General features: G+C 41.8%; 3 protein-coding genes, 1 long non-coding RNA gene and 2 pseudogenes across 11 annotated transcripts; 4 read left to right on the top strand and 2 right to left on the bottom strand.

The window, feature by feature from the left end:
* Nucleotides 1-71254: 71254 nt before the first annotated feature.
* LNX2 (ligand of numb-protein X 2) lies at nt 71255-151318 on the bottom strand. Of its 7 annotated transcripts, XM_027589872.2 has the most exons (13): nt 151097-151316; nt 120915-120971; nt 116172-116248; nt 113987-114197; nt 106730-107200; nt 95225-95472; nt 93796-93995; nt 88503-88871; nt 85056-85196; nt 81474-81651; nt 78463-78694; nt 75431-75589; nt 71255-73592 (listed from the first exon to the last, which is right to left on the bottom strand). In XM_027589872.2, exons 5-13 carry the CDS (start codon nt 107134-107136, stop codon nt 73457-73459), a joined length of 2070 nt encoding a protein of 689 aa, XP_027445673.1. In that variant the 5' UTR covers nt 107137-107200; nt 113987-114197; nt 116172-116248; nt 120915-120971; nt 151097-151316; the 3' UTR covers nt 71255-73456. The 7 variants fall into 7 exon arrangements, with proteins under 7 accessions (XP_027445673.1, XP_027445669.1, XP_027445674.1 ...); XM_027589868.2 differs by lacking the exon at nt 113987-114197 and having other exon boundaries at nt 106730-107243; XM_027589873.2 differs by lacking the exons at nt 113987-114197; nt 116172-116248; nt 120915-120971 and having other exon boundaries at nt 71255-72877; nt 73442-73592; nt 106730-107243; nt 151097-151317.
* Nucleotides 98176-99291, top strand: LOC113919913 (annotated as a pseudogene).
* Nucleotides 139122-139734, top strand: LOC113920426 (annotated as a pseudogene).
* A 1278-nt stretch (nt 151319-152596) lies between the features above and the next one.
* LOC113920614 (DNA-directed RNA polymerases I and III subunit RPAC2) lies at nt 152597-154306 on the top strand. The gene is made up of 2 exons (XM_027590867.1): nt 152597-152782; nt 153733-154306. Exons 1-2 carry the CDS (start codon nt 152757-152759, stop codon nt 154106-154108), a joined length of 402 nt encoding a protein of 133 aa, XP_027446668.1. The 5' UTR covers nt 152597-152756; the 3' UTR covers nt 154109-154306.
* Nucleotides 152656-195695, top strand: LOC113920616 (protein POLR1D-like). Of its 2 annotated transcripts, none has more exons than XM_027590868.1 (3): nt 152656-152782; nt 180112-180186; nt 193929-195695. In XM_027590868.1, the coding sequence occupies exons 1-3, from the start codon at nt 152757-152759 to the stop codon at nt 194191-194193; spliced, it is 366 nt and encodes a 121-aa protein (XP_027446669.1). In that variant the 5' UTR covers nt 152656-152756; the 3' UTR covers nt 194194-195695. The 2 variants fall into 2 exon arrangements, with proteins under 2 accessions (XP_027446669.1, XP_035582775.1); XM_035726882.1 differs by lacking the exon at nt 152656-152782 and adding an exon at nt 176183-176257.
* A 33425-nt stretch (nt 195696-229120) lies between these two features.
* Nucleotides 229121-232000, bottom strand: LOC113920788. Its single transcript, XR_003519369.1, has 3 exons — nt 231711-232000; nt 230556-230650; nt 229121-229414 (listed from the first exon to the last, which is right to left on the bottom strand). It is a non-coding gene; the product is annotated as an uncharacterized LOC113920788 (long non-coding RNA).
* Nucleotides 232001-242555: the final 10555 nt, after the last annotated feature.

The raw sequence follows: 242555 nt of genomic DNA, 5'->3' as shown, positions 1-242555 counted from the left end.
ATGTAAGCCTCCACACACTTTAAAAAGAAGAAAAGAAAACTCGAGGCAGGGAGATTTAGCCTTCCCTAAGAAGCCTATTTCAATGTTTTGAAAGATTGAGGGACTCTCTTCCTTTGACCTAAATCCATCATGTGGCTGCTTGTGCTGATTCCCCAGAAGAGCTGGAGGACATCTGGTGACCACATCTGTGTTAAAACCCTTAATGTCCTCTCAAACTATTATTAGATTCAGGATACATTTGCCATGTGCAAAATTTCCCATAACATTAGACTCCAGACTAATCATTCCTCTTGGCAAAAAAATGATGGCACCAATTATTAAAACGTGATGGTGGTTGTGAATGAGCAAATAAATTCATCCAAAATGAATGGCATATTGTAATACATTTTTTTTTGAAAAGCTTTCTTGTCTGCTAAATAAAAGAGTAGTTGTATATGCAAGTTCCATTTATCTTCTGTGAAAAGTCTTGTGCAACTGAATGAAGCAGAAAATAGGTCCAAAAGTCTCCATTGGAAAAACAACAGAGCCATGTGTTTCCATTTCAAAGGTACTACATTTGGGGGGTGATTCAGTTAACTTTGGTCATTTTGAAACGCTTAAAATAATTTCCATCACCGTTGCAGAGCATCCTGCAGAAATCTAAAGAGCTAGTATAGGAAACCTTAAAGCATGTACTACTGTGTAAATCAGAGCGAAACAGAACCAAGTTATTAGCATTTCACATTTTAAGTAAAACCCAATAATGTTTTTAAACACATGCGATCTGCTAGTTACAAGGCTCTTCATGGAAGGCAGGACTGACCGCCAATATAAGGTTCACGATAAAACAAATTTGTACTCTGACTGTTGAGAAGCTCCTCCAGTGCGGAGTTCGCATAAATCTTTCGCCTCTTACATATTTACTGTACTGGGAAGACTTCCCACTGTACGGCTCAGTCATTGTTTCGCTGCTTCCGGCCCCCTCCCTGAAAGTTGCTTGGTTCTGCGGCCAAGATTTTCAAGGCTGTTTTGTTGGCAGCTTAGGATGCATCTGTGACCTTACCAAAGTGGAAGTGAAAGCTCTCAGTTTTTCTTCTTTCTTTCTTTCTTTTTTTTTGCAACAGTAAATCTATTAATTTTACAGTCAGTTGAACAGCAATAGATTAATTTGTGTAAAGTCTGTGTTCGCAAAGAAAACCTGAACTGCAGTGGCTTCAATGCTTGACACTGCAGCGTGGTGGCTGAAGGGTAGACACTCTTACAACTTGCTGGGGAAGGTTGCAGGCAGTCCACTGTCACCTGCCTCTCTGCACAGGTGCTGACCCCTCGGTCGATCGGGGGCCTCCTGGCGGGGTAGCAGGAAGGCTGGGCCTTTTGTGTCCTACAGAGAACGCTTTTCCAAGGGCTGGGCCTGTTTTCTCCAGCAGCCACAGGAAGCAGAAGAAAGAAGAGGTTAAGGGCCACCACGAGGGTCAGAATGGGTTAAATTTAGTTAACATCAGAGGTTATAGCTTTTAACAAGAGCTTCGAGAAAACTTATTCGAAGATGCAATTTGTTTCTTCTTTGTCAACTGTGTTTTTTTTTTTTCCCCTATTGATAGTGACAGCTTAACAAAGTTTTTATATGCTGGAGGTTTTCATCCTTTAGAGAATAAAGGATTGTGTCCCCCAAAAGAGATGCAGGTGGAGTACTTTATAAAGCTTCCATGATTTTCAAATTGGGAGTTTTAAAATAGGCTCCCTGCTTGGCTAAGTCAAAAATAATCTGTGAGGGATGTGGAAAAAAAAAAATCTCCATTAGAAATGGAGGAATGCTTCAGCAGTCAGATGCAGGGGCTCAAATTTCTAGAAGCTTCTTTGTGTGTATTTTACTTTCAACCATCCTAGCATAGTGTTCCCAGTTGTTTTTCAAAATTACCAAAGAGGCCCCCTCTTAAGTTTCCATACATGTGTTTTCTTTAAATTTAGAGCCTAGTACTGGGCATAACTAGTTGTGTATTGTTTCTCTATTCAAGCAAAAAACATGGCTGTAGATTTCTGCATATGTCCTTCACGCTGTGATCATTCTAGTATCCATATTTCCTGTTTAAGGACCCAACTCTTGGTCTTTGGAAAGAGAGTCATGTCAACTCTAGCCTTTCAATTGGAAACACACCTCTCAATAGGTATGATTTACCCAGAACTGATGCTGAGTGTCTTGCTGATCATATGAAGGCCTCAGCTGCATTTCTATGATAAATAAGTGGCTTGACTTTTTTTGAATGAGTCTTATACATTCACGTGGTTGAGGTTTTAGAATGCTGAACTTGGGTTTCCAGAGCCATGGTTTCTATCTGACGTCAGAAGTGTGAGTGTAATCTACACATCTAAGTGCTATACGATAATATGCATTTGACAACATGTTTACTTCAGGTACAGTGAGGACTCATTTAATTATTATTTGGGAAATAAGATGTTTTGTCTAAGAGAATCTTCCAGATGCCTATACATACCTCTCAAATGAACACAGAAGGTCTTACCATTTTGGATAAAAGTATTTATATAATGTATTACAAAGTATTGCATTCTGAAACATGGCATAATGAATTTTTTTTTAAGAACAAGGGCATCATTATGACTATAGGTTATTATACGGTGCTATGTAATATAGTCATACTTGTATCAAATGCCACTGTACTACAATGTACCAAAATGCATTGGTTTTTGAATCTGTAATTTCTACTTGTCATAGGTTTTCTTACTCTTCTCTTACCATAATACTGCCAACTTCCCCTTCTTGTTGCTATAATTGCTTACCTAGCTTTATAGTTCTCCCCACTTTCTAACGTTCTGCTCAAAGTCAAGTTCAGTCTCGCCTGGCCTAATGCAGGGGTTGCTTAGGGGACTTCTACTCTCCATCTGTCCTTATTCCTGATCAGCCCTCACACGGCAGCCAGGGTAACCTTGTTTTAGTAGAGCTCCACCCGCACCACTTCTTGTGACGATTTTCCTCATCCCACCTGCTGAATTGGATTGTGAGATTCCGCTCGAGCATTTACCGCCCTCTACAGTGCATCTATAACCGACTGGGGTTGACAAGTTAGTCAGTTTACTTGCTCTGCCCAGGCTCCTTCCTCAGCCCCTGAACAGGGAGCCTTACAGAATGAAAGTCCTGTCCTCATTTCTTCTTCTTGTTCACAGCTAGTTGGACCAGAGGAGAAGCCTGCCCTACAGAAATCCAGTCCACAAACTGTGACAACTTGCCCATTCTGACTGGGACATTTGCTGGATGTTAAATGTGTCGAGATACTAACTGGGTATTCATCCTGCTCTTTCCCGGTTTTAGCTGGGCACATGGTTGCACAGAGTAAGGACGGTATGTGCAGCCTCCCCAGCAGACAGGTGTGGCCAGTGGAATATAGGTATACCTACTCCTATGTGACTTATCCCCTGTAGGTCCTGGGGAGTCCTCATTTATACCTATTATCCCAGTATAATTATTAATAAATAGCATCCTCTTTCACTCTTACATGGCATATCACATGGCCACACTAAATAAGCAGCTGTGATATGTGCAACTTCCAGAAAGTTCTCTTAGAAGGAGTGTTTGCTCTTCTCCCCTTCTTGCCTTCTGCTGGCTGAAAGGTGGATGTAATGGCTGGAGCTCTGATGGCATCCTGGAGCATGAGGGGCTCATGGAATGGAAACGGTGCATGGCAGAGCAATGAGATAGAAGGAACCTGGGCCCTTACACACCAGCACATGGTGCTTCTGGATTTACTGACTGTGTGAGAGAAACAAGCTTTTATATTGCAGCTGAACCTACTCCTGCAACACGTCACTCAGACAAAAAGTCTTATAAAGTTGTTTATTTCACAAGTCAGGCAAATGCCACATGCATGCTGGAGTTCTTCATGCAGCCAAGTTTGTCTGCAGAGAGAGGCAGGAGAATAAAACAGACCTGCGGGAAGAACCATACAGAAAAATAGGAGATCGTGGGGTTCCGTGAAAAATGGGGTAGAAGCTTTCCTGTCTAGCTTTCTAATTCCAGTCTCCATGGAGTCCACTGGTCTGCATTTCCTACCTGTAGCTACCTCTTAGGTGGATTTTCTCTCAGTGACTTTCTATTCAGTGCAATCAGACATCATTATAGCTTTAACTCTCTCTTCACCCACCACTACCGAGCAGCTAAATGACTACTTGCTGTTCCCTAACCATATTTTGTGCATTCTGCCTCTGTGCCTGTTTGTGCCCTGCCTTCTGCCTGGAACAGAGCCATCTTTCCACCCCTAGCCCAAATGCCCCCTCTTCCATGAAGCCTTCCCTTACTCAGCCCAACTGGGTGAATTTCTCCCTTCTTCGGGACCCTGTCATTTTTCGTATGCTTATTCTGTGGCATTTCTTTTCCTCTGCCTCACAATATAGTGGCTTGAATACTTGGCATTTCCCGCCCTCTACATTGCCAGCTCCTTAGGGGCAGGGACTGCACCCTTGCCAAGCTGGTTCTAGCGCCAGCCTAAGGCCTGCATACCTTTAGTGTACATTAAATATTTGCTGAACAGTTGTGGGCTGTAAAATGTACAACTAAGCCTTTTCTAATGGTCTCTGAAATAAGAGAAAGCGGACTCTCTTGGATAAAATGTATGAGCTTTGGTGCAAGACTTTGTGTCTGTAGAGGCTTCTCTTCCCTTTTTTCTGGCTTTGAGTTGAGAGCATTTAATAAGAGACCACTAGGTATTTTATTATGATTTTAGGAGGAATCTTTCTCAATCACTTTGGGAAGCTCTGCTGAGGTAGGCATCTTTTGTTGAAGCAAACTTTTGTGCTAAGTAGTATGCTTACTACTATCGTGATTTACAATTACTGAATTAGACTCACAGAGAGTCTAGAAGATTTATGAAAAATATCACAGAGAAAGTCTGTCTCATAAAGGAGTAACAACGAGGTCTTTGATTTCCTTGTATTAATTATTACATTATGGACTCTATAATTGCAACCTACATCCCATATAACCATCATCATCATTTTCAAAAAGACGATCAAATGATCATGCATGTGTAACATTGGGTTGACCTTGCTACCTTTAAGGCAGAAAGGTCACAGCACAGTAGAAAATCCAGTCTAACCATTTCTTTAATGTTCTGTACATAATTGATGGATGTTATGACTGACTTGGTCAAAGGTTTTGGTATTAATGCCCACAGTAAAAAAACCTGACACCATAAAATGGATCCATGTGTAATTATAACTGCAATTTTATTATAGTCTAGAAGGAGGCATCATAAATGTGAGGCATGCAACAGAATAATGTGGGATAATGAAGAAAAAGGTTTGTGTGCCTCACATTTATGATACATCACTTATAGTGTATAATTGATAGCCTTTGATGTTCATAATACCCCTTTCACACTCAACCCTCATGTCATGACACATTGGTATACGTACGTTTATATTAATAATAGCATAAGTCGCAGAAGTTTGCACTGATTTCAATCATTTACTATTTTTTTTTACCAATTAGAATGGATTTGAAATTATTCTTTTTATAATTGGCCTCTAGCTCACCTGCTTTCGTGAATGGGGGAGAGAGCGCCTGAGTTAGAGTTGGGATAATGGCACCTTCATCTCAGCCAAAGTCTGGGTAGGCCAGGCCCTCCTCACTTCCTTGACACCCAGTATGGCCAAGGGGCTGACACACGAGCTTCTCGTGTTCCCAAGTGCAAAACTGATGGCAAGGATGAAAGGATAAACCCCACTGAGAAACATATTCACGCTGTTAATGCAACAAAGCCAGAGAAGGAAACACAAGGCAACAAAGAATTAATTCTACATGTGTAAGGACATCTGGAGAGCCAATTCTACATGTGTAAGGACACCTGGAGAGCCACGTGGCCAAGTGCTGGTTGCCCATAAGGCTCAGTAGCAGGAGCACAAACCAGGAGCCAGTGAGTTAGACCCTGCTAGTTTAGCCACTGTGTGCCTTCTACTCAACTTAACCTGTAGAGCTGTTTCATCATCTGTCATGTGGGGATAGAAAAAGTATTTTCCACGTGGACTTGTTAACATTTAAAAAATACACACGCAAGCACACTCAGTTCCTGGCACTTAGGAGTGCTTGATGAATGTTAGCTATTAAAGTAATACACAGAAAACAGACTTATGAAAAGTAGCGTGTCATTCCCAGAAAAGACACGGACAAGCCTTCTGGGAACAGCAGTAGATTAGATTGTATTGGCTGAATTTTAATGATCCCAAACCGATCTTTTTCTATCACCTTTTTGTTTTTTTATTCATAATGTGATTTAAAACTGGGTTATAAAATAATCTTCCTCATTATCTTTCATTTGAATTCATTTTTCCTAATACCTTGAGCATGCTGTAGCATGGCTTCATTGTCCTAGGCTTCTCTGATTGAGTGAATCTTGATGACAAGTAGCTTATGGCTTTTTATACATTTTTTAATTGCCACCATTTCAAGGCAACAGAGTCATTGACTTCAAAGCCTTTGACTTTTTTTTATCACAAAAAAGCATAAAAAATTTTCAATGTTGACAATGGATGAATACAAAGATTTTTAAAATCGAAGGAGAAATACAAATCAAAACCACAATGAGATCCCACCTCTCATCCACTGCTATGGCTAGAATTAAAAAGAAAACAATACCAAGTGTTGACAAGGATATGGAGAAAATGGTACCCTTTATAAATTGCTGGTGGTGTGACTATTGTGGAACACAGTTTAGGAGTTTCTTTAAAGTTAAACATAGACTTACCATATGACCCCAAAATTCCATTGGTTAGGTACTAACCAAGAGAAATTAAAACATGTCCACACAAAGACTTGTATGTGAATGTTCATAGCAGCATTATTCACAATAGCCCAAATGTGGAAATAACCCAAATACCCATCAACTAAAGCATGGTACTGATCCATGCTACAACATGGATGAACTCAGAAACATTCCGGTTGGTGCAAGAAGCCAGACACAAAAGAACGCTTACCAGTTTTCCATTTATATGAATTATCTTCAAAGAGCAAATATATAGAAACCAAAAGTCAATTAATGGTTGCTTGGGGCAGGGGGCGAGAATGGGGAATAATTATCAAAGGAAAAAGGTTTTTTTTTTTTTTTTTTTAGGGTGATGTAAACGGTACAAAATTAGATTGTGGTGATGGTTGCACAACTCTGTCCTTTGAATAAAACTCATTGAATTATACATTTAAAATAGAGTGATTTTATGGTATGTAAGTATTATGGTATGTATCAATACTATATATCAATAAAGTTATTTTTAAAAAACCAAAGAGGTGTGGCTGGGAGTTTCAGTTGGTTAAACATCTGACTCTTAACATCAGCTCAGGTCTTGATCTTAGGGCCAGGAGTTCAAGCCCTGCATTGGGTTCCACACAGGTCATGGAGCCTACTGAAATAAAGGAAGAAAGAAAGAGAAAAAGAAAGAAAGAAAAAGAAGAAAGAAAGAAAGAAAGAAAGAAAGAAAGAAAGAAAGAAAGAAAGAAAGAAAGAAAGGAAGGAAGGAAGGAAGGAAGGAAGGAAGGAAGGAAGGAAGGAAGGAAGGGAAAGAAAGAAAGAAAGAGAAACTGTTTTAATAATAAAGTAATTAAAACACTTTTAGGAAAATCTGATATAATAAGATGGTCATCTTACCAAAGTTCTATTCTCAGTATTGCATTAATTTTGTCTCAGTGAATGCTTATTGGGATTTTAAATATGAACAACATTTCTATTTTCTAAAATTATTACTGTGCAAAAATGCAGTTTGTGTTTATTTCAATTTATGTGGTAATGGGTAGAAATGTATTTTCCCCAGTGTGTCAGCATCTCAAGGGATTGAGGGTGTTCAGATTTTATACTTTGCCTTAGTAATTAAAAAATAAATTATAGCAGAATTTTTATGAAGCTTATGTGTAAAAGCTGTCATAACTTTAAAGTATCATTTTGGTTACCGCTGATGGAATATTATGTAAAAGGAAAACCGAAACACAGCTACATTTCGCATTAGATTGTATATGAATCACACTTTCAGTGACAAGTATGTTGTAAATTCAGGCCGTGCGCAAATGGGACTTTCTTTTATAAATTAACCTGTATGAGCAGCAAAGCTTATTAGTCCATTATTCCAGACAGTAAAGTTTATGATTCCATTATCCCAAAAAGAATAGAGATTTCTTATTTTTACCGATTGTCTAAAACATTCTCATGAGAGGAGGCCAGATTAGAGCTGACCCTTCATATTCAAAGTAACCGAGTGTCTAAGGTGTTCCGAAGAAAGAAGCTGGATCTGGAACATAGTCCTATAGATTCCAGAATTTCCATTCTGTCCCTAGACGCCTTCCGCGAAAGTCTTGCCTCGCTGGCTTAAGGGTTTCTGTCACAAAATAATGTTACTTATTGGATCATTTTCATGCCCTGAAGATACTGTACTGAACAGGAGTCGGGCTCCTGAGGAAAGGACCCCAGTGGGGTGGTGAATTCTGTCCTTAATTCCGTCACAGCTGACCCCTGGGTTTCCTGAGGGGGGCAGCACACACAACCTCTAGGAAAGCAGCGAATGAGAAATCCGTGCAGCAGCCCAGGTGACAAGGGGAAGGATGTGCTTGGGGAGCACTAATGGCGAGAAAAAGTCCCCAGGGCTAAGTGAGTACCCGGGGAGGGGGCTGAATCAACCCTGGGGAAGTACCTTCCCAGAGCCGGGTACCTGCGGTTCGTGCCACACCTGGCTGGGACCACGGGCATGCCCTTGGCGGCAGCACAGGACACTCCGGCTTGCTTTCCCCGGCTGCCTGATTTTCAGCCTCGGTGCCTTGGAAATGACACTGTAACAGCCACAGACCCGAATGACCCAGCCGAGGGCACCTGTCGAGGTGGAGGGGGAGGGGGTGAAGGGATGGGCTCCTCAGCCCGCAGGGCTGCCCCGCCTTTCCGATCCTGCTCCTCTGGTTGGCCCACACCGCTTCCCCCCGGGGGGACCTTTGAGCTCTTCCTGCCTCCAACACAAGGGCTGGGTCTGAGATGCTCTGCAAATTCTTCCTTAATATTCCTTCTCAAGAATGCCTCCTCTCTGGTCTTGGGGATGGAGGGATTCTACCTTGTTTTGGAGAAAGAGAATTCTGGGTCAGAAAACTGAGCCTCAACACCCAGGAGTCCTAGCCTGAGTTACGGCTTCCCACAGCGAGCACTTGGCCCCAGCCTAAAGGCTAAATGCCTTCAGCGCATGTGTCAGTGATCATGATATAATATGTAATAGCATGCACACACGTACACGTATATATAGCTTACCGTGTGTGTCAAGCACTCGACACATATCAGCTCATTTAGTTCTCATAAAAAAATCCCAAGATTAAGTACTGCTATTCTTCTAATATACCTTTCATAGATAAGGAAACTGAGGTAAGAGAGGTCAAGTAACTTGTTCAAGGTCACACAGCAATGGATGGTAGAGCTGGGATTAGAATGTAGGAGGTCTGTCTCCAGAGTTCATACTCCTAGCTACTATACCAGAAGTGATAGCTAAAATAATATTGCAGTATGTTATTCATGTAATAATAATTTAATACTAATTTATTATTGCCATTAAACTGAATACGTGATTAGGTCTGGCTTAAAGTGATTTATAATCCCAGAACTTCCTTTTCTTCTCAAAAACACTGCTAGGAGGGCCATACTGAAAATCGTGAAGTAATCTTTACATTACTATTTACTTTATGCTAAAAATGTTCGGTGGGGAGGACAGAGACTCAGGGGACCTGGAGCAATTAATTTTGGTTCTCTGGACCCCAGCTTCTTCCCCCGGGAAGTGGGATAACGGTGTCGCAGACTTGCAGGGATCAAATAAGACATATTAAAATATTTTTGACACTATCAAGCAATATACAAATGTCAGGTATTGTTCATCTCCTGATCCAGGTTCCCTTGAAATACTTCTCTCTGAGTATGTTCTGATTTCTGGGCATAAACTCAAGAGGAGATACTATGCAAACCAGTGCTACTCAGAGTAGGGTCTGTGGACCAGCAGCAGCATCCGGAAGCTTGTGAGAAATGGGATTTCAGGGGCCCCTTCAAAGATCTACTGGTTCAGGAACCGTGGGCCTGGGGACCAACAATCTCGTTTTGACGAAACAAGTTCTCCACGTGATTTTGGTGTGTACTAAAGTGTGAGAAGCACCAATGCAGAGAGTTTTTCATTCATTCGTTCATTCGCTCATTTGCTTATTTGCTCTTTTTAATTCATTCAGTGCTTCTGGAATATCTCTAGAAAGCGCTAGTCCCTATGTTGGGAGGATAAGTAAGACACAATTACTATCCTTGAAGAGAGAATGTTTTTCTTAATGAACGCCTTCTCGTTCTTCAAGATTCTGTTCAGTGCCCCCTCAAGGGCCCAGCAGCGGCCCCAAATAGGGCCTGTTTCCTCTAAACCCTTCTGGGAAAAGAAACACAAGAGAAGGGCGAGGCGCTCATCTCCAGAGTTCACGGTATACACTTATAGTTGAGCAGACCACACAGTGATGGGTAGAACGCCTCAGTCCAGAGCGCAAGCTCGATCACGCTCACCAGTCCTTCGTTATCCTATAAAGGGCGAGGGCTAGGGACCCCTGCTGAGGACTGGCAAGAGTCCATACCTAAAACTGATGGCCGGACTTTGGTGACTGCTGCCAGAATCTAGGGCACAGAGTCAGGAAAACGAGGTAAACAACATTCTTTCTAGACTACTGCTTCAAGAGAGCTCAGTTTTGACAGTGGGCTCTGTGCTACACCTACCTTGCTGCTGTCCCCCCCGGGAACACGGACAAGCTCAAAAGATAGGGGAGGAGCACGCTTTCTTAGGGCAACCCTGAGCGATTCTCATGGATGGGCATGTTTCCCGAACAGAGGCCACCCGGCAAAGTGAAAAAAGAGCCTAGGTTTTGCTGGCAGGTGAAACTGGGCTTAAACCCCGGCCTCGCCATTTGTCCGCTGTTACGGTGGGTGCAGAGTTGTACTCCTCTGCCAAATGGGGATAAAGAATTTTGATACGTAGCTGGAACGCCGCATGTGTATTAGGTACAGCCACTTTATTGCGGTTGTGGTTTTATGATAAAATGCTACACAAAGTGCTGGAGGATGGGCAGGTTCGGGGTTTCCCCAAGCCAGTGATGTTGAACCATTGGGACAGATCCATCCACACTGGGTCCGCCCAAGAAGAAAGCCTTCAGCAGGACGGCAGCCCACGTGGCCGTGGCTGGGGCTGGCAGGGGGTGCAGCCACGTGTGGTGGTCCCTGGCGTGGCCTCGCCACAAGGGCCACGGATCCTCTCCCCCATCTTCCCGCTGTCTTCCCACCCGTAACCGGTTTCCACCTTCTCTCTACGCTTCTACACCCAGGGAGAACTTCAGGTCAGCATGGGGGGGAAGACGATTTTTTGATGGGTTGGTCGTGGAAACTCTTCCCATGGCATTCTTAAGCCACTGCTGACTTCCTAAATGTAGGGTGGATGCCAGAGCCCCCTGCGGAGTCCCACATTCCTTCCAGAAGTTGCCGTCTGAGAGCCATCCGTGGCGTGCTACTGGAAACCTTCTGCAATTATATTGGAGCTTCTCCCAGTCCTGCTCTTTTGTTCGGAGGTGGGACGTGGGAGGGCGCTGGGGAAGGGGAGGGGTGGAATGTGGGGGGAGCAGTGCAGCGGAGGATGGGGATGGGGCCTGGCTGAGAAGACAGAATTATGTTTCCAGAAGCACCGAGGCTCATTTGAAATATTGATTCCTCCCTGGAGGTCACAGCCCAGCCTTTGTTGTGCTTTCAGAGGGGCTATTTATACATTTTGGTCTCCGTGTCAACGTTTGCCTCCCATATTGGTGACACTCCAGCTTTGCCAAAGTGGTGTTTAAAAAAGAAAGTAGTAATTATTAAGGGCACACCCTAGTGTGGGGATCAGAATGAATTCAGAACAAAAGCTTTCACATAAGCTTTCTACTCCCCCTGCTTCGGGGGGGAAGCTGGAATCCTCATTTCTAGCTAAAGCAAGGTTCTTCGCATAAATTAAATAAGGACTTCAGTGCCCTTGAAATCCACCCACGTCTTGGGGTTTGGGCCCATGCTCTGACTTGCGCTGTGATGCTTTATCCCTCATCCCTCATGCACAACTGGGGCAGGGGGTGAGGGAGAAGGTGTAGATTGAAATGTCTGATCTTAAAAGCAATCTTTCCTTCTCACACTTTTGAATTCTCGGCCTTCTGAGAACCCATGCCTAGCTCAGCAGTTTATTTGCCAGAAGCCTGGAGATTTCACACCAAATTCTCTGGACATGCTCAGGTGCTCACTGACTAGGTGGCTGAAGGAAAGACCCCAAAGGAGACTAACAGAAGAACCGTTCAACTGAGCCCTGGTCAACCGTCAGAATCACAGGAAATAATGAAATGCTGGTCATTTTAAGCCCCTAAGTTATGGGGGTTAGAGTTATATTAAGGAAGTAGAAATAATTACCCTTTTGGAAAGCAGAAAGTTAATCCTTAACCAATAAGCAAAAACCCATATGCCTAAAAAGTGTTTATTGTTGCATGATTAAAAATATTTACAAATGATATAATGGAGCATTAGTGATGGCAAAACCCAATGATGTACTAAATTATGATACATGGGAATATTAACTTGCTTTTTGAAGTGATACAAGGGAATCCTTCTGTGCAGTTCAATTGGAACCAGTGATTTAAAAAAAGTACATATTTCAAAGACAGGATATATTTTTACTTCAAAAATACACAGTTACCTTTCTTTTCCAGCCTTTTTATGTGGAGTCTAAAGGTTTCTGAGCGTGAGTCTGCTGCCTCAAATGCCATGTAGTCTTCTTGTGCAAGTCACACCCACTCCACACTGTGCTGTCGGGAATTAGACAACTGAGGAGCAATAGGAAGGCAGAATCATCTAGATCCCCCCCCACCTTGGTTTTTATAGTTACCCCCCGGACATTGATTTCAACAGTCTTTATTTTTAGTGACTCACTCTTACTGTGATTTGCAATTTGGTTTTTATTGCCTTTCTGCAGTCCTATTTCAATGGTTTCTGTCACCTTTAATTTGATACTGTGATTGTATGATTGTAACATCAGCAAGGACAGGAATAGGGCCAAACCAGCTGCCTCTCGTCATGGTCTCTGCAAGATGGTGGAGGTAACTCTGGGGTCCTCTGCTCTGTCTGGATTGCCCAGACTCATCCGGGATTCTCAAGGAAGAACTGGTCCCCCGGGGGAGGGCTCCGGGTCCAGCGGCATTGGCACACCCCTCAGGCTCTCCCCCAGATCAGCAGAATCAGAATCTGCATTGGAGTGTAAGAAAGTCTGCTGAGGACTCATCTGGGAAGAGGGGCCATGTGCGCCCCCCTGATCTCCTGGGGAGCAAAGCACAGCCCTCTGAGCTTGGGCTGCAGCAACATCCTTCCACAGTGGTCACCTGACCTTCCAGAATTGGCTGTCTCTGTGGGGCTGATGACCAGATAGGTGTCTCTCTAGGAACCCCAGCCCCTGGGGGATGGCCACACCACGGGTTGGGGAGGCCCGAGGGGTGAACCCTACCTTGTTTATTGGAAACAATCCACTCCTTCTGAAGTGGCTGCTCTTGGGCTTACCCTTGAGCCTGGCTTTGTGGGCATAGAACCCAGAAGCTGAAACAATCTTTTCACAAGAGAAGACACTAAGATTACCAGGTGGAAGGAGCTTTCAATCTACAGATTATCTACGTAAAATCACTATTACTGGCGATTTCTGCTCCTTTAGATTAAGTTTCCTGTGCCCTATTTTTGCAACTCTGAGCTCTGTAGTGCATTGATTTATGACTATAGTCCTCAAAACCCACTTGAAAACAAGAAGCCCCTCTTAACCTCTACGTATTGCTAAAACCCCTCCCCCAACAATCGCCAATAACGAATATGATTCTTATTTAGTGCTTGCCCATGATCTCCAGCCAGAAGTGATGGAAATGGGTTTAAATCCAAGTCTGTTTGACCCCATAGGCTGAGCTTTTAGCCATTACGTTCTAAGGCTGCTGTGTGTGGGTGTCAGCACTGTGTTGGGTGCTCATGTTATTTCTCATCCGTACGATGGCCTGAGACATAGTCTTTTGTCTCCATTTTCCAGGTGAGGGACTGGGGCTCAGATGACACAAAGCTAAAAGCGATTGGCTCAGAATTCTGAACCCACCTCTGTCCAATTCCCCGGCCAGGTCTTTCCTACTATCCCACACCCTCTCCTGGCAAAGTCGGCATCCATGTAGAGACACAAATTGGCCTGGCACATGGAGGAAGTGAAGTCCTTTTGGAGACAGACTTAAGATGTCACAGCTGGGAGAAATGATTCAGTTGAGGGTTTTCCAATGTCAGAGTCTATGGATGACCCTGACATCAGAGTGGCTCGGGGTGGGTGGTGCAGGAGCCCTGGACACAGATGAGAAACTGAGGCCCCCAATGACTTGACCTACCTGTGGTCCTAGAACCAGCTGGTGAGGGACTCAAGCCCTCAGACTCCTCTGTCTCCTCAGCCAAATCAATTATTAGCCCCCCACCAGAGCCCGGGAAACTGCTTCTGTTGCTCACTTTTCAGCTAAATCTGGTGATTAAGGCCTGCGTTCTTCATTGGCCCTTGATATACAAATGCTTTGGTTTCTGAAATGGAAAGGCAGGCAAAGACTCCTTAAGTCTGTGCTTTTCTGCTGGTTCATCCATTCCTGAAACAAAGAGAGCCTTGTGGTTTTGTTTGAATGGGGAGGGGCGCAGTTCAGAAAGGAATTAGCAAGACCTAGGAGCATGCTTGTTTGTGAGTCAGAACGTTATTCTTCTATAAGAACAGGCCTCATAGATGTATTTACCCCTGTTACATAACTTCCTCACTGCCAGGAGGCCAGCCTCGGATGCTCCTCAGTGAAAACGTCTGGGGAGAGGATGAGCATCGGCACACACCCCATAACTTGATCGGCTAAAGTAAGGGGGGGCGGGAAGAGATGTTGCCCTGAGGGCATCTTCCTCCTGAGACCCAGGAAGGCCTGGTGAAGTTTGGGGAGCCAAATCTCCCCCACGCCCACCATGTGCTGGGTCCTGCCCACAACTAGCCTCATTTGTCATGTTTACATATACATAGCCAAAGCTTCAAAACCATAGAAAGGACTTGCCCCAAGTGCCCCACTGGAGATGGGAGCCACAGTCCTGCTTTCATCCTCAAAGGTCTATGACGCGAAGTTCACGTGTCTGGGGGCCTCACGCCACAGGCAGCCCCCTGGTGGATCTGCACAGGAACCCACCACCATCCTCACCAAGACAAACACCAGCCAGACATTCTGGAGAGCTAAGACTATTCCCCTGGTGAGTTTTAGGTGGAAATGTTTCCACGTAGAGGGATTAATGAGGTGACAACTGGCATGGTCTTGTGTGTGTGTGTGTGTGTGTGTGTGTGCGTGTGCGTGTGTGTGTGTGTGTGTGAAAGAGAGAGAGAGAGAAAATATACATAACCTAAAACTTACCATTTTCACCACGTTAAGTGCATAGACACATTCACACAGTCGTGTGACCATGACCACCATCCACCTCCGGAGCTTTTTCATCTTCCCACATTGAAACTCTGTCCCCAGTAAACACCGACTCCCCATCCCCTTTCCTCCCCAGCCCAGCAACCCCCATTCTCCTTTCTGTCTCTATGAATTTACCTCATATGAGGGTTTGTCCATTTGTAAGGGGCTTATTTCACTTAGCATCGTCCTCAAGGTTCCCCCACATAGCACGTGGCAGATTTGCCTTCCTTGGTAAAGCTGAAAAAAAGTTCCCTGGTATGGATGGATGTACCATATTTTGTTTATCCATTTATCCATCAGTGGACATTTGGGTTGTGTCAGAATATTTTTTTAATGCTAATCTGATTATATTCCCGCAGGTGAGATAAGCCCCCAAACCTTTAACGAGCTGGCAATGCTGTGCAACCTTTCCAGAATTGTCTCACCAGCCTGCGTCCCTGAGACGTCACCGCTGGGGCCCGCCACTGAGCTCACATTCCTCCGGGTGCTGGCTGGGTCTCAGCTGGGGGGCTGTTCCCACCCTCATCCCCTGGGTCATTCACCCCGCAGTGTCTGCCTCCTTGCTGCCTCCAGGGTGCCTTCCAAATCAGGAGGGCAGCTGTCCTCTCTCCGGGCACCTTCAGGTTTTGTCCTGGCGCCGTGCACAGCTGTCGCCATACATCTGGCTCTGGGCGTGAGACTGGTTTCCGCGGCTAGACTACCTCTGTATTCCTAGCGCTTCGGGGAAAGCCTGACAGGCAGTAGGTGCTCGACAGATGTGAACATCACAAAAGAATGACTGTGGGAAGGTGCGCTGAAGGAAGTGGGATGATGCAGACCTGAACCGCAGCTTGGATGACCTTGAGCTTTCCCCAGTTTTAGCTTCCATACCTGCAGCAGGCTCCTGCACCAAGGTGGCAGGTGTTTGGGGAGAATCAAGGGAACCATGCACCAGCAACCTGCCCAGCACACAGCAGGCACTCGGCAGTGGCACTGCCCATCTTTTCTCTTACCACAAATCCAGTCCGAGGGTCAGGACACGTTCGCTTCTATAAGCATCCCAAATTATCATGGCTCCCATGAAAGGTGGTGTTTCCCGCAAAGAGAGGGTGGTGGGAAGGTTTCGAGGCTCCGGGCAACTTGTGAGGTCCAGAGAACCTCTTTGCGAGTCCTGAACCCCCTGCCTGGTCTCCATCGGCAATTCCATGGCCGGACACTATTCTTAGCCCTAGAGGCTGATGTCAGCAGGGATGGGAGTAGGGAAGTAGAGGATGGGAGGGAGGCTGAAAATCCTCCCTGGAGGTTGGTAACTTGCCATTGAACTACTCTCACCACGAGGAAGGCTCCACGTGACCGTGAAATAACCAGCCGTTGGCGACACCATTCTCTGTCCTTGGTAGGCTGTGCCAGAGCTCAGGGCTTCCCCGGGCTCCACAGGGAGCAGTGCCCTAGAGGGGTCGCCAGGCATTACCAGAGCAAACATTAGTACAAACACACAGACAACCGCAGCATGACTGCTCTGATTGCAAACGCTGGTCTGGAGACTTGCAAGCATTGGCTGGAGGGGACAGGCTGTGAAGTTGTTTTTCTAGATTCAGACACTTCTCCCCCATTCAAGGCTGACAAAGGAAGGCCCATTATGTGGGGCATCTCCGCTGGGACTTCCTCTTCAAATATCAGCTGGGTCAGGTTCCTTCTATGCAAATCATTTTGAGCATTTATCCTGCTTTTCATTAACATAATATCTCCTGGGTCATCACCCTGGCCTCTCTCTGAAACATTTCCCAGGCAAGAAAAGCTCCCAACGGGGGAGGGGAATCCCTGCATCTTTGTGAAGGAGGTAGGATTTTTATTCATGTCTCCTCTGTATGTTACTGTATACAATATCCACATGTAAGAGGCTTTATTTTTTCAATAAACAAACAAACAAAATAAAGCTGAGATTAACTATTCCGGGATTAAGAAGCCAGGCAATCCCAAGGGAGTTCTGAATTCTATCTGTAGCTTACTCTACACAATGCTGTGCTCACTGTGCAGGAGATGGGCCGGACACCAGGTAGAACCCAAAGCTAAATTGTGCAGACGATGCGCTTATTGCAAAAGACACTTATTACTGAGGACACGTCTCCTCCAGATGGAGGATTTATTCTGTGCAGGGGAGGCTGGAGGCACGTTTTCCACCCCTACTTCTTCTTCTCGGAGAGCATGGTTTATTTCTCTGCCAGCTAAGAAAGAGGCAGATGGGGGGGGCACCCCAGAGCCCTATTCGGCAGCTGCCCACTTCCCCCAAATGCCGTGGTTTCAGTTTGTCACTTGATTTGCATGCACACACGGACCATTCTTTTGGATTCAGTATGTGGCTCCTGTCAGCCTGTCTCCAAGCCCCTTCTTTGGTTGTACCAGCACAATCCCAGCACTTAGTAGGGAGATGTGGGCAAGCATTCAATCAGTGTTTGTTATATTGAGTGAATTTCACGTGTTGGGGTGGGAGGGAGGGATTCTCTGGCTTTGAACAGCCTTTGTTTCTGAAGTGGTAAAAGCAAGGGTACAGAACCATATACAAGCTATATATAATCTCAGCTATGAATATGCACGCACGCTTGTGCACACGTGCAGTTGAAGAAAAAAGACCGCACATTGTCACCATAGTATTAAAAGAAGTTAGCTCTGAAGAGTCAGAATTATAATTGGTTTTTAGTTTCCTTTTTTACATTCTTTCAAAAGGTCTATAGGAGACTCTATTACTAATCAGGGGGAAAAACATTTTATTTCCTCTATAAAAGTACCCTGGAAACTGGTTAATGCTTAATTCATTATCAGGCAACATTTTCAGAAGAATCAATGAACAGGCAGCTCAGAGCAAGGCCTCGGAGAAATAGGATGGGACACCAGTATCTGAGGGTAGGGGGATGCGGTGGTGACAGGGAAGAAATGCCACAGCTTTCTGATTATTTTCTGAGTCTCTCACCCACATGCCACATCCTGGGTCTGACTGAGAACTCTGGGACCGTGGAATGCCTCCACTCTTGGGCTTTAAGGTGACCATTTATTATCAGGCAAGGTCCAACTAGGACAATGGAAACATCTCCTACTATTGCAAACAGAGGGAAATAAATATACGAGACTGGTCTCCCTGCTGAGGAGCCAACAGGGCACTCTGATTAGCACTAGCAGGAAGTCACCATCACCTCTAGGTTGCAGGGACAAAGGGGTGACTCTGCAGGAGCTCCTTTCTGGTGGGGACCCAGGGCTCTAGAGGAGCATGGAGGGCGGGGGAGGAGAGTCCTGGCTTCTCCCTTTCTTTCTCTAGTCTCCTACCAGTACCTCCTGAGCCACCGCCCTGCCGGAAGCAGCTGACCCTGATGCTGGTTGGGTTTCAGCCCCAGCGACACTGAGAGCAGTCTGCTCCCCTCAGTGTCTCTGGGGCTGAAACCACCCTCACTTCCCCACCTATTAGCAGGATGTACGGGAGTCATGCCAGGTAAATATTTCTTAGTCTACCTACCAAACTGCAAAGATGGAAACACTGAGTTAGTTTAAAAGGACCTCCTACATGTTTTATAAATGACGGCACCGTGGTTGCAGGATTCCTGTCACTCCTGGCCCTGGCTTCTAAGTTCCACCCAGCTGAGATTGGCTACGGGGCCAGAGCGTCAGAAGATGAGCTGTAGAACAACAAAGCTGGCTTGCAATCTTGTCCTGGACAAAATGTGGGCTTTTCTCTCCCTGTCCCAAAGTCCCAAACTGCCCGTCCCTGCTTAGCAGCAGCTGCAGAAGCTGGGAGAGCAGGCCCCTGCTCAGGAGGGTGTGGGGGGTGCAGGAAACCAAGACAGAAAGAACACTTCCCTGAGGGCAAACAGATCCAAGGGACAAGAGAGAAGCCTGGGGCCTGGTCTTGCTTTGGAGCAACAGTGACCTTACCCTTACTATTGACAATCAGATTATTGCTTCTCCCTTAGGAGGGGGTGAGAAGGGGGTGAAGCATCCCTTTGTAATACCTCTCTGAGTGGTAAAAATGTAGACAGAAGATCCTATCTTGACTGCCAAGGTGGGAAGTAAAGGAAAGAAGGAGGAAGGAGGCCTCCTCCCACCACTACTGCAAACTGTGCAGATAACGGGGTCATTGGGGTGCTTTGGCCCTGAAGTCTTGGATGAAAAGGAGGCCAGTGTCACGAGCGGCAGTATCTTGAGTATGAGAACATAAAACCAGCCATATTGCTACAACTGAGACATAATCTCTAATTAACTCCTTGTTTACATTTACTTTCAGTTCTTCCTATGATCCTAGTTTTGATAGATAAATGTAATAAAAGTGATCATACATATGTACAGTTTTATATTCTGCTTTTTAAAATTAACACATCATAAATATTTTTAATCTTTAAGTATTTTAAAACATCATATTAATAGGTTTATAGCAGTCCATCTAATCCTTGCTCAGAAATACAGGTATAGATTATAAGACCTATTCTACACAGAATAAAAATATGGTAATGGCTCTTCTATATTCCTTTTTAAATTAATTTCTGGAGAACCATAGGTCCTTTAAGCAGAAAGTCTGTTGCATCCCTCTCAATATTCACTGCCTATCCACCTCCCACCCATGTTCTTCAAGAACACTTGATCCTTCCTCACTCCAAGAAAAGGAAGGACTCCAGAGGCCCAGCGAACAAAACTGGGGACCCAACTCGCCCGCACTGCAGTTCCCAGAGGCTGCCACAAGGTGTCACTGTTGGAGGGTAGTCCCGTGCACACCTGCTGTCCGTAAGCATCCCCACCTAGGACATCCTGGTCCAGTCCCTTGTAGTTTACATTCCCACTCTCAGCCATTGTTCTCTGAGACACAGGCACTGGGAAAGACTTGTGGGTCTTGAGGCACTTCCAAGATCAGCCACCTACTGTTCTGAAACCAGTTCCTCTACCAGTGCCTAAGCTCCTGCTGTGCACTTGGAACATGAGCCATGACTCTCTTCCCTCCGGATAATTTTATATCAGGGTTTTGTTCATTTCCCTGCCACTAGATTTGAGCCCTCCCTTTTGTACCTTACAGATCTTGCTATTTCCACATTCTGGGGAGCAGCCATTGAATTGTTGACTCAACCAGAGAACCCTGGGCTTCTTAGGCAAACCGATTGGCTTCCTCCCCAACAAAGAGCTCTGCAGATCAAGGAATGTGTCAGCTTTTACTAACCGTTTGGAAAAACCAAATGTTTTGTGTCTTCCTTGCTTTGGGAAAATGGGTGCCTCCTTGCCCTATGTTTATAGGAGACCATGGCATTGACAAGGTTTTGCAGCTGAAGATCTGCTTCAGGGTGATTTTCTATATAAGATCTTTCTACATTAAAATCTCATCCTCCAAGCACCCCATGACCTAACTCTTGCCCTACTGCTGGATGTTAGGTTGTTGCCACGTTTAAAAAACTATAAAAAATAATGTTGACTTGAGGTTTAAAGATGGAAAATTGTCATGTGTTTATCTCTCTCAAGACCCTCACTCTCAAGACCCTATCGAAATACATAACAACACAAAAACACTAAACAATAGGGGGAAAATGTACCGCACAGGTAGATATTAGGAAAACATAAGATAGAAATGTTGAGAAATTCTGCTGTGATAATAAAGATGGTAAGAGCTCTGTGGATTTACCACGTACCCAGCACTGTGCAACGCGTGTCCATGCAGTGCATTTGATACGCATAGCAAGACTGTGAGACGGGCAGGCAGAACCATAAACTAGAGGGAACTGGAGCAATGCGAAGGTCAAGCCACACTCAGCCTTACGGTTCCCACAGGGAAAGAAAAGCAGAGCTCTCCCAAGAAACCACTGGACCATTTCCCCAACCAGGCCAAGCTTAGGCGGGTCATGGGCCAGTGGTGAGGTGGGAAGAGGACCTGAAGAGCAAAGGTGTCAGGCTGCTTCCAGGCTCCCCTCCCCCACACCACCAGGTGAGGCAGCCTTCTGATGAGGGTGGTGCACTTGGAGGCAGGGCCAGGAAGCCTTGGCTGCCCCACAAAGACAGAGCTCAGCTCAGAACACCTGCAAGGACTTAGCTTCCCTGAATCTCCTTCCTGGGGAACCATTCAGGAAAGGGGATACAGAACCCTCCCCATCCAGGCCAGACTTCAGCAGGACAGGGGCTGGACTCATGAGCTGGTTGGGAAGAACCTGGCTGTGTGTCTTCCGCCTGGCCTTCTCTCCAGCAGGGGCCTGGGTCCTCTGCCACACTGTCTTACTTCCCAAATCAGGTGGAACTCCTTTTCCTGGCCTACACCTTTTTTCTTTCTTTTTTTTTTTTAAATTTTAAGAAGATTTTATTTATTTGAGAGAGAGAGAACAAGCGGTGGGAAGGGGCAGAGGGAGAGAGAGAAAGAAGCAGGCTCCCCGCTGAGCAGGGAGCCCGATGCAGGACTCGATCCCAGGACCCTGGGATCATGACCTGAGCCGAAGGCAGATGCTTAACCAACTGAGCCACCCAGGCGCCCCAAAGGCCTTTTTCTGTATTCCCAGTGAGCCACGGGGTGAAAATTTCAGGACTCCATAGACCAGTGAGAGGCTCTTCATGGTTTTGTTTTTACCGCCTCTTTATTTTCCATCCAGAGAGTACTAAACAACAGTCCACCATTACCCGCACTGGCCCAGCTGTCTGCTGGGGAGAGCTTGTACGATCCGCAGATACTGATCACCCGCCTTTCAGCCTCTCAGCGGTGGACCAAAGTGTTTGCTCGCAACCAAATGATTGCCTCAAAGTGGGAGAGGCGTTTTTATAAGCTGTGGCAGGGTAAATGATCGTGAGTGATGAGGTCCAGCCGTGACCAGTGGGCAGTCAGGGCAGTCGTAATGGCCATGGCCCTCCTGCTCTTCATAGCAGCATTATGCAGCCGACTGATGACACTTTTGAGAAGGAACTTTACCGTGATCACATGTCCAATCTGTCTGTTTGGAAAAGGCACCCATAAACCTCAGTATAACACCTGTTAGTTCGTTTTTGTTAGTTTCCTCTTCACTGCAAAATAGAGAGAAAATGAATATTTTGAAGATGAGTGGAGGGATTTCAGGCTTGCAGATAGGGACTCTCTAAGCATATTAAGAAGAAAAACCAGCTGCTCTCTGCCTCCTGCAGCTGACATGCTATGAGTTGTTGGGGAGCGGGGTCCCGGTGGGGAAATCAGACACAGTTGCTGAGGGAGCTACTGATACTTGCTAATCATGGTATGTGATCTATGGAAACTGACAAAAACAACAAAAGATCATCGGTTATTTGTGGAGAATCAGCACCCTGAAGGAAAGAAAGCATTCCAAGCGATCAAAATGAATGCCTGCCCCCGTATTTAACAGAGTTAATTCAGGAAGCAAGGGGTAAAATTTTTTTAACTATAATTATATTCTCTGAATATTCAAGTAGACGTTCCTTTGATGAAGGAAGAGCAGACATTTTGAAAAAGAGCACTTAGATAATAAGACAGAAACCTATTTTGGAAATTAAAAAACCGAAATGGAAACAATGTGTGGTAGATTCACCCAGTGGAATACTACTGAGCAATAAAAAGGAAAAAAACTATTGTGAGACTACAGCCTGAATGAATCTCAAAAGCATTATGCTGAGCCAAAGGAGCCAGACCCAAAAAGTATACACAGTATGGTTTCATGTACACAGAAATTTAAAAAAGGATGTGAAAACCAACATGAATGGATGCCGTCTCAAAAAGAAAAAAAAAAATCTACCAAATGGGTACAATGACTTGTAATTCACTTGAAAATTGAACCAGTGAATTAGAGGAAAAGTGATAGAAATCATAAGGAGGGATTAAAAAAAAATGAATCCAGAGTAACTGGATGAGTGAGTAACTGGATGAAAAAAATGAATTCCTGACTAATAGGAATTCCAAGAGGAGAGAATAGAATGAATAGGAGAAAAAGAATCAGTGACAATATATAATACGTTTTTTTTTCCGAGTGGAGAGAAAGGGTCATCAAGTGCCAAGTAGGAAACAAACAAACAAACCCCACTTAGACATGTTCTGATGACACCTCAATTCCAAGGTCAAAGAGAAAAATTATTAGCTTCAAGACAGAAAAACAAAACAAAGCAAAAAAACCCAGAAAAATTAATAAGAGAACCAAATAAAAGAGAACAGACATCTTGCCTATGGCACCAAATGCTGGAAGATAGTGGAACAATATTCCCGGGGCCCCTGAGAAGAAAGAACTGTGAGCTGGAGTTTCACTTCCGTCTGTGGTGTGGTCCCAAGGCCACCATCTCTCCTCTGTTGAAACAAAACACAGCAACTACAGAGCCTCCAGGCCGTAAGTGAAAATGCACCAAAATAGATACTTCAGAAAAGATGAAGAGAAGAAACAGTGATACACAACGGAAGCTATACTCTAGGGGCGCTGGGTGGTGCAGTCGGTTACGGGTCTGACTCTTGATTTCAGCTCAGGTCGTGATCTCGGGTGGTGAGATCGAGCCCCACGTGGAGCCTCCCTCCAGCTCCGCAGGCTCCCCACTCAGCGGGATTCAGCTCAAGATTCTCTCTCCTCTCTCTCCCTCCGCCCCTCTCCCCACCAGCTCCCCTGCACGTGCTCTCTCTCTTTAAACAACAAGAATAAAAGCTGTAGTTGAGTCTGAATCATTACTGGTAACAAGCTTAAGTTCCATAGATTTGTAAAAGTATTCTTAAAATACAAGAGACATAGCATAAAAGTTAATATTAGCAGAAACTCCAACATTTAGATGATTTCGACCACAGCGGAAATGCCAGGGAAGGGAGGTAGAAAATTAAGAGTATGCTAAATATTGCATCCTTTTTGAAATTGGGGGACCTACACATATTTTCAAATTCTTGACATTGATGAAAATACATATTCATATATGTTTGTTAGACTAGAAATATGATGCAAAAAAAAGAAAAAAAAAAAAACAAAACCTTCCAACAACCAGGGAAGGGAGGGAAGGCGACATTACACACTTTCTTAGATTTAAATAATTATTTACAATGAGCCTGCATTATTTCTGCAAAAATAGTTTTGCCTTCTTCTCTTAAGATTCTTTTAAAGACTTCCAATAGATTGTTAATTGTAAAAGTAACACATGCCCACCAGAAAGGTATGCATTCCTTTTGTCTCAGTGAAGAACTACAAAGGTATTTTCATTTAAAAAATTGTGGAAAACATTTTTTTTAGGCATATGCATCAATTTTTGAATGCACCTCTGATTGTTTCATCAGGAGAAATTTCTTGAAGTGTTATCAATAAGGTCAAAAGGTCAAAAAGCAGTTTTAAGGCTCTTGGAAAATATTGCCAAAGTGTCTTTCAGAGAGGTTGTGGCGATGTATGTTTTCATTGGCAGGTGTATAACAACCATTTGATTGTATCTTCACCAGTACTGTGTATTTTAATTTAAACAACATAGCCAACTTACAGAAAAGTATTTGAGGGCAGCATTTCATTAATGATGAAGTCAAACATTTTTCCTTTGTGCTTATTTTTGGCTATGGATTCCCTTTATTTAAAACAACAAAACGGGCGCCTGGGTGGCCCAGTCGGTTAAGCGTCTGCCTTCGGCTCCGGTCATGGTCCCAGGGTCCTGGGATCGAGCCCCGCATCGGGCGCCCTGCTCGGTGGGAAGCCTGCTGCTCCCTCTCCCACTCCCCCTGCTTGTGTTCCCTCTCTTGCTGTCAAATAAATAAATCTTAAAAAAAAATATCTTACAAGGCGCCGGGGTGGCTCAGTCGGTTAAGCGTCTGCCTTCGGCTCAGGTCATGATCCCCGGGTCCTGGGATCAAGTCCCGCGTTGGGCTTCCTGCTCTGCGGGGAGCCTGCTTCTCCCTCTCCCTCTGCCACTCCCCCTGCTTGTGCTCTCTCTCTCTCTCTCTCAAATTAATAAATAAAATCTTTATAAAAAATAGAGCGTGGGGATTTTTTGGCTATTTACTCACTTTTCTAATGAAGACTTAGTATTTTTCTTATTGATTTTTATGAACTCCTAATATGTTAAAGATAGTAATTCCTTACCCTACTTCAAGTATTTCCCCAGTTTTCAAATTTGCTTTTCACCCGTGCTTTTTGGCATGCCTTCAAAATCATTTTTTAAAATATCTTACTTTATGCGGAAATAAGTTTTTTCCCCAGCTTTAGTGATATACTATTGACATAAAACATATGCAAGGTTAAGGTGTGTACAACGTGATGGTTTGATACAAACGTATATTGTGAAATGATAATCACGATACGGTTAGTTAACGCCTCCATCCCCTCACATAATTACCATTTTAAATTTTATGTGGTGATAACATTTAAGATCTACTCTCTTAACTTTCAAGTATATAATACCATATTGTTAGTTACAGTCACCATTAAATAAATTCTTATCCATTTAGAGATCAGGTATGTATGTTTGTATTTTACTGTGGGTTCCATGTGGAATTTTAGTCTACCTCGTGAGGTAAGAATTTAACTTTACTTGAACTAACAAGTAATAACTTGCAAAACACTGAAACAGAGTCCTCAGCTGAAATCCTGGCGCAGGCATAAATTCCCACGTGACCTTGAACAAGTTACTTAATCTCTCCAAACATTGGTTTTATCACCTGTAAAATGGAGATAATAGCACCCATTTAGCTGGATTATAATGATTAAATGATATAATACATGCAAAATTCCCTACAAGCAGCCTCTTGTCAAGAACTGTGAAGAGTCTGAGATTTTACCCTGCTTTCCAACTAGCAAGTTAGCCGCCACACTTCCAAGGATGCTGATATAAGACACGAGACTCCTGTATCAGAGACAAAGGACTTTGTTACTCAAGGCACGGCGGCAGCAGGAGCATCACATATTTGCCTCAGTACCTGGCCACAAGGACCCTGGCAGTGAATGGGTAGGCACAGAGGGTGCATTCCAGAAAAGGAACCCTGAGCTTAGGGAATCCAAAGCTTCCATAATGCTCAGGGAGCATGCCTGCTCTTTGCTCTAAGGGACTTCCTCTGTACCCTGAGGCTCTTTGCTATATGACCATCCTTAAAACGATGGTTTGGAACAAAGAACAGTTAGCGTCTCTCCTGCAAGACATGCAGAAAAGTGAGAGACCCGTGGAAAATTGTCTCCCAGCACCTGTGTATAGAAAATGTTCAATAAAGAGAATCAGGTTGTTATCACCTATTAATAGATAGTGTATTTATTGTATATACTTGGGTCTGTCTCTGGGCTCTTCATTCTCTTCGACTCTTTTACCAGTACCACTTTGATGTAGTTAATCTTATATTTAATCTTATATTCTATGAGAAAAATCAATGTCAATTTGAAAAATTACTTTGATATGAATGCTGAACAAAGGACTAACTTAAATAAAGTTGTCCATTGCATAACTGTTTTAGTATCTGTCAAGGAGGAAAAATTAGTTCACATGGAAGCCACCCCCTACTTCTTTCTGTGCTCCAAACACATACCAATGATAGACAAAAACAATCTTTCAAAACATTTTGAAACATCTTTAAAAAGTTTTTGAATAACCATCTCAGAAATAAGATGAACACATCTTTGAATCAGAACCAGGATAGAAAGAGGGAAAACCACAGGTGTACTTGGCTCAAGGTCCAGAAACAGGACTGCCCTGTGACAGCACTAGGGGGCAGCATTCGCGCTGGTGTCTTTGTAAATGGCTTCCTATGGCGTACAGCTCCCTGGGCCAGGGGGCCGAAAGGGCTCCAGAAGAGGCAGGATCTGGAGGCAGGTTTGTTAGTAAAACAACCTATAAAACAGTGTGAAGAGGTTTAGAACACTGCTTAGGATGGGGGCCGGTACTGAGCTGCATGTCTGCTGGAGTAAACACTTGTCATTTGGGGCTGCTTACTACTTTGACCACCTCTCCACATTGTGATAATTCTCTATATGGGGTCTTGCCTTTCTGAAGTGGAAGCCAGAAAATCTCCATTCCAGGAATTCCCCGAAACCAGGCTCCAGGTGTATGGCCTGGTCTCCGCCAATCAGGTGAGTCCCCATGAGGCCGGACCCCGTAGTGAGCAAGGTGCTGTGGACTGACTTGTGTGCCTCCAAAATTCATAAGTTGAAGCCCTAACCCCCAATATGACTTGTTTGGAGATAGGGCCTTTAGGGAGATAATTAAGGTTGAAATAAAGTCATAAGGATGGGACCCTAATCCAATAGGCCTGGTGTCCTTACCAGGAGGGGAAGGGACACCAGGGACTGGTGACTGGATAAGAAGCCACGTGAGGACACAGTGAGCAGGTGGTCACCTGCCATCCAAGGGGAGACACCTCAAGAGGAACCAATGTTGACCACATCCGGCCCCCGGAACTGTGAGCAATACATTTCTGTTGTTGAAGCCTCCCCATCTGGGGTGGTATTTTGTTTGGCCACCTGAGTTGACTAAGAGGCGAGATGAGGCAGCATCCTGCATGCTGGCAGAGGCATCTGTTTCTTTTGGAGGTGGCCGGGCTGAAGGTTCTGGAACCTAGCCCTGAAGTCCATCAGGGAACAAGCGGCAGAAGTGTTGTTGCCAAAAGAACAGCTGCGATGTCGCTGGGCTTTGTTCCTAGTTGTGTGGCTCCGAGCTTGGAGTTCCAGCCCTGCCAGAGACCCTGGAGCTTTCATCTTATTTTTGAGATGGTTATTCAAAAACTTTTTAAAGATGTTTCAAACATCCTTTAACAAGTCTGTTTTCTCTTTCAACACCACTTTGATTTGCATCTTTGAACCCCAGCCAATGTAGTGATTTTCTGGAGAAGCCAGTATCAGAGAAGACCTGACTATAGTGACTTAACCATGAAAAGTTTGTGTCACGCACCAGGTAGACTTGAGGTGGGGAGTCCCCAGTGGGCCCGGTGGCTTTATGAAGGACTCCCCCTGCTCTGTCGTCCTTAGTGTGTGGCCCTGATCCTCATAGCCGTCAAGGGGCCCTCTGCATCGAGGGTCAGCACACTTCTCTTGAAGGGCCAGAGAGAGGCAAGCGGGCCATGCCTTCTGTCACAGCTGATGACCCACTCGTCACACAGAAGGAGCCGCAGACATGCAAACCAAAGAGCCTAGCTGTGTTCCAGTGAAACTCCATTTACAAAAACAGGTGCCGGGTGGAATTTGGCTGTCAGGCCGCAGTTTACCTATCCCCCGTCCTACAGCTGCGCTCCAGAAGGAAGGAGGAAGAGCAAGGGTCAGCACTGGTGATGTCCTCTAGGGCTCATCAGCCAGAGCTGTGTCATGGGACCACCTCTAGCCGAAAAGGCAGTTGAAAGACTGAGCATTTGTTAACACGTGCGGCCTTCAGAGCCGAGCTTCCCAAATGTCTCATGCCATGTGATGCATAGAAAGTAACATTTGTGTAGTGTACTTGGTCAAAGCTACTCATGGCCAGAGCACACAGACCAGGGGCCAGAGCTGTCCCAGGTCCTGTCCGCCCCCCCCCCCCCCCGGCCACCTCCAGGGCTGGCGGGATCCATTTTTTGGCACGCGTGTAGCTCATTTGCAGATACTGGTTGGAAGGCTCTGCTCGGGAGTTATCCAGGCAAGCAGGAAGATTGCAAGACTGAGCAGCTTCCCCGATGTGTGCACAGGCTCAGGGGCTGTATCTTTAAGAACTTTGCAAAATGGAAACCCTCAGCCACCGTGGGAAAACTGGTTTTAACCAAATACCTATTTTAATTTTGATCATAAATATCTTCATAAGTAGAACCATCTTAAAATGCAGCCACCGTGGGAAAACTGGTTTTAATCAAATACCTATTTTAATTTTGATCATAAATATCTTCATAAGTAGAACCATCTTAAAATGTTTTGTGCTATGGCGTGACGCTCTCCCTGTGGTGCTCACCAGGAGGTGGGAGGTGACACTTCAAGCTGTTTCTTCACCAGAAACAAGGACTTCTTTGTGCACTCGGTGAGTGACAGACACCCCAGGACTGGTCCCAAACCACAAAGCTCCATATTTTTCGATCAGCGTGGATATTTTAAAAATAATTCCAAACCTTAAAAGTCTTCCCTCTGCCCAGGTCTACCTCCTGGTAGGTCCTCTTTGCTGTTTGGTACTCAAGTCCCTTGCTCTATTTCCACTTTGGGCTTCCTCCTTGTACTGGCCCAGTGGGAGCAGGTGCTCCTGTACCATAGCTGGAGGCCTGTTTCCTGACACACCTGTGAGGCATTCTGTGTGCCTCACCTGTGTTTGCATTTGGCTGCGAATAGTAGAAGTCTTTGTTCAGTGGTACTTAAGCCAGAAGGATTTGTATTGTTTATTTAACAGGAAGTCAGGAGGTGAGCAGCATAAGGATTGGTTTGACAACTCAACAATATCATCAAAGACCAGACTCTTTGCTGTCACCCTTAGTAGGTCAGGTGTGCTTTTTCTTTGTGGACACAGCATCGACTTCGCATGGCAATGTCCAAAGCATGAAGGAAGACGATGGGGTTCACGGGTTTTCTCTCCCTCTCCTCTTTTTTAGAGAAGCCCGCACTGTATTTCTCCGTGTGTCTCATTGGCCACATGGCCAACCTTAGAGAACACGGTGGCAAAGAGAAGACGCGACTGGGAAGAGACCAATCACAAGTCAACCCCATGACTGAGCAGACCCCACTGGCCAGACAAATTGGAGTTCTGTGGGCAAGAAATAGGAGGAAAGGCTCCTGGGTAGGTAACCAGCAGCACCCGTCATTGTCCCTTCAGCGCTGACTTGTTCCTTACAGGTGGACCAAGCTTCCTGAGCTCAGCAGAGGTCCTGTCTTCTGTGTCTTTGTTGTCCTCTCTTGCAGTCCTCTAGAGCGGTCTATCCAAAGGGAGACCAAATAGATGTTTTTTAAACATACGTATGTGTTCTTGTGGAATACTACTCAGTCATAAAAGAGACAAATTCCTGATCTACAGAACAACGTGGGTGAATGTCAGATGCTGTTGAGTGAAAAAAGCCAGACACAAAGACTCCCACTGCATGATTCCATTTATATGAAGATCTAGGACAAGCAAAAACATTTTAAGGTGAAAAAAATCAGATCAATGGTTACCTCTGAGGATGTGGGGATTACCCGCAAAGGGATAGGAGGAAGCTTTCTGCAAGAAGGGAGATGGTCTATTTTGTGATAAGGTGTGGGTTCCAAGGTGCATCATTGGTCAAAATTGTCCTTCCGAGCTGTGTGCAGTCCAATGTGTACGTTCTGCAGTGAGTAGGGAAGAGAGGGTGGGCATACAGAGGTGAAACAGCAGAAAGTTCCTCATTGTCAGAGCTGGTTGATGGGAACATGAGGTTCATTGTCTTCTTTGTTCTGTTTATTTTATATTTTGAGTTTTTCAAAATTAGAAAAAAAGCATTTTCTCCTATCTCCTTCATTCCAGTTGGGTCTTTAGATTGCTTCTGCTCACTCTGAGGCTTCTCTCCAGAAAAGGACCCGGTCAGCTGCCCTTTGCTGCATTCTGGCACAAAGGGTGGGAGCCTGGTGGTCTCACTGGAGGCACCTGGGTCGCTGGGCAGAGGTCCAGGAGCAGACTGCCCCCACCACTCCATGAACTCTGTGGCGTGCACGTGAGGCCTGCAGATGGTTCTAGATTTCCAGAAGAACATCACCAACCTCTGCTGGCTGTGGCTGGGCCAGACCTCGAGCAGGAGACGATGGAGGCCTCTCCCTCAGGATACTGAAGCAGAGCTCTCTAGGAGATGGTAGGACCCATTCCCTACTGAATGCCTACCAGGTGCTGTGCACTTGAGGTTTGATGTAAAAACGATCTTGTATTACTCTCATGAATTGCATAAATATCCCCACTTTACAGATGGGGAGACAGAGGCTTGGAGCAGATTCTGCATGGAGATAATAAAGTGCACAAACTCGCTCAAGATACCCAGTACCCAGTGTCTCAGGGTCAAAGCCCTCAGCGCTGTCCAGGTGACTGACTCACTCCGGCCCTCCAGCTCAGGGACTAATACACTGCAGCTACAGCTGTGGAGGCCACAAACCCCATCCGGTGGCAGCCAGCCTGTGTGAGGCGAGAAAGTCTGAGCCCGTTATCGGGTCAAGGTGCGGCTCCCGAGCCATCCCCCCGAGGAGACACTTGTATCCGTTTCCTGTGGCTGTTGTAACACATCAACACAAACCAAGTGACTTATCACCACAAAAATGTACTCAGTTACAATTCTAGAGGCCAGAATTTGGAAATCAGTCTCCCCGAGGTGTTGGCAGGGCTGGTTCCTTCTGGAAGCTCCAGAGGAGAATCCGCTTCCGTGCCTTTTCTGGCTCCTGCAGGCTCCTGGCGTGTCTTGGCTCTGTCTGCTCATCACTCCAGTCTCTGCTTCTGTCCTATAGCATATTCCCACCCCCACCCCTCCACGACTTTGACCTTCTTCCCTCCCTCTTCCAGGGTCCTTGTTTGTGATTATATTTCAAATAAACCAGAACAAGCTCCCCATCTCCAGATCTCCAAGTTAGTCACATCTGCAAAGTCCCCTTTGCCATGTAGGGTGACATTTGCATGTTCCTGGTTTCAGGCCATGAACATCTTGGGGGACCATTACTCAGCTGACCCCACCCAACGTCGCCACCAGGACCCGGTGCGAGAGGGCTTAATGGGCAGGGCCAATATGGCAAGCAAACGATTCACTCGAAAATGTAAACTTCAAAATATTATTTGTAAAAGTATAGAAGAGGAAAAACCATCCCACTACTTACCCCTTGAACAAATCGGCAACTCTTCTTTTTCCTGTTCTCCCTCTTGTCCTTGGCTAAACGCAGACATACCATCCTGTAATTGCTGTCATAAGCTTAATATGATTTCTGTTCTGCCTTTTTCACTTAATATGTATTTTAAAGTTCTCTGTAACCGAGAACTTATTTTAGCTTATTCTTCCGTGCCAAAGAGGGTGTGGTAACAGACTTCTATAAAATACCAGGGGACTACTGAGGTTAACAGGTGTTCCTAGGTGATTGGGATTGCTTCTTTCTCCCAAAGTCAACATCAGGGCCCCGGTCCCTGGTCCCCTGATGCCTCACCTCCAGGACAGCTTAAGATGTTTTCAATTGACCTCGGAAATATATCTGTCCCCTCCCCCCCTTTTTTTGTCATCTGCAACCCCCTTGCTTTCCGCTGGATGGGAAGGACCCGTGGGAGCCACAAGGATGGTGGGGAAGACGAAAAGAGAAAATGAATGTCTGAGAGGACCCATTGGACAGACACTTACTTGTGTATCACTCCAAATTTATTCCCTCACTCACCCCCACCCAGCAGCTGGGCTCTTAGAAGACAGTGCTGGCTAGACATTCAGGCCTCTCTTACTCTAGAAGGATTTCTTGCTGAAATAGCAGCTGCGGATGCCTCCCACAGAGAAGGGAAAGGCAGCCAGCATGAAAGTTTTTATTCAATTCCCGGGTCCAAAGGTTATTCTGATTCTGCCATCTTTTCTTTTTAAATCCTATAAAGGTAAGGCAGGAGCAAATTTTACTGTAATAGAAAAAAAAAAAAAAAAAAACTACCCTTGGGCCTGTGGTTTCAGTAATTAGCTCAATGTGCTAATGAGAGTCTTCAGGGAGAACAGCATTAATTAATGGGTGAATTTCACTTTAATAAATGTATAGGCAATTTTCTAAATGCAGATGGCAGAGTGCGCGCTGATGGCTCTACCTGGAGCCACTCAATATGGTAAGTGTCTGAGGAAAGTGGTTAATTTGTAAAATGCTTCATGATCCTGATTAGAAGAGAAATAATGCTTATGTTTGCTTTCCAATGTATTATTCATCTCTCCCAGGCTGAGAACCCATCTTTCTCCCACCTCCATGGTGTCCTTTTAGTTGTTCCTATTGTCCCGAGTGGGAAGACACCTCCCTCCCTCCTGGACGCCCCCCTCCTGAGGGCTTTCTCTCCCAAGACCAGCCCGCCATGTCTTTATCTTCCCTATCTCTGAGTCCCAGAAAGGGCCAGAATGTAGTCCAGGCAAGATCAACATCACTATCTCAGCGAAGGAGTCTTCCGGGAAATGTGACACGCCCAAGTCATCTTTCTTTAAGAATAATTAGCTAGTTAGTAGTTGGTTAATGACATTGGAAACCACCAGCCAGCCCTGACGGGGAGCTAAGAGAAGTGAATTCCTCTCTTCTTGTAATTAATCCTTTGGTTAGGTTCATCCTCCTACTTCATGGTCATGTGAACCTGGGCTCCAATTTAAGAACAGGCTTCCAGGCCTTTGGAACTGGCTTTCTCCTCAGAATTTCCTAGGCACGTTCATGGGCCCTCCTATGGGGAAGTCACAAGCATGATAAAATTCAACTGCTCTGGATCAATAAACTTGAACACTTGTAAGAAGTCAAAATTCATCACAACCATTATCTTGACAGTAAAATCTCAGCTTAACAAATTCTGTATTAGCTAGAATCAAACTAATTGGAAAGTCCAGTTAAATGGAAATGACTTGGCCTGTGATTCCACGTTTTAAGAGTCAAAACAGTAGGGGCGCCTGGGTGGCTCAGGCGGTTGGGTGTCCGACTCTTCGTTTTGGCTCAGGTCATGGTCTCAGGGTCGTGAGACCCATCCCCGAGTCAGTCTCCACACTCAGCAGGGAGTCTGCTTGAAGATGCTCTCCCTCTGCCCCTTCCCCAACTTCCATGTGTGTGTTCTTGCTGTCTCTCTCTCTCTCTCAAATAAATAAATAATTAAAAAAAATAGAATCAAAACAGAAACTGCTCCAGGATCATGCTCACGAAAAAGGGATAAATGACAAGATCACCTGTCTGCACAGGATCAAACTCCTCCCTCACTGGGCATTTCCCACACTCACTGGAGACTGTCACCATCATGGACCCATAAAGCTGTGTTGATATTTTGGAGGTGACTCTGAAGGACAGCACGAGCCTCAAAACAGAGCCCACCCTGCCCACCTTTGGATGGCATCTCCCGAGGGCGAGGTAAACTGCCACATTCCAGGGACACTTATGTTCATGAGGTGGGATTGCCTCCCACTTGACCCATGGTGAGTAGTAAACTAAGTTAATTGGACATTATGTTCTCATAAATAGATTTGGAATCTAGCACAAAAATCCAATACAATCACAGAATCTGTACGGACCCAAAATCACAGGGTTTTTTTTTAGGAACAGAAATGGAATGTGGGATTATTGAGTGTTTGCAGCCCACATGAGAAGGGCGAGTCCTGGAAGGGCAGTGGAGCAGAATGAAGCACAGACCCAGCCTTCAGCCTACAGATGAAGGCACCAGGAGACGCCAGGATCTGCCTGCTTGCTCTTTCCTTGCTAACCCCTCAGTCTGCACACTTTGACCTGGCCAATTAGTACACTGGCATCATCGCTCTAGGCTTGGCTGGATTCTAGTCTTTGGAGTAAATAGGCTGCTAGATTTAGACAAGGGGAGCAGATTTAGCAAAGTCAAGAAACCATCATTGTCACATCAGGATACACAGCAGCCTTACCAGATGCAATTGCTGTATCTGCTAGAGATGCCCTCCTAAGTCATGGACCTTGGAAGTCAGGAAAACAGTCCGCCCGCCTTTTTTTTAGATTTATCTTTTTAGAGGGTGGGGGGCAGAGGGAGAGGGAGAAAGAGTCTCCAGCAGACTCCGTGCTGAGTGTGGAGCCTGACGCAGGGCTCAATCTCACGACCCTGAGATCACGACCTGAGCCGAAATCAAGAGTCAGACACTTAACCAGCTGAGCCCCCCAGGTACCCCCAACAGTGTCATTTTATAAGCAAGCTGAGAAGAGAAATGCAGAAATGCCTGCCTGACTCCCTTCCATGATATCGGTTATGGAGACTTGGACAATTTTTTAGAATGAGCTTAGAAAGTTCTCACTAAGGGTTAGAAGAAAGAGTGTGTGAAGGGCCAGAGACATAACAACCCCTCCTCACTCCAGCTGGACCCCATTCAGAGGCTCCGGCTGACACCAGGCATGTCCCTTCCTCTCTGCTATGAGAAGGCAAGGACCACTAACAGTTGGCTTCTATGGCTGAGGCTGTGTCATTGTTTAATGGTCTATTCTGAAAAACCCACTGGCCCACATGAGCACTGAGAGGGACACTATTTACTGATCCACTCTGAGGCCAGTGTTTGAAAATGCCAGGGGAGTGGTGCCTGGGTGGCTCGGTCTGCTGGGTGTCTTGGTTTTGGCTCTGGTCACGATCTCAGCGTCGTGGGGTAGAGCTTTGTGTTGGGCTCACACTCAGCACAGAGTCTGTTTGGGTTTCTCTCTCTCTCCCTTTCCCTCTACCCCCACCCCACTCACTCTAAATAAATAAATAAATAAATAAATAAATAAATAAATAAATAAAATCTTTTAAAAAGGAAGAGGAGAAGAGAAGGGAAGAGAAGAGGAAAAGAGAAGGAAGAGAAGAGAAGAGAAGAGAAGAGAAGAGAAGAATAAAGACAAGACCAGGGGAATTGCAAAGACCAAGAGACCAAGAATGCAGCCTGAACTGTGAAGCTGGGTTTATTGTCTGCCAGGTAGGGCTACCGTGGGCCTCCAATGGATTGATGCACATACAAGGGCACAGTGCTTGCTTCATGCAAAACGTTCGCTGTGGGCTGGCCAAGAGCTCTTGGCCAGAAATTCAGATTTTTGAGAGCAATTCCGTGTATTTGATTAACAATAACAGCGATATAAGCAGCATAGAGGGCCTGGGAGTCTATCATAGAAATACGGAAGCAGAGTTCAAAAAGTAAGGCTGATCTCAGGCAGAAGGGTCCTGCAGGTCAATGAGCTGCCGCAAATGGGGCTGTGGCGGGCTGTAACCCTAGGGCTAACCCTAAGGCTCCGTCTTACATTTCCTGTGGCAGTGAGATAGAGATTGTGGGAGGATACAGGCTGCGCAGGGGATCCAGGGATAACTTTTAAGAGTTCTGAAGTTGGAAAGTTTTCCTAAATTTTCCATCTCACTCACCTTTATGCAGGGCAAGCTCAATCGAGGTCGCGTTCACTCCTGCTTGTAAGCCCAGCTATTCAGAGGGAGATAGGACCCAGTGTTGTTCTCTGCCTAGATTTTCACTAGAAGCATGAAAAGTGAGGATGCCTGTCCCTGTGCATGTCTGCAGGAGAGTTTAAGTTCATAGTTTAGGTTTTAAAACTGCAATTTGAGCCCATTAGAGAGATTGGGCTGTACTGACATACACGGGAAACAGTGCATTAGCCTATTTCCTTCCTGTAAAGACCTGTAAAAGCCAGCGTGATGTTTGCAGAATGAGGTTGTCGCAGCTAGTAATCGGCTCCGACAGCACCAGGAGCCCTGAAATCAACCAGCCACAGGGTCACAGAGAGCTGGGCTGGCCTGGGGCTGGAGCGAGACTCCGCGCCTGGTCTGGCAGGTGAACCAGCTTATCTTAATACTCACAGAAATCGGATGGGGTCACAATCAGCTCAACTTTATGGACGGGGAAGCTGAGGCTGTTCAAGGTCAAAGGGGAAGGAAGTCCTAGAGCCGGGATGCTGCTAACTCCCATGAGCGGTGGAGGAGCCTCAGAGAGGGAAAGCCTCCCCGGAGAGCACAGAGCCTCTCAAGCAGGACAGATGGACCCTGCTTGCAATCCCACCTCTGCGCCCATTAGCCACACGGTCTTGGGCATGTTTCTTGACTTGTGTGCCCTTGGTTTCCTCATGTAAGTCAACTTCCTTCACAGCGCAGTGGGGACGATTAAAACAGACAATGCACAGTGCGCTTAACCCAGCGCCTGGCTCTGGCCTGTCGAAGGGAAAAAGATCAGGTGTCTCAGAGCCTTCTCCCTGCCACCAATGACCTTGACGAGAAGCTTCAGGCTACCCCAGGACTCTCTGCCACCTGCCTCCAGCAACTCTGCACCACCCCACACACCCTCGCCTCTGCAGGCACACGGCTCAGAAAGCAGCCCCTGGCTTGTTCCCTGGACTTTTTGCCTTTTGGGTCACCCGGCTTCCTCACCTAAAGGTCATGAAGTGGCCCACCCTTTGGGGACACTTTGAGAATAGTTGATATGATGATTGAGAGAGCTCTCAGCTCTTGGAGGTTAAGGTTTATCACTATGATGATCACCACTGGGTTAGTGGAGATACTTACTTCACCTTACATCTTCCCCAAGAACCATGTCTTTGAAAAGCAGTATTTGTAATTTTACAAATAGGATGGCCCCAACCCGCTCAGCAGCCCGCCAGGTAACTTTGGAAGTAAGCCCAGGAGGGTCCTGGCCTGGCGTCTCTAGGCTTCCCCAAGGGCAGAATGGGGACAAGCCACCTCCTTGAGGGTCCTTCGCTCCTGCATCAGCAAATGCCACAGCAACACAGACTCCAGAATCAAAGAGGGATCCCGCAGAAAGTAGCTCTTCCTAAGCTGTCAATGCCCAACAGCAGGACATTCATAGGAAGTCCACTCCCCTCCTCCTCCCGGGTCCATGGCGCGCCTGCATTTCCCTCCAGGTCACCGCAGCCAGAAAACCCACCTCGAGGCTCTTTGCAAGAGCATTTATTTATGGAATGCTGACTCTGTTCTAGGTGCTGTGGAAGATAAGGAAATCAGACATTCTCTCTGCCTCTCATAGGCTGAGGTCACAGAGGGGGAAGAGCAGACCATCTGAGGTGGGAGATGGGGGGCTGGGGGTGGGGAAAGAAGGGAGGGGGTACTGTGATGACTGCAATGTGAATTTGAAGGGGATGCTGAGGGCCATCTTGCCTTTCTTCTAGAGTCTCAGTGGCCCCGTTAGGCAGGAGTCATGCCTTTTCTTAAAGGATTCCCGATTTTGCAGTCCCAATGCTGAATAAGTCTACCGATGACTATGGTCTGCAGTTAGTGAATGTAACGGGCCAAGGGATGCTCACGGGGAGAGGGACCCAGGACCACGTGCACACACACGCACACACACAGTCCCTGCAGATACCTGAGCTGGTGCGGAGGAACGAAGTGGTCCTGTAAGAAGGATATGGGTGAGAGAATCCAGATATCAGGGATGGGCTCTCACCTCTGCTACTTGGTCTCTGCTTCTCAGCTGGCCATTGGAAGCCTTCATGTCTACATTCCCTTCTGGCTGATTCTGTATTTTACCCACCTTGGCAGACGTCATGAAGCTGCTACAAATCGAAGCTCTTGTGTAAAGGGGTTTCTGAGATGCCTCCAGCATTGCTGGGTACACTGCACCTGTTCCCCTTTGGGACCTCTTTTTTGTCGCTTCTTAGCAATTCTATTGTTGCCTGAACTCCTCATGTGCTCCGGGTTCTGTGGAGATCCAGCATATGGGCTTGTGTCTCATACCTACTGAGAGCCTTTGGGTTTCCTGCGGCAGCCCTGAACATCGGCACTCTTGTCGCAGCTGGAAGAGGGGAAGGACAGCTGGGACTGGCCACCAGGCCATTTCTGAGTGGTATCCACAGAACAGTGTGTTCACATTCCCTTAACAGGGGGCAACACAGCCCTGGGAGCGCTGAGCGCTCGCCTGAGAGGGCTCATGAATCCCCCACCTCTTTATTAACTGAGCCTACACAGCTCCAGGCCAGGCTGCCGCCAGATGCAAAGCTTACAACGCAATGAGGAGCTCACGGGAGCAGGATTATGTGACTATTTCTTCTTAATAAATCACTCGCTGCCTTGTCAGGGGCCATGACTTCCCACTGATGTCCGATTGAGGGAACGCAGACCTCCGCTGTGGACAGTCTCTGAGTCATTGGTCCTAAAACATTAACTCGGAGGCAACCAGTTGTACAGCCTTACTGGGGAAATGGGGGCCTTCCATGGTGTGGCTTTGGGGAACGACTCTGAAATCATGGGCCCGAGCACTGGAAGGAGAACACCCAGGGTGAGACCAACAAGGTAGTACTAACACCTCTGCACGGCACTACTCTGGTTGGTCCAAAGACGCAGCCTCAGGAGTCTTGCCCCGCAAGGCACCCCCCCGGGGAGGGACAGGAATGTGCTCCAGCGCTGTCCAGTGGGTGATTGTCCAGCTCGTCCAAGGGTGTTCTCTGCAGAGCTTTTCACCTGTGCGACTTATTATGCTGTTTGGAGCTCCTTTAAATTAAGACAATCCATGTCAGCATGGTCCTGTCATTGTTGCCTTTGGTCTGTTTACTCCCGGCTCTCTTTAGGGAGAAAAAGGCTGGAAACTGCATCCTAATGGCCCAATTAGTCCTAATGCTGCATAGTGTTGACTGTTTAGTTAACACCATATTGTGTACAGAACTAATTGTGGTGAAAGCAAATGAATGGTCAGGAAACAAACAGGCTACTAGAAAATAATTACTTGGAGTGTTTCTCTTTAGTACCTGTGCAGCGGATTTCATTATAGTCAACAGCCTCTAAGCTGCTCGAAATAGTGGTATTTGTCATTTTCATAGAAACTTGATAATGACATTAATTTATCTTAATGGCCCGTTCTATTGTTATAAATAGTAAAATTAGCTTAAATTGTCTTGCTTTTGCTGGTTTTGGATGGCTGCAGAGGGCCCCGAAGCAGCCGACGAGTAGATAATTTGGTGTGCTTGACAGATTTCCAATAATTTGTTATGTGGGGCATGAGTAATGCTAGTACCATTAATGTTCATTTTCCTCTAAATTCATTACTGCCCTTTTCCCTTTTATCTTTTTTAATGTCTGGGCCATTTTTCTATATTTCAAGTGGAGCCACAGAGCCTATTCAGATTCAGCCAGCTATTAACATTCTGCACATAGCGAACATCCTGTAGAAAACAACTCTTTATGAAATGACGAGCCTGGTCGCTATTTATGACAGAAAAACAGACAAAATGGGGGGCTTGCTGGTATCAGGGCCTGGGTATAATTAAGTCAAATGTAATTTTAAAGAAATTTAAATGTTTTCATTTTACGGCAAAGGTAAAACATACTCAAGGGAGACTCGAAGAAGGTGTAAATGCATTAATCACACTCCCACCTCCCGTCCATGTCACTCGTATTTCAACCTCACATGGTATTTTATCAAAGGTTAGCATGCCACATTCCCTATCTATTCGATTCTAATTAATCCCTTAAAAATGTTACAATTAATTTCATCTCTGTGAGTGGATATGTTGCCATACCATCTGGAACCAACATAAAGGCTATTTATCATCAGGAAAACTGCTAGGTTTTAGTTTATTTACTCACAGGTCCCAATCTCTGTCCGTGTTGCCCCAGGGGTTGGGAAAGCCCACAAAGTGAGCTGCTTTGGCCTCTTAGCCTTTTCTAAATACAACTTCCCTTCCATCATGTGATATGAAGGCTACCAAGTAATGGAGAGGCTGATTAGAGCCTTTTATAATTTCAACAATGTACACATTTGGGCTAAAAAACATGAAAAAGTATGCAATGTTTATCCTGGACAAGGGAGAGACCACAGCAACTCAAAGCCGCTTTCTTTTGATAATCTTGGACTGAACCATGGTGAATGCTCAGTGCTTAGAGAATCTCGTTCTTAACCTGAGTGCCACGGCCTGCCCGCCCTACCAGCACCATCACCCCAGGTGAGAATGCGCATGTGGGGTGCAGTGAAAACATAAGCAAGTATGGTGAGAAATAGGCACTTTTGTCAAAGTTGTTATTCAAATTCCACTTAGGTAACCATACGGTATAATATTTGTTTCACACGTACAATATAGTGATTCAACCCTTCCATACAGCACCCGGTGCTCATCATGACAAGTGTGCTCCTGAATCCCCATTACCTACTTCCTCCATCCCCCCCACCTGCCCTCTGGTAACCATCTGTTTGTTCTCTGTAGTTAAAGTCTGTCTCTTGGTTTGCCTCTCTCCCTCTTTCTTTTCCCCTTTGCTTGTTGGTTTTGTTTCTTAAATTCCACATATGAAATGGGCTTTTAGATCAAAAACTGCATCTTTTAAAAAAATGAACTTAACCATAAAGAAAAATTGACTTTGTCATGATGTTTTATTCTCAAGATGAGGGAGGTGCTCCTTTTGGGATTGTGCAAAACTTCTCCCAGTGCTGATGGTCCCACTGGGCTTGCCAAGGAAAGAAGATGCACTGAATTTTTTTAATGACACCCTGAACACTTCTGTCAAACCAAAAGTCCTCAAATGGTGACTTTCACACTGAAATAGCAAATCAATGTTTAAAGAACTTTTCCTATTCACGAGACAAAAGTATTTCTTTTTTTCCACTGATACAAACAGATTTTAAAGGCAGCCTGTTCAATAAAATCACCCAAATGTACTCCTGAGTGTATGCCCAGGCCCTTCAAACCTTGGGGAGGGATGAAGGATAATGTACTAATAATGTGATGTATCAGAGGGGCAATTCATAAAATATTTATCCTAAAGCAGAAAATGTGTCTGTGTGCCTTGTTCATTTATAAAATAATAGTTTAGGGGAATTAGGTACCAGCTAAATCCCTTAGTCAATGTGGTTGGTTTCACCCAGAGTCCATTAGACTAGGTTATGTATCTGCTAAGGAAGACGCAGCCTGTCAGTGGTGCATAATGGATCATGAAAGATAAATGGAATTAGGCAATTGAATAATTAGAGTAGTGCCCACCGGAGAGGCTCTAAGTAAAGGGCTGCAAGGATTTCCATTAGAAACCTCCATTTCAATGGTTAGAAATCCATCTGGGAAAATTTGGCTGGTGCTGCAAGTTAGTGCCTGGTGGGGAACTAAGGGGAAAGAATCTACCCAGGGGGGCATCCTGGTACCCAAAACCTTGTGTTGGGTGATTTAGGGGGGACTTGAGCCCTGCCCCCTCCCCCAACTAAGTAAGTCTCCCAAGCACTAGATTTGATGGAATTGAACATTTCCCTGGACAGGTGGAAGTCTGATCTGCTCCTCCGTCCTCAAGGCTGGAGCACTCAGCAATCCCTTAGGAAAAGGCTGTGCTATGAATGGTGTATCCTCAGATTGTGCAGTATACAGCTTACACAACTGCTAGGGCCACATCTCCAAAACAGCACAGCACCTGGCAATTAGTGGCTGTTTAACAATACCTGATTAATGAACAAACAAATTACTCTGACCTTGACTGAATTGAATGAGAAACGCGAAAAGACAAATTGCAAACAAAGTTGGGCCCCCGGCTTGACAGACAAGGTTAGAAGAATAGGTACCACTTTCTAGAGATGCGTTATGAGAAGAGAACAGTCTCTGCGCCATTGGTAAGAAGGGCAGGATGCATTTCTTCACTCAGCAAGTATTTATTGAGCAGCTACCACGTGCCAGGCTGTGCTGAGTGACAGGAATGCAAGGATGGGACACTGACTCGTGTCTCGAGGAGCTTTATGCGTCCTGTGGGGACATCATACTGGAAGAGAAGATTGTTCCCAGCGTGGGGAGCATGCTGAAGGAGGGCCCAAGGAGTCAAGCACATCTGTATGTACTAAAACCAGCACATTCCAGTGCCTGTTTTAATCCGATAGGATCTAGCTCCATCCTGAACACTATTGCTGGAAGCAAAAAAGGTTTTTGTTAAAGGTGTCACTACGTATAGAGGGAAAAGCAAAGTCACCTGGCCCCAAGCTTGGCGTCTTATTAGCCAGGTAACCTTGGGCAAGACTGAACGTCTGCAAGCCCGTGTTATCAACATTCATGGCGTTAATCATAGCCAACTCCCAGGGCTCTGCGCAGGACGTGAGAGGCGATACGCCGAGTGTACTGTGAATGCGAGTGTTACACAGCTCAGCTGTGGTCATCACCACCCCCCGGAAAGGCAGACAAGTCCTGCAGTTTTCATTCGAGAAACACATATGCATCTTGCCATACACCGCACACATTTGAAGTCGGTCATGTTGGCCCTGTTCTAGAGGGGAGGAGAGCGTGACTTCAGAGGGCTCAGGAATTTGCTCTAATTCAATGGCTGGTGACTAACGACGTGGGCAGGACTCAGACTCAGGTCTGCCTGCCCAGCACACAGGCTTTGCTCAGCCAGGCCCAACAGGAATGTTCTGGCCCCCCTGCATTCAGACAGGATCTCCCGTGCAAATCCCTGCCTTCTTGAGATAATCCGAGGGACAGACGCTCTTGACAGGATGCTGCTGGGACAGGTGTGCGACCAGGCCTGGCTTCAGAGAGCAAGCTCCGCCTGCTGGAAGCTTTCTGGGAGGACCCAACGGCCCCCCTGCTGTCCCAGTATTTGCTTTATGGATACCTTTTGCCCAGAGTCTCCCATGAATGATTCAGTACCTCTTAGGTCCTGTTTGATAGAGACGTCCTCACATTCCAAGTTTCCTCCATCTTCAGTTCTCCTTGTCCCTTCCCCCCTCCTCCGCTGGGCCCTCCCGTCACCACGCATGCTCCTCTGTCCCCCACCCCGACCCTCCGCTTCCCTGCACCATCAACCATTTGTCTCTTCTCCATCTCCCACGGGCTCTTCCCCGGCTCCTGCATGGCAGCTTAAACACAGGCTGTCTACCCAATCCTAAAAATGCATTCCCTGAAGGACAATCATTTCACCCTTCTATTCTGTGGGTCCCTCAGCTACTGCCCTAACTCTTTTATCTCCCAAGACTGTTGCTTTCCCACGAGAATCCGGTATCGTTCTGCTCCCATCGCCCCCCTTTCTGTCCCCTTCAACCCAAAGCATGCCCAGTACTCGGCAGCATCCACTTTTGCTGTGGTCGCTGATGACCTCCTCCTCCGATCCACTGCCTTCCACCCATCTGCAACACAGTGGTCCCCGCCATTGTCCCCTCTCCCCAAAGCTCTCTTCTCCCTCAGCCTCCCCCTGACGCCCCTTGGTTCTCCTCTACATGTCTGTCTACATCTACATCGACTCCTCTTCCTCCTCCTCCAGCCCCTGAAGATGTGGTATCGCCAGGACTTTGTCCTGTGGCCTCAGTGCTGCATGCTGGGCATGGGAACCTTGTCCATGTGCCATGTCTGCTGATGACAGGTCTGTGACCAGTTTCCATTGCCCTCAGTCTCTCCCTTCTCGCACTTTCTGGCCTCCTTCTTTCTTTCCCCTCCCAACATTTATTCAGCACCTGCCATGTGTCTGGTCCTGTGCTTGGCTCTGGGTACCAAGAAGGACCGAAGGAGGGTCCACTCTAGTTCCAGACCTGAGTGTTCCTTCTGGTCCAGGAAACATGGGATCACCCAGACACTGCCTGGACCTGCGGAAGCCTCCCCACTTTCCACCTCTCCCTCACACTCCACATCTAATCCACCACCAAGCGCATTCAACCTTATCTTGGAAGTAATTCCTCCCTCTGTCATTGCCCTCTTGCATTCTTCGCATATTCCCCAAACTTGGACTCCTGCAAAGTCTCCCAACTGGTGTCTCTGCTCCAGCGTCACCCTTCATTCTGTTTTCCCCACTCACCGCCCCCTCCACAAGAAAACTTTCTAAAATGTAAAACGCATGATTTGTTCTTTCAAACCTATGTGTGTGTGCCTGCCACGTGCCAAACATCACTCTGGGGACACAGCAGGTGAGGGGTCTGCCCTCACGGAGCTTACAATCTGCGTGGGAGGACAGACATAGTTAGTGGTGGGGGATTTCACAGGGGGGAAGTGCTTTGGGCCACACTCTTGTCTGGGAGCCCTCTATGGCGCTGACCAGTTCAAACCCAAACTGCTTACGTGACATCCACGCCCTTCACGATCTAGCCCTGCCTACATTAGGCGAGGTCACCTGCTGCCATCGGTCACTTGTGTCCTTTGCACTCACCACACTCAACATGTCACCATTCCCTGAAAGCACCAGCCTCTTCCAAGTTTCTGAACTTAGGTGTGCCCTTTTCTGCCAGGAAATTCTCTAATTTTTTTTTCAGTTGTAGTGAAATACACATAATGTCTAGTTGACCATCTTAAAGACGTTTAAGTGTACAGTTCAAGAGTGTTAAGTACATTTCCGTCATTGTGTAGCCAATCTCCAGAACTCTTCATCCTGTGAACCTAAAACTCTGTGTCTGTTAAACAACACCTCCCACTTTCCCTCTCCCCACAGCCCCGGGCGACCACCATTCCGCCTTCCATCCCTATAAACTTGACTACTCCAGGTACCTCATATCGGCGGAAATCATACCATATTTGTCATTTCACCAAGCGTGATGTCCTCAAAGCTTATTCATGTTGAAGCTTGTGTTGGAATTTCCTTCCTTTTTAAGACTGAATAATATTGCATTGCATGGCTAGACTGCCGTTCATTTGTCCGTTCATCTGTGGACACTTGCGTTGCTTCCGCCTCAGTTATTGTGAATAATGGTGCTATGAATGTGGGTGTACAAATACCTCTTCGAGATCCTGCTTTCAGTACTTTTGGGTATATAGCCAGAAGTAGAATTGCTGGATCGTATTCTATCTCTATTTTTAATTTTTTGAGGAACCTCCCCACTGCTTTCCATAGGGCTGCACCATGTTACATCCCCACCAACAGTGCGCAAGGATTCCCATGTTTTCACATCCTCACCAATACTTGCTATTTTCTGTTTTTTTGATAGTAGCCAACCTAATGGGTATGAGGTTGTATCTCACTGTGGTACTACTCATCTTTTTTTTTTTTTAAAAGATTTTATTTATATATTTGAGAGAGAATGCAGGGCGGGGAAGGGGGAAGAGGGAGAGGAAGAGGGAAAGAATCCCAAGCAGACTGCGCTAAGGGTGGAGCCCTATTCGGGGCTCAATCCCGTGACCCTGAGATCATGAGATGAGCTGAAACCAAGAGCTGAGTGCACAAGGGACTGAGCCACTCCGGCACCCTATGGTTCTATTCATCTTTTAAGACCTAACTGAAACCTCTTCTCTCCTGCCAAAATTCCCCCAGTTTCCCCAGAGTTAGCATCCTGTGCATCCTATGTGCACCATAACAGCTGTTCCCGACTCCATCATGCTTTATGAGGTTCTGTATTTATATGTTTATCTATGTCCCCTGTAGGATTTGAGTTCCTAGGTGGTGTCCTATTCAGTCAGTGAGGTGTCCTCAGCAACCAGTACACAAGAGGTACATTACAAATGTTTGTTGAATGAATAAAAGAAATCTGTCACTCATATTTAGCTTAACATTTTTGTTGGTTTACTGGTTTTACTTTTTATAGAGCTATAAGACTTACATAAATGGCACAGGTCTTAAGTGAAAGGTACATTTCACAGCTCAGTGAAATGTAAGTTTAGACTTGTGTGACCATAATCCAGAGCAAGATAGAACATTTCCAGTACCCTAAAAAGTTCCTTTGGGTGTCTTACCAGTCAAATACCCACTCCCTAAAGGGACTCCTTAGATTTTTTTTTTTTAACCCTCAATTGCTTTGCCTGTTCTTACATGTCATATAAATGCAATCACCAGGTACTTACTTTTCAGAGTTTTACTTCTTTCACTCAACCAGGTATCTGGAGATTCATCTATGTTGCTGCGTATGTCAATGATTCCTTCCTTTCTCTTGCTGAGTAGGATCTCATCGTATGAATATATCATGGTTCATTGAACCATTCCCCTGTTGATGGACATTTGGGTTGTTTCCGGTTTTTGGTTATTGTGATTAAAGCTGTTAAAAATATTCTTGGCCACTGCAAATAAACATGCTGTGTCTTGCACACGTCTTATGAGGGATCTATGCACTCATTTTGTGCTCGGTCATATGCTACATGCATGTGTAGCTTTAGTAGTTTGTAGTTCTCCAAGAAGCTGAGTGGATTTACACTCTCCCTGAACAATGTGTGGGAGTTTCCAGTGATTCCCTATCCTCACCTACACTTGGTATTGTCAGGTCTTCTGATTTCAGCCATTCTGGTGATAGAACACTGCTTTTTCATGATCTTTTTATCGAATTTCAAATTTTCTCTTTGTAGCAAAATTATATTTTTATATTAATATTTAAAAATCCATCTGTCACAGTATTTTTCTTTTTAGTGTCAATTCCTTCTGCATTTGAGATAGATATTTACATATTTGTTAAAGTTTTCTTTTCCTTTTTAAGCAGGACTTTTAAAGCATAACTATTTGAGCAATTAGCTTAAAGCCCTGACTTTGTAATGTGAGAGGAGAAGCAGCAGGGGGTCTGGAGGGCGAACCTGAGACTGGGTGCTTGACCCGGTTCTGCCGGACCTGAGACTGGGTACTTGACCCGGTTCTGCCACTTAAGTTGCTCTGTGGCTTTGGACAAGTTTATACAGGCTCTTGGTAACTCCGTTCTTCATCCATGCAATTGGGATAACAATAGGACATGCCTCGTGAAGTTGTTAAATAAGGTCTTGCACTTAGAATAACCGCTGGCACAGAGCTAATACTCATGTATTAGGTATTATTGTCACTCAGTTTCGTCAATGACATTTACTAAAAGTTACTTCCTTTCCAACTTTTTATTTTTTTAAGATTTTTAAAATTTTTTATGTATTTGAGAGAGAGAGAGGAGAGAGAAGGAGAGAGAGCGTGGGGGGGGGGAGGGGCAGAGGGAGAGGGAGAAGCAGATTCCCCGAAGAGCAGGGAGCCCTATGCGGGGCTTGATCCCAGGACCCTGGGACCATGACCTGAGCTGAAGGCAGACAAGCCACTGAACCACCCAGGCACCCCTTTCCCATTTTTTTCTTATTCCAGGTTAATCCTGGGACTTCATGAAATTTAGGCATATACCTGGAATCTATGCTTTATTTTATTTTATTGGCTATTTTTTCCTGTTCTTAAGCCAATGTCATACAGCCCTATTGATTGTCATTTGATAATATATTTTATAATTATCTGGGAAGTGAGTTCTCCTCAGCTGCTTTATTTTTCTCCCTCAATGCAATACTCTGGCCAATTTATTTGTCCAGGTGGATTTTTAATATAATTGTGAACATTTTATTTCACTTTTGAGCTCTATCTCTAATGAGCTGCAGGAGCTTTTTGATCTTTATCATGGATGTTGGAGCCAATGGGCCATGCTGCAGATACATCTTCTCTCACAACCCGTATGGGACACCTTGGGCAAGCAACCATCTTCCTGGAGCCACAGAGTCTTCGCCGGTGATGACGACATGGGGTAATAATACTAGGGAGGACTTGTGCGGAAGCTCCAGAGCTTCTTTCTTTCTTAAAAATCATATGAGCCGCTGGGTATTTGCTCAAAAGATTGAAAGCAGAGCCACAAAGAGATATTTGTAGACCCACATTCATAGCAGCCTTACTCAGAATAGCCAAGAGGTGAAAGCAACCCGAGTGTCCACAGATGAATGGACGAGCAAAGTGTGGTCTATCCATACAATGGGACATTATTCAGGCTTAAAAAGGAGCAAAGTTCTGACGTGTTCTGTAACATGGATGAACCTTGAGGACATCATGTTAAGTGAAATAAGCCAATCACCCAAAGAGAAGTATTATATGATTCCACTTACATGAGGTACCTACAGGAGTCAGATTCATAGAGACAAAAAGCAGAATGGTGGTGGCCAGGGGCTGGGGGTGGACGGGGGCCCAGGGAGGTATTGTTTAATGGGGACAGAGTTTCAGTTTGGTAAGATGAAAAGTTCTGGATGGTGGTGATGGTTGCCCAACCGCGTGAATGTATTTATTGCTGGTGGAAATGTTGCACTTAAAAATGGCCAAGATGGTAAATTTTGTGTATATTTTTATCACAATTTAAAAAAGAATATTTTAAAAACATACAAGCTGGAGTTGGCATTCTGGAAACACATCCTTAGCAGATGGGAATTTTCAGTGCAAATGAAACATACGCTATGCCCTCAAAATTGTAGTGCTCAAAGTCACTGACAAATGTGGAATTGTGCACATTTTATATCTCCTGATATGCAGTAAAGGGGACCATAATTGCTCCTTTCTTAAGTGAGCAAGTTAAGGGGGAAATCAATCCTTCTACAATCTCCATGGGTGGGGATGGGGGTCACTGTAAGGGGAGGGGTGACAATACCAGGTGAGAGAAAGGAGGACGCCAAGCCGAAAGTGTGGAATAATCTTATTTGTAACATTAGTAATAACAAAATTGACAGTGAGTAGTTAGTCTTTGTGCTAAAACATTTTGTAATTATTATTTTATTTAATATTTGTAGCAACCCATGAGGTAGGAATTATTCCAATTTTCCCAATATGAAAACTGAATTTTCGGGAGGTCAGGGAAGAGAGAAGCAGCAGTGTATTTTGCCGTTCCTGCAAATAGGCTTCTTCACTCTGCAGGGGGAACTGAGGTTGTTATTTCTGGATGAATTTTTTTATTTTTCCAGTCAAAGGGGAGAGAATGGGTTATTCTGTCCCAGGCTCAGTTGGACAGATCCCACTGAAGAACGCTGGTGGACCTGCCTTGGGTCACATGTCCTTTCTTGAAGCGATCACTACGGTCAATGGAGATGGAGCAATATGATTGATTGACTCAGTGAGAGAGGAGGCCCTTAAATCAAAGACACACCCTTGTCTTTTTCCTGATTTTAAGGGAGATGCATCTGGTCTATCACCATTAAAAAGCACAGGTGACAGGGCGCCTGGGTGGCTCAGATGGTTAAGCGTCTGCCTTCGGCTCAGGTCGTGATCCCAGGGTCCTGGGATCGAGTCCCGCATCAGGCTCCCTGCTCCTTGGGAGCCTGCTTCTCCCTCTGCCTCTCTCTCTCTGTCTCTGTCTCTCATGAATAAATAAATAAAATTGAAAAAAAAAAGCACAGGTGACAAAAGAAAAGAAACAGATAAATTGAACTACATCACAGATAAAAAACTGTGCTTCACTATCAAAAAAGTAAAAAAGACAACCCATAGAATAGAGGACAGATATTTGCAAATTGTACATCTGATAAGGGACTTATATCCAGAATATATAAAGAACTCTCACAATTCAACAATAAAAAGACACATAACCCAATTTAAAAATGGGCAAAGGATATGAATACACATTTTTCTGAAAAGGATATACAAATGGCTAATAAACACGTGAAAAGGTGCTCAACATCATTAGTCATTAGGGTAATGTGGATCAAAACTACAATGATAGCACTTCACACCCACTAGAATGGCTCTAATAAAAAAGACAGACAATAACAGATGTTGGCAAGGATGGGAGAAACTGGAACCCTCATATATTGCTTGTGGGAATGCACAATGGTGCCGCTGTTTTGAAAAACAGTTAGATAGTTCCTCTAAAAGTTAAACATGGAGTTACCATATGACCCGACAATTTCATTCCTAAGTATTCATCCAGAAGAATTGAATACACGTGTCCACCCAAAAATCTCTACATGAAGATTCATAGCAGCATTATTCGTAAGAGCCAAAAAGGAAACCATCTACATGCCCATCAGCTGATGAATGGATAAACAAAGTATGGGACAACCATACAATGGAATATTATTCAGCTGTAAAAAGGAATGATATATTAATACATGCTAAATGGAGGTGAATCTTAAAAATATAATGTTAAGTGCAAGGAGCCAGTCATATGAGATTGCATATTGTATGATTCTATTTATACTAAGTGTCCAGGATAGGCAAATCCATAGAGACAAAAAGTAACTTAGTTGTTATCTGGGGAAGGAGAATCAGGAATTGATTGTTAATTGATACAAGGGCTCTTTTTGGGGAGACGAAAATGTTCTGGAATTAGTGGTGATGGTTGCACAACTTTGTGAACACACTAGATTGTACGCTTCAAAAGGAAAACTTCTATGATTTGTGAATTTTCTCAATTTAAAAAATTAAAAAACCAATTGGATTTCCATGCATTAGCAATAAACTTAGAAAATATAATATAAAAGTATATTATTTACAAATATCAGCAAAAGCATCAAATATGTAGGAATAAATCTAACAAAAAATTTTTTCTTTTTAGAGAAAAATTTTAAAGGCATTGAGACATTATTTTATTTATTCATTTTAGCGACTTTTTAAAGATTTATTTATTTTATCTATAAAGAGAGAGTATGTGCAAGCGGGGTGAGGGGCAGACGAAGAGGGAGAGGGAAGCAGACTCCCCTCTGAGCAGGGAGCCGGTCTTGGGGCTCGATCTCATGACCCCACAATCATGACCTGAGCCGAAACCAAGAGTCAGACACTTAACCGACTGAGTCACCCAGGCGCCCCTCATTGTAGCGATTTTTAATGAAAGTTTAGGATTACTTTATTCCTGTATCTTCTCAATTTTTTCTTCCTTATATTTGCTCTTTTCATTTCCTCTTGACAAGATTTGACTTTACGGTCAAAGATCTTTGGGGGGGGGGTTTGTCCAGTTTTGGTCTAGTGTTAACTACCTTGCGAGGATGAATGCCACATGGACAAGTCGTGCCATTAGTCTTCTCCTGCTGCACCTGTTCAGTGTAGATGATGGAGCTCTTATAAACCCGGACTATGTTACCAATTTGCTGACCTTCGTGGTGTCTTGCAAAACCTGAATGTCATCATCCTTTTGGATGGGCACAGACTGAACACTGTACTTCTGTCTACACTCTTCGGGCAGAGGGGAGACTTACTCTTGCTGCAAATGTGGAAATTGGTATTGAAATGACCTTTATGGTTCTTACTCTGGTCAGAAGTCACAAAGGAACTGAATTTCATTTTGGCCACTGGTGCTTTAGCAGTGGTCGCAAAAGGGAAGACTTGAGACGTATTTTAAAAGACCAAAATCAATGTAGAAAACATGAATTTCATGGATAGCAGATATTGACATTGTAAAGGCAATATTGTGAAGATGTCAATTCTCTCTGAATAATCTCAATGCAATTGCAATCCAAACCCCAGCAGGCTTATTCAAGGAATTTAGCAAGCTGAATTTAAAATTTTATGTAAGGGTAAAGAACCAAGAAGAGACAAAGAATTCTTGAAGAAGAAAAAAGCTGAAAGACTTTCATGGTCTCATTATGCAGCTATTATTATAGGTGAAAAAATGAAACTGGATCTCTATCTGACACCATGCACAAAGTTCAGTCCTGATGGAAGAAAGGCTGTAACGTAAAAGGCAAAACCTAAATATAGGAGAGCATCCTCATGACATAGGCAAAAGGAAGAACTTCTTAAACAAGTTCCCCAAGGTACTAATTATAAATGAAAAATGCAACTACATTAAAATTAAGAACTCCATTCACCAAAAGACAACATAAAGGGAATTAAGATAATTTACATGAAACCCATGGTGGTGTCCTGCAGGGATTGGCTCCTGCAACAGCAAAAAGACATTGCTGGAAAAACTGGTGAATCCACAGAAAGTCTAGAGTTTATATTAATAGTAACATATACCAATGTTGGTTTCTTTGTTGTGACAAATGCCCTTGGTAATATAATGTGAGCATTAGGGAAAACCGAGTGAAGAGTAGACGGTAATTCTCTATACTATCTTGGCAACTTTGTAAATCTATATTATTCCAAAATAGAGTTAATTCACGAGTTGAGCACTGGTTTTTAGAATATATGTAATCAATAAAGGAATAATTTTGGAGAACAATAAAAATTCAGTAAGATATAGTCATGCCATCCAACAATAAAATGGGCCAAAGTCACGAACAGCTATCTATCAAAGGAGAAATAAGTGACAAATAAACTTAAGGCAAGATGACAATCCCATCTTAGGAAGCAGGTAACTGTAAATGAGCACCGCAATACCATGCCATCTCCACCAACCCTCAGGGGGACTCTGCTAGGAGGGAAAATAGTACGGCCTCTCAGCAAATAATTTGGAGGGGCAGCAAGTGTTTTCCTAGGTTCAGGCTCTAAAGTCGCTCTTGCTCTCGCACCACGGTGCCAAGGGGCATCTGGAAGAATGTTCACAGCAGCACTGCTTGGAATAGACAAAAACTAGTGGCAACCGAAATGTGTCCATCATCAGGGAATGGATAAGTAAATCATGATGAGATCACCCGATGGAATATTATACCATGGTGAAAATGGATGTCCGTCAGCCACATGCAAAAGTAAGGATGAACCTTAGAAGAAATGCTGAATCAAAAAAAGTCTCAGAAAAGCCAACATACAGTATGATATTTTATGAAGTTCAAATCATTCAAAATTAAACTTGTTATAAAACTGTAAATAAAAAAGCAAGGAGCTGATACAGAGAAAATTTAGGAGACTGGTTACCCCAGGATTAAAGATGAGGCAGGGGGATGGATTCAGGGAGGGACACTCTTGTTCTTGTGACCTTGGTGACATTCCTGCTCTTAGGCCCAGTGGTGGGTTTGTGGTGTTCATTTTATCATTATGCCTCTATCTTATATGTATTATTTTGTATCTGTTAAATGTTACAGAATCTTTACAAATAGAAAGCTAGGTTAAAAAAAAAAACAATCAACGGGCAGAGCAGGCATGTTTCCAAAATTTATGAGAACATTTTTTTTAAACTCTAGTGTTTTTAGAGGAAAATGGAATCCTTTAAGGTTTTCAAGAGACAATAGAAGCATCCACATGTCTTCTCAGCTGGAATTTATGCCAAAAATGGAGCAAAGCCTGCTGATCTTAGTTTGTCTAGAGTCAGTTTGTGGGTGGATCACAGGTGCAATGCTGAGCGGCCCCCCAGCAGACCTCCACCTCCAGTTTGGTGAGCGCTGCCCCGCTGGGGCTCTGGGCCATCCCCACAAAGAGCTTACAGGGAGCAGCAGACCTTGCTGCATGAAGAACATACCGAAGAAAGCCAGAAATGATCTGTTTGGAACACATGCAGATCGTGTCATGCCCTTTGCCTACCTACCTCCGAGGGCTTTCTGTTGGCCCTGGGATAAAGCTCAGCCCAGTTTCGGGCAAGGGCCTCCCTCCTCTGGTCCCAGTCCTCTGCAGCCCCAGAGCGGGGTAGCCACACTCCGTCAGTTCTCCCTGAGACTCTTACTGAAGTCCTTTTGTCCCTGGAACATGCCCAAGCTCTCCCTTCCCTGGGCTTTTCCACACTCTCTCTGCACTGTCTCCTGCCATTTGCTCTACCCTGATGAGTCCTACTGACCTATGCAGTCTCCTCAAAGAAGCATTCTGTGAACACTGGACCCCAGTAACCCGTGGCTGCACGTGTCTGTGGGTGCCCCATACTCCGCTCAGCTCCAGTGTCAGTCTCGTTCACCATGGGGACCCCAGCGGTGCCTGATCAATGTGTGCTGGATTCACTGCATATATCGTAAGCATTCCACCCAGATTACAGAGCCGGAAGTGATCATTGTGTGTAGAGGGCAGAGGTGGAAGGCTTCCAGGAGGAAATGGCGTGGGATGTCGGGACACGTCCATGACTTGTATCAGCTCTCAGTTACCAAGATTTGGCCACACTGCGGGTTGTCCTCCGTGGGTGGGCTGGGTCTCCCTGCAGTGACAGCGGTGCTGGGGAGAAATGAGCTTTCTCTCCAGGCCCAGTTCACTAGCTCCCTCTCTGGGATGCTGGAAGGGGGAGCTCCCATCTGCCCCATGTGCTCCATCCTTTCCTGGTTCTAGCACAAGGTCACCGTATCCCAGGGGGCCTTCCAGTCTGGAAGAAGCTCTGTGTCGATCTGGAAGGACTCTTGGCCACCTTGTGTCCAATGGCTGTGCTCTGTCAAACCCAACCCAGAGCTACAGTTTCCCTTCTCAGCCCGGTCAGGCCTGGCGTGCCCACAATGGCAAATCCCAGGGAGAAAAACCGGTCTGGTGCGGAAATTTGTGCGCTCAGGAAGGAAAGGGGCATATGTGCGTGGGAAGTGCACAAACTCGTGAGCTCTGCATCTGCGAAAACAAAAGAAAGATCTTTTGTGGCGCTGCCTTCAGGTATGGTCTTTGTGAAGGCCAGCATACATTTATGGTCTGGGCATTTTTATTTATCAATGTTATGTTTACATTTTTTAAATGTTAGAAAAAGGTCATGCTCGATTGTCAATCCCCTTTCTAATTTAAAATACATTCAAGAGGTTGGATGGAGGTGGGGATGGTCTGGCTGAAAGTCCTAACTTCATTGACACCGAGGGCTGATGGGCTCCCCTGGTTGAGCCCGCAGGTGGCACCTTCCTTGCTCACTGCCTGAGACCCTGCCTTCGGGGAGGGGCACACTCCCCAGTCAATGGCAAAAGCAAAGAGGCTTGGCATTTTTCTGTCAAACCATGGAGCCAGCCCCGGGCCAAGAAACAAAATATGAACAGGGTCCCAGAAGCCCTACCCTGCATGTCTTCTTCCAGTATCTACTCTTTAAAGTTTTGGAAAACGTCCAAAGTAAGGTGAAAGAGGTAAGGAGGTTCCTGCACACGGACCACCTGTTCCTTCATGCCCCCAGGTACTACCAAGACACACATTGTCTCAGAGCTCCCTCTGGTCCTTGGGACCGTTTTCCTGCACCCCACTTAGCTGAATCACCCATGCTTAAGATGCTATAAAAATCAGAGAATGAGGGAGTGCCAGAGCTGTGTGGTTCCTTGGAGAGCACCTTGCTCAAGAAACCATTCTGGATCTCAATACGAATCTCAAGCAGTGTGGATCTGGGTCCTACTGGCCCCAAACAGCCCACTCTGCATTCAGTGACACCAGGCTGACGGCCTGCAGTTGGCCACAGAGGGCATATTTCCACCAGAGGCATCGGCAGACACTCCCCATCAGGGCTCTCCCTGGCATCCCCTGCCCCCCCGCTGGGGGCATGGTACCAGCACCCCACGGACAAGTCGAGCTCCATGCGTGAGTCAGAAATAAATTACCCTTGGTGGACTACCACTGGGGTGACTCTCAGAACGAGGCTGTGAAGTAACATTTGCTTCTAAACCAAGGTGTGGCTCAGCACTCTTCTGCGCACGGAGGCGTGTTCTCTGGTGTCTGTTTCAGCTAAGTAACAGAAGACATGCTGGTTCAGAAGGAGAGGCTAATTTGCAGGCTGTCCCAAGAGACTCTTTCTTCATGCATGCTGGCACAGGCTGCTGGCTCCCCAGAGCCCCAGGCCAGGGAGGGGGGGGCACTGCGGTGGGGAGACAGCCGGGCAGACTCGCCAGGATGACCTGGCACCCCCAGAGCGCTTGTGGGTTTCACTTGCTGACCTTTGTCAGGAGGCCAAGCAGAGGGCCCTCTGCCAGGAGGAAATCCCATTATGCCTTTGGCCATGGAGCTCTTCACGATCATTGTTTGGCTCATGGGATTCTTACACAGGACCTGTCAAGCAGATGCCCTGACCAGGCAAGGAAACTGAGGCCGAGTGCAGGAAACGGCTGCCACGGGTCACGTCTGGCTCCAGATACCCTTTTTCCAGCTCCACCCCACGTCTGGCCCAGCTGGTGCTCTGTTTCTGTTCCCTCCTGAGCAGCAACAATACTTACACCATGGGTAAGCCCAGTGCAGGGAAAGGACGGTGGGTAACCAGCCCTGCGGGGAGCGGACGGCGATGGGAATGACCAGAGTGGTGGCTAGCCCTCTGACAGCCTAGCAGTGCTCCCAGGCCTGCAGGAGCCAGCATCAGGGCTCCGCGCTGGAGGAGAAGCCTCCCCACTAAGGAGGGATGTGCACTTGGCTTCCTTCCCCTTCTTCTTCTTTTTTTTTAATCATCTTAGTTGGGGTCCCCTTCCCCCTAGGCCTCATCACCCCAGTTTCTTATCTGTCAGCCTGTGTGGCGGGCGCAGTGAGGACGTGGGGACAACATTGAACTTGAGATCGGGAGACAGTATCCTGGTCCTGACTCTGCCCAGCTCTGGGAAGTCACTCACCTCTAAACTGGTGGTTGGTCTTCACCTCCTGCTAGGATGCCTCGGTGATCCACAACTCCCCGCTCCTTCCTATCCTGCCCGCCGTCCCTCACTGGGGAGGAGCACTCCCCACCCAAGGCTCCCTTACTATTAGCCAGGTTCCACTAATAAAGGCAACTCCAGCCCAGAAAGTGCAGAGGGACCCCACTGTAGGGACCATTAGTACAACGAAATTCTCCATAGAATAGAGCTATTCTCTTGTCCCTAAAACAGTCTCCAGTAATAGTGCTTGGAGCTGATGGCCAGGAGGGCCCTACAACAGCTAACTTGGTTCTACACATGCTTTTCTCAGTCAGTGCTTCCCTCCTTCTAGAAAGAACGGGAGGCGGGAGGGGAAGCCTTTACCCTCGTTGATATGACCTCAAGCACCAACGGCGCTCCAACACTCTTTCCTCAAATATCCCCCACCAGAAACCCCTCTGCAAGCCCCAAATGCTACCCAAGGAGCATGGAGGATGAGGCTCGGTCCCCAACAATGCCCCCTCAGTCCCAGTGGCACCAGCCAGAACCTCAGAGTTGGAAGGGTCCTCCGAGGCCACCTCGTCCAGCCTCTCCCCGAGTGGAGGACCCCTCCCCACCTCTACCTGGTCTCCACACGAAACCTTCCAGAGATCAGGCTACATGCTGAAGTGCCTGGCATTGTGAGGAATTCCCTCAGCCTGAGTGAAGATTGGCCTCCCTGTGTTTGCCGATACCAGCACCAGCTCAACCCTCCAGAGAGGGGCAGACTATGTCCTCCCTCTTCCAGATGGCAGCCTTGCAAGTTTATGAAGACAGCAGGTGTGTGCCCTGGGTTATTCCAGGGTAAACATCTATGGTTTCCTCAATCATACCTCAGATGACAAGGCTCTCAGAGCTGCCTTCTGGACACAGTCCAGATCCCACAAGAACTAGACGCCATGTGCCTAGAACAAAGGACCACGGAGGCCACTCCCTCCCTTTCTGTAGACTCTGCTCCAACTGGGCTAATATAGCTGAAAACTGCACAAGCAGCGAATGACACGTTAATTCATATGGGATTTGTGGCTGTCTAGAACTTCCAACTCTACCCCCATCTTCTCTTTACGTGGTTAATTATTTGGACTGAAATGAAGTACTTTACCTTTTAAAAAGCTTATCCTTTCCCTATCAGCTCATCGGGATCTTGTTCCGGTCTTGATACTCGGTCATCTAACCTATGAGCTCCCCCACGTAGCTTTGTGCCATTTGGAGGTAATAAGTCACATGGGGTTACCCCAAAGACAGAGCTCTGACTCGTGACGTTACAGTCTCTTCTCAGTTGACCCTGGAGCATTGAAAAGTAGTTAATGTCACTTTCCAACCACATCTTAATGGCTCTGAGTGTAATAACATTTATTCCACATCTCAGAAATCTTTTGTTTTTTTAAATCACGTTTGCCATGGAGATTGTGCTTGGAGGCCATTTCATCCCCAGTTCAGACAGGTTGGGGACGGGGCAGCTTCTTACCAAAATGTTTGCACCAAACCTAATGCCCACTACGGTCAAGCCTGTGGGATGTCCATAACTGCCTCTCACTAATTTTTCCAGAATCTTCTACTAGGGTTCTAGGTGCAATGTTTCTATGCCACTCACTCTCTTCCTCGTGTTTCACTGGTGAATAAGGAGTGAGTGTGAACAGATGCACATGCAACGTTACAAGGAGACACAATTGTGCCTTCCACAGAGGAATTCCTGAGTGAGGAGAGGCTGAGAAGAGTCTTCTCTTAGGTGTCTTTCTTTCTTTCTTTTTTTTTTTTTTAAGATTTTATTTATTTATTTGACAAAGAGAGCACAAGCAGGGAGCAGGAGCGGGAGAAGCAGGCTCCCTGCTGAGCAGGGAGCCCGATGTGGGACTCGATCCCAGGACCCTGGGATCAAGACCCGAGCTGAAGGCAGTTGCTTAACCAACTGAGCCACCCAGGCTCTTCTTTTACGCATCTTTCTTAACATTACTTAAAGTCTTTTCATCTTTATCTTTCTTGGTTTTCTTTTAACCACCAGTGCCCTGACTAACCTGATTTTGAAATTTCTCCCAATGCCTACACCTTCTAAAGATGAGATCTGTGCCCACTCCTTCCTAATCCCACCCCTCTCAGAAGCAGGCAATTTGAATTTGGTGGGGAAGGAATCAAAATTAAATGTCCTGAGCTGAAGTGTCCCTCAAGTCCCTTCCCAGCTACAGGACCAGGCTCAGGGGTAAGAGCAGGGGTAGGAAGCACCAGCTGATGGGGGGAAGAATGGAGACACTCCAATCCTGAGACTGTATCTCCCTCCAGGTGTCTCCAGCGGGGAGGGGCTGCCTGGCCGGAGGAGGTACACTGGGCAAGTTACTTTACTTAATTCTACATCTATAAAATGGGAATGATAATACTCACGGTGCAGGGTTTGTTTTGCTCTTGGTCAGCAGGCGGGACCCTGCTTTTCTCCCTCTCCCTTCCTAGGTTAGTGTCCGTGGAGGACACGCAATCTGGCTGAGCATGTTGCTTCCTTGTCAAACGAGGAGATCTCTCGCAGTACTCAAGAGCATGTGCTAGATGATTTACCCAAATTCCATTTTCATCAGAGTCACATGCAGACTGAGGTATGGTTAATAATTCGCTAAGTAGTTCAGTGTTTATTTCAGAGAAACACCTCCTGCACAGAGTGTGCATGAGAAAGGTTTGCATTGTATGAATTATTTTCCCATTTGAAACCCAGAATCTCGCTCAAATGGCTTTCCAACCCATATTGTGCTGAAGTATCCTGTTTGTTCCATTAACTATTCACAGAGTCAACTGGGGAACCGTTGTTATTAATTTCAATGGAAAGCTAAAATGCAGTTCATTTTCTATAATTGCAGGCCCGCGGTCTAAAGAGCCAGCAAAAGCTTTTAATCTGAGGCATTTTTAGAGGAGTATGATCAGAATTACATTGAACATCTTTTGAAGGTACATAATTATGAAAACCTCAATAACATTGACATTCAAAGAGCCCTATAGCATAGATGCTAAACTCGCATGCGGTGAATAAGCCAGATTGCCGTCTTAGTTACTCTTCACGGAGAAATGCCCACGGGAAGGTCGACAATGTTTGCACACCTTGCTTTTCTAGTTTATTCAAGCTATGCGAGCTCTTCATACCACACAGGTGGGGATCTGCCCACTCCTTCCACACGTAAGATGTTTGTAGCTTCGGAGAACTTGCACCGGGCAGGGGGCTGCAAACACCAGGGCGCAAGTGAAGGTGAGCACAACCTCCAGCCACCAGAGGGCGTGAGAAGGCGACACAGTGAACCACGGCTCCCCCGTAGCGCATGCAGGATGCCCCGAGCTCCCCCCCCCCCCCCCCCCCCCCGCCCCGGATTCTGATGCTCGGCTGTTCCACTTGGCAGAAAAAACCAACCGGTTCCTCCACTTGTTACCCTCCTCCAGACTACTCAGGAGTCACAAGTGTTCGGTCAGGGCTGTCATCCCACGGGTTGCAATTTCATGAGGATGGAGCCCCACACCTCCTCCTCCTCCCCCGAAAGGAGGACAGTAACAGAGGGAAGGGAAGTGACCCGGAGCAGCCACCATGAGCCACCTCGCCCCCGCAGGCAACTTAAACATCACCAGCACCACGACAGGTGGCCCGGAGCCTGTGGGAGACCAGGTGCAGGAGAGATGTCACTTTCATTCCAAACTGAAGTCCCCTTTACAAACACACCCGCTGCTCGGTAAGGGGAGTGAAGGCAAGAGCGAGGCACATCAGTCCTGTTTCAGGTCCGCACCGACACCTTCCTGGAGTGATGGTTAGCATGCTGGGGAAACAGGGACGAGGGACACGGGCGGCCAGGAAAGGTCGGGGAGGCAGCTTTGGCAGAGAAGACGTCTGGGGTGCAGGGCTTCACAGAACAGCAGGAACAAATGGAAGAATGGGGACAAGTCCCAGGGGGAGCAGGCAGCTGGGGCGAAGCGTCAAAGGCAGGTGGGGGAGTGGGTGGCGGGTCTTATAAGTCGTAAGGCGCACTGAGGAATCTGGGTTCTATTCAGTTGGCCACGAGAAACCGGCGGTGGTTCCAGAGCGTGACATGGTCAGATGTCCGATTTAGGATGTCCACCCTGAGCCTTTGCTGTCACCACAGCTGGCTGGGTGAGAGGGAAGGTTTAACCACTGTGAAGCAAACACACATGCCCCACCGGTGCTCCAGCTGCCCCCACAGTCCCTGGGGGGCCACCCTTGTCAGTCTCTTTGAATGGTGGGGAAAATATTAGAGTTCTAGTCACTTTTTCCTTAAAACTAAAAACCTTAAACTTTAACAAATAGTTAAAAATACCGGCGCTGTCATCCACTCTGCATGTCAAAGTCACATGTCACGTGGTAGATGAGAAAAGCCATTACAAAGAGGTGATCCTCAAAGAAGGGTGTTGGGGGAAACCCTCACATCTCCATTCATTTTCAGTACATTGTGACTTAATGCAGGGTATGTGTGTGTGTCTGGTTAAGGGGACTAAAGATATTATTATTTAATGTTAAGTACACTGAACCTGGAAAAAAGTGATAGGTGGCTTCAAAAAAAATCACTGCAAAGAAACCACAGACGACAATATTAGTACTGAAGACACAAGTAGACACAAAGGGGCCGCCGAGACCTCTGCTTCTCCAGGGAAGAGCCCTCATCAACCACCCGGCAAGGAAAGCAGGGAGGGCCTCAGCCCATCTGGCAGGCTCAGGCCACCAGCGTTTATTTTAAAAAGCCAACAAATCCATCATTTCAAGAAAAAAATGCTTTAGCAGTAAGTGGAAACACAATTCTTTTTTTTAATTTTCCCCCAGAGGAAACGATGCTGTTGGGATAGAGTTTTGAAAGTGAGATGTTTGGAAATGTCTTACTGTCATGGCATTTTTGTTGTTGAAAAGGTTAGATTTGTAGTTGCAACCTATCAAAACACTCCTACGTGCACACTTCAGGTTGAAACAGAGTGACCCTGAGCAGCAATTTCTAATTACATGAAAATCTCCTGTACAATGTTTTGAAACCATTTGTCCAAAATGTAAAATTGCAAGAGCTTCTAATTAGCATGCAAAAATAGACTGACATCAGAGGAGATGGAAATTCCCATAGCTGAATTGAAACAACAAACTGTATAATTGGTGTATGGACGCAGAAGTGAGGATGGGGATAAACCGGTCTCAGAGACGTGTGACAGCCTAGTACCAACACAGACGAAATTCTAGAACCAGTTCTTCTTCTTCCTTTTTTTTTTTTTTAAGATTTTATTTATTTATTTGACAGAGAGACAGCGAGAGAGGGAACACAAACAGGGGGAGTGGGAGAGGGAGAAGCAAGTTTCCCGCGGAGCAGGGAGCCCGATGCAGGGCTTGATCCCAGGACCCTGGGATCATGACCTGACCTGAAGGCAGACGCTTAATGGCTGAGCCACTCAGGTGCCCCTAGAACCAGTTCTTTAGATACTGTATCACCAAATACAAAATTAGGGTTTAAGAAAGAAAGAATGATGTATATCCAATCAGATTGCTTTCACTAAAACTTATTAATAAATACTTTGGCTCAGTCGGCAGAGCATGTGACTCCTGATCTTGGGGTTGTGAGTTCGAGCCCCATGTTGGGCATAGAGATTACTTAAAAAAAATTAAATCAAATCAAAAAATACTTTAGTGAGGGAAAAGATTTTTTACACTTTTAATAAACTAAAACCATTTCACTATTTATCTTTTTCTTCTATTTTCACATTTTGTCTTCTAATGAATCTCTATATTAATCTAGTCATAGATATATAAATAATAGATTAATGTATATGTATTGAGGGGGTGAGTGCTCCTAATTCTTTACTGAGGGGATACACAATCTTAAAAGTCTGAAGAAACCTGCTCTGATGAGCAAGCGTGGTTTGTGTCCCTTCTGATCTCGCCTCTGGGCAGGCCCGCCTGATTCCCCAAGGCCTAGCCCTCCCAGAGAAGGGCTATGCAGCCACTCCTGCGCCCCCCCCCACCCCCCGCTGGCTCTCCTTTGCTCTTTGTGTTCTTGGTGGGAAGAATCTTGGGTGCCCGCCTGGGGTCTGTGAGGAATGCTCTCAGCTGGGGAGGCTCGTGGAAATTTTAGAATGGAGAAGGCTGCCCTGGACACAGAGATGGGCCGGGAACAGGTGTGAAGGCGAGTGGGACGCATGTGGCAAGGAGGGATGAGTCTGTGGTGACCGCCTCTCCGTTCAGCACATCATAGAAAGACAAGGGGGGCCGATGGGAGCAGGTGTGGGAAGGGCAGGGAGTCCGTGGCTGCCAATGGCGACCTGGACCTCCAGCCACCCGCAGCTGGCGCATCTCCTGCAGAGGCTCGGCACTGACCTGTGCCTTCTCTGGGGCAGGCACCTTGGAGCCCTGAGAAACAGCAAAGCCCTGGCGCCAGGCTTCAAATTGCCCAGAGAACTTTCGCCCAGGTGAGAAGGTATAGTACAAGATAAATAAATAAATAAGAGAACATAAAAAGAGAACCAAAGCTCAGGGGGAGCGCTAATGTGGGCTTTCCCTGGGTGGGCGGGGGAGAGGGTTCTGAGGAGCCTGAGAGCTGGGCGGGGGTGCTGGGGGCAATGTAAGAGGCGCACTGGAGGTAAAGTGAGCGGCCCCACGAGGCTGGTGTGGGGGATCAGATATGAAAGAGAAGAGAGAAGGATGGAAATGAAGGAACCAGGGGCTCCCATGTCCCCCAGGGGGAAAGTACACAGTCAGACCTTTGAAATTCAGCCACAGACACCTTGAAAACCCAGCCAAAATGCAACAGAAAAGAGCTGTGGGAAAGAGATCCAAGATACAAAGAAGGTGTGGTTTAAAGCAGTGTCGTTTTCAGGCTGGGGAAGCAAAAAAGAAACAGAGCAAAGAAAGCAAGGACCAAAGTGAAGGAAATGAGGGGTGGACACAAAACAGAGACAGACAGACAGGACGGGGCGGGGGGAGGGGGGGAGGAACGGCAGCAGGCCAGAATCTCTGGCTGAGGATTCTCTCATGATCTTGGGGGTTTGTTTGCCTGTTTGTTTTCTTCTTGGGGTTTTACTAACACTGAGCTGTGTCATTCTTTCCCCCGTCTATCCACAAACCACCCCGGGCAAGGCCTTGACCAAGAAAGGCACTGATGGTGCCCGCATGGAGCCTACACAGACGTGGGCTAAGGAAAGTGTCGGCCGGCTTCTGGCCGAAGAGCCCTGAGACTTGACGGAGAACGCCTTGCTCCTTGCTCCTGCAGGCCCGGCCCCCAGTGTAATCGGACCTGCCGGTCCTACCTTTGGAGAACAGGCATTTTTGTCAACGATACATGATGTTTCTAAGAAGCTCTTTTTCACATTTACTTCTTGACAATCGGAAATCCCATCTCTGAATTTACATGAAAATAATCATGCCTTGAGTATAGTTCTCATCGTGAAGTAGCTGGGACAGATCATACCTTCTTTCCAGCAGAAGGAACCATCCAGGGTCGGGCTGATGCAACTCAGGTCTGGCCCGCTGGGCTGCTGCTGGTTCAGTCTTCCCCCTGCTGCCTGGCCACGTCAGATGTCGGATGGTGACAAGGGAAAGGTGACAAATAGGGAGGCAGATGACAGACAGCAAGACGAAGGCAAAGGCCGGGTCAGAGTGCAGATTTCTGATCCCTGGTCAGGGCTCACACAGAAAGCCCAAGGAGATGAACCCTGGCCTGGTATGGATCCAGCATGGCTATCAGTATGGAGGTCAGTGGGCTCATCAATCCACCAGGGCTCCACCCCAGGAACTCAGCTCCCTGTGCCTCAGCTTTCTCGGCTGTGGAACTGGAATAACTGCAGTATTTACTTTGAAAGCCTGTGAGGAGGGAGCAGATAAATGCATGTGAATAATGCTTGGCATAGAGTCGACTTTCAATAAATGTTAGTTCTTATAATTTCAACTCCACCACAGAAACCAAAGGAATTTTCTTCAGGTGGAGATGCTGTATTGATGGAGTGCTCCAAATCTCTTACTGAATTTCAATGTCAAGTTCTTGAGCTACTGTGTCTGAATCCTGAAGGATACTTGAGAATTTCTGCCAAGATACATAATGTCAGAGCCAGGAGCAGGAATTGAGAGGGCACCTCCAATGAAGTTCCCTGTTCAGAAATTAAAATGGAAATGTGAAAGTACACAGCTAAGATCAAGAGGATGGGCTGAAGTAAGCTGGTTGGGCATTACGAACCAAGAAGGTCCGTCTTTTTCAAAGTCAAGGATAAGAATAAATCAGAATATAGACTAAACACAGTTTGCAACCTTGCAAAGTTCCTACTCAGTAGAACGTTAACTCCTAGTCTCGCCAAAGGTCCCGCAGAGGACAGTGACCTTGTTCCTGAGATGACACTGCAAGCCTCCCAAGGGACAGGGCGGTCCTACTCATTTTCATTGTTTGCTGAATGAATGTTGACTGTGGCACAGCCCTCCTCCTGGGGAGGGCAGATGCAAAAAAGAGGAGGAAAGCAGCTCTCTCCCCTATTTTCAGGACGAGCCTCTGCATCAGGGCACAGACAGAGCGTGCTGGGGTAGAGGCTGGTCCTAGGCAGCTGGGTGTGGGTCGTGGTTTCTGCGGTGTATTTGTCCATTTGCCAATTACATGCAAATAAGTAAGTCCCTTAACCCCCGTTTTCTTCATTTATCAAGTGGATATATCTACACCCAACATCGTAAGGTTATTATGAGAATCAAATGAAAAATTTATGATGAATGCAAAGTGTATGCAAAACGTTGATGTTAGAATGTAGTGAGATAAATGCATGGCGTGGGCATGTTAGTCATTTGTCACTTGCACTCCTTGAAACACGTGTAGAAGATGAGAACCAGCAAACTTGCCTAAGAATTACAACAAAATAGGTAAGCAAAAAGAAGGAAATCACAATCTTGTGTTTTCCCATACAGACTCTTTTTACTGATTTCAAACTACAGAGGTCTGGCTAATGATGGCATTTTTGCTCCCTTCCAAACTTTTTTGTTGCTTTGTTGCTATTGTGTTATTTCTATTATGGAAAATTCAAAGATTCTCTTACTCGCTTTTCTTCTTTTCCTTTACTCCCATTTTTCCTTCTTTGTTTGCTGGAGTGCTTGCAAGCCCATCCCAGACATCATGTCATTTCATCCACAAAGACTCGCACATTCTGCCAAACTTGTTGCGAGAACAGCCCAGAAACTCCTCAGCTGCCCTGCATCTCTCCTTTACCCCTTGGCCTCTGGTCTTCGCAGCCCTACCCCGCTGCGGGATCTATTCTCTTAAAAGTCACCAGTGGTGCAATCCAGAGGTGTTCCTCAATTGCCATTGTCGGCTTCTCTGCAGCCTTTACACTGTTGAGCGTTGCACAACACCACGTGTCATGCGCTGTGAGGCGTGTGGGTGGCTGAATAGCCAGACCGCGAAGGAGCTCGCCGCTGCTGAGGGGCACAGCCTGTGCAGGCTGCAGCGGTGGGGCAGGGGGCAGCAACCAAAAGGCAAGCGTGCGGGAGGGGCCAAGGGGGCACACGGGGCAGACGGGCCGGGAGTGGCAGTGGGGAGGTAAGAACTTGGGCGAGCAGGACTGGGGAGTCTGCAGCAGCTGACATTTGTACTGGGCTGGCAAGGACTAGCAGGGCCCAGTGGGCTGGGATCAGGCATTGCTGGAGGGGTGGAACAGCATGAACAGCATCCTGGCCTTGGGAAAGCTTAGCACCATGTCTGGGGAAAGTGAGTCACTTAGGTGATTAAGGTGCATGACAGAACCTGCTGGTTAGTGTACCATGTTTAGAAAAACACGCACAATACTGAGGGCAGACAGAAGTTTGAGTTCAGAGGAAACTCCCAAAGTAGACAACTCACTTCTAGTGATTCTCGGTGACTCCTAGGGATGCGGAGCCAGTGTCTCTGTGTCTACACGTTAACTATAGCCCATTTTGCACGATGTGTCAACCACATTATACGCGCAGTCTCTCAAACTTCCACCTACCTAGTGAGGTAAGCTCATTCTTCTCATTTGCTAGATGAGAACACTGAAGAGCTGAGATTAAATGAATTGCACCAGGTCTTTCAGGCTGGTAAGTAGCAAGCACAGACCTCGGCCTGGTTGGCTCCATCCACCGGGCCACCCAGGTGGCCTACTCCTAAATTAGTATCACGTGCGCCCCAGCAAACATCAGTGCTCTTGTTGCAGAGTGGCAGGAAAGGAGGAGTGGAGGTCCGGCCAGTGTGCCCAGAGCCCATCACGTGGGCACAGCCGGCCCAGGTGAGTCATCACCACCACGTGATCTGGTGGTCTCTAAACCCACAGGTGCACAATCCAACTGCAGCAGTGAGCCTGCATCCTGCCTGTGATGCTTTCCCTGACCGCCTCTCACACAGCTCCCTCCCCCTGCATGGCCTCCGTCCATCTGGCTTTCGTTCCTTCCTAGCATGTATCACCACCTAAAAGTAAACGATTTCTTCATTTTATTGTTTATGCTTCCCCTCTTTAGAATGTAAGCTAAGAGGTAGCTGGCAACTTTGTCTTGGTAACTGATGGGTTCTGAACCCCTAGCACGGTGCCTGGCATGTAAGCAGATGCTAAATAAATCTTTGTTGAGCAAAAGGAAAAAAAAGTATCAGTATTTTGTGTATTGTGCCTGCAATGAATATTTACATATTCATTTAATATTTAATATGCATTTTTAAAGATAACAAAAGCAGAGCTATCCCCCTCTCCCGAGTGTCTACACTCTAGCTGGGGAGAAAGGCAGGGGCAAACTATTACCGAAAGCTATCATTTACAATTACAAACGGAGTCATGAAGTCCCTGTCATGGAAGCATTCAAACAGGGGCTAAATGACCATACTATAGAAGCGATTCCTGTATCAGAAAAACACGGATAAGGACTTCCTGACTAAGGTTCTGTGATTTGGGGTCAATGGGGGAGAAGACTATCGAGGGTATGGGGACTTGCATGACACAAGGTCATCGCATCCTTTGGAAGGACTTACAGGTGAGAGGAGACGAGAACTCATTTTCCTTACACATTCACTAACTCTTCACAGGGTGAGCTTTGCTGCTGTGAGCACCCACCTCTCTGCGTAGCACTCGCCTTTGTTAGCACAGGCTGTGACCCCAGGAGCAGGAAGATAGCCCACGCTGTCACGAGGGCGGGCAAGACCTGGAGGCTTGCACCACGGAGGAAGGAAAGGGGCACAGAAGGAAGGGGGCAAATCTGCAAAACTGCTCTGGGTTGTCACTTCCCCGGGAGGGCTGGTGGTGAGAGGGTCAGGGTCATGGGTATGTGACTCAACACCTCCCATGACCTTAGACATTCTTGCAGAGTTGTGGGTGAGAGAGAAGACTTCCTAATAAAATCTCAGTAAAGATGTCCTTTATTTTTTTTCCAGCTGCCTCCACCCTCAGGACCTTGACACTGGACAACCGTGGCTTCCCTACATCAGAGTCTGAGCAATAGATGTTTCCAACATGACCTCTTTTCAACTAGCGGTCAGTTTTTGGGCAATTCAAGGAAGGGTTGTTGGTGGATTCACTCTTAAAACTCAAAACTTTTGAGGAACAAAGCAAACGTACTGGTAGGAATTTGCAAAACAGCCCAACTTCAAAGCATGACGTGCAGGTGAGTCATTAGGGTTCAAACGGAAATCTTGGAGCACTCTGCATGCAGTCACCCTTCTGGCTGGAGGCATGCCTTCTGCTGTGTGCGGGGAGGTTGCTACGTCTTCAAGGGCTCGAGTTTACTCCGTGTGTGATTACATTTCAGCACCTCTTACCTTGGGTGATTTACAGCCTGTAGGCCCTGAGCCTACATGTTCAACTTCACTTCTAAAGAGCTTTTGTGTTGCCATAGAAATTAATTGCTAGCATAGTGCAGTGGAGATTTACACTGTAAAATGGCCAAAGCTTTCTAATAAGGACCCTGAGTTGAAACCTTTCCTTCAGCAGGCAGAGAAGAGAGATTTCAGAGAAGGAGCTTGCTTCATGACTTCCTGGCCTGTGACTGGGCAGCAGTTCACCCTGCCATGTAACCTATAAGGTTTTATCACTGGATATGGACAAATGGAAGGTGTGACTTAGGAAAGATGAAATCAGGCGTTACAAAGAGGTGATCTAGAGCCTAAGTGTCACGCACACAGTAGGTGCTAGGTGGACTCTTGTTTAAATGACTACATGGGAGAGAGAACTACCAATCACTGGAACGGGCCTGGGTATTCAAGTGCTTAAGGCAACTTGGAAACTGTATGCTTCAGATGCAGCTTAGAGCTTAGATACCCCACTCTCACTTTTTAAATGTTGATTTAAGATACTCATTCTTTATATAAAGTGCCAAGGTAAATCCAACTCTGTTTAAGCTTTCAAATTCCAAATTAGTTAAGTCTGAATTAATGGGACCTTGATGTATTATCGCATGGGTGCTTTAGGCATGATGTACAGGCTGAAGTACCCTTAGCAGCTGAAATTCAGGTTTGTTAACTTCAAATTTAAACCATCCACTTATCCGACTAAGGCTTCAAACACTTGAGGAATCATAAAGCAACAGCCTGCTTCAATATACAAAAAGAATGGAAACCAAGTTTGGAAGTTACAGCAGTACAATCTGCAGACCACACTGTCTTTTCGTGAGAAAGCGCAGCAGCTAGTTTGGAGTGTGAGGACTCCGCTGTTTGCGAACCTGCTGGCAGGGCACAGTATCCTGAGAGGATACACCCTCTAAGTCCTCCGGGGCCCCTTCTTTCCACCCACGAGGCCTCCCTAAGCAGCACCAGAGACCCTCTCGTTTTGCTGACCAGCTCAAAAAGAAATGACCAGCTCAAAAAGCATATAATCCTCCACACCTATGTGGGCTGTGCACAGTGACTTCTGTCCAAAGACAACAGTGTAGAGGGAAGAGCAGGCAACTTTGCTGTGGAGAAACCCGACACACACTCTCCTTAGGCCAGGTGGACAAGGTCAACGCCAACAGCCACAGGTCATGCTGACGGTAGGCAGCCTTGCTGTACATGAGGGAAGGGCACTTTACCGGCAAAGCCACCACCCCAGTCTAATCATGAGGGGGGAAAAGCAGACATATTCCAATAGAGGGCATCCTACAACATCCATGACCAGTGCTCAACATTGTCAAGGTCCTCCTCAGCAAGGGAAGTCTGAGAAAATGGCCCTGGCATGGGGAGCCCAAGGAGGCATAACTAGATGTAATGTGGCATCCTGGAGGAGATCCTGGGACACAGAAAGGACACCAGGCCTACACTCTCCCTCTCCCTCTAGAATACCTGGGCTCTTCAGAAGATACAGAATCTGACATTTAATGTCCAATTTTAAAAACTGTTAGACACAGTGGTAATCAAGCCCCTACCTGCAAGTTTTTCTTCTTCCTAGTACACATCCATGACCAAAAGTATAGTTTAATAAAACCTTTTAAAAAAGAGACAAAAAAAAGGGCTAGCCCAGGAGGTTTGTGAAGATTTCCCAAAAAGAGGTAATGCCACTTGAGCCAGGTCAGCCCGAGAAGGCACAGGCATGGTGGCAGTTCTTAAATGAGGCAAGGAGTGGGGAGGAGAAGCGAGGGGAGAGATGGGGGCGGGGGCAGATGGTGAGGGGGCTTTTCTGCAGCACCAAGATCCCTAAACAGTGAAATGACCAGAGCAATGACCAGAGTTAGGGTTTGTTTTTTTTTTTAAGATTTTATTTATTTATTTGACACACAGACAGAGAGAGACAGTGAGAGAGGGAACACAAGCAGGGGGAGTGGGAGAGGGTGAAGCAGGCTTCCCACTCAGCAGGGAGCCTGATGCAGGGCTCGATCCCAGGACCCTGGGATCATGACCTGAATTGAAGGCAGACGCTTAAAGGCTGAGCCACCCAGGCGCCCCTAAAGTTAGGGTTTAGAAAGGTTGCCGGTAAGAGTTCAGACTGAGAGAGAGAGAGAGAGAGTGGAGATAGATAAGTGCATGAGAAAACTCAGAGTCAGGGTGCAGAAGTGAGGTTAGGTGCCTTCAGTCTGCAGACTGCGGGAGCTGCAGCACCAGGGCCTGAGCGGCCTTCAGAATTGCAAGGTGGCATCAGACAGGACTTACAACTCTGAGGGTACTTAGGTCAGAGCCATATAAAGGCAGATAGAGGCCTGCGGAGATTCACCCTCACACGGAGGGTAATTCTCTTGAAAGCGGGGAGTACGGGCCGGAGAAAGCTAATGGGCAGCGTTCAAGCTACGCCTCCCATTATGGCGCACCCTGGCCATGCACAGAAGGGCGACTACAGGCGTGTGTGTGGAAGCAGGACTGAGGGTGTGGGCAGCCTGCCGGGCCATGAACCAACATAAAGATCGCATACTGAGTCAATGTCTGCTGCTCAAGAAAAGAGACAATGTCACTAGTATGTAAAGGATGACTTTTATTTCCATCCTAAATGATTATCACACCATTATTTAAACACATTTGAAAAATCCTGAAATAATTTAAACCGAAGGCACAGAATAAATCAAAATATTTGAACTATTTACGCTTAAGATGAGAAAATTCAAATATTTCAACAGTAACAATAAATTATGAACAAGTTTCCATCACCAAATATCATTCTGACCAAAAACTATCATGTTTTGTAATAAAACCAAATTAGCTCAAGCGGAGTCTGAGATTTCCATGATAAAAATAAAGTCGAAAAAAGTGTCTTCTTTCAAAATACTCATTATATCCCCAGGTTCAATGTAAGTATTTTATATATAACAAAGTAGCCATTAGGATATTTGTTGATGGATGGCCACTCCCCAAGGAATGACATATTCTTACAAAATGTTTAAAAAAATAGCAAAGTAGGATATAAAATTTCTATTTGGGGAGCAGGAAAAAAAAAAACTTGTTCCATGTCAATTAGAATATCAAAGCATTTCAATACCAAATTGCTTCAAAAGCCAATCATCACATAACAGTAATATACTGTATGGGGCATTCCACTGTATCTTGGTTATATGTTGACCATACAGTGTAGCTAAGGGGTTGGACAAATCAGTAGCAATTACTATTGCCATTTCTTATTTATTCAAAAGCGATATGTTTAAAAAAAAAATCACTAAAAAACTAACAGGAATAATCAGTGACATGCTACAGACACAATAAGCCCTAGCAATACAATTGCCAGTTTGAAAATAAAGTGGTCATGCTTCATAATATACTGTAGTGTTTTTGAAATACATTCTCTGATAATCAATACCATTTATTACAGAGGGCACTTGTAAAGGAGCTCAGATTCTGAACTAGGTTTCTAAGTGAAACTCTTTTCAAGTATGCGTAATATTAAGAAGGTAAAGAAATTTTGATCTTATTCGCTTCTTTATGCGTTCTTCCAAGGAACAATCAAGTGGAATGAAGGACTAACAAAATGGGCTGGTTGTAGTTTTCAAAAGCATTTAGAAAAATAAGAAATAGCCTCGTGACCAAGAACTGACTGAAAGATATTAACATCTAAAACCTACTATTTTAGATAAAAATCCAGGCCTTTCCAGTCTTTTTCTTGAAATAATTAAGTTCACAAGAAATAATGGGGAAAAAATAAGGATTTCTAGAACACTGAAGGCTCTTCTCGGAATGAAATAAAAAAAAAGTATACCTTCTCCTACACTGAGCTGCGATATAGATCAATGTGTGTGGAATAGCAACACGGTTTTATCTTGTTTAACTACAGAAATCACAAAAAGCATGTACAGCCAAGACTGCTGATAAGTACAATGCAGACTCTAGAAAATGAATTTTAGCAAAATCTGCTTCAAAATTTCCCTGCATAACAAAACATTCCTTTGGAAAGGAATCTTTAATGCTTCTGGACTTCTGCAAGTAAGTGTGGCTTTTACCATCTCCAGCACTAAACTATAGTTACTTCCCAAATGCCTCTGTCAATGGAAAACGTGACCTTTGATTATCTAGTATTCTAATTAATGGTACATTATTCTTTAAAAAGTTCTTTAGTAGTGTGAGACTTCTGTCTTCAGCATCTATGAGTACTAAGAAATTAAAGGAGAAACAAAACAGTCAGAAATATCACTTTATAAACAGTATGAAGTTTTGAAATGTTGGCACTGATGGGGAGAAAACGGGGAAGGGCTTCCGCTAAACTGAAGTACATCTTCATCTGTTCATGGCGCCGGCTGCACCAGGGGCAGCGAATGGCACAGCTGCGGGCTCCATCGGCCCGCGCGCTGGGACGCGAGCTCACTCTGTGATTCGGGCGGGAAAACCAAGGACCAGACCCCCCCCCCCCCCCCGGCCCGTCCTCTAAGCCAGCTGGCTAGATCGCAGCCTGTGCGCACTTCTTTCATTATTTTAGGTCACATTCTGACAATGGAGAGTCTGAATTTTGAAAATACGAGCTTACAAGGGTTAGTGGAAGACCAAGCTAAAAGAAACGTGGCTAACTGGAGGAAAGCCGTTTTACTAATAACAAAAGGACAATCTCAGTGGTTTTGGGCCCTGCAAACACCAGCTGTGTCTGTAGCTCCTAAGCAGAAACACAATCCAACGAAAGGGGTTTCTTTCCAAAGCCTAAAAAAGGAAGATGTTCGACTCACAACTGATTTCAAATCCTACACCAGGCTTCCAGGCCAGCAGGTAACTGTCAGAGTGACTTTGTTCCTCTGCTCCTTCAACATGGGAACTAGTGCGGAGTGGCTCATGCCCACCGTTGACAGGCCATTGACGGCTACGATCATATCTCCACATCTGGCCAAAGACAAACAGAAACGGGCTGTTAACTATCTTCACGCAATTAGAAAACATTATCCTAATGGAGATTTGTTTAGCACGAAATTCACAGCTTCACTTAAGCATCCGCTGTCAATGATGAGGGTATATTTTCTACTTTGCAAGACATCTGGGGCAATTTTTAAGCCTGTATTGGCCTTCCCTTGCCAGTCACGGGGCACCCCTGGGCCCACCCCTCTTCTAACTGCTGGGTGATTTTGAGGGCAAGCAAAATAATTTTCATGTAAGCTTAAGCAAAATGTAATTAGGAGAATAAATGTGCTGGCTCTTTAAGAAATACTAAATAATGCATTCGGAGGGGGTTGCTTATTAGTTTGATGGTTCTTTCCCTGTTCATTCTTAAAACTCATACATTTGAGGGTTCAATTACGTTGAGAATAAGACCCACACCTCCTCTTCTCTCAGCTGCTGCTGCTTGCTGTCCTGACAGGATTATCATAAATGGATGATAAATCTGAAGGCCTTTCTCTCCTTTATGATTTTTGCTCTTTAGTTTGTAATAGCAATATGCTATTTTATTGTTAGCTACTTCAATTTTTTTGGAAGTAGGTGGAATGCAGATTATAAATTAATTAACTGAGACCCAGATTGGTTGAGTAACTCAGCTAAGAGAATGGTTAATTCATTTCCCCCCTACTCTTTCCACCTAAAATACTGATTTTTTTCACCCATCTCTGTCAATGTAGTAAGACTGATCGGGAGCATACTGACCCTGATCAACTTTTCACAAGACTATTCGGATGGCACTTTGTCTTTGTGATCAGTATACACTCTCCATTTGTGTGGCACTCTAATATGTCAAGTTACTTTTTAAGAATTGGCTCTTCCATCAAAAAACCAAGCACTAAGACCTTACACTAATCCATTTCCTCTCTGTTTGTAGAATCTCTTGATCTAACACCTCTTTCTTCTCCCAGTGCCTGAGCTTTGATAAAGGAAAGAGGCTGCATGAGGTTGGCTGAGGACTTCCTGCCCAGAAGAGGGGTAAACAGCCCAGGCTCTGGAGAGAGAGTCCTGGGTGTGAACTGCAGTCAACCATTTCCAGCTATTTGACTGTGGGCAAGTTTCTTTATCTTTCTGAGACTTAGTTATCTCATGTATCAAACAGGAATAGCAATTACAACACTCACCTCCCAGGGCTATTAAGAAGATTCAATAATACAATCCCAAGCATTTAGCACTGTGCCTGGCAGCTCTCACACATTCATTCATCAAATATTTATTGAGACCTTACTATTTACACAAGGCACTGTTACGCTGGCCAGGAATGTAACAATAAATGCAACAAAGCCCCCCACCCCAACATCCCTTCATGGAGCTTGCATAAATATAATGTTAGGTAGACATAAGTGCTGTGGAGAAAAACGAGCAGAGTCATCTAATGACAGGACTAGACCTAAAGGGTGTGTGTGGAATGACTGCTCAGAGCTAGCTGTCGTATCTCAATGTGTTGAATCAGATGACTCAGGTTTGGTCCCTGTTATTAGATTAGCAAAATAGAACTATCAGCTGCAAGATGGTCAAAGTGATGCTTCAGTCGAGATCTGGCTGGCACATTGTTTCTGTAAAGGGCCAGTTAGTAAACAAGTATTTCAGTCTTTGTGAACCACATGGCCTCTGTCACAATGACTCAACACTGCCACTGTGGCTCACAGGCAGCCACGGAGGATGTGTAAGCAGACGAATGCAGCCACGTTCCAGGAAAACTTTATTTACAAGGAAGGACAAAGGCTGGGTCAAGATTGTGTCCATCACAATAAACATAAATCACATTATCTGATTATCACAAGACTCACTTTAATCTTCCATCATAATAAGCAGGAGTCCCCAAGACGATGGTTTTAATGAAGAAAGGCTGATTGGTGTGGTTCTCTTCATATCCACCAACAATACTAAAGCCCCAACTTCCCAAGTAGCTTCTTCGTAAAACTATATCATGGCAGCTATGAAGGGCACTATAACAAACACAAAGATCAAGAAAAAATTAATGGGGAGGCTTTTATACCCTGTTCACCTTTGTTGTAACTCCATACTTACCACTGCTGGGAAACGAAAAAGGGCTACTTTATTTCCTTCTGAACACATTATTCTGACAACCCATTTTCTAGCAGACTCAGTCCTAGGTAGACTGGAATTTCTCCAACATTTTTCGGTCTTCTTTTCCCAAGTGAACACACACACACACACACACACCCCCACACACCCACAGAGCTAAACACGCCTGGTTACAAGTTACACCACAGAAAGTCGTATAAAATGGTTCTGTGCCTACGTTTGCCCTCTGCACTGTCAACAATGTCCTCAATTCGGATATCCATCTGTATCTACAGAGTTTGTATCTACAAAATGGTGGTACAGAAGGGATCCAGTCCTGCTAATCTCAGCACTAAAATGAAAGAAAGGTAGAAAACTTTCTTTTTAATCTATGTGAGGAGTTATTTGTTGTTCTTTCCTCCTTCCCTTAAAATGCACTGTTAAGGGAGACAACTGACAAAATAGAGAACTCAATCTAGACAACACTAATGAAAATCATCTCTTCCTTCCCCCCTCCCCTTTTTTATTTTTAACCAGGGACACTGAGATGCTTCAGTTAAAATGCCACTGTCAGTTGGAAGATGTGACACGTCAGAGTTCGATGAATAAAAACTTAAAAATAAAAACAGAAAAAAACCCCACCTAAATGATATAGAAAAAATCTCTCTTTATATGAAAGAAGTCTCTTTCATTTTTAGAGGAAATTGGATCTAGTCATCTAAGGCAAGGTTTCCTGTTTTTAATCTATTAAAAAGATTTCTTAATTCTGTAAGCGATATACGAAATGCTAGAACTTTTAATCTGGTCCAGTTTCTTAGCTCACCGATAAGAAAGGGCTTTTAAAAAGGCTTCTGGCATAGAGCAGGGTCCCAGGCATTAGCCTGGTATTTTAGAGACGATACAGATTATTTTCATGATTCTGAATCTTCTGCAAAAAACAATCAAAACAACACAACACAAAGCAAGTAACTGTTTTGTCTGGTACACCCCTAGCCAACTGCAGAGGAAGAACCTCCCTTTTCAGAAAGAGCAGAGCTGCTACCCTGTGTGATGTGAAACCTGCTTGAAGGAGGTTTCTGACACGTGGCCCTTCTGACATGTGGTTGTGAATACAGGTCTGCACACAACAGAAGACCCCCCAAGACTCCACAGAATAGTGACCGTTGATTGACAGATACTCTTTCGATACAGGTGGACCCCAAAACAGATTTTACTATCCCGTGTATTTTTCATCTGAAATATTCATTAGTCTTCCTGGTACACCTGAAAATGCTCTGAAGACAAGAGGTAAAGAGCTGACCACAAAGCTAGCCTGGAATACGAGATAACGAGAACCAGATAAGAAGCCCCAGCGCGGCACAGCGCCAGTGTCTGCCTGGCCACCAGCAGCCGTGCGCATGTGCAAGGCCACTGCACAGCAGGGGAGACCACTTCTCACCCACTAGTGTGGGAGGGGGCCTTCCTGACACGCTAGGTTTCAAGTGACAGGTCAATGTATTGGGCTGAGTACTTAACAAGATCAATGAGTTCCCTCTGATGGCTGACATCTCACCATTAGGTAGCATGTCTGCAGTTTCTTAGCAACCGTTTGAATCGATCCCTACAGGTCCCTGAGACATGAATTCTATTACAGTTTTAGGCCTTTTTGGTCTTTTTCAACCAAGAGGACAAGTCAGAAAGTTAGATGATTGACAAATGAATTCCATTCATCCTTGCTTTCTCTGCTACTCTTTATGTGAAAGTACTTTTCTTTAGTAAATCATATAGAACTATACAAATGCTAGTTACTACAAATTACATCCAAATGAAGCTAGATGGCTCAGAAACTGGCATTCCTATTGTATATTTTTATTTTAAAAAATCAGTCATTTTCATACTTGGCTCAGAGTCAAAATGTTTCATCATAGTTCAGTTTTAGGATTCCTCTACACATTAAGAATCTAAAGTGATCTGGAAACAAAGACAGTAATACACATTCTTCCTATCTCAATACCAAATTATACAACCCTAAGGAGGTTGCAAACACTTTCATGACCAGACAATGACCACTTGCAGAATGTATTGGCAGGTGACAGTCCCGAAGCAGTGAACTCTTCACTAAGGTCACGGTGAGGGGCACCTATTCTTGAACACCAATGGTTTGGCTTAAATGTCCAATAAAAACCGAGTTTTACAACCTGCCTTTTTAGGGAGAATTAAAAAGATTAAGAAAGGGGTTTTAGAAAAGCTTCTGGAGTAGGGAAAGGCCACACACTTTGACCTGGTTTTCCTGGTGAAAAGTGCACATGAAGTCTAAGCATGTATCGGAATGCATGGTGGTAAATGACAGCTTTTCTAAAGCAAGAGACTGAACATGGCTGGTCCACTTGAGAACCTTAATAGGAATGGACAGAACAGCTTTATTCATTTTTACAAACAGATATAGTAAGTCTTTTTAGCCTAGTTCTTATTATTAAACTTAACTTACATTTTTTAAGAATGTTTTAATTTTTTAAAAATTAAAAAATAATTTTTTTTTAAAAACTCATGACCCTGAGATCAAGACCTGAGCTGAGATCCTGAGTTGGATGCTTAACTGATTGATTCACCTAGGCACCCCTTAAATTTACCTTTTAAAATATAATATTCTAAGAAAAAAATACCACTTTCTTTTGTAACTTGATATGCCATTGCCACTTTTATCTCTGACTAGGGCCTTCCCCCCGCCCCCCAGATGAGTGAATTTACCATGTTACACACTGAGAAAGGTTGTCACTACGATTATTCCATGAAACCACCAAAACGTTGTCAGTACCTTGGAAGCCCAAGCCACATGACCCATGATGGGGACCAGCTGGCGTCATATTCATTCTCACTGAAGGTGCCGGGCTGCTCTTCAGTGGCCTGGGATGCCTCCTCGACAATCTGGACCTCAAGTGCTTTCAGGACAACAGCAGGGGATGCGGCACTGGCTTTCAGCATAGCAACGGCCTCACTATGACTTAAATTGGTCAAATCAATGCCATTGATATTCAGCAGTATATCACCTGTCCAAATGAACAAACAAGAAAAATGAGATGAGCTACCAAGTCATTATCTTCCCTGTACATCTGTTATTTGTAATTTTTTCACTTCTCTGTCATTGTTACGATACCAAAGGAAAATCCAATTCATGGAAAACATTCCAAAACAACTCAAAACCTTAAGATAATTTCATCATATAGAGGAAAAAGTGTGGCTTGAGGCACTGTGATTCGACAGGAAGTCCAAATCATTAGACCTAATTTTGCTATGTGCAGGACCTGGGCATGTTCATTTCTCTTCTTTGGGCTTCAGTGATTTCTATAGTTCTTCTCTGCTCAAAAATTATTTGATCCTTTGCTCTTAGAAATGAATTTGTAATATATCCTGTCTTATAGTTACACAGTTTTATACATAAAGATAGCCCTACATAGTTTGCTCAGCGCTAACATATCAGAATACTTAAAGAGAAGAGATCCTTGGGCCCACACAAAGAAATGAAACTTGTGATTTGAACATCTTCTCTTGCTTGAGGAAGAAAAAAAAGTGTTTGTTGCCCTGCCAAGTAATATAATAAAAAAAGGGCAACGAGGATTATGTAAAAGGTTAGGAAGGAAAAGTTTAGTTTTGTAGGTACCAAGAAAACCTATGGAAAGTTCTTCTCTCCCAATTCATCACTTATTTTTCAGATTATGAAAACAAAACATTCTCATTGCAGAAAACCTGGAAAACAAAATTACCCTAAATTCCACAATTGGGCAAATAACATTTTTAAAAAAAAAATTGCAGCCTTATGAAGGTATAATTCATATACCACTCATTCCACTCATTTTAAAGTATACAACTTTTGGTTTTTAGTACAAACACATTGTTGTGTAACCGTCACACATCATTTTTAGATCCCTCCCCCCAAGAACCCTGTATTCACTAGCAGTCACTTCCCATCTTGCTGCACACCCCCCGCCCCCAGCCCTGAGCAAACTTGAACTATTCTACTTTATGTCTCTACAGATTTGCCTATTCTGGACATTTCATATCAATGCAACCAAACATGGTCTTTTGTGACTGGCTTCTTTCACTTAGCATAATCTTTTCAAGGTTTATCCATACAGTAGCTTGTGTTAATACTTCATTCCTTTTTTTTTTTTTTTTTTTAAATACTTCACCCCTTTTTACGGCCAAATAACATCCATTGCATGGACATAATACATCATGTTGATCCATCCATCAGGTAGTGGACATATGGATGATTTCTACTTTTTGACTATTATGAAAAATAATGTATAAGTTTTTGGGTGAGATGTACATTTTCATCTCTCTAGGAACAGAATTGCTGGGTCATGTGGTGACCCTGATTTTAACTTTTTGAGGAACCGCTAAACTGTTATCCAAAACAGTTGGACCATTTTATGTTCCCACTGGCAATGTCTGAGAGTTTCAATTTCTCCACATCTTTGCTAATATTACAATATTACTGTCTTTTTTATAATATTCATCCTACTGTGTATGAAGTGGTTTTGACGTGCATTTTCCTAATATCTAATGACACTGAGCATCTTTTCATGTGATTTTTGGCTGTTTGTGTATCTTCTTTGGAGTAATGTCTATTCAGATCCTTTGCTCACTGAAAAACTGGGTTATCGGTCTTTTTTATTACTGAATTGTAAGAATTCTTTATGTACTCTAGATAGGAGTCCTTCATTAGATATAACGATCTGCAACTATACCCTTCCATTCTGTGGGTTATCTTTTCACTTTCACTATCTTTTTGCTTTCTTGGTGGTGTCCTTGGTAGCACAAAAATTTGTGATTTTGATGAAGTCCAGTCTATCTATTTTCTTTACTGTGTTGCATGTGTCTTGATGTCATATCTAAGAAAACCGACTAATCCATTACCTAATCCAAGGTCATGAGGTTTTATGCTTGTGTTTTTTTCTAAAAGTCTTAACTCTTACTTTTTTTTTTTAAGATTTTATTTATTTGAGAGAGAGAGAGAGAATGAGAGATAGCACGAGAGGGAAGAGGGTCAGAGGGAGAAGCAGACTCCCTGCTGAGCAGGGAGCCCAATGCGGGACTCGATCCTGGGACTCCAGGATCATAACCTGAGCCGAAGGCAGTCGTTTAACCAACTGAGCCACCCAGGTGCCCCTTAACTCTTACTTTTAGGTCTTGGATCCACTCTAAGTTAATTTTTATATACTATGGGAGGTAGGGATCCAACTTCATTCTTAGAAAAATAGCTTTTAAGACTCACTTTCCCATATGAACAAACCAAGTGTATGGAGAAAGCTCTTTTCACTACTACCACCCCTACCTCTACAAATTGTACAGTACTGGTGGGGGGTGGGGTGGGGCAGGGAATGTGAAATTATGAGTGAGTTAATCCCTAAAACTGTATCTTTTTATTAAGATTGTCTTCCACTCTACCTCTTCTGTGAGATAAAGTACATAGGTACTTTATCATGTAAGCAACATCTGTTATTTTAGTGAGATAGTCCTTTAGAGTATCCAGTCTGCCAGGATGTGAGAAGTGTTAAATCTTTTAGAGGGTCTTTTCCAACAGAAAATAATCCAATGATCTGAGTAAACATTAGAAAATAATGGAGACATCATCAAACTGCCGCAACTTTCCTTCACATTAGGCGTTTTTCTACCTTACAGAGAGGTTTACACTTATATATGAAGGGACATTTTAAAGGATTGAAAAAAGTCATGTTTTAATAGAAAACTTTCTAGATACTTATTTTTTCAAACATGAGCTGAACGCAGGGAGATGTGGTGAACCTGGTCCCGGCCCTGTCTTACCTCTCCTGACGCGGCCGTCACGTGCAAGGCAGCCATGAGGTGGCACGCTGGTCACAAAGATGGGCAGCTCACCACTCTTACTCCCTCGGCCCCCAGCCACTGTCATTCCCAGGGACTCGTGTGGTTCCTTCTTTACCGTAATGTGTTTTTCTTGGCACGTAACACACTGGCTAAGATCCTAACACATGAGAGGATAATTTATTGGATAATACATAATACATAGCTGAAGTAAAGTAAAGGAAACTGAAGGAAAAAGTACCATGACAATGATGAAGTCATTTTTAAAATCACTTACTATAGAAGTAATACACAGTTCTTCGTGGTACAAACACTACATCAAACACTGGGGATCACAATGTCAAACTTTGGACTGCTGTATTTTCATATGACTATTTATGGAACGGAAAAATCTCAGGACTGCTGACATACGGAAGTCAAGATAAAAGAAGCACACCATTTGTATAACTATCTTGGGCTCCAAGATATGATTCATTCTACCAAAGTAAATAATGAATTTATTCTGAATGCATTCTGATTCTGAAGACAAGCCAATTAATTTTATTTCCATCTCTGTCCTCTGTTCTTTGAAAGAAATGCTGACAGAATAGTACAAAAGTAAAGTGCGGATTTCATTAACTTCCAGAAAAAAGCTACAGATCTCTCTTCTGTTTCTTACTCATGAGGATTATCAGAATGCTCAATCATGAAACAGGTGCAAAGTGATCTTCAAAACCTTCATGGAAAGCTACAAAGATATGAAGTAACTCAATTTTTTAAAAAGTTAATGAAGAGAAAAAATTCCCAACAAACTATGTTCTCAGGAAAAAGCAATTTTTACTGACATTTATTGTTGCTACTTATGGAAACACTCCTAGAAGAAAAGGAGAATTTAAAACATCACCTTTCTTTTTAATTAGAATGCAATAAAAAACAAGGTGTACATATGCAACATCAACATTAAAACAGCAACAGTAACTACCATGTATTGAAGATTTACTATATGTGTAAAGTGAATGGCTTTACATGCATTATTTCGTTTTAATCTTCACAATGGTCCTGAATGTAAATCCTATTGTTGGCCCCATTTTACAGATGAGGGAACAGCCTTAGAAAGATCATGTGATTTGCCCCACATTATACAGCTATATGTGACTACACTCGGATTTGAACTGATTCAAGTTAAAAAAAAAATTACATACACACACATATGTAGTATGTGTATATACATATACATGTATTCATATATGGTTTGTGTATGTTCATATAGCACGATGCACTATGTATATACTGGTTATACGCATCCACACTACAAGGGCACTATCCCATTAAATGGAACAATGGAAGTTAATATCTCAAAAGGTTCCTAACACTTATCAACTGTAAGAGCGTACTGTAGATAATACGATAACTTTAAAATGATTAACAATATCAACAACAGAATTGTAACATTTCCTTTAGTGACACTACTTCAGAGCGGACAGGTACCTATCTGTTAATCAAGCCCTGGAGCTGCAGGAGCATCTGCTCTTCTCTGGTCCTGGAACCCATACTCTTAAAATTTTATTAAGGTAACTACTTATTGTCAACATCCTAGAGTTCCCAGAATTTTGACCTCGTAGAAAACCTGTAAACGGCTAAAGGTGGTATGCTAGCCTTATGACATCTATGTTAGCATCCTGCAAATCTGGCCAAGACCCATGTTATTATGAAGACAATCCAGGTAAACTCAGTGGTGAGTACATTTATTTCAACAGTTTTGGCTGTCAGGTATTTAATCAATTAGAGGCAGTTGTTTTATTCCTCTATTTGGCTGAGAAGTATGCATTTTAGCCAAACTTCACAGATTACACTTGGTACGCTTCACGGAAACTTCTAAGGGCTTAACACCGCATGAATGTTTATCCAAGCAGTTACGCAGAGGCTTACTAGTACACTAATGTGCACTTTAATTTTTAACAATGATTATCCTCTGAACAGATTGTTTTGGTGAATCTGTGTTTGTTTTCCCTAGGAGACCTTTATTTTTCTAAATCAGGACTTGGCATAACAAATGCTGTATGTTAACACTAAATTGTTAAATTAACGCTTAAAAGTACATTTCTTGTGGTTGTTCCAACCAATCAGGTTTGTAGAGTACCTAGAAGAATTCAGCATTGCTATTTAAAACAGTGCCACATAAAATTAAAGAATAAGAATTAGTAAAAAGAAAAATATATGTGCCTAAAACAAATAAAATGACATAAACAGTTCTCTATATGAATGTTGAAATGATTAAGTAGTTTTTAAAATGTCTTAAAATTGTAGTGTCTTCGGACCCCCATATTTCAAATTACTGTAGAATTCACTGATATAAAAGATTCAATGATCAACTTTTGCCTCACATTGTAATTCGTTAGGAATATGTGTATATACGTAACTTGTAAAGCAAGGACCAGCTATGTGAAACAATAACCACTTTTCATAGCCATCATTGTGAAAGCAAAATTAGAGGTTTCCTTCACACATTTCATCTTCTGTTCAAAATTAACAAGTTTGTGGTTATAATTTCTTAGAAGTATTAACTGAACCTAAGATCAGTGACAAGTCTATACTTCAGCTCAGAAAACCAGATAAACCCAATGGGCCAAAAATACTTGTGCCTTTAAGCGATGCATTCTTGGGCACCTGTGACATTCCAGAGGTACTCTTTCAAACTGTACTTACATTAAGAAGCCACTTTAAGCTAAATATGAGCTTCTAAAGTTATTCTCAAGTAAAATTAAATTGCTTTACTAAATAAAAACTTATTTATTGGTCAACTTAAAAACTATAGGAAGTTTCCTATGTGCAATTTTCACACAGTTGGTAAACAGCATTGCTTTAAAATGTCTGGCCTAGTGGAAGTTGAGTTCAAATGAAAGATCAAATGAAGTAAATAATACTGAGAACACAGTAAAGTACCACTGTTTTTGATTTCTACATCTAAAGTGAGACAGCATCAAAATTCTCAGCACAGATAAATGACCTAAGAATATATTATAAAAGTGGTGAAAGAGTAAAGATGCAGAAAACGCTCAACATAAGGGAATTTAAAATGATTTAGGGTAGTATTCCTATAAGCTATAACATAAAGAGAAATGCTTTACATGCTTTGCATGTACCTATCAGAATGTATGATTTATGCTTAATATTCACATAGAGAATTCTGTTGTTGTAGGCAACCTGCCCAACTGCTAAGTATGGACTTTTCGATCATTGTCTTCATTATGCTTTTTCAATCACACAACCAATTGTTACATTTGAATGAGCAAACCAAGATAAATCCCACTTTAAAGAAGGACCAAACAAAGAAGTTTTTCTAGAAGATCAAACACTTCTCATCAATCACCTGGCAGAGGGACCTTCTTACTAAGAAACCACCCCTACTGGCTGAGGAACTGAGACTGTACAGTGACTCTCCAGGTAGCCAAATACACATTTCACATCCCAAACACTTGAGTTCATCTTTTCCAACAGAGTAACAGCCCTCATTTAAATCTTACCAGCTTGTAACAAGGACCCTTGAGGGTAGATGAATGAAAACATGCAAACACAATGCCTCACCTTATGTGAGCTGGGTCTGTTGTTATACAGCGGCTGTGCATGATGCTGGCTGCTACTCTGAGCTCCTGCGTCTCGGACAGGGTTACCAGGCTGGGATTTCCCTGGTCTAGCAATTGTTAAATCCACCCTCTCTCCACTAGCCTAGAGAAAACACACATACATAACCACCAGTCATTAATAATGCTTCTCACTTAGAAGATTATACAGAGTATAATTTTCAGTGCACTTATCATCTCTGTACCAGAGCCTCACCTGAGTGGTGACTGCAGGCACCTGCTGGGTGGGGGCGGGAGGGGGGAGTTCATTTCAGGAGCTAATACTTTAAAACTTCTGCAGTTAAAACACCCAACACAGGCCTCTTGGGTAGGCCTTCCCTAACCCTGGAAATACCAAGGACATAACCAAAGCAAAGCAGTCGAAGGGTAATTGAAGGGTAACTGTCTTTTCGTTCTTCTTTCCCCTGCAAGACTGACCTTAGCACTGAGACAAAGAGAGCAAAGGAAAGAAGATAAAAGGAAGAACTGGTTCAAAACTGGATTAGAATCCTTTGTGACTTCTGAAATAAATTCCAGGGTGGCTACTTTGAGAGTGATAATCAATGAAACTATGTACAGCTTTGTTTCTGCTTGCTACAGGTTTAAATTAAAAATAGGGTATCAGCTTAAACAGTCCTGAAAAGAATGGTAACAACGGTCCTGTAAAACAAGATTAGTATTTATGTACATTGCATACTGTGTGCGTATATATATCACATACGTGCACACACACACAAATGTTATGTTAAATTATTTTGGAGGTTATGACTACCACCTTGAATTTAGAGGTCCATTATCTGTATTTATAGATCTATATTTGAAACACAGATTCACATCTATTGTATTTTTTAAAGCTATTTTATCTTTGCTTTTAATGTACAGGCCTGATCTATTTGATGCTGATTCTTGGTCATGACTACAAGTTCCCAAGTTTACTATTAATTCCTACGGTAAAATCTGACAGCTTGCTTTCAAGAAGCTATTGTGGAAAGTAGAACCCTCCCCCATGATGATAGTCAATAATGTTAAGAAATCACTCCATTTTCAGTTCTCAAGTTGGAAAATGAGTGAAAACCAATTTTTTTTAAAAGATTTTATTTATTTATTTGAGAGAGAGAGAGAGAGAGAGAGAGAGAGCAGGGTGGAGGGGCGGAGGGAGAGGGAGAAGGCAGCTCCCCGCTGAGCAAGGAGCCCAATGTGGGGCTCGATCCCAGGAGTGACCTGAGCCAAAGGCAGCCGCTTAACTGACTGAGCCACCCAGGGGCCCAAGTGATAACCAATCTTAAGGCCCTATTAAAAATCATTTACTTATTCAAGCATTTCATTAAACTAGTTTCAGATAATTCTTCAAAATAACTGAAAGAGTAACACTACACATGCGGCCAGAGTCTGGGGACTTGATCTAACAGGTAAATGCCAAAGTAGAACATTTAGAATCCTGATATTTGAGATCCTGACACTTCCAATTATTAGATCACACAGTGTGAAGCGTGAGGAGCCCCTTTGTGATCTCATTTCAATGTACAGAATTGTTTGCTTTATTGCATAACACTCACCAGCACCAAATACTCTATAATCAGTAATTGAGCTTTATTGGAAGGCCACTGCTTATGCAAACCCATTAACATTAACAAACAAATCCCTGATCTTTCTTGATTTCCTGAAAGACAAAATTCTGGGCGCATGATAGAAGTGGACATATAAGCTTTAAACGATGGTTCTACATTTCGGTTTAGGCTAGTTTTAAATAGCACATCTAACACTTCAGGGTTTCAAATACAACAAAAGAATTCTGTTAAAGTCAAGATTTTTAAAAATGCAGGATGCCTAAATGACAATACCTGTACTTCATAAAAAAGTGGTATGCCCTACTGCTGGGAGTATATATTGTTATGATCTTTCTAGAGGGAAGTTAAGCAAAATGTCTTAAACTTGAAAACAAAACGTTAAAGTCTGTCAACAGGGGAATGATTAAGTAAGCTTTAGTACAACATGCCTCCTACACAGCTCTATCATGATGAGTCTATTTTCAGGGTAAGAAGTCCACAACACTGCTGACATAAAGAAAGGTTGGCAAACTGAGAATCTGCAAGATGAGTGCATGTGTAAGTATCTACGTAAATATGTACCTATTTATTTGCAGTCCTCTACAGAAAAATGTAACGATGTTCTCCAAAATATTAACATCAGTTTCTTATGGAGTTTAGATTGAATGTGATTTTAACTTTCTTCTTTATTTTCTGTATTTTGTCTTCATTAGTCTCCTTTTTAGACATGCAGTACGTGTTACTTTTAGAATCTAAAACAGTTAAGATTTAGTTTTTTTCACAAAGAAACAACTTGAGCAATACATAATATTTGATATTATATATATTATGAGGTATCTGTATCCTCTTTTTTTAAATCTCAAGTCTGTGACATGAGACCAATGCTGAATCTCCCTCCTAATACAATATGGCTACCAGGTGTGTGTGTGCGCGTGTGTGTGTGCGTGCGCATGTGTGTGTATTATGGTTATAATGAACCAAAAATTTGTGAAAAGGAGTAAGTTAAATGGGATTGAGACTTGGGTTTTCTTATACAGTAGCTTAAATCTTCACTGTTATTCAATTCTGTCTACTATACACATTTCTCAGTGACTATCGACCTACTTTAATTCCTGATGCTCGATTATGTTAATGCTTGGTTTCCTTTATGTAAGAGTGTTTTCTTGTGCTTACTTAAAAACACAAAACAAAACAAAAAACCACACACATCTTTGTTTCAACCTTATCTCTGTAGGAGATACCCATCTCGTTAAATGCTGTGTCAGGTTACAGAACTGGAAGATCTGCTCTGGATGATTTTCTACTTTATATTAATGCTCTCATTGAAAAAAATTTTTCTAATAATAACAGTATATATACTGTAAGAACACAAGTTATGATGTGTTTGAAATGCTCTGAAAGCTTTATAAAAAAGGCACTATAGAGATTAAGAGTTATTCTTAATAAAAAATTATCTCCCCCCACTTGTATGAAGCTGAAGCAGAGAGGGAAAATTACGAAAGTAAGGTAAGAACTTTGGAGCCACAGCTCCTTCAAGCTTTGCTTATCTCACCTGTTAAATGTGGACACCCCCGTTTTTATGTCTGGGCCTAGGCGGAGCCCAGGGAGCAAATGAAAAACCCATGTGAAAATGTGGAGCCTTCACTCTATGTAAAGAGCAAGGCTGAACATCCACAGGGATACAGTTTTCCAGAAAGGATTCTACCTGTAATGAAGTTATACTATTGTGCATTTTGAAGGATTTGGGAGCCATGTTTGATTTCCCGATGAAATATCAAATATCCTTGGGATTCTCATGTTATGAAAACAGACATCGATATACAGTAATAAAGGTTGAGCATTTGGAATGAACATCTGGCATGTACCTGAATGATCTGGGCGGCAAGCTCAGGGGTCCCGTGCTTCAGGTCATGTCCATTGATGGCAAGCACTCGGTCATTGCTGCTCAGCCTTCCGTCCTGTGCAGCCAGCCCCCCCTCCAACAGGTCAAGAATAAAAACGCCTGCCTCATCGGTCCTTCGTACGAGTTTAATGCCAAGCTGTTCACCAGAGTCCCGTTTGTGAAGGACCACGTGGAAGACCTCTTCCCGTGGAGAGCTCCCATCGGAGTGGCTGTACGTCCGGTTCCCAAAGCGCCTCTCTCGCAGCACAGTAAGGTGCAGCGTGGTGCAGGGCTGGGAGAGGGCGGCTCTGGCATAGTTGTGAGATACATTGCTGATGTTACAGTTGTTGACCTGGAAGACAAGAATTATGACCAAAGTGTGACGATCTTTTATTTTCTCAACTTGTAGAAATGCTTATACACCATTTCCAAAAGAAACTAACTTTGGAAAATGACATACAGTCATTATTTATAAAGAAAAGCACTCCAAAGATGTTTTAAAATACACAGTTCCTAAGCTTCACTCAAAATGACTAGCGTGAAGTAGAGAATGACAGCATCTCAGGCTTCAGTGATAGTGTTGAATCACAGTCCTTGGTTCTGCCACGTACTAGCGGGACGGATGTCCGAGTGTCTGTCCCCTTGGAGGTGAGATGGGTTTACTCTCCACTTCACGGGACCAGGAGGAGAATGCAGAGACAGCAACAGCATATGGCAAGGGCTAATGAAATACTAGTTCTAGTAGAATAGAAACTGAAGTTCTATTGGATTGAAGTGGCTTTTCCAAATGAAAAACACTTAAGCTGGAAAAAATACACTGAGTTTTATTTTAAGGACATTCCAGGTACACAACCTGATCTCAGATCAGTGATTTTTTACTTCAAAGAAAAGCAGGTAATTACAGTTTCACTCTAAGTGTTCAGCACTCAAGTGTAATATCTAATACAATAAGCGTAACTCAGTACTCACAGAACATTTATTTACTAAACCTTATGGCCCTAAAATGAGTACAGTGACTGACCCTGGACATGTAACATCACTAAGAAAATACACCCAGCTTCCATTATTCACCTAGTCAGAGGAAGGGGTTGGCACAATTCTTAGTATTTATCACAATTAGAATTCCTGTCTTCGTCTGTCTGAAACAACAGTGAGGGTAAAATCAACATTCTCCGAGCATTGGTTATGTGGCAGGCTCTGGGTTAGGTGTTTGTGATCACCCAAATCCTTCAATCTTTTTCACATGAATCTATGTTAAGGAAGGCCTTCCCCCTTCCTATTCATCTAGGGTTGATGGTTTTGAGCACTAGTAACTTGAATTTTGTTGATTTGGGCCTGTTGACATCTTTTAAAATTCAGGCATCAAATATCATAGATATCACACACAGACTTGCTATTCTCCTAAGTTTGCAACATCTGTGCGTTTGGTCGCCATCCAAATCCTTGATTAAAAAGTTGAATAACACAGGGTCAAGAACAGAACTTCAAGACGGATTCTAAAAAACCAGCCTGACGTGGATTTGTTAGTCAAAACTCATCATTTCTGGTTATTCAGCTAAAAAGCCACTTATTTCTAGGTTTTTATTTTTCTATCTTAAATTCTCATCTATCAAATGACTTTACAAACATCTGGCTGGAATCCAGCGATAGCCACGTGCAAGTATGTAGCTTCATATCATCTTTGTGATGTGGGTTGTGGAATACCCTACAATTAGAAGATCTTCCCTTCACAAATGCGTGGTTGCCAGTGAAACTCAGAGAAAGCAGAGACCAAATAAAATACTGTTTCTAGATTTTGTAAAAATAGCACCAACATAGTAAACTCTACCAAATCTTTAGCTAAATATATTTTGTACCAATGCAGTCAAGACATGACTGCAATTCTTTTCCTTCAAAACCAAAAGGGAATAAATCGCTGACAACTCAGATCACACTGACAGTACCTACTTTTTTTTTTAATTATGTTATGTTAATCACCACACATTACATCATCAGTTTTTGATGTAGCGTTCCATGATTCATTGTTTGTGTATAACACCCAGTGCTCCATGCAGAAGGTGCCCTCTTTAATACCCATCACCAGGCTAACCCATCCTCCCATCCCCCTCCCCTCTAGAACCCTCAGTTTGTTTGAAAATATCTACTCTTAATAATGTTCTAAAATTTATATTATTTTTAATAGTGATATTGATGTAATCTCTTACAGTATTTTACTCTTCAAACTGCTCAAAATGCTGCACAGCAAAAGGCCCTGAGGGTATATGGTTCTCCTTTTCAAAGAAGTTATTTAATAGAGTAACGTGTATGCGTGTGTGCGTGCGTGTGTGTGTGTGTGTGTGTGTGTATCAGGCAGAAAAACCAAAGCTACACACTGTTACTACATTTAGTTTGCTAAACTAAAAGCACAGGCTAGCTAGCTCTTTCGTCTGTAAATAAACCATTTTAATGACTCTAAGGTATTTTCAAATTGGCTCACAGCATTATTTATGCAGCTTATACAAAGTGGAAGATAACCAGGTAGTAAAAAAATACCAAGTAGCCTTCTTTCCAAGTGTTTCCTTCTGAATGACCATAAATACTTCATATTTGGACAAGTGGTGTGGCTTTACTTATTGGCTCCAGCATACCAGCCAAAGGCCAATGAGAGAAGTCAGGCCCACAACAGGAGAGACCCTTTGTGAATTCACTAATCAGGTTATGTGCTCATAGTTTTCTTATCAATTTGAAAACATTAAACTGGATTTAAGATTGCCGTTATTAGAGTTATTAATACGTATGCCTCCATAAACAATAATAATGCACTGGAATTTCTACAATGCAGATTTATAGCTTTGAGCTAATTCCCCAAATTACAGCCAATAATTTCAGATAATTAGATTTTTATTTGAGGTATATGGATTCAGTTATGTTATTAAACAATTCTTGTTATTAAACAATTCTCCAGAGCAGACCGGTAAAAAAGCCTACAGACAAAATACATTAGCAAACAAAACCCGAAAACTAACCTCAATTATACTCAAAGAAATGCAAACAAGAACAAAGCATTTATTTTTACCTTTAAAATTCAGAAAAAGAATGAGAAATGTGTAAAAACGTTAATATCTAAAGCTGGCACACTGCTGGTAGCAAAGAACAAAACACAAAAAAACAAACGTATATTCAAATTATATCTAGAAAGGCCAGAAGTGGAGAAAAAAAGAACACTATGTAAGCTGCAGAAAGGGCAATCTGGTTCTTTTGGCCTTGGCCACCAGGGTGTCAAAATACAGGGCAAGGTGTCCAGAGAGCTGTGCCAACCTCACGCAACCAGAGTACCAACATCATAAAATGACAGCAAACACAGTAATGCCGTAAGTAGCTAGCTGTGGCTGGATCAGAAACTGGATTTTATATAAGCTGGATTAGTTATGCTTCCTGTATTCTCCTATTTCCTCTTAGGATTTAGTAAAGAACAAAACACTGGAAGTTCAGTCTGTGTCAGCCAGACTAAGTGCAATGAAGGAGGGGAGTGTTGAAGTGGAAATAATATACTGCAAGAGGCAGAATACAGATGGGAATGCAAAGCCAGGAGCCCCGAAAGGAAAGGTCAATCCTTGCTGCTCTGGGAACTTAGTCTTTTTTCCCCATCTGGACATTTCTTTTGAAGAGCTAAAAATCCTAGAGGTTCTAAGTTTTGTTTTAATGAGGGAGACAGCTATTCCCGATAGGATATTATATCCAAATCCACTCTTTTATTGATTCAGCAAATATTTCCTGGGCACTTACTCCAGGCACAGCACAGTGGGAGGTCTGTACCATAATATGTACCATTAAGGTGGCGGCAATCACCATAGAAAGACAGTGCATTTGAATACTCTGTGATTGATTATGTGTGAAGTGGTGAAGAGAAAAGCAAGGAATGCTGTCGGCACCTAAAGTGAGGAGAGGTCTGAACAGGTGAAAATGGCAGGGCAGGGCTTTCAGGATGAATGTGGCGAAGCTGCAGCACAGTGGGGACAGGCTGGAACGTGGGAATAAGCTGTTTGGAGGGAAGCAAGGAGATTGCTAGGTCTGGTTTCTCTGCTAGATTATAAATTCCATGAGTGCAGGGGCTGCTTTCTGCTCTTAATTATACCCTCAGCTCCGAGCACCATGCCTATGACGTTTCAGCAATACACAAATGGCTATGGCTGAAAGTAAAAGCAAGGGTTAAGGTTGAGGTGACAGACCACAGACGACCCTATTAGATTAATCAGTCTAGACTTGATCCTCTGGTCAAATCTTCCCAAGGAAAGCAGAGTCACAGCTGTATTAATCTGGCAATGGTCGTGCCGGATTTCAGAGCAGAGAGCAGGGAGGCAGGGATGTTGACTCTACTGGGTTAGACGTGAAGCAGTGAGGGCACAGACCAGAGAGGTGGCAGGGAAAACGGAAGGGGTGAATACCAACAGACGGTGAAAGAGGCAAGAGTCCTTGAGCTTGGGTTCCTAGAAGACATCTTTTCTCATTCATGACTATTTCTTCTCTCCTAAATATCCATTTTTTTTTTTTAACTTCAAGTATCACACTTATCTGGGTCGTATATGCAGGCCAATTTTCACATAAACTCTCGTCCTGTATAGTAAAATTCTGGCCATCCCCACCCCCTCAGTGTCAACATGCCCTCTACTATAACAGTATCTTGTCCTAAGCTAGTTCTTTTGTTGGAGTAGCTTTTTCTCCTTAAAGAGAAGAGGGAGAGGGTAGCATCAAGGGTTAGTGCAGAGTCAGGTTGTTTGGGTGGAGGAGAACAAATTTGAGAGCCACAGCCAACAAGAGGTGGCCATGATTTCTAAATTCTATCTTAAGTTCAATGGTATAAGTTTTAAGTAACTTGTGCTGCATGATCTGTCTTTTCTAGATTACAGTAATCAGTGTAGAGAAGGATAAGTTAGACAATGAAGCTAACTGATGGATGGTACACTGGATTAGGGATACAGCCAAGGTGACAAGAGAATTTAGCAGTGAAGGTGGCCCTGAAATAGCCAACCAAGCCAGGAAGAATCCAGCTGGCCCAAAGAGCCAAGCACTGAGTTACACGTGGGATCAAATTTAAGATAGGGAGGAAAAAAATACATTCCATGTGTTTGGGGAAATAGGAGAAATTACAGATAAATTCTGATCTGTTTTGCATATAAAAAACAGTAAAACTTACCTTTATATAATTCAGGTTCTGCAGTACCACAATTTCCTAAGTTTTAAATTTATGAATAAGAGCAAAGAAGATGCAAGTTAACAAAATAATTTAAAATTGATACCTGAAGAATCTGATCTCCAGCAAGGAGTCTTCCGTCTCTGGCGATTACCCCATCCCGATAGACTTCCTGGATAACAATGTTAATCAGTGGCGTTTCATTGCCGCCCACAATGCTAATTCCTAACTGAATATAAGGATTAGACCGGTGAATTTCAATCGTCGTAATTTCGCCTTCTGGTAAACTAACTGGCTGTTGTGTAGCTGCCAAGTTAAAAATGAGAGAGAGAAAAATAGATGGAAAGAACAACATTTTATATTTTGATTATCTTCAGGTAAGTAAGTTATCATCTATCATTAGTGATCACCTTATGTTAATAGATGATTAATAACAAAGCAATACCACTGGATAAGAAAAACAGAATGACAAAAAACATCTATAGGTTAAGATTACCAAAACACTTCCTCTTCTAAAGGTAATCAGTAAATAACCAACAAATAACCACTATGTATCAGATCACTAGGGATGACACAGTGATCTGATAAAGAAAAATACGGACAATGTCATCTTGTCCTAATTGATCAAAGTTTGACCCATGAAACAACTGTAAATAATGCAAGGCAGTACATTAAAAAAAAAAAAAAAGAACTCTGTGGTATACAATCACCACAGTGGTTGACAGAGTAACCAGATTAAGCTCTAAGAAGAGGAGGGTCTTGATCTGAGCATTAGGAGATGGAAAAAGTGTTATAGCCGTGGCCAGGAAAATTTGGATTTGGAGCAAAATTTGGAACGTTCATAAGAGAAAATCATATTTAAAAGTAAGACGTGGGCCAACTATCAAGATATGCCCAAGATCTATGACTAGAGGCTCTCTGCCTATTTCCTGCTGGGTCGTACAGACAGATCAGTGGCTGCTACCAGAGGACAGCATAGTCAGAAGCATGACCTTGGAGTCAGACACGTACGCAGCCATTTCCTGGCTCTCGGACTATGACCAGTTGATTTCTCAAGACTCAGTTTCCTCACCGTTAAAAGAATCCAGTACTGGTACAAGCATTTAATCAGTTAATATATGTCAAGTGCTTGGCACAGTGCCTGACAGAATAAGCACTTAGGCTGAGGTATTACTTTTGTTGTTCTCGATGTTGTGGATTTCTTAGTCAAGAAGCAACAGGCTTCAAAACAAACAAGAAGCAGCCTATTAATGACCAGTGAATTCGTGGACTACAACAGAAGAGGGGCAGGGGGAAGGATAACCAGCCTCAGGGTAAGATTCACCTTCTGTTTCTAAACTGGAAACTGTTAGAGCTGTACACTTAAAGGGTGAGTATGCGGTATGTGAAGCCTAGCTCAATAAAATTATTTTCTGAAGAGGGAAAAAAAAACAAAAAAAACGCATGTCAGGAAAGTAATAGGGAGTAGTGGGAAGAAAGGAAATGTCTGATTTGCAAAGAGGGATGAAAGCCAAAGCAAGGTGAAGAGCACATACTGTCAGTGGCTGCGTTCTCCTCGAAGGCGGGATTGTCCAGGCCAGGCTCCTCAGTCCACGCAGGAAGAGACGCTGACGTCAAATTGCGCTCAGCAGGCACCGTGCCTGTCCCCGAACAGTCTGTTTCAAGTGATAAAGTACCTGGTAGATCTATTACAGGGGTTCCGTTTTCATTCTCAATCTCTGTCTGAGTTTTACCAGTTTTCCTCCTCTCTAGGGCAAGTCTCCGATGAGAAGCTCCAGGACATCTAGAAAGAGACCATCAGGTCGTTCCCAGGTGATTTGAAAGGAAAAACGACTAATAGCTTGTGCTACAACAATAGAATAGCCATGGCTTCGATGCAAAACTCACCAAGAGTGTTGCCTTAGTTAAGTGTCAAGTTTCCCATTTGTAAAATATGTAGTATGTAATCCTGATTTTAACCTCTGCTCAAACTAAGTTCCTACCACACTGCAGAGCAAATTTAAAACAAGGCATAAGGCATGGTGGCTTCGTGCGTATTTCAAAGAATACTTCAATAAAAAACTGTATTCAGATATATACTAGTACTAGAAATATCCCGGTACAGTTGATACTACACTGCAAATATGATTCTGAAATTCTGATTACATAACCCTTTTTTCACAGGTCAAACGGCTTAACCACAGGAGTGGAAACAGCAGACTTCTTCCACAAAGTGCTCTTGCATCCCGACTTGACCCTGAGTGACACTGTGTCTTTCAGCTCTCACAGCCAAGGATATACATTCATTTATTAGTGAGTAGCAATACATTTGAAGCTCTGCCACTTGCAGGAAAGCACAGCAAAGGCCCAAGAGGTTGCATACAGTGGATGGTGGTCTTGCATCTAGGGCTGCAGACTTCATTCAACGACAATATTTTTAAAAATCTAAAATTTCATTAAAAATTAAGTACAGGATTAAATTCAATGAAAACTGAAAGCTATCCCTTAACTGTAAAAGTAATACATTTCCCCTCACAAACTAAGATAAGTTGTGGGTTTCAAGTTCTTGAAAAAGATCATTATGGAATTTCTTTATTCAGCTTTTTCTCATTCCTTGTTTTCTCATCACCTTGTTAAGAAAGGGGACAACTGATGTTTCCTTCTGCATTGTTGTGGAGCACTCCAGGAAATGTTCCTGCAAGGGCCTGATGAGTATCTTGGAAAATTGTATCTCTGAGAAAAATTATTTTTGTCAAGTAAGCAGATTTAATGAGAAATGCATTTTAAAAAATATTTCATTCAATAAAAAAATGGTGACAGAAACTGGATCACAAAAAAATATTTGAGACTAAAAATACAGGTAAAGATTCGATTCCCCAAATGCGTATCACACACTGGTATCCACATGGGAAACAGCTGGTCTTTGATAGGGAAATGGACTAGGAACAGGAAGTGGGGAGGAAACACAAGCAGAATGTACACAGCTGGGAGAGAGCCTAGCTAACATCTTATGCAAGAATAAATTTAAAAAAAAAAAGGGAAACCTGAAGTTGTTGGAGAGAGGTAAAGAAACAGGTGTACTTCCATCCCAATGGGGCAGCAGATGGCTAAGAGGGACTCGATAAAGGTATCGAATTGGTGTCATGTAGAAGTACGGAAGAACGTGCTCGTGCGGCACCCGAGGAAGGTTACAGAGGGCTGCGCACTCGCCTTTGAACGGACGGGCTAGATGCTCAGAGACAGGACAACGAGCCAGGAGGAGACCACGATAGAAAGACTTCAAACTAAACAAGGGAGGCAAGAGTGTCTACAAAGTGTCTACAAAGAAAAAGTGGCCAGCAGTGCAAATGCCACAGAAGAGGCCAACAAGGTAAGGAGCAAAGAGCATTTCTCTGACTTGGCGGTTAAAAGGTCATGGTCACCTTAGAGAGAACACTTTCGGGCATGAGCGCAGAAGCCCAGAACTACAGTACAAGCATGTCTGCTCACGCAGTGCATGCCTTCTCTAAAAACCGCACCCTAAAACTCACTGGGCTTGGAAAACGATGATTGGGATAGACGATTCAAAACCTGGGCATCTAGGGAATGGCTGCTAATGGGTATGGGCTTTCTCTTTGAAAATGTTCTAAACATTCAGTGATGATGGCTGCATGCTTCAGTGAATATACTAAAAGCCACTGACTTGCACATCTTAAAAATAGGTGAATTCTATGATAGGTGACATATACCTCAAAAGAACTACTTTTTAAAAGACTGTTAGGGAATGAGTAAATCAGAGCAGGCTTGGAGCCACAGACAGCTCAAAGCCATTGTTCCTCCAGTCTGTAAACACTTGGAAGTGAAAGAGAAAGGAAGAATCATTTGTTGAGTGTCTACTCTGTGCCAGTCACTGTGGAAAGCCCTCTATCTACCATATTTCATTGAATCCTCACAACCACTCTGTTATCCCTATTTTACAGATGGGAAACTTGACACTTAACTAAGGCAACATCACACAGCTGTTAAGTTGCAGAGTCAAAATCCAAACAAACTCAGATCTGATACCAAAGACATCTGCTCTTTCCACTACATCATGCTAAATTCATTCTTTGTTTTCTTAAAGATATTTACTTGAGAGAGAGAGAGCAGGGGAGGGGCAGAGAGTGGGGGAGAGGCAGAGAGAGAGGGAGAGAGAAACTTTAGCAGACTTCTGTGCTGAGCGTGGAGCCTGATGCGGAGTTTGATCCCAGGACCCTGAGATCATGACCTGAGCCGAAACCAAGAGTTGGAAACTTAATTGACTGAGCCACCCAGGCACCCCTTTGCTAAATTCATTCTTATGGAGTTCTTTTTCTAGGCCAAAGTGAATTTGTTCCACAAAGTGGTGTCCAGAAGCACAACCAGAGAGTATGAGAAAGTCCTGAGTGAAAATTAAAAAGCAAACAAAAATCACAAACAACAAAACGGATGCATCTTTTTAATTGGAGAATTTAGCAAAAACACCACAAACCACAACTGGCATCGGGGTTAACTTGGATTATTCAAGCAGGTAGGTCAATGTAGCAGGAGGCTAGTATAGAAAATATTAACAATGAATAGAACCAGGATGGCTGGTAATCACTGGAGGACTGGTGGCAGGGGGTGCAGAGCTCCGGTGTCTGGTTGTGGGTGGGAACTGAAACCGCACTGCAGCCAACAAGACCTTGAAAGCTGCATGTTTCCAGCCCTGAAGGGGGCCACACTGCGGCCCGCGAGGCATAACAAACCAGTCAATTACTCGTAGTTTGAGGACTCTGACGGCAGTGACGATTTTGTTTCTGCAACTGCACCTTGAAATAAGAAGCCCAGAACAACACCAGAGTTAAGAACTAGAAACACCAAAACCTAAAACTGAAGAGTCTCCAGAAAAAAGACATTCCACTACAAGAGAAAACCCCTAGAAAAGGATGGCTTTGGATGAAAAGCCCTGCCAGAGAGACTTAAGAGTCATACTGGCTCTATCGGTGAAGCAACTCAATAGTCACCGTGGATGTGGAGGAAGCTCAAGATAAAAGCAAAGGAAAATGGGCAACAGTGAACAGAACAATGACTAAGTCTCCCCATATCTCCAACTGCTGTGTAACCAGTGATTATTTAGATCTGGGTGAAATTCCAGAGGAAGGGGATTTTCACCGTGTTCCCGGAAAAGAAAAGCAGCAGTGCATGCCAGGGTATGACCCAGGAAGACCCACAGTGGTGGGGGCAGGGCGAATGACTCTGAACTAGACTCTGCAACTGGTGAAGAGTCTGAGGGTGATTCTGATTTTTGTGAGAGTGAAGACATGATGTAGATGTCCCTATGAGAAAGAGTAAAACCAAAGAAATTAAGAAGTGAAGATAAAATCCCCAGCTGAAGAAAAAAAAGAGAAGAAAGCTAAATCCAAGTATAGTACTTTGAAGGCCTGTAGGAAACCATCACAAATACTCAGTCTGTCAGCAGGAAGCAGAAAACCCAGGCGGGTCCCACGGGTGGTATGTGGAAGTAGCAACAACAGCAGGAGCCCAGGGGCAGGAGTGTCTGCTAAGGCTCCAGATCAGTCCCCGCCTTGGCTTGTCCAGATTAGCAGGAGTTAAACCTCTGCATCCAAATGCAGCCAGGAGCTAGGTGTGGTAGTAAAGAAATGTTTCATTAAGAGAATCAGTTCTACAAGTGTTTATACTTGATGTGTGTTTCTGTTTACGGAAGGTACCTAAAATAAAGGAATCCTTTAACGTCATATAAATGATTTCTGCCCGTTCTGTGATAATGTTCTCTGAAGCTATTCAAGACTTCGATAAGAGATTTGTTTACAAGAATTATACTGTAATATCATTTCCTTCTGAAGAACATATTCTATTTTTCTTATGTATGGTAAGTCATTGTCATTAAGTGGTTGTCAGTTTGACATGGAAGAAATCCACATTACACAATGTTCTTTTCTAGTAACACGAAGTTCCTTTCTAGCCTGGTCGAATTTATGGTACCTTAACTTGAACTGTTTAGAGTTTATCTGGCAAAAGGAAACATTCCCATTTTTTTCCAGGGGACACTTCTGAAATCTTACTTAAGTTACATTGCCAATTTTGTTGCAAAGGTGTTTCATATTTTAGCCATACATTTTTATAGAAAGAATTCAGAATTATTTTACACATTAAAATGGTTGCTATAAATGGCATGTGTCTCCAACTTAGAAGTAGAGGTTTACTGTATAACAAATGGAATGTAATGACATTTTATAAAGCTCTCATTGTCAAAACCTTTAATAAAAGCAAAAAGGTTTTGATACACTCTTTTCCTTGATACCATTGTATCCATGTCTGTTATATGATTAAATGAATGCTTTGGGGGGAAAAAAGGAATAAAAATAGAAAAGAAATGCATGCAACAGCTAATGAGATCAGAGTAGGCATGTGCTGACACAATGCAGCTGGAAGGGGAGCTCTGAGACAGCGGGCTGCCCCTTAAAAGGACACTGTGATGTGCCACAGGCTGAGGGCCACACCGCCCTATGGAGGTATCTCTATATGCTGGTGTGTCTTTTAACTGTCTTAAATAAAACCAAAAGGCTCTTACAGCAAGCAGAGCCAACGTTTCCTTTCCTTTCCTGCTGAAGGTGTTATACCTCTATTCCCACTATTCTGGCTCTCTTTAGGAAGAAAATTACATTGAACTAACTTGATTTAAGATACAGTAGCATCAAATTAAAAGAAAGAAAGAAAAAGATATAGTAGCATCATTTCCTGATATAACAACGATTCTAGGAAACATGCAGTGTAACAGAACACACTGTATAGTTAGGTGGTGTGGGTGGTGGTGGCAGCAGCAGCAGAATTAAAATGAAATGATTTACAGTAAGTACCAGCACAATGCCCAGGTAAGGTACTTAATGAAACTCAAAGAACATGAGCATCTTAAAACCAAGAAAAATGATAAAACTTGTTACGAATTAAAATATTCAAAAATCAGTTCAAGTGCTATCAGTGAAAATGGTAGATTAAGAATGTCTGTGGAGCTAGAGTGTATTATGCTAAGCGAAGTCAGTCAGAGAAAGATAAATACCATATGATTTCACTCATGTGGACTTTAAGAGCAAAACAGATGAGTATAGGGGAAGGGAAAAAAAGTGAAGGAGGCAAACCATAGGAGACTTAACAATAGAGAACAAACTGAGGGTTGATGGAGAGAGGTGAGCAGGGGGGATGGGTTAAATGGGTGATGGGGATTAAGGAAGGCACATGTTGTGTTGAGCACTGGATGTTATATGTAAGTGACTAATCACTAAATTGTACTTCTGAAACCATTATTACACTATAGGTTAATTAACTAGAATTTAAATAAAAAAATAAAAAATAAATAGGTGATGGGTATTAAAGAGGGCACTTGTGATAAGCACAGGGTGCTGTACTGAAGTGCTGAATCACAACATTGTACACCTGAAACTAAAATTACATGGTATGTTAACTAGAATTTAAATAAAAATGCACAAAAAAGAATGTGTGAAAATCCTCTCCTCCATAAAGCAATGAGAATTCTGGCAAAAATCATTGGAACCAACTATTTCTGAGCTCTGGAAATTAGTCAAAGATCTGTAGGAATCTGGAGTGCATTTATTCAAAGAAAATGGTGGAATCTCAGTAGGAACAGTATGTCCAGAGAGTTTATTAAAAATGTCTAGTGTTCAATACAAAATTAAGTACCATGCAAAGAAACAAGGAAGTATGGCCCATATATAGGAAAAAATAGCAGAAACCATCCCTGTGGAAGTCTAGACATTGGCCTTAGCAGACAATGACTTAAATCAGGTATTACAAATATGTTCAAAGAACAGACAAAATCTTTCCTAAAGAAGTAAAGGAAAACCTAAGAATGATGTCTCACCAAATAAAAATGTCAACAAAGAAATAAAAGTTATAGTAAAGAACCAAATAGAAATTCTTGAGTTTAAAAGTATAATAAATAAATGTATTCACAGCAGATTTGAACAGGCAGAAGAATCCATGAATTCAAAGATAGGTCAATTGAGATTATCCAGTCTGAGGAACAGAAAGAAAAACAATGGAAAAAAAAAAAAAAAGGATAGAACCTCAAGGACCTCTGAGATACTATCAAGAGTATTACTAGTAGTATGTAGAATTGGGAGTCCCACAAAAAGTCAGAGAGAAGAGGGCAGAATAATATTTGAAGACATAATGACCAAAATCTTGCTGAATTTGATGAATCTTGAAAGCAGCAACAGAAAAGTACCTCATAACACATACATCTGAGCCTCAATAAGACTGACAACTGATTTCTCTTCAGAAACCATGGATGCCAGGAGGCTATAGATAACACAAAGTGCTAAAACAAACACTGTTCACCAAGAAGCCTATGCCTAGAAAAACCATCCTTCAAAAACAGGAGAAATGAAGACAGTCCCAGATGAAGACTTTGTTGCTATCAGACCTGCCCTACAAAAAAACACGAAAGGAAGTCTTTCAGGCTGCTATGGAAGGAACTTAGTATTTCATACCCACACGAAGAAATGAAGAGCACTGGTAAGGGTAACTACATAAACATAAAAGCATAAAAGTAGTTTTTGGTTCATAACTACTTTTTTGTCCTATCTGATTTAAAAGACAACTGAACAAAGAAATAATTATAATTGTTTTGATGGGCATATAATGCATAAAGATGTAATTTGTATGACAATAACAGCACAAAAAATGGGGAAGGAACAGAGCTATCTATGAGCTGAGTTTTGTACTCTAGTGAAATTAAGTTTGTATTAATCTGAACTAGACTGTTATAAATTGTTAATTATAATCCCCAGGGCAACCACTAAGAAAACAATTAAAATATATATATATCAACAGAAATGACAAAGGAATTAAAAGGGAATACTAGAAAATACACATTAACACAAAAGAAGTAACAGAAAAACAGAGAAACAAACAAAAAAAATGACAGAACAGCAAAATGGCAGACATAAATCCTGCCTGATCAGTAATTACACCAAATACAAATAAATTAAATACTCCAATTTTACAGTGATGAAAGGTTCGATTTATCAAGAAGCTGTTAACAATTATAAACCTAACTAACAACAGACCCTCAAAGTCCATGAAGGAAAAAATGACAGAATTAAAGGAGAAACAGAAAATTCAACAATAGTTTAGGACTTCAATACCACACTTACAATAATGAATTGAACAAACCGACAAGAACAGGAAAAGAGAGACTTTAATAACACTACAAATCAACCAGACCCAATGGACATCTGTAGAATACTCCACCCACCAATAGCAGAAAACACATTCTTCTTCAGGATACATGGAGCATTTTCCAGGGTAGACCATGTGCTAGGTCATAAAAAAAAGCCTCAATTAAATTTAAAGGACTGAATTACACACAGCATGATCTCTAATCACAATTAATTAAAAATGGATCAAAGGCTATAAAAGTCCTAGAAGAAAACAGGTGTAAATCTTTGTGATCTTGGATAGGCAGTGATTTCTTGGCCATGACACCAAAAGCATAAGCAAACAAAGAAAACAGAGAAACTGGACTTCCTAAGATTAAACCCGTCTGTCCTTCAAAGGGCATAGGAAAGTAAAAGGACAATCAAGAGAACAAAAGAAAATATTTGCAAATCATATATTTAATAAGGCTCTAGTATACAGAATATATACAGGATGCTTACAACTTACAAAAAACAAACAACCCATTATAAAAATGGACTACTGAAGGGGCGCCTGGGTGGCTCAGTCGTTAAGCGTCTGCCTTCGTCTCAGGTCATGATCTCAGGGTCCCGGGATCGAGCCCCGCATCGGGCTCCCTGATTGGCGAGAAGCCTGTTTCTCCCTCTCCCACGCTCTCTGCTTGTGTTCCCCCTCTTGCTGTGTCTCTCTCTGTCAAATAAATAAATAAATCTTTAAAAAAAAATGGACTACTGATGCTGAGCATTCATTCGCATGCTTATTGGCCATTTAAATAATCTTCTTTGGAGAAATATCTATTCAAATTCTTTGCCCATTTAAAACTGTGGGTTACTTGCCCTTTTTGTTGGGTTGTAAAAATTCTTTTTATATTCTGAATACTCTCATAAGGTATATGATTTGCAAATATATATCTGCTTTTTACATTATACATAAGAAAAGTATGCTGGTAAGAATGTTCCAAACACAAACCCAAGCCAAAGGCAGATGCTTAACCAACTGAGGCACCCAGGTGCCCCTGAAATTCTATGAATTTTAATGAAACTTATCAATTTCTATCAGATGAGTGAGACTGTGTGCAGAGATGGCACAGTCAGAATAATCATATTCTGTGACTCACGGTACCACTCAGTTGCCTGTGTTGGTTTTAAAACACGGCTGCAAATGTTTGACCTCCTCCCATCACAAAGTGAAGCCCACGCCCCCTCTCCCATTGAATCTGAGTGGACTGCTTCAAACAGAGTGACATAAGGGATGCTATGTGACTTCAAGGCTAGTTCATACAAAGCCATGCAGCTTCTGCCTTATTCACTGGAACACTGAATGCCACGTAAAAACTCTAAAAACCCTGAGACTGCCATGCTGGAAAGGCCGCCTGTAGGCTCTCCTAGCTGAGCCGGTGTCTCTGGTTATCTCCATCAGGGAGCCGGACATGTGAATGAAGAAGCCATCTCAGAAGTAGATTCTGCAGTTCCAAATGTTGTAGTCCCTGGCTTTCAGTTCTTCCCTGCTGTGGCCCAGATAACACATAACAGGGACAAGTCATCCCTGCTGTGCCCTGGCTGAATTCTTGACTCACAGAATCCATGAGCAGAATCAAATGCTTGTTTTATGTCACTATATTTGGGGTGGTTAGTTTCTCAGCAACTGATAACCAGAACGTAGATTAACAATTTAATTGAAGAAATGTTAGCTGAGTGTCGGTTTTGGGCAAAGGGATGAAAAGACTCGTAAAGACAATATACAACCCAGCATTAGATTCTAACTTGCTCTCAGCTTGCGGAGACTACTTAACATCAACATTTTTAACTGAGAAACTAGAGAAAGGTCAGGCTGTTCCACCCATGTCTTTTCCAATGGGATATAAAAATTATACTTTATAATTTCCCTTTTTATTTTTCGTAGTCAATAATCACTCTTAGCTGTTTATATCAAGCAAGTCATTTACCTTTTCAAATCATTCACCTTTTTCAATTGTTCCCTTTTTCTATCATTCACTATACAGGCCTAAGATGGTTTGGAAATGACTGAACGAGTAGCTCAAATATTAACAAGCTTACTTGGAAAATGGAACTTGCAACTGGGCATGACTGCTTAGCCTTTATCAACCTACAAATGAGAGGAGTTTGCTGTCCCAAAGTTTTTATATCATCAACATAAACTGCTTGATCCAAAATACTAATGATACTTCAATTACATATTAAATTCTTGTAGGCATTTTAGTTAAGTGAATGTTCCCAAATATTTGTGCAACATTTATCTCACTGCTCACAAAATAATTGGTAACTGAACCGAGACTTTGTTCAGTTCTTCTGACATCCTATAACTGATGTTCGTAAAAGAGTCACAGAAGAAAACTATCCCCTAAAAAGAAAAGTCCAACTGAGAGAAATAAGGCAAGCCTAAGATATTCCTCAACCTCAGTAAGTAGGCCCCACCCAGAAGACCACATTCACAAGTCCGGCATCGATTTGCACCAGGTCTCTGCTGTCGTGCTCAGATCCTACACCTGCTGGTGACTGAGGACACACGGAAACCTAAGGCCACATGCACTTTCACAAGTCTCTGTACCTACCCTACACGTTTTCTTACCTCTTACTAGACAATACAGCTTAGATTTAAACCTTTTCTATTAATCTTACTGTTTCTGACAATGTAATAACATCTTGTTCTTTCTCATATATCTTAACAATTTCTAATGAGTACCCTCATTTTATAACACTGATATTTAGGAACAGAAGGACCACATATACTCATGTCTATAGGAAACTTACTACCACACAGCAGTAGGGAACACGATTTGTTTGACCTGTGGTCAAGTCAGCGCAGTATATTAGAATGGTAAGTAAGAATATTAGAAGTTTAGGCCTAACTATACCATTAACTAGCTCTAAATCTTTGTGATTCAGTTTCCTGATTTGTAAAGTGAGGGGATAAGATTAGATAATCTCCGTCAATTCTATGATACCCCATATATTGTACTGTGAATTTTTTCACAGCAATCCCAGCTTTCTACTGCACAACTGGCTGAACTCTGAAATCTAGAAATCAACACATTTATTTCTGTCATATTATATGATTCTTCATACATAAAACATGAGATGTATTTTAACCCTTCCTAAGGGTATAAATAATTCTAAAACTCAAGTTTTTCACCAAAGTCAAATTATGAAACTCACTGATCAGCTCAATAAATTACTTGACCTTTTAAAAAGCTTTGTTAGAACAAAAATCTCCATTGAATGCTTTAAGGTTTCTAACCCCTAGTTCTTACTCAGTCTAGTCCTTGAACACAGATTCTTTATAAGATTCTAGTAAATAAAATCAGTACCCTCATTTCCACATGGCAACAAAATTACCATTTGTATTGTCTGCATAATATCCCATGGAGTTGATGTACTACGGTAGGTTTAACCCTTCCCTACTGTTAATTAGATCGACTCTGATTTATTGAACTATGCACAATGCTGCAGTGAACACACCTTTATACATAATTTTTCCTTCTTTTGGATTATTTCCTTAGGATAACAAGCTACATAAAAGGATATTCACATTCACAATTTTTGAAACAAACTCCCAAACTGCCTTGGAAAAAAGTCTATCACTATACCCTGCTGCCCATATGAATGTAACAGCTTCATATTATACCAGCAAAAATATTAATAGGTACTTCTTCACTGAAGTTTTTGTAACTACGTTTTTGAGAAATCATCATGTAAAATACTGTTCCACACAACTTATTGTCTCTCTTGTATTTGATTTGTCCATTTACTTACTGATGCCTTGATACTCTTTATGAAGTTTTTGTCTGACCAACCTTTTTATAAAACCTAGACTTTACTTCTCTTTCCTTCATATTTTTTGCTTACCTGTTTTTAAGATGTGCCTCCAGATCACAGCGTTGCATGACATCTTGGCACACTGAAGAAAATGGACATAACACTAATAATTTGTCCAGAAGCTTATGAACTAGAATACTAGACTTCTTACACAACTTAAAGTGGAGTCTTTTCCGGTCCAATGGACAAAAATCCTTCTCCTGTAAGAAGTTTCTGAGGCACTTGCAGCAGAACGTGTGTCCACAGGGGGTGTCTAGTGGCTGCAACAGAGGCTGAAGGCAAATATGGCAGACCAGGTCGTCATCTACTTCATTCTGGTAATTGTATAAGTGGTTCTCTCTTGTCCAGTGCTGCTGGCCACATTCAAAACACAGAGGATTGAAGGAGGAGGAGGAGGTCTGCTCCACAGACACCATCTCATCACTTGTGGTTCCCATTCTGAATCAACCAAAGCAGTTTCTGTATCTTCATACGTTAGACTTCCACTTCAGGTATGGTTTCCTTTAATGGGCAGTGATGTATTTGACTAGAATCAAGGTTTGTTCTAGATAAACAAAACAAATCAAAAATGTAATTAGTATCAATCAAGGGGGGCTAAAAGTTATCAATATAGTATCACTAGTTAACTTCTTTTTTTAGGTAAAAGGTAAAATAAAATTTAGACCAGGTGATAAATTAGTCATAAAAACCTAACTAATTTGCTAGCTGGCTAAGCTACTTGGCTACATTGTCAAGTTCTTGGTGAAAAAAGAACTTGTGATTAAAAGCAAAAGATGCTGCATATAGTGTGACATAAGAAAGAATCAATCTGTTTTACTGACTGAAATCCTCCAATACTTCACTGCTCAATGGTAGTTTTTAAAGCCAATTAATCTACACAGCATGCTAATAATGCAAATTGAGGTATATTATGCAATACATTTGCATCTGTCATCCCAGTCATGGTTCTTTGCTTCTGATTTTATGGATTTACATTGCTATACCAAAGACTGTGTCTTTGAAATGTTGCCTCAAGGATAATTCAGTGTCTATTTAAAAAATGACCTTTGCCCTGTACTATATTTGGAAAAAATGGATTTCAGAATATGTATGATTTAAATATTCTCTATATAGCACAGATTATAGAAAGATAAACTACACAGCATATACAAATAACATCTGTGCAAGTTCCATAAAGTGCAATACTGTTTTAAGGCATTAAAGGAAAAAGCCCACTGTAACTCAATTAAATCGGTAAGATGTGATATAAATAACAATTCCACCTCATATTATTCCACACTTTGATCTGTTCTTGCTTGCTCAAAACAGCAATTTGTGTGTGCGTGTATGTCTGTCTCCTCTCCAACCCTAAGACTCTCAGAACAGCCTCTCCAGTTTAGTGCAAGGCCAGCTAGGAATGCTTCCCTCCGGTTCCCCAGAAGCACCAGGGGTTAAAAATCAACTGCAGAGGCAGCAGCTGTCTATATCTGCTCTTCTGTAAATATTTATAGTCTCTAGTATGTGCTACACATTGAACCAGGAGACAGGAGAGGTAGGAAAAGGAGAGTTAAGAAAACCCATATTAAAATTCAATGTACTCCGAGAAAGCCACATGCAGGAGACTATTATGTGAATACAGAGAGGGATGAGGAGAACTGGCCTCTAACTCAAGTCTGGCTTTATAGCTGGAAATATTTTCAAAAGGGGAAAAACATGCACTGCTGAGTTGTGATAGGGTGTGTCGGTCAGACGGAAGCAGACAAGGGCCGCTGTGCGGAATTTCAGGGGCTTCAGAGCACCTGGCACACTCAGGGAGTACGCAGCAGGTCAAAATCCCCGAGGCACAATGTGCTCAGGATACCGGAATCATCGAACCTGGGTCTCCCTGCCACAAGAACGGAGAGGGCAGGGTACCATGTCAATGCTCCCAACATCTGTTTCAATGAGAAAATTCTCCTCCCATCACACATACGTATTTATTATTTATTTGGAGTTTTTATTAGAAAAATATTAACATTTTAACAAAGTCAACAAGAAGTGCCATGAATTACGAGCAGGTGGGACAGGATTCAGATGGGATGGCTGACCTTCGATAAACTGTTTTTAAAAACTACTTAATAAAATAACAACAGTAGCAGCCTGTGATCTAAACTCCTATCAGGACCAACATTAAGAGAGCAAATGCTTCTTGTATTTTGTAACTCACGAGGCTTGTTCTTCACCCTCTGGGCATCATAACTTTTCAAACATCAGTGCAAAGTATGAGATTAAGAAGAGAAACGGCATTTATCCCACACAGACAGACTAGGTATTTTAATACAGAATGCCTACAGACTCTTATTCCCCACCCAATTAGCAAGAAAATTCACATATCCTTTGCTCTTCTTTCTTTGTGATAGTGTTTATTCTAATTTTTCTTTTCGTCAAGAAAATATACTGCAATTCTAGCCTCCCACATAATGACTAAGAAAGCATTTCTCTTAAGACTATTATGTTTTAGTTATTTTTTAAATCTCTAAATAACTTTTAGTTCTTTATTTTCATTTTATCACAAAATCTTTTCATGAGGAAAAATAACATGTTCCCATTTAAAACACCAAATAACAACTGCATTATCTTCCATCCCCGAAATACCTCTGTTACCATGAAACAAACATTAAGTGACAAATTATCATGTGTAGATCACTAGCACGTGCACGTAGCATGTAAGTACGATTAAAGAACTGCAAGGCTGTATGGCATAAGTACTTACTTAAGAGCACATACTCTGGGGCGCCTGGGTGGCTCAGTTGGTTAAGCGACTGCCTTCGGCTCAGGTCATGATCCTGGAGTCCCGGGATCGAGTCCCACATCGGACTCCCTGCTCGGCAGGGAGTCTGCTTCTCCCTCTGACCCTCTTCCCTCTCATGCTCTCTATCTCTCATTCTCTCTCTCTCTCAAATAAATAAATAAAATCTTTAAAAAAAAATAAAAATAAAAAAAAAAAGAGCACATACTCTGGAGCCAGTCTGTGAGGGTTCAAGTCTTCGCTCTGTCACTTACTAGCTTGACCTTACTACATGTCTGTTTCCTTCTCATATATAAAATGGAGGTAATCATAGTGCCTATTTCAAAGGTTTGATATAAAGAATAAATGATGTATAAAATAATAAATGGGTGTAAAAAATAGTGCCTGGCACATAAGAGGTGCTATATAAGTATTAGCTATTATTACCATTATTAAAGATAAAGAAACAAAAGTTCAGACAGATGTTACGATTTGTACAAAGCCAAACAACTTATAATTACTTGGTAAGAGATAAGGAAGATAAATCTAGTTCTTTCTTGCTTCAAAATAACTCAATAGTAAATTAAGTAATTATAAGAAAGAGGAGAGGTATTTCATGAAAGCCTTAGTTGTATGAATTTTGTAAGGACCAAAGGCAGCCTGATCCTGTCTTTCTAACCCCTAAACCCATCCCTCTATTCCCAACCCAGGCAGATGATTTCATTCCTTCTTAGTGTGCAAGTCTAATTCAACATCTAATACTACTTCTCATACTAAACTGTGAGCTCCCTAAGAGCTGGACCCTCCCACAGAAGAGCAGCTCAGTAAATGCTGAATGACCACATAGGTGACAATTTACTTGTGCACTCTTACTACATTTAGGCGGCCAGAAGTACATCTATGTTTATAGGAGGATATGCCCAAGTTAATATATAATTTTGATTTCAGATATTCTATGAGCACAATCTGAAATATTAAAATACAAGTTAAATAAGCAAGTCTTAAATATTTTTCATAATATAAAGGTAAAATGTAGTATAATGTGTATCTTTACAAACTACATTGTCTGTATAGATAATATTCCATGAATAGTAGAGATGGAAGTTCTTAAATTGAGAATATTACAACACATCTTATTATTTTTTATTTTTTTAAAGTTTTTATTTATTCACTTGAGAGAGAAAGAGAGAGCAAGCTAGCAAGCAAGCAAGCAAGCAAGCACGCATGCACAATCAGGGGGAGAGGCAGAGGGAGAGGGAGAAGCAGACTCCCCGCTAACAGGGAGCCCACCACAGGGCTGGATCCCAGGACCCAGAGATATTACCTGAACTGAGGGCAGATGCTTAACCATCTGAGCCACCCAGGTGCCCCTTTCAACACGTTTTAAATAATATCTTGAAAAACAGCCAGTACAATGGAAAGAGAGTAAGAAGACATTGTTTTCTACCTAACTCTAGTTACGAATAACAGGCTTGCTCTTCCTGGTTTATGAGATAAGAATACCCTGGTGCATCATAGAGACTCTCAGGAAGAGCTATGGTTTTTCATAGTTAGTTTGCAAATTCCAAAACTATATATTATTCAGATCATTTCTCTTGGGTTTTTTTTTAAGATTTATTTATTTGAGAGAGAGTGCACAAGAGAGAAGGGGGAGAGCGAGAGACAGAATCTTAGAGAGACTCCCTGATGAGTGTGGAGCCCGACTAAGGGCTCAATCTCACCACCGTGAGATCATGACCTGAGCCAAAATCAAGTCGATCGCTTAACCAACTGTGCCACCCAGGTGCCCCTCTTCAGGTTATTTTTAATTCAGACTGAAGGTGTCCTCACGGTCCCTAACCCTGGAGATCCAGCCCAGAAAAAAGGCCATGAGCTAAAGATTCCCACCAAAGTATGGTTAGATGGGAAACCCCTAGGGTTCCTTTGACTCATCAACATCAAGAGTCTCAGGCTACTCTCTCAAGTGTCCTCCTGGCAAATTCCTACTCAAACTCTACTTGCTCTGTAGAATCCATCAGCCTCCCTCCTACTCTTGGGTACATTTCCCTTCCCTTATGCTCTTGCTGCTCTTTACACATGCCTTCATTTCAGCATTTACTACATTTGCCTACTTGCTTATCTGTCTTCTCAGCTCTTTGAAGGTAAAGATAGCATCTTCTTTATCTTTTGTATTCCCCATTCTTGGCACATATTATGCACTAAAAATTTTTTTGTTCTCAGGCTCATACTTGAGCCTGAAATGTTTAAGAGTCCTGAAATGTATAATATCACTATATAAACATATAGGAGAAAACCTTGCAATTTATGGCACTGCAAAGCAGTCGATATATTGGACCTTGCTCTATAACAAAGAACGAGACGTAACTTCCTTTAGTCTTCAAAAGTCTGAGAATTTTAAAGTTATTTTTTTACTTGATATCAATACAAGAAAACTCTTATTGTATATGTTACACATCAGCTTTGATAGTACCTTTGTATAAAGCAATGGATGTCAAACTTTTACACCTAGTGATCCCTTTATCCACTCTGGACAAGTTTGGCAGTTCCTTAAAAAACTAGCATGCAACTACCATACAATTCAGCTACTGCACTCCTGGATATTTATTCCAAAGAAGTGAAAGTCACGCATAAACGTACAGCTTTATTTGCAATGGCCCCAAACTAGAAACAACCCAGATGACCTTCAGTGGGTGAGTGGGTAAACAAATCATGGTACATCTGTACTGCAGAATAGTACTCAGCAATAAAAAAGAATGAATGATTATTGCTACACACAACCTGGATGAATCTCCAGAGAATTATGCTGAGTGAAAAAAGCCAATCCTAAAAGGGTGCATACTACACTATTCCATTTAGAGAACATTCTTGAAATGACAGTGGAATTAATTGTTTAAATATTCATTTGTTAATGAAACAATAAACCCATTACATGCCAGGATTTTTACTAAAAATAACATTTCTTTTTCCAAAATAAAAATACAGTGAGAAGAGAGGCCATTGTTTTACATCTTTGTAAACCTGGAGTCTCAAATCTGTTTGCTTTCAATTTGCTGTGAGATCACATGTATCCTTTGGAAACTCCATTGGGCACTCATGAGAGAATGACAGTGAGAAAGGCAGATAATGTCTTGGCATTAATGGGAAAACAGTTTTGACCTTGTGGACCCAATATAAGAAAATAAGGGACCCTGGGTCACACTTTGAGAACAACTGGTACAGAGCACTAAAGGGTTCTGATACCCTTTTTTCACAAGAAGTACCAGTAATAACTAACACTACTTTTGAAAAAGACAAAAACTGAAAAAGGTAAAATGTTGAGATGAGCCTATACTGGAGAAGTCTGTCTTTCCTGGAATAAAGTTCTTTCCCCTACTGGAAGAAGCACGCCTGGGTATTTAGCTGTATAAAAATACTTAGCATGCTAGATGACAGTCTTAAATAAAGTCTATTCCTTTTTTTTTTTTTTTAAGATTTTATTTATTTAACAGAGAGAGAGAGAGAGAGTGCACAAGCAGGGGAAGCGGGAGAGGGAGAAGCAGGGAGCCCGATGCGGGGCTAGATCCCAGGACCCTGGGATCATGACCTGAGCTGAAGGCAGTCGCTTAACCAACTGAGCCATCTAGGTGCCCCAAATGACTTCTATTCTTAATCAAAACTTATTTCCTATTGCATGTCACTAAGAAAACTACCAAAGAGCAGTTTCCAACAATTCCACATATATAATTCTCTTTTTCTACATAAAACTGTAATTCAGCACACTTAACTATTTGTCTATCCCTTCTTATGGTGTTTGAAAAACCTTTTTAAAATTCTTAAGATGCTACTTGTAGTAACATGTACCCTACTTAATAATCTAGAAAATTAGTAAGCTAAGCAAAAAATGCTAGAAGCTATGAAACTTAGGCTCTAAGCTCTACGCCAGCTGGGTAACTAGGTCACTATGCAATTAACTCTTTCATTCACCAAATGTTTATCCAATGTCTACTATGTGCTAGCATATCATATATATTCTGGTGCCTTGGCTTCCTGTGTATAAACTATCAGCTTTGCCTAAATACTAATTGATCTCTCTCTCTTTCTCTCTCTCTCTCACACACACACACACACACACACACACACACACACACACGGAGTTAAATGTAGTTCTAAAATTCTTACGATTCTGTCTTTTTATATTTAATAAAAGGCTCAGTGATATGTCATATTTACCTGTCAGTCCCAACATTTGTTACTTTTTTTGGTAACTTCAAGATTTAAATATTCTATAAAATGGAGGTTAAATTGTGGTGAGCAGAGAAATAACCAATCTGAAATGTCCTTCTACCTTTAATCTTCTAGTTTTGAACCACTAAGCTATGATGAAAAACTTTTTTAAATGCAAAAGGATAAAGGCCAAAATCAAATTGCATTACCTTCCCATGTCTCAGAGGTTCAGATAGTGATACTAAAGCTGTATTTTTAAAAAATCATACTATATTATGTTACCTTAGAGTAATTTAACAATAGAATTGATATAAAACTATTTCGAAAAAGAAACATACCATATGGAATGCTAAACATGTCTAGACAGCTAAGTATCCAGACAAACCTCTGCCAATAATTAAAGACCTCTGTGGAAAGAACTTTATTCCAGGAAAGACAGGCTCCGGCAGCACGTGGGCTCTTCCCAACAGCACTCCTCACCAGCCAGCTGAGTTGGGGCAATTTCTAATGTCTTAGAGAGTGTCACAAATTCCTAAGTGTTGCATATACCTAAAAGATACAGGGTTGGTGGTGAGACAGAACTACGGTTTTCATTGGTTCGGTTTTATTGCAGAGGTTTACCTGCTGGCTATCATTTAAATGCTTCTATTACATTCAAAGGCGAGGGTTCTCATCTTAATAAATTAAATAATCTGTTTTCTCCTAAAGGATGAAAACTTTAACTTCTTGCATAGTACATATAGAAAACATTTGTTTCCAAGTGATAAGTTCTTAATTTTAAGGTCTTTTAAAAAATCTCTAGTTTCAATGACTGTAGATCACAATTCCTCCACTAACTCTCAATTATCCAAGGGAGTGAAAAGCATCGAAAGAGCCCCTGGAGTTAGTTTGAGGATTTGAGACCTGGGTTCAAAATTTGGCCCTGCCCCTCCCTCCCTCACTAGCAATGTGACATCGTGATGTGCACAGCACTTAAACGTCCATAAATCTCAATTTCCTTATGTGTAAAATAACAACGGTTTCTTGCTTACACACAGGATTAATGTGAAGCTAAAAACGTTACATAGCGGGAAAGAAAAAGAAAGTACAGCAGGGAAGACAGTACTGGGAGAAGGGCAGTTTTTTAAGTGGGGTGATCAGGAAAAAGCTCACTGTCAAGGGACACTTCACTTAAAACCAAAAGGAGTAACTAGAAAGCCACATAGGTACCTGATATAAAAATGTTCGTTCCAGACAAGTGCAATACTAAGTATAAAGGCCCGGAGGAGAGAATGTGCCTGGTGTGTTCACCGAACAGTGAAGTGGCCAGTGTGGAAGAAATGCACAAAGCAGAGGGAAGAAAACAAGTCAGAGCGGTAATGGGGGCTAACTAAATCTTGCAGGGCTTATAGAACTTTGGCTTTTACTCTGATTAAGTACCTTAACAGGATCACTGTGGCTGTTGTGCTGAGAACCAGTGAAGGGGCCAAAGGCAGAAGCAATTAGGAGCCTACTGAAATAGTCCAAGCAAGAGAGAACGGTTGAAAGAACCAGGTGGGCATGGCTGAGATCATGAGAGGAGACTCAATTCTGGATGTATTTTGAAGACAGATCAATATTGATCTGCTGATGAATAAAATGTATGCATGGGCTAATTGTGGGGGGGGGAGTCATAGATGATCCCAAGGTTTTTGGTCTAAACTAGAAAAACAGAATTAACATAACCAAGATGCAAAAGTATATCAGAGAGTAGGTTAAATGGCTCTGCTCAAGTTTGGACATCTTAAGATTGAAATGACTATCAGATCTCCAAGTAGAGACCCTGAGCAGGCAGCTAAATATACAAGCCCAGTTCAAGGGAGAGGACTGAGCTGGTCATATAAATTTAGGAAGCATCAGTGTGTAGAAAGGAAAAGTGTATAGATAGGAAAAGATCACCAAAGGAGAGTGGATGAGTATAAGCAGAAGAGAGGTCAGGGGACTGAGCCTTGAGACAGTCCAACATTATAAAGTCTATGAGATAAGACGGGACCAAGCTGAGGCAGAGTGGACACTGTGGTAGGAAGAAAATTAGGAGAGTACGGTGAGCAGAAACCAAATAAAGTGCTTCAAGGAAGAGAGAAGAACTGACTGTGTTAAATCCTGCAGGCGAGTAAAATAAGATTAAGACTGAGAAATAAGCCTTGGATTTAGCAACATGGAATTCACCAGTGACCTTGATATAGTTTTGGTGGAATGAGAGGAAAAGCTTCCTGGAAAGAGTTCAAGAGAGAACTGGAAGAGAGGAATTTGAGCACAGACAATTCTTTTGAGAAATTATGCCATATGGAAAAGGGGAAAATCTTGAATTCTGGGAGGAATTGAGACTATCAGAGGTCAAAGCAACTCCCCCCCCCCCCCTTTAACAAAACACTTTTCACCTCCACATGTTCAAGATTATTGTATTCACATACATCCTTAATTCCTTTCTTCTTGCAACAGATCTCCCAATTCCCTGTCTGAAGGTGAATTCCCCACCCCCGACCTGGGCTCAGTGTCCCATACCTTTGGCAATCTCTGTCATGTTTCCTGTTTTTCCTCAACCTCTCCTTCCCCTCCACATGAAGTTCATGTCTTGACAGCTTTAAAAATAAAAACAAAAGATTTGTCTACAATTATTACCCTTTCCCCCACCTTCATTTCAATATTTCTGACATGTAAGACCATCAGTGCAGTCTCCAATTCTTTACCCAAACGGTTTCCATCTCCATCAGCCCAAGACTGGTTTTGTTGTGGCCAGAAGGGTCTAACTGCCAAATCTCACGGTCACTTCTCAGTTCCAGCTTCTGCTTTACTTCCAAAATTCTGACTCCTACCAGCAATGTGTAAGCATGCTAACATCTCCCAAACTGTTCTAATCCTGGTTGATTTTATTCTTTTTATTATTTATAAATCTGACCATTGAAAATACCAGTGTAATATCTAATTTTTCCTTCAGTTTGCATCTCTTTGACTCTCACTTTATATGATTATTATACTTATTTCTCTTGTGAGCACCTCTATATCCTTGGCCCATTTTTTTTCTATTGAATTATAGTGTTTTTCTTGACATGAACTTAATATATTGAGGATCAAAGCTCTTTATCGATTATAATTTTTTCCCAGGCATCCTGTGTGCCTGTGTGTCCCGACATAGAAAAGTTGTCCATTTTCATGTAACTGAATACATTCGTTCCTTCAAAAATTCTTCCACTACTCTGTTCTTCCATAAAGATGTGCCTCTATTTTCTTTATTTGTATAGTTTTTAATAAAACGATTATCACACTGTTCTGGTCAGTATATGAGAACAGATCTACCTTTATTTTTCTCCCAATAGGTATTACATAATTGTCCCAGTTCCCATATATCTGACTCACACTTATGTTCAAAAACCATGTCATTATTTCCTTCTAAATAATCCTATTACAGCACTTCCTAATGGCACTTCTAGACTCCCAGCACCCTGTAACTAGAACCAGAGAATCCTGTTTCTTTCTCACTCTCTTCCTCATTTTTCAACACCCAGTCAACAAGTTCCCACCGACTCCCCCTCCAGAACATGTTACTTGTGTGTCCTCTACCCTCCATCCATTCCACTACTACTCCCAAATTAGACTGCATTTATTTGTTGCACCTGTTCTTTTAGCCATCACTCAAAAGGGTTTCCAGGCATGCTCCTCCTGTCTTAGCTACCCCGTACAACACTAGCAACCCCAAAACAGTGATATTATTTTCTTCACATTCTTCTGCAGCCCCCAATTGCTTCTACAAAAGGAAAGCCAAATTCTTCAACCTGGCACTTAAACCTTCCAGATCTGGCTCCTCCAGTTTCATTTCCTGACACAATTCTACACATTCCACCCTTTGGCTATGCTGAACTACTTACAACTTCCTGACCGCAGCATGCTAGTCCCTCTGCTTGGAATGTCATCTCCTACCTTGTTGGTCTGCAGATCCCCTGTCCATTTAATGGCCAGCTCAAGTGAACCCTCTGCTACAAAGCTGTTTCTCATCCAGCCAAACAAAATCACTCATTCTGTCCCGTGAGCCACCATTTTATTATTATTTCATTATGCCCTTCACTGCTGTAGTGTGCAATCACTTGCTTAGATGTGTCTTCCCTACTGGGCATCCCTTAAAAGCCAGGCAGCATGTCTTACATTAGTCATAGGCCCAGCATCTTGTAGCATGCCTGACACAACACGTGGTTAATAACAATCTCAAGAATGAAAGAGAAATTAAACAATTAAGTCCTCCGCTTTCACTTGCCTCACCAAATCTGGATTCTAGCTCTAGAATTTTTATTCCCACTGCCTCTGTTCTAAATCAGGTTCCTGTTACTTCTTGATTACCTCCCATCTCTCGTTTCACCTCCCCATCACAAAAGGTGATCTCATGACAAACAACTATGATTCTATCATTTCCCCCCAGGGGGGGAAATCTGTTAATAGAAGAAAGGCCAAGTATCTTAAAAGATACTCTGACTCTTATTCCCACCTCTAAGGCTCCAAACCCTGTATTCTAGCCAGACGCTGCTTCAAACCACTCCCTCAACACAGACCTCATACCACTCTGTTTCCAGGGACTGCTGGTTTGTCACTCTCCTCTGATATCTTCCTGAGTCTCTCCTTCCTTTTTCTCCCTACACTGTCCCTCTGCACCCCCAACATTATACTCCCATTACTCTTCCCACCAATTTCCTAGGCTTCTTCCCTGTTACATACTTATCTTCTTAAATAGAAAATATTAACCATAAGTTTTTATCTAAAAATTATTATATATATATATATATCCATGGGATTCTTCCACATAAAGCATTACAGTTGAGTCAATTTGTTAGTTTTTCTGTCACCTCCCTTAATGTTTGCCACCTAATGGCACTTCTAGACTCTCAGCACCCTATAACTAGAACCAGAGAATGTTTCTCTCTCTCTCTATCCCTGTCACAGATACAATACACACACACACACACACACACACACACACACACACACACACACACACACACACACACGCACGCGCACTTGTAGTTTGTCGCTGCTAATCTGCTCTAGGCTGGGCATTCACATATCCAAACTTGTTAGGAACCTCGAGTCAGGAGCTGGGCTTGGTGAGGCTTGGGAAAAAAACCACAAGGTGTGTGGCTTCCATGAAGTAAATTGGACACAAATGGTTATGGTGCTCGCCAGTCTTTTTCATGTCTGGTATTTCACTGTTCAAGGTGGCTTCCTTAAAAATGAACTCTAAATGAGAGTACCCGATGGAGCAAAAAGTACTAAGATTGGTCAGGATTCCAGCCGATCTCAAGAGTGACCCAGCACAGCTGAGTTACCAGAGCTGCATTATAGCCTTGCCAACGTAAAAACTCAACTGGATTTGTTTACTCAAGAATGGTTGGTTCTCTCTCTACCCCTCCTGCTCATGCTCTCTCTAATCAATAAATAAAAACTTTAAAGAAAAAAAAGAATTATTTTACTATGAGATTTACCATTTTCAGATACAATATAGGGAGAGGAATTATTGGGAAATGAAAAAAATCAAATCATACTGTAGAATAGGGTTACTTCTGGACCATTTTTTGTCGAGTATCTATTCTTAAATATGGGATGTAGATTCTTGTTCAATTTCTCAAAGACTGACAGTTCTTGAACATGTTCTTAAATTTTGTGATTTTTTTTTTGTCCTGTTGGGGCTTCTAATTTAAGATAAATATTATGAGAAGCTTTTGAAAAGTGGCAATAATTACCATTAGATATTTCAATGGTTTTATCATTAATATTAAGAGACCTTTAGCTAGAGACAATTTAAGAAAGAAGAGATTTCACAATTCTTATTGGTTCCTATATCCTAGTCCTAAGTAACACCTCCACAAAAATCTAATGGTCTTGTTGAAAAAAAACCTTAAAATTTAAAATCATTAATACACACACACACACACACACACACACACATATGCTACTATTTGACATAGTCATTTTCTACTCCAACATCCTGTACTGTTGCTTTTCTCAAATTTATTTATTAAGAGAGTGGACTTAAAGTTTTTTACTTTATTTCCCTCGATGTACTAATACATTCAGAGTTCATCATAACACTTTAGAAATGCTTCTTCACTTTTAAGAATGCCTAAAGTGTTTTGACCAGTAGGAAACCTAGTTTAGGGAATATGAAAAATATCCTTAATTCCCATGTTTTTTTACTTAAATATAGAAATTTAAAAATTATACTTCCCCTTAAATTTAAATGAATTCACATAAACAATTAAGCAATTATAAGTTACCAATTACCTTATATTTACATTTCTTGTTATTAAGTACATCTTAACATATGGTATAAACAGCTCAGCACCATATGCTTATTTAATATTCTGAATGATGACTACGTCCTTCTAGCTATATTTCTGCAGTGGTTGGAGATACACAATAATACACATGAAAAGCGTTGTGTTGCGATGTATGTATGACGTATGTGGGGGAGTGAAATGCACAATATGTAAAATATTATTTCACCATATAACAACTTATAGTCAGGCTTAGTAAAATTACATTAAGTATATGTATACTATTTTTAAAGTAGATGAAATGCTATTAACTACTCAAATGTAAATAGCAAATATTAGCTGTAGTGCACTTAATAATTGAAAAGGGCAGTTAGATGAGTCAGTCTTTATACCATATAATTTACAAATGCCCCAAACTTCTAACACCAAATTTCGAAGTTGAAGGAGGAATGAAAAAGATATTACCGAGTATATTAACTTCTGATAGAAAAGGAGTTAATATAAGTTAATTATTGATTTTAAAAATATTTTCCCTCAAACACTATCATCTTCTAACTATCATCGCCCAGGCAATTGCCTTTATTTTTTTGGCAGGGGCTGGGGATAAGTATGTTTATCATTTAAAAATATTGACTTAAAAATTTTAAAGCCATATATTATTCTAATTTACATCAATGAATTATAAATCATTGGCAAACTGGTCAAATAAAAAAATGGCTATATTAGACTTAATATATTTGTCCTTTAACTTAAAACATAACATACAGAACATTAAAAGCAGTACTAACTGGGATGGGGATCACAGGTGACTATTTTCTTCTTATGTTTACCTAGATTTGCAAAGTTTTCTAAAATGGCCATGTACAACTTGTATAATAAAAATCAAGTTCATCTGTTTACTTAAGAAGCAATACATACTCTCCAAATGAACAGACTAGTGTGTGAAACTGATAAATGAAGAAGGGAAAGGAAGAAAAACAGGACTTACACAGGGACGGGGCACGTGAGGACAGTTCCCCAGCTTCTTAGCAAGTTTGAAGGTTTCCTACAATTCAAAGGTGGAAGCATGACACGGATGGAGTATAAAGATCTTCAGGATCTCTTTGGCGTTATTCTTTCTTTCCATATGCTAAATATAAATGTCTAGATTAAACTTTCTTAAAAATGGAGGATTTCGGTAACATAACCCAAGGAGGTGTTAAAGGGGACTGGTTAGACCAAAGGATTCCAGAGGAAGGGGATCAAATAAAACAGCAACTTCTGTTACAGGAAGCTCCCCATCTCCGTAAATGCACTCACTCAGAGACTACCACCCCAATGAAGCCAGGCATGTGAATCTGAACAGGATCTACCCTTCCATGCCTCCCAGGATAAATAATGTGGAGGCCCAGAATTCGGCCAAACACCTGTGGAAATTAATAAAGGGAAAGTTCACTAAATAGAGTGCAGAGGCTAGAAGTAGGAGCCATACCACTCAACCATCAATTACAGGAAGAACTGTCAATTACAGACTACAACAGAAGAATCCTGAACAGGAAAGACTCAACCAATTACAGGCCCCAACAGGAAAAGATGGACATTGCACCTCCTACAAGGAATCAGCTGCCCCTGGCAACTCAACCAATGAGAAACCATCATCACCCTGAACTCTTGCTTTTCTCCAAGGGACTTTTGTTCAAAACAACCCCTCCCAACTTCCTCCTCCTTCTCCATAAAATGACATTCCTCTCCTTTGTGGGACTTGCCTATTGTTCTGCCAAACCTTGCATGTCCTAAATTAAAATTCTCCACTAGTCCCAAAAAAATTCATTTTTGCTGTTAAAGTAACTTTTATTTATAAGGTTAACACACATAAATAAGAGTACAAAAAGAGTTCATTCAGTTGTATCTAATCTTTTTGCATGAAAAGGGCTTATTAGCCTGTGAAGAAGTCCCAAGGACCAAAGGGTCCTATTTTGACCCTCTCCATCCCAATGAAGAGCTTAATAATCTAACAGTGTTTGATCAACTCAAAACAAGTAAGCCCAGTTATTCTCTGCCCCTATAGTCCTCTATACTCGACCAACTAACTTTTCAGCCTCTTTACATCTCAGGTGTAACTGCAACCCCCTACTATTACTATTCTTGGACCATTCATTTAGTGCCCATCCCAGAGATCCAATGACCCATAATTTGCTCCCTCCCCACAAATCCTCTTCAAATACAGATTTCCCCCACTATCTGAGAGCAGAGCATTCCAATGAAATCTATTGCTAAGTTGAAATGACATAAAGCAAAGAAGCAATCACCATTAATTTATATGGAAAAAATTTTGAGCATTCCCAGACCCCAAAAATAACCTCTCTTAAGCTTTTCTGATACCTTAGGACACATCCTGCCAACAGATGCACAAAATAAACAGAGACAAAGCACAGATGCTCACAGACACAGTTCAAAGCTGTGGCGGCTTGATGGCAAGATGCTGAGTGCAGCTCTCCAGGAAGGGCTGTGGGGCCGCTCTGGCCACTCTGGCCAACCCGGATGTGCGCTGCCTCTGTTCACTGCAAAACAAACACTGAATGCTGTTTTTGCTTTTGGGTTTTTTTGTTTTTTTGTAAAAGCAAAAATCCTCTTTGGATTTCTTTCGATTAGTGAAAACAGATACTACTGTAGATCCTTTGAAAAAGCAAAGTGGCAGAACACAAACTTTTGAAAAGTGGGGATACCTGTTATTTTGCCTGTGTAACTACTCTTAATAATAAAATACACACATAAAATTACTGAGAGCTTCAGTTAAGCATGAGAGCCAGTTTTTCAAACGCAGAGGTGTTAAAATGGTGGCTGCCTATTTTACTGAGTTAAATAATTCCACGAACATACAGAAAACAAGGAAATTTATGGCTTTTGAGAAGTTTATTCAGCTTTTCAAAATATTATCTCAGGATATTGCTTCTGAATGGATTTAGAATTTCACGGCCATAGATATTATACTGTGGCCTTTAATGTAATTTTTAATTACATTAATTACATTCATCTTTAATATATTAAATTGCACCCCATGAATACTTACTGAATGTCCAGTACGTGCTAGGCTGGGAACTAGGCAAATAAAATTAAGTACCTAATACACAATTCTATTAATTGAACACATTTACGTCTCCATTTTCAACCTGTATATTTAACAACAGTTTTTAAGAGAACAAATTTGATCAAAATTGGAAATAATAACAAAAGAAAAATTCATTTTAATTTGTGGCTCTTGGCAGATAAAATGTTTTCAATGTACATTCTCTTCATTTTAATTCATTTCACTGGAATTTGAAAAGCAGATAGAGGCACACGGTAAATGCCCATAAAAGGAAATCCTTTGGCTTAGAGAACAATCTTAAAGCAGGTCAGAAATCCATTACACAAAAATAAATATTTTCAACTAAATATGACTTATATAATTATTGTGAGGGCGACTTTTAATCTACATGAGTACTGAAGTATCCAGTTCACAGAGTTTACAGATTCATTAGTTAGCTAGATGAACTTTACTTCTAAAAACAAATTCTAACAGAAAATATGGTAAAAAGGAAAGGACCTGCTGGAGGGACGTTAAACTTAGAGGTGCAGCCAGTCCTCAGATGAATGCTATGTCATGAATTTATTTTCTTAATCTTTTCTCTCATCCCTGTCCTTCCCTTTCTCTATTTCAATATTATTCTCTACCCTTACCTGCCTTTTCTTTTTTAAACAAAATCTAAGGTAATAAATCTCAATAAACTGGTTTGTATACGATTTATGAAAATTAATATACTACCTTGTTCTAAGGACATTTGTTATATACAGAAGACAAAATGAAATATTAAAGGAACAAATATTTAATTAATTTAAGATACTGCCAAAGAAGGATATCTGAGTGGAGCTGACTTAACAAGGAGATTTTCTCATACTCCCATTATCATAAGACATGGATAGATGCCTCTTTGTAAAGTTTAACCTGCTGGCATGAGAGTGTTGCATTTTCCCCTCAAAAATGATCAGGCTTCCTGTCACCCTTCCTGTTTTTTCCGTTATCAATAGTAAAACTCTCTATCATTAGATAGATTATTGCTGGAGGGAAATGATGTGAATAGGTCCGCATGTTGGGGAGAGGACTATGGCAGCAGATTTGGTACAGGTTAGGAGGTATGGCAATAATGCAAGAAGGCAAAACAGGAAGTTCCTGCAATGGTCAAGATGAATGGTAATGAGAACCTGAACTAATGTAATGAGTAGGAATAATCAAACGAGGGGTGGATTTGAGCAACAGTGTAGGATGTTCAAATAATAAAGAGAGAAACAAGAGGGCAAGGGGTCAGCATATCAAAACCAGCACAGACATATCAAAGAAAAAAGAGCTATAAGTGAACTTTCCTCATATTTCCCACCAAAATACAACTACTTTCCCTATAATTCAAGATTAGTTTCTCAATCATAAATATAAGAATTTCCTGATACTTCCTAAAGCCCAAATTTAATAACCCATTTACTATCATACTGTGATTTATCCTCTGTGGAGAAATAAAATGTCTTGCAAGATTTACAAAAAATGCCCATCGTCTGGAGGAGTTGTAGTCTCAGGCTCTAACCTGCTTTGAAGAACAAAGGCACTGCGCTAGACAATCAGCAAAACTTCTTCCAGCTCAAACATTCCAGCATAGCACTGGGCAGGGAGTAGGGGGAGCTTAGAGGAAGGAAGTCTCGCCACTGTTCAAAAGTAAAACACAGAACAGCTACGGTCAACACCTATGGCCCACCCTGTCTGAAATATCGATGCCCAGTAAGCTAAGGAAAAACATACAGTGTAGCCAGAAAAAAAATTGAGACCCAGGCAACTAAAATGAGAACAAGTGAAAAGAACAAGACCATGGGGAGAGGACAAAATATTAGGATTTTTGTTGTTAGACAAGGGCCATAGGACTGATACCATGAAGAGACAAAGACTGTAAATTAAACAGGGATTAACTCATGAGAGCAATTTTAAAATATAAAAGGAATCACTGAGGAGATAATTATAATAGCTGATATGTACTGAGTGCTCACTCTATGTCAGGCATTAACTGAGATGGGGAATTAAGATTTAATCTTCATGAGTTTGATACATCAGCAGCAGCAGCAACCTCATTTTTCAGATGAGGAAGCTGAAAGAAAGAAATATTAAGTAACTTGCCCATCATGCCAAAGCTAGTAACTGAGTGAACATGATTCAAATCAGGCAGTCTGATTCCAGAGCTATAATTTTGTAAGTACATACACTTACAAAATAAATATGTAGAGGTTGCACAAGCCAAAATATGCCAAACTCATATATGTGCATATAAATAAATGGATGACAGACCCACAGGGAAATTATCTACCCTCTGTTGGTAATTGTAGAGGCTAACTTCCAGAAGAAAATAGATATTGCTATTTGTATAAAAGGGCCAAAATACTAGAGAGACCTCATATTTTTAGTCTCAAGGGAATTTCCAGCAATTTTGCATTTTCATTTTTATTTTTACTGTGATAAAACGGGGCCTTCAAAATCAACATTCCTCTTTAATTCACAAAATCCAAATAACTTTTTGCTTCTGCATTCAATATCAAAATCAATTTGAATGAACATAAAACTGTATAGCATCTCAATTTTTGAGCTGTCCATCAATCTCTAAAAGCTTCTTGGAAAACACTCACTTATATTTGCCATGGGACATAAAGTTTTTACAAAGTTTCTGAATGTAACCTTCATATATAAAAGGGTATATAAAGAAATGTTTTAACCATACTTACAGCTTTCTTCCTGGGCCTTTAAGGTATAAAAGGAAAGTTTATGTTTCTTCATTGCAACAATGCTGTCACCCAAGGCCATCTACTACTACCTCATAAATTAATGTCTCAAGATCTGGAATCCCACCTGTTTTTTCTTGTCAGTGGCTCTGAGTTATAGAAGTAGTTTTGGATATAAATGCCTCTATCTCTACCAGCATCCTCAATGCAACATGAACTTTTTTTTCCCCCAAAGATTTTATTTATTTGAGAGAGACAGAGAGTGAGAGAGCACACACACAAGTGGGCAGAAGGGCAGAGGGAGAGGGAGAAACAGACACCCTGCTGAGCAGGGAGCCAGGCTCAGGTCATGATCCCAGGGTCTTGGGGTCAGGCCCTGAGTCGAAGGCAGACGTTTAACTGACTGAGCCACCCAGGCACCCCAACGATCCTAACTTATGATTCCTAGTAAGAGAGGTTCACTTATATTACAGACAATATAATTATGTTCTAACTATGTAAAGGTTTATTAGTAATACTTATTAACGAAGCATTCATTAGGAAAGAAAATCAGTAAGTGATAGACAGTAGAATGAAAACAAACAACAAAGTTATCTAGCAAAAACAGAACAGCATTCATGCTTACCAACACCTGGAGCTCTGCAGCAAACTATTTTAATGGAAAGGAAGACCTTCAAAAGAATACTGGAAAAAAGTGAATATTGAACAACTCTCCCTCAAATTAAATTTTTATACTTTGGTTCTCAAAACTCAAGAAACCTCTATCCGAAAACTTAAACTTCTGTGTCTTGGTTAACAATGGCAGCAGCAAATATCACCTACAGAGTATTAAGAGTAACCCCAACAATCTTGGTTGCTGTTTCCATGGAAACAGTCCAAATTAAGAAAACCTAACAGTAAAACATAATGTATTAAAAAAACAAAACACTTTGTTTTTCCCTATCAGTTAACTAACATGGCATATAACAGGTACATAAATTAAGCACTAGAAAGTTAGGAATTCACTCAAAAAACATTTGCTAGTTATATGCTATGTGCCAGGCACTGTGCTAGGGGAGAGGGTTACTGTGGAGAAATAGACAGACAGTCCTTGCCCTCACGATCTTAATCTAGTACAAAGGTCTCAATTAGCCAGTGATACAAATATATATAAAACAATAAAAATACATGATATATCTTTAGAAGAGCTTAACAAGGACGTTCAAAGTAAAGCTTCCCTGAGAATGTGACATTTTAGCTGATATTTGAGGAAGGTCAACTGAAAAGTCCTCAGAGAGCATGAGGAAAAGCTGGGAAGACTGCAGGGGTGCGAGTAATTCACAAGACACTAGGGACAATGTTAAGGATTTAGATGTTTATTCTATAAACAAAGAGAAAATATTGAAGGGTTCTAAGGACAATGACGAGATGAGATCTGTAATTTCAAAAACTTATTCCGGATATATTGTGAAACAAGAATTAAGGGGAAGCTTGAAAGAATGGAGGGAGTCCAGTTAAAAAACCATGAGAGTAGTCTGAAAGAAAAAAGAGAACTTGAATTAAGACGCTAGCAGTAGAGAGGGAGAATGATTATCAGGAGGCAGATAAGGACTGAAGAGACTCCCCACATTATATTATACCTACAAGATAAGGAGCCACAAAAGGAAAACTATCTGGGGGAAGGTGGCATCCTTCATAGAATGATAAAACAAAACACATACCTGGTTGTTTCAAAGACACCATAACAGACCCAAAATCAAACCCAAGATCATTTCCACCAAAATTTGGCCCTCCACTGGAGAATGGGCTCATTAGCACTCACCATATAGGCACACAAGCCAGAAACTCAGAAGTAACCTTTGATACTGCCCTCTCCCTTACCTCCCACACCTAACCCTGTATAAAGTCCTACCAATTATACTCTGCATAATTCTGCTCTGACTTCACTCTCCAACTATTACTTCTTCCACAGTCCTCATGCATTTCACTTCTCTATTCCACAGATTCTCTATTTGTTCCTTTACAGTGTCATGCCCCGTTTTGACTCAAGGCCTTTGTAAATGTTCCATCTGCCTGTAATATGTAATACTGTAATACTCCTTCTCACTATCCTCTCCTAGATAACTCCTTGTTTTTTAAAATGTGATGTCTAAAAAAAAAAAAATGTTCCATATGGCACTCAAGACTACGACAGATCCCCTATTACCTGGTCTTAAACACCCTTGTGTTTCCCTCTTAGTACTTATCACAGTAATTATTCATCTGTATGATTATTTAATATGTCTCCCCCACCAGAACGGAAGCTCTGTGAGTGATGGGCTGGTGCTCTGTTCAGCATTACAGCCTTAGCACCAAACACACCACCTAGCACACAGGAGAAGATCAATATTTTTTAAATCTATCATTAATTCAAAATTACTGATAAATTACCCAGGATATATAAAGGAAAGAATTTAGGCTAGGTTTACATATCTATACGAGAATGGAAAGTATTTAACAGGAGTAAGATAGTCTTTTCCCTCAAAGAACTTCCAATCTAACCAGCAGACAACCATTATATAAGCAAAATATACATACATAGAGACATAGAAGCCTAACTGGAGGATCATACACTAAGTAATGAAGCCCCTAAGCAACACTACTTATAGATACAAACTGAATGAGCGTCTCTGTAGGATTCTCCCAGTTGCAAATGATAGAAAATCTGACTGAAACTGGCATAAGTAAAAAAACAAAAACAAACAAAAAAACAAGTCAGGTGACTGGACTTAGGACTCTCTCTCCCTCTCTCTCTCTCTCTCTCTCTCTCTGCTTCCTCTGGACACACAGGCTGTATGAACCTGGAGCTGGGAAACTTTTTACCACTCCTTCCCTCTTCCCCCTCAGTTAAAGAAAAAAACAAAAAGGCATTATATAAACAACATGCAATAAACTCCCAGAGAAACCACACAACTTATAATAATCTATCTAAAGACACTGCCACTCAGCCCCACTTTTTCCTTTTCTTTCTTTTTTCTTTTTGCGAGGTGGGGAGGGGCAAAGCGAGAAGGAGAATCTGGAGGAGGCTCCATGATGCGGATCTCAATCCTACACCCCTGAGATCACCACCAACCCGAAACCAAGAGTTGGAATCTTAACCAACTGAACCACCCAGGTGCCCCCAACTCTTTGTTTAAAAAAAAAGAAGAAAAAAAAGGAAAACTGACAAGCCCAAAGAAAGACAATTGTATTAATGAGCTAGAATTACTTCTCTGTACTCTGACTCCTCAAATAAGGCTATGATTTAGTATAATTAAAAATACAGAATAAATATCACCAAAGCAAAGAGAAATAAAGTTTATATAACAAATCATGCATGAAAAAACAGGCCATAAAAAGTTCTATTATCAATTAATATTTTTCCAACAATTTACTTTGAAAGTTTTCTAAGTTTAACATTTTTTACAGTGAATGCCTGTATCTTGCAAATCTACCATTAACATTTTATACATTTGCTTTATCTCCTAACTACCCATCCTTCCCTCCATCTTAGCTTTAGAGGTACTTCAGAGTATAATACAGAGGTCAGTACACTTCTCTCTAAATATTACAGCATAGATATCATTAACTGAAGTTTTATATTTGTTGATATTTTTCTTTTGAGGTAAAATTAATATTTCTGCATTGTTTAAAGTGTATATTCACTGAGTTTCTGAGAATTGCATACATCTACATAACATAGACCTCTGTTAAGATATGGGACATAATCATCACCCCAGAAAGTTCCTTCATATCCCTTCCCAACCACTGCCCTGATTTTTTTTTACAATAGATTAGTTTTGCTTTTTCTAGAATATCATATACATGGAAACATAGAGTATGTACTCTCTTGTGTAAGACTTCTTTTACTCAGCACCCAAGTTGTGGTATATATTTAGCAGTCTGTTTCTTCTCATCCCTCAGCAGTATCCCACTTTATCATGCTGCTTATTGGTGGACAACTGGGCTGTTTCCAGCTTTTGGTGATTATAAATAAAAGCTTCTATGAATATTCTTGTACAAACCTATGAGCATATGTTTGGGTAAATACCTGAGAGTGGAAGGCTTGGGATTCAAGACAGGTATATGCTTGGTTTTATTTAAACACACAGTGGGGTGCCTGGGTGGCTCAGTTGGTCGAGCGTGCAACTCTTGGTCTTGGCGAAGGGCATGATCTCCTGGTAATGGGATGGACCCCGGTGTCAGGTTCTGTGCTCAGCATGGAGTCTCCTTCAGATTCTCTCTCCTTCTCTCCCACTCACTCTCTCTCTCTCAAATAAATAAAATATTAAGAAAAAAATAAAATAAACACACACACACACACACACACACACACACAAACTGCCAGATCTTTCCCAAAGTGGTCGTACCAGTTTAGGCTCCCACCAAGAATATACGAGTGGTTGCTCCATATCCTTGCCAACATTTGATATTGTCAGCCATTTTATTGTTAGCCATTGTGTTGTATGTGATTAGTTAACACTTTACTTTTGAGTTGCAATGATTTGAGATTATTATAGCACAAGAATAACTGAGAGGTACATAAAATATAGGACAATATTAAGAAAAATTACAATATTATAAATTTTATACAGAACTTTTATATAAACCTTTTTCCACTTTCTAGAAGTCACATGACTGAAAGTATACTTTCTTCTATAAATTTTAATTTTAATGTATTTTTTATTCTAATTCTAGTAGTTAACATACAGAGTTATATTAGCTTTAGGTGTATAATATAATGATTCAACAATTCTATACATTACTCAATGCTCACTGTGATACTGTACTCTTAATTCCCTTCACCTATTTCACCCATTCCTCTACCTTTAGTAACCATGGGTTTGTTCTCTATATTTGAGTTAATTTTTTAGTTTCTTTTTTTCTGTTTTATTTCTTAAATTCCACATGAATGAAATTAAATATTTGTCTTTCTCTGATTGACATATTTCACTTAGCATTATACCCTCTAGATCCATCCATGTTGTTGCAAATTACAAGATTTTGTTCTTTTTCATGGATGAGTAATATTCCATCACACACACACGCACACGCACACACACACACGCACACACAATCTTCTTTATCCATTTATCTATCGATGGACACTTGGGCTGTTTCCATTAATTTGGCCATTGTAAATAATGCTGCAATAAACATGGGGGTCTATATATCGTTTCAAATTAGTGTTTTTTAATTCTTTGGGTAAATACTCACTAGAAAATACACTTCCATTTAGTTGTCTTAGGAAACAATTATGCTGTCATACGTTAGCACTTTTACTTAGGAAACTGGAGTCAAAATACTAACTTTTCTTTCTGTTCATCTCCTACTACTTAATAACTTCCAACAATTCATGGCTCACCTAACAAGCCATAATTCAGGATTAATAATATGAATTGAAACACATTTGTTAAACAGAATATTGCCCAAGTCTCCCTTTAAAACATAACTCGTTTTCTATTACTAAAAGAATGTCTTCACCTTTCCCAACATAATTCCATTTTGGAATTGTAGTTAATATCTTTCAATTAAGTTCTAGGGGGACAAGAATAGCATCTGATGCCAACCCTTTAAAATAAAAACAAATACACACCTTGGTACAATTGCATATTCTGAATTACCTTATAAAAAGCAAGAGCTTTTTATATCCTAGAATATCCTAGAAGCAAGAGCAAATCATTACTTGGATATATTATGACCATTTCCCATAGGATATGCCTATGTAAGTGATGCCATTATAGAACTCAGCATGTGATTATCCCAGTTAGTGAACTGCCATACATCCACCGATGACAAAGAAATACTAACAACACTGGCTTGTGGAATCCACCAGGAATGCTTGAACAGGTGACCAGCTTCAGAAATGGCCAGACCTCTCTTTTTATGCACTTGTTCCTGCACGTATATACCAAGCAGCAGCCAGAGCCTACACAGCTATTTTCTATTTTCCTTCTACACAAATTCCAGCAATGGGGCACAAAGTTATAAGAAATGCTTCCTGACTAGCCTAATGTTACTACACTATACGGTGGTAAATAAGCTTTTGTTCAGTGAAAGAAAATGACAACTCAAATATCCTTCCACCAGAAACTAGACGTCCAATTGCAATTTTAATAAACACATATCTTATTAGTACCACTCTGCAAAGCACAGATTTGTTTCTCTTATGTTTTCTGAAATGTTTTCCTTACTAAAAAACTCCATAATATAAAAAGAAAAACCCCACAGCACAGAGTTAACCACTTTTGGCATGCCATGCTACGGTACAGGCAAGGAGAGCAAGCCCGGCCAGGGGAGCCGTACACGGGGCAAAGTCAACTGCACACACAGTGCAAATGCTCTTCAGCTAATGACTACTCTATAAGGCCACCCAAAACTGAATGTGTTCTGCAAAATGAATTGCTTTCTCAACTTTGGTCTCTCTAGCTGCTCTTTATTTCAACAGTCATCATCCGTATGACTACAAAAGGTATGCATATAATCGTGCTGAAAATGAAGGATAAGTATCTCCCTAACTTTAAATGAAACCTTTACTATATAGGCTGAGGCACTTTCAAGGAAACAGTGGGTAAAGAATAAGAAACAAGTGGGTAAGGAGGAATTAGGGGACATCTTTGGAGACTATGAAAAATTATCATCAATCTCACCCTAAGTCTCACTGCAGATTAGGAAAACTGTCCAACAATTATAAATGGGGACAATAACAAACAGGTATATACCTGGTAGAACGGATTACACATCATATTTTTCTTACTCTTGCTTGTCTGTTTTCCAGATTTTCTATAAGTATCTATTATCTAGTGTTTTTTTTTTTTTTTAAGATTTTATTCATTTATTTGACAGAGACACAGCGAGAGAGGGAACACAAGCAGAGGGAGTGGGTGAGGGAGAAGCAGGCTTCCCGCCGAGCAGGGAGCCCGATGCAGGGCTCGATCCCAGGACCCCGGGATCATGACCTGAACCGAAGGCAGACGCTTAGCGACTGAGACACCCAGGTGCCCCTATTATACAGTGTTCTACCACTTAAGTACTTTAATAATATAAAAGTAAAAAAACTCTATTATTCCACAAATAAAACTTTTTAAAAAAAGAAAGCCTAACACTCCAAGGGTCACTATGAAGAACATTAAGCTAGGAAAATGTTACTCTTTTTTGTAGTAACCTATTTTTTTTTTAAAGATTTTATTTATTTATTTGAGAGAGAGAATAGAGATAGAGAGAGAGCATGAGAGGGGAGAGGGTCAGAGGGAGAAGCAGACTCCCCACTGAGCAGGGAGCCTGATGCGGGACTTGATCCCGGGACTCCAGGATGATGACCTGAGCCAAAGGCAGTCGCTTAACTAACTGAGCCACCCAGGCGCCCTGTAGTAACCTATTTCTTATGCTTGCACCTAAACTGCCATTTTTTAAATCAAATTTTAATGCGGAGGTTGGGGGGGGAATTCCTTGTCCAAAAACACCATACAGAATAAATACACAAATCGTGCAGGTAAACATCTCACTAGGTACCGTTATGAGAAAGATTTGATAAAACAAAATAAAATCAGAGTAAAGCTCATTACAACAGTCAAGGTAAATATACTTTTTAGGTGCCAATCTCTGAAAAGAAGCAATTACTATCTCCCAAAAAAACAAAAGTCCAGGACCAGATGGTATCACTGGTAAATTCTACTGAACATTTGAAGAAAAATTAATACCAGTCTCAACTCTTCCAAAAAACAGAAGAGGATGGAACACTTCCAAATTCATTTTATGAGGCCAGTATTACCCTGATAGCAAAACCAGACAAGGATACCACAAGAAAAGAAAATTAGAGGACAATATCCCCAATAAACATAGATGCAAAAATCCTCAGTAAAACATCAGCAAACCAAATTAAACAACACATTAAAAAAATTATACATCATGTTCAAATGGGATTTATTCCAGGCATGTGAGGATGGCTCAACTCCACAAATCAATCAATGTGATAGATCATTTAAATAAAATGAAGGGTAAAAACCACCTGATCATCTCAACAGATTCAGAAAACACATGTGACAAAATTCAATATCGATTTATGATAAAAACTTTCAACAAACGAATACAGAGAGAATGTACCTCACCATAATAAAGACCATACATGATAAGTCCACAGCTAACATCACACTCAACAATGAAAAGCTGTAAGCTTTTTCCTCTAAGATCAGAAACAAAACAAAGATGCCCATTCTTGCCACTTTTATCCAACATAGCATTGAAGTCCTGGCGAGAGCAGTTAGGCAAGAAAAAAAAAAGGCACCCAAATTGAAGTGAAGAAGTAAAACTGTCACTAAATGCAGATGACATGATATTTTATATATAAAACCTTCAAGACTCTACCAGAAAACTGTTAGAATAAGCAAAATCAGTAAAGTGACAGGATATAAAATCAATTACAAAAACCTGTTTTGTTTCTATATACTAATAATGAACTATCAAGGAGACATTAAGAAAACAATCCCATTTATAATTGTATCAGAAAAAATAAAATACCTAGGAATAAATTCAACTAAGGAAATGAAAGCCCAGATACAACTAAAACTGTAAGAAATTGATGAAACACACAAATGAAAAAATATTCAATGCTTATAGATTAGAAGAATATTGTTAAAATGGCCATACCACCCAAAGTAACATACAGATTCAATGTAATCCCTATTGAAATTCCAATGCCATTTTTTCATAGAAAGAGAACAAACAATCCTAAAATTTGTAACCACAAAAAATCCTGAATAGCCACAGCAATATTAAGGAAGGAAAAAGCTGGAGACATCGCACTTCCTGATTTTAAACTATATTACAAGGCTACAGTAATCAAAACAGTATGGTACTAGCTTAAAAACAGACAGGCAGATGAATGGAACAAAATAGGGGGCCCAGAAATAAACACACACATATACGGCCAATTACTTTACGACAAATGATCCAAGTATATACAACGGGGAAAGGACAGTCTCTTCAATAAGTGCTGTCGGCTAATAAGACAGACAAATACGAAAGAATGCAGATGAACCACTGTCTTACATCATACACAAAAATTAACTCAAAATGAATTAAAGTCTGGAACATAAGATCTGAAATTCTACAACTCTTAGAAGAAAACATAGGTGGTAAGCTCCCTGACATTTGTCTTGGTGATGATTTTTTGGCTCTGACACTAAAAGTAATGGTAACAAAAGCAAAAATAAACAAGTGGGACTATATGAAACTAAAAAGCTTCTGCACAGCAAAGGAAACCACCAACAGAATGAAAACATAACCTATGGAATGGGAGAAAATCTTTGTAAATCGTGTATCTGATAAGCAGTTAATAACTTAAATTACATAAAGAACTCCTAACAACTCAATAGCAAAAAAACCAAACAATCCAATTTAAAAATGGGCAGAAGATCTGAATAGACATTTTTCCAAAGACAACATATAGATGGCCACAGACACATGAAAAGATGCTCAACATCACTAATCATCAGGGAAATGCAAATAAAACACACAATGAGATATTACTTCACACCTGCTGGAATGGCTAGTATCAAAAAGGTAAAAAATAACAAGTATTGGCAAGAATGTGGAGAAAAGGGAACTCTTGTGCACTGCTGGTGGCAATGTAAACTGGTGCAGCCACTGTGGAATATGGAGGTTCCTCAAAAAATTAAAAATAGGAATACCATATGATACAGCAATTCTACCTCTGGGTATTTTTTTTTTTTTTTAGATTTTATTTATTTATTTGACAGAGAGAGACACAGCGAGAGAGGGAACACAAGCAGAGGGAGCGGGAGAGGGAGAAGCAGGCTTCCCGCTGAGCAGGGAGCCCGATGTGGGGCTTGATCCCAGGACTCTGGGATCATGACCTGAGCCGAAGGCAGACGCTTAATGACTGAGCCATCCAGGGGCCCCTGCCTCTGGGTATTTATCTGGAGAAAACAAAAACACTAATTTGAAAATATATATGCACCCCATGTTCACTGCAGTATCATTTATGATAGCCAAGGTATGGAAATAATCTAAGTATCCACTTAAGGATGAAGGGATAAAGAAAATGTGTGGACACGCGCGCGTGCACACGCGCACACGCGCACGCGCACACACACACACACACACACACACACACACACAAAGGAATACTATTCAGCCATAAAAAAGAATGAAATCTTGCCATTTGCAACAACATGGATGGACCCTGAGAGTATTATGCTAAGTGAAATAAATCAAAGACAAATACTGTATGATCTCACTTATAAGTCAGCAATCAACCTTTCTCTTTCAGGTTTCAGAATTAAAACCACAATTTCTGTAAAATCATTCAACTGCATTATAGCAAAACAATCCCACTTAGTTTCTTTTGAAAAATCATCTCATTATGAGTCCTAGAATAGGTCTATGACCTTTTACACTTGAAACCTACCTCTTCTTTGGTCAACTATATGGTTGAAAGAAAAATGATCTATGAAATGCTCTTCACCAAAAAGGAAAAAACAATTAGGGCTCTATCAGAACTTTATCTTTTCAGAGAAACAACTTAGTAAAGAGTAATGGCTTTCAGATCAAGTAAGTATGATTACCAATCATAGGTAACCACTTAACCTTGTCCAAATCGTATATTATCTCTGAAACTTTCTGAACTCCAGTTCCTTCAATGCAAAGTGCAAGTGCTGACCTCATGGGATTACTGTCACAATTAACAGCTGAATGAAAATTTAAAGCTCCTAGCAGAGTGACAGCCAGAGTAGTCACTCAAATGGTAGTTATTATAATGATTAATATTGGCAGTTCTACTATTCTGCCCATTATGTTTCACACCCAAAGGGAAGGCAGTTTAACAATGAAAAAATTAAAGCCTCTAGGGTGATACACTTAAACTACTGAAAATAATTTACTTTTTTGTCCCTCCAGATCAATATCATATTCTAAATGGACTCAAGGAAAAGACCATCTTTCCCCTTCCCCTTCTTAGAATAAAATGGATGCACTCAACACTTCTTAAAATGAAAGTTATCCTAAGAGTGCCCACTACAAACATTAATACAGTAAAGGTACAACCTGCAGAACTGATCAACACTGTAAAATGCACCAAGACATTTATGATTAGCAAGAAGATTTGTTAAACAATTATTAATTCAGCGTAATTTGTACTACAATATTCCCTAATAACCAAACTTTTTAGCAAAATTTAAAATGAACCAAATAGATATTCTTCCATGGTTGTACTGTATTTGCTAGATCAAAGGAACCTAGTAAGAAAGTTATCATCAAGATGACTAAATCTTTATTATGTTTAGCTATCCCTTTAAAAAAGCATAAACAACAGGGTCATGATTTATAGTTTCAAAAAAAGGTCAGATAATCCTTTTTTCTATAATTGTAACCAGATGAGAAAACCCCTGCATGGTAATACGTGTTCTTCAAGAGATAAACACTTTTTTAAGGTAATACAATTCAGGTGAGATCAGCAAACACATAAAAAACTGAATTTCAAAAAGAAGAATAAATTAAAACAAATTTTGAGCTAATTTAAATCAAGATACAGAACAGTATGTATGTATTTATTATTATTTTTAATCCGAGGGGCTTGAACTCAGGACCCTGAGATTGAGACCTGAGCTGAAATTAAGAGTCAGACACTTAACTAAGTCACCCAGGCACCCCCAAAACAGTATGTTTAAAAACATCTGTCCATGATAGATACACACATGAACTTTTATGCACAAAATATGTCTAGAGGGATACACTACTACTAACTACTACTACTAATAGTAGTCCACTCTGAAGGAACTGAGTGGCTGGGACACAGGAGTGGGAGTGAGGCTTCTTTTTCATAAAATATCTATTTGTGCAGATTGACTCTTTTTTTTAAGTTCATTTATTTATTTTTAAGTGATCTTTACACCCAGTGTAGAGCTCAAACTCATGACCCAAGCTCAAGAGTCACATGCTCTTCCAACTGAGCCAGCCAGGTGCCCCTGTGCAGGTTGATTTATATGCGTTATGGAAGTATACCATGACAGGAGCATGTACTAAAGGAAATAAAGTAGAACATAGCCAAGCTTGGCTATGATTATACATGACTAAAATTAAAAAGCAAAGTAAGCCAACAAGACATGGTCATCAAAAATCACAATATTATGGAGCACTAAAATGAAGTGTTGTGCCCAAGTGTTGTGCTTTTTCTTCATCTGTGTCTCATCTCCGTGTTTCACAAATAAGTAAAACACAAGCCTAAATATTAAGTAATATTTATCTGCAAAGTGAGTGCATACCATAAAAATGGGAGAAATGTAGTTACCACGTAACAAAAATACTAAGAATTTTGTTGCAAGACACATACACAGTTTATACCTATTCTATTCAAACTCATTGAGATGTCAGGTGTTGTAACACACTTCCAAGAATCAAGTTAACATACAACTGTAATACCACCCACAAAGATAGGCTCATTTGTGTTTTCTTGTATTCACTTCCACTACTGCTGCTTAAGGGAAATCTGCTGTTGCATTGTTTCTAAAAATGTACCACAACGTCAACTGATGAGTCATGAGTCACACTCCAAATTCTTATGTACCAAAGAAAGCAGGGCACAAAAGTCTTACACATCAATTGTAGAGATGTTTAATCAGCTAAGTTACAAATCAAGAGTTCCTTATGACACAGATCATAGTTTTTTGAAGAAATATGAGAAACTTGACAATAAAACTGCAAATTCCGTAAGGATTGATAAAATCATTTGCCCTTGTTCCCTCCTAATAACTGGAAGGTTTGTTTTTGTTAACTCAGAACATACGAATAGTAAGTACTGCTGAGATACTGACAGGTACAAACTGAACAAACTCTCAGCTTCATGAAAAGACAAATTATCGATGATTTGCCAGATGCCTTGCTTCTCCTCTAAATTCCTTCCAATTTTTGCTGTTTAGCAATTTCACTGAGTAAGAAACCTCCAGGAAAGGATAAGGCAAAGGACAGGAACCAGAGATGCCACTATTTTTCTTTGGCAGTATTAATTAAAAGTTTTCCTGGTGAAGAAGACAAACTAATGGCTGAAAGGAAATGTGAGGACCAGCTGTAGACTTTAGTCACCAGTATAACAGACTATTAATATCTGACCGCATCATCTTATTTTCTTCCTGGCATGTCATTATCCTTTTCATTAATCTGCTTACCTGTTTATTGTTTCTCTCTCCTCCCCACCCCCACAGCATGTAAACTCCTTAAGAGCAGGGATCCCACTTGTCTTGTTCACTGCTATATTGTTGCCATCTAGAACAGCCTGGTACATAACAGGCATTCAATAAATAGCCAGTGTTGGGGGGAGGGGAATACATAATCATTACTTAACTATCTCAGGCCCTGCACGATCACAAATACGCTGAAACTATTTTTCACTGGGGACTACTCTTTACCTATAATGTATAATAATAATTACACTACTGCCTTGCCACAAGATTCTATGCCTAAGTTTTACTATTTAAATGTCGTATTTGGATCTTGCTCTTGCCGTGTGTTGTTGTTGGAGGACCCTCCCTGCTTCAGATTTACCAACAGCGTGAATCAAGAAAAGTTAGCCAAACTTCAGGCTCAGGTCTGGATAGGGGACTAAGGGTACAGCTCACAGAAAGAAGGTGGTACATAGAACAGCTACAGCTGATGACAAAAAACTTCAGAGTTCTCTAAAAAGACTGGCTGTGAATAATATAGCTGGTATTGAAGAGGTGAACATAATTAAAGATGATGGGACAGTTATTCATTTCAACAATCCCAAAGTCCAAGCTTCCCTTTCTGCTAACACCTTTGCACTTACTGGTTATGCAGAGGCCAAACCAATCACAGAAATGCTTCCTGGAATCTTAAGTCCACTTGGTGCTGACAGCTTAACAAGTCTTAGGAAGTTAGCTGAACAGTTCCCTCGGTAAGTGTTGCATAGCAAAGCACCAAAACCAGAAGATACTGATGAAGAGGATGATGATGTTCCAGATCTCATAGAAAATTTTGATGAGGCATCAAAGAATGAAGCTAACTAAAATTTTTTCTGGTGTTTGGAAGCTGGCATGGACTAGATTTGACAAATCAGCTATGTGGTTCCAAAGTTTTACAGACATGGAGAACATCAACTGTTACTAGTTCAGTCATATAAATATTTTGTATATTAATAATGCTGTTTGTTCAGCATTTTTCGGTCATTTGATTTTGCATTTTGCACTTCCTTCCAGGACCTATTCTTTCGGTCAAAATACGACGTATTGGTGCAGTTTGAGGGTGTTTTGGTGTTTGATTCTCAGTTTTCTGTTTTGTTTTTTTGTTGGGGTATTTTTGGTGTGTGTATGTTTATGTATGTGTGTGGGTATGTGTGTATACAGTGGACAGCAAATTGGAAAATAGTTCTATTTATCCTTCTTCCCCCAGTAGAAAATAAAACAAATCTTTACATTTGGAAAAAAAATAAATATATTTGTATCAAAATATAGTAATTGTGATAAAACTATTACCTGACTAGTCTCAATTTCTGAGAACAAGAACTTTTAAAATTCACTTTCATATCCCAAATAGGTAGAATGGTACACAAGTACAGAGCAGATATTCAAATATTTGAACAAACGATTTTAAAAGAATTTTAACTGGTGGCATTATTAGCCATTTTCTATTTTCTTTGCATAGGATTTCCTAAATTTTCTACACCTAGCATTCCTATAATTAAAAAAAATACAGTGTTAGAAGAAAAACGGAAACCACTGTACCCTTATGCCCCAATGTTCTTGATAATGTATGCAACAAGGCAAATCAAACAGATGTACTGTTTGCTTCCTAAGAGCTATCAGACAGAAAAATATTCTTTAAAAAAGAAATATTGCTATTTTAAAAATGAATTCGAAATATTTTTAAGAACATTAAGCTTTATCTTGCAGAAAGATATCCTTTCATAAACCCTAGTATACTTCAAGAGTAATTTCTTTGTTTTTTATTTTTATTTTTTTTAAGATTTTATTTATTTATTTGACAGAGAGAGACACAGCGAGAGAGGGAACACAAGCAGGGGGAGTGGGAGAGGGAGAAGCAGGCTTCCTGCCGAGCAGGGAGCCCGATGCAGGCCCGATCCCAGGACCTGGAATGACCTGAGCCGAAGGCAGACGCCCAACGACTGAGCCACCCAGGCGCCCCTCTTTGTTTTTTATTAACAGAACTATTTTGCTTTCAAATAACCAAAAGATTAATTTGTTATGGAGACATAAGGAATGCTGTACTATGAATAAACATTTTAAGAACTACTTAATAATCTGCTTTCTCCAGCATCAACTTTGATTTATTGCCTCTGGTGAACCCAAACTATACTAAAGAAAATTCAGTCACACTGTCATATTTAGAAAGACTAAAAAAATCATACTGAACACAGCTTCATAACACGTAAACCCTTTACAAGAAAAAAAATTAACACAATACACATTAGTTGAAAGTTAATTTTGATGTTTTAATAGATTTTATCATCCTTCTATATCCTGCAAAATGGTTTCACTGAAATTTTTAGTCCTTTCTGTAAATAGCTACTATATATTTAAAAAAATCCAGACTCACAGAATAAATCTTGAAAGCTTTCTTAATGTTATTATATGCCTTTCAAAGGTAGAAAAATCATTCAAATGTGTTGACAAATGTACTCAATATACCAGGAAAAAGAAAAGGTCAGAAACCTAGAAAAATTATTTTTAATTTTTTAACAAACTCTGAAATTAGTCTATTGAAGCCTCAATTAATGTATCTCATCTATAATGAAAGCACAAAGCCTAAAATTAGAGAAATTAATGAGGCTAATAAATATTTCATATGAGATCTAATTGCTATGGATACTTCTGAAATCTTTTTAAACGGCCCTGACAGAATGGCCTTAAAAGTTATGCTCAGCAACTGACCACATGCATTACATATTTGTAATAAAGAGGCACAAAATGCAATCACCTGCACTCTGATACTTGGCTTCTTCCCAATCATTTTATGTTTTAGCTTCAGCTAGCCCTAGACTACTGATTGTTTCCATACTGGTGTCTCACAACTGTAAGAGACAAAAAGGACAGAGAAACTCACACTAGAATATATTACTAAGTATCATGTGAGAACTGTGTCCTAGCCTAATTACTGTCATCAGTCCCCCCAAATTAAATTATTCCATGTATTTCAGTCCTTTTCCTCTTGTTTCCATAAGCAAAGTCTCAGAAATTTTGTTTGGACCCTTATGTTACACCATATTCAAACACTGACTTAGGTAGACTAAAGAACTGAAACTATAAAACTCCTAGAAGAAAACAGGGGGTAAGCTTCATGACACTGAATTTGGCAAGGATTTTTTTTTGGCAAGGATTTCTTGATTACAATACCCAAATTATAAGCAACAAAAATAGACGACAGGACACACAATCACATATATCACATCAAAGGACACAATTAACAAAGTGAAAAAGCAACTTAAGGAACAGGCAAAAGATCTGCAAATAATATACCCAATAAATGGTTAATAACTAGAATACATAAAGAACTTCTACTAATCAACAAAAATCAAATAGTCCAATTAAAAAATGGGCCAGGACTTGAATAGACATTTCTCCAAAGATGATCTACAAATGGCCAACAAACATAATGAGAAGATGCTCAATATTACTAATCATCAGAGAAATGCAAATCAAAAGCACAATGAGTTATCACTTCATACCCATTAAGATGGCTATAATCAAAAGCTACAATCAAAAAATAGAATAACAAGTGTTGGTGAGGATGTGGAGAAACTGGAATCCTTGTATACCACTGGTGAGATTGTAAAATGGTGCAGCCTCTATGGAAAACAGTATAAGGGTTCTAAATAAATTAAAAATAGAATGGCCATATGATCCAGCAATCCCACTTTTGGTATTTAAAGAACTAGAATCCAAAAGAATTGAAAGCAGGGTGTCAAAAAGATATTTGCACATCCATGTTCATTGCAGCACTATCTGTAACAGCCAAGAGGTAGAGGCAACCCAAATGTCCAGCAACAGATGGACGAATAAGCAAAATGTGGTATATACATACAATGGAGTATTATTAAGCCTTAAAAAGGAAGAAACCCTGCCACATACTATAACATGGATGACCTTCAGGTCATTATACTAGTGAAATAAACCAGTTACAAAAAGACAAATACTGTATGATTCTACTTATATGAGGTATCTGAAGTAATCAAGTACACAGAAACCAGGCCCTAAGGGAAAGAGGAAACAGGGAGCTTTATTTAGTGCGTACAGTCTTAGTTTTGTAAGATGAAAAAGTTCTGGACATCTGTTGTACAACAATATGAATATACTTAACACTACTGTACACTTAAAAATGGTTAAGATGATAAATTTTATGTTATATTTTTTACCATAATAAAAATTGAAGGAGTGTAAAATAGTTTTGTTAATTATCATTATTTTTTTATAAGGATTTTTTATTTATTTATTTTGACAGAGAGAGACAAAGCAAGAGAGGGAACACAAGCAGGAGTAGTGGGAGAGGGAGAAGCAGGCTTCCCGCGGAGCAGGGAACCCGATGCAGGGCTCGATCCCAGGACCCTGGGATCACGATCTGAGCCAAGGCAGACGCTTAATGACTGAGCCACCCAGGCACCCCTAAATTATTATTTTGATAAGATTCCTTTTACTTTACTTTAACCACTGAACATTTAGTGTCTGCATTGAGATATGCTTTAAGTGTAAAATATAACCAGATTCCAAATACTTAATAAGAAAAAAATGTCAAATACCTTACTTTTAGGTTGACTTCATGTTAACACATTTTTAATATATTGCTTTAAATGAAATATAATGTTAAACTAAAAAACTATTGTGTTATCCTGTAAGAAGAATAACTAGAGGGAAATGTAGGGTCAATGGAGCTTTGTTTTAAAGGTTTAAAAAGACTGGAGCATATTTAGGCTGGTACAGAAAAGCCAGCAGGGGGAAAGAGATTATAAACACAGATGGGAGTTAACTAACAAAAGCCTCTCCTGAGAGACTCTGCAGGATGGGATCAAGAGCACTGTGTGGAAAAGCTAGCCTTCCACAGATCCGAACTGTACATACATTAGTGAGGAAGGGCAGGGACAGAAACCCGAGAAATCAAATCAGATCATCACTAAGTGACCAGATTACTTCCAGACTGTAGAAGTGGGGCTTGGACAAAAGGGTTTGTCAGTAATGAAGGTCTGGAATAACCCATGAGTGATGAAGAACACGTTCCTTATTTAGGGCCAATAAGGCCTATGTGATCTGGCCCTGCCTTCCTCCCTGGCCTGAACCCAGGCCTCTCTCTGCCACCTCCCTCATTCATCTTCTCACCCTCCTTCAAAAGGCCATCCACCTGACTGCTTCTTTTCTTTTCCTTTTTTTTAAGAGTTTATTTATTTATTTGACAGAGAGAGCACACAAGCTGGGGGAGCGGCAGGCAGAGGGAGAAGGAGAAGCAGGCTCCCAAGGAGCAGGGAGCCCAATGCGGGACTCGATCCCAGGACCCTGGGATCATGACCTGAGCCGAAGGCAGATGCTTAATGGACTGAGCCACCCAGGCACCCCGCCCGACTTCTTTTGAGGAGAGTTTACCTGTGCAACGCCTACTCAGCCAGGTATCTGTTCAAAGACAACTTCCTCAGGGAAGGTTTCAGGGACACGGAGCTGCCCAGAGACTAGTTCCCCTCACTAGTGCTACCTAATAGAAACAGGGTATGCTCCACACAGGTCATTTTAAATGTTCTTGTAGCCACATTAAACAAAACAAAATAAGAAACAAGTGAATGAGTTACTTTTAATATTCTATTTAACCCAATATACCCAGAATTTATCATCTTATTTCAACATGTAAATATAAAAATTACTGAGGTATTTTACCTTATGCTGATGCTAAATCTTCAGAATCTGGTGTGTACTTCACACTTAGAGCACATCTCAATTCAGACTAGCCTCATTTCCGGGCACCTGAGTGGCTCAGTCAATTAAGTGTCTGACTCCTGGTTTCAGCTCAGGTCATGGTCTCAGGGTCATGGGATTGAGCCCCAGGTCGAGCCTGAGTCCAGCCCCGAGTAGGGCTCCATGCTCAGCAAGGTGGCTGCTTGAGATTCTTTCCCTCTCCTCCTTCTGCCCTTCCCTTCACTCGCGGTACGCACTCTCTCATTCTAAAATAAATAAATAAAATCTTAAAAAAAAAAGACTAGCCTCATTTCAATAGCCACATGTGTGACTACAGTATTGGACAACATAGCCCTCTACTATTTCTCCAGAGCACTTTACTATAGTGGGTGTTATTACTTGATGAATGTCTATCTCCCCTGGAATGTAAGCTCTATTAGGATACCCCAGTGTTCTTAGGTCAGTGTCAGAGCACTCATAGGTGCCAAATAAACATAACTGACTGGGGGAAATGGTAGGGAGGGGTTGTTTGAGGGACAATTACCTGCATCTAGGGCCTGGCCTTTCATTGGTGTTACCAAAGCAACTCCCGGAGAAAAGGCAGAGTTAATCAGAACAGGGATATTATCTGGCAGACACAGCACAAAAACAAGTTCAAGAAAGGCAGAGGTACCAGTGAAAGCATATTCCAGGTGCTTAACAAGGGCTTCCAAACTGGATAGGGAAGAAGACCTTGACACCAACAGATGTTAATACAACAGGGAAGGGGAGGTGGAATTAAGAGATGGGCAAGCTGTCTCTGTCAAGAGGAAGGGCACTGTAATAGAAAGTGTGGGTGGGAGAAAGCGGGAAGGGCAGGGTAGGAAGCTGTGGTCAGAGAACTGGATATATAAATTCAGGATTTCTGATGTGAAAAGTTTGGAGGAATGTTAAAATACAGTGGAAGTGAAGATCACTGGAGGTGAGTAAAGGTACTAGAAGTGAAAGGCATTAGTCACCCTGCTTGGAATGACTAACTCCTTGACTGAATGTCTTTTAAGATTTTAAGCTGTACAAAGGCAGGGACAGTCTTTCATGGTCTACACAGCCCAGTGTTGATCACATCAAGCATGCTTATACAAATACAATTCAAAGTTCAAACATTAAAATCATGTGGAAGAAAAGTGGCAATGGTCACAACAATGAAGATATAAGTGAAGGACTCCAATTTATTTGTTCAATATTTATGTAGTTTGGTTGAACAGTATTAAGAATTCTGAATGATGCATTAATTTTTTAGATTGGTAGCCAAACTCTTAATTTGGGGGGGGGGGGGGCGGGATAGGAGGGCAGAGGAAAGGGTATAAATATTTTCCAGACTTACTTTACTTTTATCTATAAAACAAAGTAATAGCCAACAGAACCTTTAGAAGCTCTATTATAGTCAGGTACATCTTATTTTTGTGAGAGATACAGGTCCTCAAAACTTGGTTATAAACATTTCTTACAATGGCTATTACACACTTTAGGGCAATTTGTTATTTAAAAGAACCCTAAGATTACTCTTTCAATAAAGAGAAAAAATTAAAACCTCATTTGTTTTACATATGAAAGTGGTATGTTTTTTAAGTGGACACATGACTGTTTATAGCATATTTATATATATATATATAAAAGCACATATATACTTGTGTGTATATTGTATATAGTTTTACTGGCTTATTGCCTATTTCCTGCACTTTTTTTCTACTTCTCATTTCTCTTACCCAGTCCAATTTTGAGCAAAAATAATTTTTCCCCCAAATAATTTTTCCACTGAGGGATTCTGATTGTCAGAAGTAACAGTACTAAACCTCAAGGCTGGAAAGATAAAGGTGTAAGCTATGCTTAAACCCTCTACCCAAAAGACTTCTACTATTTTTTCAGCTTTTCTAATCAAGCAAGACTTCCAGAGTTTTGCTAATAACCGAGAGGACAGAGTTATGACACAGCTATTGTCTGTTCGACTCTGAACCAAGCAATAACCCTGCCTAAGTCTGCTCCTCCCACCACACCCCTCACAGCTGTCAAAGGAAAATGTGAAAAAGGAGGGAATCATGTAAATAATTACAGTAGTAGGTATTGAAGTCACTGAATTGGAAGAGCCATAAATTCTATTACAGTTGCTGTACCTTCCTGTGGGTACATGAAGCGCTTGAAGTTTCCTTGCTGGCTCAATTCTCTTTTGTTTTCCCTCTGACCAATGATTGTTCCAAAGATTCAGAGAAATCTGTGAGCCAAGACTGATCAAAGCCAACGAATCCATTTCATTCATTCATGCGTACATTACTATTTATGATTCTAAGCACTTGGGGATTGTTCAGTGAGCAAAACTGATATGATCCCTGCTCACCTGAAGCATTCTCTCTAAAGAACAGATCCTACGATACCTGCTTAAAAGCACGCTAACCAGATGACAGTTTATTATCATGATGTATATTATGAGCACTTGCTTTTTAAAAAATTTCCTTCAGGGCGCCTGGGTGGCTCAGTTGGTTAAGCGACTGCCTTCGGCTCAGGTCATGATCCTGGAGTCCCCGGATCGAGTCCCACATCGGGCTCCCTGCTCAGCAGGGAGTCTGCTTCTCCCTCTGACCCTCTTCCCTCTCGTGCTCTCTCTCATTCTCTCTCTCTCAAATAAATAAAATCTTAAAAAAAATAAATAAAAATAAATAAATATTAAAAAATTTCCTTCAAATTTTCATTAGACTAATACACAAAATAGCCATGTCTTTTAACTCCAACCTATCAAAAACTTACATGATCAGACTTTTCTACTGTTTTGTACTTTCAGAGGAAGAGACATAGGAGAGGAAAACTGAAAGGAATTTTCTTTGTAAATCTCCCAGGCCCCATAACAGAGTCATTTTAGGCCTGGCCAAGTCTTCTACAACCATAATTCGACATGCAAGATTTGCATATATGTGTGTGTGTATGTACACACATATATACAACACATATATGTATACATGTGTGTATATATACACACACATGTATGTGTATGTACGTATATCCTGCGTGTCAAATCATATATATTACACACACATATATACATACATGTATCTTTTTTTCAACCAACACTGCTTCCTGAGTGGAACCTTTGAAACAAGACCTTTGATTCTTCTAGAAACCTTGTTGGATTTTGATATATGAAAGTGGGCCTGGAGTGAATTTTAGCCCCATAAGCACGGAAAAGTTAAATGACACTGAATAGTAAAAAATAATTTAATTTGGGGGGCAATCAGAAAGGAAAGAAAGAGGAGGGGTAGAAGGGAACAGAGCCAACCAGATTATGAGCCCAGAGCTTCCCTGTGATGGTGGCCAAAACTCATTTTAAGGATAGAGATGCCTAATACTCAGCATGAACACTGCTGACACTGCTATATTATAAGCCTCTTCTTTGCCTCCCCTTTCCTCAAATCTTCCAAACAGCTAACCACAGGGGCACCTGGGTGGCTCAGTCGGTTAACTGTCTGCCTTTGGCTTGGGTCATGATCCCAGAGTCCTGGGATCGAGCCCCATGTCAGGCTCCCTCTTCTCCCTCTGCCCCTTCCCCTGCTTGTGTGCATACTCTCTCTCTCTCAAATAAATAAAATCTTAAAAAAAAAGCTAACAACACCCACAAAGGCTTTATACGAACTCTTTATTTCCTCTTTTCCATTCTTTTCTAGCTCCTGCCCAGCACATCTATCCAACATCTTCATCACAGAAATCTCAACCATTCATTAGCACTTCACTGGATTGGTCCAAAACTAATTATCTTCTCTTCCCCATTTCTACTTCAGTTGCTTTTAATCACTCCTTTTCGTATCTTCCAACATTCTACTAGCTCATTAATGTCATCATCACTAAAGGAACAACTAATATTTACTGAGTACTTGTAACATGCTAGGTACTCTGCCAAGGGCATTTTATGTGTAATTTCATTTGATCCCTACTAGACAGGTACTACGATTATTTCCTAAATATTAGGAAACCAAAGGTCAGGATGGTACTTCTATGGGTAAACAATGGAATTCAACTTTTGTACTGACTTCACAGCCAGTTTAACCAGTACACTCCAATGCCTCAAGTCAAAAAACCTAGGAATCATCCTCTCATTGATCATATCTAATCACTTACCTAGTCTAACCAAATATACCTCCTCAGTGCCCCATCAGCTCTACCTCCGCTACCTCCACACAGAACAACCAGCATCTAGCAAGTCCTCACTATGTGCCAAGCACTACTTTTTTTAAGATTTATTTATTTGAGAAAAAAAGAGAGAGCGCACACATGAGCAAGTTGAGAGAGGGGAAAAGGGAGAGAGAATCCTTAAGCAGACTCCCCACTAAGCACAGAGCCTGCCTCTGGGCCCCATCTCAGGACCCTGAGCAGAAACCGAGAGTCCAGTGCTTAACCAACTGAGCCACCCAGGTGCCCCATGACATTCTATTTAAAATCAGCAGCTTTGGGGATGCCGGTGTGGCACAGTCGGTTGAGCAGCTGGCTCTTGGTTTTGGCTCAGGTCATGACCTCGGGGTAATGAGCGCAAGCCTCCCTGCTCTGTTTCAAGTGGGCTTGGGATTCTCTCTCTCTCTCCCTCTCCCACCCTCACCTGCTCCCCACTCACCCTCTCTCTCTTCTAAAATAAATAAAATCTTTTGAAAAAACTTAAAATTAACAGCTATGTATCACTAAGTAGATAAAGTCCAATTTTCTTCAATTGGCACACAAAATCCTCCATGTTTCTGTTCAAGTCAGTTCAACAAGTATTTAAGTGCCTACTGTAATCAAGGCAAAGTGCTAAGTGCTCTGAAATGAATAATACACCAGCCCCTGACTACTATTCCAACGCCAAACAATGCGCCCCTCAGCCAGAGTAACTACATGTGGATCTCATAATGCAACACCCTACATGTTAGTCTCTTTGCCTAGAAGGTACTGAGAAAATTCCACAGCAATTTGAAGAGTTAAATACCTAGATGAGGTCCTTCCTAGCAAACTCCAGGCAGAAATGCTCCCTTTTCTAAGTCCCCACAGCACTTTATTCAAATTACTTTCAGGTAGCTAATGGAACAGGTATGGATCAGCTTCCAATAAGACTATGATCACCTTTGGGGAAAGAACTGACCCTTGCCATCAATGTCTGAGCATGCAGCAGGCAACAGGCACTCTACTACATGCTGAATAAATAAATAATGAAAATGTTCTAACTTGATGAGAAGAGAGAAACAAGATACAGAATTGGGAATGTTAACACACAAGTGGGCTAAATTAAAAGTAGTGTTATTGTACTTTGGTTCTGATTTGGCCTACATTTTATCCCTCCGGGAAAACTCACATGTGGGACTTGGACAAGCAAAAAGGCAAAACTTTGTTTTTCATGGCTCAACAAAGCTTTGACAGGCCAAAAACGATACTAGATAAAACGAAGTCCATTTTCTAAAGGGTTGTGGAGATGCGAATCAAACCTGTCAGAGAAAATAAAACTGATCTACTGAGATCCAACTTCATCAGCGCTGCGCCACACTACATGCAAGGAAAAAAAAATTTAAAAATCGGTCCTGGGAGGAAGGCCAATTGACAAATAAGTACTACTGCTGCAAGAACGTGAAATTCTTAAAGTGAAGGCAGTTCCTATAAACCAGGGCTCGCAACTAGTTCCTCCTGCCACTGCTTTACACTCAACTTCGTTTCTGGTTTCTGTGATTTAAGGAGAAACATCTATACAATTAAGCCCATGCCTCAGTGTACTGTAGCCCCAGGTAGATAAGAACGTCTTGATTCCTAACCTAAACTGCAAACTGAAATATCAGAAGAAACACTACATATGCCAAAAGTCCTTGTCTGAAACATACGGCATAAAGCTCTGAAAGCGAGCGAGGTCCTTTCTGAATGGTGCTTTGTGTGCAACTGCTTCCAAATCGAGATCCATATTTTGAAATTACCCCCTTGAAGACGTGAGATCTCCCACCTCTCCAGCCTCAAGGGGAAGGTGAGAATTCATAGGCAACAGGCTGGGACGGTGGGTATCTCCCTATTCCTTTCCTGGAGAACAAGATCCGATGTAAGGTAGCTAGTGCCACTCTCATTTACAACACACACGCAGGAAATAAAAAAACTCATCCCCACCTCTCCCCTCCTGGAAAAAAGCAAACGACGCAAAGAGCAGCAACACTGTGGCTGGAACCACCAAATGGTAACCGCCGGGGGCCTCCCGCCTCTCCCAGGCGCCGGGCCGGCGGCGGGCACCCGGCTCAGGATAGCCCGTCCCTCCCTCCCCGGACCAGCGCGGCCAGCCCCACAGCGGGTCCGGGTCTACGTCCCCCACAGCCCGGGCGAGCGAGGAGCAGAGCTGCGGAGGTCGGCCGCCTCCCCCCGCGCGCCCCTGCCCCACACCCCGCCGACGCCCGCACCTGAGGCGGCTGCCCGGGACCCGCGACAGGGCGCGGGGCCAGGCGGGCAGGGCAAAGTTACTCACTGGGAAAGCGCGGCCGCCCCGGGCGCGCACAGGCTCCCGGCGCCGCAGCCCAGCGCCAGGTCCGCTCTCCGCGGCCCGCTGAGGGAGCGGGGAGCCAGCCGGCCTCCGCTCCGCCGGGAAACGCCGCCGCCGCTGCCACCACCGCGGATTTCCTGGCAAGAAGTAAACTCTGGCCAAGACTTCACTTCTCAACCGCCCCTGCTGCCTTCCCGGGGGCGAGCGCCGGGGCCGAGCCGCCCAACCCGACACGCACCTAGGCCAACCGGCTGCAGCACAGGGCGGGAAAGAGGCGGGCCAGAGAGCGGCCCCACCTATCCGAGAGCTCAGGGGGAGGGCCAGGCCGGGGCCGTCACTCCCGCGTTAGAGTGAGCCCACTCCGCCCCTCGCCGCCTGCCCTCCCCCACCCGGTCTCGGCTGTCCCTGCCGCCCGCCTGATTACCCCGGCCGCAGAAGACACGCTCCAGAAGTGGATCAGCGCTCACCGCGGACCGCCGCAAGGAAGTGGAACAGCTGGGGGAGGCAGTGAACATCTAGGGGAATCGGGTTGGGGGTATGAGAACAGGTGGCGCAGGAAAGCAGAAATACAGGTGTGCTGAGGCGAGAGGACTCTGGGGTAAGGTGCGAGGGACGGAGACTGACCGGGCTGAAAAGGGCGAGGGGAGTAGGAGGTTGAGGAAGGGAGAAGGGGGTTTTTAGCGAAGAACACCTGAGGGGACGGAGAGAGGAGAGGTACGAAGGAAAAAGCAGGGCGGGGAGCGAGTCCGGGTGGTTGAAGGGTTGCCGAGGCGGGGGCAGGGGCACCTGGGAACAAAGGTGAGAGGGAGGTTCCGCAGGTGAGGAGGTTTAAGCCAAAAGGGTAAAAGGAAAAGGAAGTCCAGAGCAAGGAGTACGTACGTCTTACAGGTGTAGAAAAGATTCTAGGAGAGAAAGGAAGGGGGGAGAAAAGCAGTTTCCTTCCAAACTCTCGCTCTTCCCCACAAAGATAAAAACGAAGGCTTATTTTGATCCATTTGAGGTGTGCAGCTGCAAGATCGCGGATGACAAAACACAATCTTAAATTCATCCTTTTCTGTTGTGAAATTCATCAAGGTGTATTGATCAACTATAGTTTAAGCCTGTCATCCCCTGAACACCCCCCCACCCCCGCCAGGCTTGGGGTCCCGCCAGAATAACACATGCCCCACGGGTCAAGCGGCATGTCTGAAAGAGGTCTGATTCCGCCCCAAGGAGGAAAGTGATTTGGGGGCGGCAGGTAGGGCCCCGCCCCCTTCGCCATCACCTGGCGGAAGGTGCCAAGGGCTGAACGCAAGCGCCCACAGGCGGGTCTCGGCCTTGAAGTGGGCGGGGAGACCTACCCCACCTGTCCCCGCTAGCTCAGCAGGCGGACTGGCTCCGGGAGCTCCAGGTGAGCGAGTCCAGTCTGGCCACCGCCCTCCTCGCGCCGAGAGCCTGGCCTGTGGGCGGGGCCTTCGGGCGGAACGTACACGCCCCGCCCAGCGGCTGGGCCTCGCCGCGCCGCTGCGGCTCCTCCTTCCTCCTTCCGTCCTCGGCTCCTTCCGTCCGTCGTTCCTTCCTTCCTGCTTCGCCTGCACGTTTCGCGGTATGGGTTAGCGCCTCCGATCCGCCAGCACCACCTGAGGATCCCGGAAGCCGGCCCGCGATGGAAGAGGACCAGGAGCTGGAGAGGTAACGGCCGTGGAGGCGGGTGGGCGGTGGGGACGGGCGGGAGTAGCAGGCCGCGCCCTGAGCCGGGAGCGGGGGGCCGAGGGGCCGGTGGCCGATCGGGGCCTCCGCCTCCGCGGCGCGGTCCGGCCCGGCAGCGAGGGCCTGGCTGGGAGGACGGGAGAGGAGAGAGAAGTGGGCGCCTGAGCGGGGAGAAGGGGCCCCGACTGGGAAGGGAAGGGAGGACACATGTATTTGAGTAGAGGCGCTCGGTACAACCAGGTGTCCTGGAGGGAGCACAAGTTATGAGGCCGGAGTTAAGTCCCTAAACTGCCCACCCGAGCGAGAACAGCAAAAGTAAATGAAACTAAGGTAAGACCACGCACCAGGTCTCCGTTCGCCGAGTGCTGATATTGGTGCGTTCTGTCAGGCCTAAGCCCCTGTAACTGTGGCCCAGCTTACTCTGTGTAGATTGCTAATAAAGCCACTCTGTGCGCTCCGTTCTTTCTCCCTCCTGCTTGATTGACACTTTTCAGAATTTCCATTCTAGTTTATCTCCTGCAAATGGAAACCATAGTGGGGCCTGCGCGATGATAATCTGCAGTCCCAATTTTTCAGAAGATTTGTGTTTTTGTATGCCTTTAAATACCCTTTCATTCTGTAGCAGAGCCCACCCTATTCTAATCCTATCCCTTTCTCGTGATTCTACCGAAAGAATATTTTAGGAAACATTTAAGTTTGTGCCCTTGTGGCCATGTGGACGGTAAAATGGAGTAGGGAGAAACTGGAGGCAATAATTAAATATTTACTGATAGAATATGTGGAGGCAGGAAAATAAGGGACTAATACAAATAATTCTTTGTAATTGGAGCGCATTAGAGTAATACGTTACAATTGTGATATAGTAAATGAAAAAAGCTAGTTACAAAACCATATTCAGTATGATCTCATTTTTATAAAAAATATGTGTGTAGAAAAATATCTGGATTGAAGACCTCAATGGCTGAAGGCGAGAGGAAGACAGCCCTGGAAATGGTCCAGGCAGCTGGAACAGATAGACACTGTGTGACATTTGTATTGCACGAGGAGGACCATACCCTAGGAAATTCTCTTCGTTACATGATCATGAAGAACCCGGAAGTGGAATTTTGTGGTTACACTACAACCCATCCTTCAGAGAGCAAAATTAATTTACGCATTCAGACTCGAGGTGCTCTTCCAGCTGTTGAGCCATTTCAGAGAGGCTTGAATGAGCTCATGAATGTCTGCCAACATGTGCTTGACAAGTTTGAGGCCAGCATAAAGGAATATAAGGATCAAAAAGCAAGCAGAAATGAATCCACATTCTAGTCCCTTATGCACTATACGGGGAGGACTATCCTCTAGGATATTCTCTTCGTGATCTTGCAAAACCCAGAAGTAGAAGTTTGTGATTACAACACGATCTGTCCTCCAGAAAGGCGTGCTTCTAGCTATGACCCATTACAGCTGTTGGAATCCCCGCAAGAACCTTTGTACTCATCTAATAAATTCCCTCTTTTATTTAAACTAATTTGAGTGGTTTTTGTTGCTTCATCTGGAAGATTGTTTCAGGGGTTTTTTTGTTTTTTTTTCTTTTAATTGAGCCAACAGTGAAAGTAAGAAAGCTAGGAGAAAATTAGAGGCCTAGACAAGGGCTTTGATCAAGGGAATTCAAAAGAATATGCATTCATGGCTGTGATTGGGGGAGAGGGAGAGATGCAATAGAGCATGACCCCAGATAGACTGTGGTTGGTTGAATGAAAGAAAGAAAGAAAGGTGGAAGTGGGAGGAGGATTTAGCTTCTTGCTAGATATTTCTAGTAAATCATGAGAGAATTACATCTTTTGCTATGACTGGTAGGTTGGGCAAGGGTGGGGAATAACTTGAAAGAATTGTGAGAATTCTGGTTTCACAGGAGAGTTAGGTAGGATCTAGCTCCATCTTTGTGGTAGCATATTCTAGGATAGATGCCAGTGTACTGCTTTAATTTCAGGACATTAATAAAATATTTTGCCAGAAAGGACCTAAGTAGGTCCAGAGAGTTTATATTATAAAAGGAGAAAGCTGGCATGACCAGGCAACATCTTCAGTCCTTATGTGGGTATCTAAGTATAGCCCAGGGTTACAATAAGGATGGGGAAAAGGAAATTTCCGTGTTTGGAAAATGATTTTTTTTTTTTTAAACTTAAAATATTAGTGAACCACTTCTGAGCTGTCTTATTAATCTCATCAACCTTGTCTCATATCTGTCCTACCCCAACTTGACTCTTAATTCACCCTAAATCTTTTGTCAACTTTGAACCTGAGCATCCCACCCCCAGCACTCTGTGCTTTGGGGCCTTTGTTTTTGCTGTTCCATATTCCTGGAACACCCTTACTCTGCTGTGCCCTAGGGTACGGAAGAACTTACAGGTCAGGCTCCCAACCTAGTTTGGGCCCTTGTATGTGCTTTCATTTTACTCCTGCGTTTCCCAGTCTTGGATTTACTATGCTATTGTTAGTGCTTATATTGTCTACCCACTATATTGACTTGCAGCACAATGCCTGATGGGTAGTAAACAATTAGAAAATACTAGCTAAATCCATGTCGGCAGTTATGGCATGTAACCTTTTATTCACTCCAGTCAGACCTCCTCCTACTAGTCTGGCCTAGAACCTACATTTCCTGCACTCAACTTCTTTGGATAAATATATTTCTGTATTTATTGAGCACCTGGTATATACCAGGCCCTGGGATAGAACAGTATTGGATGAGACACAGGTCTTGTTCTCCTAGAGCATACATACAGGAGTGAGTTGTTTTTTGTTTTTTGTTTTTGTTTTTGTTTTTGAAACTTGTAATTCTGTGAAAACATACAGAATCAAGAGAGAAAACATGGGAGGGCAGTCAGCTTTTGGTATGGAAGGCAGGGAAGCTCTTCCAAAGATTACAGGAAGAGAAGGAGCTAACTGCAAAAAGAATGTGTTTTGGTGGAAGAGCTGTGCAAAGGTCTTGAGGCAGAAAACTGGAGGTCTGAGGAATTAAAGATGTTGAAAGATTTGCTTATCTGTAGCATGGTAAGCAAGAAGGGCATAGGCTATGGATAACGGTGAGAAGAAGAGCCGGGGTGGTAAGGGGTTTGGATTTTAAGTACAGTGGGAACGACATCTGAATACTTTGAGTACAGTGGAGGGATGAATTTGAGAGGAACTCTTAAGAGTGTCATTGGCCTGGAAGGGCAGCAAGCTAGTGATGGACAAAAGAAGGTTGATTTGAAATATATTTTAGAACTGAATTGGTACAGGATTGGTAAACCTCAGGAATTAGATATGGAAGGTGAGACATGACTCCCACTTAGGTTTGGGGCCAAAGTACTGAAAGGGGAAGCTTAAGGGGAAAAATAGGTTGGAAAGTGGAAAAGGTAACTAGAATCAAAAGGTCCATTTTGAATGTGGTAGGCAGTGGATATATGAGTTGGAGGCCATGCACAACATCTAAGCTGTAGAGAAACTTTGTGAGTTCTTGCCATCCAAATGATGTAAAATCCATAAAAACGAGTGTGATAAAAGAAGTAGGTCCAAGACTAAGCCCTCAGAAAGCTCAGCATTAAAGGTTAGGTATAAAAGTAGCAACCAGTGAGGTGTAGAAAGGAGAGTTGTGGAAGCCAGTGCTTTCAGAGAGGGAAAAATGATGTTGAATGAGACACATGAGGACAGAAAAGTGTTGATCAGCATTAACAAGGAGGTTGTTGGGCACTGGACATATTTAGTGCCTGAGAAGGCTAAACATGAGCACTCATTGTATAGAAAAAGGGCTTAGTTTGGGTTTTCCAGTCAAGAAAATTCACTGTAGGGCATTGGAGAGTTAAATGTTAGTGGGAGCAGGGATGAGGGAAGAAGGTCAAAGTCATAGTGCTAGGATAGGGAGTGTTCTGGAGTGATTTGAAAGAGATTCTGGAAAGCCGGTGTCATTGCAAGGAAATTAGCACTTGAAGATGTCAGGAAGACCTAAGGGGTTAGGTGGGAAAGGATCAGAACTTTCTTTGCCTCATCTAAAATTTTGCCTCTGAGTGTTCCTTGTGGGGATGGTAAACAGGATTATTTAAATGAGGTTTAATACCTCTGAACCAAGACCTTCAGGAGATGAAAGCAAAGCTTAATTAGTGGACGTAGAGGTATAGGATGATGATAGTAGACTGAAGTGATTTATAGCAGTACAGTGGGAAAGGCACCCATTGGTAACTACTGCCACGGCTCATGGCTTCATTGCTCTCAAGAGGATTTATCCTCACTGATAATGTGGCTTGCTGGCTTGCCTCTGTTTAGAGTGGCCATAAACTCACAGGTTCACACAAAACAACTTCAGAAGGCAGATGGGGGGAAGGAAAAAAGTAAGGGCAGGGCAGGCAGGATAACCAAGAGTCAGGTATGAGTGGAAGGAATTTGCATAAAGTCTGGAACCTGAGGGAAGCCTGAATTGTTCTATAAAAGGGTGAGGGACATAAATAGGAGTCAAATGTATTTATATAAACTGTGAAAAAATAACTTGATCAGTATCTCTGATTTGCTCTCTAATAGCTTTTCACTTTAAATAAACTAATATTAATGTTTTAAAATTAGAAATCTTGTTCAGCTGTAAAGCACTATGCCTTTTGAAGAGCCAGTCATTAAATAAAATGATTCCATACCAAAGCCTTTTAAATACATACTAATTTGAGTACTTGCGCAGCACTTTCTATTTTCAAAGCACTTTACAAACTAATTGTTTATAAATTGCATATAGCTGTAACATGTAAGTGCTCTAAATAGTTGGTATAATGCACAGGTGCCTACAAAATCTCTGTAGTGATTTAAAAAAAAAATGTCCACCCGAAAAGTAGACCATTTACTACCATTCTGATCGAAGAGTGTCTTGCATTTCAAGAAATAAAGCATATCAAGTTTTATGGCACACCATTCCCCACCCTTCTTTTTGTCTCCTTGAAACTTTAAGATTGTAGATAGTCCCCAGATCGCTAGACAAGAGTCATCTTTTTGGTTAGCATAATTTAAAGTCTGAGACCATCGCTGTAACATCGCTCGGACTGGGCTCCTAGGAAGTACACCCAAATCCACCAGTCTGCTTTCAAATACTTATAAAGTCCCCAAACCCAGTGCTTTTGTCCTCAGATTCTTGGGTTTTTGTCTTTGTTTTTGTTTTTCTTTTTGAAACTTTATCAACTGTCTTGGCAATTTTTTTAATGACTTCCTTCCATATCTAGATTATTGGATCTCCGTACAGCAAATGTGAACCTAGCAGGGGCACAGCCCTAAGAAATGGAAAAGATAACAATATAATATGGGTCTGTCAGAAAAAGCCTTATGCGGTTTTGGAGAGAGGGCAGACAACAGTTCCACATGTGAAAAAGAAAACAAATTGTATTTATGATAAAGTGTCCTCTAACGTACAGTGTTGGGTAAGTATCTCAGACCAGGATGGGTGAGAGATGCTTGTGAAACAAGGATTGTTCCATGAGCATCTACCTGCTAGCCACTGTCCTAGGCACTATGGAGAGCACATAAGATGGGCATAGCCTGCCTTCCAGTAACTCATTGAGTATTAAAGTTGGCAGACTTGTAAAATAAATACAGTATTCCAGGATAAATCGGTGTCTCTTTCCCAGTGTAAAGGAGCCAGTAAAGATTCCTGAGCTAAGGAATGCCCCAAAGTTTTTCATTTTTTTTCTTATCCCCTGCCTGCGCAGAATGGATAAGTGGAAGGAAGCATTGTAAGACAGTAGTGCATTCCGTGGCATTTCTAACAGTCCAGGTGTAATGTAAGGAGGGCGTAAGTGTAGGAATGGAGATAGGAGGATGGATACACAAAACTGCTAAATAAGAATCAAAATACTTGGAGACAAGAGTCTGTGTAGGAGTAAAGGTGAAAGAAGGATTGAAAATGGTCCCATATCCCTGTCTTTTACCCCTTTGTTTTTCCACCACTCCCTCACAACGAAAACCAGTATGGCAGGATTTACCATCTCCTCACCTCCCCAACCTGTCCTTGCTTCTAGGTGTCCATGCATGCAACCACCCTCCTCTCCTTCCCTCACCCACATCAGAATTCACATCTTTAACCAGGCTGGGAATCCAGGGCTGCAAGTGGGAAGATGGAGGGTCAGGACACTGAGCTGGATCTTGATCTTGCTGCTGTCTGCCCTCAACCAGGTTGCTCTCCTCAAAGGCAACATTTCATTCATTCATATTCATTCCATAATATTATTTCAGGTACAATTTAGGTAGTAGGAATATGGCAGAGAACAAACTGCCCCACACGCAGTTTATTTTCTAACAGCAGACATAAAATACATACGTGATGTGATTTAAGGTGGTGGTATAAATGGGAAGTAAAAGAAGGATGGGGATAGGAAGGGTGGGAGACTGAGTAGTTAGGGCAGGCCTTTCAGAGAAGTTGACGTTTGAGCAGAGAAATAAAAGAGAGACCAAGGACATGTGAGACTATACCCAGAATTTTCTAAAAACATTATTCAACAATGAAAAAGCAAAACAAACCTTTCTAAAGGAATAAACTTTCAGCACTGTGTGTATGTGTTGTGTGTGTGTCGTTCTTAATCTGTGCCTAAAATTATATCATTTATCTTTAATCTGTATATGTTTTTATAATATATAGTAAAGAATAATTACAGTAAAGAATACCAAGTTACTGGGACAGTAGGATATTGTAAGAGTTTTAGATTGGCTAGTATATGTAGGGGAGTTGATTTTAATGGGCTCTTTTTTTCCTTTTTTTTTTTTTTTTTTTAAGGACAGCATATCTTAGCAGAAATTGATGTGCTTGGGATCCTGAATATCTCAGTGTATGAGTTAAGAGGTTGCAGTGTTGGAATCACACTTCCTGGGTCTTGTATTGGCTGTAGAGTTTTTAGCTATGTGACCTTGGACAAGCTGTTTGACCTCTTTGTGTCTGGGCTTCCTCATCTGTAAAATTGAGATAACAATAATACTTGTCATATAGAGATATTATAACTATGAATTTAGGTAATATTTTCAAAGTTCATAGGACAGTATCTGGCCCATAGAGTATGCTCTTAATCAGTGTTAGTTATTAATGTTATTATAATATCATGAATTGTGTCGAACAAGCTGGTTTCATTCATATTTCTTCCAAGTGAAAACTTGAAGGCAAAAGACCTATTATTTTTGTTTCCTCTAGCCCAGGGCAGCACTGTAGTAGAAATTTGTGGACTCCTGTATGAAAGGTTATCAGTCTGCTACAGCCATTGCTTTTAAGAACAATATTTTAAAATAACATTTCTACTTATAGAATATAGGTAAAAATCAAAGAGAAATTGTGTTTCTCCTCTTTTCACAAAGAAATTAAGATGGAACATTCATAATCTTTCCTAAGCTTCAAGACAAAGGTTAAGCAGGAAGGAAAGCAAGTTCTATAGCAGATGGCCACCTGTCTTGGTGCTAGGTATCTGAATTTTGATAGGAAACCAGGCTAAGCATAAAATTGCATGAAATAGAATATATCAATATATTGTATCTAATACTAATCCTCAGTAGGTTCCATATTTGTTACATAAGACATTTAATATATATCAAAGAGAAGAGCTGCCTGTGTTTTTCTAAGTTTACCATGCCATTTGGGTCAGACCTCAAAAAAATTGTAGATAATGCCTCGACCAGTTCCATTAAAAGGATCCCACAAGAAAATCAAACTCCTGGAGCATGTAGCAGATGGAGACTGCACTATTGGCTTAAACAGCAGTCTAGGGTTTGGAGTTTTCTTCTTTCTTCTTTTTTTTTTTTTCCTTTTTCAAGGGGTGAAAGAGGCTTTCTTTCTGGGGCCTCTTTTTCAAGATAGTACTGTATAGAAGTGAAGGATAAGGCCTCTGACGTCAGAGGCCTGGTTTAAATCTCGGCTCTACCACTTTCTAACTCATAAATACAGGATAGTGTCTTAGCATTTCTGACCCTCGGTTTCCTTATCTATTAAAATACCAACTTTATTAGGGTCATTGTGGAGAATGAGGGAAATAAAGCACTTAGCACAATTCCTAGTATAAATACTCAAATATTAGCTATTACTGTTGTTGTTGTATTGGTCATTGTTTAAGCCAATTGGTGGTGATTAGCATAGTGGCCTTCATAGTATTGGTTCGGTCTACATTATCCATGGGAGACCTCAAAGCTGGCTTGTACCAACTGGTCTCTGGCTTTCCACATCATCACCTGTGACTGTCTGCCCCACTGGCCTCAGTTCTTTCATATCTACCTAGCTGGTTCCCCTTTCAGAGCCTTGGCACTTGCCCTTTACTTCCCTAGACTCCCTTCCCTAAATCTTCACATGGCCTGTCTCTTTTCAAGGTCATTTACTCAGAGAAACATCCTTGACCACTGTATTACTTATCCATTGCTGTATGACAAATTGCCCTAAAACTTAGTGCTGAAAACAAAAAAACATTTCTTACAGTTTCTGTGGGTCAGGAATCTGGTTAGAGCTTAGCTGGATAAACCTGACTCACAGGCTGCAATCAGTGTGTCAGCTGGGCTGCAGTCCTCTCGAGGCTGGAATGGGTGGATGATTTGCTCCAAAGCTCACTCACCTGGGACTGCTTCCTGCCATGGGATCTGGCTTCTCCCAGAGCAAGTGATCCAGGAAGTCGAGAACTCAAGATGGAAGCCACAGTCTTTTTATACCTTAATCTCAGAAGTGACATGTGTCATTTATTTCTGCCCTATTCTGTTCGTTAGGAGTGAGTTGTTAAGTCCAGCCCACACTGAAGGTGGGATTATACAAGGGTATGAATATCAGGAGGTGGAGATCCTTAGGACCAACCTGGAGGCTGCTTAACCACAACTGCCTTCTCTAAAACAGCCTGTGCACCTGCGTACAAACCTCCATCATTTTCTGTCCAGGACCTGCCTCATTCCTGGCAGCACTCATCGCTAACTGACCTTGTATTATGTATTTATCTGTTGTCTGACTCCACTTGAATACAGGCTCCCTGAGGGCAACAGCTTTGTCCTTGTTTGCCTCTGTACCCCCAGCACTTGAAGTCATTCAGGCATGTACAGGCATCCATTAATATTTGTTCAGTAAATGAATGACTGTGTATGATTGCATGTCAGTGTCGGTGTGACTGCCACAATAGGGAGGAAAAACTGCGGAGAAGGACTGAAGATTTGTAATGACATTATATTGTACACCCATCAGCTGACATTTGCCTACTCAGAGAGCCACTGCAGTAACAAGCCTTTAAGAAAAAAAAAAATTCTAGGGCACCTGGGCGGCTCAGTCGTTAAGCGTCTGCCTTCGGCTCAGGTTATGATCCCAGAGTCCTGGGATCGAGCCCCGCGTCAGGCTCCCTGCTCCGAGGGAAGCCTGCTTCTCCCTCTCCCACTCCCCCTGCTTGTGTTCCTGCTTGTGCTCTCTCTCTCTCTCTCTCTCTGTGTGTGTCAAATAAATAAAATCTTTAAAAAAAAGTATAAAAAAAAAGAAAAAAAATTCTTAGGGCGCCTGGCTGACTCAGTCAGTAGAGTATTGCAACTCTTGATTTCAGGGTCTTGAGTTCGAGCCCCACATTAAGCGGAGAGATTACTTAAAAAAGGAAGGAAGGAAAGAAGAGAAAGAGAAAGAAAAGGAAAGGAAAGGGAGGAAGGAAGGAAGAAAGGAAAGAGAGAGAAAGAAAAAAGGTTCTTGAGTGAGGCAAGGAAGCATGCCTATCCTGTGACTTCGATGGGAAGAAGAGCTGCAGTGATTAACATCTTAGCATAAATAAGGGTGGTTGTACTTTATAACCTATTTACGTCTTCTCCCTATCCCTAAGAGCCTTTGATATTGCCAACCCTTACCACCTTTTCCCAAGCTACATTTATCTTTCTCGTATTGGTCTAAAAGAAAAGGTAGCATATCTCCCACTTGAGGGTGATCAAAGGACATTTTTATTTTGCAATATTGGAAGGGTGGTCCTGATTGTCCTTGAGATCTTGTGTCCACAGAATTCTAGTGGTGCCAAAGTTGTAGGATTATTGTTTTGGGTACTGTGAGATAGAATTCAAAGGGTTTGCTTTTAAGGTATGCTGTTTTGTTGATACCAAATACTATATCCGTTTCCTGATTGGCTGTCTGATAAACCTGTGCCATTATTACAAATAGCATTGCTTTGGCAAAATACAGAATATGGGCATTTTTTTCCAGCAACTATTTTAAGTCCTGCTATGTCCTAGGTACTAGGGATGCAAAGATGTATCTCATTTGGTTCCTGAGCTATGTATTACTGAAGTCCTGAAAGAAAGGTATCGTTTCTTCTAATTCTTCCACCTTGTTTAAAATTGTGGCCCCTCCTCTAACACCCTTACCCTCAGCATTTTCTTTATATAGCACTTAATGCCTTATGACATACATAGAATTTACCTATATATTGCATATATTCTATATTGCCTATTCCCCCGCCCCAGTCACCACCACTATCACATAAGCTCCATGAGGGCCGATGTCTTGTCTGAATGCTCACTGCTGTAATCTGTAGACCCTGGCCCATAGTGGATGCTCAAAAAACATTTATCAAATGAATAAATAGAAGAACGACTCCATATTTTTTTTTCATTGACTATCCTAAGACCTTAATTTTAATTTGAAAGGTTAAAATAACTATCCTATAAGCTTTGGGATGGTCAGGGAGGAGACAGACAAACCTAGGAATTCATTTAGGCAAAAGATGCCCATGAACAGAGCAGGCAAGGATAAAATGCCAAAGGGGGAGCCTGCACAGTGAGAACAAAGTGGATCTTATGAATGAATCTACCAGGTGGTAGGTGGGTCCATAAAGGTCACCTAAGCTAAAAAGAGCTGGTTATGTCATTTATACACATCTAAGAAGGTAAGGCTTTGGATCTGGAGGGCCAAATTGGCAAGTGAGTGCATCTTACATTAGTGAGAACTGACCCCCAAGGCAGCCACTGTTGGTTTCAAGAGCATATGCTCTACCTTATATACCTACTATATGGTTTCAGATTTAGGGAGTTCACAGATTAATATTTCCCAAAATAAAATCTAATAGGGTGAACTACATAGGATTGCTTAGGTTTTATTTTGCCATTGAAAACGAACTTTCCCTTACTTTGATGGAAAATTGTCAGAAATCTCAGTCTCTATGTGGCCTGATAGCACATGAAGCCTTCCAGTGTGTGTTTTCCAGTACCACCAAGCAATGAACTCCATTCCGTTTTGACACTTTCTACCTGAAGACAGCATCAGAGTTCACTGGTATGGGGCTTAAGTGCCACAGACTGTGCACCCTTGCCTCACCCCACTTGAAATGCAAATCATGAGTCCAAATTATTGCCTGTGCTTCTGACCTGCTGGCTATAAATTGGAGGCCCCTACAACTCCCTACTCAATTTGCTAGAGCAGCTCACAGAACTCAGAGAAACATTTACTTAGGTTTATCAGTTTATTATAAAGGATACAGAGGAACAGCTAGATGAAGAGGTACGTAGTGTGAGGTGTGTGGTTCAGGTGTGGAGTTTCCATAACCTCTCTCTCCCTGGATCTCCCCACATGTTCACCAGTCCGGAAACTCTGAAACTTCTCCTTTGGGGATTCGAGGAGACTTCATTAGGCATGATTAAATCCTTGGCCTTTGGTAACAGCTTAATTTCCAGCTCCTCTCCCTGCCCCAGAGGTCTGGGGGTAGGACAACCAGTCCCCATTTTTAGGTGACCTAGGGGCTTTCTAAAACTCACCTCCATAACAAAAGACACCTTTATTGCTCTCTTCATTTTGGAAATTCCAGGGTTTTAGGGGCCCTATGCCAGGAACAGATAAAGACCAAATATTTATTTAATATAAATCACAATATCACAAGGCCAAAACAAAGAATAAATGGACCATTCTATAATTTGATGCCTGGTGTGCCATTTTTATTACATTAGCTCCACAGTAAGATGAGGAGATTATTGCAGTTTTCCCTTGGATCCTCATGAACAGCTCTTAATTTCCCACCACCATACTTGCTAAGTTATATATGGGATCTCAGAATCAATTTTAACTGGAACTCAGATTTCAAGTTCAGGTCTTTGACATTCCGTAAAAAAAAATTATTTCAGATCCTGGTTTGTTTGCTTACTCTGTTCTGCATACTTACACATAAATCCTGGGGCTTGGAATACTTAACAGGATTTTTATTCCAAAGCGATTAATATAAAATGTAAGCATCAATTATCATTTCATTCCCTGAAAATGAAGAATAAAGAGTATAATCATCATGTTCTTTGTGTGTCAGAGTAAATGCGATGGATTTATGTTCTGCATCAGATTTTATAATCTAAGCTTTCTGGACTTGGTCCTACGAATGTATTCCTGTTTGTTTCTTTATTTACATGGCAAAGATCATACTTTGTTCTTAAATGGATGGAGAAAATTGGAATGTCTGATTAGACACTATTCTGCTGAAAATGTCTGTCTTTTGAAGTGTCAGCCTACAGGTGTGTCACTGCCTGCTGCCCAGGCTTGCAGCAAGCACGCCAAGGGTTCCCTTCTCTTTTCTTGCTCTAATAAATTGGTCCCCATCGGAGAGCAATGTGCTTCAGAACAAGCCAGGACAGGAGGAAGCCAACTGGGCTTATCCCTAGCCAGAAGCAGACAGCCAAGCAGACACGTAACTGTGACTGTAAAGTAAGATGATTGATTTGCCTAGCCACGTGGGAAAACCAGTTTACTTTTCCTTCAAGGTAGAGAGTGTTTTTCCCATTTACAGGAAAGGAAACTGAAGCCCGGAGAAGTAACCAGACTAAGGGTATACGGCTAGTGTGTGGATATGACGCAAGACAGCCTGATTCCTTAGGCTCAGCTTCTCATGTCTGTGATGATGCCCATGTTACCTCCCTCAGGTACATATGAAGATAACAGAGCTTTGTCAGAGCATATGCTCCAAAGAGTTCAGTTTGAGGGAAAACCTGTGGACCAGTAATTCTTGTTTATTTCCAAGTTCAGGCTGAAACATGATGGAAATGAGGCTGCTCTTTGTATATCTTAACCATGAAAAAAGCCAGTGAGTTAGAGAGTATCTGGTTAGGAAACCAGATAGGGATTTCCTAATACTTGGTTGTTGAAAATATCATTTTCCATCTTGTTAAACTTCATTGGCATTATCTTTACATTCATTTTAACTGTTTAATCCATGTTGTACCAAAGCAGCCCTTCATCATCCTGAAAGTGTAGAAAATATCTTTACAGATCAAGTAAATTAAGGGTGTGTATTAGTTGAAAGGACTCTGGATGTGGAGTCAGAAAGGTCTGGGGGGAGAAGCAGGTGTACCCCTTACCAGTTGACCTTGGACAAGTCAGCCCTAGTTACCTAACGAAAAGGGAACAATAACTTCAAGGGTTCTTCTGAGGGTCAGTGAGATAATTTATTATGCTGTTAGTCATTATGCACATGATAGATACTATTACATAATATTTGTGTGTTTTAGTTAACACAATTATCAATACTATATAGCCATTTTTTTTAATTTCTTAAAATAATACCTTATATTTGTTCAGTGCTTTATAGTTACAAAGTAATTATATGTATGATCGTATTTGATCCCCATAAGAACTCTGAAAGATCAGTAGAGGTATCTTTATTTTACAGATAGGTAACCAAGATCACAAGATCACTGAGCCTAGTAAGTGGCAGGACTGGGACACATCCTTCTCTCTGTCATTTTCTTAAGGAGACTTGAACATGTCCTTGATTGAGATCTCGAAAGTAAGAACGGCATAATCCCTCTCTGAAAAGCATCAAGAGATGGAGTAGGGAAGGTAAAAAGATAGAACAATTACCTGGAAATTCCATTCAATCTAGGTCTTTCAGGTCAGAAACCCTGCTCTGAAGCTTGAACTATCCAGAATGTGTGTTTTTGTATTGTACACATTAACTAGGAAGTTATCCACCTGCCTATATTGCCTGGGAGCAGACCCAGTTCAAGAATGAAAGCAATGAACTGTTTGAAAAGCTGAAGAACCGGACCACTGGCTTTCTTTTTATACATAGGATCGGGGGCTTTTGTATAATTTGTTTCTGATCCCATATTTCATGGGTTCTGGCTGTTTGAGGTCTTTCTCTTCCAACTGGTTCTCTGCTGTCTCCCTGTTAGCCCTTTAAAATCTCACTCAGTTTCACCAGAGGACTTGGTTAGGTCTGTCAAGCAGGCTGATTATTTTGATATCAAGTATATTGTACACAGGAAATTTCCTCTGGCTATATATAGGAAGATAGAATTTCCTTTATGTTATTTGGACCAATATAATCCTTCCACTTTTCATCAAAACAGAAATAATACAAGGGATAAAAATGAACATTCTGGAAGCTTTACAGAATAAAAATGAAAGAAAGAGATATTGAGATTAAAAAATATTTTGTTTTGCCAAATTCAGATCCTTAAGGGAACTACATTGTCCCTCCCAAGAAACATCAATACAAGGAAAGCCCTTTATACCTCTCATCTTTCTCATTCTTCACAATACTATCTGCAAGCTAGGCCTTAATCTCATTTTACAGAGGGAAACACACTCAGAAGGTGCATAACTTGCCCTTGAACACCCAGTTGGCTGGTGGAGCTGGCTCCCACTATACCACACTGTTTTCCAAAATAAAACACGGGTTTGAATATTAAAAGGTTTTGATCTATCATGCTTTGAAGTTAATAATTTAGGTAATTTTTATGTAGATTTTCATTTTTATATGATTAGGCAATCATAGTAAATTAAGAAACATTTGCCAGGCCAAGTGAGTTCCAGTTGTACCACTCCAGAATCCAGCCAGGACTAAGTTTCCCAAAAGCCCTTGCTGGGCAGGGTTTGCTTCCTGCGTGTGTTTCAGAACACAATTGTGGACATACTGTAGCACTGGGATGGTGTTAGTGCTGCTCTTTGCAGTGTTGGTCTCTAAAGGTAATGATCCTGGGCGAAAATATCATAATTATATGTCTATCCGCTTACATTTCCTACCAGGATGATGGAGAAATGCCATCTTAGGATGGGGAGCGGGGGAGAGAAATACTGATAATTTTGAGTTAAATTTTCAAAAACAAAAGATAACTATTTAGTTTTTCATTTTGGTTTCTTTCCTTCCATATTATAGTAAAAAAAAAAAGAGGCCTGTATATATTTGGACTTGAGGCCTCTCTATATTTGGACTTGAGGCCTCTCTGGAAACACTGTTTAGGAATTATAGAAATTTAGTGTATGGCCCAATTTCTATCAAGCAAATGCTAAGGGAGAATTGTGAATTTGGGGGTTTGATATTTCAAGTGAGATGTGGAATTCGGTTCTGAGCCTTTGTATTGAGAACACAGTGCCCTTTTCTGTAAGCATAAGTGTACATCAGACGTTGGGAGCAGGCCAAATTATGCTGTTTAGATAATCAGCATGATATATCTCTCTCAGAATTTTCCCCTGCAGTCTCAATTGGATACCTATTCCATTTTTAACACAGTTCTAAACTCTTCATTAGCATTGCTCCAGCCAGTGAAACGGCAGCTGCTGCCCCATCCCTAAGGACAAATTACATGTCAGTAATACACACAAGGACTCTAGTAGGTGCAGCTACTTAAAAGCATAGCAGTAATAAAGGAACAGGATGAGTTGTGTTTGAGGTTTTTGACATTTATCTGTAAAATGCATAGTGAAACATTTGCTCCAGAGCATGCTTTCCTATTTCCGTTCTTGGTTAGATCATCACAGGCAAGTCATTTATCGGTCTGAATAATGGAGTGTTACTTCAGAGTTGGCTAGATCTTGAGTGTCTTGTAGCTAGCTGGTGCCCAAATCACCAGTTGTATCACCCTGAATGGATCCTTTCTTTTGGCTGTTGATCTGTTGTTTGTATGGTATGATATGAACCTAAAGCTTGGGTTAGCCGGCGATGGAATTGTCTCTGCTTTGGGCATTTCTCCTGCAGCACTTAGCCCTCCTGTGCTGGTTGGCTCCTACCCTTTGGGTATCTCCGCAGCCTTTCTGGTGCTGCCTCCTGGGCTGTTCATCTCACCATCTGGAGGAACGTGTTTGCATTACAGTGGAGCTCCGTACCTTCTTTGGGCTGCAAAGGAAGCCTCTCTGGGGGCTTTAGAAGGAAATATAAAACCTTACTTGCACAGTTGTGCGGTTTGGGCTGACTTGTTTAGGGAAGCCATCTAAGTTGAGTACTTTGAACTTCTTAAAAGGTTTTCCTCAGAGGGATACTACTCCCAAAGTTAGGTTCATATGTGTGCCTACCTGCTTAATTCCATTAACTACTACATTATAGAAATAATGGAATTTCCCCCCATGCACTTGTATGTACAATAGCCAGGAATTTTTTAAATTGGAAAATGGGATTGAAAATTGCCCTGTTTTACTTAAATTCATTGTTATATAAATTAGTGCCTGAAAGACAACTTGAAATGCTGGAGGGTTTATAAAAAGTCTAGAACATAGTGATTGGTTTCAATAAATTATTTTTCTATGGTACATTCTTGTACCTAATTACCAATGTAGAAAATATTGTCTGTGTGTATGTGTACTTTTTTTTTCCCCCAGAAACTCTCTGCCAGTTTTGTAGGGGAAACTACTATATCTCTCAAAGTACTAGTCTTTGATGCCTAGTGTGAAAGATAAGAGAACATGGGCGGTCCAGAGGAGGCCCAGGGCTGACAGTCCACAGGCGTGAGGGACACACACTGCTCTGGATGGGCTCCTCTCTTCCATGGGCTCTTCATCATCTCTTGCCTCTGTAGGCTGGACTCTGCCTTGCACTGAGAGGCCCAGGTGGTCATGGGGCCTGTGTTGGTGCCTATGAAGTGCAGGCTTTCTCTTCCGCTCAACTCGCTGTGCATTGCTGGATTTCTAAGAATTAGCTGTATCAATAGGTTTTCTTCCTGTCCAATTCCTAAAAATTGCTTAATTCAATTGATGACAGGTAAATTTTTTATCTTGACATGCTCCTTCAAGAGAATAGTTGCTGGGTGCCTGGGTGGCTCAGTTGGTTAAGCGACTGCCTTCGGCTCAGGTCATGATCCTGGAGTCCCAGGATCGAGTCCCACATCGGGCTCCCTGCTCAGCAAGGAGTCTGCTTCTCCCTCTGACCCTCTTCCCTCTCGTGCTCTCTATCTCTCATTCTCTCTCTCTCAAATAAATAAATAAGATCTTTTAAAAAAAAAGAGAGAATAGTTGCTAAGGTGTGTTTTAAAATGAAAACACTTTTTAAAGATCATGAAATGATTAGGAAATCCTACACATTCTGGAACTTTCTGTCTTCATTTTTTCCATTCCTTGGCTCTTGGCTCTTGGCTCTTGGCTCTAAGTATGGTTCATGATCATGTGTTGACACAAACACTGAGATCTACAAGGAGGGGGGCAGCTGATTATCCAGCAGGTTCCTGCGCCCCTGCATAACAGAAGGAGATAGCTTCAGTGGGGCTGCCAGACTTTCTGCTGAGGAAGCATTGTCTAGGACAGTCTGCAGAGCCCTGCAGGCCGCTTGTGTGAAATGGAGCTCCTTTAGGATTAAGACAGTGATTTCCAGACCACGCTTGTGGTGAGGTGGTGTCTCTGGTATGCACTGTCTTATCAAAGGACGGCATGCCAAACTTCAACCCTCACTGAAGAAAGCTGTGCAGGCACACTTCAGAGGCTTTATACTGTCGTTTTTTTCTTTTGTACAACTGTCGTGGCTTGCTTTCTTTTTTGCATTTTGAATGACTATTTGGTGAGAGTTTGTGAATTTTATTTTATATTTTGGCTTTTGTGGCTTTCTGCTAGGTTTTCCTCTCCTTTACCAAATTCAGGCAGCTGCCATGTTAGTTTCTCTTTGCTTTCATATTGGCTCCCTTCCACGGCCATCTTTCTAGATGTTAAACACTTTTTTTCGTGCAGTTTTCTTTTCATCAGCTTCAAGGCATCTCTTCTCTTAAGAAGATAACAAAATGCTTTCATTGATTAAAAGAGCTCAATAATAATTTTGACCTTAGATTCTCTGGATTTATTTCTCCCTACTAATAATTGAGCATGCACAGATTTGCCCTACCAAAAAGATAATGCTGCTGTTCTTAGTAGAATTCATGGGCTTTTCTAGAAAAGTTAGAATTTACTGTTTTCTAAGTTCATCCTCCACTATCCTCACCCCATCTCCACAAAGTTTTTTTAATAAGAGATGCTTTTCTCCATGACATAAAATGTACCATGGCACACGCAATTAGGTCTTATGATATAAACTGGAAATGAATCCCTGTATTTTCTGTGTGTGGCTCCTTAATCAGGATTTGAGAATAAATATCTGTAAAAGATACTTAACTACTTTGAAAATGAGGTCATTTCATTTTGAGGCCATTCCTACGGCGAAGCGTCTTATGACCTGAGCAATAAGGTTTTCCTCTAAGAGCTAAACTAGTAAGAGGCAGCCCACATATTAACTATTAACGGAAGTGTTCATCTCTCTATAATAATAACCCACACTCGGAAGTCACCTATAACGGAAGCTATAGAGATCTGAGAATGTCAAAGTCGAGGTAGAGGGTCTGAAGTGTTACCTTCACTACAACAGTTCTTGTCAACTGAATACAAATCAATACAGTAAAATATTAGTACCTTCCCTTAAATGCCTCTCTTTCACTAGACGGAGCTTCTTGAGGTTTGGGAGCGTGCCTTCTAATAGAGTAGCGTTAAGAGTTAACTAAGATCCTGGGCCCCAGAGTTCACATCCCAGGCCCCGTCCCCATCGCTTACTGGCTCTTGTGGCTCTTTTCCTTACTTTCTCCTTACCTCTTTCTCAGTAAACTAGCCATTACATAGAGGAGTTGTGAGGATTAGGTGAAAGATACATGGTATGTAGGTACTTTTTTTGCCAGTATTACATTTCATCCTAACCCCAGAGGTGCAAGTTAAGTGCTTATTATATCAATATTCAAAGGAGACTTTCCTTGAACCTGGGCAGAAAGGCAGCCCCATATATCACAAACACACATAGGTCCCCCTGTCACTAGGTATCTGGCACTCAGTGAAATTTGTAACCCGGGAGACACCCCCCTCATGTTTTGACCTGCATCTTTGAATGCAGATTGGTGGGTTGTACCACTGTTGACTTTAAGGCAGATACTACTTTAGTGTACAGGAAGGATTTGAGCTGCAGAAGGGGCTAGAAGAGAAAAGACACATTAGCTTGTTGAACCATCTCAGCATGGATGCAGTGGATTGTACCAAAAGAAGATGTTTCCCAGAAGTGCTGTGCTTCCATTTCCCTGCTTGTTTTAGGGTTTTACTTCATGGCTCTGCAGGTTCTGCAGTATTAGGAATGGTTCTACATGGAGGCTGAATGACATTTGCAATGTTAAACCATATTACTTGTATATATGTAAATATATAGGTTTATATAGAGCATACAAGAAGTTCAGTAGTGATTCATTCATCATTTTATTATTTTACAGGGAAATTTTAAAATATTCAAAACTTGGGTTTTCAACTTTTTATGTTGAAGGTAATTAACCTTTTGGCAAATATATTAAAATTTTATCCACACTAAATGCAGTTACATATTGTTTTTTAATACTTTAGATTATTAGAACATAATAGGACACTATTTTTCTAGAACATAATTTATGGGGGCCTCTGGGTGGCTCAGTTGCTTGAACGTCTGCCTTCAGCTCAGGTCATGATCTCGGGGTCCTAGGATTGAGCCCCACATTCTCTCTTGCTTTCTCTCTCTTTCAAATAAATAAATAAAATCTTTGTAAAAAAAATAACTTACGTAAAAATCTTGATTTTAACAGTATGGTGATTTTGCCAAAATCAAGGCAAGAAAATAAATCTTATGGAATAAATACATAATATATGAACGTATATCTTTCTGTATCTTTCTGTATATATCCAAATATTACCAACTCATAAACAGAATTATCAGTGTGTGCAATAAGTTAATACTATCATCTCTGGTGTTTTGCTGACTTTCAGTCATTTAAAAAAACATAGCTCGTCACATGTTTTTTATTTTTATTGTAATGAAGGTATATTGAAAATGGTAGGAGGAATGAATATATTTAATAGCTTTTAGCTGATTTTATAACTTGTAAATATTTTGAAATATGGTGTGTGTGACTTTATTTGTGCCTTGCTGGGCCTAAGAGAAAGGAGTGGTAGTAACATCTGGTGTGGAGCACACAGGAGATGAGGAAAGTTCTGCAGAGAAGGTAACACGTGATCTGGATGTCTGGTGACAAGGATGTGGCTGGCGTGCACAGCAGTTGGAACAGAGAGTGTAGCCTGAGCAGAGCTCCACCCTGTAATAGCAGATACAGTGCCACTGTTGGGCTGGGTGTCCCAGCCCAGCTGGGCTTCTGGACTCACAAAGCTAAGGCCCAAGAATGTGGTAATCCCAGCGGGCACATCATGTCTGGCAAGGCCTCGGGGAGACAGGCCAGGAAGCTCTCACCGCGGTCTCCGGTCTCTGTTAGCTTGCTCAGACTCCCAACACAGTACTTTTATTTCAAAGCGCAATTAGCATCTCCACTAAGAGACGGAGTTTAGAGAAGAGAATGCGAACAGAGACGAATGAAGTGGGCTTCGCCCATTCGCATAATGATGCAAAAGAATGATATTAGAAGCCAAACAAAGGTCATTTCTCTGTGGTAGCACACAAAGGAAAAAGTGTTTTCTAGATAGGAAAGCTTGCTGAGATTTTCAAGCAGCCCTAGAGGATGAAAGACCTTCATCCTGACCAGAAAGATTCCAGCTGTGCCTCATTCTGAGCACTGACGCGGCCTCTTCGGTCCCCGTCTAGGCATTTCCGCTGTGGTCTGATACTCCGTCGCGCCCAGGCTGCGGTGCTGGTGTGCCCCTGTCCCCGCCTGGCCGCCACAGGGGTGGGGGCTCAAGTTGCCCACGACCATCGGCTCCTGTCATTGCATTTCTTTGCCCTGTGACATGTGACCTCACTGTCGTGTCTTCATCATCCTTGTCTCTTCCATCTCCCCCAGCATCTCCTCCTCTGGCTACAGATACAGCATTTTTACTTTTAAGTCCTTGCGTTGTTGTCCTATCCCACTCACACCCAGAACCCATTCATTCCCCCAAACTTAACTGAGGACCAGCCGTGTGCCAGACACAGGGAAAACTAGAGTGAAAAAGACCAACCTCCTGACCTCTAGGAGTTTGGCCAAGTAAAAAACACCTTTCCTCTGTCTTGTGCTTCTGATCAGAATACTCTGATCAAAATGAAATACTTTATCCTCATAACAACCTTGTAGGGTTATGATCATCAAAGTAAAAAGCAATCCATGTTTGATTTTTCCAGCATTGCTTAAAATACCACTTCCTTCTTATTTTCTGGTCTGTGTTGGCATGAAATCATCAAGTTTTGTTAATCCTGCATTCAAATTCATGCTCCTCCATTGACCTCTGGTGTTTTAGCACCATAAGTTGTTTTGAAAAACGAAGCAACTTTTCTCATATCTCCCCCTGTTTTGTTATAAATATATACTGAGGCTCCCTCCCCACATTCCCCTAAGTAATCCAATATTTATTTCTAATGTACACATACAGGTCTTTATTTGATATGCAGTCCCTACTATAAGCCTCTATAGGGAAGGGCCTTGGCTCACCAGATAAATCATATTACAGAGCATGTGCTTGATAGAGGTTGGCCAAATTTAACATAATCTACAGAATTAACTTCTTGTGCTTCCAACTTTTAACTATAAATAATTCTTTTCATTTCCCAAATGATCTCAATGTTCCTATTGAGTTTTACCTTTGAAATCCTTAACCACAATTTGATTTTTCTTTCCTTTCTTTACAGCAGATAGGTGAACCCAGACAATTTGATGTTTTCTGAAATTAAATAAGGATGGCCTGAATTTCTTCATCTATATCTATAATCAGATTACTGAATAATACAGAACCCACACTTTGTGCTATGGTTTCTGCCAATCCACATGGTCACTCAACTGCTAATTACTGCTGACTGATTATGAGCCTGTAGGCAGATGTCCAGGAGTGATCCAAATCATCTGTCCCTATTTTTTTATCAGAGTGTTCTGTGGTCTGACATCAAATTCTTACTGAAGATCAAGCAAATTTTTCCATTTTTTTTTTCTTCAAAACTTACTACTCCATGGGAAGACATTGAGATTGCTATAGTAAAGTTGCTTTTAAATTTTGCCCAGTGCCCTGCTGTATGTGGACGACCTGGGCGTGAGCTGGTGGCCTTCCGCACTGATGATACGCTGGGCCTGGCAGGGGCCTTCTGGTCAGCAGCGGCCAGTGGTGCTGCACTGGTTTCTGCCCATTTTCCGAGTCTTTGTGCTTGTCACCAGGTTATGCTTGTTTGAACACAAGACCCTCAGCTAGTCTTACACGACATTTGAACCGCTTTTCCCATCCATCACGTGACAGGTACTGTACACTCAGTTGATCAAAGGTAGCTTTTCTCGTCATCTTTTTTTTTGAACTATAATGATACATACAGAAAAGTGTACAAATCCTAAGTGTACAGCCTGATAAGTAGTCGGAGTGAGAGCACTGTGTCACCAGCACTGCGATCACAAAATGCAACGTTGGCAGCACCACAGAAACCGCTTCGGACTCTCTCTCTCCTTTTTTTCCCTGTGTTTTTTTTGTTTTTTTTTTGAACAACTACTTGATGTTTAGCTTTTCTGATCTTATTCCTTTAAAGATCTCATTTTCTCATGTTCTCCACTATTTAATTTGCCACCTGTCAATCTCTGTTGTTTGATTTCAGTTGCCTTGGTTTTCTCCCTCCCCTTTCTGTATACTGATGGAGTTAGTTCACCTGGTTGATTTATGTGAGGAAAAAGAAACACAGACCCAGATAACTCAAAACTAATTTGCTCGACTTTGGATTTTAAGGTGATTTTGCACCAGATTTGCATTCCCACTTGGCTTCTATTTCAGCTGCTATTATCATCCGTTTACATTCCTTAAGCATGTGCCAGCTGGCTAATGGAATGAACAGGCCGTCCTGCAGAAGCCCCGCCAGGAAGGAAAACTGGGTGGAGACCATACACGCGTGGATGGTGGAAAACTGAATTGCAGTTGGTGCCTGTGCCCAGAAAACGGTCTGCTTAATGAGCTGGCTTTCTTGGACTTTTTGTTTGCATCCAACTGTATATTCTAATATAATGAATTTGTTTTACAAAGAAAGCTTTAGGATGTTGAAGAATCTCAGTATAAAAATTACCCAGAACTAAATTTGTGTCTGAATAATTGTTTACTTCCTCCAGTTCTCTGCGCTTAGTGCTTCCATATCTTCCTGCTGCTTGCTTTTCTTGTATTTTAATGCAGCTTACACTTCCATTTCATCCTCTCGTTAAATAACTATCTTGTTTCCTGAGGTTGATGTTTCATAATCTTTGATGATTTAAGCCTCTGGGATAACGTGCAGTAGAAGCTGGCTTTGCTCCTTCCTTACGCAAGAATCATTAGCAGGACTACCAGGAAAAACAATAGAGGCCACAGTAAGTAGCCAAAAGAACTACCTGACTTTCTCTTCTTCTCCCCTGAATTTCGAAGCCTGTGTTGTTATTTCAAGGCCAGAAGGCGCGATTGCTAGGGATCGTTCTTTTCCTATTTGGAAGTAAAGCCCTGCAGACGGAGCTCTGGCAGGGCAGGAGAATTCGGGGTGGGAGGTGGTAGCAAATGCTCAACATTCTTCGGGCAAAATAGTGCAGAGTCCTTCCTTCCTCTGCCTCTCGCCTCTCCGGTTCTCCGAGTGAGTGCAGACTCAGCAGCAGCTCTGTTCAGCCTCCCTCCTCTCCTTCATTTTATTTTTTGCCTTTAATGATAAAGGGGAAACAATTCCTCAGGACTTGCTGTGCACACATTTGTGGAGAAGATGGGTGGTAGAACGGGAAGCTCAGAGGATATGTAGCCTTAAACCTGTGCAGGGGCTGTTTTGCTTCTCCCTCCTCTCCCCTTGCCCTCCCTGCTCCATGCCCCCCTCCCCTGCCCCCTTCATCCCTTCTCCCCCTCCCCTACTCCCTGTCGTCCTCCCCGGCCTCCTCTCTCCCCCACAATCCCCTCTCCCCTATTCCTCCTCCAGGATCACTAGCCGCGCTGCCTTGGGCAAGTTAGGCCGGATACCACTTTCCTCTTCTGTAAACTAGTCACCCTAACTATGTTGTCCTGTTCAGATAGGACAGCACTTTGCCAAAGGTAAAGCTCCATGCCAGCGTTCCTTAGTGTTAAACCAATTACAAATACCAAACGTGGTAATACCCCAGCCTGGGCAGTGGGGTCCCACCTCCCATGCTTGCTGGGGACTGAGCGTGCCCCACCCCGCTCCACCTCTCCTGTCACAAGTGAATTCCTTCTACCCCGGCAGCCTTTCTCATACCTATACCTTCTTTTCTCTTGGGTTGTGGTTGTAAGTCAGATCTCTGAAATCATGGCCGAGAAAGTTAATGATAATGCTGGAGAGGGTTTTACATAAGATCAAAACTATATAAAAATCAACCTCTGGGGCACCTGGGTTGGTTGGGCATTTGCCTTCTGCTGGGGTCATGGTCCCAGGGTCCTGAGATAGAGCCTGTGGGGAGCTTGCTTCTCCCTCTCCCTCTGTTGCTCCCCCTGCTTGTGTGCTCTCTCTCTCTGTCAAATTAAAAAAAAAAAAAAAATCAACATCAAACTCTTGAAGGTGCCTAGAATATGGGCTCGGGATCTCTGCAAGGTCTTGGACTGAGTATTGTTTTCTGCAGATGTGCAGCATTTCAACTGTATTATGACACAAATGGGCTTTTTGTGGGCTGGTCCAAGACAGCTAGGTAAACATTTTAACATGGGTTTTATGGGAAAATACATTATAGTTTATTTGTGACTGATAGTTTGTTCATAATTGGGGAACTGCCCGAACAAGGTTTTCCCTTAAGATTTTTTAACTTTCTGTTGTCAGGAGAAGAGATCTAAGTATGGGTGGATCTAAGTATAATGGATTCCTGTTTTTATTTAGAAACTACCACACTTACTGATGGGAAGGGGGAGGAGGTGTATTTAGAATATTTTTACGCTTTGATTTTTTAACTTACATCTGTGAGGGTGAAAAAGGATCTTTGGAGCTAGAGAGGATACATTTTTCATGAAATACTGGATGAGACAAAGGCCTCAGATCACATCAATGGGATGTATTGTTATTGTAAAGAGATGGGAGAAACAATATGTAGGGGCCAAGGGCAGGCTGCCCCACGATGGGCCACTTTGCATAAAGATTATTTTGAATTCATGAAAACCCAGCAGATACAAGAAAAAAAGCTCTCTGTCTTCCCCTCAACTGCCTAAATTTACTTTGTAAAGGAGAGCCTGTACCAGGAAGAGAGCTATTAACAGAGACTTGACCTAAGAAACTGATCTGCATAATAGGGAAACCTCTTTTTCCAAACATCTCCTCTCACCTTCCTGCTAAAGGCCTTCCTCCCCTTTGGATCCTCAGGCCCTACCCCTCTCCTTAGCTCATTCATGTTGCCTCACTGTCTTTGCAATTTCTTGTCTCTATGGATTCCCCTTCTGTACACTATTAAATTTTATTTTCTCCTGTTAATCTGTCTTATGTCAGTTTGGTTAAGTTCAGCTCAAGGGGGCCATAGTGCAGAGGAGGGTCTGTGATGATCTGTGGTAAGCAGATGCACTTACCTATTCCTGATGCCAGGAGGCTGGGCTGTGAAACACAGTCTGACTGAACAAGTCCAGGGGGTCAGAGGGCACATCAGTTGGTCAGTGTTTGGTTCTTTGCTGACCTGGTCAAGTGGGCTCTCCAGGATGGAGCAGAAAGTGTCCAGCTGCTGAGTCAGCTGAAAAGACTTTTTTTTTTAAAGAGCTTACTGTTAATGGGAGTTTATTTAAAAATGTGTAAATTATACAAAAATAGCCAGATAGATTTGTTGAAGATCAAGAGGGTGATGAAATAGTTTGACAGCATACTAAATAGAAATATGGAGGTGAATACCAGGAGAAACAGATTTTTGTTAAGGGTTGAAATTGGATTTTTTTGGTGAGTAGAGAAGGATGATGTAGAGGACTGCTACATTTTATTATAAGTCTTTAAATAATATTTGCTTTTTAAGCTATGTGCTTTGCTAAAATAAGAATCATTATAAAATATTCATAAATGTTTGCATCATTTGAGGATTATGTAAATTGTATCCATAGTAGTGCTATAATAGCATAATTAAATGTTTTTATATAGAATCAATGTGTAATTACCAGTTTCAGAATTTTGTGATTAGATACATAGTTCTGTCTTTGGGCTGTATTTGTTTCCAACTTTATGCCTCTCTTTTCTTAACTTCAGTACTTATATGTCATAAGTACTAGTAAAGTCAGGAATGATCATCTTCACATTTTACTACCCATAGCACCTGGCACAGTAGCTTGACATAGTAAAATCTCAGAATATGGTTGATAAGTACATTTTCTGGAATTTTTTTTCAATATCTTTCTAAAAATTGCACAAATAACACAGATTCACTCTAGAAAAAATAGAAAAGCAAACAAAAAAATTAAAAATCACCCAGAAACTCATCTTACCATCTTGATAACACCCCTCCAAATGTTTTCTTATGTAATATATACATGCAAATAAATTTGAAATAAAAATTATCCAGGGGCGCCTGGGCGGCTCAGTCAGTTGAATGGTTGAGTGTCTGCCTTTGACTTAGGTCACGATCTTGGGGTCCTGGAATGAAGTCCTACATGGGGTTCCCTTACTTGGCAGGGAGTCAGCTTCTCCCTCTCCCTCTGCGCCGCACCCCCCCCCCCTTGTGTGCACATGTGCACGCAAGCTCGCTCTGTCTCAAAGATATAAAATCTTAAAAAAAATTATCCAATACACACTGTACCCATGTTCTTAAGATACTTAAGTAGAATTTTTAAGTCAACAGGTATGTATTATTCTGAAGGCTCTTTATCATGTTGCCAAATTGTCCTCCAGAAATGTTATATCAGCTTCAGTCCCCATTAATAGAACAAAGAGTATTCATTTCTCTCACTAACTAAGGGGCAGAAACATACTTATCCTTGATGGGTTCATTATTATTTCTTAGAATAATAATACATTTGAAGGTTTTAAATATGGATATAGCTTGTCATTTTGTCTTTAATTTTCAGTGCTTTTCCCCTTCATATAAAAAGTTTCTTCTTAATGTTATTTATATGTTCAAAACTATCAACCATGTTTTTTAAATTTTAAAAATTTCTCCCCAATTTTGAAATTGTATGCTTCGAAAGCTGTTCATTCTGCAAGATCATATATGTGGAAAGAACTGATTTTTCAGAATTTAGTGGAGTGACTACCTCTTAAATCTCTTCTTCTCCCCATTAGGAAAGCAATTGAAGAACTGCTTAAAGAGGCAAAACGTGGGAAAACAAGAGCAGAAACCATGGGACCTATGGGTTGGTAAGTTCTTGAGTAATCTTCCTTAAAGCAATATTAAAGAGGAAGTCTTGACTGGAAATGTGGATATGTAAATCTTTTAGCAGCCAGAGGGAATATAAAACTGTGCCTGTGGAGGAAATCACCCAGAGGCCAGCAGGAGAGTGGGAGCCCTGCTGAGGGCCAGCACTGGAGGAGCTCTGAGACCCTGAAGAAGAGGGCAAGGGGTATGGAAAGGAGAGTAGCCCTTAAGGGGTCTTTAAGATCCCTTAAGCCCTTAAGATCCCCAGGAGACATGTAGATATGACTGCCCAAAGGCACCGTGTGAGAGTGATATTATATCAGTGTCCATTGTTTAAGGATCTCTGTTTTAATTATAGTCCTTAGTAAATTGAAATTTCTTTTTAAAATTCTACTTGTAAATATTTTGATTATATGACAGTTCAGCTGTGTGGAACTAAAGTTTGCCTTTACAGTTTCTACATATAAAACAGAGCTCTAAAACTTAAAGTTTAGAAACAAAGGAAGAATTTAACCTTAAGAATTTAGTTTTAAACATTTTTAAGCTTTACTTTAGCAATAACGCATGCATTCAATAAATATGCTGATTTTAGATCTTTTATCTAGAATATAGAACCCACTACAGTGGAGGATTGTGGGTGATTAAAAAGAGTAAAATGTAAAAATGAGATAGGAGTAGAAACTAGGCTTCAGAATATACCTCATTCTGTAGATTTGACTCTTAGAACCATGCACATGGTTTACATAAAAATATAAAACAAAGTTAAACAGAGGGAAAAGGCAATCCTTAAAAATCAAGCAAAATAAAGCCAATAGACCTAAAAAGCCATTTAGTGGATGGCTTAGCTGCACATAAAGGAACTCCTTCATGTGATCTGAAATTGGACTCTATGCAAAAGAACTACCAAGAAACCTTAAGTTGTTTTCAGTCATCATATGTCAACAATACTGATGTTTTTCTGAAACTATCATATAACAGAATAAAGCAAAGTAAATATTTATATGTTGTAAATACCCAGATCTCCAGTGTCAAAGAGATAAAGATATAAAATCAAAGTAAAAACATATAATCCTACATTTGAATTGGAAATAACAGTACAAAGCCATGCTAGATTTTCTCTTTAAAAAACAAAAAAAGAAAAGAAAAGCTTTTTCCAGCTCTGTTCATGGAAAAGTGCTAGAAATGATGACCACCCACTCAGTAGCAGTGAGTGCCCCTGGCATCCAGATTGTTCTATATAAATACCATTTCTCTCTGAAAGAAGACCAAGAACCTTAGAGAAATAACTGACTGCAGATCGGAGGTAGTGCCTGGAGTTCACCAGACAGCAAGTTAGAGGTCACTGTCCCCAGGACTGCCCTCACTTCTTACACCGCTGCAAATTCAGGACGTTCCCCACAGTACCTTCAACTTCCTTAAGTCACTGATGGAATCATAATTTACAGAAAACTATGATACTGACAGTTACCGTTTATTACAGGGAAAAGATACAGAATAAAATCTGCCCCAATAAAAGGCATAAAGGGCATTGTCTGAGAGGGTTCCAAACATGAAGCTTCTGTTTGTCCTCCCCCCATGGAGTCAGGACACGTTACCCACCCAGCTTATCAGGGAAGCTCACCCAGGCCTTGGTATTCAAAGTTTTTATTGGGATTCCATTACTTAGGCATGATTGATTGATTGTTCACATGGTTGATCTCAGTCTCCAAGTTGACCAAGACTTTGTGATCAAAGCTCCCACCCTAAATCATGTGGTTGGGTTTTTTTTTTTTTTTTTTTGCAGGGCGGGGGGCATGGTCAGCTCTTACTCTAAGACCATCAAGTGGGGCCTGTCCCATCCTAAGATCCAAACAAAGACATTTCTGTCAGATGTGACATTACCTCCCAGAATTGAGATTACCTCCCAGAAGCCAGACCTCTCTGTGGGTAAGGCCAAACTCTTACTACACAGGCAAGAAATGTGTAAGAGGATCCAGAAAGTGATGTCAGAAAGACTTAGGAAACAACCTGAAAGGCCTCCCACCACATGGGATAATTTGATCACCAAGAAGAATAAAGCTATAATGATTGAGATACCTAAAACATGTTAAAATCCATAAAGTCATAATGATAATCACAACAAGAAGCTTAATGAACCCTTTTGGAGAATGCTATGGAACCAAATCATTATTCATAAAATTGGCAAGTAGAGAAGAAGAATAAAACATTTATCCTGTTCCCTGTACAAATTATACCTCAGAGTTACCAAATAATTGATGAAAGAAAACTTCCTTGTAGAACTGTGTCTATTAAATGTACAAGGACTACAGAATAAGATCGTCATTCGAATTCTTAGCAACGCAATAAGAAAACAATCTGATTTAAAAATGGACAAAAGAGTTGAACAAACACTTCACTGAAAATGACACAGGATTGGCCAATCAGCATATGAAGAGATGCTCCAAACATTAGTTATCAGGAAGATGCAAATTAAAACCATAGTTAGTTACCACTATACATGCACTAAAATATCTAAAATTAAAAAAGACTGACAGTACCAAATAAGGATGAGGATGTAAAACAATTAGAACACTCACACATTGTTGGCAGAAATGAAAATTGTACAGCCATTTTGAAAAATAGCTGGCTGTTTCTTATACATTCACCATAGAGAGTTCTTCTAACCAATTACCAGAGAATTGAAAACTTAAGCCTACATAAAAATCTGCACAGTAATATGCGTTGCACTTTTATTCATGATAACTCAAAACTGGAAACAACCCAAATGTCCGCTAACTGATAAATGGATAAACAAATTGAGGTTCTAGCCATATATTCAGTGCTACTCCACAACAAAGAGGAACAGAAGCAGACAAACTGCATGAATGAATCTCAGGGACACCCTGCTCAGGGAAAGAAGCCAGACACAAAAACCTTACACAGTGTAAGATTCCACTTATGTGGCATTCTAGAAAACCCAGAACTGTAGGGACCAGAAAGGAGATCATTGGTTGCCAGGAAGTGGGGGCAGAAGGAAGGGATTTACTGCAGAACTCTGTGGATGACAGAAACAGTCTACATCTTGATTGATGTGGTGATTACATGACTTTGTACATTTGTCAAAACTCTTCACACTGTTACTTAAAAAGGATAAATTTTATTCTGTATGAATTATACCTCGTAAACCTGATTTTTAAAATAAAAAGAATGTCCTCATTTTCAATCCCTAAGGACCCACTGGTCCTAGGCAAAGGTCACTGGCCACTAACCTGACCAGATAAGGAGTTGCTGGGGACAGTTCTGGGACAGGACAGGCTGACCACACCTGAACTCATTAACCCATCTCCGGCCATGAAAAGATGCAGTAGGAAGAGCACGCCACCATTTCTGGGATATCCTTGTCAAAAGATTGAACCCAAATCTGATCAGATCTCCAGTTAGAACTACTAGTTCGCAGGAAATAGCGAGGGCGGAGGAGCACATTAACTGACACCAGAGGGACATAATCACAAAAATCCAGTATGTGGGGAACTCTACAGGACAAACAACCCAGTTTTTTTAACAAATTGCAGAGAAAAGAAGGAGGAGTATCCTATGAACTAATAGATTTGAGACACATCAAATAAAATGTATATTTTATTTGGATGCTTATCCAAACTAACTATAAAAAGACATTTATGAAACAATTGGAGTATTTGATGATATTAAGGAATTGTGGATTTTTTAGGTGTGATAATGGTTTTGCTATTATTTCATTTTTTAAAGCTATTATCTTTCAGAAATTCATTCTGATGTATTTATGGATGAAGTGATAAAAAATGAAATAATCCAGTGCGAGTCAATCTGTATGTAACATATGTATGTAATCATCTTAGATTCAATAAAATACCCTCCTCGTGGAAAGCTGGTTATACAAATGTGGTGAGATAAGATGTCAGGAAGCATTTGGCATTTTTCCCATCATGCAACAGTCGGTCAGTGTTAGTTAGATCTGTTCTTACCTTCTTACCAGCCCTCCTCTGTCCTTTACAGAGAGAAAGGTGCCTCTACTCAGGTGAATCAAATTAGTACAAATTTGGTTAGGGGCAGGCTGCTTAGGTGTTCAATATAAAGCAGGACTTCGATCAGGTTGACCATAGCCACTGGCCCAATCCAATACCATGTGTGAAAGAATCAGTGTAGAGCTAAATCATGAATTCGTGGCTTGACAAGTAAATAAGAAAATGTCAGTCAGGATTCTTGCTATGTTAGAAGTGTTCAAGGAGATCATTTGCTTCTAGGCAGCTCTCCGGATGGAAGTCATTTATCCTGACAATCTTTCTGCCCCTTACTGGCTTAGTAGAACTTTCTGATAGTGAAAGAACTAGTTTATCAGTGTTAGCTCTGTTTCCCCTGGAGAGAGTTACCACATGTACAGGTCATCTTGACATTTGTAGGAGTACTGATGTGCACGTTGGGCATTATATCAGTAGGTCAGCAGTTCCACAAAGTTGTCAAGGACCCAGGTCGCTTCCAGTTTTAGGATGTGATGCTTTTCCACTTGGCCTAGTATGGTGGAAGCCATTCAATCCCATTTCAGTTAGCAGAAGGGAAGAAAAGAAGGAAGGCGTGCCTCCCCTCCCAGAAGTTGCCTACACCATTTCTACATATATGCCATTGGTCAGAATTTCTTTTCATGTTTTCACCCAGCTCAGCTACAAGGTCAGGAGTTCAGTCTTTTTTTTCCCCAGGAAGTCATGTGCCAGACAAATATGTGGGGTTCTTTTACTGTAGAAGAAAGGAAGAACGGATATTCAGGGACAACTGGCAGCCTCTTCCCATGAAGGAGGGAGAAGCATGTTGAAAAGGGAGGAAAAGATGGCAGGCCAAGTAAAGCATTCCAGACTTAGAAGAGGCAGATCCTGGGAGAACAGTATGTGAAACTTCCAAGTTCCCATTAGTCTACAGGATAAGAATTCCTGCTGACATAGCTGTTTTCCTCAATTGTCTTGTAATGGTGGTCCCCGACTTTTTGGTTTTAGGGTCCAACCCTTAAAAACTGTTGACCACAAAGAACTTTTTTTATGTGGGTTATCACTATTTACTGTATTTGAAATTAAAATTGAGCAATTTAAAGGATTTATTTATTAATACATTTAAAATAATAAGCCTATTACATGTTAAAAGAAATAATATACCTTTTATAAAAATTACTATATTTGCAGAAAAAATACTGCGTTAAAGCGATATTGTTTAATATTTTTGCAAACCTCCTTCATGCCTGGCTTATAAAAGACACCTAGAATTTCATGTATGCTTCTACAGTCTGTTGTTTTGATTAAAGTATATGAAGAAAATCCAACCTCACACCAATATGTCTTTGGAAAAGGAAGAAGTATTTCAATAGTCTTTCCAGAAAATTATGTTATCCTTTAATCCTTCATCAAAACTTTGCAAATAACCTTGAAGAGTGGTAGTTTCTTAACGTTCTTTTTAATAATGTAGACTTTTCATGTTTTGCTATAATAAAATCCCTTCATCTACCTTGCACCTTGACTGGATCTTCTCCTCATACATGATTTTGTAACATCATGCATTGGTCATCTCAAAAATGTTGGTTCACTGAGTCATCCTCCAAATGTTAACACATTTCATTATATAATATTAAAAGAATACATTTGTAAGTATCACCACTAATCTCATCAGAAAAGTCTTTTAAATGTTGGGAACTTGTCAAGTGCACAGTTTTCCAAAAGTCTAATTTTCTTTCACTTGAAAACTCAAGTTTTATCATTGTCACTGAAAACTGTGAGTTATTTTCCTTGAAGTGACAGGCTCAATCACATCTGAATAACCAGCTAGTTCACTTGCAAGTCAAACATTCACACAAGTTCTCTTCCTTGAGGCAGTTTTTGGTTCAGTACACCCAGACAGATACGGGCTATGCAAACGGATCTAGCTGAGGGACAGCCATGACTTGCATCTGCTCCCTGTTGCTGAGACAAAGAACATCTCCCCCATCATGCTCATTCTGGGAGATAACTGGTTTTCCATCTGTTTCTCTCTCTCTCTCTCTCTCTCTCTCTCTCTGTGTGTGTGTGTGTGTGTAAATAAAAACTTTTAACTACTAATTCAGTGGTTCCCAAACTTATCTGCACATTTGAAATCATCTGGGAAGCTTCCCAAAATACTAAGGTCTGTGTCCCACCACCAAAGATTATTAGTTTGGGTACGGCCTGTGCTTTGGGGTTTTAAAAAGATACCCAGGTGATTCTAAAGTGCACACAAATTTGAAAACCACTGTAACAATCCCTATATATTATAAAGAATGAAACCAACCTGCTCTGCAGAATTCAGAGCATTCCCACACCTCTCCCAGGGGCAGACAGCTCCATAGCACTCGGGTAGCCGGATGCTCAGCCACGGGAGTCCCAAGCTCCATCCCGGTCAACACACCTTCTTGGACAGATCTTAAAGGAGTAGACAATCTGTTGCTTCCTAGTGGGCCATGGTCTGTTTTTCTAAGCATCTGGAAGACCTTTGTATTTGCTTTAAAGTTTAAAATAGAACTAGAGTGCCATTTTTTTTCCTCCTGGATATTCCATGAAAAGATCTTCGTGAGGTAGTTGAGCCATTGCCAGAAAGAGATTGCTGAACTAAAGTAAATGCCACGGAATGCCATTTTTTATTTTATAAAGAAAGAGACCATTTGGTGCTCTGTACTTCCATGGATGTATTTCAGCAAAAGAATCTCTTCAGAAGCTGTTCTTGACAGAAGCTTCAAGGGAGCTGAAATATGGGCCCATATGACTTCCTTTTAGTCAACATAAAGGAATTTATAAGCACAAATTTCAGAAATTCATCTGACTTCATTGTCCACAAAGCTGTTTTTATTCTAGTCACTTTCACATCAGCTGATCTGTAGCCCAATGTAATTTTTTAGTCCAGTGCTTGCAGAACCTCAGCCTTATACTTGGAAAGGCTTATATTCTGGTATGAAAAGTTACAAAGATGGAGTTTGACAGAAAATGAAAATTCAGTTTTTTTAACCCAGTTTTAAGGAAAATGGCATTTTGGGTGCTTTTCTGTTTGGTGTGGTGGTCACTTTGGTGATAAGAGGAGAAATCATTTACATTGTTCTTCCATTGTATGTCATCCGCTTGTTGGTTATTTCTTGAGTCTTTATGCAGGCATTTTTTTTTTTTTAATTCATTTGACTGAGCACCAGTAAGTATATTAAGAGGCCAGGCTCAGGCAGCAGTAAAAAAGACTCCCTGTCCTGGCCTTAAAGTTGTTAATCCATTGGTGGATATGGACAAGTGAACGGGTGAGCACAATGCAGTGTACTAGAACAAGCAGGCAGGGAAGGGAGGGCTCCCATTTCAGAATAGACTCATGGACGAGGCTCTTGGCAGTATTTCAGGGCCCAGAGATTGAAAGCCTTTACAGCTAAAGAACATGGGGCCCTAAGGCCCCAGCTAGCTAATTGCTGATGAATGGATCATCATTTACTTTCTCGTCCCCAGCTTGATGCTCCTTGTACTACACCACCTCTCTTATGTGTGTTACTGTCCGGTAGCATACAGGCACGTCAGTGCTCCCTGCCCCCAGCTTCCCACATGCCTTTCAGATCCAGTTATGAAAGTGAAGCAGAGAGCCCTGCGTGTGTTAGCACTGGATCATATCGCCATGGAAATAGTGTGTGCAGCTACGGGAGTAGGAGGCCGAGGACAACAGCCTTGTCGTCTCTCTTAGGACACCACCATTCACATAGCTGCTTCGGAGCTTTATCTTCACACATCCTCTGTTCCTCTTGGTAGTCTGCTAAAGGGCACAAATACGTAGGCAGATAGCCCGGGATTTATCTTTGCTGCAGGACCCAGCCTAATGCAAGATTCTCAGACTTTTAAAAATCAATGGTATACGTATATATGTACACACACGCCAACCCTACTTTTGGGTCCAGCGTTGGGGAGCGAGTATGCTGAAAACCTACCTTGGGCCTCAGGACTGTTGTCCACGAGTAAATAAGGACTAACAGTCAAGTAATGGCGGTTGTCACGCTATAAAAGAATTTCTTGGGTAGCCACGTGCTGAGGCATTTGACTGTCAGATTATAAACTGTAGGCACCATGGGTGGTTGTGGTTGTGGCAGCATTAAACGACAAAATGAGTTGCAATCAACCGCAGCACCAAGGTTAAAAATATTACTTTACCCTTGTCTCGTGGAGTGTTTGGGGTGCAGTCGTGATTTTTCCTCAGGGTGTTCTTTTGTACTCGCATCCATGATAGTGCAAAGGACCGGACAGAGTGGAGATAAACTGCTGCTTGCCGGTGCAGGGCTGAGTGTGGCTGTGGAATAAAGGAGTGAATTGGAGAGCATCACATGAAAACTTGCTCCTATGATCCCAAGGCCTCTCCCTCACCACAAAAATAAGAATCATAATTTCCCAATGCCTGTTGTACTTCACAAATCTCCAAATCCAGCGCATTTAGGGAGTTTTCTGCCTTTGTCCCAGCCTTGTCCGTGTCAGTGCCTCTCCACTTGACACTGCATACAGACCTGCTTCGTGGTGCCTGTGCCGGACGGAGCAGCCTTGGCAGCAGGCGTGCCGACAGCCTCTTCACCTGTGGTTTCTTTGCCTCACTGCTCTGGTGACTGGCCACCTGGTTCCACCACAGCGGGTCTTTGTCTCTCTCTGCTCCTTCTTCCCCATCTGGGATGGTGTTGGGAGGGTGGACCTTGGCATCAGACCCCCTGATTCCAATCCTCCTAGCTTGGGATCTCAGATAACTTGCTTTTCTTCTCCTGTCCACCCATAAAGTGCTGGATGGTTGGAGAAATGGAACAAGGTGACATCAGTAATGCGATGGCATGGGCGATTCCTTCATGGAAGTCAGTGTTAGCGGTGTTACTATTCCCATTGGCTAGTGATTGTGTACCACTATCTGATGGGTCATATTCATGGAACTATTTTAGAATTCAACAGTGGCGGGTCTGGGGCACCCGGGTGGCTCAGTCAGTTAAGCATCCAACTCTTGGTTTTGGCTCAGGTGATCTCAGGGTCCTGAGATCGAGCCCCGTGTCAGACTCCAAGCTCAGCCGAGTCTGCTTGAGATTCTCTGCCCCTCCCCCACCTCTCTCTCCAAAATAAATAACATCTTTTTAAAAAGTGGCAGGTCTGACTCTGTAGCATGCTAGATATTACTACTTCTGTCCTTCAGCAGTAAAGACAAAAACTGTTAAAACCAGAAAGAAAAAAAATCACGTATCTCTTCCCCTTTCTGTTCTCTAAGTTGGTTTACAGTCTACTGTTTTTCCTAAGTCAAGGATGATAACTGCAAGGAGCAAGTGCCTTATTTTTACACGTTATGTTATGTCGTGTGCCCACTCAGAGAGAGAGAGAGAGAGATGAACAACTTACAGTCCCAGCCTCAGTCAGTCCGTGCGTCTCTCTAATGGCAGATTCTCCAGAAATCTACCTCTCCTGGGGCATGCAGAAGCCTTCATAGCTTCTGAGCTGACAGCTTCGGAAGTGAAGTAAAGTGCTTCCCTTTTAAAGTTTACCAGAGCAAGGATGTCAGAGCTTAAGTCTGACAGTGCTGTCATGGGTACTCTCCCAGTGCAGCTGTAAGCGGGCTCATTATACTTTATATCCCTTTATACTAAAATCAGCTCCTCCCACATGAGCTAGTATACTTTTCTAAAACCAAAAATAAAAACAACTGGCCAGGGTGAGAAAGCGGACACTGTGTGGGTCAGAGCTACAGACAGGGAAGCAGCCGCTCCGTGCAGTGGCCTCTTCGGTCCCCAACCCCGGCAGCATGTCGTGGGACATAGTTAGTGACATTATATGGTGCAGATGCCCCAGCCTCTGCTGTCGCTCCAGGGCTCAGGTTTTACCTCAGTGCAGATACGAAAAGCTCTGGAATGGTGGGTACCCAATGCTAGCTTATCATGTCATCTCAAGTATGGGGGGAATGGCACCAAGAAAGAGCTGAGAAACAAGACAGAGATCAATGAGATGAATTTTATTTTTTTTAAGATTTTATTTATTTACTTATTTATTGTGGGGGAGGGGTAAAGGAAGAGGGAGAGAGAATCCCAAGCAGACTCCTCGCCAAGCGCAGAGCCCAGTGCGGGGCTTGATCTTACTGCCCTGAGACCATGATCGCAGCCGAAATCAAGAGTCAGGTGCTCAGCCAACTGAGCCACCCAGGTGCCCCAGAAATGAATTTTCTAATAGGATGAATGAGAGGAGAGTAATTTTCTAAAGGCTTAACATGCAGAACACGAGCAGAGAAGTTTAAAACTGGGACAGACTTCAGAAATCATCTACATACCTCAGCCTTCAGTGTTACATTTGAAGAGCATCTACAGAGCTTACACAGTATTAGGAAATGCAAATTATAATGTCAAGTGAAACTTCCGAGTATAGAAATCTAACCATTTGAAGTACCAAACTTTTTTTCTTTTAAACAATTTTATTTATTTGACAGAGAGAGAGCACAGGTAGGGGAAGCGGCAGGCAGAGGGAGAGGGAGAAGCAGGCTCCCCACTGAGCAGGGAGCCCGACGTGGGGCTCGATCCCAGGACCCTGAGATCATGACCTGAGCCAAAGGCAGACACCCAACTGACTGAGCCCCCCAGGTGCTCCACCAAAGCTTTTTTTTAAGATTTTTTATTTGAGAGAGAGAGTGCACATGTGCACAAGCAGGAGAAGAAACAAAGGGAGAGAATATCCAACTCCCACCAAGCACCAGCCTGCCGCTGGGCTCCATCCCACCAGCCTTGAGACCAGGAACTGAGCCGAAACCAAGAATCGGAAGCTTAATCGATGGAGCCACCCAGGTGCCCTGAAATACCAAAACTTTTTAATTTTAACCATTTTTATGAAAATTTCTATAAAATCCCATTAACTTTTTCTTGATGGCTCAGGTTTTATTTGTTTTTAATTTTTTTTTCATTGAGAAACACCAGATAGCCTGCTCTGTTCTTGATTAGCTTCTTATCCCAGGTGATTTGAGACTTTAGAATGTTATCTTGAGTTGCTGTCAAGGAGAAATCCCTGCTATGTTAACTAATCTGCTATATATATTCTTTTTCATGAAGAGAGAGTGAATAATAATAATATAGGTCCACAGTCCCTTGTTTAAAACCCTTGAATCCCTCTAAGTTTCTAAGTTGAGATATTTTCACATTTTAGAAAGGTACGTAAGCACATCCAGTGTGCACTGCGAACGCCCCCAAGGATACTTGTTCAACACATTATAATTTCTGCCCCCACACATATGCTTATACCAAAGGGGATAAAGACTAGACATAAATAGCCCAGTGTCAGGTTAGGCCAGGTTTTGCTGCCAAATGAGTTTCAACATCATATAAAAAAAAACTCGATTTTCAAAGGTTTTAACATTTTGAAATCGTGTATGAGAAATTATAGACCCAGCAGTAACATCTATTGAAGATTTACCGTGCGCCAGGTACTATGCTAAGTGCTTTATGCTTTATCTCAATAAATCCTCCCAATGGGTCGATACTTCTATTACTCCTGTTTAAAAATGAGGAAAACTGATGCACAGGGGAGTTAAGTAACTTGCCCGTGGTCACACAGCTAATTCGTAGAGCTAGGATAGAACCCAGAGCTAACATGTACCAAATGCTTGTTATATGTTAGTATTATTCTAAGCATTCACTCATTTGATCTGCAAGCATTCCGTTAAGATAGTCACTCTTATTATCCCACATTTAACAGATAAGAAGCAATGGGGAGACTATAGAACATGCTCAAGGTTCAATCTGATAGATCGTGTGATTTCAGAGCATGTGTTCTCAGCCGGTACCATGTTGTATGAGTCTGTGGAAATGAAACAACCGGCTTCAAGGTTCAGCAAAATAAGTTCCCACACTGAAGGCTAGAGCGGTTCTCTCCCAGCGGATTTCCTCAAATGTCACTGTTAGACTCCTTATACCGTGATATTTTCACTGCAGATTTTATAATTTCCTTATATGGAATCATTTAGTACATGTACCTCCACATCTGCTTGCGACTGCCCCTCTATCTCATTGCCCTGCCTTACTTATTATGAGTATAAATAAGCACTTACTCTCATTTCTAAAGCATGTCCTGGCATGTTTGGGAGAAGTCACTCTCAGCAACCCCCACCCCCGCCAGGTAAACCAAATTCTGTCCCAGCTGCCCTTGACCCTGCACCTGGAATAGACTCTTAGGCACGACCAACATTAAAATCCCATCTCTAATGTTAAAAAAGAGATGTAACGGCCACTTTTCTTGTGGCTTGATTCTAGAAAGTCCTCTCATTCTCCGAACAGCTCTTTTGGGGGCCGTGTTGAGTCAGTGGGCCACGCTAGCTTCTGGAAGCTTGCAGCCATCCCCTCCGGCGCGGCCCCCTCTCTCAGCAGGAACTCCACTGGGTCTCTAGCAGAAGAGCTTTGTTCTCCTCGGACAAGCATATATGGTGGTAAAGATGATCTTCCATGGAAGATAGCAAAATAGAGTGGAATTCACCAGGAATTACCAAAGGTTTTGTTTTGATGATTGTCCCATCTGGCAATACCTGCCTTTCCTCATTTGTCTAATCCAGAGAAGAACTGACCTGTTTTGCCAGCACTGAGTTGGCCCACTCCCAGGAAAAGACCCCAGAACGCTTCTGGAGCTGGCTGTCCGTGTCCTCCCAGAGCCAATAGGACACATGTGGTCCATTTACTCGTACAGACGATCCTGCTTCTGCTCGAAGCACAGGGCCACAGTTGGCAAAGAAGGGCACGCTCAGCTCTTTACATTCCGTGCTGAGGGGCCCTTTTGTCCTGCTGACCAGCCATATCGTGCTCTTTGGTAGCATCAGTGTGTTGACACCAATGACGGCAGAGCAGGGCAGCCTGTCATCAATGCCGCCCAGATTGCGCGCTGCGACCCGACGCCCGGGTGGCTCTGCCTTAGGACGACTGAGCACATCACACTGGTCCGTGTGCTTCTCTGGAAGCTCCGTGAAGCCCCCTGGGGCTCCAGGGAGCTACGTGGTGTTGTGCCCTCAGGACATCACATCTTTGTCACTGCCTTTCTTCTTTGCTCCTCATCTCACGCGCTGTGGCTTCTAAACTCCGGCGCTCTAAGAAAAACAAAACAAAAACTCCACCTCTAAGGCCCAGAGGGTGGGCCTACATGAAGTGCTCCCCAACAGAACACACACTAGAGGCCTGATATGGAACGTCTCAGAGATTCTTTCAAAGGTAAAATGTGATTATGGCATTTTTATAGATTCTTTGGATAATTTTTATTTCTGGAGTAGAGCATTTAGCCCCAGCATCCAAGATATGGCAAGAGATACTTCTTTTGTTCCTTAGAGGGGGTCTAAACTTTACTCTTTGGTAATTAAAAACAAGCCACGGTCAATTTAGCTCAAAATGCAGATTATATTCAAATCCGGGCATTTATTATTCAACGAGAAAATGGAAGTGATTCCGTTCTTTCACGTTGTGGCCAATACCTATGCATATATAGCCGTAGGAAAGTTAGTGCCAAGAAGGAAGAAAGGGGTGAAGTATTCAGATAAGGTCCAGCTCGGTCATCCCCGGAATTCCAAGCCTCTTGCCTTTTCCCCCTTGTACTCAAAGTTTACACTAGGTGGCATGCAAGGAAAGCCGAACACATTCAGAAACTTGATTCTGTGGACACAGAATTCTTTGGCACGGACCCGTGACCGGTGGGTGCAGCTCTGGGGCAAGCTATTCGGTTTGAGAATGTTCTCTTTTTTCCCTCCCCAGGATGAAGTGTCCTCTCGCTGGGACAAATAAAAGATTTCTCATTAACACAATTAAGAACACGCTGCCCTCCCATAAAGAGCAAGACCCTGAGCAAAAAGAGGGCAGCAAGGAACCTGCAAAAAGCCAGAGCCAGAAAGAAGAGAACCGGAAGAAGCACAGAGGCCACCCCTACAAGCACAGCTTCCAGGCTCGGGGCCCCAGCAGCCGCTCCCCGTGCAAGAAGTGCAGCAAGCAGGAGAAGGAGAAGCGCTCCAACAGGCGATGAGGCGGGCCCCAGCCGCCGGCGCTGTTTCCTCTGGGCCAGGGGTGTGCGGACGAGCCTGTGAGGACAGGCCTTGGGCTGCAGAGCAAGCACCGAGGAGTGACTTTCAGGGTCAGTCCTTTGCTGTTGTGACAAGGAAGTGAGTCCAAGGGGACTTGCCCTGAAGGTGTTCGAGCACGTTTCAGCTCCTTCAGCCGGGCGTCCTCCTTTACATGTGTCCTGTTTTCATTCTCTCGTTTGGAAGTTGGTTTCAAAATAAACCTAAGACTTCCAAGTTTTCAGAGATTGTTATGACTAGTTCCGATTTTTTTTTTTTTTTTGGATGTGTTAACAGTTGTGGTCGTCTCTCCAATTTTCTCCAAAAAATAAAACCCTTGTAAATGCTATACGTTATCTTTTTGGATGATGAATTTAAAATTCAGAAGTCATCCCACCGGTAACCACAGTCAGGAAAAGAGGTAGCCCTTCAAGGGCTAGAAATTTACCATGAAACTCTTTGTTTTGTTTTCCTGTAAGTGAGCAATGTAGGAAATTCTCAAAATGGTTTTGAATTTAGTGTTTCATATCAGTAACCAGAGGTTAAAAAATTGGCCCTGTGGTTTCCTTGTGCATTCTCAAACTCACTCCTAAGATAGAACAACTTTTCTATATTTAATTTTTTGGGGAATATGTAAGTTTTAAGTGGTGCTTTAAAAAGAACCCTTAAAGTTAAAATTAACGTTAAGTATTTTAGTGCTATGTCTTATTTAGCTACAGACTATAATACCACTCAGTATAGTTGTTTCAGAAATCTTAATTTTAAATAAAAGTGTGTTTACAACGCCTTTTTCTGGTTTTTTTTTTCCAATATGGATGTGTGTCTGTTTTAATGTACAATTACAAACCTTTCAAACCTGTATTCTTCCTTTCATACTCAGGAAAATGTCACCAAGTACCCTCTTCCCTGGTCCACAAAAGGAAGAAGAATCTGTCTCTCTGTCCCCACCCCTCCCAGTTTTCCAAAGCGTCTAAGCTTATGCCTGGCTGCTCCCAGATAATCACTCACCACAGCCTGCTCCCTGCTTCCTGGCAGCCAAGAAAAGCCCTTTCTAAATGTTAGAAAGGAGCACATCCGAAAAGTTAGCTTCGGGGTGTTTATAAACTAGAATAGACGAAGTACTGGCTTTGCCCATCAAGCCGCTGGCCACACCCTCAGTCTGCTCTGAGCTAAAAGCTCAGGAGTGACAAACCCCAGGCTTTCTCGCTTGACCCACCGGCCCCCCACCCCCCGGCAAAGACCCCAGGGCCTCATCCTGTGACTTTATAACAACACAGCAACACACTTTGCTTTCAAACATACAAAAGGAATAGTTTGGTTCATAGGACTTTATCCAAATCCATTTATGCATTAGCTTACGCTGTTTGTGCTAAATTTGGAACGTTTTGTATTTAAATACTAGAAAGAGCATAGAGTCATGAGTTTTTGAAAATTCTTGTTATAATTAAGTGAAATAAAGTTGGATTGTATCAATTGTCTGTTCTCCGTGTTTAGAGCAAACTGCCAAGTTCATTATTCTTTAAAAGAAAATGATTATAATGAGCACATTCTAATTCTTAACAGAAGCCCCTGTAGCCTACTTGTACTGAACCTTATTTGTGTTCAAGGACGAGTGTTCTGCAGGATCACTTTCCCTTTAAAAGGAATTGTTCTGCTTCTGAAAACTATCAGAATCTTTAAAACTTTGATCAAGAGCAGCCATGGTTTCTTGTACCTAAACGTCAAGAGCAAATTATCCGTTCTTTTTCCCCATCTTGGCAGTGGATGTTGGCGAAGGTCTTGGTCCTGAGATCTCACCCATACCAGCCACGTCCTGTGTCTGCACCTACCGTGCAGGCCCTGCCGAGAGCTTCCTCGGCCTCAGTACTGTCTGCCCTCCTGTATGAGGGTCTGTGGCGTTCACACAGCCCAGCACAGGTCGAGAAGGTGAATGCAGCCAGCCTCTGCTGTTGGCTGGCTGTGGGGCCCTAGCTGGTGGCTTCTCTGGACTGCATCTTCCCCTCCTGGGAACCAAGCTGTTTGGACTGAGTCCCTAATTTAGCAGTAAGTAGAGAGGGGAGTACCAAGTGCTTAGCCCTCAGTTTTAGGAACTGCTTTTCATGCTTCCTTTAGAAAGCTACAAGACTTGAGCACAAGTGGGACTTAGCAGAATTCACTTTCTGCTTTACCGTGTTTCAGAAAGCATGGTCTCTGAGAAATGTAAACCAAAAGCAATGGTCTCCGCTGTGGCTGGTGACCTGTTAGTGTTAGTCCTTCCGAATGGCCCACCTGTCAAGGAGAGGGAGCCAGAACGGGTGGTTTTACTTAGAGCAGGCTGAGTACTGAAGAACACTTCCTCAGGTCTGATTCTGGAAGGTGGCTATGGAATTTTGAATTTGCCTGTGCTTTTTTTTTCCCCCCCAGGTGAGTGAGGTGGTACAGATCTGCCTCAAATCTACTGATAGAATTTGTCATTCCTTCATGGATTATCCATGTGACTTAGCATGGCACTTATATTTTTATATTTATATAATTCCTCTCACTCTAAGAGGACATGCCATTGTCTTTGGATCATAAAGAGTATCTGGTCCATAATCAGAGCTTATTTAATAAACATGACCTGAGGTGAATTCCTAATGAAGTGAAGCCTCACACTCCCTTAAGGAGTGCTAAACTTGTAAGTATTCTCACCAGGAGGCATAGGTCGGCTATACTGAAACTGTGGACAGTAATGCTTATTGTGTATCACCTGTGGGCCAAACATGGTAGGCCTTTTTTCCCCAGTTTTATTGAGATATAGTTAACATATATCTCTGCATCCGTTTAAGATATAAGATGTGGTGATTTGATGTAAGTATATATTGGGAAATGATTACAATTAGGTTAACTAACACATTACCACACAGTTAACTTTTTTTGTGAGTAGTGAGAACATTGAAGATAGGCCTTTACCTGTGTCCATACAGTCACCTCAACCCTATGAAGAAGGTGCCATTATGCCCATTTTATACATAAGAAGACAGGACGGTTTGCCGAAGGTCTCAGAGCTGGGAGGTGGCAGGAATGCTCTCTGAAGCCACCACTGTCTGAATCTACAAAGCTACATTCTTTCCAGAACTTTCTTCCAACCCGAATCCGAACTCAGCTCCCTCAAAACACAGGACTGGGATGTCTTGGTGTAGAATGGGCCAAGGATTCCCTACCTAAGAGCATAAAGAACTTACGTAACTAATGCATTTTATTTTATTTTATAAGATTTTATTCATTTATTTGACAGAGAGAGACACAGCGAGAAAGGGAACACAAGCAGGGGGAGTGGGAGAGGGAGAAGCAGGCTCCCTGCTGAGCAGGGAGCAGGTGTTCATGTCCACCAAATTTAAAGGTAGAGCTGAGCAGGGAGCCTGATGTGGGGCTGGATCCCAGGACCCTGGGATCCTGACCTGAGCTGAAGGCAGACGCTTAACAACTGAGCCACGCAGGCGCCCCTAGCTAATGCATTTTATTGGTTACAATGTACTCCTGGTGACCAGACTGTGCAAGGCCCACCCAAGGAATGCCAGCTGGACCAGGGTTTCCATGCAGGCCAGCTTCGACAGCCATCGAAATCCAAGAGGAAAACTCTTATAATTCTCTGGTTAAATAGTTAAGTGGCAGCTGATGGAATACCTGAGGAAAATTAAACCCCACATGAAGGAAAGATTTTAAGCTATTCCATATTTAGCCTCTCCTTTTTTTCATCCACAAGAATAGCAAGATTTTGGAGTTAAGAAATCTTGGCGTCAAGGCCTCTTTGGTACCTTAAATGAGAACATCCTATGACCCACGGAGAGTGTGCTGCGCCCACCTCAACCACCTTGGAAAGGCGTGTCAAAAGGTATTGGAATAAGGCCAGCCCTCGTCTGAGGCTCAATAATGAGAAGGCTAGTTTGCCCATATTCTCAGGTTTTTTGGGAAAAGACTGCTAAGAAGCATGCACTCACACCCACGCGGACGCAAAAAAGGAAGCAAATTAGTTATCTACATTAAACTGCCAACACAACATAGTAAGCAGAATTCAGAGGAATTTTATAAACAAATAATTTTGGTCTGGGTTACCATGCTATAAGTCTCAGCAGAAGGCCCTGGGCATTATCATGAAAAGGCCAATAATAAACAGATTTGGGAGCATCATTAATAGTTGAGCTATTCTCCCTCTTATCTAGCCCTATAACTTCCGCTTTTGCTTCTCATGACTTATGGAAATTCCCTTTGTGCAACATGAACTCCAAATATAACATCCTTATGAAATACCTGATGGACATTTTGCTCCACCAGGTAGATGTATAGCACATCTTCAGTGGTTGTCCAGCATCCTTCCTAAGTGTTTTATTTCTCATTACTTCCTCAGGTGTAGTTCCTTCAGGATGAACTAGTATATACTGCCCAGTTACAAGCCTATATTTACTCCAAGTTACAGCCCTGTCAGTCTGATGGGTAGTCTTTCAAAGCTAAGGGCTGATTTACTGACAAAAAACTGCAAGGCTGATTTTTAATCCTATAGCCTACATGAAGAACGAGCCATTCACTCACTCACTCACTCGTTCTGTAAGAGAAGCAAATGTGACAAGCACATGCTGGGCCCAGATTAGAACAGTCGAACTCCTGGCCTCAAAATCTTCTAAGCCATGTTCATGTCCACCAAATTTAAAGGTAGAGAGTATTTGTGCAGCACGATACCTGCTTCTCAAAATTTTTTTTGCCCTGCCTGCTGGTATTCCAGTTTTCTATATTTGGGAAGCAATTGGTGGTTGGTCATCAGCACAAAAACAAAACAGATGCATTCATTTTCAGTTTTTTTAAGTCAAAATTTTCATTTTGATGAGTCCTAAAAATATGCATTAGTCTAGTGAATATATTTAGTGAATCTCAAAAATATGTGTGTGAATCTCAAAAATAAACACAGAAGGCAATATATAATACATAACTAGATCATGTAAAAATATTAGAAACACACTAAGAACATGACAAAAAATTATGAATAGATTATATGTTCCCAGAAAATACAAACATCCAAAAAGCATATGAAAAGTGTCTAATTCACCAGTAAAGAAAAAAAATGCAAATTAAAATGATTTTTTCTTTTTTTCAAAATAGCTAGGTTTGGGGTTTTTTTTTTAAGTACTTCTGCTGGGGCACCTGCGTGGCTCAGTCGGTTAAGTCTCTGCCTTTGGCTCAGGTTATGATCCCAGGGTCCTGGGATGGAGCCCCACACCTGCAGAGCAGTGAGCCTGTTTCTCCCTCTCCCTCTGCCTGCCACTCCCCCTGCTTGTGCTCTCTCTCTCTCTGACAAATGAATAAATAAAATCTTAAAAAAAAGAATTTAAAAACAAATTCAGTGGAGAAAGAGTCCTTCCAACAAATAGGTCAGATCTGAAACATTAGATACCAATACATTAAAAAAAATCTAAAATTAAAAATATTGACCATATCAAATGTTAGTGAGGATGTGGAGCAATTGCAGCTCCCACACACTGATCATGGGATTGTGAAATTGTACAACCACTCTGTAAAACAGTTTGACATGTTCTTAAAAAGTTAAACATACACTTACCATATCATCCAATCATTCTACTCCTAGGTATTTTACCCAAGAGAAATGAAGTCATATGTCCATACCAAGACTTATTCACGAATGTTCCTAGCATCTCTGCATTAGTCAAAGACTAGAAACAACTCAAATGTGGATCAAAAGGTAAACAAATAATCAAATTACGATATGGAATATCGTACACAATACACAATGGAATACTACTCAGCAATTACAATAAGTCAGTCTTGATTCATGTAAGAACATGAATCACATGGATGAATGAATCTCAAAAATTATGCTAAGTCAAAGAAGTCAAACCAAAAAAAAAAAAAGTACATAGTTCTTGTTTCCATTTATATAAAATTATAGAAAATGTAAATACCTATAATGACAGAAAACAGATCAGTGGTTTCCTGGGGGTGGTGATAGTAAAGTGAGGGACAGATGTACATGGATAAGACAGAATAGGGAAATGTTAGAGGTGATGGATATATTCATTACCTTGATTGTCATGCAAAATTTTCTAACAAGCAATAAAAGTCATATTTAAGAGAAATCTTGGCATCTCAGTCCTTAGAATTCCTTGTTAGAAAAATTTGCATACTGGAAATATCACAGGTAGTTTGATATCTATTTCATTTTAGTTTTTTTCCCCCTGATAACATTTTTAAATAGCTATATGGAGGTATAATTGACATATAACAAGCTTCACATCCTTAAAGTGTAAAACCTTGTAAGTTTTACTTATGTAAACACCTGTAAAATCATTACTATAGTCAAGTTAATGAACATATCTATCATCCCCAGCGTTTCCTCCTTTTCCCTTGTCCAAGTACATCTGTCCCTTGCTTTAAAATCACTACCCCCAGGAAACTACCAATCTGAGCTAAAACATGAGTTTTAAATAAGTTCCAGAGTCTCATAATACCAGAAATTTCTAGTTCACAATAAAAAAAACTCCTCATTATACCAAGAACCAGGAAGATCTCAAACGGAATGAAAAAGACAATCAATAGAGGCCAACATCAAGATAACATAGGTATTAGAACCACCCTAAAGATTTTAAAGCAATCATTATAAAAATGCTTCAACAAACAATTTTAAACACTCTCATAACAAATGAAAAAATAGAACATCTCAGCAAAGAAATAGAAGGTATAAATAAATACATTAAACTAAAAAAATTAAAATGGAAAAATACATTAAAATCAAAAAAATTAAAAACTTAACGGATGGACTCTACAGCAGAGTGGAGGAGACAGAAGAAAAAGTCAGCTAACTGGAAGCTAAAACAATACAAATCACCCAATCTGAACACCAAAGAGAAAACACTAAAGAAAATGAACAGAGCCTCCATTAATTAATTAATGGAATTTCACAAAGAGAGGAGAAAGATGATAGGGGTGAAAAAGTACTTGAAGAAATTGGATGAGGGCACCTGGGTGGCTCAAGTCATTAGGCGTCTGCCTTTGGCTCAGGTCATGATCCCAGGGACCTGGTATCAAGTCCTGGCTTAGCGGGGAGGCTGCTTCTCCCTCTCCCATTTCCCTGCTTGTGTTCCCTCTCTCTCTGTCTCTCTCTGTGTTAAATAAATAAATAAAGTCTTAAAAAAAAAAAAGAAATAATGGTTGAAAACACCCCAATTGGGCAAAAGATATAAACTTACAGATTCAAGAAGCTGAATGAATCCAAAATAGGAAAACAAAAAAATCCACACCCAGACACATGATCGTCAAACTTCTGAAATCTAAAGGTTAATAAAAAACCTTGAAGCAGCTATAGAGAAACAACACTTTACCTATAAAGGTAAAACAATTAATGACAGTGGATTTCTCATCAGAAACTGTGGAGGCCAGAGAATCACCACATATTTCAGATGCTGGGGGAAAAAATAACAGTCAACCCAGAATCTTATATCCAGCAAAAATATCTTTCAGGAATGAAGGGGGAATCAAGATATTCTCAGAGGAGGAAAGAAAAAACACTAAGAGGATTTGTTGCTAGCACATCTACCCTAAAACAATAACTTAAGTTCTCAAAATAGAAAGGAAATTATAAAAAAAGGAATATTTGAACATAAGAACAAAGAACAACATAAAGAGTAAAAATTATGGGTAAATACACTACATTTTCTTTCTCCTCTTGAGTTTTCTAAATTATGCTTGATAGCTGAAGAAAAAATTTAAACACTGCCTGATGCAGTTCTAAAGGTAAGTAGAGTAAATATTTAAAACAATTATATTATAGACAGGTTCTATCCCTGTACCATAGTATTTGTGCATAGCATAGTGCATTCTCCCCTTCTACTATCATTCCTTTGGGGAAAACCGAAGACAATATATTCCACATTCATCCTAAGCAAATGTCACTGGGTCCAATACACTCAGAGGAAAGAAAGAGAATACAATATCTGAAAGAAAAAAAAAACAGTTATAAATGGAGAAAAATGAAGGGATGTAAAGAAGGTTATGACACTTCACTGGAAATGGTAAAATAATGATATCAGCAGACTGGTAAGTTATGTATATATAATGTAATAATCAGAGCAACCTCTAAAAAAGTTATGCAAAGAGATACAGTATATAAATCAAAATGGCATTTTGCTTTATTATTTTTTTAAGATTTTGCTTATTTGATAGAGAGTGAGAGAGATTGATTGGGAGAGAGAGAACAAGCAGGGGGAACGGCAAAGGGAGAGGAGGAAGCAGGCTCTTCACTGAGCAGGGAGCCCAATGCAGGGCTTGATCCCAAGACCCTGGGATCATGCCCTGAGTCAAAGGCAGACGCTTAATTGACTGAGCCACCCAGGCACCCCCAAAATGGCATTTTAAAAAATGCTCAAATAACCCACAGGGAGGTGGTAAAAAGCAAAGAGAAATGAAAAACAGACCAAACAGAAAACAAAAAACCTAAGATTTAAGCCCTAACATATAAATACATTATACTGTAGCACAATCCTTTAAATGAAAAATTGATGTTAGGCTTCATCAAAATTGAAAACTTTTACTCTGCCAAAGACCGTGTTAAAAGGTTGAAAAGACAAGTTAAAATCTAGGAAAAAATATTTGCAAACCACATATTCAAAAGGATTAGTAACAGTATTACATAAAGAACTCTCAAAACTCAAAGGTCGAAAAACTCCAATCAAATTAGAAAATGGGCAAAGGATATGAACAGACATTTCAATGAAGAGGACAGACAGATGCCTAGTAAGCACATGCAAAAATGTTCAACATCATTCCATTCAGGAAATGAAAATTAAAGCCACAATGAGATATCACTGTGCAGCTATCAGAATGGCTAAAATTAAAAATAGCACCGAATGCTGTCAGGGATGTGAAGAAGATGGATAAAAAATACACTGCTAGTGGGAAAGTAAAGCCCACTTTGGAAAACAGTTTCTTTCTTTCTTTCTTTCTTTCTTTCTTTCTTTCTTTCTTTCTTTCTTTATTTATTTATTTATTTTAGAGAGAGAGAACGTGAATGGGAGAAAGGGCAGAGGGAGAGGGAGAGAATTCTCAGAGTCCCCACTGAGCACAGAGCCCAACACGGGCTCAAGATCATGACCTGAGCCAAAATCAAGAGTCAGCCACTTAACCAATTGAGCCACCCAGGCGCCCCAACTTGACAGTTTCTTAAAACACTAACCATGCTACTACTATAAAACCCAGTGATTGCACTTCTGGGCATTTGTCCCACAGAAATAAAGATTATATTCTCATAAAAACCTGTACAAGAATATTTATAACAGCTTTATTCATAATAGCCAACAACAGGAAACAGCCCAGATGTCCTTCAATGAATGAATGGTTAAACATAGGGCTGTATATCCATACCACAGAATTCTACTCAGAAATAAAAAGGAACAAACTGTCTTAAAACAATCTAGAAAGTTATCCATATTCTTTGAAGACAACATCTCCATTAATTTTTTAGATATAATGGCTCTTCATCAATTCATGACATATATTCATTCATTTGTTCAACAAATACATAAAGAACAACTGCTGTGTGTCAGTCATTACTCCAGGTGCTGGGGACAGAGCGGTAAATGACACAGATATAATCTGTGTCCTCATAAAATGTACATTCTAGCAAAGAGAGACAGTCTGTAAATAAGTAGACAAAAATAAGCAAAAACAATGTCAGATAATTGTAAGTTTTTTTTAAATGCAATAAATCCAAGTAATAAGATAAAGCATCGGGATGTATAAGGGTTATTTTTAGAAAAAAGGATCAGGGAAAACTTTTGTGGTATTTTTGCCACAAAAGATGGCATCTAAAAAATATATATTTTAGGGGCGCCTGGGTGGCTCAGTCATTAAGTGTCTGCCTTTGGCTCAGGTCATGATCCCAGGGTCCTGGGATCGAGCCCCGCATTGGGCTCCCTGCTCAGCGGGGAGCCTGCTTCTCCCTCTCCCCCCCCCCCGCTTGTGTTCCCTCTCGCTGTCTCTCTCTCTGTCAAATAAATAAATAAAATCTTCAAATATATATATATATATATATTTTTTTTTTTTTTTTTTCCTGAGAGAGAGAGAGAGCACAAGCGGCCAGTGGGGAGGCAGCAGAGGGAGAGATTGAGAAGCAGGCTCCCCACTGAGCAGGGAGCCCAATGATGTGGGGCTCTATCCCATGACCTTGGGATCATGACCTGAGCCAAAGGCAGATGCTCAACCGACTGAGCCACCCACGAGCCCCAAAAGGTGGTGTTTTTCTTAAGATGTGATTGTGCAGAAGGAGCCAGCATGTGAAGATCTGGAGGAAGAAGATTCCAGGCAGAGGTAATGCAAAGGCAAAGACCCCAGGGGCAGGAAATCACTTGGGAGCTGGAGGAACAGAAGGATGGACAGTGTGGATGGAGTGAGCAAGGGGAAGTTAGTAGCAGGTAAGGTGAGAGGGGAAGATAGTGAATGGATCACACCAAGCCTTGTCAGAGTGGTAAGGAGTTTGTACTTCACTACTGGAGTACAGAAACCACTGAAGGGTTTAAACAAGAGAGTGAAATGATGTTGTTTACAGATTAAAAGTCTACTCTGTCTGCCAAGAGAAGAATGGACAATATGATAAAGAGGGGAAACAGAGAAACCAGTTAGGAGATCATCGAAGGTTAGAAGTATAATGATTTTGACATTGTGGTAACAATGGATATGGACAGATTGTGATTTGGAGGGAGCACTAAATTTTTTTATGTATTAGATATGAGGTGAGGAGAATCAAGAATGATTTCTAGGATTATGACATGAGCAGTTGGGTGAATGGTGGTGCCATTTGCTGAGATTCAGAAGACTAGAACAGAAAAGAGTTTGGGGTTGACAAATAGCTAGGTTTTAGAAATGTTAAACTTGGGATTTATATTAACATCAGGTTCCCCAAGGCCAGTTGCTTCTGTGTCTATCTTTTCACTGGTTACTTCTCCTACAAACACATTAATCTCTGCCCTATCTTAAAAGTCTAGGGAGAGTCCCTGGTGTTTGGCTAAAGGGAAGACAAGGGTTTTTTGTTTGGTTGGGTTTTTCTTTCTTTCTTTCTTTCTTTTTTTTTTTTTTAAGGCATAAATGGGAATTGTGGCTTCGTGTATGGTGCCAATTGGGTGATAATGCTTTGAAAGTGTGGGATTCTATTTTTTCCAGTTTCCTAAAGTGGAAGCTTATATCAGTGACTTTAGATCTTTTTCTCCCGCCCCCTTTTTTTAACCTTAACCTTTTTATGTGTTTGTCCTAGAATTTGCAAAATACATTTACAACTAATCTAAATCCACTTTCAAATAACATTATATCACTTCAAGGGTAATGCAAGTATATTATAAAAAACTATTCTCAATTTCCCCTCATCTCTTATAATTTTGCTGTCATTTATTTCATGTATCCATGAGCTATAATCACTGAATACATTGTTGCTATTAGTATTTTGAAAATACTGTTACATGTTAGATCAATTAAGAGTAAAAAAAATAAAGTATTTTATTTTATTTTACCTCATTTATCCCTTCTCTATCTTTTATGTAGATCCAAGTTTCTGACCTACATCATTTTCCTTCTCTCTGAAGAACTTCTTTTAACATCTTGCAAGGCAGGTCTATTAGTGACAAATTCCCTCAAGTTTGTCTGAGAAGGTTTTTATCCTTCACTTTTGAAGGAGAATTTTACTGAATACAGAATTCTAGGTTGCTGGGGGTTTTCCTTCTTTCAACACTTTGAATATTTCACTCTACTCTATCCTTGCTTGCATGGTTTCTGAAGAGAAGTCTGATGTAATTCTTACCCTTGATCCTCTATAGCTAAGGTTTTATTTTTCTCTGGTTTCTTTTGAGGTTTTCTCTTTGTCTTTGATTTTCCACACTTTGAATTTGATATGCCTAGGTGTAGGTTTTTTGGTGTTCATTTTCCTTAGTGTCTCTAAAGTTTCCTGGATCTGCAGTTTGGTGCTCTTATTAATTTCAGGATATTCTCAGTCATTATTGCTTCAAATATTTCTTCTGTTCCTTTCTTTATTCTCCTTCTAGTATTCCCATTATGTATATGTGACACCTTTTAGAATTGCCCCACAGTTCCTCGATATTCTGTTTTATGTTTTTAATTCTTTTTTTTTTTTTCTCTTTGCATTTCAGTTTTGAAAGTTCCTACTGACATTTCTTCAAGCTCACTGATTCTTTCCTTGGCTGTGTCTAGTCTACCAATGAGAACCCTTCAAAGGCATTCTTCATTTTTGTTTGGTGTTCTTTTTATTTCTAGCATTTCTTTTTTATTCTTTCTTAGTGTTTCCATCTCTCTGCTTATATTACCCTCCAATTCTTACATACTGTTCACTATTTCCATTGGCACCCTAAGGATATTCATCATAGTTGTTTTAAATTTCCAGTCTGATAATTCCAACATGTTTGCCATAGCTGAGTCTTTTTCAGATGTTTTCTCTGTCTCTCCAAACCATGCTTTTTATCTTTTAATATGCCCTGTAATTTTTTGCTGAAAGCCAGACATAATGTACTGGGTAAAAGGAACTGAGGCTTTTAGTGTGAGGTTTTCTGTTTATCTGTTTAGGAGTGAGATTGTGTTTCATGTTTGTTGTACTTGTAGGTGTCTGGGGGTAAAATTTCCTCTGGTGTTTTTTTTGTTTGTTTGTTTTGTTTTCTTCTCTGTTATCTTTGGTCTTCTCTAGAGACTCCTTAAATAAGGTTTGGGGTGTGTAGTTCTTTCTGTTGTAATCTTGTTATTATACAGGAAACCTATTGATGTGGTGGTAAGCTAAGAAGGGAGAGGAAGTTTCTATACTTGTATGATTAAGTTTCAGTCTTTCAGTGATCCTGTGCCCCTGGGCTGTGACATTCACAAGTGCTACTCAGTTCTGTTTTGTTTTTTTGTTTGTTCTGTTTTCAAAAGTTACACTGGACGGCTAGGGAATCCCTTTCCCCAGGTTGGTTAAGCTCTGGCAAAACATCAGTTGGGTTAGGCTCTGGTAAAATAGTTTCTCTTGAAGCAGGTCTTCCTAAGAAGAACAAAATGCTCTGGGCATTTTTTGGAAGGGCTACTTTTCCTCTCCTTCTGCCAGAAGCACAAGGAGGTTTTTCTCCAATCTTCACTGTGAGAACATGATAGTAAACACTCAAAAATGTGAGTACTCCCCTAAGACTGGGCTCCTTGAGTTTTAAATCTCACATAAGTGTCCACATAGAGTCTTTAGCAATTTTTCAAAAACACATTAAGTTTTTCTACTCTGCTACTGGTCTTAACAGAGGTTTCTGCTCCTGGCCTTTTGCTGTGGGTAGCTGAGACTCTCTGTATCTACCCATCTTCTCTCCAAATTTGAGGCCCTGGTTTGCTCCATGACCTCAGTTCTCTAATGGATCTAAGAAGAATTGCTGATTTTCAGTTTGTTCAACTTTTTCTCTTTTTGTAAATATAAGAGTAATGAGTTCCAAATTCTTTACATGCCAGAACAGAAACTCATATATTGTATTTTCATTATTATTTAGTTCAAAATAATTTCTAACTTTCCTTCTGGTTTCTTCTTTGATTCTAGATTACTTAGGAGAGTATTTAATTTCCAAATATTTGAGCCTTAATCAATTGCTAATTAATCATAATATGATTATAGAACATACTCTATTATTTCAGTAAAGAGAGGGAAAATATACTAATTCTGTGGACAGTTTGTTTAGTCATAAGAGACATATTTGTGAAATATGTCTATTGTTCAGTATTTTATTTTAATTTTTATATTTTTAAAGATTTATATATTTAATCTAGAGAGAGAGAGAAAGTGTGACCATGGAGAAGGACAGAGGGAGAGGGAGACAAGCAGACTCCCTGCTGAGCTGGGAGCCTGATGTGGGGCTCAATCCCAGGACCCTAAGATCATGACCTGAGCTGAAATCAAGAGCCGGACATTCAACCAATTGAGCCATGTAGGCACCCCTCATTGTTTAGGATTTTAAAGAGTCAAGTGTTAATCATTGTTAATCATTGATAAATAACACATTTCAATAAGCATTCAATAAAAACATAATACATACTTCTCAGGAATGACATAGACCATTCTGCTGTAGTAGTCTTGTTAGATGGTTTGCAGAGAACTCAGTTGCTATAGCTGGAGAAAACTGCAATGGTTTTGTTAACTCTGTTCCCAGAACCAGTGTTTTCAGATCTATATGTGGCAGAGAAGTATTATAACAAGTTCTTTTTAGTACTTCAGGTAAGTGTATTGAGACTTTTTGAAAAGCCAGTCTATGGTTACCTTGGTAAATGTATCATGCAGACTTTTGAAGGATATAATACTCTATAAATATGTAGTAGAGACACATTATTAGTTAAAACATAGTAATAGTATCGATCAAATTGTGCCTTTACTGACTTTTTGCCTAATTGGTCTATCAATTTCTCATAGAATAGTATTTAAATCCTCTACTGTGATTTTTTAAATTGCCTATGTCTTCCTTTAATTCAGTACATTTTTGCTTCATGCATTTTGTATTTCCTTCCCAGAATTATCCTTTGGTATCATTTTTCTCTGAGACTGAATTAATTCCTTTGGCATTTCTTATAGTGTAGATCTGGTCTAATGAATTTGCTTAGTTCTCCTATATCTGAAAATAACTTTACTTCAACTTTATTCTTCAGGAATATTTTCAATAGATACATAATTTTGGGTTGGCAGTCTTTTTCCATTGATTTTTTTTTCTAAAGATTTTATTTATTTATTTGAGAGAGAGCACGAGTGAGAGAGTGAGAAAGAGCATGAGCAGGAGGGAGGGGCAGAGGGAGAAGCAGGCTCCCTGCTTAGCAGGGAGCCTGATGCGGGACTTGATCCCAGGACCCTGGGATCATAACCTGAGCTGAAGGCAGCTGCTTAACCAACTGAGCAACTCAGGCGCCCCTTCCCATTGATTTTTAAAGCTTTATTGAGATATCATTCATAAATTACATATATTTTAAGGTAGAATTTGATATTATTCAGCATGTGTTTATACCTGTGAAACTCACTCCACAATTAAGATAAGCAGCACATCCATTACAACCAAAAATATCCTCATGTCCCTTTTAATCCATCATTCTACCCTTCCCCATACTCTCTATCCACAGACAACCATTCATATCCTTTCTAGAACTATAGATTAACTTTTCATAACTATAACTATAAATTGCATTTCTAGAATTTCATATGAATGAGGTCATATAATCTGTTCTTTTTTCTGGTCTGGATTTTTTCACTCAGCATAATTATTTTGAGATTCATCCATGTTCTGGTATACAACAACAGTTCATTAATTTTATTTCTATGTAGTAGCCATTTTATTTCTAAGCTGGGTACTAAGTAAATAAAATATACTTTATTTCTTTTTTTATTTATGTCTTTTTATTTTTCTTATGTTTTATTATTAGTTCTTGTTTTTTTAAATTTTATTATGTTATGTTAATCACCATACATTACATCATTAGTTTTTGATGTAGTGTTCCATGATTCATTGTTTGCGTATAATACCCAGTGCTCCATTCAATACGTGCCCTCTTTAATATCCATCACCAGGCTAACCCATTCCTCCACCCCCCCTCCCCTCTAGAACCCTCAGTTTGTTTCTCAGGGTCCATAGTCTCTCATGGTTCATCTCCCCCTCCGATTCTGCCCCCCTTCATTTTTCCCTTCCTACTATCTTCTTTTTTTTCTTTTTAACATATAATGTATTATTTGTTTCAGAGATACAGGTCTGTGATTCTTGCACAATTCACAGCACTCACCATAGCACATACCCTCCCCAATGTGTATCACCCAGACACCCCATCCCTCCCACCCCCCACCACTCCAGCAACCCTCAGTTTGTTTCCTGAGATTAAGGATTCTTCATATCAGTGAGATCATATGATACATGTCTTTCTCTGATTGACTTATTTCGCTCAGCATAATACCCTGCAGTCCATCCACATTGTTGCAAATGGCAAGATTTCATCCCTTTTGATGGCTGCATAATATTCCATTGTATATATATACCACATCTTCTTTATCCATTCATCTGTCGATGCACATCTGGGCTCTTTCTATAGTTTGGCTATTGTGGACATTGCTGCTATAAACATCGGGGTACACGTACCCCTTCGGATCACTACATTTGTATCTTTGGGGTAAATACCCAGTAGTGCAATTGCTGGGTCGTATGGTAGCTCTATTTTCAACTTTTTGAGGAACCTCCATACAGCCACTCATGTAGACTGGAGCGGGGCAGTCACCCAGAGGAAACAAGAGTAGTAGAGAGGCCTGCCACATGTAGGGCACACTTATACACAGGATTTAGACATCCTTCCAGAAAGTGGTCGCTTTTCTGTTCAGAGTTGCTGCTGTTGTTTTCTTCAGTCTCCTGTTGAGTTCGTAGGTGTTCAGAATGGTTTGATCCTTATCTAGCTGAATTCCTAGGACCAGACGAAATTTAGGTCTCCTACTCCTCTGCCATCTTGCTCCTCCCTCAAAGTATGCCTTATTTCTAAGTGGTATCTAAGTAGTACTAAGTAGATACTTAGTATCTAAGTACTATACTATATTATAGTAGATACTATAAATTGTTTACAGTCACCTATTGATGGCTATGTAGACATTTCTAGATTTTGGTTATTACGAATAAAACTGCTATGAGAAATCATATGCATGTCTTTGCAAGGATATATGCTTACACTTCCCTTAGAAAAACATATAATAGATGATTGTTTACATTTTTTAAGAAATAGCCAAGCTGGGGCGCCTGGGTGGCTCAGTCGGTTAATCAACTGCCTTCGGCTCAGGTCATGATCCTGGGGTCCTGGGATCGAGCCCCACGTCCAGCTCCCTGCTCAGCGAAGAGCCTGCTTCTCCCTCTCCCTCTGCCTGCCACTCTGCCTACTTGTGCTCTCTTTCTATCTCTCTGTCAAATAAATAACTAAAATCTTTAAAAAAATAAAGAAAAAAAGAAATAGCCAAGCTGATTTCAAAATCACTGTGCCATTTTACAGTCTCACCATCAGTGTATGACAGCTGCATTGCTCCAGTTTCACCAACACTTGTTATAAGTCCTTTTAATGTCAGCCATGAGATTTAGCCATGAAATTCTATATTTCTAGAATATAAATACACAGTTGGGTTTGTATATTGGTCTTATATCTTGTAACCTTGCTAAAATAAAATCACTTACTAGTTCTAGTAGGGTTTTTGTTTTGCTTTGTATGTTCAGTAGGATTTTCTACATAGATGATCATGTCATCTGCAAATAAAGACAGTTTTAATTCTTTCTTTCCAATCTCAATGCTTTTTATTCACCTTTCTTGCCCTATTGCTCTGGCCAGAACCTTCAGTATAATGTTGAATAGAAGGGAGAACAGACATACTTTTTTTGTTTCTACACTTAGGAAAACATTTGGCATTTCACCAGGAAGTGTGATGTTAGCTATATTTTTGTAGATGCCTTTTATCAGTTTGAGCAATTTTTTCTACTTATAGTTTGCTGAGAGTTTTTAAAATCTGAAATGGAAGTTAGATTTTCTCAAATGCTTTTTCTGAGTTTATTGAGATAATTATATTTTTTCTTTTCTTTTTTGGTTTGTTAATATGATGGATTAAATAAATTGATCATTGCATGTTAAACCAATCAGGCATACCTGGGAAAAGCTTCACTTAGTCTTGATGTTTTATCCTTGTTATATATTGTTGGATTTGATTTGTTAAAATTTTTAGATTATTTTGCATTTATTTTTTTTTAAAGATTTTATTTATTTATTTGTCAGAGAGATACAGAGAGCATACAAGCAGGGGGAGTGGCAGGCAGAGGGAGAAACAGGCTCCCCGCTGAGCAAGGAGCCTGATGCAGACTCGATCCCAGGACCTTGCAATCACGACCTGAGTCAAAGGCAGATGCTTAACTGACTGAGCCACCCAGGCGTCCCTAGATTATTTTGCATTTATGTTCATGGAGGATATTGGTCTGTAGTTTTTTTGTAATGTCTTTGGTTTGGGTAATAAGGTAATGCTGGAATCAGAGAATGGGTGGGAAAGGAGTTCCTCTTTTTAAATTTTTGGAAAGAGGGCTCCTGGGTGGCTCAGTTGGTTAAGTGTCTGCCTTCAGCTCACATTGTGATCCTGGGGTCCTGGGATTGAATCCCGCATCGGGCTCCCTGCTCCGTGGAGAGCCTGCTTCTCCCTCTGCCTCTCTCTCTCTTTCTCTCATTAATAAAAAAAAATAAAATCTTAAAAAAAATAAAATAAATTTTCTGAAAGAATCTGTATAGAACTTGTTATCTCCTCAAATACATCAATAAAGCCATTTTGACCTGGAGGGTTTTTTTGTGGCAAGTTTTTTTTAACTAAAAGCTCACCTATTTAATAGATACAAGGACATTCAGGTTAAATATTTCTTCCCGAGTGAACTTTGGTACTTTGTTGAATTTATTAGCTTGATGTTGTTTATAATATTCCTTAATTATACTTGTAATATCTGTACAACCTGTAATGTGTCACTTCTCTCATTCTTGATATGGGTAATTTATGTCTCCTCTCTTTTTCATCTGATCAGTCTAAGGCTAGAACTTTATCTATTTTCTTGATTTTCTAAAAGAAGCACACTACTCCAATCCTGGCTTCCACCATCACATTGCCTTCTCCTTTTCTGTGGTCTACTCTCCTCCTGCCTCTGTTATAAGGACTCCTGTGATTATATTTAGGGCCCATCTGGATAATCCAGGATAACTTACCCCCTCAAGGTCTTTAACATAGTCACATCTGCAAAGTCTGTCCTGCCATATAAAGTAAAACTCACAGGTTCCAAGGATAAAGATCTGGATATCTTTGGGGGCCATTATTCACCCTATCATAGCTCTTTTAAATAGGTGCAATGACATTTTATGTAGAACTGTGTATCTTAGGGGTGCCTGGTGGCTCAGTTGGTTAAGCTTCTGCCTTTGGCTTGTGTCAGGATTCCAGGGTCCTGGGATTGAGCCTTGCATCGGGCTGCCTGCTCAGTGGGGAGCCTGCTTCTCCCTCTGCCTAAGTCTCTGCCTACTTGTGCTCTCTCTCTGTCAAATAAATAAATAAAATCTTTAAAAAATTAAAAAAAAAACTTTCTAGAATTGTGTATCTTGCTTTTTTTCACTTATCATAATTTATTAGGAATGATTTGTCCATCATGAATGGGCTTCAGAGTGATAGAAAAGGTTTGTTCTTTTTTTTTTTGAAGAGAGAGAGAGAGAGTGAGGCAGGGAGAGGGAGAGAGAGAATCTTAAGCAGACTTCATGCCCAGCATGGGGCCCAATGTAGGGCTCTATCTCATGACCCTAAGATCATGACCTGAGCCAAAATCAAGAGTTGGCTGGTACCTGGGTGGCTCAGTTGATTAAGCATCCAACTTTTTTCTTTTTTTTTTTAAGATTTTATTTATTCGACAGAGAGAGATAGTGAGAACAGGAACACAAGCAGGGCGAGTGGGAGAGGGAGAAGCAGGCTTCCTGCTGAGCAGGGAGTCCGATGTGGGGCTCGATCCTAGAACCATGGGATCATGACCTGAGCCAAAGACAGATGCTTAATGACTGAGCCACCCAGGCACCTCTTGCATTCAACTCTTGATTTTGGCTCAGGTCAGGATCTCAGGGTCGTGAGATAGAGCCCCACCTTGGGCCCTGTGCTGGGCGTGAAGTCTGCTTAAAATTTCTCTCTCTCTCTCCCTCTCCCTCTACACCTCCCTGCCTCACTCTCTCTTAAACAAATAAATAAAATTCAATTTAAAAAATTAATTTCCAGTATAAGGTAAAGGTAGGAATCTTGGAATGATTTGTGAAAGCATCGGAATCCTATAAAAGGAAACCACACGCTCATGCTGGAGATAATCTTCATCTGGCCTAGGAGGGTCTAACATGAAAGTAAAGCATAAAGCAAGAAAGGTAACTTACCACATTGAATTAATTAGTAGCTAAACACACATTTGTTGAGCATTTACTATGGAAAGGCATGATAACAGGTGTAGAGAGAGGTAGGGATGAGTAGAGGGAAAAACAAGAGTGAAACAAAGATGATTAAGACAAGGTCCCAGCTCTCAGTGCCCTACATTTGAGGAGATGAGTTCAGAAATGATGCACAGAAAGCAAAATAAGCTAAGTGCTAGAGAAGAGGTTTCCATTTACAGAAGAGGGAGGGATCATGGAGAGCAGGAAAAGTTTCATGAGAAGAATCAATATTTAGACTGGGGTTTGAATTTAAGCCTTTTCAAATGTTTACAATGGAATCATAAACATAAAGTTGACCATGTATCCTTTCAAACACAGAAGTCCCTAAAATGTGGGGCCCATCATGACAATTTTACTACAAGAAGAATGTCAAGATGATTTTCTCAGTTGTATCAACGTTAAGCTGCTTCTTGACAGCCAAACATAGAAGCAATGTCAAGAACTTCTCAGGGGTGAAAAAGGAGAAGAAAGCTAGTAGGTGAGTGGCAAGATTGGAGGAAAATGTCAGGAGTGGCTTCCCAGGGATCGCCTTGGCTGAACCAGAGCTGTGTTTCCCAGAATTCCCTTCCAGTATGATTCCAGGTTAGGGTTGGCCATGGGAAACCTTGGTGACCTGAAAGGTGAAAGTCAGCAGCATCCATTAAACTCAAGATTATTGCAAGGTACAGGTACCAGCTGCCGCTCATGCACATGGTTGATGGGCCACCCCCTAGAGGCCAGATTTCCTCCTCAGCAATCCTGAGTGCCAGGCAGGCACAGGTTCGCCTCAGTAAGAAGACTGCCAGCTTCTTCTGCCGGTCACCTATGCCCAACAGGAAAGAGGTGGTGGAGACAGATATGGGTTCCAGTTTGTTTTTGTGGGTTCTGATTTATCTTTGCAGGTTCTGGTTGGGCTTGCTCTATCTGGGTTTTTTTTCCAGAGTGCCAGCCCTGCTGACTTACAGCAACTTTATGCCCACCACCAGACAACAGAGGCAAGAGACTTCCACAGACATCTGCACCAGCTCTCACAGCGATGAAAAGTTAAATGCCTACAAAAGTCCCTGATTCTGTATCACTTGTCATGGTTCTGCTTCCCCAACTGAATCCTGAGCAGTGTGATGCAGTCTGCTGCCATGATCCTGTCTGATTAAAGAAAGAAGATGCCTTTTCCATTACTTTGGGGGAAAAAAAATCCAAGAGATTGCTTACTTTACAAATTTATAGCACTATCAGCAAGTAAATGGTTCTTTCCTATTATTGTTATTTTCTCCCACGAAATAAGTCCTAAGGACCTCAAACTGTGAAATCTAACCTCTTGATAAACATAGCTACTGGATTTTCTTTTCAGATTTTGCAAAAATTCAAGACTTTTAATAAGTCAACCCACAATCAAAGTATAACATTTGTTTTGATCTCAAATTATTTTTATTTAGTTAAATCTCCCCTTCTTCTCCCCCCTCTTTAGAAAGCCACTTGAAAAATCCCATTTGACAAGGGATATTATTACAGTGTGTAATGCCCAACATCAGGGCAAGACTTTTTTTTTTCTCTTTTGTAAAATCAATTTGAGTTATTTACAATGAACTTAAAAACCATGAACTTTAATGAAAAAGCTTGACAGGTCTGATGTATGATAGACTAACGTTTCAAAAAAAAAAAAAACAGAAAAAGATTTTTTTCTTTTTGGCCATGGAATAAAAACAGGGGTCTGGCCACTCAGAGTCACTTCTAAGAGAGTAGAGAAATAGAGTTGCCCAGTGATAATAAACTTTCTGCAGAAAACTAGTTAACAAAGGAGATGTAAATGTTTTTCCATCAATGGAATAATGTAGCAGGAGGGGGTTGCGTTTTCCCCAACAAATAGAATCGTTGTTTTGTGTGTGTTTGTCTGCAAGCTAGTTACTGATTACAGCACTTATTTTATTCCATCAGAGTAGCTCCTAATAATTATTTTTCAGGAGAACCACAAAACAGGTAAGGTGTGGGACATCCTTGCAGAAGAGTCTGGATTCGGCCACTGATGGCCCAAGGAACAGGACGTTTGTCAACACACTCCTTCATGCCTTCTGTTGCCTCTGCAGCCTTGCTCCTTGCTTTGTGAATGCTTCCCAGTGCTTGTAAGCAGTTTCTCAAACATAATCTTAAACCGGGTGTTTACTTGGACCACTGACTGTTGATTTAGAAGGAGCTCCTTTTTCAAAAGAAATCCATCCACTTTTCCTGTGTCTAAAAGGCAAGAGAGAATAATTGTGTCATGGCACCCAGCCCTGTGTGTTTAGAACTTTGAAGTGATCACAAAATTACTTTTCCCCTTTCATTTATTTTCCTCTTAAATCCTGTTTTACAGTAATCATTCAAATGACTTTGCTACATGGTCAGCTAAATAATAGCTTTAGGAGGCTGGCTATTTTAAAGAGGGGAGTCTAAATAGCCACTTCTCAGTGCAAACCTCTTAAAAAATATTTGTTTGATGAACGAGAAATGTCTGGAATAGGAATGAAAATGTGTCAAAAATACAATTGCATTTTCCGAAGCCCTTTTATGCAAGAAAATGTAGATTTTATTCCTCGCTTGTAACTTTTTTCAAGATTGTATTTGTAATTGTCTCTTTGCATGCAATGAAGAGGAAAAGAACAGGGCAAGATGAGAAAGAAAAACATCTTTTTAAATTATTAGTGACATCTACCAAATGACTTACTAATTAATAGGAAGTCATTGACTTTGCAATATAAATACACATTTTTTTTTTTTTTTTTTTTTTTAGTTGGGAGAAACTCTAGACCCTGCATTCTGTCCCTTTCCTAAATTCTTTGACTCTGTGTGGGGAAGTGTCTTCTTTGTGATGACTTCATTCTTTGGCTGAGTTTAATATTTGGACTACAGAAGGAATAAAACTTGGTTTAGTCTAAATTATGTTGGAGTGTTCCTTTAACTTGGTAGTTCCTGTTCAACAGCAACCCTTCCCCAAACAATGGCAACAATATCACATAACTGGGAGACTGGGTGAGAAGGTCCTTTTTAGTTGGGCTTGGGAAGAGGAGGGCTCAGGGAGCCCTTCAGTTGCTGAACTGACTGCCTCACAAGTACAATGGTGTCCAAGACGCTGGTAGAGCTGGATGTACTCGTATATATTCAGGAGGAATTAAAATAATCGACTACCTCTGTCACTTAAACATTGCATTAAAAAATACTTATACTCCTCTGTTTGTTAAATGTCAGTATGTAGGAAGAATGCCAGAGTTAGAAAATCCTTACTTGGCAGTAATTGTTTCGGTTAAGAATCATGAATGGATTCTGAAGTCCGTGGGCAAAAGTCACATGAGAAAAAAAGGCACAAACTGTCCCTGACTTATAATGGCTCAACTTATGATTTTTTTACCTTAATGGTGAAAAAGTGATATGCATTCAGTGAAAACCATACTTCGAATTTTGGATTTGGAGGCTTTCCCAGGCTAGCGGTTTCCTGCCGATCCTCTGATGCTGGGCGGCAGCAGCAACTCCAAGCCCCCAGGCAGCCACGTGACCACCAGGCTCAACAACCCACACACTGACAACCACTCTGTCTGACAACAGAACAATCATTCTGTTTTCCATTTTCAGTACAGTACTCAATCAATTACATGAGATATTCAACACTTTATTATAAAATGGTCTTTGTGTTTGATGATTTTGTGCGATATAAGAGTTCTGAGCACATTTAAGGTGGGCTAGCCTAAGCTATGATGTGCAGTAGGTCAGGTGTATTAAATGCATTTTCCACTTAAATATTTTCAACTTACAATGGGTTTATCAGGATGTAGTCCCATTGTAAGGCGAGGAAGATCTGTATTTGCACCTTTCCAAATATCTCCCCATCAGATAACTTAAGTACAAAAGGGAACACAGTTGAATTTCCAGTGGATATACCTGGCCTCACCACCTGAACTGAAGGTTAAAGTTAACATTACCGGGTGCCTGGGTGGCTCAGTCGGTTAAGCGTCTGCCTTAGGCTCAGGTCATGATCCCAGGGTCCTGGGATGGAGTCTTGCCTCGGGCTCCCTGCTCATCAGGGAGTCTCCCTCTCCCTCTGCCTCTTCCCCCCCCCGGCTTGTGCTCTCTCTCTTTCTCACTTTCTCTCTCAAATAAATAAAATCTTAAAAAAAACACATTAATTTCCTACATATTAGGTGCTATATTACATTCATACCTTATAAATGAATACTTAGTACAAAGGCAATATTAGTTCTTTCTTTTTTTCCTATTCTCTTATAATCCATGACTGGAACAATTTATATGTCAAATTAGCATGCAATAACCTTCCCGTTGGGTGGTAGGTTCATGAATGATTGCTACATTATTAAATTTTGATTGATTAATTAATTAAAGCAGGCCATGAGTGGATAATAATGAGTGTGTTTTGAACTCTGGATTATGATTAGTACAAGTCGGTGTACCTGATGTCCAACGTAAATAGATATGCGTTCAATCAGTACTCCTTCATCCTGAAAATTGAGCATATATGTTAAAAAGTTTAAAAAAAAAAGCTTTTTGAAATTTTGCAAGGCTGGGAAATCATAGCTCCAGGAATTTCCATGTAAAAAGCTGACGTGGGTTAAGCATATACAAAACCTTACAAGAAGCGAATAAGTACATGAAAGTTCAGTTGCCTGGTGTAAAAATTGAATTTCACCTATTTTTGGAAGGCACAACCATGAGTCCAGTAAACTAACAGGATGGGAGTTATAATCATTCATTCATTAGGTCAGTCGGTCAACAAAAATTACTGAGTACCTATTATGTGACAAACCTGTTCTCCAGAGATTGGAGCCTAGACCATGGACTCGGGCATGGTGGAGGTCACCAGTAAGCTTGATGAGAACAGCATCAGTGGACAGGTGAAGATGAAAGCCTGATTGGGGAAGTTTAAAGAGAAAATATGAGCTAAAAAATTAAGGACAGTGAGTATTGGAACACTTGAGGACTGCCACAAAGAAAAGCCAAAATATTGGGTTATAGTTGGAAGAAACATGGAGTCAAATAATCTCTCTTTAAGGTCGATGATATCACAGCATATTTGTACGTTAAAGGGAATTGCCCAGGAGGAAAGGAGAAATTGACGATGCACGAGAGGAAAGAAGGAAGCTTCAGAGCTGAGACCTTAAAAGGTGAGAGGGAGAAGATGTCTGGTATAAGGGGAAGAATAGGCTGATCCTTCAGAAGTCAAAGCCGCTGGGAGGCTGGAGGGAAAAGGGAGGAAAGAGCCTGGCAAGGTCAAAAAGGAGTGTGGGAAGAAAAAGTTTCCATTCAAGAGACAGAGTGAAAGCAGTGTCCCTAGGAGAAAGCCAGGCTTCAGTTATAGCAAGAAGATGACTTCATCAGTTATGAATCAATTTAGTGCGGCATGATTGAACTTTAACAAAATTGAAAGAGAATATATATAATAGAATAGAAAATATAGGAGCATAGCTCATAACTTTAGATAAGTGTTGTTCTGTAAATTCTTCTGTTTCATTTTTGTATGTGAGTGTGTGTGTGTGTGTGTGTACTAGATATAGATATAAAATGGATATAGATATAAAATGTATTCCTTCGTGCAGGTTGGAATGAAAAAAGCTCAAAAGCCATATGGCATGAGGTGACTACAGAACCCTATGGAGATAAGACTCTTCATGGTGATGGATGAACTGGCTGGTTTGGACATAAGAACGGAAGTGAGACATGATGGGATTAATGCCATTGACTGTAGGGGAAACTGAGTCCTAAAGCCCCCGGCTCTGGTAGCTTGTCAGGGTTTGTCCCTCACCTGGGCCCAAGTTCATGTGACAGCTTTAGCATCTGATCGAGTAGCACCAGCAAAAGGTGGCAGGCTCCTGGCATCTAGTCGGTTCTGCAGGGTGGGGAACGCCTCTTTTGCAGCTCAGGCAGCTGTTTTGGGAGCATGAGGCACATCCAGGTACCGGAGGGTTTGTTTAGGTGGAATGAGGCTGGTACAGATTTGCTCAGTCCAAGAAATCTTCATGGAGAAAAGGTGATCTCAAGAACCGAAGGTGAAATAATCTGTGGCCTTGGCAACACTGAATTCTCAAGACATGCTTGGCTCAACGTCATTATGATTAATTAAAGAGAGAAATACCCAGGAATAGCAGCAACATAAATGCACTGATTCATATTTCCAATCTATTAAATTCAAGGTTGACTTTATGCTAATCTTGTATGGCAAGTTGGGTATTTTAGTTCTAGTCTGAATTCACTGGAAAGAGATCGTGACCATGAATTCAATCTCCATAAATATAAGGTTTTAAGAAGTGACACAACATGAGGCTTGGCCCAAAGCTCTTCTTTTACATACGGTGGTCTCAGCTCATTGTGGGTCACAAAGAGGACCAACAGGACTTATAGATGATTCAGGGCAAACCCATCCCCAATAATGAAGTTACCAAAAAAAAAAAAAAATTAACATCATCTTTGTATATGAAAGTCAAAACATGGAATTTCCTTCTTTGAAGGAAAGGTAGTAACTCCAAGAGTAATGCTTAAAGGTTTCCCACAGCTAAAAGACAGAAAGTCTAGCGAGAAGACTAGCTTCTGCCCATTCTACCGGAAGTATTCATCACCGTAAATAATACCTCCCACCGAGGTGGTCCTCTGCATGCTGTAACATGTGTATGTACGGGGGGTTCACGTGTCTCAGTTCCTTAGGTTTTCATGGCCACGCTCAGAGACAGACTTCACAGATGGCTGAGGTTAGGCTTGGTGAGGGTCATCCATCACTCAGTGAGTCTGTATGACTGTCATGTGTCGTGTCACGTGTGAGGTGTCATTCTGCGTGCTGGGGTTTCGGCAGTCAACAGTGAGAAGTGCCACCAACTTCTCTGGACCTTCTCAGGACACGTTGGAGTGGGAGGACTCGCCCCAGGCTCCCGGGCGAGAACATGCTTGGGGCAGACCCCAGCCCCGTCCACTCACTCTGGTTCCGGTGTTCCTCCCTCCCTGCCTCCGCATGGATGTTGGGAAAAATGGACAGCAAATCCTGGGATACTTCCCTGACTTACACAGTGCTTTCCCCCCATGAAGATATAAAAGGAAAATGGTTTCCCCTTTCCCACAAAGAGATGGGGATTGCAGATTAAAATCCTCATTTTGCAAAGCTTACAAGTCATTTTTTTCCCCCCATGGCAGGAAAATAAGAGAATGGGGCTCGAATGCTTTCTTGCTTTACTGTTTTCATCCATTACGTTTTTACTAAAGTTAGCGATACTGTGATATTCACGTGCATTTAGAGCACATACCCATCCCACTGTTTTGATATGGTCTCTGTCCCAGACACTTACAAACCTTCCCCTGTGGACAGTCGACCGTCATGCACATAGACATCCAAGTCTTTGCTGTGGACTCTGAGGGCAGCTATAGACAGGTGAAGACAGAGGACCTGACTGGCGGTCACGCTTTGCTATATAATATCCCAGTGCAAAAACATTTCACAGGACAGCATAAAACAGTGCTGGAGAATAGTAACTAACATGGTATTGCATCTCAGGCTGGGTGGGGGACTGGGAAGACGGTGAGGCGTGTGCTGATTCGGGTCCATCTGAGCCATTTTCTTCATTTGTGCCTAATTAGTACCAACTTCCCCAAAGGAGCTAAGGTTCGCTAAGGCTTTTCACTGGCAGGGGAGGGAGTACGGAGAGAGAACTGGTGGAGGGAAGCCTGACAGTGAATTGTTCAAACTATCTCTGTTCTGTGTGTCAAATACATTCTTCAGGCAGGTGTTCGGATTCACAGGCTCTTTAGAGAGAATTTAGCAGCCCCAGGAATATATTGGTTAAGAAGAAGAAAGGAGGGGCGGGAGGGGGGAACACACAGCATCAGCTGCTTGGAGGGAAAAAGCTAATCGGAGAAACTTCTCTGCCGAGAGGTGCAGCTGTCAAAGCAATAAGGTAAATGAGTCTCAGACTAAAATGGATTTTGCAGGAGAACTGTGTTCTCTGATAAATAGGGGAGATTGAACTCCAGCGCCATCCTGCTATTCCTTGGTAATGCCCCATTTGGGCGCTGACTGGGTGGTCTTAAGCCCACTGCCACCCTGGCTACCCCGGCCACACCAATCAAGGCCCCACAGCTGAGACCCTGGCTGACCTGCCTCAGGAGTCTTTTTCAAACTCCGATTCACTCATTTGTGTGGGATGCTTTTTTTGCTACTTTATTTATGGGATTACATAAATGAGCCATTAAAAATGTAAATCTTCAGAACAGTGGAATAATACAGATTTAAACAATAAGCTGGGGGCGGTACAGTACAGAAACGGGCCCACACCCGGGCTATCGCCCCATCGTGACTATGGCAACAATAGGGGGTGAAGGCAGGGACAGAGGGGAGAGAAATAAAACATCCCCGCATTGTGGCAGTCATTGGCACCAGAGAAAGATTAGGGTGTTTTTTTTATTTTTTTAAAGGAGTATTAGAACAATAATGAAGATGTGCCATTATAATCAACAAAGGAGCGGGGGCATCCCTCACACAGTGCGGGCAGGACAATCAAGCACACCACAGATTTAAGAAGTTGATCCCACCTCGTGGCAAAGTATTTAACCCTTTTGTGGCTTTATGCAGAAGCAAAGAAGAGAAAGAAAAGGGAATCCTCATCCTTATCTGGTTATGATCATTTTAGGGTTAAATTTCCACCACCCCCCCCCCTTCTACATGTGAATTTTAAAGGATCCTCTCACCCAGGGAGTGGGTCAGGCCGGAGCAAATGCTATCTTTCTGCACGGAGCCGGCCCCCCCGCTGAAGGGCAGCAGGGGCAACGCGGGGCGGGTGGCCCGGTTACCTGGTGACCCGGGACCCAGGGCAGGAGAGGAGGCCGTGCTGAGCCATGCCTGGGAATAGCCGGCAAGAGGTGCTGCAGGGGCTCAAGACCCTGCCACTGTGCAGGGCGGGCGACAGCTCGGACCCTGACCCCGGGAGAGGGAGGGCACAGGGCACGGAGCACAGCGGCAGCCCGGCAGAGGAAGGCCCAGCCAGGGTGCAGGACGGAGCTTCAAACACAGGCGCCCCCACGGCGGCGGCAGCCCTATTCACGGTGGCCAGAAGGTGGAAGCAACCCGTGTCCGTGGAGGAAGGAATAAATAAAATGCGGTCATCACATAACCAAATACGATTCGGCCTTAAAAAGGGAAGGAATTCTGACACGTGCTATATAACGTGGATGAACCTTGAGGACATTGTGCCAAGTGACATAGCCAGTTCCAAAGGACAAAGACTTTATGATTCCACTTACATGAGGTACCTAGAGTAGTAAAATTCACAGAGATGGAAAGTAGAATTTGGGGAGTTGGGGGGAGGGGCTTCCCTGAAAGCCACAGTAAAGGTCAGTGTCTTGACTTTGCTTCAATTAAGTGGAATGGGTACCGTAGGATTACAGGCCAGGCTTGTGCTTGGCAGCAGAAGCTTTTGTACACGTGAAATCTAACACAGACCCTGATCACAGAGCGGGTCTCTCCCCATTCAGCCTTCCCTCAGCAAGGGCTCCCCCAAACTGCAGTGGACCCTCCGGTCCCCTACAAGGTTGAAAATCACTGCCCTCTGCTAAGGTCCCCACACCTGCCTTTGCCGTGACCATCCTGCCGTTCCGTCATATAAAGGGTGAGCATATTTTTTTTTTCTAAGATTTATTTATTTGACAGAGAGCACGAGCAGGGGTAGTGGCGGGCAGAGGGAGAAGCAGGCTCCCCACCGAGCAAGGAGCCCAACGCAGGACTCAATCCCAGGACTCTGGGATCACGACCTGAGCTGAAGGCAGAGGCTTAACTGACCGAGCCACCCAGGCTTCCTGAGGGTCAGCATATTGATGAAGGCGCCATGGAGAATTTGCAGCATGGAGGGTGAGGGGAGGGGTAGCTGACAGGGTTTCTATTCAGAAAGAATAGGCTTGCCTGTAAGTCCAGGTGAGGCTCTCCCACCCTTGCTGCCCAGACACCCCTGCCAGCAAGTAGGGGCAAGGAGCCATTTCCTCTTATAGTGACCTCATTGGTAGCCACAGCCTGGAGAGTCCAGGTACGCTGGGTTACAATTATAGCTGCCTCTGGTCAACGGAGATCAGGCAGGTGTGAGCTCTGCGTCCTAGTCTCTGACGGAGCTGCTCGTGGCTGCTTATCTTGTTGCTTCCCTGGCTCTATCCCCCACCCCCCGGATCTACCCTTTGCATCTACCTTCCTCACTTGCTTCTTCCCCCGCCATGGTTTCAGAAACCCCAGCTACTATCCCAAAGAAGTGGCTACACTCTTTACAAGGTATGATCATTTGCTTCCCAAAGCCAATCCAGGCCAGAGAGACAAGGCCCCGTTCACGGCTCCTCTGGGAGGCGGTGGGGAGGAAAGGTACAAACTGAACGATCCCTCCCCAAATTCCTCTTCTGATCACAGAATTCTTAGAATTTCAAACCTAGTAAGGAGAGTTTATGACAACCCTCCAGAGAACAGGTTCTTAAACTTTGCTACATACTGGAATCATCTAGAGGACATTAAAAAATATTGGGTCCTGGGTCCAGTCTCCAGAGATTCTGATTTAATCAGCCTGGGGTATATGACTGGGGTATCAGGAGTTTATTAAAGCTCCCCCAGCTGATTGTAGTGTGCTGCCAGGACTGAGAACCCCAGAATTGTCAAAATTTATAAAGCGCCTTGACCTCAGATGTCATAGCCACTGGTCCATCACCCTTTAGGACAGCTGGGAACAGTGTTGCAGAGGGGTCTAGAAATCAGGCAGAATGGGGAAAACCATATTTTTTTCTCCTTCAAATAGGAAATGGATATGGACATCATCTTTCTCTTACAGCGGGCGCTGTGGAGAAGTGCAAGAAAGGCCTGGGTGAGTAGCTGTTATGTCTAGAGATGATCTCAACGGGAATAAGAGGTGGCCATCTGGCAGCTGGAAGGATCCCAGAGAGTTTGAAGCAGCCGTGTTGCTGGATGCGTTCACCCGTTCATTTAACAAACATTTGCTGAGTGATTACCGTCCTATTGGCACTTTGCTCAGCCCTGGAGACAGAGCAGAGAACAATCTTCCCTCATGGAGCTTACATTCTAGTAAGGGGCACAGAGATTATACAAGCAAGGACCCAAATCATTATTGAAATGATAATTTCTGGCAGCGCCTGGGTGTCTTAGTCTGTTGAGCGTTGGACTCTGGATTTTGGCTCAGGTCATGATCACAGGGTCGTGAGGTCAAGCCTGGTGCTGGGCACGGAGCTTGCTTAAGATTCTCTCTCTCCCTCTGCCCCTCCGCACCCCATGCATGTGTGTGGCCACTCTGTCTCAGAAAGAAATAACAAAATAAAAATAAATAATAATTTATTTTAAAGTACATAATTATGTAATGAAATAAATGATAATTTCTGTCAGAGCTATGCCGGCTGTTGAGTTAGTGAGTCACAGGGTTGTGTCTACACCTCTCTAAGTCCCTGTCCCGTCCTCCCTCCCACAACCTGGACTCATCCTGAGCACAGAGTAAGACTTATTATATGACATTGAATTCATGGGGTCAAATTCTTGTAGTTAGCTGACGTGAATTTACCAATTAAGAATTAGGCTCAGGGGCGCCTGGGTGGCTCAGTCGTTAAGCGTCTGCCTTCGGCTCAGGTCATGATCCCGGGTTCCTGGGATCGAGCCCCGCATCGGGCTCCCTGCTCAGCGGGAAGCCTGCTTCTCCCTCTCCCGCTCCACCTGCTTGTGTTCCCTTTCTCGCTGTCTCTCTCTCTGTCAAATAAATAAAAATTAAAAAAAAAAAAGAATTAGGCTCAAATAGGTTGATCTCTTATTGCTTCTCCAGTACTCAAGTTGGGAAAGAAGGCTTTTGGTGATAGGATGTTAGAAGTGTGTGAAATGGTATCTTCTGCCAGGGCCCTGCAAAGTAGGACTGATCTAGCTGGGCTAACAGAAGAAAATCTGAACTAACAAAAGCTATCACAACACAACGCAACAACAACTCGGCAAAAATATTGCTTATGCTGTACCCATGAGTACCAAGGAGGCTCTGCATAGGGAAATGAGGTGTGTGTGTATGTGTGTGGGTGGGTGGGTGGGTGGGTGTGGGTGGGTGAGTGGGTGGCGTGGGGCACTGGGAGGACGGGACATGTGAGGAGGACAGACAGAGAGAGAGGCATTAATTGGACAAGAAAGGCTGAGTCCAACTCCCCACCACTTGCTGCTTGTCCCCTCCCAGCCAGTGGCCGCCATTGGCTTTGGCATCGCTCCGTCCCATCGCTGTTCCCTAGGCTTCCCCATAGCTGCAGGAATGTGGTCCTGCCCAAAGCTCTTGCCCAAGGCGCTGTCCAAAAGATGCTCTTATACTCACGGAGTGTACTATATATATATATATATATGTATATACATATATATATACACACATATGTATATATCTTATATACTGCATATATCCTATACTCCTATACTCACATCACGTAGATGGAACAGTTCACAGGAGACTCAACACATTTTCAAACTGCAGATAGCAAAGGAGAGGCTGTGGTTAGGAGTGACCATAGTTCATCCTCTGTCATTTAAATGAGTTCAGGGAAGCCAGGCTACCAAAATTCCACGGACATTTTCTATTTAGTTTTAGAATGCAGTGTTTTCCTTATTGGACTTAAAAGGGCAGATTGGGAGTCTTTTGAGGGCAGATACTTTGATTAATATTTTTATTCCAGTAACAAAGTAACTTGCTTATAATAGGCATTTGATAAATCTTTGCTACACAAATTAAATGATTTACTTACTCAGAAAACTTTGGGGGGAAAACTAACAAATATTCCAACTATCTGAATTGTTTATTTCTAAAAAGCCTCTTATTCGCCTAGATCACCAGGCTTTTGTATGTTTGATTTCATCTACCTAGAATACTTTTGTCCATCACTACTGTCCTCTCTTCCTCCGCGATGATCCAAATTCCAAGCTGGTTGTTGATGAGTGATGTTCTTCCTGTCTTCGTGGCCCACACTCCCTCTACCCTTCAACACACTCCACTCATTGGTGCCAGGTTGCTATGAAGTGTCTTCTTCTTTAGCTGTCTCCTCACCTCCAGAGTCTTTGGGCTATTTTTATCTTTGGACTCAGTGCCTACCACTGTGCTACGATGAGTCTATAAAGTTTCTGCCTACGTGGGTGAGTGACTGAAGAAATATCTATCAATTAGTGTGCATGCAGTTAAAAATTAATTTCAGAATCCCATTGGTTCTTAGGTAGAGAAATTATTGGAGAGTTTACTTTTTGTAAGTGTTGCCCATCCATTTTGGTTCCAAGTGAATTCTGAATACATGAATGGATAAAATTACTAGGATAATAAAAATAATTAGCACGTGATGGTACTTACCATGTGTCAAACTCATCTCTAACTACTTTAGATACAGAAAATTTTCCACTCCAGACTTTCTACCTGACTTACTATAGTCTGGATATATTGTATGTGTGCAGGCACACACACATGCATGCACACAGGCGCGCGCACACACACACACCTTCTGATGAGTGGAATTTGATTATCTATCGTTGCCAAAATATATTAATATACAATCAATTGTTATATACAATTATATATATCAATATACAATCAAATATATTAATATACGATGCAAAAACCAAAACCATCATGTTCAGGAATAAAAGTTTTTCTGCCTAATTCTATAGCTTATGCTGATATAATGACTTTTCTGTGACATAGGTAACTTTGAAAGGGCTGGAAAACACACAGCATGGGGCTTGAAGGAAGATGGTTTCCACTGAAATCGGACCGACTAATGCTTTTCAATCTTACTTTCTGCCAGCTGTGCTAAGGAGGGGAGGATAGACTAACTCGTCCAAGCTCCATGCCCACAAACAAATATTTTAATGTCCTAAATGTTTTTACATGTCGAGAGCCATGGAAACTCCCTGACTGTGAAAGTCATCCTCTCTGGTTCTTTTCATTTTCAGGTTAGGGGAGCACTGCTGAGTGAGGCTGAACTCACACGGTCAAGTCCCTGTTAGCCGAATGATTTACAAACTGAGAACTGGTTGATTTCTTACTGCTTCTCCAGTTTTTCAGCCGGGAAGGGGAGACTTTTGATGATATGATATGAAACACGGTATGTTCTGCTCGATTTAGTAAATCTACTGCTGCTGCTGGTGGTGATGAATCAAAATGAAGGGGGAGAAAGAAAGGAGGGGGAGGAGGAGAGCTACACAGAGCTGTTGGTCACGCGCCTGCATTACACCGCGTTTTCTGGTCAACGTGGTGACAACACTGATTATTTCTCTTAATACCAGTGATACTGTGGAACTGGGAAGCGTTCTGAAAAAGGACGGCCATTTGGTCTTTTGTGCCAAATCAGGCATTTTCACCTGGGTAACGCCTTGTGGTTTTATTCATTTTTCTGGACTCTGAGCACTGGGCAAGCAAAACAAGAATTAGGAGTTGTCGGGGGTTTTGTTGTTGTTGTTGTTTTGGTGTTTTTTTTTTTCTTCAGCAGGAGCTCTGCCCCTTTCCCACTGAGAAACTCAGACTGATGTTTTTAGCTGTTTACCCAAAAACGAATAAACAAAACCCAGTGACAACATCACCTCTTCTTTCATTATCGTTCACTATTTCGAGGTTATCAACATTTTTTAAAGTTGGCACCAATTCATCTCCTATATTTTGCCTCCTTGTTTTTTTTTTTTTTAAAGGACTAAAGCCCACTAACTAGTTTAAAAGAGATGATACAAACAAAGCAGGCTTTTTCCTCCTCATGAACTGTGTATATAATTACTTGAATCATGTTGAATTTCACCCATATGCTGGGGAAGGAAAAAAACCCAGCAAAAAATAACTACTGTGAATTCAAACTGCAAGTGAATGGAACCGGCCTCATTCATAAATGTCATATGAAGCTTTGGTTAAAAAGGCAAGTCTGTCATTCCAGGGACAGCAGCTGTTGTTATGTTGAACAAAATGGATACAAATGGGTATTATTTTAAAGTGAAATGCTTAATTTCAGGCCTAACAAGCACACTGTCCTCTGTGTAGCCCCGTGTCACCCGAGCCATGATCTCCAGTAGAGGGCTTGATTGCACAGGAAATGAAGCTCACAGGCTGCGGCCGACCGGACCAGCAAACACACTGGCAATGTTTGAGTTACTATGGCAATCACAAAATAGGAAAGGCTTTTCTTCTTTTCCCCATCTCTGCATGCAGCCGCAGTCTGCTCCTGAATAGGCCACATCTGCAAAAAGTTTTAACACGGTACTCAGATAAAGAAAAGGATCCCCAAAATGGGCACTGACCCGTCTCAAAAAATGTTGCAAATTTTACATACAAGAATTGGGGAGCCGGGCCACTTTGCACAGGTTATGTCATAATGCAAACACAAAGGGATAAAAGCGCATGAAGGCTTTGGCTGTCAGATATTGAGAGGAGGGAACAGCAGAAGTAAATGACAGCTTAAATGCAGATGTAAGGAGAGAAGTCAAAGATGGGTGACAGAAAGTTACTGGTCAATGAATAAGGGAGAAATTTCAAACACAAAAAAAACAGACAAAAGGGTAAAATACAATAAAATCTATCTATAGAGATTTACTGAGAAAACCCCCCAAAGCATATTTAGCCAATCTTGGAACCATGAAACCCTGTGAAACCAACACATGGCCCTTTAGACGGGGTCTTTGTAGACTTTTTGCATCCCACCACTGTCTCCACGCAACTTCTCAACGGGCTCAGGAGGCTCTCACACAATGCTGGGGCGCCCCTGAGGACTGATATTTCAGACGCAGCTCGGAAAAATGGATGTTCTCATTAAAAAAAAATATAGATAGATAGATAGATAGATAAATAGATAAATAGATATAGATATACATAAAGACAGGTTTAGGGGATCCTTGGAAAGGAGCCCTTCTTGGCATGGAAGGACTGGCCCACACAGTGTCCTAGGGCGTTGTTGAAAAGACCTCCCCCACCATTTCCCTACACATTTCTTGAAAATTAAACACTTAGATTTTGCATCTCCTCCTCTCTCCCAGTTTAAAGGTGATGGGCCATTTTCCGCAATGGAGCTTCCTGCCCATGCTCTTGGTGTGAGGGGATCATCCTTGGGCTTCAGAAGAACATGGCTCGTCCCCCCTCATGGCTTATTAACCCCGCCACCCCCTCCACCAAGCCAAAGGGTAAGCGATGGTGCATCCCCTCTCAAAAAATCCAAGTGTCAGGAAGAGGCAAAAAACCTGAAATTAATCTTCACTTCTTTTAACTTAGCTATTCATGGCGTGAAAACAGTTGGAAAAGACTTGGGTGGGTAGCTGACTGAAAAGTCACCATTTGCAAGAGTTGAAACTCCGAGGGAAGAATACTTTTAAATAGCATGAACTCACCACAAAAAGTCCACAGTGCTGAAAGGCGTCCAGAGTCCAGTAAAACTGACACTACATTTCACATTCATTGACTCTTGTTCTTTTAGGGGAGTTTTCTTATGAAGAGAAAGAGGCGGCGGAAGACAATAGTGCTACCTTATCAAAGTTCATTCATGCAGCTATTTCAAATACTTTTAACTGCTTGTCAATAGGCCTTGCAAGTCTCTGAGATTCTAAACGTTCTGTCACATTTGTGTACTAACCACTTAAAGTTCTGCTAAAGCTTTGTGACCTGGACTGCCTCCCCTTTATGTGGGTCAAAATGCAAGGCAAAGCCATTGTGTTACACGGCCTTCATTAAATTCATTGATTTGACCTGTATTTTAAAGACCAAAAGTCAAATGGAATGGGAAGTTAACGTTCCCATACAAAATCTTCTCCTGGGCACTTTTCGGCTGCCTTGAACTATCTGGCGTGTAGGCAAAGGACGTTTTAGGGCTGTTTGAAGTCTGGCTTGTAGCTAGACGAGTTTTCTGGAGAAAAGCTGGGGCTTGTTTTTTAATTTCATGCAAGAGTGAAACAAATACCAGTGTTGAGGGAAGCTACTGCCTTGAACTCAACTCGATTTTCTTCCGAAGAGGTGGTTTTGTGCACCTTACAGAGCAGCCTGGCACGCTGCGGCTGGGGCCGGCCCCACTGCTCTGCACTGGGTATTTGCTCTTCTTGCTCAGAAATGTCTGCTGGTGAATTTTTAGTCAATATGCACTTGCGGACTTGAAACAAGCTTAGATTTTCTTCTTGACATATTGAGGAATGTCAGCTTTTCAAAGCCCTATCCTTGTATTTTTATGGCAAAAATGGTCACAAACAGTGTTCATTTAAAGGGGTGGGGAGGCAAGGGAGAAAGAAGAATTGTCAATAAAAAGCCAGAAAAGTGCCCTCTGGCTACATCCACCTTAGCCTGCTCTTTCTGTCTCTCATTTTTAGCCTTGTTATTCTCCTATATTTTCCAATTAAAAAGAGGAGAAAAACCATCCATCCATTTCTTTATAGAAGGCAGCACAACTCAAACTGTCAATACCACTTAAGTAAATAACACAATTCTGATGATTTCCCCCCTCCCCCCAACTAATTCTGTCAACACATCGGGGCCACGACAGAAGATTCTAGACATACCCGTGAGATGTGGCTGAGAAGACTGAAGCTAGCAGAAATGAAGTGCCCCCTCAAGAAAGGCAGAACTGAGTGAGCACTTTGAGGCTCTATGTCAACTCAGAAGGAGGCAAAAAGCCCAGTGAGTGAATATACTTGTAGAAATCTCAAGACTTCCAGAACAGAGTTCTCCAAAGTCAGAGAACAATATCTTGGTGCCCAGAAAGCTCTCTTCTAATTGTTGTTAGGAATTATGACAGTATAATAATACAGCATCGTTGTTGAACCAGACACTGTTATCCTCAATTTATGTAGTGAGGAAGTTGAGACTCAAAGGTCAAGTAGCTTTCTAAGGTCACATAGCACACAGCAGAATGGAACCAGATCTGTGTGATCACAAAGCCCACATTCTGAAGGGAACTTTGTGTAAGCTCCTTCCAATCACCCGTCCTGTGATTCTGTGCCTGTGGCTGAGAATGCAGTACAAAAGAACACATTAAATTAACTATTGGTGAGCACTCATTAGGGGTTATTGTTGTAAGATAAGAGCTATTTTCCCGAGGCTAGCTTTTAAAATAGAATAAAAATACATCTCTGGGGAAAGATGTAAATAGTAGAAGTCATGAAGGTAGCCCAAGAAAGTGAACCGTTAACCCTATGCTCACCCTCGCAGAAATCACACCCATACGTTGTGCCCCTTCATCATGCTGTCCCCAAAGTATGCTCCCGACGACCAGATGAAGGGTGCTAGGATAAGCCAGGAGGGGTGTGATCACGGCCTCCACCGCATGTGCCTACTCTGCCTATTTAGCTTGCTTCCCTGAGAACTGTGGTCTCCTTACCCCCTCTTAGGATAAAACCTGTATTGATACCTCTGGAAAGTTACAGCCTTTCCTAGTTTTTCCTGGGACAGTTTTGAGTTTTTTGTGGATGGGGCAACTGGAGCTTAGAGACTTTTGACTCTTAGTTTATTGCTCTCCATGGTAGTCATATGGCCTTGTATTAAAAAGGCAGTTTCTTCTTTTCCTGCAGCTGAGATAAAACACAGAGGGAATCCTTGGATTTGTTGGCATCCTTTCTTATTAATCACTAAGTCAAAAAACCCAGGGCTAGGACTATTTCCTCCTCAGTTTCAGAGGAGCCAGGCCACTGTCCTTCTCTTATCCACCCACCAAAAGCAAGACTGCCCCAGTGGGCCTGGAGGACAGAGCATGGAACCAGAGAGGGTAGTTCTTGAGCCTTAAAATCTAATGGAGTTTGCCCGATAGGTTTTGGACTTACTTGGGAACCATGATCTCTTTCTTTTTTCTGATGTTTCCCATTTAGAACGGAAATGTCTGTCTTATGCCAGCCCCTCATGGCATTTTGGAAGCATGTAACTTATTGTCTGGTTTCACAGGTTCACAGATAGAGAGGAATTTTACCTCAAGATGAATCATATCTTGAGTCTCACCCACACCTGATTTAGATGATATTTAGGTGAGATTTTGGACTTAAGAGTTAATGCTGGAATGGACTGACTTTTGGGATTGTTGGAATGGGGTGGATGTATTTTGCATGTGAGGAAGACAGCAGTGTTGAGGGGCTAGAGGGTGGAGTGTTATGGGCTGAATTGGGTCCCTCCCCCCCAATTCATGTGTTGAACCCCCAGTACCTCAGAATGTACATGCATTTCAGATACAGGATCTTTTAAAAGATGGTTTAGTTAAAATGAGGCCAATAGGGTGGGCCCTAATCCAACATTATGGGTGTCCTTATAAGAAGGGGAAGTTTGGACACAGACACAGAGAAAACCACGTGAAGACAAAGAGAGAAGACAGCCAACTACAAGTCAGGGAGAGGCCTCAGAAGATAGCAACTCTGCCAAAACCTTGATCTCAGGCTTCCAGCCTCCACAACTGTGAGAAAATAAATGTGTGTGGCTGAAGCACCCCCATTTGTGGTACTTTGTTATGGCGGCCCTGACAAACTAACACACTATGGTTCCAATGTTGCAGGTCAACATAAATTTGTTTTTGTTATTGTTTTTGGTGGCCATAACACATTGCAGACTCCTACTGAGGACCTGAAAACCCTAAGAACTTTTTACATAATGTGTTCATGCTGTAGAATAAAGAACATGGCCTTTGACCCTGGTTCCTAGGAGATAGCCTCTAAATCTTAGAATTTCCTCAGTGACCGAAGTGTCTTGCTGTTCATGGTGGGCTCTCAACCACTTGTGAGTTGATGCTAATGAGGTGAGTCAGGATGGGACTGTTCATGCCAGAAAGACCAGTCATATGACTAGAGGGTTGAGACCTTGAGCCACCTGGACCTCCTGGGGGGATGAGTCTGGAGACTGAATTCAGTCTTCTAGCCAATGACTCCATCAATCATGCCTCACATAATGAAATCCCAGTGAAAACTTTGAACATTATAAAATCTCTGTGTACTCAGGCCTGGGTGAGTTTCATGGTTGGTGAACATCCGTGCACCAGGAGGGTGATGTATTGTGATTCCACAGGGAGAGGGCATGGAAGCTCTGTGTTCAGAACCCTCTAAGGCCTCACCCTATGAATCCCTTCCTTTGACTGGTCCTGATTTGTATCCTTTATAATAAAACTGTAATTGTAAGCATATGATTTCCCAAGTTCTGAGAGTTATTCTAGAAAATTATCAAACAACCCTGAGGGGATTGTGGGAAGCCCCAGATTGATAGCCAGTTGTGGTCACAAGTGTGGGTGGCCTGGGTACCTCCAAACTTGCAACTGGCATCTGAAATAAGGGCAGTCTTGTTGATGAACCCTTGAGTCTGCACTGACTCTGGGTGGTTAATATCAGAATTAGATTGTAGTACTACAGCCTGAAAGGCAGGATATCCCCAACCAGTATTTATGCAGTTAATTTTTTAAAAATATTGCTTATTTACTTTACTCTGATCATAAAGTTATACATATCTTTTTTAGAAAATATTTTTAATATAGGAAAATATTTCAGAGAAAATAAAAATTAGCTATTAACTAAAATTTAGCTATTAGAAAATAAAAATTAGATATCAAAAAATTAGCTATTAACTAAAAATTAGCTATTTAGCCACTGTTAAAATTCACTCTGTTTGAGCCCTGTCATCTATCCACCTACCCACCTAACAAATTAGAATCATACTATAACTTGGATTTGTAAAGTGTGATTTTTCACTCAGCATTTTGTTATAATGTTTTTCCACATTGTTAAAAATTCAGTAGAAGCATCTTTCATGACCACATAGTTTTCTACCCTATATACGTACTATAATATCTATAATTCCCCTTTTGAACATTCAAATATATTCAGTGAACACCTGCTATATATTAGTTATTAGTAATATAGTAATAAACATGACGGATCAAGTCTTTGTCCTCAAGAGTCACCATTCCAATGGGAGAAATTTTAAAAATGAGCACTTAAATATTTATGCCAAGTTTTGACAGCTGTATGAAAAAGATGAAGCAGGGAGTTCTAGGTTTAATATAATGGAGTAAGCACATGCATCCAATTGAATCTGGAAGCACCACTAAAACCACATAAAGTGATTTTTCTGAAACATAACCCTGGAGAATCCAGAAAAGGAAATGAGCAAAAATAAAATTTAGAAGTTGTAAACTTGGAGAAACAGAAACAAATGTTGAAAAACTAAGCCAGCTAAGTCCCCAAATCTACTCACTTTCTATCACGAAACTCTCAAAAGGCACAGGGAACTGGAAGCATCAGGCATCTCTGGAACTGGGGGTGAAGGAGAGGAATGGAAAGAAAGAGGTCAGGTGAAACCATGTGTGAAGCAGTGCTATCCCAAGACCCCCCACACCATCCCACTCCACTGGGGATTTGCCCTTCCCGATCATAAAAGAAGACAGGGGTGGGTGGGGGGCTGTACCCCCAAAGAGTATCTCTGGACAAGAGGAGGTGAGACAGTGTCGTCCTAAGAACAGGAGGGTAACCACGTGCTCAGTGCATGCTGAATGCTAAGACCGCCCTGCTCCACTCCCCACCTCACCCTTGCCAATTATACTCTGCCATCTCACTCTCAGAACATGAGCGGCCAGACTCTTACCCTCCAGGCAGGAGATTGGGAAATCTTTCAGCCCAAGAGGAAAAACTAAAGATACTGACAGTGGAGACTCCTCAACAACAGAACAGACCGGCCAAGTACTCTGTAGAGTGAGACTCAAAGTCAACTAGCCCATGCACACAGACAGAGCTCCCAAACAGCTTCATGGACCTAACGCCAGTCATTAGCAGAACATCAGACACCTGACAACCCCCAAGACAGGAAAGTCATTTGCAATAAAACAGAGACCAAGAAGCGAGAGGAATTCTGCAAATTTATCTGAGGATAAAATAATAAACAAAGCTGATAAACTCCTGCCTTCAGGAAGCATACATGTTAAGAGCCCATTGAGATAATCCAGGAGGGATTTAGTGGCAGGTTGTGTGGCGGGGAGGTGGGAAACATGGTGAAAGGAGGTCAGATTCTGGCTATAAGTTTAGGGGAGCGCTAAGAGGGTTGGCTGAAAAATTAGATGTAGACTATAGAAGAGAGGAATTAATGGTGAGTTATGAATGACTCCAAGAGAAAAAAGAAAGAAGACTGGAACACAGGGACCTATAGAATTTGACATGCCGTTTATACATTCAGGCAGAAATGTCATTAGGTGAACGGATGTGTGCATCTGGAGTGTAAGGGAGAAGTCCAGGCTAGAGACAAAAATTGGGGAATCATCATTCCTTCTATGTCTGTCCATGCTCTGCTGTCTGGGTCAGCTGAGGACATTCATTCCATCAGCTGGAAGGATGCTGCTTTGATCTACCCTAGTGAGATGGAGGTAGGCCATGGTGAACTGAGAAGCAGAAAATACAGAGCAGCCCAGTCCCTGTGACCCTTTTTCTGGTGGATACCCGATACCTGGTCCATACTAGTCCTGCCAGATGCCCTCTAGGAAGCCTTGGGTTCTTGAAAAGTCAGGGAAGCTGAGACCACTTTCTTCTCCTTGGGGCCTTCATCGGACAGCAACAATATTGCCCTTCCCGTACATAAACAATTTTGTACCGGCTACTTAGTTTTTTAAAACTAAACCAAAATACAATCGGGGATGCATACACAGGCATTAAAACATCAGAAAAGCAACAGAAGTGTTAGTCTGAAAGACAGGATAGGGGTAACTGGGATGGAAAGAAGAGCATGTGCCTGAGAAAGAACATGAGAGGTACTGGCAATTTTCTCTTCCTTAATCTCCTCGAAGGGCACATTGGCACCCACTGAGCATTGTTTTAATTGTAGATGTACATTCATCCACTTCTGTATATGTAATATGCTTCTCGATTAAAAATACTTAAAGAAAAAGCAATCTCACTGACAACCGCACCAAAAATAATAAAATATCTAAGAATAAAAAAAAAAAATACTCAAAGAGGTGAAGTAGGGTTCAGGGTTTGAAGAGTGATGGAGAAGGGCTGCCAGAGATAAGGTGGTCAAGAAAGCCTTCTCTGAGGCACTGACAACTCGACATGGACCAGAATGACATGAAGGGTCAAGTGATGCAAAGTAACTTGGCGAGGAGTAGCATTCCAGGCAGACAGAACAGACATTGCACACACCCCGAGGAGGGAATGAGCTTGATATTCTCAGGGAACAGCAAAAAGACCAGTGAGGGAGGGAGCTAGTGGCTCAGAGAGGAGGCTGGAGCCAGATGGTGCAGGCCCGGTGAGCAAAATATGTTAGCTATTATCATCAGTACTATGTTTAATATTGATATTATTCCTAACGAAGGGAGAGCTAGCAGAAAGTTTTGAGCAACGGAAGAATGAGATCTCATTTACGTTTTGTAAGCGTGACTCTGGTCACTTTGTGGAGGATAAGTAGATGGTAGAGATGCAAAAGTGCAAGAGAGGGACCACTTTAAAGAAACCATTGTGGTCATCCCAGCGTACGTCTAAGTTGTTTCGGATGTCTGATTGTCATGAATGTAACCCATATTTCCAAGCCCCAAATGAGGTGGCATTAAAAACAGCCATTTGCCAAACTCTATTGATAGCCTACCCTACATCCATCTTTCCCTTTACCCAATAGATCTCTGCTTTTATTCAACAATTCCCCCCTTCCCTACATAATGAAGTGGAAGTGAATCCCACCCTCAGCAAGCCAATGGGTAGGACTGCACCTTGAGATACGGTGCTAGCCAGCGGAATGTAGGGGAACATCAGCTTGGGCTTCTGGGGAGAGTTTTTTTACTCTTAGAAAAAAGAGTGTCTTCTTTTTTTCATCTGAGGCATGAGGACATCCAGAAAAGGGAGGACCATCTCATTCTGGGCCTTTAGCCTCAGGCCAGTGAAGAGATGGCCCAGAGAAGGAGGCAGCGCCAGGAGAATGGTGGAGAAGCCAAGCTGAAGACCTAAAGTATCACACTGGGAGCTGTGTCACCCCTGGACTTGTCTGAGTGGAGGAATAGAAGTTCTTCAAATGTATCTCCTCCTCCAAACCTAAACGGGACCAGGAATATTTCCGTCACTTGTACCATTCATGAGGGGCTTCATCCACAAGGGATCCTTACTTGTATCTGTCTTTCCTCCTGAAGATTGTGGTTATCCCTCACGGGGCAATCCCCTCCTCCTGACTACCTATTAGTGCATGGCTACAGCTGTGTAATAACTTTAATAACGATCAGATAATAGTGATTCTTAGCATGTTATTTGCCTGTTGGCCAAAGGCAGAGAGATTGTTTTCCAAATAGTCTCTGCCCTATTTCCTTTCTACAGTAATTAAAATTCTGCATTTTATACTTAGAGGTTAGGTGTAACAGTAGTATCCATAGTATTAGTTAGCTTGTCAACAATCTTTCTGGATATTCACGTAATCTCAAATCATTCTAAGAAAAGGCAGATATTATTAATCTGGATGGGCAAAGGCGCAGCCCCTTGCTTATTTTCCTATGGTTTGTTAATGAGATACCATATGCAGCATCCAGTTCTGTGATCTATTCCTCACTTTATTTATGTGGGTGTACTGGGTAAGTCACTGGGAGCTTTTGGATAGTTAGGGACAAGTTAACCCACTTTTAAGGGGAGAAAGGGAGAGGAAAAAGCCGGTGGGGGGAGTCAGGGCGGTGGGGATGGGGGTGTCGTTAATGTCAAAGCAAGCTAGAACAGGCTTTCTGTTATTTGCAGCCAGAAGTACCCTAACTAATAGCATCACTTCATTCTGGAGGCTCCACAGTCCCTATCAGTTGGTCCTCAGCCATGAACTCCTCTTAAAGTCTGGGAGGGGTGCCCGGCTGGCTCAGTTGCTGGAGCATGCAACTCTTAATCTCAAGGTTATAAATTCGAGCCCCACGTTGGGTATAGAGATTACTTTTAAAAAATTCTTAAAGTCTTCTGGGAGACTCCAGGGGTGATGTACATGTGCTTGGGGCCAATTTTTTTCCTTTTTCATCTTCCTGAAGGATGTCTGTTTACTCATAAATCCTTTAAGAGAGGGTCGTCAGCAGGACCATCACTGCTGGTGTCCCCTGGGACAGACAGGCTGACCCCTGCCAAAGGCACTGTGCTCTCAGTGTGTCCGTTGCAGAAGGTGGCAATGGTCACCTCCAGCCTTCACCATGAGCGATGCCAGGGCATCTACATTTTATGCAGAGGGAGAGCATGTCTTTTTCCATATTCCCTGTTGTCAGCCTCTGGCCCAGACACCAAAGCACTCGATCCCTCAAGGGTTACTACCCCTCCCCAACATATCAACTTGTACAAAATATATGTGGGGGAGGTCAGCACATCAGCCACAGCTAGATGCTCAGCAGAATGCCAGACCCTAAACCGCAATTTGGGATTATTTGGAACAGCCTTCTACATAAGCTTAAATTTTGCTGGCATCTCTGATTACCAGTCTTGCTGAAGACAGACTCCTAGAAATTAAATTAATAATACTCTCAGTAAATATTGACAAATTTTGCAATATTTCCCAGTATTTCAATGGAGATACAAGCCAGTACCAAGACAGGATTAAATGTGCAAGAATATTATTAAAGGAAGTGAGAGACACTGAGGGGTTAGTTAGGGAAGGCTGGGAGGGCCATCAGACCATGAGGCAAATCTGATCCTGAGTGAAGGAGAGAGGAGGGAAGAGCAGGATGGAAGCATCCTAGACTGTCCTGGAGCCTAAGGAAGGCTTGAAAAAGCTGTCACGTAGTCTTGTAGTCAAAGCCAACCGTCACTCTTAGAAGAAAACATAGGGGTAAATCTACATGGCCTTGGATTTAGGAATGGATTCTTAGATATGACACAAAAGGCCATGCCACAAAAATAAATAAATAAACAAATAAATTGAACTTCATCAAAATGAAAAAACTTTTGTACATCAAAAAAATAGAAAGACGATCTACATAATGGGATAAAATATTTACAGATTACATATCTGATAAGGGACTTGTATCCAGAATATATAAAGAACGCTTACAATTCAACAATAAAGAGATATATAACGTGATTGAAATATGGGCAAACATCTGAATAGACATTTTTTCAAAAAAGATACACGAATGGCCAGCCAGCATTTGAAAAGATGCTCAACATCATTAGCAATTAGTAGTGTACCCACTAATTAAATCAAACCCACAGTGGTGTACCACTTCACACCTGCTAGGATGGCTACAATCAAAACAACAACAGTGAAAAATAACAAGTGTTGAGAATGTGGAGAAATTAGAACCCTTGTACATTGTTAGTGGGAATGTAAAATGGTTCGGCTGCTATGGAAAACAGTTTGGTAGTTTCTCAAAAAGTTTCTCAAAAAGTTTCTCAAAAAGTACATAATTACCATAACCCAGCAATTCTATTCCTAGGTATATACCTCAAAGGATTGAAAACAGCTACTCAAAACAAATATGCGTACACACAAGTTCAAAGCAGCACTATTCACACTAGCTCAAAGGGAGAAACAGTCTAAATGTCCATCAACAGATGATGGATAAACAAATTGTGGCATACACAGACAATGGGACGTGATTCCGCCATAAAAACTAATGAAGAACTGATACTTGCTACAACGTGGATGAACCTTGAAAACATGCTAAGTGAAAGAAGTCGGACACAAAAGGCTACATATTATATGATTCCATTCATATGAAATATCCAAAATAAGCAAATCCATAGAGATGAGAAGCAGGTTGGTGATTTCTAGGGGCTAGAGGGAAGGAGGAATGGGGACACAGGGTTTCCTTCTGGGGTAAGGAAAACATTTTGGAATTAGGAGTGATGGTTGCACAACATTGTGAATGTACCAAACTGTTACTGAATTGTTCACTTAAAGTGATTAATTTTGTTAATTAATCCAAAGTCCTCACTTCCAAAAACCCTCCCATTGGGGTTTCAACATATGAGTGGAATGTTCAACTGAGAAGCCAGTACCAAGACAGGATTAAATGTGCAAGAATATTATTAAAGGAAGTGAGAGACACTGAGGGGTTAGTTAGGGAAGGCTGGGAGGGCCATCAGACCATGAGGCAAATCTGAACCTGAGTGAAGGAGAGAGGAGGGAAGAGCAGGATGGAAGCATCCTAGACTGTCCTGGAGCCTAAGGAAGGCTTGAAAAAGTTGTTTCAACATATGAATGGAGGGGGAAGAGACAAATATTGTCTATAGCATCTCATCATTTGCTCCTGTTGTCCTTTATATCTCTCAGGAAAGATTTGTAGTTAATTATTTTCCAGATTAATCCTACACATATCTTGTTAAGATTATACCTACGTGTGTGTGTGTGTGCGCGTGTGCGCGCGTGTATGCTGGGGAGGAGGTTGTTTCTAACACAAACAGATTTGTTCCCATTATATGCTCTAATTTATTATTTTTGGTATAAAAATACTATTCATTAAAACAATTTTAATCCTTTAATTATTTTTTATTGAAATATGATGGACATATAACACTATGTAACTTTAAGGCATTCAACCTGTTAACCTAATACATTCATATATTGCAATATGATTCCCAGTGTAGCATTAGCTAAGACTTCTATAATGCCACATAATTATCATTCCTTTTTTGTGGTGAGAACATTTAAGATCTAGTCTGTTAGCAACACTGAAATATATAATACAGTACTGTTGACTATAATCACTATGCTGTGCCTTAGATATTAGCAACTCACTCATCTTTTTTTATTCTAGTGTAATTAATGTATAGTGTTAAATTAGCCTCAGGTGTACAATATAGTGATCCAACAATTCTATATATTACTTAGCGCTTATCATGGCAAGTGTACTTTTCATCAACTTCATCTACTTTACCCATCTCCCCACCCACTTCGTTTTTTGTATATAACATATCATGCCACCTAGGGGCATTATTTTATTAATTTTGATAGTTTTTTTGATTCTTACTTTTTCTAAGATAGTGTAATTTACACTATCTACATATAATGATAACTTTCTTTCTCCTTTCCAATGGTTGTATTTTTATTTCAGGGCTGCCATCTGCCATGAACAGACACATAGACACAATTACACAATTCCAAGAGCACCATTCACATAGACTGATATGAATAATATTCCTTGGATTTGTACAATGTAGTGTGTTGGCAGTTTCCAATTTTCCAATAGTGTTGGCCAGAAATTTCAGAAAAGTGTTAAACAATAATATACCTTTGTTTGTTATTCCTGGTTTTGATGGGAATGTCTCCAGTGTTTCACCAGTAAGGATACTGTTGATGGGCATTTGAGAGAATATGGAATAATTGTTTGACATTAACTAGGACTTTTCCATACGTCATGGTCTATAATATCTTCCACAGCTCAACCCAGTCATTTGTATCATTATTAGCTCTCCCTTCAGCTTTGGGTCATGTCCTATTTTCTAGGTCTACCACTA

This window comes from Zalophus californianus, chromosome 3 (assembly GCF_009762305.2).
Source record: "Zalophus californianus isolate mZalCal1 chromosome 3, mZalCal1.pri.v2, whole genome shotgun sequence".
Taxonomy (NCBI): domain Eukaryota; kingdom Metazoa; phylum Chordata; class Mammalia; order Carnivora; family Otariidae; genus Zalophus; species Zalophus californianus.
Note: the sequence above shows the minus strand (reverse complement) of the source record. Positions and strands in the feature narration are given on the sequence as shown.

Excerpts from the sequence above, each read along its gene's own strand:
- LNX2 (XM_027589873.2), bottom strand. The coding sequence starts at position 107,136 with ATGGGAACCACAAGTGATGAGATGGTGTCTGTGGAGCAGACCTCCTCC. Across the intron at positions 88,872-93,795 it reads CTGGAGATCAGATTCTTCAG|GTCAACAACTGTAACATCAG; the intron begins GTATCAATTTTA and ends CTTGTCTTCCAG. Across the intron at positions 81,652-85,055 it reads ACAGACCCAGCTCACATAAG|GATCTTAGCCAGTGTGTTAC; the intron begins GTGAGGCATTGT and ends CTCATGTGTTAG.
- LOC113920614 (XM_027590867.1), top strand. The coding sequence starts at position 152,757 with ATGGAAGAGGACCAGGAGCTGGAGAG. Across the intron at positions 152,783-153,732 it reads GAGGACCAGGAGCTGGAGAG|AAAAATATCTGGATTGAAGA; the intron begins GTAACGGCCGTG and ends ATATGTGTGTAG.
- LOC113920616 (XM_027590868.1), top strand. The coding sequence starts at position 152,757 with ATGGAAGAGGACCAGGAGCTGGAGAG. Across the intron at positions 152,783-180,111 it reads GAGGACCAGGAGCTGGAGAG|GAAAGCAATTGAAGAACTGC; the intron begins GTAACGGCCGTG and ends TCTCCCCATTAG. Across the intron at positions 180,187-193,928 it reads ACCATGGGACCTATGGGTTG|GATGAAGTGTCCTCTCGCTG; the intron begins GTAAGTTCTTGA and ends TTCCCTCCCCAG.